Raw genomic sequence first — 288358 nt, forward strand, 5'->3', positions numbered from 1 at the left:
TGCAGTACCTGTGAAGGTATGCGTAGCGTACTTAACTTTGTCCTCTTCAGTACACTTACTTATGGCATACACCGATTCGACTTTCTTGGTCCACCGTTTCAATCCAATTGGTCCTTCGGTTCCATCAAATTCCAAAGGTTTGCAGGCAGTGAATTCTTTGTAGGTGCATCCTACACGATTTCTTACGCCGTTAGCTGCATTGCTAGATTTAGAGTTATTGCTGGTATGTAGCGCAGCTTGTACTGCAGCTATATTTGCAGCAAGAAAAGTACAAAATTCCTCTTCGCTCATATTCATGGTTTGTCGAGTAGTCGGTGCCATTTCCTTCAAAATAGCCAACTGAATCGAGTTAATCATACAGAATATTAAGAGTAGTCAATAGTATTTCGTAGCATAGTATGAACTTATTTATAAGATCTTTTTCTTCATATTAGCGTTTTGTAAGTTTAAATTCGGGTACTACCTACCCGTTAAGTTCATACTTAGTAGCTAATATACAATTCAACTACTACAATTCCATATGAAAAACTGATTATAATAATATATCACATACAAATATTCTTCAAACTTACAACTTCGCTATATTACATATAACATGAAATATATTACACTTTGATACATGACAATTTTGAAGATAAATCTAGTTAATACCCAAGTTGTTCAGCAAAGGAAATAAAGACACGTAATTCATAAGTCCAGAAACAAGTCATGCATTCTGGTTTTACTAAGACGACTTCCCATCCTTGCTCTTGTGGAAAATAACCGTTATGACCATTGGCTAGGCAGCATGTTGTAATGTCGTCAAAAGGACGAGGGTTTCGTAATGTCCAACAGCCCCATAATAATCTAAAAACCTTGTTTCTCACCCCAACTACTGAATCCGTCACTTGTGGAAAGGTTTTATTTAAAAGTTGTAACCCGATATTCTTTTTCTCACTTTGGTAAGAAGCGAACATCACTAACCCGTAAGTATAACATGCTTCTTTATGTTGCATGTTAGAAGCTCTTTCTAACTCGCGAAATCCTATGTTGGGATATGTTGAGTCAAAATACGTTCTTAACCCGTAGCGTAAAATTGCATTTGGGTTCCCCGCATTTAATGCTTTAAAGAAAACACGGCGTAACTTACGGTCTCCCCAATGTGATATACCCCACCTATCAAAGGAAAGCCTTTTATAAACTAAGGCATTTCTGGAAAGTCTTTCAAATGTTTGAAAAGTTAATTTCGGATGAACTCTGACCGACTCTAGACAAGATTTCCTCAATCATATCCTCTGGTAGGTCTTCTAAAATATTTGGTTGTCTACCCTTAATGTCCATTTTGTTTTTATACTGTAAAATAGACAAGGATTAGATTCATAAAAGATAATTAACAAACAATACAAGCAATTTTTACATAGAACATAAAAGTACAAGCACACTATAATACATATAATACACAACATGATTACAACTCCCTAATCTGAATCACTGGTTTCTTCTTCTTCGGAATTGGTTCGCTTTCCTAATTTTCCAGGGATATATGGTGTTCCTCTAATACGAGGCGTCGTTTTCCACAATGGTTTAGAAAAACCTGGTGGTTTAGAGGTTCCCGGGTTATTGTTACACTTTAGGAAATACGGATGTTGCCAATACATATAAAGCTCATCGGGGTTGGAATCGGGTTTCTCTATTTTTATACCTTTTCCCTTATTATTTTCTTTTGCTATATTAAATTGGGTCGAGGTGATTTCTATAACATCATCGGAATCCTCATCGGGATCCGATTCATCGGAAAATTGGTAATCTTCCCAATATTTTGCTTCCTCGGCAGAAACACCATTGACCATTTTTAACTTTGGTCCGTTGGTTGAGGATTTTCTTTTATTTAAACGATTTACTGTAGGTATCACTATTTCTTCCTCCGGAACCTCTTCTTCTTCTGGTTCCTCCTCTTCCGATTCATCCTCTTCTGGTTCCTCTTCTTCCGGTTCCTCCTCTTCCGGTTCCTCTTCGGGAATTTGTGAATCTTCCCAAAATATATTCGACTCTTCATTATTATTAGGTGAATCAATGGGATTTGTACTAGAAGTAGACATCACACAATATCAAACACATTAAGAGGTTAATATATCACATAATATTTACATGTTAGTAATATATAGTTTCCAACAAAAGTGTTAAGCAATCGTTTTTTTTAAAGAAAACACGGTCGAAGTCCAGACTCACTAATGTATCCTAACAAACTCGATAAGACACACTAATGCAAATTTCTGGTTCTCTAAGACCAACGCTCGGATACCAACTGAAATGTCCCGTTCATATTGATTATAAACGTTTCATATTAATTGATTTCGTCGCGAGGTTTTGACCTCTATATGAGACGTTTTTCAAAGACTGCATTCATTTTTTAAAACAAGCATAACCTTTATTTTATCGATAAAGGTTTAAAAAGCATTACAGAGATTATCAAATAATGATAATCTAAAATATACTGTTTACACACGACCATTACATAATGGTTTACAATAAGAATATATTACATCAAAAATAAGTTTCTTGAATGCAGTTTTTACACAATATCATACAAGCATGGACTCCAAATCTTGTCCTTATTTTAGTATGCAACAGCGGAAGCTCTTAATAATCACCTGAGAATAAACATGCTTAAAACGTCAACAAAAATGTTGGTGAGTTATAGGTTTAACCTATATATTTATCAAATCGCAATAATAGACCACAAGATTTCATATTTCAATATACATCCCATACATAGAGATAAAAATCATTCATATGGTGAACACCTGGTAAACGACATTAACAAGATGCATATAAGAATATCCCCTATTATTCCGGGAAATCCTTCGGACATGATAAAACAACATCGAAGTACTAAAGCATCCGGTACTTTGGATGGGGTTCGTTAGGCCCAATAGATCTATCTTTAGGATTCGCGTCAATTAATAGATCGATTTACTAATTCTTAGGTTACCAAGCAAAAGGGGCATATTCGGCTTCGATCATTCAACCATATAATGTATTTTCATTTACTTGTGTCTATTTCGTAAAACATTTATAAAACTGCATGTATTCTCATCCCAAAATATTAGATTTTAAAAGTGGGACTATAACTCACTTTCACAGATTTTTACTTCGTCGGGAAGTAAGACTTGGGCACTGGTCGATTCACGAACCTATACAAATATGTACATATATATCAAAGTATGCTCAAAATATATTTACAACATTTTTTAATACGTTATAATGTTTTATGCTTATTAAGTCAGCTGTCCTCGTTAATAACCTACAACTATTTGTCCATAGTTAGATGTACAGAAATAAATATAAATTATCTTGGATCAATCCACGACCCAGTGTATACAAGCCTCAGGCTAGATCACAACTCAAACTATATATATTATTTTGGAATCAACCTCAACCCTGTATAGCTAACTCCAACATTATTGCATATAGAGTGTCTATGGTTGTTCCAAAATATATTATATAGATGGGTCGATGTGATATGTCAAAATATTGTATACGTGTCTATGGTATCCCAAGATTACATAATATATATTAGAATACATGAATAATACAATATAAGTTTATTAAGTTATGATTTGTATAGAATTGTTACAATATTTCCCGTAGCTACAACAATCAAAAAAATATCCAATCTTGTTTTACCCATAACTTCTTCGTTTTAAATCCGTTTTGAGTGAATCAAATTGCTATGGTTTCATATTGAACTCTATTTTATGAATCTCTACAGAAAAAGTATAGATTTATAGTTGTAAATATAAGTTACAAGTTGTTTTTGTAAGAGGTAGTCATTTCAGTTGAAAGAACGACGTCTTGATGACCATTTTGAAAAACATACTTCCACTTTGAGTTTAACCATGATTTTTGGATATAGTTTCCTGTTCATAAGAAAAATCATTTTCCTAGAAGAACAACTTTTAAATCAAAGTTTATCATAGTTTTTAATTATCAAACCCAAAACAGCCCGTAGTGTTACTACGACGGCGTATGTTCGGTTTTACAGTGTTTTTCGTGTTTCCAGGTTTTAAATCATTAAGTTAGCATATCATATAGATATAGAACATGTGTTTAGTTGATTTTTAAAGTCAAGTTAGAAGGATTAACTTTATTTGCAAACAAGTTTAGAATTAACTAAACTATGTTCTAGTGATTACATGTTTAAATCTTCGAATAAGATAGTTTTATATGTATGAATCGAATGATGTTATGAACATCATTACTACCTTAAGTTTAGTAGGTAAACCTACTGGAAGTGACAAGAAATGATCTAGCTTCAAAGGATCTTGGATGGCTTGAAAGTTCTTGAAGTAGGATCATGACACAAAAACAAGTTCAAGTAAGATTTTTACTCGAATTAAGATAGTTTATAGTTATAGAAATTGAATCAAAGTTTGAATATGATTATTACCTTGAATAAGAAAGATAACCTACTGTAAATAACAAAGGTTTCTTGATCTTAGATGATTACTTGGAATGGATTAGAAAGCTTGGATGTAAACTAGTAAACTTGAAAGGATTTTCTAAGTGTTCTTGAAGTGTTCTTCCTAAGATGATTATAGCTTTATTCTTGAAGTAATTTTTGATGAAGATGATGATTAGCTACTGGAAAAATTCATTCATAAGTGTGTGTGTGTGTTGAGAGAGAATTAGAAAGAGAATTGGAAGTGAAATGGAGTGAATGATGAGTGGTAAGTGGTGAGTGGTGAGTGGGGTTAAAAGGAGTTCTAGTTAGTTGACTAGTTCATGGTAGAAGTTAAAATTGATTAGTCATACATGACATAATTAAGATTGGAATCCCATGCTAGTTCCTATTGGTATATAACCACAATAAGTACGTCTAGAAGCTGTGTATAATACGGGTATGAATACGACTAGAATTCTTGATGAAAAAAGAATGGGAATGTAACTGTGCCCATTTTTGTTAAGTATTAGTGTTTTGATATATGTCTTGAAGTCTTCCAAAAGTATATTAATACATCTAAATACACTACATGTATATACATTTTAACTGAGTCGTTAAGTCATCGTTAGTCGTTACATGTAAGTGTTGTTTTGAAACCTTTAAGTTAACAATCTCATTTAATGTTGTTAACCCATTATTTATTATATCTAATGAGATGTTAAATTATTATCTTATCATGATATTATGATATATTAATATATCTTAATATGATATATATACATTTAAATGTCGTTACAACGATAATCGTTACATATATGTCTCGTTTCGAAATCCTTAAGTTAGTAGTCTTGTTTTTATGTATATAACTCATTGTTAATATACTTATGGAGATACTCACTTATCATAATATCATGTTAACTATATGTATATCCATATATATATCGTCATGTCATTTTTACAAGTTTTAACGTTCGTGAATCGCCGGTCAACTTGGGTGGTCAATTGTCTACATGAAACTCATTTCAAATAATCAAGTCTTAACAAGTTTGATTGCTTAACATGTTGGAAACATTTAATCATGTAAAAATCAATTTCATTTAATATATATAAACATGGAAAAGTTCGGGTCACTACAGATATATATATATAACTTGCAACGTGTATTTAAAATGTGTTTAGGTATATTGAATTCAAATAAATTAAGTGAACGATAGTAACAATTGGTTATTGTTTCGACTGATACTTAGTCATGTTAATTAGAACGTTTTAGAAGTTAAAACAAATAATGGCGCATAAATGAAGTATATCAAATTAAGTTTTAGAGTATAAACGATACGTGTTATAATATTTTCTAAACGAAATTTAAAACGAACTTTGAAATATAATTAGTTTTGAAAAACTAAATATTATATCATTACATAAATATTTCCATTACTTACGATATGTACAAGTTTATATTTTTAAATAAATATATATATATATATATATATATATATATATATATATATATATATATATATATATATATATATATATATATATATATATATTACAATGTAATATTAATTTAGTTATAAGACGTGTCGATTTAAAATAATACTTTTATATATATAATGAAGCGATGATTTACAGAAGCAGATGACCAAAACACTCAAATGATTAGAATACATCTTGAGTGATATAGTTTAGTAATACTCTAAGTCTCTATTTTTGTTAAAGGTACATATCACGAATGTAAAACGCTAGTTTTCTGAGTGTACGAAATGACGTTCGAGAAACCGAAACCAGGACATGAGTCGAGTGACAACGTCCATGTTATTAGAACAAAAATTAAATTTTTAGCATACTCGTAAATATAATATATTATATAAATAATTACCTCGATTAAATATATATTAATATATATATTATATAATTATACGAGTGTCGGCAGCCTTGAATTAATGGATGTTAGCTGGAACTCATCACCATGCGATCGCATGGGAGATGTGCTATGTAGCCATGCGATCGCATGGCATCTCTTTGCTGGCCAAGTCTTTAAATGCTCGACGAATTCATTCGATACACACACACATATTCATATATCTATCATACTCCCTCTGTATAATTATTATTATTATTTATATATCATTATTATTATTATTAATAATTAAGATTAATGTTAAATCTTATTATTAGTAGTATTATTATTATTATTATTATTAAGTTTTACATAAAATACTACGATGAGGTCATGAGCGGGTTATTTTCAAACTGGTTTTACGAGAGGGCAGAACTAAGGAAATTATGAGTTATAGCTATGGAGGCTATGGGTATGGTTCGGGGGTATGCTCGTGAGGTCAAACTAGTGTTTATCATCTCCGATTGCGCCTACGTACTTTTCTGCAATATTGAATCTTATTGATACGTGAGCACTCATAACTTAACTTTTATATATTAATAGTGTATCTCTGACTAGTGCTCGAGTAGATATGATTATGCATGCATGTATGTTTAATATTGTCGTTAGATAGGTTATGTTGAATCCTGAATTAGATACATATGCTACTAAGATAGGGTATATGATATGCATGTCGTTGGAAAGCTAGCGAAAAATTAAGAACTTTTCATTTAGATATCAAATGGCTTCGATGAACGGATTAGATGTTATAGTCAACTGAATTTTTGTATTATCATTAAAATGATTATTATTACTATCATCGTTATTATCGCCGTTATTATTATTATTATCTAAAAATAATAATAATTATTATTATTAATATTAATATTATCATTATTAATATATGTATCATTATTTAAAAATCGTTATTGTTATTATTGTTATTATCATCAAAAATTATTATTAATATTATCATCATTATTATTATAATTACTAGTATTATTACTAATATTATATTATAATACCTATTAGTATCATTATTTTTAAAACTAATATTAGTATTATCTAATTATCATGAGTGCGATTATTATCATTATTATGAAAGCGATATAAAAGAGGATTAAAAGCTATTAAACAAATCGATTAGGAAACAATGAGTATATGTATCATGATGAAATAAAAATATTGTAAGTTATTGATCTAGATATTGTTTTCATCATTATTATTATGAAAAGTATTATTAATGTTAAAACTATCATTTTTACAAAAATTATTATTTATAGGAATATCATTGTTAATATAAAATATCATTATTATTATTATTTTAGTATTATTATTAATAAAAATTATCATTTTATCATAATATCATTTTTAGTAAATATAAATATTGTTATTATTATTAGTAGAATAATAATAATTATTATTACAAAATAATACAACTTTTACTTATTATTGTTATTATTGATTTTATTTTATCAAATAAATATATGATACAAAGATATTTTGTAAATACCCGTCCTAATCCATAAGAACGAATACAATAACATATGATTACATTGCGAGGTATTTGACCTCTATATGATACATTTTACAAATATTGCATTCGTTTTAAAAGACAAACTTTCATTACATCGAAAGTTGACCGGCATGTATACCATTTCATAATATCCATCTATAAATGACCTAATCTGTCATTTACTTAATCATAATCTTTACTGAACTCAACGACTTGAATGCAACGTCTTTTGAAATATGCCATAAATGACTCTAAGTAATATCTTTAAATTGAGCAAATGTACAGCGGAAGATTTCTTTCAATCCTAAGAACAAACATGCTTTAAAGTGTCAACCAAAAGGTTGGTGAGTTCATTAGTTTATCATAATCGATCATTTTCATCATTTTAATAGACCACAAGAATTTCATTTTTCATTTCTCATATATATCGTGCATGCAAAAATCATTCATATGGATTGAACACCTGGTAACCGACATTAACAAGATGCATATAAGAATATCCCCTATCATTCCAGGACATCCATCGGACATGATAAAACAACATCGAAGTACTAAAGCATCCGCAACCATAGATGGGGTTTGTTAGGCCCAATAGATCTATCTTTAGGATTCGCGTCAATTAGTAGATCGGTTTACTAATCCTTAGGCTACCAAGCAAAAAGGGGCATATTCGGCTTCGATCATTCAACCATAGAATGTAGTTTCAATTACTTGTGTCTATTTCGTTAAACATTTATAAAAAATAGCGCATGTATTCTCAGTCCCAAAAATATATATTACAAAAGCATTTAAAAAGGGAGCAAATGAAACTCACTATACTATATTTTGTAGTAAAAATACATATGACGACATTGAACAATGCAAGGTTGTCCTCGAATTCACGAACCTATATCATTCATATATATATTAACACATATACTTGTAACCAAATAAATTTATATATATATATATATATATATATATATATATATATATATATATATATGTAAATTTATTAGTTATATTGTTTTTACATCAATAATCTATATATTTCATATATTCATTTTTATATATAAATATAAATATTGTTAGGTTATAAATATTAAGTATATTTTGTATCTATATATATTATTTGTTTGTTAAGATAATTATTATAATAATACTAGAATAATAATTGATATGATAAAAATGATAATAAAGGTAATACTCGATATTAATAATAGTAACAATATTAATGATTCTATTAATGATGTTATTAATGATAGTTTTATTAATAAATTTTTATATTAATGATAATAACAGTAATCTTTAATAAGAATGAAAATTTTAATAATAATGAAAATAATGATTTTTGATAATAATACATAATACTTAATAATAATAATTATTATAGCAATTTCACTACTAGTGATAATATTAATAATAATACTTATGTTAATCATAATCAAAATCGGCATGTTTAATTTGTAAACTCATAACTCATAACTAAAGTTTGACCTAGTCACCGCTCTTTCTTTTCGACTTAAGGCATCGACTACTACATTTGCCTTTCCAGGATGGTAACGAAGCTCACAATCGTAATCGTTCAAAGTTTCAATCCACTGTCGTTGTCTCATGTTTAGTTGCTTTTGGTCGAAGATGTGTTGGAGGCTTTTGTGATCGATGAAGATAGTACTCTTGGTTCCATAAAGATAGTGTCTCCACATTTTAAGTGCAAAGACAACGGCTCCGAGTTCGAGATCATGTGTCGTATAGTTCCGTTCATGAATTTTCAATTGTCGAGAGGCATAAGCAATGACTTTCTTTCGTTGCATCAATACACACCCAAAACCATGTTTCGAGGCATTACAATATACAAAAAAATCATCATTGCCTTCGGGAAGTGACAAGATAGGAGCGGTGGTTAGCTTTGTCTTCAAGATTTGAAACGCGAATTCTTTCTCGGATCTCCCAAATGAATTTCTTTCCCTTGTGAGTTAACGCGGTTAGAGGACGTGTGATGTGTGCAGCGGTGGGGTATACGAAATAGTTATATTTTTACTACGAAATACTATTAAATATGATACAATTTCACACAAGTTATTTATTTATTTATAGAGTGGATATACCTAAACCTTGCTACAACACTTATAGGCAGTGTACCTAATCGTACAGTAGTGTGGTTTTTAGTAAGTCCGGTTCGTCCACAGGGAACTAGCCAAGTTTAACGCTATATTTTTAAACAATTATATTTGTATAAATCGTATTATTATTATTATTATAAAAAGGGGGGTTTTTACCGTTTAATGACCGGTTTGTCGATTTTAAATAAAGCGTAAAGATAATTGACGATAATATAAATGACAGAATTTAAATTGCAATAAAGTAAATTGCAGTAATTAAAATGACAGTAAATAAAGGTATGATGAAATATGAAATAAAAGTATTATGCTTATTTAAACTTTCATAATCATGATGTTTGACGTAAATAAAGGTATGATGAAATATGAAATAAAAGTATTATGCTTATTTAAACTTCCGTAATTGTTACCCGGGTTAATTGTCCTTTGTCCTGGATTATTTGATACCTATTTGGTTTTTGTCCATAATAGTCCATCGGTCATAATTATAAAATGCTCGTCAAATTAACCTTATTCCTGAAGTCAAATATTCCAACTAATTAGGGATTTGAACTGTAACAAGGTTTTAATACTTTGTTTAATAATTACACCAGGTTATCGACTGCGTGTAATCCAAGGTTTTATTACTTTGTTAACAATTACACCAATTATCCTTGTATGTAATCCACCCATGTTTTAATGAGATATGAATATTAATTTACCCACTTGATCAGAATGAATAATCAATTACCCAACCCGAATAATTAATTAAATGATTGTAAAAGATGTCGTATAAACGTCACTAAATAGAACATACATAATCATTTTAATAATTAGTAGATTAACTAATTTGAAGATAGGTTCTACAGGTTCTAATGAGTTGTCATTCGATTAGAAAATACCCCCTATCTATTAATAGTCAATAGTCCATTGTCCACAAGTGTCGGTCTTTTGTCCAAACCTTAATTATGGTACAAAATCTAATAACCCAATCTTAATTTTTAGTCCAACATCACGATTACTTTGGCTTAAATAAGCATAATAATAAATTAGTTACGAGACATTAATTTAAAAAGGAAGAACATAGCTTACAGTGGTGATTAATTGCGTAGCGTTACCCGGACAGAGTTCCGACTTTAAAACCCGTAAAACATTTCTTACAATAACCCAACTAAACCATAATTTATTATTAATCTTAAATTAAAATTAAAATTATAACATAAATATATTACATAGAGAAGAGAAATTGATTTTTGTGTAAGTAATTCGTCCGAAAAACTGACTTTTTATAGAACTTGGCCTGCTACAGTAACTCATGCGGTCGCGTGAGATTTTAGTGCAAATCTCATGCACTCGCATGGGCTCATGCACTCGCATGAGTTTTATGCCTATTTCCCATGCGATCGCATGGCCGTCAGATCCAGCTCACATATTTTTTGTTTGCTAGTTTGTCGACGTTATTTAATATAATATATAATATATAAATAATTTATATAATTATTTAAATATTATATTATATTCTTGTGCATAGTTGACTTGTAATTTTAGCTCCGTTGCGTCGCGCGTTGATAGTTGGCTCAGGTCCCGATTCTGGTTTTTCGAACGTCCTTTCGTATAATTTAATATCTTGTACTTTGCATTTTGCGGCTCGTACTCTTGTAATTTTGAGACGTTTCTCATCAATAAATTGAACCACTTGAATTATATCTTGTACATTTGAGCTTTTTGGTCATTTGAGTCTTCAAATCGTCATTTTGTTCTTTTGTCTTTCACTTATTTATTTAAACGAATATTACATAAAAATAGAACAATTGCAACTAAAAGCTTTACATATTAGAAGGATATTGTGCCTAAATATATGTTCATTTGGAGCACTATCAAATATCCCCACACTTGAGCGTTGCTTGTCCTCAAGCAATACAGAACTTGAAATTAAATCACACTTCACTCGAATCACTTTTTTATTCTCACACTTTATACATAAGTGATTTTGATACGGCGGTATAAACAATGGTAGTAACAATGTCGTTTACAGTCCCACATGACTATGAAAATTTAGATCCTTTAAGGAAATTGGATCTTTATGAAAATATTTGATCTTTTGAAAATTCAATCTAGCTTTTACCCTAGATAAGTTTTCTGGAATAACCCTTCACCGGTGTTGCAAAATATTTTTGTGGGTTTTGTGGGTTTCAGATTTGAAAATTTTAGTTCAAAACTTGCAGTTTTCTATCACCCACTTTCTAACCTTGTATTAGGAAAGCAACACGTCCAGTATACTTGCTCCGTATATTACCTTTTGGTAAACTACCGTCCGGTTGTAAAGGAAAGCGTTGAACAAGCAACTGTTAAGGCAATGTCTAATGACATGCAGGTGTTCATGGTCCACAACGTGTCGGATGCAATTACTATCCTTTGTAGGAGCAATAGTAAAGATCACCCTATAGTTTTTCGGTCTGGCACAAGGTCCTGTCTTCGACCATGCTATGTAACCACCGTTCTTACGGTTGACACCCGATTTGGTTCAGGTGGCCTAATGAATTCCTGGTGAATTCCTAGGATTTTACGTTCAATGGTAATGAACTCATTGAAAATAGGTTTTCAGAAAACAAATCGGTTTTAATTTTGATCAAAATATTTTCTCGTTCAAGCTCGAGTTTAGATATCATCGAATTCCATGAGTTTGTAATTCTCAATCTTTAAAGTCAATCTCAAGGATTGAGTAATATTAGGCTTAAAAGCTAATTTTTAATCTTTTAAGGAGATTATTCTTTCTGAGGGTCTGATTCATTAGTCTTATCAAGCTAATTTGCACGGCGCCCTCCCCATTTTACGAGACAGATCCTCTCATGGTTAGGATAAGCCTGACCACTTGGCGACCCTGTTTGATGCTGAGGTTCGTGGATTTCCTGCTGATTTTAGGGATGACTTTTCTAGATTTTTCGTCAACCTACAGCTGGTCGGGACGACAACTTCCTGACCTAAATCAAGAAGCGCGTGTCTTTTTCGGAAGACTTTACTTCCTTTAAATGATGGAATTGATTCATCGTGTAGTTCTATTTTTTCATTCAAAGGTATTACAATAAATCGGGTAAAACTGATTAGTTAGTCCAAAGCAAAAGTACCTGCAATAATCTGTACCAAATATGTGATATGTGTTTTAAAGAAATTGGTAAATTCTTCCCACACTTAGCTTTTATTTATTCTTTTCTTTGCCTTTTTATTCTCTTCTATTCCATTTTAAATGGATTCAAGCATTTTGGGTTGTTTCTCCATTTATGTTCTCTCCGAGGTAACAATAATTTCGGCATTAACACCTAGTTTTATCGTTCATAAATATGTATAAACATGATTTTGAATTCATTTAGTTGAATTTTTTTTTTTAAATTTTCACAAAATTTGGCAATTAAACTAAGTGTAAACCCGAGAGAATTTATAACCCTTCCCCACACTTGAGATCATGCAATGCCCTCATTTGCATGAAATCAGACTATAATTATAAATTCATGAGGGTGATTAGTGTAGAAAAGTGATTAAAAATACCGAGTTTGCAAATATATTATTTTATATCACATTTGATATTTTGCGTCTTGTCGTCAAAATTAGTAGCTTTTGCTGAACTTAATGTCAGTCTTTAAAAGTGCGCTGTTTTACCCTGTTTTGTATATAAGATAAACCACAAACATATATATAATATATATATGAATATATATTTTTTTATATAAAACCTTTATTTATTAAAACAATTTAAATGAATAATTTTTAAAATTTTGTTTCCTTTTACTTTAGGTAGTTTCGGTATGTTTACCTAGTCCGTCCCTCGACAAAATTTAAAATTTGTCATTTTTAAAGCGATTGTTTTAAAAGCAAAGATTTTTGGTTTTTTTTAATTTTTTTTTGGTATACTTTAGATCAATAAAATTAAAAATAATGATAACAAAATTTGTCGCCCCTCCCTCGGGTAAAACAATTTCGGTTTCATGACCTAGTCTTCAACTTACGATGAATTTTAGAAATCATTTTTTTTAAACTTAATGAAATAAAGTAAATTTTGTTTTTAAATTCACACAAAACTTAAATTGAAAAAGCGTATTAATTTCATACAAAACCTACAAAACAAAAATTCAGAATGGGGGAAAGAAAACTAGTTCTTTAGTGTCTGCTAGTGGAAAAGACCAATCGGATTCCATTCTCGGAACTACACGAGAATAGAACAACTAACTCTAGACAGCGTTTTCCTTTTAGAACATTTGAATCTACCCACATTTAGGTAGTTGTGGTGTCGAAATTGTGGTTAACTTCATTGTCAATTTCTCTTGGACCATAATCAACTTGCATATCTGTGACTTTTGCTTTAAGCCATTGGTCGGATTCCTGTGTAATATCCACAAATTCAACTAGTTTTGCCTTTTCTTTAGGCGAAAGATTGGATACTAACCAGTTACATAACTTAAAGTTCCCCATGGTTCTAGCATCGCGAATCCGTTTAATAAGTTTCTTCATTGAACAATTAATAACGGAGTCATTTAATTTCGTATCAACAATGGGGTTTTTGTTATCAGGTCATCATTAGGTTTTACTTCATTTTCCCCACACTTAGGCGTTTTATTATTGTTAAGCACTATCGTTGGAGTTGGTAAAACAATGTGGTTTTTACCAATCGTTTTTGCTGGTTCAACGGTTTTGGTTGGTGGAGATTTAGTCTTCCGAATCACAAAGTTGATCGATTTTTCATCATTACTAAGTGTCATTCTACCTTTTATTACATCAAATAATGCCCCGATAGATGCTAAGAATGGTCGACCTAAAATTAGAGGAATGTTTGAGTCCTCTTCTATGTCAATGACAATAAATTCGACTAAAAAGGTTAAATTACCCACTTGAACGGGTAGGTTGTCAGCAATTCCAACTGGGTGCCTAATGGTTTGATCAAAGAGTCGGACACTCATCTCTGTTGGAGTTAACTCACCTACTCCTAATCTCTTATATAATGAAAGAGGCTTAACACTCACACTCGCACCTAAATCTGCTAGTGCATCATACATGACACAATCACTAAGTAGACAAGGAACAATAAATTCACCCGGATCACCCAACCTGGGTGGAGGTTTTGGTGGAACTATCTTCACCGGGTTTACTTTTACGGTTTTTGTTTCTTGTACCTTCTTATTTTTCTTCTTCTTCTTTCCAGAGGTATCACAAACTTTATTACCTATTACTTACTCATACTCAACTCCTTTTCTTGGAAATGGGATGGGTGGTCTGTATGGTGCCACCACTGGCTTTACATACTCGGGTAGTGGTGGTGGCATAACTTCTTCATTGTTACTCACATCAAAAACCTACCCATCATCTGATGCTGGTTTTTCAGAATTCGTTGATACCATATTAACATTCTCATTCCGAGAATTTACTTCAGTATTACTCGGTAGCTTTCTTTGTTCCCTCTCACTCATCATGCTAGTAAGAGTACCTACGTGTTTTTCTAGATTCAAAATGGAAGCTTGTTGAGTTCTTAATGACTCATCAAACCTCTCATTTGTTTGGGTTTGAGATGTAATAAATTGTGTTTGAGATTCCATTAGCTTTGCCATCATCTCTTCTAGATTTGGCTTTTTCTCTTCGGTTTGTTGTGGTGGTTTATATAAGCTAGTTTTTGTTGATTGAAAGTGTTGTTTTGAGTTGGTTGGTTATTCGGACCTTGTTGGTTATACGAGTTATTGTTTGGCCCACTTGGATTGTAAAGAATGTGTTGATTTCGATTGAAGTTTGGCCTTGGCGGTTGATAATTATTCTGATAATTATTTCCCGGCCTTTGGTTCATATAGGAAACATTATCACGTTGTTCCATCATTTGCTCGATGTGACAATCTTTCGTTAAGTATGGTCCACCGCATTGCTCACAACTGATTCGTATTGCGTGAATATCTTTAGTCATCTTTTCCATTCGTCTCTCGAAAGCATCTATTTTTGCGGAAACGGAATCAAAGTCATGGCTAGAATCGGCTCTAGCTGCTTTAGATGAATGAAAGATATCTTTTTCCTGGTGCCACTCATGTGAGTGGGAGGCTGTGTTATCAATTATCTTGTGAGCTTCAGTTGCAGTTTTCTTCATAATGGAACCACCAGCTGTTATGTCGATGTCTTTTCGTGTAGCAACGTCGCATCCTTGGTAGAATATTTGTACTATTTGATAAGTATCTAAACCGTGTTGAGGACATCCTCTCAACAACTTTCCAAATCTTGTCTACGCCTCATATAGAGTTTCATTTGGATTTTGCGTGAACATAAATATTTCTCCTTGAATTCTCACGGCTTTAGATGCCGGAAAGAATTGTTGTCATAACCCGTCCTTAACCATAAGAACGTGTTAGATAACGTATGATTTCATTGCGAGGTATTGACCTCTATATGCGACATTTTTAAAAAGTAAAACTGCATATATTATACATTACAAACCAAACCATTATTTTTGTTACAAGCTTTAGACAATAAAAAGATGATTATCGTTTAACGATAATCTTCGACTTACAAACTTTACAAATGATAATAACAACACGATTTCTAGCATATTTTACAACACACGTCCTCGGATATGCAGTTTTATTTTTGACACAAATATGAGTACGCATGATCCTGCTTAGATTCAACATAATGCAGCGGAAGCTTTAATTATCACCTGAGAATAAACATGTTTAAAAACGTCAACATAAAGTTGGTGAGATATAGGTTTAGTGCGCAGCAATATATATATATAGACCACAAGATTTCGTATATAAACATTTCAATAAAAATATTCTAAGTGGTTGAGCACTTGGTAACCATACTTAACATTTTCACGTCGCATATTCCCTTTAATATGAAATCTTACTACACCGTACCAAGTGTAGTCTCAAAACGAAGTACTGTGCAACCGTTGAATACTGGTCGTCCAGTCCGGTTGGGGTTGTCAGGCCCGATAGATCTATCAACAGGATTCGCGTTTACAATACCGCTGTAAATAACAGTTACCAAGCTACAGGGAAGTATGCCAGTGGTACAACTCAACGTAGAATATATTTTTCAGTTACTTGTGTCCATATCGTAAAACATAAAATACATGTATTCTCATCCCGAATATTTAGAGTTTAAAAGTGGGACTATATACTCACTCTTGTCTTGATGATATATATATTTTGACTCGGTCTTCCGGTTGATATCACGAACCTATCCATATATAATATATCAATATGTTTTCATTTTAAAACAAACGTTATATATATATATACTTGTTATACTTTTAATATTTTGAATATTTCCTTAGTCCGTAGTTAGCAGTCCGATGTTAGTAATTCAATTTTAATGGTTCATTTTTAGATGTTTAATATACCCGCAATGAAATAAATAAAACCCCCAATGAAATAAATAAAACCCCATCGTATATGTATTGGTCGAGATTAATCTTGACCCATGGTACCGGTGTTGTCAAATGACGTGTTGCGTACATAAAGTACCGGTGTTGTCAAATGACGTGTTGCGTACAAACATGGATCTTATGATTAATCTTCTCGTATTGTTTACGGGTGATCCTGAACCATATAAAATTGAATTATAAGTACATATATATAAAATATCATGTTATCTTAGAAATATGTGATTTATATCATTTTTTCCAATTGATCCCGTAGTTGAAATGATCTAGGATAACCAATTTTGTTTCGGTCATAGTTTCTTCGTTACAAATCCGTTTTCGTTGATTCAAATTGCCATCTTCTTGGATCGAGTTCTTCTTTAAGACTATGAACTGTAAATACCTTGGTTTGTATTCAAAATCATACGGCATAAGTGAAACATTAGTGAAACATATGAAGTTAAACATTTTTGTTACAACAAAATCATTTAATGACCATTTTTCTAAAAATACTTATACTTTGAAAAACCAAGTTTTACCTTGTTAAATTAGCATATACATAAGTTATATTACAGGTCTTGAAGTATTTTAAAAGTTAAGTTAGAAGGATCTATTTAGTTTGCAAACAAGTTTGAAAACATTCAAACTATGTTCTTGTTGTTAAACTTTTGTACCACAAAATAAGATAGCTATATATATATGAATTGAATAAGGTTATGAACATAGATTCTACCTCAAGTTCCTTGGATAAGTTTGCTGTAAAAGAGGAGTAAGAAGCTAGAATCAAAAGGGTGATAGAAGTGGATGAAAGATTGGAAGTAAGTTGGTGTTCTTGGAAGGTTTTCTTGAAGTGTTTTTGTATGGTTTTCTTATGGTGTTTTAGTATGGTTTTTGAAGCTAGATCTTCATGGAACTTTGCTGGATTGTTGAAGGTATTTAAGGATTATAAGTGTGTGTGTTTTAGCTAAGAGATTGAAGTAGTAAATGAATCAAAATGATGGTGCATATATACACCTCAAAAACGTGTTCCATGGGAGACATGGACAAAATTCCCATGTTGTATTTTTGTGTATTTGTCATGCTTGCTTCCAAAATCTAATTACCTAGCTCCAAGGGCAGTAACAAGGGTTGGTTAGGTGGTGATTTGATATGTATTTACTATTAGTAAATACGTATAGAAGCTAGGTATGATACGAGTACTTATACACTAGATATACGTATAGAAATTTTGTGAAAAATGGAATGAGGATTCAAATATAGCTATCTTTTGTGAATACACTTATATGGTTTTATGTATTTAAGTCTTTAAAAGTGATTAAATACATTACTTATACAATATATGTATAAACATTATATGTTATAAGTATTTAAGTCAAATAACGTTACGTATTGGTATCGTTTTGAAAACTTAAGTTAGTAGTTTCAAAATATACTTATAACTTGTTGTTATTAATACAAAATGAGATATTAAAACATTCATTAATCATGTTAAACATGTATATATACATATATATATACACAAACGTATAATTATCATACATTGTATAGTTCGTGATATCATCGGTCAAACTAGACGGTCAAACGTTGTGTAAAACTCTTTTCGGAAATATAAATCTCGACAATTTGGATTGCTTATCATGTTGGTAAGGTTTAATTTATGTAAATATTAATATTATAAGTATAGAATGATCGAAAAAGTGCGGGTCGTTACATTACCTCCCCGTTAAATAAATTTCGTCCCGAAATTTTAGAATTGTACCTATTTTGCGTCATCGAGAAACAAGTGCGGATACTTTCGTTTCATCTGATCCTCGCGTTCCCAAGTAAACTCGGAACCTCTTCTAGCATTCCAACGAACCTTAACAATCGGTATATTACTCTGTTTGAGCTGTTTAACTTCACGGTCCATGATTTCGATTGGTTCTTCGACGAATTGTAGTTTCTCGTCGACATGGATTTCTTCAAGAGGAATGGTGAGGTCTTCCTTTGCAAGACACTTCTTAAGGTTTGAGACGTGAAAGGTATTATGTACTCCGGCGAGTTGTTGCGGTAACTCGAGTCGATAAGCTACCGGTCCAATGCGTTCGATGATCTTGAACGGGCCTACGTACCTTGGGTTCAGTTTACCCCTTTTGCCGAAACGTATTACACCTTTCCAAGGTGACACCTTTAGCATAACCATGTCCCCGACCTGAAACTCTAATGGTTTCCTTCGAACATCGGCGTAGCTCTTTTGGCGACTACGGGCTGTTTTCAATCTCTCCTTGATTTGCACTATCTTCTCAGTCGTTTCATGTATGATCTCGGGACCAGTTAAATGTCGATCTCCTACTTCATTCCAACAGATAGGAGATCTACACTTCCTTCCGTACAATGCTTCGAATGGCGCAGCTCCAATGCTCGCATGATAACTATTATTATACGAGAATTCTACTAACGGTAGATATTTATCCCATCCGTTTCCAAAATCGATCACACATGCCCTGAGCATGTCTTCGAGAGTCTGAATCGTTCTCTCACTCTGTCCATCGGTTTGTGGATGATATGCGGTACTCATATCCAACCGAGTTCCTAGTGCCTCCTGTAGTGATTGCCAGAATTTTGAGGTAAATCTACTATCACGATCGGATATAATGGAAATAGGTATTCCATGCCTTGAAACAACTTCCTTTATATACAATCGTAATAGTTTCTCCATTCTATCCGTTTCCTTTATAGGCAAGAAATGTGCAGACTTGGTGAGACGATCAACAATCACCCAAATGGTGTCGTATCCCCAGGCAGTCTTTGGTAACTTCGTGATGAAATCCATGGTAATACCGTCCCATTTCCATTCTGGAATTTCTGGTTGTTGAAGTAACCCTGACGGCTTCTGGTGTTCTGCTTTAACCTTGGAACAAGTTAAACACTCCCCAACATATGTTGCAACGTCTGTTTTTAAATTAGGCCACCAATAATGCGTCTTAAGATCTTGGTACATCTTTCCAACTCCAGGATGTATCGAATATCTTGTCTTATGTGCCTCGTTCAATATCAACTTCCTTAATCCACCCAACTTCGGTACCCAAATACGATTTGCAAAATATCGAATTCCATCTTCCCGCATAACGAGTTGCTTCTCATACTTCTTCATTATTTCATTTCCTATATTTTCTTTAGTAAGTGCTTCTCGTTGAACTTCTTTGATTTGTGAGTTGAGATTCATGCGAATTTTTATGTTCATCGCTCGTACTCGAATTGGTTCTCGTTCCTTTCTGCTTAGAGCGTCGGCCACCACGTTCGCTTTCCCGGGATGATAACGAATTTCACAATCATAGTCATTTATTAACTCAACCCACCTACGTTGCCTCATGTTCAGCTGTTTTTGATCGAAAATATGTTGAAGGCTTTTATGATCAGTAAACACAGTGAATTTAACCCCATACAAGTAATGTCTCCACATCTTCAATGCAAACACGACTGCTCCCAGTTCTAGATCATGCGTCGTATAATTCCGCTCGTGAATCTTCAATTGTCGGGATGCAAATGCAATTACTTTCTTTCGTTGCATAAGAACACAACCAAAACCTTGTCGCGAAGCGTCACAATATATTTCAAAATCATCGTTCCCTTCAGGTAACGATAAAATAGGCGCCGTAGTTAACTTCTTCTTCAATAATTGAAATGCGTTCTCCTGCTCCGAGGTCCATTCGTATTTCTTCCCTTTTTGCGTTAATGCTGTCAACGGCTTAGCTATTCGAGAAAAATCTTGAATAAACCTTCTATAATAACCGGCTAAACCCAAAAATTGGCGTATCTGCATTGGTGTCTTAGGAGTCTCCCATTTTTCAATAGCTTCAGTTTTTGCTGGATCAACCTGAATTCCTTCGCTATTAACAACGTGACCAAGAAATTGCACTTCTTTCAACCAGAAAGCACACTTAGAAAATTTAGCATAAAGTTGTTCTTTTCTCAACAATTCCAGTATCAACCTTAAATGCTCTTCATGCTCTTGCTCACTCTTGGAATAGATAAGAATATCATCAATGAAAACGATAACAAACTTATCTAAATACGGACTACAAACTCGATTCATGAGGTCCATGAATACAGCTGGCGCATTCGTCAATCCAAACGGCATAACCAAAAATTCGTAATGACCATAACGTGTCCGAAAAGCAGTTTTCGGAATGTCCTCTTCTTTGACGCGTAGTTGATGATAGCCCGATCTTAAGTCGATTTTTGAATAAACACATGATCCTTGCAATTGATCAAATAAGTCATCAATTCTCGGTAGTGGATACCGATTCTTGATAGTTAACTTATTTAATTCACGATAGTCTATACACATCCTAAAAGATCCATCTTTCTTCTTAACAAACAAAATTGGAGCTCCCCACGGTGAAGTACTCGGTCGTATGAATCCACGGTCCAGTAATTCTTTTAACTGACTTTGAAGTTCTTTTAACTCGGACGGTGCAAGTCTATATGGAGCACGAGCCACTGGTGCAGCTCCTGGTACTAAATCTATTTGAAATTCTACCGATCTAAATGGAGGTAATCCCGGCAATTCTTCCGGAAAAACTTCAGGAAAATCTCTTGCCACAGGCACATCGTTGATGCACTTTTCTTTCTTTTCGACTTTATTAACATGTGCTAAAATAGCGTAACATCCATTTTCTAAACACTTCTTGGCTTTCAAACAGCTAATGAGTTTTAGCTTTGAATTACCCTTCTCTCCATAAATCATCACCGGTATTTTATCCTTACCAGGAATACGAATTGCCTTCTTAGCACAAACAACTTCCGCTCCTATTTTGGACATCCAGTCCATGCCGACTATTACATCAAAACCTCCTAATTCTACGGGTATTAAGTCGATTTTAAACGTTTCTCCGGCTAGATTTATTTCACAATCACGACAAATTTTATCGGCTTTAATTAGTTTACCATTAGCTAACTCAATCAAGTACTTAGCATCTAGAGGTAATGATGAACAATTCAATTTAGTGTAAAAATTTATACACACGTAACTTCTATCGGCGCCAGTATCAAATAAAATAGATGCTGATAAGTTATTAATGGTAAACGTACCCGTAACAAGCTCCGGGTCTTCTCGTGCCTCTCTAGCATTAATAACAAACGCTCTTCCACGTGCAGGTTCGCCATTCTGATTCGGGCACTGGCTCTTATAGTGACCTTGTTTTCCACACCCAAAACAAGTAATGTTAGCCAAAGCAGTTCTATTTGCGTTGGTGGCAGGAGTCTTGTTACCATTTGCATTTGTAACGAGAGCCTTACAATCTTCAGCAAGATGACCCTTTCGATTACATTTGTTGCATACCACATTACAGTAGCCAGAGTGATGTTTGTGGCATCGGTTACATAAAGGATTTTGTCCTTTATAACCAAAGCTTAAACCACTACCCGCACCTTGCGTGTTTTCTTGTTTCTTAAAAGATTGTTGTTGGTTACCTCGATCATAATTTCCATTCCACTTTCTTTTGTTACCTGATACCTTCACATCAGTATTGGATACTTTCTTATCCATGATGACCTGATCCATTAGCTCGTTTGCCATGGTTATAGCTTCATGAATTGTCTTAGGTTTCGATGCTGTAACATTTGCCTTGACCTTTTTGGGCAAACCAGCTTTGTACATTTCAATCTTCCGTTCTTCGGTTGGAACCAATTCAGGACATAGCAAAACTAATTCCATGAATCGCTGGTTGTAGTTGGTGATTTCAGTACCAACCACCTTCAAACTTCGTAACTCATCTTCTAACTTAATAACCTCATTCCTTGGACAATACTCGGTGATTACCATTGCTTTGAATTCTTCCCATGGAGTATCATAAGCTACATCTCCTCCTACCGCCTTCACATAATTCTTCCACCATGTGAGTGCACTATCTTGTAAAGTGCACGATGCAAACTTGGTCATGTCTTTTTCATCACAACCGCTGATTTTGAACACCGTCTCCATCTTTTCTATCCATCGGGTTAAACCGATAGGTCCTTCCGTTCCACTGAATGATGAAGGTTTGCAAGCTTGAAACGTCTTGTAGGAACATCCTACACGAGGATTTGGATTAACTGCAGTAGCTCTTGCAGCTTCGACCCATAGCATTCTATCGTTGACTCGCTGGTTGATGAAGTTCTCGACTTCTTGTTCCGTCATTCGGTTCAATCGCGCCATTTCCTAATGAAAGAAAATAATTATTCACATGGATTATTATAGATGTAGTGTGTATTTATAGTACATTATAGCTTGTTAATAATATGAACCAGGTATTATTATAAAAGCCTTTTCTTCTTATTAGCGTTTTATAATTATATCTAGGGTAGTACCTACCCGTTAATGTTCATACTTAATAGCTTAGCACAGAACCAATTACTACAATCCAAATAATACTTAACCATGGAAAATTATTGCATTTCATACTTCAATATTTTACATATGCTTATCTTACATCGAACATTAAGCAAACCACACTATTAATATTATACAAAACATTATTCGGTTCCATGGTTTGACACAGCAGCGCATCGTTTGATCTATTTTCTAGGACGTTTAGACACAAAGATTTGCTTAACGCTTATCCTAACTGTCTGCCTATATTTTGGCTGTGGGACTGAAGAACTGGATGCCGGGATAGAATGAATAGGAATAGCGGGAATAGGGGTGGTAGTGTCTAGTGGAGTTGGTGCCACATCATCCTTATTAAACTCAGGATTTGAATTTTCTAATTCATTAGCCTTTCGTTTCTTTCCTAGTTCGAACTCGTCTTTTGTAATTTCCTGTATTTCTTCCTCGGGTTCACTTTCCTCCTCGGGTTCACTTTCCTCCTCGGGTTCACTTTCCTCCTCGGGTTCACTTTCCTGGTTCTCTATAGTTGGTTCATCCGGAATTTGTGAGTCTTCCCCAAAGATATCATTTTCGTCATCGGACAGGTTAATGACTGGAACGCCATCTGAAGATTCTGATTCGGAGTCGTTGATTGTGATAACAATTTTTGAGCTCGACATCTATCACACAACAACTAACCCATTAGTACTTATATAATATTTACATATAAATTTTAACCAACAGTGATAAGCAATGTTTTTTTTTTTTTTTTTTTTTTAAATCAGACCCGGTCAAAGTCCAGACTTACTAATGTATCCTAACGGCTTCTCGGTTAGACACACTAATGCAGACCTGGTTCGCTAAGACCAACGCTCTGATACCACATGTCATAACCCGTCCTTAACCATAAGAACGTGTTAGATAACGTATGATTTCATTGCGAGGTATTGACCTCTATATGCGACATTTTTAAAAAGTAAAACTGCATATATTATACATTACAAACCAAACCATTATTTTTGTTACAAGCTTTAGACAATAAAAAGATGATTATCGTTTAACGATAATCTTCGACTTACAAACTTTACAAATGATAATAACAACACGATTTCTAGCATATTTTACAACACACGTCCTCGGATATGCAGTTTTATTTTTGACACAAATATGAGTACGCATGATCCTGCTTAGATTCAACATAATGCAGCGGAAGCTTTAATTATCACCTGAGAATAAACATGTTTAAAAACGTCAACATAAAGTTGGTGAGATATAGGTTTAGTGCGCAGCAATATATATATATAGACCACAAGATTTCGTATATAAACATTTCAATAAAAATATTCTAAGTGGTTGAGCACTTGGTAACCATACTTAACATTTTCACGTCGCATATTCCCTTTAATATGAAATCTTACTACACCGTACCAAGTGTAGTCTCAAAACGAAGTACTGTGCAACCGTTGAATACTGGTCGTCCAGTCCGGTTGGGGTTGTCAGGCCCGATAGATCTATCAACAGGATTCGCGTTTACAATACCGCTGTAAATAACAGTTTCCCAAGCTACAGGGAAGTATGCCAGTGGTACAACTCAACGTAGAATATATTTTTCAGTTACTTGTGTCCATATCGTAAAACATAAAATACATGTATTCTCATCCCGAATATTTAGAGTTTAAAAGTGGGACTATATACTCACTCTTGTCTTGATGATATATATATTTTGACTCGGTCTTCCGGTTGATATCACGAACCTATCCATATATAATATATCAATATGTTTTCATTTTAAAACAAACGTTATATATATATATACTTGTTATACTTTTAATATTTTGAATATTTCCTTAGTCCGTAGTTAGCAGTCCGATGTTAGTAATTCAATTTTAATGGTTCATTTTTAGATGTTTAATATACCCGCAATGAAATAAATAAAACCCCCAATGAAATAAATAAAACCCCATCGTATATGTATTGGTCGAGATTAATCTTGACCCATGGTACCGGTGTTGTCAAATGACGTGTTGCGTACATAAAGTACCGGTGTTGTCAAATGACGTGTTGCGTACAAACATGGGATCTTATGATTAATCTTCTCGTATTGTTTACGGGTGATCCTGAACCATATAAAATTGAATTATAAGTACATATATATAAAATATCATGTTATCTTAGAAATATGTGATTTATATCATTTTTTCCAATTGATCCCGTAGTTGAAATGATCTAGGATAACCAATTTTGTTTCGGTCATAGTTTCTTCGTTACAAATCCGTTTTCGTTGATTCAAATTGCCATCTTCTTGGATCGAGTTCTTCTTTAAGACTATGAACTGTAAATACCTTGGTTTGTATTCAAAATCATACGGCATAAGTGAAACATTAGTGAAACATATGAAGTTAAACATTTTTGTTACAACAAAATCATTTAATGACCATTTTTCTAAAAATACTTATACTTTGAAAAACCAAGTTTTACCTTGTTAAATTAGCATATACATAAGTTATATTACAGGTCTTGAAGTATTTTAAAAGTTAAGTTAGAAGGATCTATTTAGTTTGCAAACAAGTTTGAAAACATTCAAACTATGTTCTTGTTGTTAAACTTTTGTACCACAAAATAAGATAGCTATATATATATGAATTGAATAAGGTTATGAACATAGATTCTACCTCAAGTTCCTTGGATAAGTTTGCTGTAAAAGAGGAGTAAGAAGCTAGAATCAAAAGGGTGATAGAAGTGGATGAAAGATTGGAAGTAAGTTGGTGTTCTTGGAAGGTTTTCTTGAAGTGTTTTTGTATGGTTTTCTTATGGTGTTTTAGTATGGTTTTTGAAGCTAGATCTTCATGGAACTTTGCTGGATTGTTGAAGGTGTTTAAGGATTATAAGTGTGTGTGTTTTAGCTAAGAGATTGAAGTAGTAAATGAATCAAAATGATGGTGCATATATACACCTCAAAAACGTGTTCCATGGGAGACATGGACAAAATTCCCATGTTGTATTTTTGTGTATTTGTCATGCTTGCTTCCAAAATCTAATTACCTAGCTCCAAGGGCAGTAACAAGGGTTGGTTAGGTGGTGATTTGATATGTATTTACTATTAGTAAATACGTATAGAAGCTAGGTATGATACGAGTACTTATACACTAGATATACGTATAGAAATTTTGTGAAAAATGGAATGAGGATTCAAATATAGCTATCTTTTGTGAATACACTTATATGGTTTTATGTATTTAAGTCTTTAAAAGTGATTAAATACATTACTTATACAATATATGTATAAACATTATATGTTATAAGTATTTAAGTCAAATAACGTTACGTATTGGTATCGTTTTGAAAACTTAAGTTAGTAGTTTCAAAATATACTTATAACTTGTTGTTATTAATACAAAATGAGATATTAAAACATTCATTAATCATGTTAAACATGTATATATACATATATATATACACAAACGTATAATTATCATACATTGTATAGTTCGTGATATCATCGGTCAAACTAGACGGTCAAACGTTGTGTAAAACTCTTTTCGGAAATATAAATCTCGACAATTTGGATTGCTTATCATGTTGGTAAGGTTTAATTTATGTAAATATTAATATTATAAGTATAGAATGATCGAAAAAGTGCGGGTCGTTACAATTGTTTAAGAAAATTTTCAACTAAGACATCCCATGTATCAATCGTTCCTTCAGGTAACGATTCTAACCAATCTTTGGCTTCTCCCTTTAAAGTCCAGGGAAATAACATGAGATAGATCTATTCATCCTCAACTTCTCTGATTTTAAATAGAGTACATATCCTATTAAAGGTTCGAAGATGTTCGTTTGGATCTTCTTTTGGCGTACCACTATATTGGCATTGATTAGTTACCATGTGTAGGATTTGTCCTTTGATTTCATAATCTGGCGCATTAATGTCTGGCTTAATAATAGCGTGACCTTGGCCAGTGCGTGTGGCTCTCATTTGATCTTCCATACTTAGAGGTTCTATTACCTCCATAATTGAAATTGTTGAATATGAATCACTAGAGGATTCTGATTTAACGGTTTGTGGTTCAGGAGGAATGATTAGTGGTTCAGGATCTTGGAATTGTCCTTGAATATCCTCCGGGTTTTCAATTTTGAAGTCGGCTTCAAAAAATGGATTATCGGGATTTTGAGTTGGAGTACTTGTTTGACTAGATGATGATTCTAAAGAAAAATCAACGGCGATAATATTAGCTAGATGTCTTGATCGAGTTACAGGTGGTGAACGTATGAAAGGTGGTGAACGTTTTGCTCGGTGCATTCACTGAATATCCTATTAGTTATAAAAGATAAAAATTATATAAGTTATCAAATTAATAGACTTTTCTGATTTTGCCCACGTTTCGAATAGCCAATAGATGCAGCAGGTAGCCAGGACCCTTTAAATCGGAAGCCCACAACTCGCCACTAACAAATCCAACTATTACTACGAACCAGAAAATTTTGGATGTCTATCAATTTAACCGCTTAAAATAATTTTTCGTTTTGAAATTTTAGAGAAGAAATAGAAAATTCTATGTCCTAAGAACTAGAGCGTCGAGAAATAAGAAAGAAAAAGAGTGCGTCGAAAAACGTCGAAAAATAAAAGGTCGAAAAATAAGCGTCGAAAAATAATAAAATGAAGCGTCGAAACTTAAAAGTCTAAAAACTAAATATTAAAAGTTGCGTCTAAAGGAATTAAAACTTAAAGGAATTCTATATCCAAAATGGCAATAACTTAAAAGGCACTAAAATTTATAAAATATTAAAGCGATAAGCGACGTCGTAAAATTTTAAAGCACCTAAATCTTAGTCTAAAGAAAACGTACTTAAGGAATTTTACGGCAAATCTTAGAATTCTAGAAATAAAAATAAACTACGGAAAAACTAAGTTTAAAACTAGTTACGAACGATAAATATACAATTACGTACTAAACTAATAAAAATATTCAATTTATAAAAAGAGACAAAAAATGATAAAATTAATTATTTTTATCAAAATATTATTTTTATATTATTATTTTATAAAAGTATTAATTTTATATATTAATAAAACTAATTAAAACTTAAAAATACAAAATAAATAAAACTAAAACTAATTAATATAATAATTAACCCTAATTAGGGTTTAATAATAATAATAATTAAAATTATTAACCCTAATCCATACCAGCAGAGGGATCAGACCTGTCAGACAGGCTCATGCGATCACATGAGAGTTATGTGTCTGGGCCATGCGATCGCATTGGCTGCAGGCTCAGATTGGGTGCAGGCCAAAAATCGACAGGTTCAATCGTATATTTTTTTATTTTTATTTTATAATCTTTACTAAATTTATATAAGTAATATTTATAATAAAAATTAAAGAAAAATACTTTTATACTTTAAAATATATTTTCTTTTTACACACTTAAATAGATAGATATATATATATATATATTTTACTTTTTTTATGTTTTTATATTTTTGTATTTTTAACAAAATATTTTTACAAAATAAGAAATATGATATTTTTACAAAAATATCTTAAAAACTAAATTTTTTATATATATATATAGCGTTTCGCTTTCGGTTCCCCGGCAGCGGCGCCAAAAACTTGATGTGTGCAGCGGTGGGATATACGAAATAGTTATATTTTTACTACGAAATACTATTAAATATGATACAATTTTACACAAGTTATTTATTTATTTATAGAGTGGATATACCTAAACCTTGCTACAACACTTATAGGTAGTGTACCTAATCGTACAGTAGTGTAGTTTTTAGTAAGTCCGGTTCGTCCACAGGGAACTAGCCAAGTTTAACGCTATATTTTTAAACAATTATATTTGTATATATATATATATATATATATATATATATATATATATATATATATATATATATAAGTCGTATTATTATTATTATTATAAAAAGGGGGTTTTTACCGTTTAATGACCGGTTTGTCGATTTTAAATAAAGCGTAAAGATAAATGACGATAATATAAATGACAGAATTTAAATTGCGATAAAGTAAATTGCAGTAATTAAAATGACAGTAAATAAAGGTATGATGAAATATGAAATAAAAGTATTATGCTTATTTAAACTTCCGTAATCATGATGTTTGACGTTTTGATTTTAATTAATTGTTACCCGGGTTAATTGTCCTTTGTCCTGGATTATTTGATACCTATTTGGTTTTTGTCCATAATAGTCCATCGGTCATAATTATAAAATGCTCGTCAAATTAACCTTATTCCCGAAGTCAAATATTCCAACTAATTAGGGATTTGAACTGTAACAAGGTTTTAATACTTTGTTTAATAATTACACCAGGTTATCGACTGTGTGTAATCCAAGGTTTTATTACTTTGTTAACAATTACACCAATTATCCTTGTATGTAATTCACCCCAGTTTTAATGAGATATGAATATTAATTTACCCACTTGATCAGAATGAATAATCAATTACCCAACCCGAATAATTAATTAAATGATTGTAAAAGATGTCGTATAAACGTCACTAAATAGAACATACATAATCATTTTAATAATTATTAGATTAACTAATTTGAAGATAGGTTCTACAGGTTCTAATGAGTTGTCATTCGATTAGACAATACCCCTTATCTATTAATAGTCAATAGTCCAATGTCCACAAGTGTCGGTCTTTTGTCCAAACCTTAATTATGGTTCAAAATCTAATAACCCAATCTTAATTTTTAGTCCAACATCACGATTACTTTGGCTTAAATAAGCATAATAATAAATTAGTTACGAGACATTAATTTAAAAAGGAAGAACATAGCTTACAGTGGTGATTAATTGCGTAGCGTTACCCGGACAGAGTTCCGACTTTAAAACCCGTAAAACATTTCTTACAATAACCCAACTAAACCATAATTTATTATTAATCTTAAATTGAAATTAAAATTATAATATAAATATATTACATAGAGAAGAGAGATTGATTTTTGTGTAAGTAATACGTCCGAAAAACTGACTTTTTATAGAACTTGGCCTGTTACAGTAACTCATGCGGTCACATGAGATTTTAGTGCAAATCTCATGCACTCACATGGGCTCATGCACTCGTATGAGTTTTATGCCTATTTCCCATGCGATCGCATGGCCGTCAGATCCAGCTCACATATTTTTTGTTTGCTAGTTTGTCGACGTTATTTAATATAATATATAATATATAAATAATTTATATAATTATTTAAATATTATATTATATTCTTGTGCATAGTTGACTTGTAATTTTAGCTCCGTTGCGTCGTGCGTTGATAGTTGGCTCCGGTCCCAGTTCTGGTTTTTCGAACGTCATTTCGTATAATTTAATATCTTGTACTTTGCGTTTTGCAGCTCGTATTCTTGTAATTTTGAGACGTTTCTCATCAATAAATGGAACCACTTGAATTCTATCTTGTACATTTGAGCTTTTTAGTCATTTGCGTCTTCAAATTGCCGTTTTCTTCTTTTGTCTTCACACTTATTTATTTAAACGAATATTACATAAAAATAGAACAATTGCAACTAAAAGCTTTACATATTGGAAGGATATTGTGCCTAAAATATGTTCATTTGGAGCACTATCAAGGTGCAACCAAAGAGAAGTTTTCGATGAATCTACGATAGTACCCGGCGAGACCCAAGAATTGACGAATGTGAGTAGGAGTAGTAGGGGTCTCCCATTTTCTAATGGCTTCGATTTTCGATGGATCGACCTTAATACCTTGATCACTTACAACATGACCAAGAAATTGAACTTCCTTTAACCAAAATTCACACTTGGAGAATTTGGCATAGAGTCGTTCTTGTCTCAAGAGTTCGAGCACGAGTCAAAGGTGTTGTTCGTGTTCTTCTTCACTTTTAGAATAGACCAAGATGTCATCGATGAACACAATAACGAATTTATCGAGATACGGTTTGCACACGCGGTTCATAAGGTCCTTGAGAATTGCCGGTGTATTAGTGAGACCAAAGGGCATTACAAGAAATTCATAACTACCATAACGATTCCGGAAAGTGGTTTTGGAGACATCTTCCCCCTTAACCCTTAATTGATGATAACCCGAGCGGAGATCGAGTTTCGAATATACACGAGATCCTTGTAATTGATCAAAGAGGTCATCGATGCGTGGAAGAGGGTATCGGTTCTTAACCATCAATTTGTTTAGTTCATGATAGTCGATACACATTCGTAGGGATCCATATTTCTTCTTAACGAATAAAATCGGAGCGCCCCATGGTGAATGGCTAGGTTGGATAAAACCACGGTCAAGTAGTTCTTGGATTTGACTTTGCAATTCTTGCATTTCAGATGGAGCAAGTCTATACGGTGCACATGCTACGGGTGCGGCTGCCGGAATAAGATCGATTTGGAATTCAACCGGTCGATGAGGTGGAAGTCCCGGCAATTCGTCTAGAAATACATCGGAAAAGTCACTAACAATTGGCACATCATCGATATGCTTCTCGTCGGTTTAAACTTTCTTAACGTGGGCTAGAATCGCGAAACAACCTTTACGAAATTATTTTTCAACTTTAAGGCACGAGACGAGATTGAGTCCGATGCAACTCTTATCGCCATAGACAATCAAGGGTTCACATTCTTGATAGGAATTTGAATCGCTTTAAGATCACAAAGAATGTGAGATTTCATTTTGGCTAGCCAATCCATACCAATGATTACATCAAAGCTCCCTAGTTCTATAGGTATCAAGTCAATTTCAAACTCTTTGCCCATTAAGTTTAACGTACACCCCCGATAAAAATTGTCGGCACTTAATAGTTTCCCGTTGGCCACTTCAATGGTATAAGTAGTATCTAGTGGGAGTGGTGGAGTGCTAAAATAATGAGTCAAAGTCTTGGTTACAAAACTCTTATCGGCACCCGAATCGAATAAACAAGAGACATAAGAATCATTGAGAAGAAACGTACCCGTGACTAGTTCATTGTCATCCCGGGCTTCCTCGGTGTTGATGTTGAAAGCTCGAATGCGTGTATTGGGGTTATCTTTCTTCTTTAGGCACGCATTCCTATAATGACCCGGTTAGCCACATTCAAAACAAACACCCGGTCTTGGTGCATTTGGCCCCTTTTGAGCAACGGGAGCGGCGTTTCTACAATCGTTGGCCACATGGCCACTCCTTTGACATTTGTTGCAAAATGGCTTGCCACATTCACCATAATGATGTTTGTGGCACTTGTTGTAAAATGGTTTATTCCCGACATAACCTTTCTTGTCGTCGGAGGTGAAAGGCTTTTTGGTGAAGGTGTTGTTGTGGTAGTTTAACGCCCTTAAACGATGAATTTTTTTTTTTTTTTAGATCCCACTATGGGATCCCATCATCCCACTATGGGATCAAGTTCTGATCAGATTTCTTGAAAATCACCTTTAATCCCATTCCGGGATCTTTTAATCCCATTCCGGGATCAGGCCCTGACATGGTAGTTTTCAACCAAATTAATACTTGTGACCCGTTTGACTATCAACGCATAACAACTCCGTTCCAACCTGTTTTAACAACATAACACATAAACAAACTTAATTTAAGCAGTTTCTTACATCGTCAAACGTTACGAAAATCTTTTAATCATGATGCAACGTGTTTACACATCTTAAATATAACATTTGGTCCCAAAACTTAAAAGAAACATAATTTCAAATACAAAAGACTTGGCGTTGATAAGCGGTATCATTAGAGCTAGATTCAAAATAGGGACTTGCACTACCACTTACTAAAACTCAAAGCTCCGCTATCCTCACATAGGCTCCTTACCTTCACGGTGTCCTTTCGTTCCTATAAAACATAAAACAACATAGGGGTAAGCTTTTACGCTTAGTGAGTTATAGGCGAATAATATAACATATGACATTGGGCACAATCATTTCATCACTTAATCTTTCCAACCCAAATGGTTGCTTTCTTACTTTCGGATCCGACTCTTTTCCTTACCATAGACATAACTTACTAAGGTCAATCCTAGTAATTATGTCTAAGCTAACATAACCATAGGCATACACATATGCCTAAGCTACCTTAATCACATTGCATACATACATACATAGACACTCAAGGTGTCTAAGCTAAGTCATACCATAGACAAGATCATTAAGCAAGCTTAGTGACCTTGCCTAAGCTAATCATCAACCATAGATACAATTATTAGGCTCGCATAATAATTCTATCTAAGCTATCCACTTAGTGCATTTAGTCGTTGTCCTCTTGCACGGATGCAATCCGAAAACACTAAGTCACCCTTGACCCGCCCAATTTACCCCCTATAAACTCATCTTGATTAAACGAGGTTCCTTGATCACTTAAAGCTCTTATGCCTTGATTAGTACCTATACATGAGCTAATTTCATCAATAACATAATCTTAACAAATCACAACTTGTAAAGGCTTTTAACACATTCATACACTTACACACATAACATGTTTAACTTATCTTTTCCAATATAACAACATTATCATGCCAACATCATTTCCTTAATTACACAATATCTCTAGTTCATCCCTTACAATCATGACTTGCAATTCTTTCAAATATTTCATCAAACATCAAATGTGTATAAACCCATTTCTACTACTAGCAACCCTAAATCATCATTTATCCAAATTTCATTACTTACAACAATAACAACAATTCACATATAAACTTTCTCCTTTACAATTTTTAACTAACTCACATAAACATTTCATTGATGCATTTCATCAAACACCTAGTGTGCATGACTTGATTCTAAGCTAAATTAGCATCAATTCCATCTTATTCACTACATGCACTCAATTAGCAAGTTTATTCATGAACTTACTTTCATTATAAATCACAAATTCGTTTTAAATCATACAAGTGTGCATATTTTCAACATACACCATCTTTTAAGCTAGAGATTCATCTAAGACATCCAACTTTAGTAATACTTAGACATAGAAGTTCATACCTTGTCTCTAAGGATTCTAGAACCCTAATTGTGCACAAAGGAGAAGAAATTGAAGAATTAAAGCTTGCTAGGATGATTAGAGTACACTAGATTTCACAAATTTCCAATTGCATGTACTCAATTTCTTCAATTGAAGATCCTCCCTCTTCCTCTTGTTTGGATCGACACACACAAGCACACACACACTCTCTGTATTTTTTTTTTGCAACTAATAATAAAAATTCTGCATTTTACATCTTTTATTAAATTAACTTTGTCTTATTTGCACTTTCTACCCTCCCCACCAAAACTCTATTTTGGGAGGTCCTTAATTCTAACTTTGCATCTCTAGTCCCTTCCAACTTAACTAACAAACATTAACTATTTCCATTTATTTATACTAAATCATACCATCCATATATAAAATAATTAAATTACATAAATAATACCTTAATTAATTTGGGATGTTACAACTCTCCCCCCGTTGGATTGTTCGCGTCCTCGTAAACCACTCTTGATGCAACGATGGATAGTACTTCATAAGCCATTCTTTAGGTTCCCACGTACATTCGGAAACCTTTCTAAATTGCCATAACACCTTCAATAACATAACCGACTTATTTCTTAATTGCTTAACCTTTTGATCCAAAATCATTATTGGCTTTTCCGCATACCTTAACTTTTCATCAACCTCAATCTCATTTAAAGGGACATATGTTGATTCATCCGCCAAAAACTTTCTCAATTGTGACACGTGAAACGTGTCATGTATGTTACTCAATTCATCGGGCAAGGCCAAACGATAGGCTACCTTCCCGACTTTCGCCACTATTTCAAATGGTCCCACAAATCTTGGACCCAATTTTCCCCTTTTTCTAAAACGAATAATACCCTTCCACGGGGAAATTTTAAGCATTACCTTATCACCCACTTGAAATTCTATCGACTTTCTTCTTTTATCCACATAAGACTTTTGTCGATCTTGTGCCGCATTCATTCTTTCACGAATTTGATCTATCATTTCAGTTGTTTGTTGGACTACTTCCGTGCTTCCTAATTCCCTTTGACACACTTCACCCCAACATATTGGAGTCCTACACCTTCTCCCATACAACATTTCATAAGGTGCCATTTCAATGGTAGAATGATAACTATTATTTTACGAAAATTCAACTAAAGGTAGGTGAGTATCCCAACTACCACCAAAATCAATGACGCACGCCCTTAACATATCCTCAAGAGTTTGGATAGTTCGCTCACTTTGACCATCCGTTTGTGGGTGAAACGCAGTACTCACATGCAACTTAGTGCCCATCTCTTCTTGAAACTTTCTCCAATATCGTGAGGTGAATCGGGTGTCACGGTCCGAAATAATGGAAACCGGCACTCCATGCCTTGCAACAACCTCCTTCATATATAATTTAGACATTACTTCCGACGATGAAGCTTCTCTTATTGCCAAAAATAGCACGCTCTTAGGTAATCTATCAACAATAACCCAAATGGCGTCGTGTTGTCGAGGGGTCTTAGGCAACTTAGTCACTAAATCCATTGTAATATGTTCCCATTTCCAAACCGGTACTTCTAATGGTTGTAACTTACCATACGGAATTTGATGATCGGCTTTCACTTGAAGGCAAGTAAGACATTTATGAACGTACTTTACTATATCTCTCTTCATTCCTGGCCACCAATAGTCTTTCCTTAAGTCCCTATACATCTTCGTAGCACCGGGGTGAATCGAATACTTAGATTTGTGAGCCAAATCAAGGAGCTCACTTCTAACACCACTTTATAAAGGTACCCAAATTATTCCATATCTAAGCCTTAGACCACGAGAATCTATCATAAAATCATTAACTTGTCCTTTTATTCTTTCCTTTCTCACATTTTCGGGGGTTAACGCTTCATCTTGTGCTACTCGGATACTATCGAATATTTGTGGTGATATTACCATGACTAAACTCGTTACCTTAATCGGTTGGTGACTCGTCTTCCTACTAAGAGCATCGCCACCACATTAGCCTTCCCAGGGTGATATAAAATTTCACAATCATAATCTTTCACCAAGTCGAGCTCTCTCCTTTGCCTATCATTCAAATCTCTTTGATCGAACAAATACTTTAAGTTCTTATGATTGGTATAAATAGAGAACTTAACACCATAAAGATAATGACGCCATATTTTCAAAGCAAAAACCACGACCGTTAATTCTAAATCATGGGTGGGATAACATTTTTCATGTACCTTCAGTTGTCGGGAAGCATAAGCTATGACTTTCCCATTTTACATTAGCACACACCCCAAACCTTTCTTAGAAGCATTGCAATAAACTATCATATTCTCATTTCCTTCCGGTAAAACTAGTATAGGAGCTTGAACAAGTTTCTCCTTAAGGAGTTGAAATGCTTTTTCTTGCTTTTCTTCCCATCTCCATGGCACATTCTTACGGGTCAACTTTGTGAGTGGGGTGGATATTCTAGAAAAATCTTGTATAAACCGTCGATAGTACCCCGCTAAACCTAGAAAACTCCTAACTTTGGTGGGATTCGTAGGCGGTTCCCATCTCATTATCGCTTTAATCTTTGTCGGATCAACACAAATACCCTTCTTATTAATGACATGTCCTAAAAATGAACTTCACGAAGCCAAAATTCGCACTTAGAGAACTTTGCAAACAACTTTTCTTTCCTTAAAGTTTCTAACACTTGTCATAGATGCACCGCATGCTCCTCTTCCCCTTTAGAATATACTAAAATATCGTCAATGAATACAATCACAAATCTATCAAGCATTGGCCGACAAACCCTATTCATCAAATCCATGAACGCGGACGGAGCATTAGTTAACCCAAAAGGCATAACCACAAATTCATAATGACCATACCTCATGCGAAAAGCCATTTTAGGGATATCTTCTTCTTTCACCTTTAATTGATGATAACTCGACCTTAGATCTATCTTTGAAAAGAAACATGCACCTTGTAATTGGTCAAACAAATCATCTATCCTCGGTAATGGGTATTTATTCTTAATAGTGACCTTATTCAATTCACGATAATCTATACACATTCTCATTGTTCCATCATTCTTTTTCACAAACAAAACCGGGGCTCCCCAAGGTGAACTACTAGGACGTATAAAACCTTTATCTATCAAATCTTGTAGTTGAGTCATCATTTCCCTCATTTCTGACGGAGCTAATCGATAAGGTGCTTTGGCAATTGGCGTGGCTCCGGGAATCAACTCTATTCTAAACTCTACTTCCCATTCGGGAGGGACACCGGGTAATTCATTCGGAAACACCTCCGGAAACTCATTAACTATCGGTACATCACTTATTCCAACAACCTTCTTCGAATCATCTACCACATGTGCCAAAAATGCGCAACACCCATGAGACAAAAATCGTTTAGCTCTAGCATATGTGCATATAGGAATAGCGCGCCTAGCCTATTCCCCATAAATCCAAATAACCTTTCCACTAGGTGATTGAACTAACACAATCTTGTTACGACATAGTATTATTCCTTCATTGTCATCTAGCCAATCCATACCTACAATTACTTGAAATTCTCCCATATGCATGGGTATTAAATCTATAACAAACTTCTCGTCATCCAAAATAATTTCACATCCCTTAATAACACTATACACCATAACGGTTTTATTGTTCGCTATCTCAACCTCTAAAGGATGCTCTAACATACTTGAGGTCATGTTAAAATGCTTACAAAAAGAATAAGAAACAAACGACTGCGTAGCACCAGAATCAAACAAAACATGCGTAGGTAAAGAGTTTACAATAAAGGTACCTGACACCACATTTTGGGATTCCTTCGCTTCGTGAGCGGTAATCTGATGAGCTCGGGCTCTTGGTCGGCTATCACTTGTCTTTGGCTCCGTTTTAGCCTCCTTCTTCACACTACCACTTGCCAAATCTTTCTTATACTCTGGACATTCGGCTTGAAAATCACCCTTTTTAAAACAATAATAACATTGTTTTCCCTTCTTAGGACACTCAGCGACTCTATGACCTGGCTTCCCACATGAATAACAATCGGTAGTACCCACTTTACACTCGCTCGAATGATTCTTACCACACCTATTACACGTCTTCACTTCTTTACCACCACTCTTTCCCGTCATGAAACCCCCTTTTGATTTGTGCGGGGACTCGGAATTAAACTTACCTTTCTCCGGGCTCATACTTTGCATTGACTTCGAATCTTGATCTAACTTTCGTTTAAACACGACTTTCTTCCTAAGTTCGTGTTCCCTCACAAGGGCCCTATTCATCATCTCGGCTAAAGTCTTATACGTACCCTTGTCAATAAACTCACTTATTTTTGGGATTTAACTTTTCATGATAGTGATCCATCATCAACTTAGAACTTGAAACAAAGTCCGGGTAAAAACGAGACTTATCATTAAACTCGGCATTAAACTCTGTCACTGATTTACTTCCATGCTTGATATTCATGAATTCGGACTTCAACCTACTAACTTCGGCGGGTGGAGCAAATTGATCCATAAACATCCCACGAAACTTTTCCCATGAAAAACTTGTTGCCACATCCCGCCCATGAGACTTAACTATGAAATTCCACCATTCATAACCACTTCCTTTCATTTGATGTGCCACGTAAATTACCTTTAAGTGCTCAGGACATTCACACAACATGAACGTTTCCTCTATGTCATCAATCCATCTTTTACTAACAATCGGATCAACCTTACCATGAAATTTCGGTGGATGACAATTAGCAAAATTCTTGAACTCAAAACGCTCATCTTTCCTTCTCGGGGCTTCTACTTCCTCTTGTCTTACCCCACTTCCCTCTTCCCCTCTTAACATAGGATTATTGTAATGAGAGTCTTTAACTTTTCATCCAATTGATCATTAATCAATTTCTTAATCTTCTCTAGAAGGGTTGGGGTGGATCGCACCAACGCTTGTCCTATTTGCCCCAAAAAATCATTTGCCATAGTAACTTCATCAGATTCGGTTTGCGAGCCTTCAACAGACTCCATTGACGGGGTATGGACGTACTCATTGTCCTCATCATTACCTCTGTTGGGAGATACAATAGCCATTATGAAACAATACATCCATCTCATTAGTTCAAACACATGAATCAACAATGGATCAACACATAAGTGGTCGAAAGAATTCTCAACTCATTTCACCATGACCATAATAAATGTCCATGCGTACTAAAATGATGTAATGACAATGGCCGGTCGTCATTACATCATCGCATTACGCACTTAATCATTTATGACTCATGGTTAATAAGCATTAAACTCTTCGTTCAAATCATCCACAATCTTAATATTACACTATAGGTCTCGTCAATAAACTCTTTCCTATGGAGCATGGCAAAATCATTCAATCTCAACTATCATGCAAGTCCTAAACCGGTTATCCTTTATCAACAATGGTTTAAGCCTAGATAATCCTTATAGTGGATTATCCAAGTCCCTTAAACCATAGCTCTGATACCAACTTTTAACGCCCTTAAACAATGAATTTTTTTTTTTTAGATCCCACTATGGGATCCCATCATCCCACTATGGGATCAAGTTCTGATCAGATTTCCTGAAAATCACCTTTGATCCCATTCCGGGATCTTTTAATCCCATTCCGGGATCAGGCCCTGACATGGTAGTTTTCAACCAAATTAATACTTGTGACCCGTTTGACTATCAACGCATAACAACTTCGTTCCAACCTGTTTTAACAACATAACACATAAACAAACTTAATTTAAGCAGTTTCTTACATCGTCAAACGTTACGAAAATCTTTTAATCATGATGCAACGTGTTTACACATCTTAAATATAACATTTGGTCCCAAAACTTAAAAGAAACATAATTTTCAAATACAAAAGACTTGGCGTTGATAAGCGATATCATTAGAGCTAGATTTAAAATAGGGAATTGCACTACCACTTACTAAAACCCAAAGCTTCGCTATCCTCACATAGGCTCCTTACCTTCACGGTGTCCTTTCGTTCCTATAAAACATAAAACAATATGGGGGTAAGCTTTTACGCTTAGGGAGTTATAGGAAAATAATATAACATATGACATTGGGCACAATCATTTCATCACTTAGTCTTTCCGATCCAAATGGTTACTTTCTTACTTTCGGATCCGACTCTTTTCTTTACCATAGACATAACTTACTAAGGTCAATCCTAGTAATTATGTCTAAGCTAACATAACCATAGGCATACACATATGCCTAAGCTACCTTAATCACATTGCATACATACATACATAGACACTCAAGGTGTCTAAGCTAAGTCATACCATAGACAAGATCATTAAGCAAGCTTAGTGACCTTGCCTAAGTTAATCATCAACCATAGATACAATTATTAGGCTCACCTAATAATTCTATCTAAGCTATCCACTTAGTGCATTTAGTCGTTGTCCTCTTGCACGGATGCAATCCGAAAACACTAAGTCACCCTTAACCCGCCCAATTTACCCCCTATAAACTCACCTTGATTAAACGAGGTTCCTTGATCACTTAAAACTCCTATGCCTTGATTAGCACCTATACATGAGCTAATTTCATCAATAACATAATCATAACAAATCACAACTTTCAAAGGCTTTTAACACATTCATACACTTACACACATAACATGTTTAACTTATCTTTTCTAATATAACAACATTATCATGCCAACATCATTTCCTTAATTACACAATATCTCTAGTTCATCCCTTACAATCATGACTTGCAATTCTTTCAAATATTTCATCAAACATCAAATGTGCATAAACCCATTTCTACTACTAGCAACCCTAAATCATCATTTATCCAAATATCATTACTTACAACAATAACAACAATTCACATATAAACTTTCTCCTTTACAATTTTTAACTAACTCACATAAACATTTCATTGAGGTATTTCATCAAACACCTAGTGTGCATGACTTGATTCTAAGCTAAATTAGCATCAATTCCATCTTATTCACTACATGCACCCAATTAACAAGTTTATTCATGAACTTACTTTCATTATAAATCACAAATTCGTTTTAAATCATAAAAGTGTGCATATTTTCAACATACACCATCTTTTAAGCTAGAGATTCATCTAAGACATCCAACTTTAGTAATACTTAGACATAGAAGTTCATACCTTGTCTCTAAGGATTCAAGAACCCTAATTGTGCACAAAGGAGAAGAAATTGAAGAATTAAAGCTTGCTAGGATGATTAGAGTACACTAGATTTCACAAATTTCCAATTGCATGTACTCAATTTCTTCAATTGAAGATCCTCCCTCTTCCTCTTGTTTGGATCGACACACACAAGCACACACACTCTCTGTATTATTTTTTTTTTTGCAACTAATAATAAAAATTCTGCATTTTACATCTTTTATTAAATTAACTTTGTCTTATTTGCACTTTCTACCCTCCCCACCAAAACTCTATTTTGGGAGGTCCTTACTTCTAACTTTGCATCCCTAGTCCCTTCCAACTTAACTAACAAACATTAACTATTTCCATTTATTTATACTAAATCATACCATCCATATATAAAATAATTAAATTACATAAATAATACCTTAATTAATTTGGGATGTTACAGGTAGTTGCTTGATGGAGTAGCTTCCCATTTTCTTTTGTTGCCACCCGATTTATCGTCGGCCTTAGGTGCCGGTACTACGATCTCGTCCACCGTTTCTATCAATTTACGGGCCATATTTAAAGCTTCTTAATAATTGGTGGGTTTGGATGACATTACTCCGTGTTTGATGCTCTTTGGAAGACCATCCATGTAAAGTTCAACCCTTGAAGACTCGGGGTTCACAAGGTTTGGGCACATCAAGGCTAAATCGAAAAATCGTTGATTATAAGCCTTGAGATCGTTTTTGACCGCTTTTAGAGTTTTTAGCTCTTGTTCGAGCTTTCGGGTTTCTTCACGAGGGGAGTATTCGATGATCATCTTTTCCCTTAAATCAGCCCAAAAGAGGGCGTGGGCTTCATCGGTACCCACTGATTGCACATAGGTGTTCCACTAAGTGAGAGCGACACCGGCGAAAGTGTGAGTGGAGTACTTGACAATGTATTGGTCCCGACAACCGCTTATGCTAAAGACGGCTTCCGTTTGCTCAAACCATCAGGTGAGTACAACCGGTCCCCCGGTTCCATTGAAGGTGTGAGGTTTGCATCCCATGAAAGATTTATAGGAGCATCCCTCGTTTGAATTACCAGCTCCATTATTGTTGTTGTTGTGGTTGTTGTTATTGTTGTTGTTGTTGGATGAGTGTCCGGCCATGGCCTCATCCATGGCGGTGGCTATCATTCGTTGTAGGGCTTGTTCGGGTGTTTCATGGCGTGGCACACGGCGAGGATGCATTGTTTCTTCAAAACACAAGAATATCGTTGTTTAGTATTTTCAATAATACTAACCGTGATATGGAATGAGGATAAAGAGAAAATTTTTCTTGACTCGCCTTAAATTCTTTATGTCATAATTTCGGAACGTTCATATGAGTCACCGTAATATAATCCCGGAAATTATATTACCCTAATTCATATGTGCATTCGACATTATTTCATGAAGTCAAGGTGGCGTGTCAATCAAATTAAACAATGTGAGATTAAGATGGAAAATAAGTTAGATATGAATAGAAGAGTTCGAGTATAAATGCACAAGTAGTCAAGTAATTCCTACTTCAAGTCTATATGCCGGTTGTAGTCTAGACTCACTAATGTACCTTACGACTCTGGGTTGACACCAATGAACTCTAAATTTCTACAACTAATGCGCTGATACCATCTGTAGCGACCCAACAAAATTGTCATTGACGGCGCCGTCTACTTAGGTCCCGTTACGTGGTCATAAGTCTTTAACACAACATTTGACCAAAAGTATGTCGCATTCATTTCAAAAGTAAGGATGTTTCAAGGTTTACAAAGTAGTTCGACAACTAGTTACATTACGAAGTTTAAAGTACAATTGAAACATATGCTACACAATTTAAGAATAAGTCAAAAGACGCTCCACGTATGCATGTATACTCGACATCCAAGCAAGTATAAAAAATAATGTGCCGAAGCATGTATCACCTAGCGTTCAAGGACCTGAGAAAACATATAGAGAACTGTCAACGAAAAACGTTGGTGAAATCATAGGTGTAATAGTAACGTTGTTTTTGAACCACAAGATTTAATATAGTTGATTATCCAAATCGTTTGTATTCCAAAAGTATGTTCGCGAGCACCCAATTATCAAGACTTAACTATTTTATACCCTGTTACGTAGTGTTAGAACATACACTAAACTCGAAAATATATTTCATCCGCTCACGGTAGCGAACCGTCCGAATGAGGGCTCGTCAAGCCCAATGTGATCACATAACATAAGTTCACATTTACACCCTGCAAGTGTAACTAATGATAATTGAATTGAGGCTTTTCATTCTAACTAGCTGTGGAATATTTTTTTTCGTACTTGTGTTCAAAGCATAAAAGTATGATACGTATATGTTTCTCATCCCATAGTTTAGAAGTAAAAGTTGTTGAAAAGGTGGGACTATGATCTCACCTTGAGTGCAAGTGTATAAAAGTACTTCACAAGTAAACGTGTGCAAGGACGAATGCTAGTCTTGACCTAAACAAGTAGGTCGTATCAATAACGGTAAACATGATTGGTCAAAGTGTTCAATTAGTCTTATGGCTCGTTACGACTCGATTATTATAGCATGTGAATTAAATTGTCAAGTTTCATGCAAGGTACAAGTATAAAAGCATGTTAGCATGGTTGCATAAGTATTTGGTTAAGTTTGGATAAAAGTCAACTTTGGTCAAGTCAAAGTCAACGAAAAAGTCAACACGTTCGGGTCGGGTCCCGAACTATTTTTCTGAGGTTTTTAATCATATATGAGCATGTTAGAATAAGTTTCAGGTTAATCGGAGGTGCGTAGCATAGTTAGAATTAAACGGAAAAGTGCAAGTTTGGACAGCCTACTCTGGAGCGCCGCTCAAGGTTATGGAGCGCCGCTCCATGTATCTGTTCAGCAATTCTGGGCAGTTTTTACACGTAATGCACGAATCCAACTTCAAACAACCATAATTAATGAACCGTAAACATTCAAAACACGTATCTTATATCGTTAGAAAGGTAATTTAACAAGGAACACAATTAAACACTTTTCATCAAACAAAAACATCATTTACAATAATTGAATTCTCGTCGATTGATCATTTAAAGCTCGTTATCAAGGTTTCAAGTTCGTAAAACGCATAAGATGATTCAGAAACTTACTACACACATAATACGCCTTTTCGTAGGTAATTTCACATACAATACTACTAAACACTTACAAACAATATTGCAAGGCTTTCAATGCATCAAAACTCACATTCAAGGCTACCAAACCCTAACCAACAATCATGAAATCCTTAATCATGTTAATGAGGTTTTTCCAAGTCAACTTATATACCAAATTGAAGTTAGTGATGCTAGTAACACATTTAATACATGCACTTTTAACATCTAACAACATATGATCCACCAAAACTCAAGATTAAGCACACCCATTTCAAGTTTAAGCTAGTTACATCAAAATAACAAGAACAAGCATACAAATCATATATTCATGTTAGACTTGAGCCATAGACACTAATTAACACTTCTATAAGTTAAAAACATCAAGAACACAAAATCTAGTGTTTATAGAAAGTTAGCCAAATGCAATAAAGTTGGTATGGATTCGAAGAGGAAGATGCGAGGATTCCAAATATATAATTTGTTTTGATGTTTGATTGCTAGATTGAAATTAGATGATGAATCTTTGCTTGAGTGCTTGAGTGCTTGAGAGAAAAGTTGAAGTATCAAAAAGAAAGAGAGGAGGTGAATGAGTGGAAGGGATGAGGTTTGACCACTTTGACCTAGTCACCACTTTGGTCCATTGACAAGTTTAGTCCTTCAAGTTTAAAAGCAGTTGCGGGAATTACCTAAACGAGATATTTCAAAACTCGTTTTAACGGAAGATGTTATAATTATATAACGAACTTTAAAATAATTAAACGGAGTGTAAACGGAAAAAGGCGGGATGTTACAGGAGATAAAACACACATATGCATAACATTCACCAACCCACATCCCTATACACATTTTGACAACCAGTTAGTTCACATTTTAATCTCAGTTGCATCAAAACACAATTCTACCATCTATTCCAGTTACCCACATCAATCACCATATCACACAAACACAATATTTCCAAATACTTATACCGAGTGAAACCAAGAAGTTAGCTAAGGAGAGAAATCAAATCATTTTACTCATCAAATCGGTGTCGCTCTCGAAAGTGATTATATCGAAATGTTTTTGGTTGTCATCAATACCACCACAAACTCATCATCTCCAACCGAACACCTTCAACCTTTTTGGTTGATTTTTGCCCGAGAACCACCACCTTTCACCATCTTTTTCTTCTCCTAAAACCGCCACCTCAAGAACCACATCCACCATCTTTTTCTATTTCTTTTCGTTGATAAAACCCACTCATTAACCACACTCCATCAACTACGAACCGCCATGATCTCCACTTTGAAAACACCCACTTGCTTTCTATTTTTCGGTCATAAATAACCACACACGCTACACCACGAACCAATCCTTAACTGCTATTACTTGCTCGAAAAAGGCTACTGCTATATCACTGCTACTACTGCAGTTATATTTCTGTTTCAATTGATGTAAAACACCACCACTAAACCACCATTATAGCAAACCCACTACTGTTCATCATCTTTGCAATCTACGGCTATTTGTACAATCAACAACCGTCACCATTTAAAACCTGCTTTGCTACTGCATACTGTTATATTACTGTTTCTACTGCTCGAACTATGATTACACGAGGAAGGAGGTGATGCTACAGTGCTTATGTTTTCTGTTTTTCTGCCATTCGACCATTAATCACCACCACCTCTTAAACACCACTTGTTACATCGATTATCTTCTACATCAGCGTATGATGTGCTTCTGTTCCTAAAACCGTAACAATAATTAAATTAATGAGCGATATGATGATTATAGATGATGATGTTTTAATGAGAACATAAAGTGATGAGCTGTAAAGACGTGATTGTCGTTTCTATTATCAGATGAACCCCACCTTTTATTCATTATGTCGACCTATTTGTTCTGCAAGGTTAAACAAGTTAATCGATTGGACTGAATAAATTATTGGACTGCTGCACATGCTACTGCTCCATTACTTTTTTTTCTGTTTTGAGACGATCATAGCAAGAGTTCATTGGGTTTATGGACTAGCCCACTAGTTTCTCGAATCCAGCTGGAATTAGTTGGATATATGTGGTCTGTTTACTTAATTGGGCTCCGGATTGTTGGGCTTGAAACAACGATGTCACCTCTGGTCGACTAAATTATGAAGTAAAGAGGATAACCGAAAAGAATGGATAAATAAATATAGGATACGAAGTAAAACAGAAAAGCAAGGATAGAGGGACGGTTAGAGTGGGTGTCGGGTTAGCGAGAGGTCTTGGCTTCGAGCCCGGGCAAGGGCACTTATTTTTTTGGAACTTATTCTTGAAGTAGTTTTCTGTTATTATTATTATTATTATTATTATTATTATTATTATTATTATTATTATTATTATTATTATTATTATTATTATTATTATTATTATTATTATTATTATTATTATTATTATTATTATTATTATTATCATTATTATTATTATTATGATTATTATTATTATTATTATCATTTTTAATGTAAGTAGTATTGTTATTGAAACATTTTTTTTATAAAAATTATCATTTTTATTATTAGAACTATCATTATTATTATTAATAGAATTATCATTATTTTTATCATTATTATTTTTATTATCATTTTTATTATTTCTAACACTAATATTATTATTTTTACCATTATTATTATTAGTATTATTAATATATCAAATAAAGATTTTCTATATAAAAATATATTATTTACATAAAACATAACTATATTAATATGTTTGTAATAAATATTAATTATCTATTTAATTATCTATTGAAAAAGTTCCAAACTCATCACATGTTGCCCTAGCCGATTTTGGGCAAGGCAAAATGACCTTTTTGCCCCTCTAGAAATCGGCCAAATCACCACCACCTTAAACCTAACTTTTCCTCCAAGTAAACCTAGATCTAGAATCATCCTAATGCAACTATAAATAGAGAAGCCATCTTTAGGTTTTCTTCATCCCATTCTCTCATCACCTCACAAAAACAATATCCTCCCTCTCCCTCTTTGTGGTATTGGCCAAGAAACACACCACCGCCATTTTTTTTTTTGAAGTTTTCGTTGATTGCTTCTAATCTTCAAGTGATCTTCAAGTAATCTTCATCATGATCTTCGTGTTCATCAAGATCTTCAAGTGTGTCCTTTGTTATTCGGGTTATTTGATCTTCATCTTCAAGTGATATTCATCTTTTCTTGTTAATCTTCATCAAACATCATCAAGGTATAACCCTAGATCCCAATCTTTTAAATTCTATCTTTCGATTCATGTTTACATTCATAATCATGTTCATGCTTGATCTTAATATGCATATTGTTCAAATATATATATATATATATATATATATATATATATATATATATATATATATATATATATATATATATATATATATATATATATATATATATATATATATATATATATAAACATATAAACATATACACATACATGCATACGGCTAAAAAAAAGGGTTAAATATTCAAAACCCTAAAAGTTAATCATGTTTATGTTAACACTCATTACATATATACATATTACATATATACAAATACAGTTAAAAAAAATATAAACATATACATACATATACATATACACGATCATATATAAAAAAAAAGATTTTTGTTGAATCTTAAAAACCTTAAAAGGTTTACTAAATATTTGTTAATGGATAAAAAGGGAAAAAAATATATATACCTAATATATATACATATACGATTTACATATATATATAAATTTTTTTATTATTATATATATACATATATATACGGCTACATATATATATATATATATATATATATATATATATATATATATATATATATATATATATATATATATATATATATATATACTATATATATATATACATATACACACGACATGTACATACACATACACTACACTAATATAAAACCCTAATACTACTTAAACACTATTAAATACTTAAACCCTAATTAACCTAACTCTAATTTATTAAACCCTAATTTACTACTTAAACCCTAAACACTATTAAATACTACTAAGCCCTAATCATTAATTAATTATTACTACTACACTAATGAATTAAAACCCTAATCTAAACCTACCTAATTAAATACTACTTACTACTAAACCCTAATACTACTACTTAACACTTACACACTTATACTACTACTAACACTTATAATGTACGACTTATAATAAAAGATTATGACATACGATTACAATAGTCATTCACAATAACGTGAAATTACTCGAATGTCAACATTACTTAAGGCCTAGGGTGATCCTTGGTACCATTATGGGACGCTTGTGGATCTTGAATACCAAACATAGATTTTGGTCAAGAAATCCTGGGCCAACCGGTAACAATTGATCATTCAAGTGACTCGGCAGTGGCATAGATGTTTGGGTATGGTGCACAATATCAACCCGACTATAGTGATCATACACTCACTAAGTGAACAACACTTGGTCACTTGCACACTTAATAAGTGGTGGACTTATTAAGGATAACTCACTAGTGTTCAACACTAACTTACTAAAAATGGAAACTTACTAAAAATGGAAACTTACTAAAAATAGAAACTTGCTAAGAATGGGAACTTAGTAAAACAAACTACACTTAAACACTTTCATACTCAAACTTGGGCAAAACATTTAACTACTCTTAAATGTCATTAGGTTGACTTTCTGCTCACATTCATCCAACTCTTCTATTCCGAGGAATAACATACTCTTATCCTACTTACTAAGGTGAACTTCATAGCCCCACTTTATATTGTGCACAACTTATTTAACCTTCTGGGGTGAGACACATGCTACTTTTAATACTTACAATTTAGACACAAGTACCAACTACTAAACTGTGCTATACCTGGCTATGTCCTACAATTCCCCACTGTGATATTTTAATTGCTTTTACATAACGCATGCTTAGTTATTGGGGGTAGGCCTATTGGGAGTAACGTCCTCGATACATTTGACCAAGTCATTGTATTACTTAATAATGATTCAAACCGACAAGGACAGTACAACTTGTCACGGGGTAAACTTTGAAACTGTTTAGTATAAATATCACAAACTTTGCACTACTTTTAGATCCCTGCAAGATCTACCTTTACAAATAAAAATCTTATGGTCTAAAACAATGATTAACTATTTTGTTAAACCTATGAACTTCAATCAACCTTTTTGGTTGACACTTTAGCATGTTTTGTCTCAGGTTATGATTGAATAGCTTGCTCTTATCTATGTAATGCTACTTGGACTCTAGGACTTGAAGAAAGAGTCACATTTATTATTTATGCATTTATGAACATTTACATTCTTGTAACGACATTCTGTTTCTTTCCGCTGCATACTCAATAAAGTTTGTTTTTATCATATAGTGTTGTTCTCATTATATAATATGTTGGTATTTTTGATATTAAGGTCAAATTCACCCAGGCTCTAACTGGGGGTGTGATAGATTGGTATCAGAGCATAACCAGGCTGCTATAGAGAACCATGATTGCATCTTTATGTGTGCCTTACTTGCTAGCTAGGGTGCCTTAGCAATCTAGGAAACTATAACCTTTCCTGCCTTAGACTTAAAGCAAAGTTGTTAAGATTAAAACTTTAATAATCTTGGCTTAAAATTCTAATCAAAGTCTATTTACTAATGTCAGGATGTCAAGCGTTAATCAACCAAACAAAATGACTCTCTTAAAACCATCTGAAGAAATGGCTCGCTTCAAACCTACCACCGAAGTAGGTACAGGATACTCTTCAACTGCAAGACCAGTCTGAAGCCCTCTTTATGGTCCTACCTCACCACCCTTGTACTACAGCCCAAACTCTCTCCAGGATTCATCTAAGTCTCCCGAATACCACCCGACTCCAAAATCGGAAAGTAAAGGGAAACGCCCTACTAATTTTAAAGAAGATGGCCCGTCTAAGAAAAGAGTCTGATCTCCTCTTTTTGATAATGATGCTAAGTATGAGATAATGAACTTACAAAGGACTACCGAAAGAACTTAGAAGGTTTGCTTCGCCACGTGGCGAGAGTTGAGGTTCGAATGGACGAGAAAGACCGAGAAATTAAGAAGCTGATGGAAGAGAATGCTAAGCTAAGAAAAGAGTTGATGATGCTGAGATATGAGGAAGAACGCAACACCCGCTGGGGAAAGCAGTCACTTGCTTATCTAAAAGAGGATGTTGATTTCCAGATGAAGATGGAAAGAAATCGAGTTGATAAGCAGCTTGCTCTAAAGGAGTACGACAACAACGCAGTCAACAACCGTGTTACTAACCTCTATGATAACCTCGAGTATCTCTATGAGAAACAAAAAGAAAAGAACGAGAAAATAGAGAAGTTTATGAAGGAGGCTGAGAAGAAGAAGTGAACCCGACTTTTGTTTTGCTTTGTTTTTCATTCTTTTATTCCCTAATTATGTAAAGGCTTTGCCTAAGACTATTTCTATATTCAACTCGTGTAGTAAAAAGGCTTATCTAATGCCTCGTTTCTAATAATATAAAGTGTTTCATTCATATCATGCTGATATCAATACTTTATCTTTATCATACTTACAATTGCTCAAACTTATAACTTGTCAACTTATCAAACTTATGTTCACTTTTATGTAGTGAAGCATCATGGCTCGCACACCTACCGTTAACAACATTGTGTTGACCAATGAGCAATTTCAACAGTTACTTGCTGCCGTCCAAGGCAACGTCCAACCTAATCATGCTAACAATCAACCAAAACCTTGTTCATACAAGGACTTTATGAACTGAAATCCTCCCGATTTCAAGGGAAGTGAAGAAGTCGTTGAACTAGTTCGATGGTTCGAAAAACTAGAGTCCATCTTCCGTGTCTGCAACTGCGGGGACAATGACCGAGTTAAATATGCCACTAGTTCATTAGCTGGCAATGCTATGACTTGGTGGACCGCTCATGCTAAGTGTGTGGGAATCGATAATGCTAATCAAACCCCATGGGATGAACTTAAAAGCATGATGGTTAATAAGTTTTGTCCTAAAAGTCAAGTCCAAAAGCTGGAAGCCGAGTTCTGGGAACTCAAAGTTAAAGATACCGACATTGAAAGCTACACTAATCGTTTTCTTGAGCTTTCTACCTTGTGTCCCGAAATGTTTCCTACTGAGCCGAGAAGGATTGAAAGGTACATTGAAGGTCTCCCTGAGGATGTTCAGAGAAATGTTATCGCTGCTGAGAAAGTTACCTTTGATGCCGTGATTCTCATGGCTCAAAATCTGACGATGGCCAAAAGAAACAGAGCTTTGGCTAGTAAGCAAGTTGATACCAAGAGTAGTGATGGTAAAAGGAAATTTGAGCTGTCTCAAGGTTCAAACCAAAATAATGCTAAAAAGCCTGCTAATAATACTAGGACCGGTTATATAGGGACTAAGACCTATTGTGCTCGTTGTGAAAGGCACCACCCAGGGCGGTGCACTGCTACTTGTTCTTTATGTAAGAAGGTGGGACTTGTAGCAAAGACTTGTAAGAATCCTCCGAAAGATAAAGCTGTTGTTCCTGCTAAAGCTCCTCCTACTTGTTACACCTGCGGAGAAAAGGGGCATATTAGTCCTCACTGCCCGAAGAAGAAAGATACCCCTGCTACTGGAGCCAACACCACTAATTCGAAGAGCCGTGTGTTTGTCATAACGGCTGAAGAAGCCCGTGAGGAAGATGAAGTTGTTACGGGTACATTTCTTGTCAATAATTGCTACGCAAAAATTCTATTCGATACGGGTGCCGATAAGAGTTACGTGTCTAGTGAATTTTGTACCTTATTCACCGAGAGACCACAACCCCTAGAAACTAAATGACTAGTAGAGGTAGCAAACGGAAAAGTTATGAAAGTTGATCACATCTATAAAAACTGTAATCTAAAACTAGCTGACCAAGAATTTAAGATTGACCTTTTGCCGATCGAGTTAGCAAGTTTCGATGTCGTCGTCGGAATGGAATGGTTACGTCCATTACATGCTGCAATCTTGTATTTCGATAAGACCGTTAACATTCCGTTGGGAAATGAGAGACTCTCGTTATTCAAGGTGACAAGAGTGGTTCCAAGCTCAACATCATTTCTTGCATCAAGACCCGTAAATACCTTATGAAAGGTTATCCCGCGATATTAGCCCATGTTAAGATAATCGAACCGAAGGAAAAGCTTATTGATGATGTGTCGGTGGTTAGAGATTATCCCGAGGTATTTCCTGAAGATCTTCCTGGTCTTCCACCTCCTCGACAAGTCGAATTTCAAATTGATTTATCTCCTGGTGCTGCTCCTGTTGCTAAAGCACCATACCATTTAGCACCTTCCGAAATGAAGGAACTTTCCAACCAACTCCAAGAACTATTGAATAAAGGTTTCATTCATCCAAGCTCATCCCAATGGGGAGCTCCTATTCTATTCGTTAAAAAGAAGGATGGTACGCTAAGGATGTGTATTGATTACCGCGAACTCAACAAGCTTACTATCAAGAACCGCTATCCATTACCGCGTATTGATGATCTATTTGACCAACTTCAAGGGTCGAGTGTTTATTCAAAAATTGATCTGAGGTCCGGTTATCACCAGCTTAGGGTCAAGGAATCCGATATTCCTAAGACTGCATTTCGTAATCATTATGGGCACTATGAATTTTATGTCATGCCTTTTGGCTTAACTAATACTCCTTCCGTGTTTATGGATCTTATGAATCGTGTCTGCAAACCATATCTCAACAAATTTGTCATTGTTTTCATTGACGACATCTTAATCTACTCAAAGAGTGAAAAAAAACATGAGCAACATTTGCGTATGATTCTTGAACTCTTACGAAAGGAAAAACTCTACGCTAAGTTTTCAAAGTGCGAGTTTTGGCTCAAAACCGTACAATTCCTCGGAAATGTTGTTGATTGTAATGAAATACATGTCGATCCAGCTAAGATTACTGCTATTCAGAACTGGGAGATACCAAAGACTGCGAAGCATATTCGTCAATTTTTGGGACTTGTCGGTTATTATCGAAGATTCATAAAAGATTTTTCCCTCCTTGCTAAACCCTTACAACGTTAACTCACAAAGGGAAGAAGTTTGAGTGGTCCGAAGAACAGGAATATGCTTTCAAGATTCTGAAGGATAAATTGACCACAGCCCCGATTCTATCTTTAGCTGAAGGCTCTGACGATTTTGTTATTTACTGCGATGCCTCAAAGCAAGGATTTGGTTGTGTTTTAATGCAACGTGAAAAGGTTATTGCCTATGCATCTAGACAGTTGAAGAAACATGAGAAGAACTACACCACACATGACCTTGAATTAGGAGCCGTGGTATTTGTACTAAAGATGTGGAGACATTACCTCTATTGTCACACCCCATAAATAGAACCGGGGGTAATCTGTGACTAACCAATATCATAACACAAGTGTAAAGTGAGAACGACTCTATATGAGACGTTTTAATTAAAAACCAATGTATTAACGCAGCGGAATGTATTAAGTCATTACAATTTGTAAATTCAAAATGTAAATGTAAACTAAATTGTTTTAATGAATAATGTAAATGATAATATGCGGACTCCAAAAGCAGCAAAGCCCAAATAACACACAAAGTCTTTAGCAATCTTCACCTGAGACAAAACATGCTTAAAGTGTCAACCAAAAAGGTTGAGTGAACAACATAGCTTTAGTACATAGTGTTTAGACTACAAGATTTAATTATAACAAGGTTTAATCAGTTCGGTAATAGTGCTGAGGTGTATGATATCGAGACTAAACAAATTTACCCCGTGATCACTTTTATTCGTTCGTGTCGTTAAATCATTATTATGTACCCAAAGACCAGTGGTCAAATGGTTAGATACGTCGCTCTCAATAGGCCTACTTACAATAACTAAGTTTGCATTTATACGTAGCAATTAACGATATCATGGCAGGGATTTAGTATGAATCAAAGCATGCAGCACAGTTTGAACTAATCAAAAGAAAGTTTTCATGTACTTGTGTCTAAGCGTAAAACAGTTTAAAAGCAAGCATGTGTCTCACCTCAAAAGTTCAAAATATGTAATAGAAACAGTTAAAAAGTGGGGCTATGAAGTTCACCTTAATAGCAAGCAAGAAAAATCCACGCAAGTAGTATGAATGGAGTGTGTAATGGGAGATCTCAACCTAGAGATATAATGTTCGATTAGTTGATGTCTAATAGACATAAAACTTGTTTATTAATATAGTAAACTATATTAACAGTGACCGTTTTCGAAACAAAGTTATATTTATAAGATTTAATATACTTAGTGTTATAAAGTGTTACTATATAGGTATGTGTATAGGTTATACTAATAATAGTATTATTAATCTTTAATTATTCACCCTTTATATATATACCTATCATTATATGTTACATCTATAAATATACTTCTATGTGATACATACATATACATATATTCTTTATTATTATTTTACATGTATTCATAACTATATGATATATATATATATATATATATATATATATATATATATATATATATATATATATATATATATATATATATATATATATATATATATATATATATATATATAGTAGATGTATGTGTTACTTATATAATAGTGTAAGATGGTACATATACATATACTTATTACTTTTCTTATTATTAGGTTTACTAACTTATACTTACATAATGAACATTCATACATTCTTTATTATCATTACTCTTTACTAAACATAAAATCATAAGTTTTTAACATACTAACAAGTGATCTTAACCTAATCAATACAATAAATCATATCTTTCTTCATCAACCTCTTTCATAATATTTATTATCTTTTAATTACGTAAAATAATAACTTTTTAACATATCAACTAATAATCTTATTAGCCATAATCTATTCGTATACATAATGTTTATCTATCTTTACTAACCAATTAATATCTATTCACATAAAATCATAACTTTATTCCTACATGATTCATTAACTAGTTTATCTTTTATCAATCATAACTAATTCATAATACATTTAGGTTTAACAATCTTATTACTTCATAATTATAATTCATACTTGTTATCATCTTTTAATTTTACAACTAGTTTATTATCCTACCTCTTTTATCATTATCAAAATCTTATACTTAACAATTTCTTGATTAACCTTTATCTTATTATTAGCCAATGACCCTAATCATTATTAACTATACTCATTCATCTTATTATTAACAATTAACTATAATTCTTGAATCACAATCTTATCATTATTCATTATAGATTACATCTAGACTCAACATAAAATCATGGACTTTTATCTTAATACATGTAATTATTATCCAAGGGATTTAAGTGAGATTAACTAGAGTTTAAAGGGCTACCTTATGCAAGATTGAGAGTAGGATTGGTGATGGGTCAGGTACGAAACAGAAACAGAAGCAGGTGCAGCAACACTACCCAATCAAGGGGTCTGTTTGGGTCTGATAACCTTGACAGAAACAGCAGCAAGTATGGGTTCTCTTCTGGCTGATTAATCACGCAAGAAACAGGAGAAAACGAGCAACAACAAGCAGCAACAATAAGTGATTTTAGGCTGTAAAAGATCTCGAATAATGCAGCATAAATAGAAAGAACTTACTTGAGTTTTTCCTGGGCGACAGAAGAAAGAAGAAAACACAACAACTGGAGCAGGTTTAATGGAGAATGAGAGGGCTGTGATGGTGTGGTTTAAGTCGACTGAAGAGGGCTGCAGGTGGAGGGTTTTTAGTCGACAGAAAACAGGAGGGAAATAGCAGGAGATAGTCGACTAGTTTGCAGGTTTGATTGTGGTGATAAATCTGAAAATTCACGATGGCTTTTATAGATTTTGGAGTTTCCTTAATGCACTCCAATTCTTGGGGATTAAGTATACTAATTAGAGTTCAGCTAGGATTAATTATCTTAGGGATCAAGCTTATGAATCCCTTTTTTTTTCCTACTAGCCGATTTGTATCATACATATGATTTATCTTTTTTTTATACGGTATCTCTTATTTATTTATATATATTATTTATATTTTTTTTCTTTATTATTAATATTATTAGGGTTAGATTTATTTTAATTACATCTTATTTATTTATTAGCCCTAATCTTTTATTAATTTTAATTAGTTCCAATTAGTTTATGTATAAATTTTATTTGCTTACTCATAATAATATTGTCATATTTTAATTAGTACATATAGCCTTATAAATATAAAACACAAATGCATAAACTTTACATTAACAAGAATATTGATCAAAAGTTAATATTTAATCAAAGTTTATTAAGTAAGGTTCATGAGTACAAGTAATCCTATTAATTGAATAGTTAAAATAGAAATGAAAAATTGAGGGTCGTCATAGTACCTCCCCGTTAATAAAAACTTCGTCCCGAAGTTTTAGGTGGACTTCTCGGATGCATCTGCGGTTGAGAAGAGATGGGGATATTTCCGTCTCATTTGGTCTTCACGTTCCCAGGTATACTCTGGGCCTCGTTGTGAATTCCAACAGATTTTAACAATAGATATAGTACTTTGTTTCAAGCGTTTCTCGGTTTGATCAACGACCTCAATTGGTTCTTCAATGAAGTGCATCTTTTCATCAATGCGAATGTCGTCCAAAGGAATAATGAGTGTGTCATCAGCAAGGCACTTTTTCATATTGGAGACGTGGAACACGTCGTGTACCTTATTAAGCTCGGCAGGTAGTGCTAATCAATAAGCCACGGGACCAATTCTTTCGATAATCTTGAAAGGTCCAACAAAACGCGGACTTAGTTTGCTTCGTTTACCAAAACGAACGACTCCTTTCCAAGGGGATACTTTCAACATGACTTTATCACCAACTTGGAATTCTAAATCTTTTCAACGAATATCAACATAGCTCTTTTGTCGGCTGCGGGCAGTTTCTAATCGTTTCTTAATTTGAACGATCTTTTCGGTTGTTTCATGAATGATTTCTGGACCGATTATTTGTCTATCTTCTAGTTCATCCCAACATAGTGGAGATCTACATTTTCGTCTGTACAAGGCTTCAAAAGGTGCAACCTTAATACTTGAATGATAACTGTTGTTGTAAGAAAATTCGGCTAAAGGCAAGTGTCTATCCCAACCTTTGCCAAAATCGATAACACAAGCACGAAGCATATCTTCCAATGTTTAAATGGTTCGTTCACTTTGACCATCGGTTTGTGGATAATAAGCAGTACTCATGTCGAGTTGAGTTTCAAGAGCAGATTGTAAAGTTTTCCAAAATCTAGAGATAAATCGACTGTCGCGATCTGAAATGATTGAAATAGGGACTTCATGACGCGAGACAATCTCTTTGATGTAAAGCTGTGACAATTTCTCCATCTTGTCGGTTTCTTTGATTGGTAAGAAGTGTGCAGATATAGTAAGATGATCCACTATGACCCATATAGTATCATTGCCGTTTGAAGTCTTAGGCAACTTGGTGATGAAATCCATAGTGATACATTCCCACTTCCACTGCGGAACATCCGGTTGTTGAAGTAAACCAGACGGCTTTTGATGCTCGGCCTTAACTTTCAAACAAGTAAGGCACTTGCTTACATAATCGGCAATATCAGATTTAAGATTAGGCCACCAATAAAACTCTTTCACATCATGATACATTTTACTAGAGCCCGGGTGAATAGAATACCTAGTCTTATGTGATTCATCCAAGACTAGTTCTCGAAGATTTCCAAAAGTTGGGACCCAGATTCGGTTATTGAAATACCTTATTCCATTTCCCTTGAGTTCAAGTTGCTTCACGAGACCTTTAAGTCCCTCGAGTTGGACATTCTCTTCCTTTAATGCCTCAAGTTGTGCTTCACGGATTTGAGATGTAAGATTCGTATGAATACGTATGTTTAAAGCTCGGACTCAGATCGGTTTGACACGATCTTTTCTATTAAGGGCATCGGCAACTACATTCGCCTTACCGGGATGATATTTAAGCTCACAGTTGTAGTCATTTAATAACTCGACCCAACGCCTTTGTCTCATGTTTAGTTGCTTCTGGTCAAAGATATGTTGAAGACTTTTATGATCGGTAAACACTGTGAATTTAATTTCGTAGAGATAATGTCTCCACATCTTCAATGCAAATACCACAGCTCCTAACTCTAGGTCATGCGTGGTATAGTTCTTCTCATGTTTCTTCAACTGTCTAGATGCATAGGCTATAACTTTGCATTAGTGTGTCTTATCGAGTTTGTTAGGATGCATTAGTGAGTCTGGACTTCGACCGTGTTTTCTTTAAAAATGATTGCTTAACATTTTTGTTGGAAACTATATATTTTTAACATATGAATATTATGTGATATATTAATCTCTTAACGTGTTTGATATTATGTGATAGATGTCTACCTCTAGAACAAGTCCCATTGACTCACCTAATAATAATGAAGAGTCAAATGTAAATTGGAATGATTCGTGGACTGATTCACAAGTTCCCGAAGAGGAACCGGAAGAAGAGTCGGAACTGGAAGAAGAATCGGAACCGGAAGAAGAAATAGAACCGGTGGGGGAAATAATAAAACGGTTAAGTAAAAGAGAATCCTCAACCAACCGACCAAGGTTAATTATGGTCAATGGTGTTTCCGCCAAGGAAGCAAAATATTGGGAGGATTACCAATTCTCCGATGAATCGGATTCCGACGAGAATTCCGATGATGTTATAGAAATTACCCCAACTGAATTTAAAAAGGCAAAAGGAAATAATAAGGGAAAGGGCATAAAAATAGAGAAATCTAATTCCAACCCCGATGAACTTTATATGTATCGTCAACCCCCGAAGTCCTTAAGTTGTAACAATGACCCGGGAACCTCTAAACCACCAGGTTTTTCTAAACCAATGTGGACAATGACGGCTCGTATTAGGGGAACATCATATATCCCTAGAAACTTGGCAAAACGAACCAAAACCGAACAAGAAGAAACGAGTGAGTCGGAATAAGATAGTTGTATTCGTGTGGTGTAATATATGTAATATAGTGTGCTTATGCTTTATGATATATGTAAAAATTGCTTGTATTAATAAGTATTTTTTTTATGAATCTAACTCTTGTCTATTTTACAGTATAAAAACACAAAATGGATAGACAACCCAATATTTTAAGAGACCTACCCGGAGACATGATTGATGAAATCTTGTCTAGAGTCGGTCAGAATTCCTCGGCACAACTATTTAAGGCGAGATCAGTTTGTAAGACATTCGAAGAACGTTCCAAGAATGCCTTGGTTTATAAAAGGCTTTCGTTTGAAAGATGGGGGATATCACATTGGGAAATCCATAAGTTACGATGTGTTTACTTTGACGCATATATTGCGGGGAACCCAAATGCTATTTTACGCAACGGGTTAAGAAATTATTTTGACTCAGTATATCCGAATATAGGACTTCGTGATTTAGAAAAAGCGGCTAACATGCAACATAAAGAAGCATGTTATGCTTACGGGTTAGTAATGTTCGCTTCTCACCAAAGTGAGAACAAGAACATCGGGCTACAACTATTAAACAAAATGTTCCCACAAGTGACGGAGTCGGTAATTGGGGTAAGAAATGAGGTTTTTAGGTTATTACGAGACTGTTGGTCATTACATAACCCTCGTCCCTTTGACGACGTTACAACACGCTGTCTTATCAACGGCCATAATGGTTATGTTCCACAAGACCAAGGATGGGAAGTAGTCCTAGTAAAACCAGAATGCATGACTTGTTTCTGGACGTATGAATTACGTGTCTTTATTGCCTTTGCTGAACGACTTGTGTACTAGCTAGAATTATCTTCACAACTATCTTGTATCAAAGTTATTGTGTGCTATATTTCATGCTTTATGTAAAATAAGCGGTATTGTAAGTTTGTAAAATATTGTATAAAAGTTTGAACGCGAAATATTATTACAATCAATTTTTCATATAGAATTGTAGTAGTTGAATTGTATATTAGCTACTAAGTATGAACTTAACGGGTAGGTACTACCCGAATTTAAACTTATAAAACGCTAATATGAAGAAAAAGCTTTTATAAATGAGTTCATATTATGCTACAAAATACTATTAACTACTCTTAATATTCTGTATGATTAACTTGTTCCATTTGACTATTTTGAAGGAAATGGCACCGACTACTCGACACACCGTGAATATGAATGAAGAGGAATTCCGTACTTTTCTAGCTTCAAACATAGCCGCAGTACAGGCTGCGCTACATATCAACAATAACCTTGGATCTGGCAGTACAGGAAATCGTGTAGGATGCACCTACAAAGAATTCACTGCCTGCAAACCTTTAGAATTTGATGGAACTGAAGGACCGATCGGATTGAAATGGTGGACCGAGAAGGTCGAATCGGTGTTTGCCATAAGTAAGTGTACTGAAGAGGACAAAGTGAAGTACGCTACGCATACCTTCACAGGTTCTGCGTTAACATGGTGGAATACCTATCTAGAGCAAGTGGGACAAGATGATGCGTACGCACTACCGTGGTCAGCATTCAAGCACTTGATGAACGAGAAGTACCGTCCCAGAACCGAGGTCAATAAGCTCAAGACAGAACTTAGAGGGTTACGAACCCAAGGATTTGATATTACCACGTACGAAAGATGATTCACAGAATTGTGCCTATTGTGTCCGGGAGCATTCGAAGACGAGGAAGAGAAGATCGACGCGTTTGTGAAAGGATTACCGGAAAGAATCCAAGAAGATATAAGTTCACACGAGCCCGCCTCCATACAACAGGCATGTAGAATGGCTCACAAACTAGTGAACCAGATTGAAGAACGAATTAAAGAGCAGACTGCTGAAGAGGTCAATGTGAAGCAAGTCAAAAGAAAGTGGGAGGAAAACGGTGATAAGAATCACCAATACAACAACCACAGCAATTACAACAATAATCGCAACAATTATCCCAACAATCGCAACATCAATCGCAACTACAACAAACGGCCCAACAACAACAACAACAACAACAACAACAGCAACTACAACAATCATCCCAACAATAATAATAACCGTAACAACAACAATAATCAGAAGCAGCTATGCCAAAGGTGTGAAAAGTATCACTCGGGGTTCTGCACCAAATTTTGCAACAAGTGTAAAAGAAATGGTCATAGCGCGGCGAAGTGTGAGGTCTACGAACCAGGGGTTAATAGAACGAAAGGAACAAATGGTGTTGGAACGAGTAATGGCGGAGCAAGTAGTGTCGGAGCAAGTTATGCCAATGTAGTTTGTTATAAATGTGGAAAACCGGGCCACATTATTAGAAATTTCCCGAACCAGGAGAACACGAATGGACAAGGCCGCGGAAGAATTTTCAATATTAATGCGGCAGAGGCACAGGAAGACCCGGAGCTTGTTACGGGTACGTTTCTTATTGACAATAAATCTGCTTACGTGTTATTTGATTCGGGTGCGGATAGAAGCTATATGAGTAGAGATTTTTGTGCTAAATTAAGTTGTCCATTGACGCCTTTGGATAGTAAATTTTTACTCGAATTAGCAAATGGTAAATTAATTTCAGCAGATAATATATGTCGGAATCGAGAAATTAAACTGGTTAGCGAAACATTTAAGATTGATTTGATACCAGTAGAGTTAGGGAGTTTTGATGTGATAATCGGTATGGACTGGTTGAAAGAAGTGAAAGCAGAGATCGTTTGTTACAAAAATGCAATTCGCATTATACGAGAAAAAGGAAAACCCTTAATGGTGTACGGAGAAAAGGGCAACACGAAGCTACATATTATTAGTAATTTGAAGGCACAAAAACTAATAAGAAAAGGTTGCTATGCTGTTCTAGCACACGTCGAGAAAGTACAAACTGAAGAAAAGAGCATCAATAATGTTCCCATTGCAAAAGAATTTCCCGATGTATTTCCGAAAGAATTACCGGGATTACCCCCACAGCGATCCGTTGAATTTCAAATAGATCTTGTACCAGGAGCTGCACTAATAGCTCGTGCTCCTTACAAACTCGCACCCAGCGAGATGAAAGAACTGCAAAGCTAATTACAAGAACTTTTAGAGCGTGGTTTCATTCGACCAAGCACATCACCGTGGGGAGCTCCTGTTTTGTTTGTCAAGAAGAAAGATGGTACATTCAGGTTGTGTATCGACTACCGAGAGTTGAACAAACTTACCATCAAGAACCGCTACCCACTACCGAGAATCGACGACTTATTTGATCAACTACAAGGCTCGTCTGTTTATTCAAAGATTGACTTACGTTCCGGGTATCATCAAATGCGAGTAAAGGATGATGATATTCCAAAAACTGCTTTTAGGACGCGTTATGGTCATTACGAGTTTATGATTATGCCGTTTGGATTGACTAACGTACCAGCTGTGTTCATGGACCTTATGAACCGAGTGTGTGGGCCATATCTTGACAAGTTTGTCATTGTTTTCATCGATGACATACTTATTTACTTAAAGAATGATCAAGAGCACGGTGAACATTTGAGAAAGGTGTTAGAAGTATTGAGGAAGGAAGAACTGTGCGCTAAGTTTTCAAAGTGTGCATTTTGGTTGGAAGAAGTTCAATTCCTCGGTCACATAGTGAACAAAGAAGGTATCCAGGTAGACCCGGCAAAGATCGAAATCGTTGAAAAGTGGGAAACCCCAAAAACTCCGAAGCATATACGTCAATTTTTAGGATTGGCTGGTTACTACAGAAGATTCATCCAAGATTTCTCCAAAATAGCAAAACCCTTGACTGCATTAACGCATAAAGGGAAGAAATTTGAATGGAAGGATGAACAAGAGAAGGCGTTTCAGTTATTGAAGAAAAAGCTAACTACGACACCTATATTGTCATTGCCTGAAGGGAATGATGATTTTGTGATTTATTGTGACGCATCAAAGCAAGGTCTCGGTTGTGTATTAATGCAACGAACGAAGGTGATTGCTTATGCATCTAGACAATTGAAGATTCACGAGCAAAATTATACGACTCACGATTTGGAATTGGGTGCTGTTGTTTTTGCATTAAAGACTTGGAGGCACTACTTATATGGGGTCAAAAGTATTATATATACCGACCACAAAAGTCTTCAACACATATTTAATCAGAAACAGCTGAATATGAGGCAGCGTAGGTGGATTGAATTATTGAATGATTACGACTTTGAGATTCGTTACCACCCGGGGAAGGCAAATGTGGTAGCCGACGCCTTGAGCAGGAAGGACAGAGAACCCATTCGAGTAAAATCTATGAATATAATGATTCATAATAACCTTACTACTCAAATAAAGGAGGCGCAACAAGGAGTTTTAAAAGAGGAAAATTTAAAGGATGAAATACCCAAAGGATCGGAGAAACATCTTAATATTCAGGAAGACGGAACCCGGTATAGGGCTGAAAGGATTTGGGTACCAAAATTTGGAGATATGAGAGAAATGGTACTTAGAGAAGCTCATAAAACCAGATACTCAATACATCCTGGAACGGGGAAGATGTACAAGAATCTCAGGAAATATTTTTGGTGGCCGGGTATGAAAGCCGATGTTGCTAAATACGTAGGAGAATGTTTGACGTGTTCTAAGGTCAAAGCTGAGCATCAGAAACCATCAGGTCTACTTCAACAACCCGAAATTCCGGAATGGAAATGGGAAAACATTACCATGGATTTCATCACTAAATTGCCAAGGACTGCAAGTGGTTTTGATACTATTTGGGTAATAGTTGATCGTCTCACCAAATCAACACATTTCCTGCCAATAAGAGAAGATGACAAGATGGAGAAGTTAGCACGACTGTATTTGAAGGAAGTCATCTCCAGACATGGAATACCCGTCTCTATTATCTCTGATAGGGATGGTAGATTTATTTCAAGGTTCTGGCAGACATTACAGCAAGCATTAGAAACTCGTCTAGACATGAGTACTGCCTATCATCCACAAAATGATGGGCAGAGCGAAAGGACAATACAAACGCTTGAAGACATGCTACGAGCATGTGTTATTGATTTCGGAAACAGTTGGGATCGACATCTACCATTAGCAGAATTTTCCTACAACAACAGCTACCATTCAAGCATTGAGATGACGCCGTTTGAAGCACTTTATGGTAGAAAGTGCAGGTCTCCGATTTGTTGGAGTGAAGTGGGGGATAGACAGATTACGGGTCCGGAGATTATACAAGAAACTACCGAGAAGATCATCCAAATTCAACAACGATTGAAAACCGCCCAAAGTCGACAAAAGAGCTACGCTGACATTAAAAGAAAAGATATAGAATTTGAAATTGGAGAGATGGTCATGCTTAAAGTTGCACCTTGGAAAGGCGTTGTTCGATTTGGTAAATGAGGGAAATTAAATCCAAGGTATATTGGACCATTCAAGATTATTGATCGTGTCGGACCAGTAGCTTACCGACTTGAGTTACCTCAACAACTCGCGGCTGTACATAACACTTTCCACGTCTCGAATTTGAAGAAATGTTTTGCTAAAGAAGATCTCACTATTCCGTTAGATGAAATCCAAATCAACGAAAAACTCCAATTCATCGAAGAACCCGTCGAAATAATGGATCGTGAGGTTAAAAGACTTAAGCAAAACAAGATACCAATTGTTAAGGTTCGATGAAATGCTCGTAGAGGACCCGAGTTCACCTGGGAGCATGAAGATCAGATGAAGAAGAAATACCCGCATCTATTTCCAGAAGATTCGTCAACACCTTCAACAGCTTAAAATTTCGGGACGAAATTTATTTAACGGGTAGGTACTGTAGTGACCCGAACTTTTCCATGTTTATATATATTAATTGAGATTGATATTTACATGACTAAATGTTTCCAACATGTTAAGCAATCAAACTTGTTAAGACTTGATTATTTGAAATGAGTTTCATGTAGACAATTGACCACCCAAGTTGACCGGCGATTCACGAACGTTAAAACTTGTAAAAACTATATGATGACATATATATGGTTATATATATAGTTAACATGATTTTATGATAATTAAGTATCTCATTAGGTATTTTAACAATGAATTATATACATAATAATGAGACTATTAAATTTAAGAAACTCGAAAACGATATATATAACGATTATCGTTATAACAACGTCTTACTAGGTACATATGAATCATATTAAGATATTGATACACTTGGTTAATTATGTTAAATGATTAGTAAATATATCATTAAGTGTATTAACAATGAACTACATATGTAAAAATAAGACTACTAACTTAATGATTTCGAAACGAGACATATATGTAACGATTATCGTTGCAACGACATTTAACTGTATATATATCATACTAAGATATATTATATATCATAATATCATGATAATGTAATAATTTAACATCTCATTTGATATAATAAACAATGGGTTAACAACATTTAACAAGATCGTTAACCTAAAGGTTTCAAAACAACATTTACATGTAACGACTAACGAAGACTTAACGACTCCATTAGAATGTTTATACATGTTGTGTTTTGATATGTATTCTTACACTTTTGAAACACTTAAAGACACATATCAAAGTACTTCTACTTAACAAAAATGCTTACAATTACATTCTCGTTCAGTTTCATCAACAATTCTACTCGTATGCACCCGTATTCTTACTCGTACAATACACAGCTTTTAGATGTATGTACTGTTGGTATATACACTCCAATGATCAGATCTTAGTAGTCCATGTGAGTCACCTAAAACATGTGGGAAACCATCATTTGGCAACTAGCATGAAATACATATCCTTTATATCTAATCCAAAAATATGAGTAATCATTCATGACTTATTTACATGAAAACAAAATTACATATCCTTTATATCTAATCCATATACCAACGACCAAAAACACCTAAAAACACTTTCATTCTTCAATTTATTCATCTAATTGATCTCTCTAAAGTTCCATCTTCAAGTTCTAAGTGTTCTTCATAAATTCCATAAGTATAGTTTCATAAAAATCAAGAATACTATCAAGTTTGCAAGTCTACTTCCAAGATTTCTAATCCATTCCAAGTAATCATCTAAGATCAAGGAACCTTTGTTATTTACAGCAGGTTATCTTTCTAATTCAAGGTAATATTCATATTCAAACTTTAATTCAATTTCTACAACTATAACAATCTTATTTCGAGTGAAAATCTTACTTGAACTGTTTTCGTGTCATGATTCTGTTTCAAGAACTTTCAAGCCATCCAAGGATCCTTTGAAGCTAGATCCATTTTTCTCATTTCCAATAGTTTTATGAAGAAAACTTGAGGTAGTAATGATGTTCATAACATCATTCGATTCATACATATAAAGCTATCTTATTCGAAGGTTTAAACTTGTAATCACTAGAACATAGTTTAGTTAATTCTAAACTTGTTCGCAAACAAAAGTTAATCCTTCTAACTTGACTTTTAAAATCAACTAAACACATATTCTATATCTATAAGATATGCTAACTTAATGATTTAAAACCTGGAAACACGATGAACACCATAAAATCGGATATACGCCGTCGTAGTGAAACCGGGGGCTGTTTTGGTTTGGATAATTAAAAACTATGATAAACTTTGATTTAAAAGTTGTTCTTCTGGGAAAATGATTTTTCATATGAACATGAAACTATATCCAAAAATCAAGGTTAAACTCAAAGTGGAAGTATGTTTACTAAAATGATCATCTAGACGTCGTTCTTTCGAATGAAATGACTACCTTTACAAAAATGACTTGTAACTTATATTTCCGACTATAAACCTATAATTTTTCTGTTTAGATTCATAAAATAGAGTTCAATATGAAACCATAGCAATTTGATTCACTCAAAACGGATTTAAAATGAAGAAGTTATGGGTAAAACAAGATTGGATATTTTTGATCTTTTTAGCTACGGGAAATGTTTAGCAAATCTATACAAATCATATCCTAGCTAACTTATATTATATTATACATGTATTCTAATATATTATGTAATCTTGGGATACCATAGACACGTATGCAAATGTTTTTACATATCATATCCACCCATGTATATATATTATTTGGAACAACCATAGACACTCTATATGCAGTAATGTTGGAGTTAGCTATACAGGGTTGAGGTTGATTCCAAAAATATATATACTTTGAGTTATGATCTAGCCTGAGACGTGTATACACTGGGTCATGGATTGAGTCAAGATAATATATATCGATTTATTTCTGTACATCTAACTGTGGACAACTAGTTGTAGGTTACTAACGAGGACAGCTGAATTAATACACTCAAATCTTTAAAACATAAACAAAATGGTTGTAATTATATTTTGATCATACTTTGATATATATGTACATATTTGTATAGGTTCTTGAATCGATCCGTGGCCAAGTCTTATTTCCGAGGAAGGGAATATCTGTGAAAGTGATTTATAGTCCCACTTTTAAAATCTAATATTTTTGGGATGAGAATGCATGCAGGATTTATAAATGATTTACAAAATAGACAAAAGTACGTGAAACTACATTCTATGGTTAAATTATCGAAATCAAATATGCCCCTTTTATTAAGTCTGGTAATCTAAGAATTAGGGAACAGACACCCTAATTGACGTGAATCCTAAAGATAGATCTATTGGGCCTAACAAACCCCGTCCAAAGTACCGGATGCTTTAGTACTTCGAAATTTATATCACATCCGAAGGGTGTCCCGAAATGATGGGGATATTCTTATATATGCATCTTGTTAATGTCGGTTACCAGGTGTTCACCATATGAATGATTTTTATCTCTATGTATGGGATGTGTATTGAAATATGAAATCTTGTGGTCTATTGTTACGATTTGATATATATAGGTTAAACCTATAACTCACCAACATTTTTGTTGACGTTTAAAGAATGTTTATTCTCAGGTGAATATTAAGAGCTTCCGATGTTGCATACTAAAATAAGGACAAGATTTGGAGTCCATGTTTGTATGATATTGTGTAAAAACTGCATTCAAGAAACATATGTCGATGTAATATATTTCTATTGTAAACCATTATGTAATGGTCGTGTGTAAACAGTATATTTTAGATTATCATTATTTGATAATCTACGTAATGTTTTTAAAACCTTTATTGATAAAATAAAGGTTATGGTTGTTTTAAAAATGAATGCAGTCTTTGAAAAACGTCTCATTTAGAGGTCAAAACCTCGCAACGAAATCAATTAATATGGAACGTTTATAATCAATATGAACGGGACATTTCAGTACGCAAGATTTTATAAGGGAATAATAAACAAACCTGAAGTTGATGATTCGTTTACACTAGATCCGTGGTTTCACGCGATGAAGTTTGCATATATCCGTACGGAGGTAAACAACAATATTGTATATTCATTTTTGTAACCATAAGACATTTAGTATATTCATTTTTATAACTGCATGTAGATTTGATATAGCAAGCATTATGAGGCAGTGTAGGTTTTTACTAGATGATCAAGTTGTTGGTGTTGTTAAGACTTGTGTTCAAAATAGTGTTGGCGATCCGTCTATAACGTTGAACGCTGAAAGTTAGTTTACATCACGAACTTATGTATTTTTTCATAATTGTATTGCTTTCACTAAAACGGGTTAATGTAAGTTTTCATTTTTGTTAATATGACACTATGGGTACGATTCAAAGAACAGTTCATAATAAGATCATCGATAGTGTTCAAGGTGATTATGAAAGTGTTAAAAGCATACGCGAGGGAATTGTTTTGGTGCTACAAAATTTTCTATCTTCAGCCCTAATTCAAGGTGGGTATGAAAGTGTTAAAGGCCAACGTACGATGTACCGCACATCCGGGGCAATAGTCCTCATATCAGCACTTTGTTTCATGCAAAGGCTTGTTTTGTGTATATAATGATGCGTCTCAGCTGGAAGCAAGTGTTCCTCACTTGGAATATTCCGAGTCCATCCAAACTGGCTGCAGACCCTATCTAGATGCATCTCAATAGTGGCCCAAAATATAATCGGGTTACGGTATGACCACAAGGCTCTGTCAGCTGTGCACTGACGGGGAAGTCGTCTCAGTAACACATCATCATATGGAAGCCGTATAAACTGCATCAACATATTATAATACCAAATAGATGTTTTAACTTTAACATAGCGTCATATTATAATACCAAATAAATGTTACTTGTCGAGGTTGTAACGCCACAAGTGCTGTGTGACATGTAGGCAATACATGTGCTGGCGTAGTTTTGTTTGTCCGTCTATTATGCCACCTACATATGAACTAACGTATACAAATGAATATAGTTACTAATAACTAAAGGTATAGAGTAACAATAATATACCTCGAACCATAGGGTCCAAGAATGGTTGGAATATCCTGCGGTGCCAGGTTCTGGAATAATGCATATATCATTTCTGAGAGTTGGTGCGAGGACTGGAATTCTTTCATACACCTACTGTCGTACTAAAAGTAGCACACCATTAATTCCCTTGCATTGATCATTTGTGGAGGCTTTACACAAATTTCTATAAAGATGCGCGAGAACCGCACTACCCCAACTAATATGTCTACTTGGACTTAAGTCAATGATGTTATATAGAAAGCTCAATGGGACATCGTACAAATTAGAGTCAAAAAATAGAACGTTGTCCATTAGAGCTAACATGTATACTCTAGCCTGCTGTTAGTCAAACTCGTGAGTGTCTCCAACATTTCTACCCAACTCCGCTTTTAATACAGAAAAGTGATATCCTCCCTCTCTGTACACCTTTAGTACGAATATGTTCAACATCGATCCCTAAGCAGGTAATCACTAATGGTAACCATTCCGCATCACTAGTTTCATACCAAATACTGGATACAACGTCTCCGTCTATTGGTAAACCCCATAAAATCTGGACGCCTTGCAACATTACAGTTGCTTCTCCTACACATATTAATACAGATTATATATATATATATATATATATATATATATATATATATATATATATATATATATATATATATATATATATATAGTGGTAGGATCAGGGAGAAGTAACCAATCGGGGGGAAGCGGGGGGAAGCAAAAATTTTTTTTTATCATTTTTTGAAAAAAATTTGTTCACGAACATTATAGATTGGATGAAAATATGAACATTTAATAAAGACACTTTGTGATAAATGTTTTTATTTTGGCGGGAAAACGCTCGAAGACTCAATATATAACAATTATCGTGTTTTTCGTGCGTATTTTAAGGTTTTAGATATTAGGTATAACGACCCTCACTTTTCCATTTCTATTTTACTAAAGTGCCCTTAGGGTTTGTGTGCTCATAAACTTTATTTGACAAAACGTTGACCAAATAGTAAACTCTTAGTCGACACTCTCTGTTAATTAAAGGTTATGTTTTTCTGTGATATTATAAATTCTAAACTGCAATGTAATATTTAAATGTAACATTTATATATAAATGTAAAACATTTGGGAAATAAATAAAATTAGCAAAAGTTAAGGACTAAATAATACTTATCATATAAAAAAAGTATAAAAATATATATATAAATAAATGTGAGCCGAAATAAAAAAAAATAATAATATTAATATAAAAAAATGGGGGCTAGCTATTTAAAAATAATAATAAAACAAATACAATTAAAAGATAAATACTAAGCTTGAATCCTACTCTAATCACAACTCATTTATCTTAATCCTAAATTAATCATCTAGAATGATCTATGAGTAATCCTAATGTGATTATGACTCTAAAACTTGCACTATAAAAAGACCCTCATATCTCCTCACTTTTGCATTACAAAATCACACTCCAATCTCATCTCTTCTCTCTTTTTGTTCGGCAATTACAACCCACCACCATCACCACCCTAGCTGACCACCACCACCTCCAAAACAGCCCTCCATCGTCACCATTCTGCTACGTTTCTGCAGCTCATCACCACCGCCACCCTGCTGTGTTTCTGTAGGCCCAAAATCACCCAATCAACGCCATTGTTTGCTACCTTTTTGCAGCCTCCTGTCTACCACATTCTGCAGCCTCTGCTGTTGTCTCTGTGCACCCAAAACAGCCTCAAAACCCGCCTAAATTAGCCTCCTGCAATCGCTTGTTTTGAGGTTGCTGTCCGTCGCTAGAACCACCACCAAAACCACCACGTTGTGCTACTTTTTGCTCCTGTTTTGTTGTTTCTGCTGCTGTACAGTTTCACCATCACCATCAAATACCACTTTTTTTTTACTTTAACTCACTTAAGGTATCCCTAAAATCATAAACTAATCATAATTTTAATTTTGTTTCAATTCTTTAAGATTGTAAGTTTATATTATGATTAAAAAGAATGAAGTTTATGAACTTTAATAAGTATGTATGAATGTAAATAGTTGAAGAAGGTTTAAAGAATATGAATATGAATATGAATATGATTAAAGATAAGAAAAGAGGTTAAACATGCATGCATGCATTCGTGTGTATGTATATGAGTATGAAGTGTAAAATTATAATCATGATTATATGTATGTATATTAGTATGATTAACATGAAAAGATTATGATATATGTAACAGATAAAAATATTGTAATAAGTATTATGATAAACATGATTAGGTATGCATAATTAATCTAATAAACACAATAAGTTAAATAAAATGTTATGATAATGAAAAGTATAAAGATTTTATTATGATTAAGTTATTATGATAAGTTTTTATAATAAATATAGAGGATAATGATTATGAAATTATAAATGATAATAAAAAATAATGATGACTTGTTTTAAAATAAAAGTAATAATGAATTAGATAATTAAGAACTTAATGTGATAAGATGATAATGGTAACTTTAAAACAGATTACAATTTAGATAAGATAAAATTTGAGAATTTAAAACTTATCTAAAACATTTAAAGTATAACATATCTAAAATATTAAATAAAGAGATACTGTTATATAATAACATACAATAACATATAAACTTATCTATTATTATCACATCCTAGTTTAATTAAGTTATACTTATCATATAATCTTTTACTAATAGTAATGTATAATTCAAATAAACTATTAAGTATAATAATATGATATATAATATTAAACGTGTTGTATTCCTATACACACATAATACTTAGAAACTATAATCATACCGATAACGTATGACTTATACAAACTTCACCAAAACTTACGGTCATGGGATGATATCGCAGAGTGCTTATGGGAATAAGGTTTTGGATTAAACAAAAGGTTGTAGACTAAGTCTAGCCGAAAGTTCCTGACCCCCGCATCTGGTCATCTTTTGACTTACTTGATAGCACCGAGGTTTGGGCAAAGTTGTATAACCTCTAAACTTGATTATATTGGACATAACTTGATTGCAAACTCAAAAACTCATAAGATTCTTACTTGTCGGATTGAACAAACTAATGACCAAACTTATATCTCTAGGTTGAGATCCCGGTCGTTTACTCTCGTTCATTTACATCCGTGGAATAAACTTCATATGCTGTTAAGGTGAACTTCATAGCCCCATTTTTTTACTATTTCTTAACTATTTTACAAACTTTGGGGTAAGACACATGATTGCTTTTAAACTGTTTTATGCTTTAGACACCCGTAAGCATAGCATGCTTCTTTATGTTGCATGTTAGCCGCTTTTTCTAAATCATGAAGTCCTATATTCGGATACATTGAGTCAAAATAATTTCTTAACCCGTTGCGTAAAATAGCACTTGGGTTCCCCGCAATATATGCGTCAAAGTAAACACATCGTAACTTATGGGTTTCCCAATGTGATATCCCCCATCTTTCAAACGAAAGTCTCTTATAAACCAAGGCATTCTTGGAACGTTCTTCGAATGTCTTACAAACTGATTTCGCCGTAAATAGTTGTGCCGAAGAATTCTGACCGACTCTAGACAAGATTTCATCAATCATGTCTCCGGGTAGGTCTCTTAAAATATTGGGTTGTCTATCCATTTTGTGTTTTTATACTGTAAAATAGACAAGAGTTAGATTCATAAAAAAAATACTTATTAATACAAGCAATTTTTACATATATCATAAAGCATAAGCACACTATATTACATATATTACACCACACGAATACAACTATCTTATTCAGACTCGCTCGTTTCTTCTTCTTCGGTTTTGGTTCGTTTTGCCAAGTTTCTAGGGATATATGATGTTCCTCTAATACGAGCTGTCATTTTCCACAACGGTTTAGAAAAACCTGGTGGTTTAGAGGTTCCCGGGTCATTATTACAACTTAAGGGCTTCGGGGATTGACGATACATATAAAGTTCATCGGGGTTGAAATTAGATTTTTCTATTTTTATGCCATTTCCCTTATTATTTTCTTTTGCCTTTTTAAATTCAGTTAGGGTAATTTCTATAACATCATCGGAATTCTCGTCAGAATCCGATTCATCGGAGAATTTGTAATCCTCCCAATATTTTGCTTCCTTGGCGGAAACACCATTGACCATAATTAACCTTGGTCGGTTGGTTGAGGATTTTTTTTACTTAACCATTTTATTATTTCCCCCACCTGTTCTATTTCCTCCTCCGGTTCCTCCTCTTCCAGTTCTGATTCTTCTTCCGGTTCTGATTCTTCTTCTGGTTCTTCTTCGGGAACTTGTGAATCAGTCCAATATATATTCGACTCTTCGTTATTATTAGGTGAGTCAATGGGATTTGTGCTAGAGATAGACATCTATCATACAATATCAAACATGTTAAGAGATTAATATATCACATAATATATACATGTTAATAATATATAGTTTCCAACAAAAATGTTAACAATCATTTTTAAAGAAAACACGGTCGAAGTCCAGACTCACTAATGCATCCTAACAAACTCGATAAGACACACTAATGCAAATTTTCTGGTTCTCTAAGACCAACGCTCTGATACCAACTGAAATGTCCCGTTCTTATTGATTAAAAACGTTCCATATTAATTGATTTCGTTGCGAGGTTTTGACCTCTATATGAGACGTTTTTCAAAGACTGCATTCATTTTTAAAATAAACCATATCCTTTATTTCATAAATAAAGGTTTAAAAATCTTTACGTAGATTATCAAATAATGATAATCTAAAATATCCTGTTTACACACGACCATTACATAATGGTTTACAATACAAATATGTTACATCGAAATCAGTTTCTTGAATGCAGTTTTTACACAATATCATACAAACATGGACTCCAAATCTTGTCCTTATTTTAGTATGCAACAGCGGAAGCTCTTAGTATTCACCTGAGAATAAACATGCTTTAAACGTCAACAAAAATGTTGTTGAGTTATAGGTTTAACCTATATATATCAAATCGTAACAATAGACCACAAGATTTCATATTTCAATACACATCCCATACATAGAGATAAAAATCATTCATATGGTGAACACCTGGTAACCGACATTAACAAGATGCATATATAAGAATATCCCCATCATTCCGGGACACCCTTCGGATATGATATAAATTTCGAAGTACTAAAGCATCCGGTACTTTGGATGGGGTTTGTTAGGCCCAATAGATCTATCTTTAGGATTCGCGTCAATTAGGGTGTCTGTTCCCTAATTCTTAGATTACCAGACTTAATAAAAAGGGGCATATTCGATTTCGATAATTCAACCATAGAATGTAGTTTCACGTACTTGTGTCTATTTTGTAAATCATTTATAAAACCTGCAAGTATTCTCATCCCAAAATATTAGATTTTAAAAGTGGGACTATAACTCACTTTCACATATTTTTACTTCATCGGGAAGTAAGACTTGGCCACTGGTTGATTCACAAACCTGTAACAATATATACATATATATCAAAGTATGTTCAAAATATATTTACAACACTTTTAATATATTTTGATGTTTTAAGTTTATTAAGTCAGCTGTCCTCGTTAGTAACCTACAACTAGTTGTCCACAGTTAGATGTACAGAAATAAATTGATAAATATTATCTTGAATCAATTCATGACCTAGTGTATACGTATCTCAGTATTGATCACAACTCAAACTATATATATTTTGGAATCAACCTCAATCCTATATAGCTAACTCCAACATTCACATATAGAGTGTCTATGGTTGTTCCGAAATATATATAGATGTGTCGACATGATAGGTCGAAACATTGTATACGTGTCTATGGTATCTCAAGATTACATAATATACAATACAAGTTGATTAAGTTATGGTTGGAATAGATTTGTTACCAATTTTCACGTAGCTAAAATGAGAAAAATTATCCAATCTTGTTTTACCCATAACTTCTTCATTTTAAATCCGTTTTGAGTGAATCAAATTGCTATGGTTTCATATTGAACTCTATTTTATGAATCTAAATAGAAAAAGTATAGGTTTATAGTCAGAAAAATAAGTTACAAGTCATTTTTGTAAAGGTAGTCATTTCAGTCGAAAGAACGACGTCTAGATGACCATTTTAGAAAACATACTTCCACTTTGAGTTTAACCATAATTTTTGGATATAGTTTCATGTTCATAATAAAAATCATTTTCCCAGAATAACAACTTTTAAATCAAAGTTTATCATAGTTTTTAATTAACTAACCCAAAACAGCCCGCGGTGTTACTACGACGGCGTAAATCCGGTTTTACGGTGTTTTTCGTGTTTCCAGGTTTTAAATCATTAAGTTAGCATATCATATAGATATAGAACATGTGTTTAGTTGATTTTAAAAGTCAAGTTAGAAGAATTAACTTTTATTTGCGAACAAGTTTAGAATTAACTAAACTATGTTCTAGTGATTACAAGTTTAAACCTTCGAATAAGATAGCTTTATATGTATGAATTGAATGATGTTATGAACATCATTACTTCCTCAAGTTCCTTGCATAAACCTACTGGAAATGAGAAAAGTAGTTCTAGCTTCAAAGGATCCTTGGATGGCTTGAAAGTTCTTGAAGCAGAATCATGACACGAAAACAATTTCAAGTAAGATTTCCACTCGAAATAAGATTGTTATAGTTATAGAAATTGAATTAAAGTTTGAATATAATTATTACCTTGTATTAGAAAGATAACCTACTGTAAGTAACAAAGGTTTCTTGATCTTGGATGATTATTTGGAATGGATTTAGAAAACTTGGAAGTAAACTTGCAATCTTGGAAGTATTCTTGATTTTATGAAACTAGAACTTTTGGAATTTATGAAGAATACTTGGAACTTGAAGATAGAACTTGAGAGAGATCAATTAGATGAAGAAAATTGAAGAATGAAAGTGTTTGTAGGTGTTTTTGGTCGTTGGTGTATGGATTAGATATAAAGGATATGTAATTTTGTTTTCATGTAAATAAGTCATGAATGATTACTCATATTTTTGTAATTTTATGAGATATTTCATGCTAGTTGCCAAATGATGGCTCCCACATGTGTTAGGTGACTCACATGGACTGCTAATAGCTGATCATTGGAGTGTATATACCAATAGTACATACATCTAAAAGCTGTGTATTGTACGAGTACGAATACGGGTGCATACGAGTAGAATTGTTGATGAAACTGAACGAGGATGTAATTGTAAGCATTTTTGTTAAGTAGAAGTATTTTGATAAGTGTATTGAAGTCTTTCAAAAGTGTATGAATACATATTAAAACACTACATGTATATACATTTTAACTGAGTCATTAAGTCATCGTTAGTCGTTACATGTAAACGTTGTTTTGAAACCTTTAGGTTAACGATCTTGTTGAATGTTGTTAACCCATTGTTTATTATAACAAATGAGATGTTAAATTGTTATATTATCATGATATTATGATATATAATATATCTTAGTATGATATATATACAGTTAAATGTCGTTACAACGATAATCGTTACATATATGTCTCGTTTCGAAATCATTAAGTTAGTAGTCTTATTTTTACATATGTATTTCAATGTTAATACACTTAATAATATATTTACTTATCATTTAACATAATTAACCAAGTGTATCAATATCTTAATATGATTCATATGTACCTAGTAAGACGTTGTTATAACGATAATCGTTATATATATCGTTTTCGAGTTTCTTAAATTAATAGTCTCATTTTTATGTATATAACTCATTGTTAAAATACCTAATGAGATACATACTTATAATAAAATCATGTTAACTATATATATAACCATATATATGTCATCGTATAGTTTTTACAAGTTTTAACGTTCGTGAATCACCGATCAACTTGGGTGGTCAATTGTCTATATGAAACCTATTTCAATTAATCAAGTCTTAACAAGTTTGATTGCTTAACATGTTGGAAACACTTAATCATGTAAATAACAATTTCATTTAATATATATATAAACATGGAAAAGTTCGGGTCACTACATCTCGTGTATAAAAATATCATACACATAACCTATGTATAAAATCATTCTCTCGATACATAACATTCACTTTTCATTCATTGCTTGGCTTGGTAACCGACCTTAACATATAATGCGCATCAATAATATCTCCAAAAAAGAACATCTCGTCTGTATAATATATAAACCTCGAAGTACTAAACACCACGCCCACTAGCTCTTCCGTCTAGTGAACATTCTGGGTGGGGGTGTTAAACCCGGTAGCTACCTTTAGGATTCGCGTCAATTAGGCGTGCACTAATTCTCAAAATTAGTGATGTTCCCTAATTCCTAGGTTACCAAGCAATAATAATCAGGGGAAAAATATATTCATCAATTGGTGGTAATTATCATGTCCACCTAATTCAATAATAATCCACAGAACTTCTGTCTGCATAATAATTCATTCGAGGAATGTTTTGCTTGTGGCTATCTCGTCAAACATTTATAAAAAGCATTTTAACGACCTGTCAAAGTACACTTGATGACCATCATTATCTTGGTCCCACAACTTGATCATAACTCTATATGAATTTGATAAATAACCTTGCATTCTTTATTTAAAAATGATTTCCCATAAAGGAAACCTACCAAGATATGTAAGTTTAGAAAAACCATACATTATTACTTAACCCAAAAGTTGACCAAAACAAAGTCAACTACATCCACTATTAAATGTATCAAAATAGAATGCAAGTTAATGTTTAACAAAAGCTGCCATCATAAATATGCAGACTCTTTAAGCACAGTGGAAGCAATCAATCATGAACCAGAGAATAAAACATGCGAGTAACTGTCAACAAAAATGTTGAGTGAATTATAGGTTTAATATTGCAAACAATATTTAATGTAAACCATAAAAATTTATGTTTGAAAACATAAAAACTCCTTTTTGGACCACAAAATTATATGCTAGAAAACATATAAAAATATTATTCCATTTTCCGTGAGCCACCTGGTAACTACTTAACCATTTATTTACCTTTGCCAAACACAATAAATAATATACACCGAACAAGTGTATCTTCAACTAAATACGAAGTACTAAACATTCCGATTATAAATTGCTAGCGCGACTAGCTCGAAATGGGGTTGTCAAACTCGATAGATCTATCCGTAGAATTCGCGTTCACCAGTAGAAACCAGTGATTACAGTTACCAGACTAGGGAATATTTTTGTTCAACTCACAATGAATAATTTAAACCAACCTCCACTTTAGTCCAAAATATAAAATAAATTGCATGTATTCTCATCCCAAAAGATTTAAATAGAAAAAAGGGACTATAACTCACCTTAATAGCAAACGAAGTAACCACACAAATAAGCGAATAACAAATGAAAGTAAAGTGATCAGGAATGATCACAACGCCAACCTATAAATAAAGCAGGTCGATATAAATAACTAACTTAGGTCAAGTCTTAGTATGATAGCTATTGTACATGTTGCAAGTAGACATAGAACAATACTCAACATGCATCGGTTTGATCGGAACAGCGTACGGACACACACTTTCTATTTTTAGAAAATTTATATTTTTAGCAGGTTTCCTTTTTTGGAAAGTTTCTATTTTTGGAAAGTTTCTATTTTAGGAAAGTTTCTATTTTTGGAAAGTTTCTGTTTTAGGAAAGTTTCTATTTTTAGAAAGTTTCCAAATTAGAAAGTTTCCATATTTAGAAAATTTTTATTTTTAGAAAGTTTTTAAGTTAGGAAAGTTTCCTTAATTAGAAAGTCAACAAAAGTCAACTAAAAGTCAAAGTCAACCGAAAGTCAACTCAAAAGTCAACCTTGGTCAAACATAGTCAACATTAATTTTAAAAGTGTAAGTTGTAATAATAATATAAGTTATAATGTTACTTAAAGTGAAATATGTATAATTATGTCATAACATAAGTTTAATTAAATTAAAATGAATTATTAAAGTTAACATAAGTTTAAATGATATAATTAATATAACATAAGTATTTAATTAATTAATTAAATATTAGTCATAATATATGTATTATTAATTAATAATAAATTTTAAATCATATCTTAAGTATAATTATTTAATAATGAATTATTAATCATATCATAAGTTTCTAATTATAATTATTAAATCATAAGTTTTAATAATTAAATTATAATTAAATAATAACTAAGTCTTATAATAATTAAATAATTAATTAATCCTTATTATAAGTCTTTTAATAATAATCTCATAATATAAGTTTAATACTTATCATAAGTATTTTTCATTAATAATAAAGGTATTATTAATCATAAGTTTAATTAAAATGTTAATTAAATCATAAGTAATAATTAAATGATATAATAAATATATATCATAAGTCTTAAATTATAAGAATTACTTTTTATATCATAACTAATTTAATAATAATCAAAATCATTATTTATATCATAAGTTTTAATAATTAACCATAAGTTTTAATTAAAAGTTCATCGGGTCATAACTTGAGCCCCGGGTGTCGGTTTTCGGCGAGCCTTATATATATATATCTCCGCCTAATCAAACCACCCGACACATTAGTGCACTCAAGAACACTCCAAGAACAGTAACCAAGTCGTGATGATCAGCCATTAAACAACTTGGAACTTTAATCCGATTCAAAACACGTTTTAGTCATAACGGGTGATCCGTGGCTCGGATTTAGATGACCCGAATATGAAAGTTCATCCCATCATCAATCCTAATACACTAGTACACCCTAAAGACTCCACAAGTAGTCACAAAGTCGGACCAAACCTGGTACAATTCGTTTTCACATTTTAATTCCAACAAAACACCATTTTAATCATAACTTTTGATCCGGAATTCGAAAAGAGGTGAATCAAAAGCCTAAAATTATGTACTAAATAAGAGGAACTCATTATATACTTTATTTCATCAAAAATCACAGTTAAGTTCACTGATTTTAACCATCAAGCTGCTGTCCCAATTTAATTAAACCGAAAACATGAATTAACGAGCATTTCTACGCATACTAACAACAATACAATAACATACAATCATCATACTATCAATATAAAATCAAACTACAGTAAAATATATGAGAAATCAAAGAGCTAGGGTTAGGGTTTATACCCTAATCGAGAAGTGAAAGGTATAGACGCGTAGAGAACGATGCGGTGAATCTGGAAATGATGAAAGCCCTTTGATTTGCTTGCTTGATTGTTGAAGATGATGATGAATGTGGTGATGGTAGGTGACAGCTCAAAAGGGAGGAGAGGGAGGAGGAAAAACTTGAGAGAAAATATTAGGTTTGGTGGAAAATGCTAATGAGAGTGTAATTCCAAAAATGAGGAAAAAATGAGGCTATACACCCCTCCCTTGGTGTATTTCGGCCAAAAACTTAATGGGGTGGGCCCTACATGGCCCACAATGATAAATGTGTAATTACTTTTAGCCCGAACGCCCGATCGAAGCCCAAAACGCGAAACGCTACTACGCGATTGATTTTTCGGAGAGATAACAAATACGCGACGAATAAAATATATAAACACTATATATAATCATATGACATTAAAATATCATATTTAAAATAATTAGGACTTAAAAATCCCAAAAGCTTGACCGTTGGTTTGAAAATCGAAAAGATTCACCGAATAGAAATCTGCGACACGTAGAAACGTATAACTAAAAATATGAATACAAATATTCACATAGCATATAATAATTAATATATTATTACAAAAATAATAATATAGGTCATAGAAATGACATGGCACGAATAATAGTTAACGGTCGTTAAATAGTTAACGGTAAAAGATAACGGAAAAGTAGCGTCGTTACAGTACCTTCCCGTTACGGAAATTTCGTCCTGAAATTTAAGCAGGTGCAGGGGTTGGCGCAGCATCTGGGAATAAATGCGGGTACTTCTGTTTCATCTGATCTTCACGCTCCTAAGTGAACTCGGGATCGCGTCTGGCGTTCCATCTAGCTCGAACAATAGGAATTCTGCTCTGCTTAAGAGTCTTAACCTCTCGATCCATAATTTCAACAGGTTCCTTAATAAAATGAAGTTGCTTATCAACATGAAGTTCCTCCAGAGGAATAGTTTCATCGGCATCGGCCAAACACTTCTTCAAATTCGACATGTGAAAAACGTCGTGAACAGCACTGAGTTCTTGTGGCAATTTTAAACGATAAGCCACGGGTCCAACTCTCTCAATAATCTCAAACGGTCCAAAAAAAATGAGGATTCAACTTGTCTCTCTTACCAAATCGTACCACACCCTTCCAAGGTGATACTTTCAACATAACACGGTCAGCGACCTGAAACTCAATATATTTCCTTCTCCTTGTGGCATAGATCTTTTGCCGACTTCTGGCAGTTCTCAATCTTTCTTTAATCTGTACGATTTTCTTGGCAGTCTCATGAATAATTTCTGGACCTGTGAGTTGAGCATCCCCAACCTCATTCCAACAGATAGGAGACCTACACTTTCTGCCATACAGAGCTTCAAACAGTGTGGCCTTAATACTTGCATGATAACTGTTGTTATAAGAAAATTCAGCCAACGGCAAGTATCTCTCCCAACCATTACCGAAATCAATTACGCATGCCCTCAACATGTCTTCCAACGTTTGGATGGTCCTTTCACTCCAACCATCCGAATATGGATGATAAGCGGTGCTCATACCCAATTTAGTTCCCAAAGCATCTTGTAAGGAATGCCAAAACCTCGATGTAAATCGACTGTCTCGGTCCGAAATAATCGATACAGGAACACCATGTCTAGAAACATTCTCCTTCAAATACAAACGAGTAAGCTTCTTCATTGAATCTGTTTCCTTAATTGGCAAGAAATGAGTTGACTTATTGAGTCGGTCAATAATCACCCAAATGGTATCATAACCACCCACAACTCTTGGTAACTTCGTAATAATGTGCATCTTAATACCTTCCTACTTCCACTCGAGAATTTCAGGTTGCACCAGAAGTTCCGAACGATTTCCGATGCTTAGCTTTGACCTTAGCACAGGTCAACCACTTAGCCACATAAGTAGCCACATCAGCTTTCAAGTTAGGCCACCAGTATAGCTCTTTAAGATTATGATACATCTTTCCTGAACCAGGATGTATAGAGTACCTAGACTTATGAGATTCATCTAAAACAAGTTGTCGCAAATCACCAAATTTTGGAACCCAAAGACGTCCCGCACAATACCGAGTACCATCGGTTCATACCTCAACTGTTTACTCAAGCCTCTGACCTTCCCGTTACGAAATTTTCCTCCTTCAAGGCTTCTTATTGTGTCTCAAGAATCTGCCTAGCGAGGTTAGTTCGAATTTTCATTCAAGGCTCTAAACCTACGAGGTTCAACTCTTTCTTTTTGACTCAAAGCATCAGCCACGACATTGGCTATTTCCCGAAATGGCCAAAGGAGTTCACAATCATAATCGTTCAACAATTCCACCCATCTTCGCTACCTCATATTCCACTGTCTTTGATCAAAGATATGTTGAAGACTTTTGTGATCAGTGTACACTGTACATTTGACCCCATATAAGTAATGTCTCCACTTCTTGAGTGCGAACACAACAACTCCCAATTCTAAATCATGGGTTGTATAATTATGTTCATGAATCTTCTACTAACGTGACGCGTAAGCTATGACTTTCTTTCGATGCATCAAAACACAACCAAAGTCTTGGCACGAAGCATCACAATAAATAAAAAAAAAATCATTACCCTCAGGTAGTGATAATATCGGTGCAGAAGTTAACTTCTTCAGAGTTTAGAAAGCAGACTCGTATTCACACTTCCACTCGTACTTCTTCCCCTTATGCGTTAAAGTAATTGGAGGTTTCGCTACTCGTGAAAAATCTTGAATGAACCTTCTATAATAGCCTGCCAAACCTAGGAGCTGACGAATCTGAGTAGGAGTTTTTGGAAATTTTCCACTTCCCAATTGCCTCAATCTTAGCAGGATCAACTTGAATTCCCTGTTTACTAACAACGTGCTCAAGGAATTGAACTTCTTTCAACCAGAATGCACATTTCGAAAAACTCAGAATACAACTCTTCTTTTCTTAACAAATCGAGCACTAACTTCAAATGTTCTTCATGCTCTTGATCACTCTTGGAATAAATTAGAATATCATCGACGAAAATGATAACAAATTTGTCCAGATAGGGTATACATGTAGTGACCCGAAATTTTCCATGTTTATATATATTAATTGAGATTGATATTTACATGACTAAATGTTTCCAATATGTTAAGCAATCAAACTTGTTAAGACTTGATTAATTGAAATATGTTTCATATAGACAATTGACCACCCAAGTTGACCGGTGATTCACGAACGTTAAAACTTGTAAAAACTATATGATGACATATATATGGATATATATATAGTTAACATGATACTATGATAAGTAAACATATCATTAACTATATTAACAATGAACTACATATGTAAAAACAAGACTACTAACTTAATGATTTTTAAACGAGACATATATGTAACGATTATCGTTGTAAAGACATTTAATGTATATATATCATATTAAGAGATATTCATACATGATAATATCATGATAATATAATAATTTAAAATCTCATTTGATATTATAAACATTGGGTTAACAACATTTAACAAGATCGTTAACCTAAAGGTTTCAAAACAACACTTACATGTAACTACTAACGATGACTTAACGACTCAGTTAAAATGTATATACATGTAGTGTTTTAATATGTATTTATACACTTTTGAAAGACTTCAATACACTTATCAAAATACTTCTACTTAACAAAAATGCTTACAATTACATCCTCGTTCAGTTTCATCAACAATTCTACTCGTATGCACCCGTATTCGTACTCGTACAATACACAGCTTTTAGATGTATGTACTATTTGTATATACACTCCAATGATCAGCTCTTAGCAGCCCATGTGAGTCACCTAACACATGTGGGAACCATCATTTGGCAACTAGCATGAAATATCTCATAAGATTACAAACATATGAGTAATCATTCATGACTTATTTACATGAAAACAAAATTACATATCCTTTATATCTAATCCATACACCAACGACCAAAAACACCTACAAACACTTTCATTCTTCAATTTTATTCATCTAATTGATCTCTCTCAAGTTCTATCTTCAAGTTCTAAGTGTTCTTCATAAATTCTACAAGTTCTAGTTACATAAAATCAAGAATACTTTCAAGTTTGCTAGCTCACTTCCAATCTTGTAAGGTGATCATCCAACCTCAAGAAATCTTTGTTTCTTACAGTAGGTTATCATTCTAATACAAGGTAATAATCATATTCAAACTTTGGTTCAATTTCTATAACTATAACAATCTTATTTCAAGTGATGATCTTACTTGAACTTGTTTTCGTGTCATGATTCTGCTTCAAGAACTTCGAGCCATCCAAGGATCCATTGAAGCTAGATCCATTTTTCTCTTTTCCAGTAGGTTTATCCAAGGAAATTAAGGTAGTAATGATGTTCATAACATCATTCGATTCATACATATAAAGCTATCTTATTCGAAGGTTTAAACTTGTAATCACTAGAACATAGTTTAGTTAATTCTAAACTTGTTCGCAAACAAAAGTTAATCCTTCTAACTTGACTTTTAAAATCAACTAAACACATGTTCTATATCTATATGATATGCTAACTTAATGATTTAAAACCTGGAAACGGGAAAAACACCGTAAAACCGGATTTACGCCGTCGTAGTAACACCGCGGGCTGTTTTGGGTTAGTTAATTAAAAACTATGATAAACTTTGATTTAAAAGTTGTTATTCTGAGAAAATGATTTTTATTATGAACATGAAACTATATCCAAAAATTATGGTTAAACTCAAAGTGGAAGTATGTTTTCTAAAATGGTCATCTAGACGTCGTTCTTTCGACTGAAATGACTACCTTTACAAAAACGACTTGTAACTTATTTTTTCCGACTATAAACCTATATTTTTTCTGTTTAGATTCATAAAATAGAGTTCAATATGAAACCATAGCAATTTGATTCACTCAAAACGGATTTAAAATGAAGAAGTTATGGGTAAAACAAGATTGGATAATTTTTCTCATTTTAGCTACGTGAAAATTGGTAACAAATCTATTCCAACCAAAACTTAATCAACTTGTATTGTATATTATGTAATCTTGAGATACCATAGACACGTATACAATGTTTTGACCTATCATGTCGACACATCTATATATATTTCGGAACAACCATAGACACTCTATATGTGAATGTTGGAGTTAGCTATACAGGGTTGAGGTTGATTCCAAAATATATATAGTTTGAGTTGTGATCAATACTGAGATACTTATACACTGGGTCGTGGATTGATTCAAGATAATATTTATCGATTTATTTATGTACATCTAACTGTGGACAACTAGTTGTAGGTTACTAACGAGGACAGCTGACTTAATAAACTTAAAACATCAAAATATATTAAAAGTGTTGTAAATATATTTTGAACATACTTTGATATATATATGTATATATTGTTATAGGTTTGTGAATCAACCAGTGGCCAAGTCTTACTTCCCGACGAAGTAAAAATCTGTGAAAGTGAGTTATAGTCCCACTTTTAAAATCTAATATTTTTGGGATGAGAATACATGCAGGTTTTATAAATGATTTACAAAATAGACACAAGTACGTGAAACTACATTCTATGGTTGAATTATCGAAATCGAATATGCCCCTTTTTATTAAGTCTGGTAATCTAAGAATTAGGGAACAGACACCCTAATTGACGCGAATCCTAAAGATAGATCTGTTGGGCCTAACAAACCCCATCCAAAGTACCGGATGCTTTAGTACTTCGAAATTTATATCATATCCGAAGGGTGTCCCGGAATGATGGGGATATTCTTATATATGCATCTTGTTATTGTCGGTTACCAGGTGTTCACCATATGAATGATTTTTATCTCTATGTATGGGATGTGTATTGAAATATGAAATCTTGTGGTCTATTGTTACGATTTGATATATATAGGTTAAACCTATAACTCACCAACATTTTTGTTGACGTTTAAAGCATGTTTATTCTCAGGTGAATACTAAGAGCTTCCGCTGTTGCATACTAAAATAAGTACAAGATTTGGAGTCCATGTTTGTATGATATTGTGTAAAAACTGCATTCAAGAAACTGATTTCGATGTAACATATTTGTATTGTAAACCATTATGTAATGGTCGTGTGTAAATAGGATATTTTAGATTATCATTATTTGATAATCTACGTAAAGCTTTTTAAACCTTTATTTATGAAATAAAGGTTATGGTTTGTTTTAAAAATGAATGCAGTCTTTGAAAAACGTCTCATATAGAGGTCAAAACCTCGCAACGGAATCAATTAATATGGAACGTTTTTAATCAATAAGAACGGGACATTTCAGTTGGTATCCGAGCGTTGGTCTTAGAGAACCAGAATTTTGCATTAGTGTGTCTTATCGAGTTTGTTAGGATGCATTAGTGAGTCTGGACTTCGACCGTGTTTACTTGAAAAATGATTGCTTAACAAATTTTGTTGGAAACTATATATTTTTAATATGTGAATATTATGTGATATATTAATCTCTTAACGCGTTTAATATTATGTGATAGATGTCTACCTCTAGAACAAGTCCCATTGATTCACCTAATAATAATGAAGAGTTAAATGTAAATTGGAATGATTCGTGGACTGATTCACAAGTTCCCGAAGAGGAACCAGAAGAAGAGTCGGAACCGAAAGAAGAATCGGACCCGGAAGAAGAATCGGAACCGGATGAAGAAATAGAACCGGTGGGGGAAATAATAAAACGGTTAAGTAAAAGAAAATCCTCAACCAACCGACCAAGGTTAATTATGGTCAATGGTGTTTCCGCTAAGGAAGCAAAATATTGGGAGGATTACCAATTCTCCGATGAATCGGATTCTGACGAGAATTCCGATGATGTTATAGAAATTACCCCAACTGAATTTAAAAAGGCAAAAGAAAATAATAAGGGAAAGGGCATAAAAATAGAGAAATCTAATTCCAACCCCGATGAACTTTATATGTATCGTCAACCCCCGAAGTCCTTAAGTTGTAACAATGACCCGGGAACCTCTAAACCACCAGGTTTTTCTAAACCAATGTGGATAACGACGGCTCGTATTAGGGGAACATCATATATCCCTAGAAACTTGGCAAAACGAACCAAAACCGAAGAAGAAGAAACAAGCGAGTCGGAATAAGATAGTTGTATTCGTGTGGTGTAATATATGTAATATAGTGTGCTTATGCTTTATGATATATGTAAAAATTGCTTGTATTAATAAGTATTTTTTTTATGAATCTAACTCTTGTCTATTTTACAGTATAAAAACACAAAATGGATAGACAACCCAATATTTTAAGAGACCTACCCGGAGACATGATTGATGAAATCTTGTCTAAAGTCGGTCAGAATTCTTCGGCACAACTATTTAAGGCGAGATCAGTTTGTAAGACATTCGAAGAATGTTCCAAGAATGTCTTGGTTTATAAGAGACTTTCATTTGAAAGATGGGGGATATCACATTGGGAAACCCATAAGTTACGATGTGTTTACTTTGACGCATATATTGCGGGGAACCCAAATGCTATTTTACGCAACGGGTTAAGAAATTATTTTGACTCAATATATCCGAATATTGGACTTCGTGATTTAGAAAAAGCGGCTAACATGCAACATAAAGAAGCATGTTATGCTTACGGATTAGTAATGATCGCTTCTCACCAAAGTGAGAACAAGAACATCGGGCTACAACTATTAAACAAAACGTTTCCACAAGTGACGGAGTCGGTAATTGGGGTAAGAAATGAGGTTTTTAGATTGTTACGGGACTGTTGGACATTACGTAACCCTCGTCCCTTTGACGACGTTACAACACGCTGTCTTATCAACGGCCATAATGGTTATGTTCCACAAGACCAAGGATGGGAAGTAGTCCTAGTAAAACCAGAATGCATGACTTGTTTCTGGACGTATGAATTACGTGTCTTTATTGCCTTTGCTGAACGACTTGTGTACTAGCTAGAATTATCTTCACAACTATCTTGTATCAAAGTTATTGTGTGCTATATTTCATGCTTTATGTAAAATAAGCGGTATTGTAAGTTTGTAAAATATTGTATAAAAGTTTGAACGCGAAATATTATTATAATCAGTTTTTCATATAGAATTGTAGTAGTTGAATTGTATATTAACTACTAAGTATGAACTTAACGGGTAGGTACTACCCGAATTTAAACTTATAAAACGCTAATATGAAGAAAAAGCTTTTATAAATGAGTTCATATTATGCTACGAAATACTATTAACTACTCTTAATATTCTGTATGATTAACTTGTTCCATTTGACTATTTTGAAGGAAATGGCACCGACTACTCGACACACCGTGAATATGAATGAAGAGGAATTCCGTACTTTTCTAGCTTCAAACATAGCCGCAGTACAGGCTGCGCTACATACCAACAATAACCTTGGATCTAGCAGTACATGAAATCGTGTAGGATGCACCTACAAAGAATTCACTGCCTGCAAACCTTTGGAATTTGATGGAACCGAAGGACCGATCGGGTTGAAACGGTGGACCGAGAAGGTCGAATCGGTGTTTGCCATAAGTAAGTGTACTGAAGAGGATAAAGTGAAGTACGCTACGCATACCTTCACAGGTTCTGCGTTAACATGGTGGAATACCTATCTAGAGCAAGTGGGACAAGACGATGCGTACGCACTACTGTGGTCAGCATTCAAGCACTTGATGAACGAGAAGTACCGTCCCAGAACCGAGGTCAATAAGCTCAAGACAGAACTTAGAGGGTTACGAACCCAAGGATTTGATATTACCACGTACGAAAGACGATTCACAGAATTGTGCCTATTGTGTCCGGGAGCATTCGAAGATGAGGAAGAGAAGATCGACGCGTTTGTGAAAGGATTACCGGAAAGAATCCAAGAAGATATAAGTTCACACGAGCCCCCCTCCATACAACAGGCATGTAGAATGGCTCACAAACTAGTGAACCAGATTGAAGAAAGAATTAAAGAACAGACTGCTGAAGAGGCCAATGTGAAGCAAGTCAAAAGAAAGTGGGAGGAAAACGGTGATAAGAATCACCAATACAACAACAACAGTAATTACAACAATAATCTCAACAATTATCCCAACAATCGCAACATCAATCGCAACTACAACAAATGGCCAAACAACAACAACAACAACAACAACAACAACAGCAGCTACAACAATCATCCCAACAACAATAATAACCGCAACAACAACAATCAGAAGCAGCTATGCCAAAGGTGTGAAAAGTATCACTCGAGGTTCTGCACCAAATTTTGCAACAAGTGTAAAAGAAATGGTCATAGCGCAGCGAAGTGTGAGGTCTACGGACCAGGGGTTAATAGAACGAAAGGAACAAATGGTGTCGGAACAAGTAATGGCGGAGCAAGTAGTGTCGGAGCAAGTTATGCCAATGTAGTTTGTTATAAATGTGGAAAACCGGGCCACATTATTAGAAATTGCCCGAACCAGGAGAACACGAATGGACAAGGCCGCGGAAGAGTTTTCAATATTAATGCGGCAGAGGCACAGGAAGACCCGGAGCTTGTTACGGGTACGTTTCTTATTGACAATAAATCTGCTTACGTTTTATTTGATTCGGGTGCGGATAGAAGCTATATGAGTAGAGATTTTTGTGCTAAATTAAGTTGTCCATTGACGCCTTTGGATAGTAAATTTTTACTCGAATTAGCAAATGGTAAATTAATTTCAGCAGATAATATATGTCGGAATCGAGAAATTAAACTGGTTAGCGAAACATTTAAGATTGATTTGATACCAGTAGAGTTAGGGAGTTTTGATGTGATAATCGGTATGGACTGGTTGAAAGAAGTGAAAGCAGAGATCGTTTGTTACAAAAATGCAATTCGCATTATACGAGAAAAAGGAAAACCCTTAATGGTGTACGGAGAAAAGGGTAACACGAAGCTACATCTTATTAGTAATTTGAAGGCACAAAAACTAATAAGAAAAGGTTGCTATGCTGTTCTAGCACACGTCGAGAAAGTACAAACTGAAGAAAAGAGCATCAATGATGTTCCCATTGCAAAAGAATTTCCCGATGTATTTCCGAAAGAATTACCGGGATTACCCCCACATCGATCCGTTAAATTTCAAATAGATCTTGTACCAGGAGCTGCACCAATAGCTCGTGCTCCTTACAGACTCGCACCCAGCGAGATGAAAGAACTGCAAAGCCAATTACAAGAACTTTTAGAGCGTGGTTTCATTCGACCAAGCACATCACCGTGGGGAGCTCCTGTTTTGTTTGTCAAGAAGAAAGATGGTACATTCAGGTTGTGTATCGACTACCGAGAGTTGAACAAACTTACCATCAAGAACCGCTACCCACTACCGAGAATCGACGACTTATTTGATCAACTACAAGGCTCGTCTTTTTATTCAAAGATTGACTTACGTTCCGGGTATCATCAAATGCGAGTGAAAGAAGATGATATTCCAAAGACTGCTTTCAGAACACGTTACGGTCATTACGAGTTTATGGTCATGCCGTTTGGTTTAACTAATGCACCAGCTGTGTTCATGGACCTTATGAACGGAGTGTGTGGACCATACCTTGACAAGTTTGTCATTGTTTTCATTGATGACATACTTATTTACTCAAAGAATGACCAAGAACACGGTGAACATTTGAGAAAGGTGTTAGAAGTATTGAGGAAGGAAGAATTGTACGCTAAGTTTTCAAAGTGTGCATTTTGGTTGGAAGAAGTTCAATTCCTTGGTCACATAGTGAACAAAGAAGGTATTAAGGTGGATCCGGCAAAGATAGAAACTGTTGAAAAGTGGGAAACCCCGAAAACTCCGAAACACATACGCCAGTTTTTAGGACTAGCTGGTTACTACAGAAGGTTCATCCAAGACTTTTCCAGAATAGCAAAACCCTTGACTGCATTAACGCATAAAGGGAAGAAATTTGAATGGAAGGATGAACAAGAGAAAGCGTTTCAGTTATTGAAGAAAAAGCTAACTACGGCACCTATATTGTCATTGCCTGAAGGGAATGATGATTTTGTGATTTATTGTGACGCATAAAAGCAAGGTCTCGGTTGTGTATTAATGCAACGAACGAAGGTGATTGCTTATGCATCTAGACAATTGAAGATTCACGAGCAAAATTATACGACGCATGATTTGGAATTAGGCGCGGTTGTTTTTGCATTAAAGACTTGGAGGCACTACTTATATGGGGTCAAAAGTATTATATATACCGACCACAAAAGTCTTCAACACATATTTAATCAGAAACAACTGAATATGAGGCAGCGTAGGTGGATTGAATTGTTGAATGATTACGACTTTGAGATTCGTTACCACCCGGGGAAGGCAAATGTGGTAGCCGATGCCTTGAGCAGGAAGGACAGAGAACCCATTCGAGTAAAATCTATGAATATAATGATTCTTAATAACCTTACTACTCAAATAAAGGAGGCGCAACAAGGAGTTTTAAAAGAGGGAAATTTAAAGGATGAAATACCCAAAGGATCGGAGAAGCATCTTAATATTCGAGAAGACGGAACCCGGTATAGGGCTGAAAGAATTTGGGTACCAAAATTTGGAGATATGAGAGAAATGGTACTTAGAGAAGCTCATAAAACTAGATACTCAATACATCCTGGAACGGGAAAGATGTACAAGGATCTCAAGAAACATTTTTGGTGGCCGGGTATAAAAGCCGATGTTGCTAAATACGTAGGAGAATGTTTGACGTGTTCTAAGGTCAAAGCTGAGCATCAGAAACCATCAGGTCTACTTCAACAACCCGAAATCCCGGAATGGAAATGGGAAAACATTACCATGGATTTCATCACTAAATTGCCAAGGACTGCAAGTGGTTTTGATACTATTTGGGTAATAGTTGATCGTCTCACCAAATCAGCACACTTCTCTATTATCTCTGATAGGGATGGCAGATTTATTTCAAGATGGAGAAGTTAGCACGACTGTATTTGAAGGAAGTCGTCTCCAGACATGGAATACCAATCTCTATTATCTCTGATAGGGATGGCAGATTTATTTCAAGATTCTGAAAGACATTGCAGCAAGCATTAGGAACTCGTCTAGACATGAGTACTGCCTATCATCCACAAACTGATGGGCAGAGTGAAAGGACGATACAAACGCTTGAAGACATGCTATGAGCATGTGTTATTGATTTCGGAAACAGTTGGGATCGACATCTACCATTAGCAGAATTTTCCTACAACAACAGCTACCATTCAAGCATTGAGATGGCGCCGTTTGAAGCACTTTATGGTAGAAAGTGCAGGTCTCCGATTTGTTGGAGTGAAGTGGGGGATAGACAGATTACGGGTCCGGAGATTATACAAGAAACTACCGAGAAGATCATCCAAATTCAACAACGGTTGAAAACCGCCCAAAGTCGACAAAAGAGCTACGCTGACATTAAAAGAAAAGATATAGAATTTGAAATTGGAGAGATGGTCATGCTTAAAGTTGCACCTTGGAAAGGCGTTGTTCGATTTGGTAAATGAGGGTAATTAAATCCAAGGTATATTGGACCATTCAAGATTATTGATCGTGTCGGACCAGTAGCTTACCGACTTGAGTTACCTCAACAACTCGCGGCTGTACATAACACTTTCCACGTCTCGAATTTGAAGAAATGTTTTGCTAAAGAAGATCTCACTATTCCGTTAGATGAAATCCAAATCAACGAAAAACTCCAATTCATCGAAGAACCCGCCGAAATAATGGATCGTGAGGTTAAAAGACTTAAGCAAAACAAGATACCAATTGTTAAGGTTCGATGGAATGCTCGTAGAGGACTCGAGTTCACCTGGGAGCGTGAAGATCAGATGAAGAAGAAATACCCGCATCTATTTCCAGAAAATTCATCAACACCTTCAACAGCTTAAAATTTCGGGACTAAATTTATTTAACGGGTAGGTACTGTAGTGACCCGAACTTTTCCATGTTTATATATATTAATTGAGATTGATATTTACATGACTAAATGTTTCCAATATATTAAGCAATCAAACTTGTTAAGACTTGATTAATTGAAATATGTTTCATATAGACAATTGACCACCCAAGTTGACCGGTGATTCACGAACGTTAAAACTTGTAAAAACTATATGATGACATATATATGGATATATATATATAGTTAACATGATACTATGATAAGTAAACATATCATTAAGTATATTAACAATGAACTACATATGTAAAAACAAGACTACTAACTTAATGATTTTTAAACGAAACATATATGTAACGATTATCGTTGTAAAGACATTTGATGTATATATATCATATTAAGAGATATTCATACATGATAATATCATGATAATATAATAATTTAAAATCTCATTTGATATTATAAACATTGGGTTAACAACATTTAACAAGATCGTTAACCTAAAGGTTTCAAAACAACACTTACATGTAACGACTAACGATGACTTAACGACTCAGTTAAAATGTATATACATGTAGTGTTTTAATATGTATTTATACACTTTTGAAAGACTTCAATACACTTATCAAAATACTTCTACTTAACAAAAATGCTTACAATTACATCCTCGTTCAGTTTCATCAACAATTCTACTCGTATGCACCCGTATTCGTACTCGTACAATACACAGCTTTTAGATGTATGTACTATTGGTATATACACACCAATGATCAGCTCTTAGCAGCCCATGTGAGTCACCTAACACATGTGGGAACCATCATTTGGCAACTAGCATGAAATATCTCATAAGATTACAAAAATATGAGTAATCATTCATGACTTATTTACATGAAAACAAAATTACATATCCTTTATATCTAATCCATACACCAACGACCAAAAACACCTACAAACACTTTCATTCTTCAATTTTCTTCATCTAATTGATCTCTCTCAAGTTCTATCTTCAAGTTCTAAGTATTCTTCATAAATTCTACAAGTTCTAGTTACATAAAATCAAGAATACTTTCAAGTTTGCTAGCTCACTTCCAATCTTGTAAGGTGATCATCCAACCTCAAGAAATCTTTGTTTCTTACAGTAGGTTATCATTCTAATACAAGGTAATAATCATATTCAAACTTTGGTTCAATTTCTATAACTATAACAATCTTATTTCAAGTGATGATCTTACTTGAACTTGTTTTCGTGTCATGATTCTGCTTCAAGAACTTCGAGCCATCCAAGGATCCATTGAAGCTAGATCCATTTTTCTCTTTTCCAGTAGGTTTATCCAAGGAAATTAAGGTAGTAATGATGTTCATAACATCATTCGATTCATACATATAAAGCTATCTTATTCGAAGGTTTAAACTTGTAATCACTAGAACATAGTTTAGTTAATTCTAAACTTGTTCGCAAACAAAAGTTAATCCTTCTAACTTGACTTTTAAAATCAACTAAACACATGTTCTATATCTATATGATATGCTAACTTAATGATTTAAAACCTGGAAACGGGAAAAACACCGTAAAACCGGATTTACGCCGTCGTAGTAACACCGCGGGCTGTTTTGGGTTAGTTAATTAAAAACTATGATAAACTTTGATTTAAAAGTTGTTATTCTGAGAAAATGATTTTTATTATGAACATGAAACTATATCCAAAAATTATGGTTAAACTCAAAGTGGAAGTATGTTTTCTAAAATGGTCATCTAGACGTCGTTCTTTCGACTGAAATGACTACCTTTACAAAAACGACTTGTAACTTATTTTTTCTGACTATAAACCTATATTTTTTCTGTTTAGATTCATAAAATAGAGTTCAATATGAAACCATAGCAATTTGATTCACTCAAAACGGATTTAAAATGAAGAAGTTATGGGTAAAACAAGATTGGATAATTTTTCTCATTTTAGCTACGTGATAATTGGTAACAAATCTATTCCAACCAAAACTTAATCAACTTGTATTGTATATTATGTAATCTTGAGATACCATAGACACGTATACAATGTTTCGACCTATCATGTCGACACATCTATATATATTTCGGAACAACCATAGACACTCTATATGTGAATGTTGGAGTTAGCTATACAGGGTTGAGGTTGATTCCAAAATATATATAGTTTGAGTTGTGATCAATACTGAGATACTTATACACTGGGTCGTGGATTGATTCAAGATAATATTTATCGATTTATTTATGTACATCTAACTGTGGACAACTAGTTGTAGGTTACTAACGAGGACAGCTGACTTAATAAACTTAAAACATCAAAATATATTAAAAGTGTTGTAAATATATTTTGAACATACTTTGATATATATGTATATATTGTTATAGGTTTGTGAATCAACCAGTGGCCAAGTCTTACTTCCCGACGAAGTAAAAATCTGTGAAAGTGAGTTATAGTCCCACTTTTAAAATCTAATATTTTTGGGATGAGAATACATGCAGGTTTTATAAATGATTTACAAAATAGACACAAGTACATGAAACTACATTCTATGGTTGAATTATCGAAATCGAATATGCCCCTTTTTATTAAGTCTGGTAATCTAAGAATTAGGGAACAGACACCCTAATTGACGCGAATCCTAAAGATAGATCTATTGGGCCTAACAAACCCCATCCAAAGTACCGGATGCTTTAGTACTTCGAAATTTATATCATATCCGAAGGGTGTCCCGGAATGATGGGGATATTCTTATATATGCATCTTGTTATTGTCGGTTACCAGGTGTTCACCATATGAATGATTTTTATCTCTATGTATGGGATGTGTATTGAAATATGAAATCTTGTGGTCTCTTGTTACGATTTGATATATATAGGTTAAACCTATAACTCACCAACATTTTTGTTGACATTTAAAGCATGTTTATTCTCAGGTGAATACTAAGAGCTTCCGCTGTTGCATACTAAAATAAGGACAAGATTTGGAGTCCATGTTTGTATGATATTGTGTAAAAACTGCATTCAAGAAACTGATTTCGATGTAACATATTTGTATTGTAAACCATTATGTAATGGTCGTGTGTAAATAGGATATTTTAGTTTATCATTATTTGATAATCTACGTAAAGCTTTTTAAACCTTTATTTATGAAATAAAGGTTATGGTTTGTTTTAAAAATGAATGCAGTCTTTGAAAAACGTCTCATATAGAGGTCAAAACCTCGCAACGAAATCAATTAATATGGAACGTTTTTAATCAATAAGAACGGGACATTTCAATACACACACGGTTCATGAGGTCCATGAACACGGCAGGTGCATTGGTTAATCCGAACGGCATAACAAGAAATTCATAGTGGCCATAACGGGTACGGAATGCGGTTTTTGGAACATCAGTTTCTTTAACACGCAATTGGTGATAACCGGAACGAAGATCAATCTTAGAATAAACGGACGAACCATGAAGTTGATCGAACAGATCATCAATTCTTGGAAGAGGGTAACGGTTTTTAACTGTAAGCTTGTTCAATTCACGATGGTCAATGCACAAATGAAACGAACAATCTTTCTTCTTAACCAAACAAAACAGAAGCTCCGCAAGGGGACGTATAAGGACGAATGAGGTATAGTTGCAGCCAACAAAGGAAGAAATATAGAGATTAACCATATCGGTGGTAACGATTTTTAAGACAATTCCTTCAAAGGGAATAACGAGGATCATGAACTTCAAAGTAAATTTTCATTACATTTCTGAAAGGAAGACGTACGAAAGGTGTAATCTTTCAACGAGAGTGAACTTCCTCGCATAATGAGCGAGTCAATCTAGGATTCATCCTTATTCTTAAATTTATGTGCGGATGAAAAGAACGCAAATCATGGGTTATAAAGAATGGTCGACTCCAGGTGAGATGATTCTCCAAAAATAATTTCGTGTACCTCAAGGTATTGAATCATAGGGCTGATGTTTACGAGGGTGTTGCGGTTAGCCGTGAATATCGAGAGTAGAAACTCCTCAAACGATCTAGTGTAATATACATCCATGATACCTACTTTAACAACAGTTGGGGTAGAAACCCACCTAGCGCCTTTTCTACAATAGGGTGACCACCGAGTGTTCCCCAGAAAATTGATTTATCGGTCCGCGTTTCGGCCATGTCCAACCATAAGAGAGAAAATTTTACGAGCGCAAAGACTTTCCAACAAATTTAATAAAACCGACATCCAAAGTGGTGTAAGAGTTTCTATCAATGAACTTAATGGTAAGTTTCATCCTTAAACAGAGGACGAGAAGAACTGTGATCCAAACACTCTGTAGAGTAATGCAAAAATTTGATAAAATCAATCAAAGAAGTTTTGAAAAAGCTTTAATTATTTGATGTGACAACATAAACGGAACGAAGTTCTTATTAAATTTAGAAGTATGTACAACGTATACCATTTTATATAAAACAAATTGACTTAGTCAAACGGCTCAATAAATGAGCGGTTTTAAAATAGTTTTGAAGGTATGATTTTGTATATACTAGCCAAAATAGGTAAGGGTAAATTTATTCATTTGAATCCATACATACATATATGATTTTATCAATTGTATACATGACAAAATATTTCATTACTTCTATTCGCCCATAAATCTCGTGAGAACCGCCCAATTAAACAAATGTGTAAAATTCCCGATGATAAACAGAGTATCTGTATTTCATAGGTTACAAGTTGAAGTAAGATCGTGGAAGATTGAGTAAAGGACTTGAATCGTCGTGCGACATTTGACCAACAAATGTTACGAGGTCATGAAAACCAATGAGTTAAATGTTGTTTTGACTATTATCAGGACATAAGTCCTTGGGCCAAAACTGTTCCCGAGCGAAGCTGTTTCTAACAAGCGAGTTATGAAGGATAGAGCATGAGATAGATAATCTAGTTAAAACGAGCTTCTCGTATATCAGCAAATAAGATAATGAATATTTTCCCTACCCATGTAATACATCAGAATTTCTGAATGAGTAGTGTAAAAATTTTCTTTGACACGCTTTCTATTCCTCATGTCACACTATTAGGACTTCTTTATGAATTAACGTAATATAATCACGTTGGCCTGACACCATTATATTTCACTAATTCATAGTTCCATTCCAATAGCACTACATGAGGTCAGGACACGCGATCAACCTCGGATTTCCACACAATTTCCCTAAAATGATTTCTTAAACAATGTGCTAAGAATAGCACAAGAGACATAAACATCAAAAGTAACGAATAGGAGTAACGATGAAATAAAAATGTCTTCGAAGTACCAAGAATCTCTAAAAGTCAAGAATGACATTTTCCGGTTCAAAAACCAAAGCACATAGGCACAACAACACAAATGCACGTAATATAACAAGAATGTTATATACCTGAACATAATAGCTGACATTGAAATGTCGAGCCTTTAGAAGTCAAGAATGACATCTCGCGTAATGTAACTCAAACGGCATATACATAACCATAATAGATGACATAGAAATGTCGAGAATTTCAGAAGTTAAGAATGACATCTCTCGGTTTAACTACCCGAGGTGTTCTTATAAGGATAAGTTCGCATGAGTCGGAGAATACGTTTAAATTGGAATGGGAGTTCCTCCCGGATTTAAAATATAATAGAGATGTATACTTAATGACCATCATTATCTTGGTCCCACAGCTTGATCATAACTCTATATGAATTTGATAAATAACCTTGCATTCTTTATTTAAAAATGATTTCCCATAAAGGAAACCTACCAAGATATGTAAGTTTAGAAAAACCATACATTATTACTTAACCCAAAAGTTGACCAAAACAAGGTCAACTACATCCACTATTAAATGTATCAAAATAGAATGCAAGTTAATGTTTAACAAAAGCTGCCATCATAAATATGCAGACTCTCTAAGCACAGAGGAAGCAATCAATCATGAACCTGAGAATAAAACATGCGAGTAACTGTCAACAAAAATGTTGAGTGAATTATAGGTTTAATATTGCAAACAATATTTAATGTAAACCATAAAAATTTATGTTTGAAAACATAAAAACTCCTTTTTGGACCACAAAATTATATGCTAGAAAACATATAAAAACATTATTCCATTTTCCGTGAGCCACCTGGTAACCACTTAACCATTTATTTACCCTTGCGAAACACAATAAATAATATACACCGAACAAGTGTATCTTCAACTAAATATGAAGTACTAAACATTCCGATTATAAATTGCTAGCGAGACTAGCTCGAAATGGGGTTGTCAAACCCGATAGATCTATCCATAGGATTCGCGTTCACCAGTAGAAACCAGTGATTAGAGTTACCAGACTAGGGAATATTTTTGTTCAAGTCACAATGAATAATTTAAACCAACCTCCACTTGAGTCCAAAATATAAAATAAATTGCATGTATTCTCATCCTAAAAGATTTAAATAGAAAAAAAGGGACTATAACTCACCTTAATAGCAAACGAAGTAACCACACAAATAAGCGAATAGCAAATGAAAGTAAAGTGATCAGGAATGATCATAACGCCGACCTATAAATAAAGCAGGTCGATATAAATAACTAACTTAGGTCAAGCCTTAGTATGATAGCTATTGTACATGTTGCAAGTAGACATAGAACAATACTCAACATGCATCGGTTTGATCGGAACAGCGTACGGACACATACTTTCTATTTTTAGAAAGTTTCTATTTTTAGCAGGTTTCCATTTTTGGAAAGTTTCTATTTTAGGAAAGTTTCTATTTTAGGAAAGTTTCTATTTTAGGAAAGTTTCTGTTTTAGGAAAGTTTCTATTTTTGGAAAGTTTCCAAATTTAGAAAGTTTCCATATTTAGAAAGTTTCTATTTTTAGAAAGTTTTTAAGTTAGGAAAGCTTCCTTAATTAGAAAGTCAATAAAAGTCAACTAAAAGTCAAAGTCAACCGAAAGTCAACTCAAAAGTCAACCTTGGTCAAACATAGTCAACATTAATTTTAAAAGTGTAAGTTGTAATAATAATATAAGTTATAATGTTAGTTAAAGTTAAATATGTATAATTATGTCATAACATAAGTTTAATTAAATTAAAATGAATTATTAAAGTTAACATAAGTTTGAATGATATAATTAATATAACATAAGTATTTAATTAATTAATTAAATATTAGTTATAATATAAGTATTATTAATTAATAATAAATTTTAAATCATATCATAAGTATTATTAATTAATAATGAATTATTAATCATATCATAAGTTTCTAATTATAATTATTAAATCATAAGTATTTAATAATTAAATTATAATTAAATAATAACTAAGTCTTATAATAATTAAATAATTAATTAATCCTAATTATAAGTCTTTTAATAATAATCTTATAATATAAGTTTAATACTTATCATAAGTATTTTTTATTAATAATAAAGGTATTATTAATCATAAGTTTAATTAAAATGTTAATTAAATCATAATAAATATATATCATAAGTCTTAAATTATAATAATTACTTTTTATATCATAAATAATTTAATAATAATGAAAATCATTATTTATATCACAAGTTTTATTAATTAAGCATAAGTTTTAATTAAAAGTTCATCGGGTCATAAATTGAGTCCTGGGTGTCGGTTTTCGGCGAGCCATATATATATCTCCGCCTAATCAAATCACCCAACACATTGGTGCACTCAAGAACACTCCAAGAACAGTAACCAAGTCATGATGATTAACCATTAAACAACTTGGAACTTTAATCCGATTCAAAACACGTTTTAGTCATAACGGGTGATCCGTGGCTCGGATTTAGATGACCCGAACATGAAAGTTCATCCCATCATCAATCCTAACACATTAGTACACCCTAAATACTCCACAAGTGGTCACAAAATCGGACCAAACCTGGTACAATTCGTTTTCACATTTTAATTCCAACAAAACACCATTTTAATCATAACTTTTGATCCGGAATTCGAAAAGAGGTGAATCAAAAGCCTAAAATTATGTACTAAATGAGAGGAACTCATCTATATACTTTATTTCATCAAAAATCACAGTTAAGTTCACTGATTTTAACCAACAAGCTGCTGTCCCAATTTAATTAAACCGAAAACATGAATTAACGAACATTTCTACGCATACTAACAACAATACAATAACATACAATCATCATACTATCAATATAACATCAAAATACAGTAAAATATATGAGAAATCAAAGAGCTAGGGTTAGGGTTTATACCCTAATCGAGAAGTGAAAGGTATAGACGCGTAGAGAACGATGCGGTGAATCCGGAAATGATGAAAGCCCTTTGATTTGCTTGCTTGATTGTTGAAGATGATGATTAATGTGGTGGTGGTAGGTTACGGCTCAAAAGGGGGGAGAGGGAGGAGGAAAAACTTGAGAGAAAATATTAGGTTTGGTGGAAAATGCTAATGAGAGTGTAATTCCAAAAATGAGGAAAAAATGAGGCTATACACCCCTCCCTTGGTGTAATTCAGCCAAAAAATGAATGGGGTGGGCCCCACATGGTCCACAATGATAAATGTGTAATTGCTTTTAGCCCGAACGCCCGATCGAAGCCCGAAACGCGAAACGCTACTACGCGATTGATTTTTCGGAGAGATAACAAATACGCGATGAATAAAATATATAAACACTATATATAATCATATGACATTAAAATATCATATTTAAAATAATTAGGACTTAAAAATCCCAAAAGCTTGACCGTTGGTTTGAAAACCGAAAAGATTCACCGAATAGAAATCTGCGACACGTAGAAACGTATAACTTAAAATATGAATACAAATATTCACATAGCACACAATAATTAATATATTATTACGAAAATAATAATATAGGTCATAGAAACGACGTGGCATGAATAACAGTTAACGTTCATTAAATAATTAACGGTAAAAGATAACGGAAAAAGTAGGGTCGTTACAGTACGTTCCCGTTACGGAAATTTCGTCCCAAAATTTAAGCAGGTGCAGGGGTTGACTCAACATCTGGGAACAAATGCGGGTACTTCTGCTTCATCTGATCTTCATGCTCCTAAGTGAACTCGGGACCGCGTCTGGCGTTCCATCTAGCCCAAACAATAGGAATTCTGCTCTGCTGTAGAGTCTTAACCTCTCGATCCATAATTTCAACAGGTTCCTTAATAAAATGAAGTTGCTTATCAACATGAAGTTCCTCCAGAGGAATAGTTTCATTGGCCTCGACCAAATACTTCTTCAAATTCGACACGTGAAAAATGTCGTGAACAGCACTGAGTTCTTGTGGCAATTTCAAATGATAAGCCACGGGTTCAACTCTCTCAATAATCTAAAACGGTCCAACAAAACGAGGATTCAACTTTTCTTTCTTACCAAATCGTACCACACCCTTCCAAGGTGATACTTTCAACATAACACGGTCACCGACCTGAAACTCAATATATTTCCTTCTCCTTGTGGCATAGCTCTTTTGCCGACTTCTGGCAGTTCTCAATCTTTCTTTAATCTGTACGATTTTCTTGGTAGTCTCATGAATAATTTCTGGACCTGTGAGTTGAGCATCCCCAACCTCATTCCAACAGACAGGTGACCTACACTTTCTGCCATACAGAGCTTCAAACGGTGCGGCCTTAATACTTGCATGATAACTGTTGTTATAAGAAAATTCAGCCAACGGCAAGTATCTATCCCAACCATTACCAAAATCAATTACGCATGCCCTCAACATGTCTTCCAACGTTTGGATGGTCCTTTCACTCCGACCATCCGAATGTAGTTGATAAGCGGTGCTCATACCCAATTTAGTTCCCAAAGCATCTTGTAAGGACTGCCAAAACCTCGATGTAAATCGACTGTCTGGGTCGAAATAATCGATACAGGAACACCATGTCTCGAAACAATCTCCTTCAAATACAAACGAGTAAGCTTCTTCATTGAATCTGTTTCCTTAATTGGCAAGAAATGAGTTGACTTAGTGAGTCGGTCAACAATCACCCAAATAGTACCATAACCACCCACAACTCTTGGTAACTTCGTAATAAAGTCCATCGTAATACCTTTCCACTTCCACTCGGGAATTTCAGCTTACACCAGAAGTTCCGGGGGGTTTCCGATGCTCAGCTTTGACCTTAGCACAGGTCAACCACTTAGCCACATAAGTAGCCACATTAGCTTTCAAGTTAGGCCACCAGTATAGCTCCTTAAGATTATGATACATCTTTCCTGAACCAGGATGTATAGAGTACCTAGACTTATGAGCTTCATCTAAAACAAGTTGTCGCAAATCACCAAATTTCAGAACCGAAAGACATCCTGCACAATACCGAGTACCATCGGTTCATACCTCAACTGTTTACTCAAGCCTCTGACCTTCCCGTTACAAAATTTTCCTCCTTCAAGGCTTCTTGTTGTGCCTCAAGAATCTGGTTTGAATTGTCATATTCAAGGCTCTAAACCTACGAGGTTCAACTCTTTCTTTTTGACTCAAAGCATCAGCCATGACATTGGCTATTTCCCGGAATGGCCAAAGGAGTTCACAATCATAATCGTTCAACAATTCCACCCATCTTCGCTACCTCATATTCCACTGTCTTTGATCAAAGATATGTTGAAGACTTTTGTGATCAGTGTACACTGTACATTTGACCCCATATAAGTAATGTCTCCACTTCTTGAGTGCGAACACAACAACTCCCAATTCTAAATCATGGGTTGTATAATTCTGTTCATGAATCTTCAACTGACGTGACGCGTAAGCTATGACTTTCTTTCGATGCATCAAAACACAACCAAAGTCTTGGCACGAAGCATCACAATAAATTACAAAATCATCATTACCCTCAGGTAGTGATAATATCGGTGCAGAAGTTAACTTCTTCAGAGTTTGGAAAGCAGACTCTTATTCACTCTTCCACTCGTACTTCTTCCCCTTATGCGTTAAAGCAATTGGAGGTTTCGCTACTCGTGAAAAATCTTGAATGAACCTTCTATAATTGCCTGCCAAACCTAGGAGCTAACGAATCTGAGTAGGAGTTTTTGGAAATTTTCCACTTCCCAATTTCCTCAATCTTAGCAGGATCAACTTGAATTCCCTGTTTACTAACAACGTGCCCAAGGAATTGAACTTCTTTCAACCAGAATGCACATTTCGAAAAACTCAGAATACAACTCTTCTTTTCTTAACAAATCGAGCACTAACTTCAAATGTTCTTCATGCTCTTGATCACTCTTGGAATAAATAAGAATATCATCGATGAAAATGATAACAAATTTGTCCAGATAGGGTATACACACACGGTTCATGAGGTCCATGAACACGGCAGGTGCATTGGTTAATCCGAACGGCATAACAAGAAATTCATAGTGGCCATAACAGGTACGGAATGCGGTTTTCGGAACATCAGTTTCTTTATCACGCAATTGGTGATAACCGGAACGAAGATCAATCTTAGAATAAACGGACGAACCTTGAAGTTGATCGAATAGATCATCAATTCTTGGAACAGGGTAACGGTTTTTAACTGTAAGCTTGTTCAATTCACGATGGTCAATGCACAAACGAAACGAACCATCTTTCTTCTTAACCAAACAAAACAGAAGATCCCCAAGGGGACGTATAAGGACGAATGAGGTATAGTTGCAGCCAACAAAGGAAGAAATATAGAGAGTAACCATATCAGTGGTAACGATGTTTAAGACAATTCCTTCAAAGGGAATAACGAGGATCATGAATTTCAAAGTAAATTTTCATTACATTTCTGAAAGGAAGACGTACGAAAGGTGTGATCTTTCAACGAGAGTGAACTTCCTCACATAATGAGCGAGTCAATCTAGGATTCATCCTTATTCTTAAATTTATGTGCGGATGAAAAGAACGCGAATCATGGGTTATAAAGAATGGTCGACTCCAGGTGAGATGAATCTCCAAAAATAATTTCGTGTACCTCAAGATATTGAATCATAGGGCTGATGTTTATGAGGGTGTTGTGGTTAGCCGTGAATATCGAGAGTAGAAACTCCTCAAACGATCTAGTGTAATATACATTTATGATACCTACTTTAACAACAGTTGGGGTAGAAACCCACCTAGCCCCTTTTCTACAATAGGGTGACCACTGAGTGTTCCCCAGAAAATTGATTTATCGGTCCGTGTTTCGACCATGTCCAACCATAAGAGAGAAAATTTTACGAGCGTAAAGACTTTCCAACAAATTTAATAAAACCGGCATCCAAAGTGGTGTAAGAGTTTCTATCAATGAACTTAATGGTAGGTTTCATCCTTAAACGGAGGACGAGAAGAACTGTGATCCAAACACTCTGTAGAGTAATGCGAAAATTTGATAAAATCAATCAAAGGAGTTTTAAAAAAGCTTTAATTGTTTGATGTGACAACATAAACGGAACGAAGTTCTTAGTGAATTTAGAAGTATGTACAACGTGTACCATTTTATATAAAACAAATTGACTTAGTCAAACGGCTCAATAAATGAGCGGTTTTAAAATAGTTTTGAAGGTATGATTTAGTATATACTAGCCAAAATAGGTAAGGGTAAATTTATTCATTTGAATCCATACATACATATATAATTTTATCAATTGTATACATGACAAAATATTTCATTACTTCTATTCGCCCATAAATCTCGTGAGAACCGCCCAATTAAATAAATGTGTAAAATTCTCGATGATAAACAGAGTATGTAACGACCCGACTTTTTCGACTTGTTTTCGTGCCTTGTATTTTTGCGAAACTGCGTATTTGTGCGTACTGTGTTACTTTATACTCTGGAAACTTGATATACGTGGTTTACTTCCAATTATATGTTAAAACGTGCCTTAGAGTATGTAGGATACTTAACTTGTTCACCGGAAGCCTTTATAACCGTTAGCGTTACTTGACGTTTCGATTAAACCGCGAACTGCGCGCATGTTTAACTTTTATCGTAACCGGAATATTATGACTGCGAAATATTAATTATTATTTTATAATAATAATTACCTGGGTTTTTGGATGCTTAATTTTAATTAATTATTTACTAGATCACAATAGTTAGTCTTGTTGGACTTTCTATCTTATTGGACCTTAGCCCACCCTACACTAGCTAGTGGCCCAATTAATTAGCCCAAGTATTATTAATAGTGACCCATAATAAATAAAATAAATAAAATAAATTAATTAATGAGTCATACAAGCATTTGGATAAGGATTATCCATATTGTTACATGGGATTCTAGCATAAGTACATGCTTTAGACAACCACTAACCAAAAAGCAAAATGGTGTCTCCCCCTCCCCCCCCTTTGAAAATCACGGCCAAGAGGCCCTTCCACCTCATCAATCCATGTCAAAATTTTGCTTATAAATACTAGCCATTTACCTCTCATTCAACCACTTGCTCTTTGATTTTCACACACACTTGCTCTTTCTTTCTTTCCTTTCTTGTATTACTTGTAAGTTTTCTTTTTCTTCTTCTTTTCCTTCATTATTTTCGTGGCATATCATCATCATCATGGAAGATCAAGCTCTTTAGCTTTGATCTTGATTATATCTTGTTGATTCAAGCATGAATCCATCAAGAACATGGAAAATTCAAGCTTTCTTGCTTTGAATCTTCACCAACTTTATAGATCTACTTCTTTTATGCTTTAATCTTGTTATTTTATGATAAAGATTCAAACTTTTGTTTGTAATCTTCATGTATCTTCAAGATCCAAGCTTTATGCTTCAAGATCTTCAAGAACAACCAAGATGCAAGCTTTCTAGCTTGAATATTCATATCTTGTTGTTGGATCTAAGTTTTCTAGCTTATGATCTTGTTCTTTTGTTATAAAGATCAAAACTTGTGTTTATGGTCTTCATGAAACTTAAAGATCCAAACTTTATGCTTCAAGATCTTCAAGAACATTAAAGGTTCAAGCTTTCTAGCTTTGTGACCTTATAAATTGTGTGAAAGGGATCCAAGCTCTCTAGCTTAGGGTTCCATCACTTCATTTGACTTAGATCATGTTCATACTTGTTTGATTGATGTAAAGTTGTAACTTTGTTTGTAAATAGGACTTGTAATTGTGTTAAGACTAAGGATATGATGTAACCTTGGTTCATCATCCATCTAAGACTCTTAAATGAGTTGTGTTACCACTTGGTCTTAACATATTGTGTATTGATGGTAGAATCTTGGTCAAAAGTGATGCTAAACCATCGACGAGTTGTACACTTGAAGCTACAAGCATCAAGGATGAGAACCGTGATGAGCATCAAGCACCAAGAACCCCACCGGAGCACTTGTCCACTGATTTTCGTATCTGATCAGACCACTGGGCTACCGGAAAGTTGATTTTCAGTTAGTTCGGTTCGATTAGATGATTTTCCATGTAGGCCTTGTCTTAATCCGAGTTACGGTTTAGGATTTATGGCCCTCCGAGAGTCACTACACCCTATTAACGTTGTGCTGAAATTTCTGACCTACTCGCACTTAAACCGTCGCCACGGTCAAACGAAGACGAGTTAGGTTCTGAAAATTGGTCAGCTGTTAGGGGACTCATATAAGGAGCCATAGCCACTAACTATGCATATTTTTGATTTACGTAGAGGTCGTAGCAGCTGACCGAAGTCAGCCTATTGTTTTGATCTCTATTCTTGTCGAACTTACTTAGCTTTTATGATGATGAATGATGATGATGATGACACTTAAACTTATTTTATGCACTATTAGAATTTATAAAGACAACCTACTGACCTAGTAACCTTTGATTTAGGTTGACGACCTTTCGGACCAACTTACTACTTGCGTACTTTCATTACCGACTTTACCGCTTTTACCGCTGTGAGTTATAGTATCCCTTTTTACTTTAACTATTTTGGGACTGAGAATACATGCGGTTTTACATTTTACATACTAGGCACGAGTACTTAAACTTTATATGTGTGTGGGTTATACAATGACATAAACATTCCCCTTAGCACGGTAACGTTTAGTCATTGGTTTTTGAACTGGTGAACGCGAATCTTAGATATGGATCCATAGGGTTTGACATCCCCACTCGGGCTAGTCACGCAAGCATTTAATGGGTGTTTAACACCTCGTGAACATACGCACTTGCCAAGTGTACTTTCAGGGGGTTATAAACGTTAAGTCTAGTTACCGGGTGCCCACGGTTATACATATACTTTTCATATTGTTTTGTTACACTGAAATCTCGTGGCCTATCTTACGTTACTGTTACAACTTAAACTATAGCTCACCAACATTCGTGTTGACTTTTAAGCGTGTATTTCTCAGGAGCCTAGAGGTTTATTGCTTCCGCTGTTAGATTTGCTATCTTGCTGTTAAGGACCTGCTGTATTAGTTATCCGGTGCATTACTAGAGATGTCTCATTCATGGAACTTTTCTGTTGCATTCGTAGTTTATGTTAATTTCAAACAATGGCTTTGTAACGACCTTAGGGTCAAGTACTTATGTTTATGCTCCTATTCGAAGGATGCACGTTATCTTTTGTAAAACGCTATCTTTTTATGAATGCAAACTGGTTTTCAAACAGCATGTAGTATTTAACCGTGTAAAGATCCCGTTGTTAACGAATCGTACATGATGGTTTTGTACGAGGCGTCACATTTGGTATCAGAGCATTGGTTGTAGGGAATTAGGTTGCATTAGTGAGTCTAGACAGACCCGAGTAGGATTCACTAATAGGACTAATCTACAACTTTCTAGTTTACTTGTTTCTGCAAAACTTACTGCATGCTTTTGTCTACTTTTTCAGCTGTATGATCTTACTGCATGCTATTGCTTATCTTCACTGCCATGCAAACTTGTTGTATGCTTATTTCCGCTATTGCATGATTACTATCTACATTCACATGTTATTTCTGTTTAGCACTGTTATTATTACTGCCATGCTAGGTTGCTGTAGTGCCTAATACGTGCTTGCTTTATGACTTACTGACATGGAAAAGTTATTTTTCCTTGTTCAGATGTCGGATATTCCACCTGTCATCATTTTGGGCAGCGATTCAGACTCCTCAGCCACTTCACCTACCACTGTTGCCAATCCTCCGATCCCGTCGGCGACACCCACCAGTGACCCCGGCGCTTCATCCTCGGGAACCAGCAGTCATACGCCTGCCCTAGTGGTTACCTCAGGCGGAGCCCAGGACCCCCTGGAGATTCCAGCTCTACTTGCCCCAGGACCCTCGGAGCCACAGCCCCGCTCCGGTGGTGTTGTGATTCCCGGGGAATACGGGGATGTCCCGTTCCGTAATGAGCATAACCATTGGTGCCGACGCCTTCCTGATGGACGTGTCATACCGATCCCACCTTTCAGATACCGGATCATGACTACCGGTCGCCGAGCACCGCCACCTCCAGCTGTTTTCGACGATTCATCATCCGACGACTCATCCACAGATGACTCTAGTGACGATGACTCCGAAGAGGAGGACCCTGATGATGCACCTGTACAGCCACCCTCCACCCCGCCGAAGAAGCGGTATCGTTTCGACGACACCGTTATTCCGGGGATCAACGGAGGTCGAGCGTTCACTGACGCACATGGTCAGCATCGTAGGGTTACCGCCCGTAAGCCGGTTGTGCCTTACCCTGCTGATCCTTTCGTGCGTAAGCCTTACCGCTATGCAGCATCTATTTCTTGAGCCGGATCATCTGCACCACCGGCACCACCTGCACCAGCAGCACCGCCTACTCTGCCAGCCCCTCCCTCTGTCGAGGAACTGACGAGGGAGGTGGAGATCCTCCGTGCTCGGGTGACTGAGCTCGAGGACCAGATATCCCACATAATGGACATCCTTTACCCACCGTCACCATAGGGCTTTGTAGTAGATTTTATTATGTAATCTCGTTTGTAGTTCATGTTTTACTTATGTATTGTACGAACCTAAGCGAATGTATGCAACTCTTTATTAATGAATGGAACTTTGTATTGTTTAATTCTTGCACAGTGTTCTATTTATGTTACTGTATTTTGTTTTGTGGTATCTGTATTTGGTTGCATTGCTTAGTTAACATGTGTTGCGCTGATTCCATGTTGGTTGCTATATACTATATTACTACTTATTAAATGCTGGATTTTGACTTAAGTAAAAATTTCTGTTTAGAAGAGCAATCGTTAACGGACGAGCAGCACCCACAGCAGCCCAAATTGAGGAATTGATTGCGGAATGAGTAGCCGCAGCCATGGAAAATGTCATTCCCCCAGCCCCGCCGGTTAACCAGAACGTCCAGAATGGTTGCACTTACAAAGAGTTTCAAAGCTGCAAGCCTCACAACTTTAGTGGCACTGAGGGGCCAGTTGGTTTGACTAGGTGGTTTGAGAAATTGGAAGCTGTGTTCCGCGTCAGTAACTGCTCAGAAGGGAACAAAACCAAGTATGCCTCATGTACGCTGTCAGACGGCGCCCTAACCTGGTGGAACACACTGGCTCAAGTTAAGGGTATTGATGAGGCTTATGCCATCCCGTGGGAAGAATTCAAGGGGGCCATGATTGAAGAGTACTGCCCCAGGACAGAAATATAGAAGATGGAGGCTGAGTTCTGGGAGTTAAAGGTTGTGGGCAACGATCTTGATGGTTACAACCGTAGGTATCTGGAATTAGCGCTGATGTATCCCACGATGGTCACCCCAGAATTTAAGAGAATAGAACGATACTTGTGGGGACTTCCCAAGTCCATTCAAGGAAATGTCACCTCTTCTAATCCACCCAACGTCCCGGCAACTATGCGCATGGCGCATACCCTTATGAACTAAATTATCAGCAAAGAACTGGAAAAGGATAAATCCGAATCGGGAGCCAGTGGTGAGAAGCGTAAGTGGGACTACAACAACAACGGGAGAACCTATGATCAAACCCCCGCTAAGAGGCCTAACGACGGGAGGAACCCCAACCCGAACACTAGGTCGAACCCCAACTACAAGGGTACTCTACCACAGTGCAAGAGGTGCTACAAGCACCATACCAGGTACTGTAATGTGGTCTGTGAAAAGTGCAAAAGGACCGGGCATATTGGTAAGGACTGCAAGATTCCCATTTCAGCTGTGAGGACAAACCAAAATGGGCTAAGGAAATGCTATGAGTGTGGACAGCAGTGCCACTTTAGGAATGATTGCCCCAATAAAAAGAAGGACGGCGGACCACCGCGTGGAAGAGCTTTCAACGTTAATGCAAGGGATGCACGTGAGAACCCCGACTTGGTTACAGGTATATTCACAATCAATAATCTATTAGCCTCTGTCCTATTTGATACTGGTGCCGATAGAAGCTATGTCTGTAGAAACTTTTACTCTAAGATAGATTGGTTATTAGTGCCTTTAGAGGAGAATATGCTAGTAGAAGTAGCCAATGGGAAACTTGAGAAAGTTAACCAAATTGGACGAGGAGCTATTATTAACATAGCTGGTTTGGATTTCGAAATTGACTTAATACCTATCAAATTGGGGAGTTTTGACGTGATTATCGGTATGGACTGGTTGACCAAAGTAAAGGCCGACATTATCTGTGGAGACAAAGCTCTTCCTATACCACAAGGAGACGGTGAGCCACTGACTATTTACGGAGAAAGATGTAACTCGAAGCTGAACCTCATTAGTTGTATGAAAGCGCAGAAGATCATGAATAAAGGACGATTTGCTGTTTTAGCACACGTGAAGGCTTTAGAAACAGAGGAGAAGAGTGTGAATGACGTGTGAATCGTGAATGAATTCCCTGACATCTTTCCGGAAGAGTTGCCTGGATTACCGCCACCAAGAGCAGTAGAGTTCCAGATCGATCTAGTGCCGGGAGTGTGATGACCCGGGAATTTCCGACTAAATTTAAACTTAATTTTTATATAAACTCGACATGATAAGCGAAGTCTGTAATGTTAAAGTCTCAAAAAGTTTGGAACTATATTCATGTAATCAATCACCCTTTGACTATGCTCGACGATTCACGAACAACTATTTGTAAATAGTTATATATATATATATATTTAAATATATATATATATATATATATATATATATATATATATATATATATATATATATATATACACAATATGTATACAATTATTATTTGTAAATATATAAAATTATATTAAATCTATTGTTTAAAATTTTATAACATATATTTATGTTGTAAAACTTGTTATTTAAAAACTGATTATATATAGAGAGAGAGAAAATGAAATATGAATGATTTCGAGCTTAATTAGTAAACGTCAGTAACACTCGGTTGACGTTTTGTTAGTTTAATATAGATATAGTACATGTTCATGAGGAATTGAAATAAAAGTTGGACTGTAAATTGATTACGAAGATTTTAGATTTGTTAAATATATTTTTACCTTTTTAAGATTAAATATTAGTACCCCGTACATATAAATTGGAACAGAAAATAAATAATTATCGAACTTTTTTGATCAGGTTTCAAACAGTTAATGAGTGAAATAATTAAATATATTTAATCTAAAAGTTTGGGATTTTTAGGAACACTTTTATACGACAACTGTTTAGCAATTGACATGATATAGCACTGCGTGGGAAAAACCGTCGGTGGAAAATAAATGCCAAACACCTGGCACTCATGGCTGCTATCCTGTTGACATCCTAATCATTATTATTCTATATTATTAATTATTAATAAAATAATTATTAATAGTAATATATTATCTATAATAATACTACATATATATGTATTGTATATATTAAAATAAGGGGACTTTATCAAACGAGCACCATCCTCTTTGCTTGATCTCCACCCTCCTTGGCCACCACCGTCAACCACCAGTCCACCACCATCATCGGAACACCAATCCACCGCCGTCTCCTTCCTTCTCCATCTCTTTTCCCTCTCTATTATATTCTTGTGAATTCACTAAACCCTCACCACCGTGATTTAGGAAAACCACCACCACCGTGTCCCTCATGTGATTACCACCATCATAAACCCACCATTAACACAACCAACCACCACCTTGATAAACTCCATCACCACCCCATCACCGGACCATCTCTCTCTCTCTACTATTTTTTTTTTCTTTTTGTTTTTGTTTTACTTGATCAAGACGGTTGTTGGTATTCGTTTGTGCTACTGCTGTACAAACCCACCACCACTTCGATTCAACCATCGTGGGTATCCTATTTACTCGCACCATCCTTCATCCTCTTCATCTACCCATAACAATTACTATGATCACCGGCCACCACCTACAACCTCACCTCTCCTGCTACTCGTAGGAAATCACTAAAACAGAAAACCACCAACTTGTTGTTATTTCTCCTCAATACCAAACCAAACCATCATAAAACTTGTAGACCCATTTACTGTATCAAGACTGCTGCGTGTTTCCTCTTCTTTCTAATTCTATTCAAACCTCAAATCACCATCAAATAAAGCTGCTACAAGCTGCTGTTATTATATTTATGTTCGAGTCAAATAACACCGAACACCACTCACTACATTTTTCTTCCTGATCTCAAAACCCTAATTTGATTCACGACGAGAAAGATGATGACTAGTGATGGTGCTGTGTTGTTGAAGATGATAAATGAGGGACAAGATACACGATGATGTTGTATATGATGGTGATGAAACGAGTTGATGATAACGATGAATAATAGAATCTGATCGAATGATGATGATTATGAGATATGGGTATAATCATGATAACGATGATAAATATTTGGTGATGATAATGATAAACAGAATAGACGGTTTATATTTTATCGCATGCTTCATATACCAGAAGAGAAATAGCAGCAGAGTGGTTCTGTGTATGTGTTGTTATTCGAGAGATCACGGGTTCAATCCTAGCCTACAGCAAATTTTTTTAATTAAACAACAAACTGTTAGTGGACTTCCACATGTTAACTGGGTTTTTCTTAGACTAGAGCATGAATTGGACTGCTGCTATTGATGGGCCGAATTTTGGTTGGGCCGTAGTAGGCCATAAACAGAAATAGAAAATAAATTAAAAGACTTAAAATCCTAAATAATTTAGAAAGTAATTGATAGAGGGATGGATTAGGGGCGTTGTGTTAACCGAGACGTCGCGAGTTCGAGTCCCATCAATGGCGTTTTGTTTTTAGGAGCTTTTCTTCAAAGGTTGTAATCTCTCCTTATTATAATTATTATTAGTAAATAATAGTATTGGTATTATTATTAAAATTATTATCGTTATAATTAGTATTATCATTATCATTATTATTATTATTATTATTATTATTATTATTATTATTATTATTATTATTATTATTATTATTATTATTATTATTATTATTATTATTATTATTATTATCATTATCATTATCATTATCAATATTATTATCATTATAAGTATTGTTATAAGTATTATTATTTTTAGTATCATAATTATTATTATTATCATTATTAAGTATATTTACCAATATTATGATTTTAAAATAATACAACTTTTTATTTATTATTATTAATATTATTTTATCAAATGATTTTTAGTTATACAACACTATAGTTAATGCATATAACATATCTATATTAACGTTTATAAATACTAATTATTTATTTAACGTACATAAAAATAGAAATACTTAAATTAGCTACTAATGAAACATATAGGTTATTAAAAATAACAATTATATCATTAATAATATATAAATTTGTTCGATTACAATTATATGTGTTAATATATATATAAATGATATAGGTTCGTGAATCCAATGCCAACCTTACACTTGTTCAATGATGTTATATGTATTTTTACTACAAAATACAGTATGGTGAGTTTCATTTGCTCCCTTTTTAAATGCTTTTGCAATATATATTTTTGGGACTGAGAATACATGCACTGCTTTTATAACTGTTTTACGAAATAGACACAAGTACGCGAAACTACATTTTATGGTTGGATTATTAAACCGAATATGCCCCTTTTTATTAAGTCTGGTAATCTAAGAATTAGGGAATAGACACCCTAATTGACGCAAACTCTAAAGATAGATCTATTGGGCCTAACAAGCCCCATCCAAAGTACTGGATGCTTTAGTACTTCGAAATTTATATCATGTCCGAAGGAGGATCCCGGAATGATGGGGATATTCTTATATGAATATTGTGAATGTCGGTTGCCAGGTGTTCAATCCATATGAATGATTATTTTTGTCTCTATGTATGGGACGTATATTTATGAGAACTGAATATGAAATCTTGTGGTCTATTAAAATGATGGAAATGATTATTTATGTTAAACTAATGAACTCACCAACCTTTTGGTTGACACTTGAAAGCATGTTTATTCTCAGGTACGAAAGAAATCTTCCGTTGTGCATTGGCTCATCTTAGAGATATTACTTGGAGTCATTCATGACATATTTCAAAAGACGTTGCATTCGAGTCATTGAGTTCATCAAGATTATTATTAAGTCAATTATAGTAAGATATATTACGAAATGGTATGCAAGTTGTCAACTTTCGATATAATGTAAGATTGTCTTTTCAAAAACGAATGCAATGTTTGTAAAATGTATCATATAGAGGTCAAGTACCTCGCGATGAAATGAACTGTTGTGAATCGTTTATAATCGATATGGACTTCGTCCGGATGGATTAGGACGGGTCTCTACAGGGAGCTGCACCCGTAGCTCACGCACCTTATCGACTAGCACCTTCCGAACTGCAAGAGTTGCAGAGTCAACTGCAGGAATTACTCGACCGAGGGTTTATCCAACCAAGCTCGTCGCCTTGGGGCGCACCTGTTTTATTCGTGAAGAAGAAGGACGGATCCTTCCGCATGTGTATCGACTACCGCGAACTCAACAAATTGACTATCAAGAATCGATATCCTCTTCCCTGAATTGACGATCTTTTTGATCAGCTACAAGGATCGAGCGTGTACTCTAAGATCGATTTGCGATCCGGTTACCACCAGTTGAGGGTGAAATGTGATGACCCGGGAATTTCCGACCAAAGTTAAACTTAATCTTTATATGTTTGCGACACGATAAACAAAGTCTATAATGTTGAGTCTCGAAAACTTTGAACTATATTCATGTATATAATTGACCTTGACTAATCCCGACGATTCACGAACCTATGATTGTAAATAAATATGTAATTATATATAAATGTAAGTATATACATAATAACTAAAAATTTTAAAATATAATTTAAACATTAAAAACTAGATATGTAAAATAAAACATAAAATCGTTAAAGTAGTATTTAATAGGAATATATATTAAATATATGATTCTGTAGATAATTACTATTATATATATATATATGATAAGATAAATAAAATTGATAAGAAATAAATATTCAACAAAAGATGATATATAAAATAAGAAATGATACATATATATAATACAAGTATGAATATAGTTGTTATATAATTATTGTTATTCCAATAATGATATCAGTATTAGTGTTATTAATATTATTAAAATATAATCTAATGATATGAATTTGATATATATATATATATATATATATATATATATATATATATATATATATATATTGATATAGTATTACTATTATCAATATTATTATTATTAATATTAATTAATATTAGAATTATTGTAATTAGAAATATTATTGTTATACATGTTATTATAATTGTTATCAAAATCATTAGTAATAATTTTATTTATATTAATAAAATCCTTATTAATATTATTATTAACAATACCATTAAGAACATTATTATAACTATTAGTATTATTATTTTAAAATTGTTATTATTAGGATAATAATTATTAATATTATTATTATTATTATGATAATATTATTATTATTATTAATAATCTGTATTTTTATTATTTAATAATAATAGAGATTTTTTTATTAAAATTAAGTTTTATAAATAAAATTGTTTATTTAAACTAAGAAATCAGAGTAAAATGCTAGTTCCTTTCTATCCATATTTGATTTTTGTTCTTGTATGATTTTGTCAACAATCAACCACAGTTAATTGTACGATTCTGTTAGTAGTCTATATCCACTTTTCATTTTATTTTGTTTATTTCTTTATCTGATTCATTTAATCTGTTGAAGTCTTCACTATAAAACAATTCAATTGTACACGTTATTAGGGAGGAACCAGTCAAATATTTATTCATCAGTATCAATCATCAATTTTAAATACTTCAAATCAGTGAATTAAACAGGATTATGAAGTTAACAGCTCGATAAGCCCTGTTCATCCACTTTTTAACCAAAACTCGAATTTGATTCAAATTTCAAAATTTGTTAAAGCAAAGTTGTTAGGAATCCTCTACCTAATCTTTCTGCAAAATCTTGTCTTTCAATTCATAATATTCAATTCGAATTTCGTAGTCAAAGATAAAATTCAAAAGTCAACAGATTCGTTCTTGAGGGAAATTCGAGTTTGTTGTTATGAATAAACTGCAATTAACGACACCAATAGTTTCAAGGAGTGAATTACAACTTCTTTTATGTTATAGGTTGCAAGTCCAAAGAAAATCAAAATGGCAATTACTGTTTTGAATTTGTAACGATTCCGGTCGTTATGTTTTGAAGAAGAAGATGAGATAGGAAAACAGTTTTAATCGAGTTAAACACTTTTGGGTTCTGTTTTATTTCGAAATATGGGCAACAGCCCAACGGTTTGAGGTGTTAGCGGGGAGCGAGGGGTCGTGGGTTCGAGACTTGGCAGTGGCTATTCTTTTTAGAAAACCTTTACAATCTCTTTAAAGGTTCGTGAATCCGAGGCCAACCCTACACTTATTCAATGTTGTCGTATGTATTTTTACTACAAAATACATTATGTGAGTTTCATTTGCTCCCTTTTTAAATGCTTTTGCAATATATATTTTTGGGACTGAGAATACATGCGCTGTTTTTATAAATGATTTACAAAATAGACACAAGTACGTGAAACTACATTCTATGGTTGAATTATCGAAATCGAATATGCCCTTTTTTATTAAGTCTGGTAATCTAAGAATTAGGGAACAGACACCCTAATTGACGCGAACTCTAAAGATAGATCTATCGGGCCCAACAAGCCCCATCCAAAGATGGTCATGCTTCACCGATATAACACCTCACTCATGATGAAGTCGGCGGACCCCGAAGGTCATGCTCCACCAATCGCATACTCCCATGATGAAGTCAGCGGACTCGAAAGTCATGCTCCACCAATCAATAACCATGATGAAGTCAGCGGACTCGAAAGTCATGCTTCACCAATCAACGCCCTTTTGGCCTCGAACAACGAGTAGCGTAACATCGCGCTCTGGTACACTATAGTGAACCCTAACAGATACCACTAACCATCCACACAATCGAGCAAGAACCACCTATATCAAACATAGGCACAAAACAATAATTCTCTAGAAGAGAATCCGACACACACCTCCCTTAACCGAAGGATTTCACCTTGCTCACCAAACACGTCCATTATCTCTCAACGAGATTTACCACATTACCACCTCGGTGATAATTCAAATCCAAACCATAAGTACGATTTATCCAAAATTGTAATCTACCAAAAGCATCATCCGAAATCTCACACTAAAACTTCCGCGTGCGGGAGTGTAACTCCCCCACTTGGTACTACGTCCCATATCCACACTTGTACAACTGTACAATACTACCAAAGGTAGACTTTACAAACGATTGGGCTCACACGACCCATCACCATATCTTGCTCCAGCCTTGAGCACACGAAGGATTTCAATCAATCCTTAAACACTTCCAACGAAAAGTGTACCACAAATTACACAAACTATACTCTCGCAATCATCCAATTGCTATAGCTTGTCAACTTCCACCTAGTCACTCATGTACCTAAGGGTTTCACTCCGGTACCCTAAGTACAATGTAACCATAACACACTCGGAGTTGAATCACCACGCTAGTAGGTATAAAAGAGGCACCTAATGTTGCGTCACGTAGACTCCTTTACTAACATACATCGAGATCAACACTCGATTTCTCGAGTTTCATCCCACCCGTCGAACCTCATGGTTCATCAACTTCAACACAAAAGCGAACACGCGCTTAACAACCGAACACCTGAGCCCACCCACATGGCTTGGTAGAAACATTTCCTAAATACTAAGGAATGCTTAGCTGCACCAAGTCTTACGCCCTTCACCCAACAATCAAATGTCACCATAGGGTACTTCCATTAGGAACGTCACCCATATCAATAACATGCACAAACAATGCATCTAATCATCTCAGAATCAACGGCGCATAATAAATAATCAAAGGACATATTTATTAAAATGAAACGTACCTTAACATCTCCTTGCCGCACCCGTCCCCGCTAACTTGGGACATTCCGACTTACGATGTCCTTCTTCTTGGCAATTGAAGCACACCATACCATCACCCCTTGGTACCGAACATTCCCAAGACTTGTGACCCCTCATGCCACAATTGTAACATCTAGATGCACTAGAATCCGGTATACTCGTCCGCATACCACCCGTGCTCACTCTCGGACCCTTAGTCCTCTTACTCGGAGCACCATACGAAACAACCCTTCTCTCACTTGAAGGTTCACCAATCTTTGATCGCGTATACGACTCGAAACCTCTAGCCACCGCGAATAATTCTACAAACGACTTCGCGTAACCCCGGCTAATCTTATTCTTCAAGTCATCATTCAAAGTTCGATAGAAATCTTGCATCAACAAATTATCATTCCCCAAATACAACGGGCAAAAACGAGCCTTCGCCATAAAGGTCGTCTTGAGAGTATTCAAATCCATAGAACCCTGTTGCAAATTTCGCAACTCATTACGCATTTCCGAAAAATCGGCTGAAGTCCGGAACTCCTCGAAGAATTCCTTCTTAAACCCGTCCCACGATAACGCCATAAACGGTTCACCACCGACAAGATCAATCTTACCATCCAACCAATCCTTTGCCCTACCCCGCAACAAACTAGTAGCGAGTCTTGTCCTCTTCTCAGGAGGGCATTCAATAGTACGAAAACACCCTTCGACATCCGAGATCCAAGTTGTGCTTATCAAAGGATCCAGTTTTCCATCGTACATCGAGGGTTTAGTCCTCATGAAGCTTTTAAGACAACGCTCCATCTCACTACTACCTTGAAGTTCGGAATACTTCCTATCCATTTCTTCTCGAAACGTACTCATTTGCTCCGCAACGGCGGCCGCAACTCTAGCGTTAAACTCCACGTCGTTCGTCTCGATCCCATTTCCCGTTGCCATTCTAAGGAATGCAAAGCGATTAGATCACGAACGTATAAAGTACACACACAATACCGCCCCCATCTTGCTAAACACTCGTCGTACATCACTTGCTAGACCCGATTTGCACCCGTAATAAGGTTTGTAAGTCCTTATTATGCATACACGTTGTATCAACTCGTTAGTACAACGACCGCCTAGCTCGATGATATAAACAAACACAAACAAAATCCTACGCGATATAAACACACGCGAGAATTTTAATCACAACACAATCATATATTAATAATATTCGCATTACTAATATAAATGTTAGTCCACTTACAAACAAGGCACTAACTATAACCCATTTCGACCCGTAATCCTACAAGTCCCGCAACAAATTAAGCACATACAAAAGTCTAAGTCTAGGCACCTATCTCAAGTTACCTAAATCCCTTAGACCATGCTCTGATACCACTTGAAATAACCCAACCCGCACTAACACCGGCCCATAAAAAATTTTCCTTTTAATACGCGTTAAATAATACTTTAGGTCCCAATTGAGTTTCCATAAACATCTTTAATACAATAGAAGGTTTAATAAACCTTAAAACATTTAGTACACTGATTAATTGTCTAAACGGACATACACGACCCGACTAGTTTAGTTTCCAACCAAAACCGAGCATGGTGATTTGGGACTACGCTACCCAAATCCTAATCGAATACAAAAGCAAGATCTTCTAAGCAACCTAGCCAAGATCTCTAATTCCCAAGCTTACCCGAGCCGCCAAGCTTGCGAACCTATAAAAATATCAACAACGAGAGGGTAAGCTAACGCTTAGTGAATGATAATATACTACATACATATATATGCATAAAATGGACACGCCACACAAAACCGAATACCGCATACCGGAGCATCCAAGCATAAAGGCAAGCTACTCTAAGCATACCGTAAGATCACTATGCAACGAGCTAAAGATATATCAACAAAATATAAGTTCACCAACAACGATGTGAACAATGCCAATAAGCTACACCCGGAGGGTTAGCTACATCACGACAATACAACATTATATGTATACAATATATGTATATATATATATATGTATATATATCTCGAATAACATAATTTGCTTACGCTTACAAAACAATAACCATGGTTAACCAAATATTCGCAAGGGAATGACTTCGCGAAACAAGTCATCGATGTTCATAACAACCATTAGTGCACTTAACACTTCGTACACTAACCACACGGGTGGCATCTTAACACTTCGATACTTCACCCCGGGTGGCGTCTTAAGACGTCGACACTTCACCCCGAGTGGTGTCTTAACACATCGACACTTCACTCTTCATTTTACTTGAGGTGGCATCTTAACACGTCGATACTTCACCTCGAGTGGCGCTTTAACACATCGGCACTTCAAGCGTTATTCTCTTAGAGTGGCATCTTAGCACATCAATACTTCACTCCGGGTGGTGTCTTAACACATCGACACTTCACCCCGGGTGGCGTCTTAACACATCGACACTTCACCCGTCACATTACTTTGAGTGGTGTCTTAGCACATCGACACTTCACTCGTCACGTGAAATGTGGTGTCTTAGCACATCGACACTTCACATCTCACGCTACAACAAATAAATACATTATATACCTAGGCATATAATTATTCTACTCACTATATTAACCCTTCGTCATTGGGGTTATATAAGTCCACATCACACGCCCATGTGATAAAGTACACACAAAGTGTGCACCTCACCAAAGTGGTCAACCAAACTGCACAACCGTGCCAATTAGACTCATACAAAAGTCCATCAAATCCACCTATATGTGAAGTGAGCTCTATAACCGAGAACCACTTCACCCGACCCGCACCCATCCTACACATACATATGCATATAGGATATTAACACTCACCTTGAAGTCTTGAAGAATGCTTCCAAGCAATCCGCAACTCGTCAATGGAAAGTACCTATTCCATTATCACAAATTAAATAACACACTTAGATTGGATTTACAAACCAACCCAATTCGACACTAGTGCAAATTCGACCCAAAAGCACTTCCAAGTACAAACTGCGCCCAAACTAACCAATCATCACTAACACGAGTGATAATGGTCCTAATATGCCAATTAAACCTGAACACAAGTGTTAAACACGTGTCTCACCCATTTTGACACCAAAACCCTAATTTTGACCCATTAAGTCAAAATCTCACCGTTTACAAGTCTCGACACCAAAACACATTTAACTCGGGTTTATACTTCAACTTAATCCATTTTAAGTTTATAAACCTTATTAAATCAACAATCGGGTCAAAACCATCATCAAACCCTAATTTTTGCTCTAGTCAAAGTTAGTCAACTCCAAGAACCCTAAATGTCCCCAAAACCTCAATAATCACTAATACTAGTGATTATACACCATTCACAAGTCTTAAACATGATTAAATCATTAACCAACCCAAAACCCGCCAATAACAACAATAAACCCGAATATTGGTGTTAATCTCCAATTAACAACTAAATGTGTTTTATCTATGAATCATACAATCAAAAGCCTCAAATTTGAATGATGAACACGAAAATGAAATTCGGAGTTAGAGCTTACCACTAGTATCACCGTGTAGCTAAGAACGAGGAGAACACACTTGTCAACTACGCCAAAGATCAACTCCCGATTCTTCCTTTCCAAAAATCCTTTTGAAATCAAATGGGTGTTTGAGTTTGAGAGGAAAAATGAAAAGAAAAGGGAAATTAAAATGAGAAATGAAATGAATGGACCAGATTTGAGGCTTTAATCTGCCTCACACGTGAAATGACCAAAATGCCCTTATTATTCTCTTAAAATTACAAAATCCGGAAATCAGTTTGCCAGCATGGTCGCGCCACGACCCTATTCGTCACGCCGCGACGATTGCCTCGAACTGGTGGCTTTGTTTACAAGCTTTCTGATCCTGATTCTAGTGTAATGCCGCGCCGCGGCCTTCTGTGTCGCGCCGCGACCCAAGGCGTGATCTGACATAACCTTTCGCACTCAAAGCTTTAATACTAGAAAATGTCCCGAACCCTTCATACGCCTATTGTACATACCCAATTCACCTATAAATCATATACGGGGAAAACGGGGTGTTACAAGATGATTACGAATTTAATGATGAACAAAAACGTTGACTTTTGAAATATAAAGTTTGACTCAGGAATTCCAATTCAATACAAGGAATTGAAATCTCAAATTTTGCAGATAGATTGATTAATAGACTCCTAACAATACTGCAATATTAGTTTTTGAAGTTTATTTGAATTCGAGCCTATGAAGAAAAAAAATACGCGTACAGGGGAAACTAGTTTTTTCTCCATTTTTTTCTGATTAATTCACTCAAAAGGAAAGAAAAAAAAAACAGTTTATAGTATTTGTGTAATCGATATGGAGAGTGGAGAAGACAATTGAGTTAATCAGTTTCAATGAGAGTCGAATGTTTTATGGTGAGAATGGGTTGGCTGAAAATAATTTACTCAGTAATAAAATAAATAAAAAAAATAAACGGGATATATATCGATAACAGAATTTGTTGTTTTCCTGAGATTGGATTCGACTGGTATCTATTTTACAGACAACAAACAAAATCGATTAAAGGTTGATTGGGATGTTGAACTGAATGGTACCTATTTTCTGTTTATAATTTGTAAATAATATAAATTTAAATATATTATTGATTATAATACTAATTAATAATAAGTATATTAATAATAATAATCATCATAATATTATTTATATGATAGTAATAATAATACGTTTAAAATAATAATAATAATAATAACATGATGATATTAATAAATAAAAAAATAATAATAAATTCAATAACTTTAATAACTAATAATAATGATAATAAAAATCATAATACTAATATTATTAATAATACTAATATTAATCATAATATCAAAAATTATACTTTTACTACTAGTTATAATGATATTAACCATGATAACATTAATATTAATAATAATAATAATACTATAACAAAACAAATGTATTAAATTTCATATTATAATTTTAATAATGTCAATAGTACAGATATTTTCATTAATAATAATAATGAACGTAAAAATAGTGTAGCAACTATAATTAAACTTGTAATTACATTTAATATATTAATTTTATAATTAATTACTTATGTAATGTTTACTAATTATACAATATATAATTGAATTATTACACATAATAATACTTATACATAGAATTCCTATATATTTATGTATATAGATTTATTACAACATAATTATTTTGTAACTTATCTTACATTTTTAATTCGAATGTTAAATTATATTTTGCTATTTTTAATTACTATATATATATATATATATATATACATATATATATATACATATTATTTAATTACATATTTATTTACAGACAACTTGTTCGTGAATCACCGAGAATAGTCAAAGGACAAATGCATTAATGTAAACTGTTCCAAAATTTTGAGACTCAACTTTACAGACTTTGCTTATCGTGTCGAAACCATATAAAGGTTAAGTTTAAATTTGATTGGAAATCTCTGGGTCGTCACATGGTACTGGTGGTACTGGTTATGCTGCTGGTGCTGCTGATGCTCGTAGATATTGTACCATATTCTCCAGAGCCACTATTCGAGCGCGAAGCTCATTGACTTCTTCTATTACTCCGGGATGATTGGTGGTTGGAACAAGCAGATGAATAAGATTTAGAATTTTCAATATTATATACTCGTGGCGGGATATCCTGGAAAGAAGAGAGAAAATGGTGTTCCGGATTGGTTCGCCGATAAGTGCTTCAGGTTCTTCACCAAGTGGTGAATTCGGTTGGTGGAAGGGATCACCTTCTTCATGTCTCCATTGATTTAGTCGACTACGAACCCATCCCCATTTCATCCAGAGCAGATGATGGCTAATAGGTTGGTTTATTCCGGTTACGCTGCCATTGGAGCTCGAGGAATCAAGTGAAAAATCCATATTATATGATCGGATAAAGGGTTTTCGATATGAGATGGGGTGTTGAATACTGAATGATATATTCGTCTCCTCGAATACGTATATGTAGCAAAAAGATTTCCGTAATTTACGGAGGAAATTTAGGAAAAGTGTTAGACAAAGTCTATTGGGATAGATATGATAAGATATGATTTGTCTATATTCCATTTATGCAATAATTGCAGTATGACGTGTCTAGATTAAAAATGATAAGTATGTAATCAGATAATCTTTCGATTAAAGACTTTCAGTTCGTAATGGCCTATTCAGGTCTAGGGGTTTGAGCTATAGGATCCTTTAAATCGGTAATCCAAACCCTTCCATTCTAGAGTTTCGTATACGCCACCCGTCAAGAAAGTTCAATGATCAAAATAACAAGAAAACAAAAATTTAAAAGTAATGAATATGGATAGTGATGACATTTATAATGTCTTTGAGTTATCTAGAATCTTTAAGAGTCAATAATGACATTTTCCGGTTCGCAAACCAATGCACAAAGGCATAAGGGCACATAGGTACGTGATATAACAAGGAGGTTATATACGTATGAGTATGAGTAGTAACAAATATAGAAATTTCAAAAATCGGGGATGACATTTCATGTAATACATACGTAATACACAAAACCAGGATAAATGACATAGGAATGTCAAGAATTTCAGAAATCATGAGTGACATCCCTCGGTTTCACCAACCGAGGTGATCTTATAAAGATAATGTGCGTGAGTTATAGAATATTGTGAATCACAATGGGAGTTCCTCCCGGAGTGACAGAATAAGAGATATGTATATGTATAATGCAAGTATTAATATTTTAAAGCTATAGGTCAGGCTGTAGACTAGACTTTAATGCACCCTATAAATCTGGGTTATCCATGAGAATTTCAGCCAACATGTCCTAGATGACCCACTCATCAAAATTTGATTTTATAAATTGACCCGAACAATTAAACGAGCGCGATCCGAGAAAAATACCGCTACGCAAATTAAATACGCGAGAAGAATAATAATTCAAGAAATAAAACATAGGAATATTTTATTAACTCATACGACATCGGAGTATCGTATTAAAATAATTCGGATTTGGAAATCTCGAAAGTCTAATCGTTGTTTGGAAACCGAGACGATTCATCGAATAAAAACGTTATATGTAGGAACGTACAAACACATAGTCACACCTTTTTATTTAATAAATAATATAGGAATATTAGAATATAATTTAGTCACATAAAATGACTTCATAAAACCTTTCAAAATTTTGAGACTCATAATAACAAGTTTGCTTATCGAGTCAAAAGCATTCAATTATATAGAGAATTGACTTAAAAATAAGTTGAAATTTTCCGGCAAGAAATGATAAGTAAAATTTAAAATAAACACGTACGGTCAAAGCCTAGACTCACTAATGCATCCTAACAACTACCGGTTAGACACACTAATGCAAATTCTAGTTCGTTAAGACCAACGCTCTGATACCAACTTTAACACCCCGTCAAAATCCGTTAACGACGATGTTAACTCTGGTCCCAGTGCTTGGCTTGACTTCTATCAGCAAAGTTCTACAGCGGAAGCAAAAAGTACTTGAGAATAAACATGCTAAAAGTGTCAACCAAAAGGTTGGTGAGTTCATAGGTTTATCATAACTAATGATTTTGATAATAGTAATAGATCACAAGATTTCAGTTTTCATAAATATCCTTACACTTCAGTGTAATAAAAACGTTCTACAACCGTGGGCACCTGGTAACAAGACTTAATTATAATAATAATGAATACCCCTGATGTCTAAAGAGCACCGAATCAAGTGCGATAATAACCTCGAAGTACTAAACATCCGTTGACTGCTAGCGCGACTAGCCCGGATGGGGTTGTCAAACCCGATAGATCTATCAATAGGATTCGCGCCTATGGTACAGAGACCAATAGATTATGTTACCAAGCTAGGGGAATATTTGTGATTCTTACCCACGTAGAATTAAGTTTAGTACTTGTATCTATTTTGTAAAACAGATATAAAACATTGCATGTATTCTCAGCCCAAAAATATATATTGCAAAAGCAATTAAAAAGGGAGCTTATGAAAACTCACGATACTGTATTTCGTAGTAATTACGCATATGATGGCACTGAACAAGTGCAGAGTTGACTTCGAATTCACGAACCTATATCAAGTATATATATTAACACATATACTCGTAATCGAACAAGTTTATATATAATATTTCAATTGTTATATATTTCTATATATATACTTTTATATATATATATATATATATATATATATATATATATATATATTCTATATATAAGTATTTATTTGATAAAATAATATTAATAATGATAATGAATAAAGAGTTGTATTATTTTGTAATAATAATAATAATAATAGTCATAATGATAATGGTAATATCCACAAAAATAGTAATAATGATACTACTAATAATATTCTTAATGATAATACTAAATAAATTGATAGATTTAAAATAATAATACTTTTAGTATTGCTGATATCAATAATAATACCAATAATAATAATAACTATAAAAATAAGCATTTCATTATTAATGATAATAATTTTAATAATAGTTCATTAATAATGATACTCATAATAATAATGATAATGTTAATAATAATACTTATATTAATATTAGTATTAATAATAATAATAATAATAATAATAATAATAATAATAATAATAATAATAATAATAATAATAATAATAATAATAATAATAATAATAATAATGATAATAATAATAATACTAAATGATAATACTTAGTAATGATAATAATATTAGTAATAACAATATTAATAATAATTATACTTACTATATTCATAATAATAATAATATGTGATAAATAATAATAATAATAATTATAATACTAATAATAATATTAATAATAATTTTGGTAATGAAAACTACCTTTAAAAAGCTTCTCTAAAAAAATTGCCACGAACTAGGCTCGAACCCGAGACCTCTCGCTCACCGCAACAACACTTAACCATCCTTCCATCCCTTTCTTTTCTGATTTTAATAGAATCCATTTATATATTACGCGTTTAAATAACTTTAAATAACTCTTCTTCTTCATGAATCAAACGGCCAAAATCAATACTCAATCATAATTAAGAACTCGATTTATGAGTGAAATAGAAACAAACACGAATAGGATGTGGGTGTTTCTTGATCACAGAAAAGAAAAAAAAAATAAACAGACAGCAAAAATGCTTCGACGAAGATGATGATGAACTCAAAATCGAATTCCAACTTTTAGGACATTTTAGACTAATATTTCAACACGAAAGTGGTAGTAAATCGTTCCTAGAAACTTTCTGAGCAATCAATTGAACTTGAAACACAAACACAATTACGAATTTGATCAAAGAACAACATTTGACTTTTGAAAACAGAAACTTTGACTCCAAAATTAGGATTCGATAGAAAGAATTGGGATTTGAGACTTTGCAGAAAGTTTAAGTGATAGATTACTAACCAAACTGCATTTCTGGATTTTTAAATTGAAAACGAAATCGAGGTTTTGAATTTTTGATCAAGAATAGAGGTTACGACTTCTTTTTATTTATTATTTTTTTATCAGACGAATACAGATGTAGTGAGAATTGATAAAGGGAAATGAAGAATTGAATCCATTGTTTTATAGCCAATTGTGGTCGATAGAAACCAAAATCAAAACCAGTATAGAGGGAAAAAAATATATTACGATTATAAAAAAAATTAAAAGCAGTCGTGATAAAAATAAAAAAAAATAATAAAAGCAGCTTTGATTGAATAATGGAGATAAAAAATATATATATGTTGTGCACTGTTTTTGACTTATATATATATATATATATATATATATATATATATATATATATATATATATATATATATATATATATATATATATATATATATATATATTATAATTGATATTATTATTAAATATATTAATAAATATATATATTAATAATAATAATTTGATAATATTATTAATAATAATAAAAGTAATAATAATGATAATAATATTAATAATAATATTAATGAAAATATTAATAAGTTGTTTTATAATGACAATAACCATAATTTTAGAATTTTTTACTAATTCTAGTAATAATAATAATAATAATAATAATAATAATAATAATGATATATCATTATTTTAATATTAATGTTAAGTATTAATACTAATACTAATAATATTAATAATATATTAGTATTTATATTAATGATAATTATTAATAATAATAATTATAATACTGATAATAATAATGATTGTAAATGATGTATATACACTCACATATATATATATTCAAATCTTTTTATAACCGGTTGTTTGTGAATCGTCGAAAATAGTCGAAGTTAAATGAAATCATATAAAGATTTTGTTTAAATTTTGTCGAAAATTTCCCGGTTGTCACATTTAGCAACATAAACCTATGAATTCACCAACCATTTTTAGTTGACACTTTTAAGCATGTTTTGTCTGAGGTGATGATTGCTAAAGATTACTTGCTACTTGGACTATGCTGTTATGGAGTCCGTATTTAGATTTATGTTTTTGCATTTAAACAATTACAATTTACATTTTGGGTTTTCATTTGTAATGATAATTTAATTTCGCTGCTTTAATACATTTGGGATTTAATAAAAACGTCTCATTTAAGGTCCTTCTCGCTTTACACTTGTGTTTTGGTATTGGTTAGTCACAGTTACCCCCGATCCCATTCAGGGGGTGTGACAGATTGGTATCAGAGCCAGGTTGTTATAGAGAACCAGGATTTCATTTTATGTGTGCCTTTAGGACTACAACCTTTCATGCCTTAGTTTTAAGCACTTTCCCTTAATCTTTATATTGCCAATCCATCTTACTTCGTGCTTTTACCTCGTCTGATATTTTGTATCCTTTCCCAAGGATGTCAAGCCAAAACCCTATCATCTTACCTGATCCCGACTCTGAAGGATCAGTTAGTATGTGATTGTTATCATATCCATACATATCTTTATGACCTGACTCCGCCATTGTGATTCAAAGTATTCTTTGACTCGACCGAGTTATTTTTGTAAGAACCACCTCGGTTATTGAAACCGAGGGATGTCACTTATGACTTCTGAAATACTCGACATTCCAACATCAAAGTTTGATCACGTATCCTGACCTTATGGGGTGATATTGAAGTGGAAATATGAATTAGTGAAATATAATGACGTCTGGCCAACGTGATTATATTACGATAGTTCATATAGAAATTCCAATATCATGACATATGAAATAGAAAGTGAAAAAAATCCCAAGTCATTCATTCGAAAATCTCAATGTTATTACATGAAGGTAATCATCATCTGATTTGTAAATATACGATGAGCTCGTTTCAACCAAACTATCAATCTCATACCCATTAGTAGATTAACAATTCCTCCTATACCATAAAGGTTGTAAAACTTTGCATTATTTCTTTCTTAAACAACCTATCTCTTTATCTTTGACTCTTAATTATCACGCTTAATCACTATCATATCCTCGCTAGAAGGAAGGATGCATATTCTTAAGTGACATGAAGTGACACCCCCGAAACTTCTTCGAAGCATGCCACGTGTTTAATTATGCTCCTAGGGTAGATTTTCATAAACTCATTAGAAAACCCGTTCAAGATAAGCGACAACCACTCGCAATGATTTTATTTGAATTTTCAAACGACAATATTATAAACACCACATTCACTATTACGTTCTCTGTGCCGAGACGGTCAATATCTCACGGGCATAATCTCATGAAGAATATGATCTTCCAACAAGTATCTTTCGATTACCATAGCCAAGGAAAACTTGTCGCGCTCATGCATTCATTACTTGGCACCATGCGGGTAATGATGTCATACCCAAATAATAATCGATCACTGTCAATTCAAAATCTAGGGTTAGATACACCACCTAGAGTTTTTCCATTTTCTCGCGGGCTGCGGATTGAGCTAAACTCACGCTAATCACATCTAAAAACTACCACATCAATTAAACGAACCCCATCATACTCTAGTGTATCCACATTTCGGGCCAGTTAAGGCTGAAGTGTGTATATATATATATATATATATATATATATATATATATATATATATATATATATACATATATATATATTTCCATTACCATATTGAAAAGCACGTACTCCATATGATCAAAAGTAGAATTGATATGATTATCATTACGGTACCTAAGGTCAAAAATTGTGTGATTTGTTGTACATAAACAATAAGTCGCGACCTTTGAATCGTTAACCATTTTCCTGAAAAATCTTAAGATTTCGCCTCAGTGTTAAAAGAATGTTAGGTGTATCATTAAATGATCATATATTAATTATTCTAACAATAGGCAAGTGACATCATGTCCTAACATTGCCCTTACTCATTAGGGAAATTCATACCATCACGGCAATAATCTCAGGTTTAGCGAGAACTTGATAAATTGATTTTCAATGATCGAAAACTAATGCATTAGCGTGTCTTCATACCTGTCTATGTAAATAGCGGATTATTCATGCTCAAGTTATTATGAAATCTTTGTGAATGATAGAATCAAGCAATCCATGAGTATATAATAAGGGCACTTACTGCCAGTCTTCCGACTACAATACTAGTCATGACCAGTTGGCATTCAAAGTCAATAGGGGATTAACTTCACGTTCTCATACTCTACCATTCATACCTCACTTATCAGCAACAACTTCACACATGAACATTTTGAATTCCAAGAATTTATGCCCTAATTATAGTCATCAACCACATTTAAATTCAATAGTTTTCATTACCTCGTAACATTGTTACTCAAATATCACCCGAAATTTTCAAGGTCCTTCACTCGATTTTTCACGGCCTTTCTCCAACTCGTAACCTCCAAATTATGAATATTCTGTTTATCAAAATTTTATACACACTATTTTCATGTGCGATCCTCTCGAAAAATTTATAAATTTATATACTCCCACTCGTGCAAATATTATATATCGTATATATCGTACATAATAAAGTAAATAAAATTACCTTTACTTATTTTTTATTAGTACATATCCTCTTTTCTTTTAAATCAAATTCTTTTATGGATGGTTTAACTAGCCCAAAATTGTTTTACTTAAAATAGTACAAGTTTTACTAAGAACTTCGTTCCATTACTATTGTAACATTGAAATGACTCAAACTTTTCAAAATTTCTTTGACACATTTTCTAAAACTTCTTCGTATCACTTTACACTACGATTGGATCACAGTTCCTATTATCCTCCATGAAAAAATGAAACATACCTCTTGCGCTCATCAACTATTCTTTTTAGGGTTGGTTGTGGCATAAAGGCGGGCTGTGAAATCAGTGTCTGAGTGGTCACACCTATTCTTAAGGGAGGCACTGTGTGGGATTCATCCCCACCTATATTTCAGATTGGTATCAACCCGAACTTTTATTACAATGTTATCATGGATAGAGGTTTCACGAAGCTCGTTTTTGAATTTTCTACTTCCGATATTTCACGGCTAAACCACAACACCTGAAATGTCCCGTTCTTATTGATTAAAAACGTTCCATATTAATTGATTTCGTTGCGAGGTTTTGACCTCTATATGAGACTTTTTCAAAGACTGCATTCATTTTAAAACAAACCATAACCTTTATTTCATCAATAAATGTTTAAAAAGCTTTACGTAGATTATCAAATAATGATAATCTAAAATATCCTGTTTACACACGACTATTACATAATGGTTTACAATACAAATTTGTTACAACGAAATAAGTTTCTTGAATGCAGTTTTTACACAATATCATACAAGCATGGACTCCAAATCTTGTCCTTATTTAAGTATGCGACAGCGGAAGCTCTTAATAATCACCTGAGAATAAACATGCTTAAAACGTCAACAAAAAAATGTTGGTGAGTTATAGGTTTAACCTATATATATCAAATCGTAACAATAGACCACAAGATTTCATATTTCAATATACATCCCATACATAGAGATAAAAATCATTCATATGGTGAACACCTGGTAACCGACATTAACAAGATGCATATATAAGAATATCCCCATCATTCCAGGACACCCTTCGGATATGATATAAATTTCGAAGTACTAAAGCATCCGGTACTTTGGATGGGGTTTGTTAGGCCCAATAGATCTATCTTTAGGATTCACGTCAATTAGAGTGTCTGTTCCCTAATTCTTAGATTAACAGACTTAATAAAAAGGGACATATTCGAATTCGATAATTCAACCATAGAATGTAGTTTCACGTACTTGTGTCTATTTTGTAAATCATTTATAAAACCTTCATGTATTCTCATTCCAAAAATATTAGATTTTAAAAGTGGGACTATAACTCACTTTCACAGATTTTTACTTCGTCGGGAAGTAAGACTTGGCCACTGGTCGATTCACGAACCTATAACAAATATGTACATATATATCAAAGTATGTTCAAAATATATTTACAACACTTTTAATACATTTTGATGTTTTAAGTTCATTAAGTCAGCTGTCCTCATTAGTAACCTACAACTAGTTGTCCAAAGTTAGATGTACAGAAAAAAATTGATATATATTATCTTGAATCAATCCACGACAAAGTGTATACACGTCTCAGGCTAGATCACAACTCAAAGTATATATATTTTTGGAATCAACCTCAACCCTGCATAGCTAACTCCCACATTACTGCATATAGAGTGTCTATGGTTGTTCCAAATAATATATACACATGGGTCGATATGATATGTCAAAACATTTGCATACGTGTCTATGGTATCCCAAGATTACATAATATATTAGAATACATGTATAATACAATATAAGTTAGCTAGGATATGATTAATATAGATTTGTTACCAATTTTCACGTAGCTACAACAAAAAAAATTATCCAATCTTGTTTTACCCATAACTTCTTCGTTTTAAATCCGTTTTGAGTGAATCAAATTGCTATGGTTTCATATTGAACTCTATTTTATGAATCTAAACAGAAAAATTATAGGTTTATTGTCGGAAATATAAGTTACAAGTCATTTTTGTAAGAGGTAGTCATTTCAGTCGAAAGAACGACGTCTTGATGACCATTTTGAAAAACATACTTCCACTTTGAGTTTAACCATGATTTTTGGATATAGTTTCATGTTCATAAGAAAAATCATTTTCCCAGAAGAACAACTTTTAAATCAAAGTTTATCATAGTTTTTAATTAACTAACCCAAAACAGCCCGCGGTGTTACTACGACGGCGTAAATCCGGTTTTACGGTGTTTTTCATGTTTCTAGGTTTTAAATCATTAAGTTAGCATATCATATAGATATAGAACATGTGTTTAGTTGATTTTAAAAGTCAAGTTAGAAGGATTAACTTTTGTTTGCGAACAAGTTTAGAATTAACTAAACTATGTTCTAGTGATTACAAGTTTAAACCTTCGAATAAGATAGCTTTATATGTATGAATCGAATGATGTTATGAACATCATTACTACCTCAAGTTTTCTGGATAAAGCTACTGAAAATGATAAAAATGGATCTAGCTTCAAAGGATCCTTGGATGGCTTGAAAGTTCTTGAAGCAGAATTATGACACGAAAACAGTTCAAGTAAGATTTTCACTCGAAATAAGATTGTTATAGTTATAGAAATTGAATCAAAGTTTGAATATGAGTATTACCTTGTATTAGAAAGATATCTTACTATAAATAAGAAAGATTTCTTGAGGTTGGATGATCACTCTACAAGATTGGAAGTAAGCTAGCAAACTTGGAAGTATTCTTGATTTTATGAAACTAGAACTTGTAGAATTTATGAAGAACACTTAGAACTTGAAGATAGAACTTGAGAGAGATCAATTAGATGAATAAAATTGAAGAATGAAAGTGTTTGTAAGTGTTTTTGGTCATTGGTGTATGGATTAGATATAAAGGATATGTAATTTTGTTTTCATGTAAATAAGTCATGAATGATTACTCATATTTTTGTAATTTTATGAGATATTTCATGCTAGTTGCCAAATGATGGTTCCCACATGTGTTAGGTGACTCACATGAGCTGATAAGAGCTGATCATTGGAGTGTATATACCAATAGTACATACATCTAAAAGCTGTGTATTGTACGAGTACAAATACGGGTGCATACGAGTAGAATTGTTGATGAAACTGAACGAGGATGTAATTGTAAGCATTTTTGTTAAGTAGAAGTATTTTTATAAGTGTATTTTTCAAAAGTGTATGAATACATATTAAAACACTACATGTATATACATTTTAACTGAGTCGTTAAGTCATCGTCAGTCGTTACATGTAAGTGTTGTTTTGAAACCTTTAGGTTAACGATCTTGTTAAATGTTGTTAACCCAATGTTTATAATATCAAATGAGATTTTAAATTATTATATTATCATGATATTATGATGTACGAATATCTCTTAATATGATATATATACATTAAATGTCTTTACAATGATAATCGTTACATATATGTCTCGTTTAAAAATCATTAAGTTAGTAGTCTTGTTTTTACATATGTAGTTGATTGTTAATATACTTAATGATATGTTTACTTATCATAGTATCATGTTAACTATATATATATCCATATATATGTCATCATATAGTTTTTACAAGTTTTAACGTTCATGAATCACCGGTCAACTTGGGTGGTCAATTGTCTATATGAAACATATTTCAATTAATCAAGTCTTAACAAGTTTAATTGCTTAACATGTTGGAAACATTTAATCATGTAAATATCAATCTCAATTAATATATATAAACATGGAAAAGTTCGGGTCACTACAACACCCTCATAAACGTCAATTCTATGAAAGCATATTCGCCAATTTTTGAGACTTGCTGGTTATTACCGAAGGTTTATCAAGACTTTTCTATTCTAGCCAAACCTCTCACCAAGCTAAATCATAAGGGGAAGAAGTTTGAGTGGTCAGAAGAATAGGAATCTACATTTAAGGTTCTAAATGATAAATTAACCACAGCCCCAATTCTACCATTTCCTGATGGCACTAATGATTTTGTAATCTATATTGATGCCTCGAATCAAAGTTTCGGATGTGTTTTGATGCAACGTAATAATGTTATTGCTTACGCGTCTAGAAAACTGAAGAAACATGAGAAGAACTATACCACACATGACCTAGAATCAGGAGCTGTGGTATTTGCATTAAAGATGTGGAGACATTACCTCTGCAGAATTAAATTCACGGTATTTACCGATCATAAAAGTCTTCAACATATCTTGACCAAAAGCAACTAAACATGAGACAAAGGTGATGGGTCCAGTTATTAAATGACTACGACTGTGAGCTTAAGTATCATCCTGGTAAGGCAAATGTGGCTGCCGATGCCCTTAGTAGAAAGGACCATTTTAAATCGATTCAAGTCCGAGCTTTAAACATGGTAATTCATACAAATCTTACGCAAATCCGCGAAGCACAACTTGAGGCATTGAAGGACAAGAATGTCCAACTCGAGGGACTGAAAGGTCTCGAAAAGTAACTTAAACTCAAGTGAAATGGAACACGGTATTTCAATAACTGAATTAGGGTCCCAATCTTCAGAAATCTTCGAGAATTAGTCTTGAATTAAGCACATATGACTAGATATTCTATTCACCCAGGATCTAGTAAAATGTATCACGATGTGAAAGAGTTTTATTGGTGGCCTAATCTGAAATATGATATTACTAAATATGTGAGTAAGTGTCTTACTTGTTTAAAAGTTAAGGCCGAGTATCAAAAGCCGTCTGGTTTACTTCAACAGCCAGATATTCCGCAGTGGAAGTGGGAATGTATCGCTATGGACTTTTTTACTAAATTGCCCAAGACTTCTAGTGGCAATATTAGTATTTGGGTCATAGTGGATCGCCTTACTAAATCTGCACATTTCTTACCAATCAAAGAAACATACAAAATGGAGAAATTGTCACAACTTTATATCAAAGAGATTATCTCACATCATGAAGTCCCTATCTTTATCATTTCTGATCGCGACAGTCGATTCACTTCTAGATTCTGGAAATCTTTACAATCTCCTCTTGGAACTCAATCGACATGAGTACTGCTTATCATCCGCAAACCAATGGTCAAAGTGAACGAACCATTCAAACATTAGAAGATATGCTTCGTTCTTGTGTTATCGATTTCGGTAAAGATTGGGATAGACATTTGCCTTTGGCTGAATTTTCTTACAACAACAGTAATCATGCAAGTATTAAGGTTGCACCTTTTGAGGCCTTATACGGATGAAAATTTAGATCCCCACTGTGTTGGGATGAACTAGAGGACAGACAGTTAACTGGTCCTGGTCCTGAAATCATACATGAAACTACCGAAAAGATCATTCAGATAAAGAAACGATTAGAAACTGCCCGCAACTGATAGAAGAGCTATGTTGATTAGTCGAAAACCTTTGGAATTCCAAGTTGGTGATAAAGTCATGTTGAAAGTATCCCCTAGGAAAGGCGTCGTTCGTTTTGGTAAACCAAGCAATCTAAGTCCGCGTTTTGTTGGACCTTTCAAGATAACTGAAAGAATTGGTCCTGTGGCATATCGATTAGAATTACCTGCTGAGCTTAGTAATGTACACGACGTATTTCACGTCTCGAATCTGAAAAAGTATCTTGCTAATGACACAATTGTTATTCCTTTGGATGATCTTCGCATTGACGATAAGATGCACTTCATCGAAGAACGTATAGAAGATATGGATCGTGAGGTTAAATGCTTGAAACAGAGAAACATTCCTATTGTTAAAATACGTTGGAATTCACTAAGAGGCCCCGAGTATACCTGGGAACGTGAAGACCAGATGAGGCAAAAATATCCCCATCTCTACTCAACCGCAGATGCATCTGAGAAGTCTACCTAAAACTTTGGGACGAAGTTTTCATTAACGCTTATAACGACCCTCACTTTTCCATTTCTATTTTACTAAAGTGCCCTTAGGGTTTGTGTGCTCGTAAACTTTATTTGATAAAATGTTGACCAAATAGTGAACTTTTAGTCGACACTCTCTGTTAATTAAATTTTATGTTTTTCTATGATATTATAAACAATAAACTGTAATGTAATATTTAAATGTAACATTTATATATAAATGTAAAACATTTGGGAAATAAATAAAATTAGCAAAAGTTAAGGACTAAATAAAATTTATTATATAAAAAAATATATTTATAAATAAATGTGAGCCGAAAAAAATATTAATATAAATAAAAAAAATGGCGGCTAGCAATTTAAAAAAAATAATAAAACAAATATAATTAAAAAAATATACTAATCTTGAATCCTACTCTAATCATAACTCATTTATCCTAATCCTAAACTAATCATCTAGAATGATCTATGAGTAATCCTAATGTGATTATGACTCTAAAACTTGCACTATAAAAAGCCCTCATAGCTCCTCACTTTTGCATCATAAAATCACACTCCAATCTCATCTCTTCTCTCTTTTTGTTCAGAAATTACAACCCACCACCCTAGCCGACCACCACCACCTCCAAAACAGCCCTCCATCGTCAGTATTCTGCTGTGTTTCTGCAGCTCATCACCATCGCCACCCTGCTGTGTTTCTGCAACCTAAAATCGCCCCATCACCACCACTATTTGTAACGGCCCTGGTTTTTCCAACCTTTAATTAATAATGTTTATTATTAATGCATGCGTGTTAATGAATGTATTTTATTACATTTACTTGTTACCGTACATGACTTTTGAATGCCCGACACGTCTTTGTGACACATGAACTTTTCACGAATAATATTTAAGATATTATTTGCATGCATGATTAATTCTTATTAATCATTTTTAATTAACTAAGGTTGCTAGTTAATTACTTGGGCTTTATTGGACTATTTGTTACATACTTGGTCTTTTATTAATGGACTCATGATTAATGGACTTAAGAGCCCACCCTACACACTTAATGGATTAAGTAGCCCATTACTATCATGCAAGTATTACTTTGAAACTAAACAAGATTAACTAAGTGTGAGGAATCTAGTTACTAGTATGTTTACTCCTTGTTCCAACACCATGCAACCTTATTACCAACTTTTGAGCCAAATACATGAAGGAACTAGTGGGCATTTTCCTTTCCCTTTCCCCCTTGTAAAACCGTCGGCCTAAGGGCCTTGGAAAGTGGTTTTGTTTTCAAATTTTGTAGACTTATGTACTAGTATACTCTTGTAAACTTCATTCATTCCACACACACACTTACTTGCACTCTTTCTCTCATCTCATTTTTCTCTCATCTTGCAAGTAATATGAACAATTTTTCTCTCTTCCTTTCCCTATTAAAAACCGTAGCAAACACCTCTCATCATCATTCTTTTGTTTGTTGTTTATTTACTTACTAGTTGTTAGTTGTTTACTTACATGTTGTTAAAAACCAAACTCTCTAGTTTGTTCTTCATTCCATCTTGTATTACAAGAACAAACAAGAACCTAAACTTTCTAGTTTATGGTTCTACATTAATGTTTTGAAAGATTGAAGGTTCATGAGTTGTAAAATCATTACTTGTGTTCATGTTTGTAAACTTAAAGTTTACTTTCTTAAGGATCAAGCCTTGGCTTGAATCTTTCCAAGTATGAAAAACCATGAACTTGTTACTTGTTTATTTAGCTTATTACTTCATTTCTTTGCATTTTCAATTCGTGATTTGTAGTTTTGTTGGTCAAGAATTACTAGTTAATCTTGATCTCATTTTTCTTGAAGAAAGGTTAACTTTATAAGTTCAAGAACATGGAGGTATAACTTTTTAGTCATAACTTCATATACTTATGTTAGATCTAAGTTCTATAGCTTATGGTCTACTTATTTTGTCATAAACAAAAGCTTGTAAGCTTACATACACTTTACAAGGTGAAAATCTAAGTTTTGTAACTTATGGTTTCATTAAAGTAAAGATTCAAGTGTTATTACTTAGGATCTAACTTATTAACTTTAGATCTAGACTTTTGAGTCTTGGATCTTCAAGATCAAACTAAGAACTATGTTCTACAACTTAAGATCTTGTTTAGTTAGTTTACTTTCAAGTTTGTAGTTCAATATTACTTTTATAATTCATGTCTGTGTCAAATCTAAGATCTTGATGTAACTTTGGTTCATCAAACTACTTGCAACACTTAATTGAGTTGTGCTACACATCTTGGACTTGTACTTGTGTTATGATGGTCAAAACTTGGTAAGGATGATGTAAACCCATCAACGAGTTGTACACTTGAAGCTACAAGCATCAAGGATGAGAACCGTGATGAACATCAAGCACCAAGAACCCACCGGAGCACTTTAGCTACTGTTTTATGTAACTGATCAGGCCTACTGGGCTTCTATAAAGTTGATTTTCATCTTTCTCAGTTTGTGTAGATGAATTTTCATTTTAGACTCATCTTAATCCGAGTTACGTTTTAGGATTTATGGCCCTCCAATCGTCACTATGTCCTTTTAACGTTGTGCTGAAAATTCTGACCTACTCGCACTTAGATCGTCGCCACGGTCAAACGAAGAAGAGTTTGCTTCTGGAATTTTTACCACAACTAAAGGACTCATATACGGAGCCATTTCCACTGTTCTAACCTTATTTCAGTAGCTATAGAGGCCGTGGTGACTGATCCAAGTCAGCCTTTGTTTTAAACTCTTCTCTTGAATGAAACTTACTTTACACCTTTTGTTTGATGATGAATGATGATGACCCTTAAGACCTTATTTACATACATTTAAACCTATTTGGACGATTTACTGACTTAGTAATATTTGACTTAGGTTGAGGACTTTCCGGACCTACATACTTGCTTACTTCCCGACTCAACTTTACTACTTTACCACTGTGAGTTATAGCATCCCTTTTTACTTTAACTATTTTGGGAACTGAGAATACATGCGCATTTTACGTTTTACATACTAGGCACAAGTGCTTAAACTTTATATATGTTTGGGTTATAAAATGGCATAAACATTCCCTTTAGCTAGGTAACGTTTAGTCATTGGTTTTTGAACCGGTGAAAGCGAATCTTAGATATGGATCCATAGGGTTTGACATCCCCACTCGGGCTAGTAGCGCTAGCATTTAACGGGTGTTTAATACTTCATAAACATAAGCACTCACCAAGTGTACTTTCAGGGGGTTATAAACGTTAAGTTAGTTACCAAGTGCCCACGGTTAAACATATACTTTACATACAGTTTTGAAACACTCTTTGTAGCACTGAAATCTCGTGGCCTACCTTACATTACTATTATACTTAAACTATAGCTCACCAACCTTTGTGTTGACATTTTTAAGCATGTTTTTCTCAGGTGCTTAAGGTTGCTTGCTTCCGCTATTGTACTAGTCATGCCTTGTAGACTTCCGCTGCCTTTGATACAGTTGTCACCGCATGAAACGTTATCTTATATTCATAAACTTTATTACTTTTGGAACTATGATTTGTAACGACCTAAGGGTCACGTACTATTAACTTTGCTTCTATTCATAGAAGCATACTTTTGGATGTAAAACATTTGACCTTTTATCATGAATACAACTTGTTTTGAAAACGCATATAGTGTTTGACCTTGTAATGATCCTGTTGTTGATGGTCCGTACATGTTGATTTAGTATGGGGCATCACATTTGGTATCAGAGCATTAGTTGTAGGGAATTAGGTTGCATTAGTGAGTCTAAGACCGACCCGAGTAGGATTCACTAATAGGACTAATCTACAACTTGCTAGTTTACTTATTTCCGCTGAACTTACTGCATGCTGCTGCTTACTTTTACTGCGATATGCCATATGCTACTTGTTTTCACTACTGCATGCTACTATTTACTTTCGATTGCATGCTACTCCTGTACGATTCGTTATTATTGCCATGCTATTTACTGCTATACATGATTTTGACTGTCGTAGTTACTTTGCCTAATACGTGCTTGCTTTATGACTTACTGACGTAGAAAAAGTTATTTTTCCTTGTTCAGATGTCGGATATTCCACCTGTCATCATTTTGGACAGTGACACAGACTCATCAACCACTTCACCGACCGTTGTTGCCGATTCCCAGATGCCGTCATCGACACCCACCAGTGACCCTGGCGCTTCATCCTCTGGTGCCAGTAGTCATGCACCTGCCCCAGTGGTTACCTCTGACAGAGCCGAGGACCCTCCGGAGATTCCAGCTCCACTTGCCCCCGGACCCTCGGAGCCACAGCACCATCCCAGTGGTGCTGTGATTCTCGCGGATCTTGGGGAAGGTCCAGTCCGTAATGAGCATAACCATTGGTGCCGACGCACTCCTGATGGACGTCTCGTTTCGATCGGACCTACCAGATACCGACAGATGATGGCCGCCCGAGGAGAGCCAGTACAGCCACCCTTGCAGCCCCCTCCAAATGATTCGGACGACCCATCCTTCGCTAACTCTTTATCCGATGACACCTCCTCAGACAACTCAGTGACGATGATTCTGATGAGGACCCTGATGATGCACCTGTACAGCCACCCTCCACCCCGCCGAAGAAGCGGTACCGTTTCGATGGCACCATTATTCCAGGGATCAACTGAAAGGACCCGTCCTAATCCATCCGGACGAAGTCCGTATCGATTATAAACGATTCACAATAGTTGATTACATCGCGAGGTACTTGACCTCTATATGATACATTTTACAAACGTTGCATTCGTTTTTGAAAAGACAATATTTCATTACATCGAAAGTTGACGGCATGCATACCATTTCTTAATATATCTAACTATAAATTGACTCAATAATAATCTTGATGAACTCGACGACTTGAATGCAACGTCTTTTGAAATATGTCATGAATGACTCCAAGTAATATCTCTAAAATGATCAAATGCACAGCGGAAGATTTCTTTCGTACCTGAGAATAAACATGCTTTAAAGTGTCAACCAAAAAGGTTGGTGAGTTCATTAGTTTAACAAAAATAATCATTTCATAATTTTAATAGACCACTAGATTTCATACTTCCATTTCTCATAATCATACGTCCCATGCATAGAGATAAAAATATCATTCATATGGATTGAACACCTGGTAACCGACATTCACAATATGCATATAAGAATATCCCCATCATTCCGGGATCCTCCTTCGGACATGATATAAATTTCGAAGTACTAAAGCATCCGGTACTTTGGATGGGGCTTGTTGGGCCCGATAGATCTATCTTTAGAGTTCGCGTCAATTAGGGTGTCTGTTCCCTAATTCTTAGATTACCAGACTTAATAAAAAGGGGCATATTCGATTTCGATCATTCAACCATATAATGTAGTTTCGATTACTTGTGTCCATTTCGTAAAACATTTATAAAAAATTGCGCATGTATTCTCAGCCCAAAAATATAAAGGGAAAAAGGCAAATGAAACTCACGCATATAAATATTGTAAAACAGTTAATAAAGCATTTGCATGTATTCTCAGCCCAAAAATGTAAAGAGTAAAAGGGAGCAAATGAAACTCACGCATATAAATATTGTAAAATAGTTAATAAAGCATTTGCATGTATTCTCAGCCCAAAAATGTAAAGAGTAAAAGGGAGCAAATGAAACTCACCGTATTGTATTTTGTAGTAAAAATACATATGACGACATTGAACAAGTATAGGGTTGGGCTCGGATTCACGAACCTATATCATTTGTATATCTATTAAAACACATAATCGTAATCGACTAAATTTATATATTATATCCTAAATTATATATATATATATATATATATATATATATATATATATATATATATATATATATATATATATATATATTATATTTAATTTGTATATATTTAATATAGTTAATGTTTATATAGTTTTATATATACATGTGATTAATATTATATTAAAAAATCAACAATTTGTCATATGTAAATATTTATATAAATAATCTTAATATATATAATTAAATGTATTAAGGTAGTTGTAAATAATATACTCTTATATATAAAATATTTATTTGTTATAATAATATTGTTAATATGAAAGTAATAATGATAGTAATAATAATAATATTGATACTAATAATAATCTAAATGATAATTCTCATAATAATATTGATTTTGATAAAAACGATAATAATAATAATAATAATAAAAATAATAATAATAATAATAATAATAATAATAATAATAATAATAATAATAATAATAATAATAATAATAATAATAATAATAATAATAATAATAATAATAATAATAATAATAATAATAATAATAATAATAATAATAATAATAATGTTAAAAATAATAATTTTAATGTTAAAAGTAATAATGATGATAATACTAATAATAATGTTAATAACAGTAATAATAATAATATTCGTAATACTTAGTAATAATAATAATAATACTAATACTAATAATAATAATAATAATAATAATAATAATAATAATAATAATAATAATAATAATAATAATAATAATAATACTAGTGTTAATAATAATATTTATATCTTTAATAATAACAATAATAATGGTAACAATAACTACCTTTGAAGCTTTTAAAAAAAAAATGCCTAAGACACAGCTCGAACCCACGACCTCTAGCTCACCCACAAACACCCAAGACCACTCTTCCATTTTCTGTTTTCCTAATATATCATGCGACCCATTAGTATTTAACCCAGTCTTCAGTGCAACAGAAAAATCGATCCAACTAATTAACTGGCCCAATAGGATTTCTAGTACTCGGCCCAACAGACTCAAGTACTCACAAGAGTCCAGACTTTATTTAAAATAAAAATTTCAGTGGCCTAGGTATAGTTTCGAACCTGGGACCTCTCGTTTAAACACACAGCCCCTAACCACTGTTCCGCTAATCCCTTCCTATTTAAACATACGGATTAAATAGTTATAACCTGTATGTCCATGTTCTTCTTTATACCCATCATCTCATCATACGGTATCCATCACCCTAGTCATGTTACTTAACCACGTATAACAGACATCTTTTTCATCGAATCAATATCATCACCGTTTATAGCTATCATCATCATCATCATCATCATCATCATCATCACATTTACTCGCGTATGATTATCAACATAACCGCATCATTCTTTACAACTTATATCTCAGCCCATTTATCTATATCCTAAACCCACTAGATCCCAAATTCATTAACTAAGTAATCAGAAATTCGCTGTATCATTACAAAATGGCTGGGCCTATGACATTCCCATCATCTTTTTTTAAAAAAAACTCCAAACACCTTTACTTTCCATATGTCGGCCACATGATTTCTTTTAGCTCCATTAGCATATTAGCATAAATTGTTACCAGGGAATGATTATGAGATATAATATATTAAATAATTACAACGTCCAAATAGACAACCTCAAACTATGAATATATATCGACCCATCTTTCACTCTTTTGAAAACTAAAAAGAGCAGAAGTAATCTCTCGATAAAAATAAAACTAGAAGTTGGAAACATGTACCGAAGTAGTTACAGTTAACAATTCAAAGGGTAGTTGCAGTGGAAAGGAAACATACAGTGAAGGTTATTTGATGATGGTGAAGATGTGGTGTTTGAGCCGAAAGTCATTAGAGATAAGCAGGTGGGGTTTGGTCTCATCATCATCATTATCGTTCAGCCTCTTCATCATCATTCAACATCATTCTCAACGTTCAACATCATCACAATCGTTAAACCTTATCATCATTATTCAACTTCAGAAGCACGAACGAGTTGGTTTTGAATGAAGGGGGTGGTGATTTTCGAAGGTTGTTTCAATGGGGTTCATAGTTGAAGGTAAACTGAATTGGTTGCAGCAGTAGTACTTGCAGTTTGTTTGGCTGTGATGGTTTGGAGTTTCATCGAGCAACAACCAGAAAAGAAGAAAAGAAATGTGCAGTAACCGTTGTAACAGAAATGGGTTTTCGATGGTGATTAAATGGGTGATGGTTTGAAGGAGGAAGTCTTGTAAACACGTGTATAAAGGGGTGATGGCAGGTGTTCCTTTGTTGGACGAGAAACGAAAGAGAGAAAAGATAGAACGATGATTATGGTTCGTGGGTATGCATGATTTCCAAAATAAGGGTTTATGATTTTATGGTGGCGGTTTAATGATCATGGGTAACCGGTGGTTGTTGATAATGAGAGTGAAGGTTGTGAATGGTTATGGTGATCATGGTGTTGCAATTGAAGATTAAAGGTGGTGGTTTTCTTGATTGTTCAAATGAAACCGAAGACCGATGATGGTGGTTGCTCATGGTTGTACATGGATCCAGAGAAGAAAATGAGTAGTGCATGTGTCATATGTCTAACAAGAAAAGAAAAAAAAAATGGTTATCCTTGATTGGTGTTTGGTTACTCATACATGAATGAGAGATAAAGGAAGCAAATTGCTTGTGAATTGTTGTGGGTCATTCGAGAAAAAGAAGCTAGTTTTGTTTGGTATCTCGCTTGAAGTCGACATGTAACAATTAGGAGACAAGAACAAAATTTAATAAAGTTGGATAGAAACTTGTAACAGATTTTGATTCTTTCCTTGATTTTATATATAAAATTAATATTAATAAATAATATAAATATTATTAATAATAATAATACCAATTAATAATACTAATATTAATAATAATTATTGATAAATAATCTAATGATAATAATGATAAATATACTACTTGTTAATAATAATAATGATTTTAAAAAAAAAATTATAATCTTTTGATTCCACCGATAAACATTATTGAACAATTACGTTCATGTAAAATATTATACGTTTAATACCTTATTAATATTTTCAAGTTATCATATATGTAAATACATATATACCTATATGTATATATATATATATATATATATATATATATATATATATATATATATATATATATATATATATATATATATATATAATCATATCCATTTATATAATGGTTCGTGAATCGTCAGAAATTAGTCAAGGTTAATTGAATGTATGAACACAGTTTAAAACTTTTGAGATTCAACTTAACAAATTTTACTTATCGTATCGGAAACATATAAAGATCAAGTTTAAATTTGGTCGGAAATCTCCGGGTCATCACAGTACCTACCCGTTAAAGAAATTTCGTCCCGAAATTTGAGTGTGGTGGTCATGGCTAACAATATAAATGTTTTCATGACGAATATGAGTTGATAAAATAGAATTTTATTACCACAGAGTAATGTGGATAATATGATTCGATTACTCGAAGCGGGTGAGTGAAGTTATCACAAAAGAGTAAACCGAGAAAGATAAGTATCATCATAACTTTTAACTAGTCATGGTTGAATTCCGGAATTCAAGGGATTTTAAGAAAATTTTCGAAATCTAAAAGATTTGATTCTTCGGCGAGTAAGGAAATTAAGATCTCTATAATTAATGCAGATATCTGCCTTGATTTCCTTGTCTGGTATTTTCACTATAAATGAACTTCTTCCGTTCCATTACTTTCACTATTCCTATACTTTCTTCCTCTATTCCTACTTCTAAAATATTGTGGAAATGCTCCATCCAGTTCTGATTCTTGATATTTTCCTATCTATGTATCTGTCATCCTTCTTTTCAATCTTCCACCTGAAAATCTGTTTACTTCTACTATTGCCTTGGGGGGATACTATTCTTAATTATACCGTGTCTTTATATTGCTATTCGTATTAATATCCACGGTTTGTAACTTCTGTGTTGTTATTGGGTTTTATATTTTCCCTTATATTTCAATGTCTCTGCTTCTGTCTCCTATAATTATTGTCATCCACAGTTATGCGCTCTCTTATTTGCTGCGATTTATACCCCCTTTCTATTTCGGAGCTTCATGCTTTTGTTTACTTTTCGCAAGTAACGGTCCAGAATTCATAGGTATGGAGTTTTGAATTATCATAATATACAAGGTAGAAAGGAAAGGTAGTAGCACAATTTGTTTTGCCAAATTACCTGAATCGCTGAGAATAGAACTATCAATAATATATTTTCTTGATATGTTCAGAAGTTAAGCGGAATGAAAGAGTTATGTAACATGGCACATGATGACGTTATAATCTGTGAATCATCATGTTCCATTTAGAAACTCAGCATGACTTACTGTAATATAATCACGTTGATCAAGTGTCATTATATTATACTAACTCATGCATCAGTTCCCAACATTACTTAAATAACATTCATATTTTAAGCTCGAAAGTTTACAGAATATAGAAACTAACAGTTTCTATATGATGTAACACTGATATCAGAAAGAGATTAATAATTTCAGATAAGAATAGTTATGAAAATATCTTCAGAAATATGGAGAATGTTTATAATGAAAGATACGATGATATCTTGGAACTTCTAATATCGAAGGACGGTGAAGAAAATTTTGTTCGCAAGAGTTTGGAGTCAAAAGCAAAGTATTTGTTAATGACTTCAGCAGGTACTGAATCATTTAGATTCTTTGAAGTCAAACTTATTCTTTGTGATTTTTCCACGACTTCCTTCATAGTTTGCTCAATCAGTTTTTCAGTTCCAACTTTTATGAGCTTTTCCAACATACTACTCTTTATCATCAAACCTCCGACGATTCAGGTCGTTTACAGTTGCCCACAGTTTCTGCTGCTTCAATCAGCTTTTTCAAAGTTCAATGTATTGATTCGTAGGCTGGGTGCTTTTCAAAATTTCAGAATGAAAGATCATAATTCTAAGAGATAAATGTTATATAGATACATATAACTGTTGATGTAGATATGCTGTGAGTTTTCAAAGTACTGATAGCTGATTCCCGGTAATTGGTATGGCAGTTCTCGTTATAAGATGCGGATGAGTATATGATAGAGTTTCAATGAATAAATATAATGATTTATCAGAGAGATTTAAGCCAAAAAGCAACGAGGTTGCTGGTACGTCTGCTGGTAATATGGTGGAATATAAAAGAATTCTCCGGTATCAAAAGGGTAATTGTATATATCAGAATTATAGTATGGCTACTTCGAATGAAAAGTGGAAGTTGACTTGCTGGAGCTGTGACAAAATTGGCTACTTTGAAAAGGGATCGCAAAGTTATTTTTGCTAATAAATGCCAAAGGATCTGACGCGGCTACGTGTTAAACTTTTACTCAGTTGCCGAGAGTTTCTCAGGTGCATAACTATATGCATAAATCTTTCCTTCCATAGGTAATGTGCAGTTGGTTCATCCTTTCGATTGAGGTGTTTTCAAGAATCATGAAAGATTTTGAACGCATAATGTAATCGTGAAGATACAAATGATGTTTGAGACGAAATCAAGTGGCAAACTTGAAGAATTGTTTAGTTTCATATGTTATAATCAATATTTTAATTCATTTTAATTGTCCAATATTATTCGTCCATAGTCGATAGTCCACAGTCACAGTTAACAGTCTAATAATTCATATATAGTTTAATATATTATATTCGAATTGATTAATACGTATCGTGACCCGTGTACATGTCTCAGACTTGATCACAACTCAAATTATATATATTATTATAGAATCAACCTCAACCATGTATAGAGAACTCGATCATTACTGCATATAGAACGTCTATGGTTATTCCAAATAATATATTTAGATGCGTCGATATGATATGTCAAAACCTTGTATACGTGTCCCGATATTTAAAGTGCGTAAAATAAATAACAGAAATTAATTGATGATAAATAAAGTGCGTAAAATAAATAACATAATGTAAATGACAATAAATAAAATTGCGAGAATTAATTTGCGATAAAATAAATTACGATAATTAAATGTACCATAAGGAATTAACAGTTAGCTAGGAACAGTTAGCTAGGATTTTGTTAGCGTGGATTCTTAATAGAATTTCTTATAGTTAATTTGTTTGTTTCTAACAAATTTTATTTTATCACATGTTTTCTTCATTATGCCACTTGTTGGATTCTGATAAGTCAAAATCCAAATATGAAATTGAATGAAAATGGTTATTTTGTGGTGAACGGATTCGTATATCGGTGGATGTAAGTAGGATAGTAAATGACTGTTGAATCATATTCGAAGAATGTACAATGTAACTTATTAACGTGGAATCTAAATATTCCTCGGGTATTACCTACCCGTTAAAATATTTTCACCATTAACAGTTTGTACAAAAGAATTTTTAATTACAATTCTTATGAAAATATACTTACATATATATTTTCTTCAAATGTAATCATAGATTTAATGAGTTAATATAATATTAATCTCATTTGATTTACCGTTAGAACTAGAATACATAATCTCTAAGACATTAGAGATTACATAATCGTCATGTCGAACGAAGATAATTGATGTAGAACGATACGTAGAACGATGATTATACTCGAGGTATAAAATGAGATGTTGAGGCATGGATTGTTGATGGTACTGTTGGTGCCGATGATGTTGCTGAAGCTGGTACATTTTGCACCATTTTTTTTCCAAGGCTACAACTCGGGCGCGAAGCTCGTTGACTTCTTTTATTACTCCGGGATGATTGTTGGTCGGAACGAGTGGATGAATAAGGTCTAAAATGTGAGATAGTATATAATCGTGATGAGATACTCTGAGAGAGAAAATGATGTTTCGAACAGGTTCACCGGTAAGTGTTTCAGGTTCTTCACCAAGAGTGCAGGTTGGTGAGTGGAAAGGATCATCTTCTTCTCGTCTCCATTGATTTAGTCGACTACGAAACCATCAGATGAATTGGGAATGCCTGCTTGATTGATTCATTCTGGTGACGCTGCTTTCGGAGCTTAGGTGAATATTCATGTCGGAATAGCTCTCGGAATATGAGGGACTCGAACTGGTTGCAGGATTTATCTCGTACGTTCAGATGAAGGATTTTCGATAAGAAATAGGTTATAGGATGTAGATTAGTAACCTGCAATACATAATTTACATATGCATATATAATACTAGATTCTCATAAGTTACGGAGGAATCTACGGAAATTGTCAGGCAAAGTTACAGTAACAGATACGCTAAGATATGAAGTAGCAGATACGCTAAGATATGAATTTTGTCTATACACTATTCATGTAGTCAATGCAGTAAAACGTGTCAAGACTAAGAATGATAAGCAAGTGATTCTCTAAGAATGATAAGCAGGTAATTTTTGACACAAAATGATAATCAAAACTTTTTACCTGCAGACACGGTCGAAGTCCAGACTCACTAATGCATCCTAACGACTTATCAGTTATGCATACTAATGTAGACCTGGTTCGCTAAGACCACCGCTCTGATACCAACTGAAAGGACCCGTCCTAATTGTAGTGACCTGAACTTTTCCATGTTTATATATATTAATTGAGATTGATATTTACATGATTAAATGTTTCCAACATGTTAAGCAATCAAACTTGTTAAGACTTGATTAATTGAAATATGTTTCATATAGACAATTGACCACCCAAGTTGACCGGCAATTCACGAACGTTAAAACTTGTAAAAACGGCATGACGATATATATATGGATATACATATGGTTAACATGAGATTATGATAAGTAAGTATCTCCATAAGTATATTAACAATGAGTTATATACATATAAACAAGACTACTAACTTAAGGATTTCGAAACGAGACATATATGTAACGATTATCGTTGTAACGACATTTAAATGTATATATATCATATTAAGATATATTAATATATCATAATATCATGATAATATAATAATTTAACATCTCATTAGATATAATAAACAATGGGTTAACAACATTAATTGAGATCGTTAACTTAAAGGTTTCAAAACAACACTTACATGTAACGACTAACGATGACTTAACGACTCAGTTAAAATGTATATACATGTAGTCTATTTAGATGTATTAAAATACTTTTGGAAGACTTCAAGACATATATCAAAACACTCATACTTAACGAAAATGGTTACAGTTACTTTTCCATTCTTTTCTTTCATCAAGAATTCTAGTCGTATTTTTACCTTTATTATACACAGCTTCAAAACGTACTTACTATGGGTATATACCAATAGGAACTAGCATGGGATTCCACTCTTGATTATGTCATGTATGACTAATCAATTTTAACTTCTACCATGAGCTAGTCAACTAACTAGAACTCCTTTTAACCCCACTCACCACTCACCAATTAACACTCATCATTCACTCCATTTCACTTCCAATTCTCTTTCTAATTCTCTCTCAACACACCCACACTATTATGAACGTATTTTTCCAGTATTTAATCATCATCTTCATCAAAAATCACTTCAAGAATCAAGCTATAATCATCATAGGAAGAACACTTCAAGAATACTTCAAAAATCCCTTCAAGTTTACTAATTTACTTCCAAGCTTTCTAATCCATTCCAAGTAATCATCTAAGATCAAGAAACCTTTGTTATATACAGTAGGTTATCTTTCTTATTCAAGGTAATATTCATATTCAAACTTTGATTCAATTTCTATAACTATAAACTATCTTAATTCGAGTAAAAATCTTACTTGAACTTGTTTTTGTGTCATGATCCTACTTCAAGAACATTCAAGCCATCCAAGATCCTTTGAAGCTAGATCATTTCTTGTCACTTCCAGTAGGTTTACCTACTAAACTTGAGGTAGTAATGATGTTCATAACATCATTCGATTCATATATATAAAACTATCTTATTCGAAGATTTAAACTCGTAATCACTAGAACATAGTTTAGTTAATTCTAAACTTGTTCGCAAACAAAAGTTAATCCTTATAACTTGACTTTTAAAATTAACTACACACATGTTCTATATCTATATGATATGCTAACTTAATGATTTAAAACCTGGAAACACGAAAAACACCGTAAAACCGGATTTACGCCGTCGTAGTAACACCGCGGGCTGTTTTGGGTTAGTTAATTAAAAACTATGATAAACTTTGATTTAAAAGTTGTTATTCTGAGAAAATGATTTTTATTATGAACATGAAACTATATCCAAAAATTATGGTTAAACTCAAAGTGGAAGTATGTTTTCTAAAATGGTCATCTAGACGTCGTTCTTTCGACTGAAATGACTACCTTTACAAAAACGACTTGTAACTTATTTTTCCGACTATAAACCTATACTTTTCTATTTAGATTCATAAAATAGAGTTCAATATGAAACCATAGAAATTTGATTCACTCAAAACGGATTTAAAATGAAGAAGTTATGGGTAAAACAAGATTGGATAATTTTTCTCATTTTAGCTACGTGAAAATTGGTAACAAATCTATTCCAACCATAACTTAATCAACTTGTATTGTATATTATGTAATCTTGAGATACCATAGACACGTATACAATGTTTCGACCTATCATGTCGACACATCTATATATATTTCGGAACAACCATAGACACTCTATATGTGAATGTTGGAGTTAGCTATACAGGGTTGAGGTTGATTCCAAAATATATATAGTTTGAGTTGTGATCAATACTGAGATACGTATACACTGGGTCGTGGATTGATTCAAGATAATATTAATCGATTTATTTCTGTACATCTAACTGTGGACAACTAGTTGTAGGTTACTAACGAGGACAGCTGACTTAATAAACTTAAAACATCAAAATATATTAAAAGTGTTGTAAATATATTTTAAACATACTTTGATATATATGTATATATTGTTATAGGTTCGTGAATCAACCAGTGGCCAAGTCTTACTTCTCGACGAAGTAAAAATCTGTGAAAGTGAGTTATAGTCCCACTTTTAAAATCTAATATTTTTGGGATGAGAATACATGCAGGTTTTATAAATGATTTACAAAATAGACACAAGTACGTGAAACTACATTCTATGGTTGAATTATCGAAATCGAATATGCCCCTTTTTATTAAGTCTGGTAATCTAAGAATTAGGGAACAGACACCCTAATTGACGCGAATCCTAAAGATAGATCTATTGGGCCTAACAAACCCCATCCAAAGTACCGGATGCTTTAGTACTTCGAAATTTATATCATATCCGAAGGGTGTCCCGGAATGATGGGGATATTCTTATATATGCATCTTGTTAATGTTGGTTACCAGGTGTTCACCATATGAATGATTTTTATCTCTATGTATGGGATGTGTATTGAAATATGAAATCTTGTGGTCTATTGTTACGATTTGATATATATAGGTTAAACCTATAACTCACCAACATTTTTGTTGACGTTTAAAGCATGTTTATTCTCAGGTGAATATTAAGAGCTTCCGCTGTTGCATACTAAAATAAGGACAAGATTTGGAGTCCATGTTTATACAATATTGTGTAAAAACTGCATTCAAGAAACTGATTTCGATGTAACATATTTGTATTGTAAACCATTATGTAATGGTCGTGTGTAAACAGGATATTTTAGATTATCATTATTTGATAATCTACGTAAAACTTTTTAAACCTTTATTTATGAAATAAAGGTTATGGTTTGTTTTAAAAATGAATGCAGTATTTGAAAAACGTCTCATATAGAGGTCAAAACCTCGCAACGAAATCAATTAATATGGAACGTTTTTAATCAATAAGAACGGGACATTTCAGTTGGTATCCGAGCGTTGGTCTTAGAGAACCAGAATTTTGCATTAGTGTGTCTTATCTAGTTTGTTAGGATGCATTAGTAAGTCTGGACTTCGACCGTGTTTACTTGAAAAATGATTGCTTAACAAATTTTGTTGGAAACTATATATTTTTAACATGTGAATATTATGTGATATATTAATCTCTTAACGCGTTTGATATTATGTGATAGATGTCTACCTCTAGAACAAGTCCCATTGACTCACCTAATAATAATGAAGAGTCAAATGTAAATTGGAATGATTCGTGGACTGATTCACAAGTTCCCGAAGAGGAACCGGAAGAAGAGTCGGAACCAGAAGAAGAATCGGAACCGGAAGAAGAATCGGAACCGGATGAAGAAATAGAACCGGCGGGGGAAATAATAAAACGGTTAAGTAAAAGAAAATCCTCAACCAACCGACCAAGGTTAATTATGGTCAATGGTGTTTCCGCTAAGGAAGCAAAATATTGGGAGGATTACCAATTCTCCGATGAATCGGATTCTGACGAGAATTCCGATGATGTTATAGAAATTACCCCAACTGAATTTAAAAAGTCAAAAGAAAATAATAAGGGAAAGGGCATAAAAATAGAGAAATCTAATTCCAACCCCGATGAACTTTATATGTATCGTCAACCCCCGAAGTCCTTAAGTTGTAACAATGACCCGGGAACCTCTAAACCACCAGGTTTTTCTAAACCAATGTGGAAAATAACGGCTCGTATTAGGGGAACATCATATATCCCTAGAAACTTGGGAAAACGAACCAAAACCAAAGAAGAAGAAACAAGCGAGTCGGAATAAGATAGTTGTATTCGTGTGGTGTAATATATGTAATATAGTGTGCTTATGCTTTATGATATATGTAAAAATTGCTTGTATTAATAAGTATTTTTTTATGAATCTAACTCTTGTCTATTTTACAGTATAAAAACACAAAATGGATAGACAACCCAATATTTTAAGAGACCTACCCGGAGACATGATTGATGAAATCTTGTCTAAAGTTGGTCAGAATTCTTCGGCACAACTATTTAAGGCGAGATCAGTTTATAAGACATTCGAAGAACGTTCCAAGAATACCTTGGTTTATAAAAGGCTTTCGTTCGAAAGATGGGGGATATCACATTGGGAAATCCATAAGTTACGATGTGTTTACTTTGACGCATATATTGCGGGGAACCCAAATGCTATTTTACGCAATGGGTTAAGAAATTATTTTGACTCAATATATCCGAATATTGGACTTCGTGATTTAGAAAAAGCGGCTAACATGCAACATAAAGAAGCATGTTATGCTTACGGATTAGTAATGTTCGCTTCTCACCAAAGTGAGAACAAGAACATCGGGCTACAAATATTAAACAAAACGTTTCCACAAGTGACGGAGTCGGTAATTGGGGTAAGAAATGAGGTTTTTAGATTGTTACGGGACTGTTGGACATTACGTAACCCTCGTCCCTTTGACGACGTTACAACACGCTGTCTTATCAACGGCCATAACGGTTATGTTCCACAAGACCAAGGATGGGAAGTAGTCCTAGTAAAACTAGAATGCATGACTTGTTTCTGGACGTATGAATTACGTGTCTTTATTGCCTTTGCTGAACAACTTGTGTACTAGCTAGAATTATCTTCACAACTATCTTGTATCAAAGTTATTGTCTGCTATATTTCATGCTTTATGTAAAATAAGTGGTATTGTAAGTTTGTAAAATATTGTATAAAAGTTTGAACGCGAAATATAATTATAATCAGTTTTTCATATAGAATTGTAGTAGTTGAATTGTATATTAGCTACTAAGTATGAACTTAACGGGTAGGTACTACCCGAATTTAAACTTATAAAACGCTAATATGAAGAAAAAGCTTTTATAAATGAGTTCATATTATGCTACGAAATACTATTAACTACTCTTAATATTCTGTATGATTAACTTGTTCCATTTAACTATTTTGAAGGAAATGGCACCGACTACTCGACACACCGTGAATATGAATGAAGAGGAATTCCATACTTTTCTAGCTTCAAACATAGCAGCAGTACAGGCTGCGCTACATACCAACAATAACCTTGGATCTAGCAGTACAGGAAATCGTGTAGGATGCACCTACAAAGAATTCACTGCCTGCAAACCTTTGGAATTTGATGGAACCGAAGGGCCGATCGGATTGAAATGGTGGACCGAGAAGGTCGAATCGGTGTTTGCCATAATTAAGTGTACTGAAGAGGACAAAGTGAAGTACGCTACGCATACCTTCACAGGTTCTGCGTTAACATGGTGGAATACCTATCTAGAGCAAGTGGGACAAGATGATGCGTACGCACTACCGTGGTCAGCATTCAAGCACTTGATGAACGAGAAGTACCGTCCCAGAACCGAGGTCAATAAGCTCAAGACAGAACTTAGAGGGTTACGAACCGAAGGATTTGATATTACCACGTACGAAAGACGATTCACAGAATTGTGCCTATTGTGTCCGGGAGCATTCGAAGATGAGGAAGAGAAGATCGACGCGTTTGTGAAAGGATTACCGGAAAGAATCCAAGAAGATATAAGTTCACACGAGCCCGCCTCCATACAACAGGCATGTAGAATGGCTCACAAACTAGTGAACCAGATTGAAGAAAGAATTAAAGAACAGACTGCTGAAGAGGCCAATGTGAAGCAAGTCAAAAGAAAGTGGGAGGAAAACGGTGATAAGAATCACCAATACAACAACAACAACAATTACAACAATAATCGCAACAATTATCCCAACAATCGCAACATCAATCGCAACTACAACAAACGGCCCAACAACAACAACAACAACAGCAACTACAACAATCATCCCAACAACAATAATAACCGCAACAACAACAACAACAACAATCAGAAGTAGCTATGCCAAAGGTGTGAAAAGTATCACTCGGGGTTCTGCACCAAACTTTGCAACAAGTGTAAAAGAAATGGTCATAGCGCGGCGAAGTGTGAGGTCTACGGACCAGGGGTTAATAGAACGAAAGGAACAAATGGTGTCGGAACGAGTAATGGCGGAGCAAGTAGTGTCGGAGCAAGTTATGCCAATGTAGTTTGTTATAAATGTGGAAAACCGGGCCACATTATTAGAAATTGCCCAAACCAGGAGAACACGAATGGACAAGGCCGCGGAAGAGTTTTCAATATTAATGCGGCAGAGGCACAAGATGACCCGGAGCTTGTTACAGGTACGTTTCTTATTGACAATAAATCTGCTTACGTTTTATTTGATTCGGGTGCGGATAGAAGCTATATGAGTAGAGATTTTTGTGCTAAATTAAGTTGTCCATTGACGCCTTTGGATAGTAAATTTTTACTCGAATTAGCAAATGGTAAATTAAGTTCAGCAGATAATATATGTCGGAATCGAGAAATTAAACTGGTTAGCGAAACATTTAAGATTGATTTGATACCAGTAGAGTTAGGGAGTTTTGATGTGATAATCGGTATGGACTGGTTGAAAGAAGTGAAAGCAGAGATCGTTTGTTACAAAAATGCAATTCGCATTATACGAGAAAAAGGAAAACCCTTAATGGTGTACGGAGAAAAGGGCAACACGAAGCTACATCTTATTAGTAATTTGAAGGCACAAAAACTAATAAGAAAAGGTTGCTATGCTGTTCTAGCACACGTCGAGAAAGTACAAACTGAAGAAAAGAGCATCAATGATGTTCCCGTCGCAAAAGAATTTCCCGATGTATTTCCGAAAGAATTACCGGGATTACCCCCACATCGATCCGTTGAATTTCAAATAGATCTTGTACCAGGAGCTGCACCAATAGCTCGTGCTCCTTACAGACTCGCACCCAGCGAGATGAAAGAACTGCAAAGCCAATTACAAGAACTTTTAGAGCGTGGTTTCATTCGACCAAGCACATCACCGTGGGGAGCTCCTGTTTTGTTTGTCAAGAAGAAAGATGGTACATTCAGGTTGTGTATCGACTACCGAGAGTTGAACAAACTTACCATCAAGAACCGCTACCCACTACCGAGAATCGACGACTTATTTGATCAACTACAAGGCTCGTCTGTTTATTCAAAGATTGACTTACGTTCCGGGTATCATCAAATGCGGGTGAAAGAAGATGATATTCCAAAGACTGCTTTCAGAACACGTTACGGTCATTACGAGTTTATGGTCATGCCATTTGGTTTAACTAATGCACCAGCTGTGTTCATGGACCTTATGAACCGAGTGTGTGGACCATACCTTGACAAATTTGTCATTGTTTTCATTGATGACATACTTATTTACTCAAAGAATGACCAAGAACACTGTGAACATTTGAGAAAGGTGTTAGAAGTATTGAGGAAGGAAGAATTGTACGCTAAGTTTTCAAAGTGTGCATTTTGGTTGGAAGAAGTTCAATTCCTCGGTCACATAGTGAACAAAGAAGGTATTAAGGTGGATCCGGCAAAGATAGAAACTGTTGAAAAGTGGGAAACCCCGAAAACTCCGAAACACGTACGCCAGTTTTTAGGACTAGCTGGTTACTACAGAAGGTTCATCCAAGACTTTTCCAGAATAGCAAAACCCTTGACTGCATTAACGCATAAAGGGAAGAAATTTGAATGGAATGATGAACAAGAGAAAGCGTTTCAGTTATTGAAGAAAAAGCTAACTACGGCACCTATATTGTCATTGCCTGAAGGGAATGATGATTTTGTGATTTATTGTGACGCATCAAAGCAAGGTCTCTGTTGTGTATTAATGCAACGAACGAAGGTGATTGCTTATGCGTCTAGACAATTGAAGATTCACGAGCAAAATTATACGACGCATGATTTGGAATTAGGCGCGGTTGTTTTTGCATTAAAGACTTGGAGGCACTACTTATATGGGGTCAAAAGTATTATATATACCGACCACAAAAGTCTTCAACACATATTTAATCAGAAACAACTGAATATGAGGCAGCGTAGGTGGATTGAATTATTGAATGATTACGACTTTGAGATTCGTTACCACCCGGGAAAGGCAAATGTGGTAGCCGATGCCTTGAGCAGGAAGGACAGAGAACCCATTCGAGTAAAATCTATGAATATAATGATTCATAATAACCTTACTACTCAAATAAAGGAGGCGCAACAAGGAGTTTTAAAAGAAGGAAATTTAAAGGATGAAATACCCAAAGGATCGGAGAAGCATCTTAATATTCGGGAAGACGGAACCCGGTATAGGGCTGAAAGGATTTGGGTACCAAAATTTGGAGATATGAGAGAAATGGTACTTAGAGAAGCTCATAAAACCAGATAATCAATACATCCTGGAACGGGGAAGATGTACAAGGATCTCAAGAAACATTTTTGGTGGCCGGGTATGAAAGCCGATGTTGCTAAATATGTAGGAGAATGTTTGACGTGTTCTAAGGTCAAAGCTGAGCATCAGAAACCATCAGGTTTACTTCAACAACCCGAAATCCCGGAATGGAAATGGGAAAACATTACCATGGATTTCATCACTAAATTGCCAAGGACTGCAAGTGGTTTTGATACTATTTGGGTAATAGTTGATCGTCTCACCAAATCAGCACACTTCCTACCAATAAGAGAAGATGACAAGATGGAGAAGTTAGCACGACTGTATTTGAAGGAAGTCGTCTCCAGACATGGAATACCAATCTCTATTATCTCTGATAGGGATGGCAGATTTATTTCACGATTCTGGCAGACATTACAGCAAGCATTAGGAACTCGTCTAGACATGAGTACTGCCTATCATCCACAAACTGATGGGCAGAGCGAAAGGACGATACAAACGCTTGAAGACATGCTACGAGCATGTGTTATTGATTTCGGAAACAGTTGGGATCGACATCTACCGTTAGCAGAATTTTCCTACAACAACAGCTACCATTCAAGCATTGAGATGGCGCCGTTTGAAGCACTTTATGGTAGAAAGTGTAGGTCTCCGATTTGTTGGAGTGAAGTGGGGGATAGACAAATTACGGGTCCAGAGATTATACAAGAAACTACCGAGAAGATCATCCAAATTCAACAACGGTTGAAAACCGCCCAAAGTCGACAAAAGAGCTACGCTGACATTAAAAGAAAAGATATAGAATTTGAAATTGGAGAGATGGTCATGCTTAAAGTTTCACCTTGGAAAGGCGTTGTTCGATTTGGTAAACGAGGGAAATTAAATCCAAGGTATATTGGACCATTCAAGATTATTGATCGTGTCGGACAGTAGCTTACCGACTTGAGTTACCTCAACAACTCGCGGCTGTACATAACACTTTCCACGTCTCGAATTTGAAGAAATGTTTTGCTAAAGAAGATCTCACTATTCCGTTAGATGAAATCCAAATCAATGAAAAACTCCAATTCATCGAAGAACCCGTCGAAATAATGGATCGTGAGGTTAAAAGACTTAAGCAAAACAAGATACCAATTGTTAAGGTTCGATGGAATGCTCGTAGAGGACCCGAGTTCACCTGGGAGCGTGAAGATCAGATGAAGAAGAAATACCCGCATCTATTTCCAGAAGATTCGTCAACACCTTCAACAGCTTAAAATTTCGGGACGAAATTTATTTAACGGGTAGGTACTGTAGTGACCCGAACTTTTCCATGTTTATATATATTAATTGAGATTGATATTTACATGATTAAATGTTTCCAACATGTTAAGCAATCAAACTTGTTAAGACTTGATTAATTGAAATATGTTTCATATAGACAATTGACCACCCAAGTTGACAGGCAATTCACGAACGTTAAAACTTGTAAAAACGGCATGACGATATATATATGGATATACATATGGTTAACATGAGATTATGATAAGTAAGTATCTCCATAAGTATATTAACAATGAGTTATATACATATAAACAAGACTACTAACTTAAGGATTTCGAAACGAGACATATATGTAACGCTTATCGTTGTAACGACATTTAAATGTATATATATCATATTAAGATATATTAATATATCATAATATCATGATAATATAATAATTTAACATCTCATTAGATATAATAAACAATGGGTTAACAACATTAATTGAGATCGTTAACTTAAAGGTTTCAAAACAACACTTACATGTAACGACTAACGATGACTTAACGACTCAGTTAAAATGTATATACATGTAGTCTATTTAGATGTATTAAAATACTTTTGGAAGACTTCAAGACATATATCAAAACACTCATACTTAACGAAAATGGTTAGAGTTACTTTTCCATTCTTTTCTTTCATCAAGAATTCTAGTCGTAATTTTACCCGTATTATACACAGCTTCAAAACGTACTTACTATGGGTATATACCAATAGGAACTAGCATGGGATTCCACTCTTGATTATGTCATGTATGACTAATCAATTTTAACTTCTACCATGAGCTAGTCAACTAACTAGAACTCCTTTTAACCCCACTCACCACTCACCAATTAACACTCATCATTCACTCCATTTCACTTCCAATTCTCTTTCTAATTCTCTCTCAACACACCCACACTATTATGAACGTATTTTTCCAGTAGTTAATCATCATCTTCATCAAAAATCACTTCAAGAATCAAGCTATAATCATCATAGGAAGAACACTTCAAGAATACTTCAAAAATCCCTTCAAGTTTACTAATTTACTTCCAAGCTTTCTAATCCATTCCAAGTAATCATCTAAGATCAAGAAACCTTTGTTATATACAGTAGGTTATCTTTATTATTCAAGGTAATATTCATATTCAAACTTTGATTCAATTTCTATAACTATAAACTATCTTAATTCGAGTAAAAATCTTACTTGAACTTGTTTTTGTGTCATGATCCTACTTCAAGAACTTTCAAGCCATCCAAGATCCTTTGAAGCTAGATCATTTCTTGTCACTTCCAGTAGGTTTACCTACTAAACTTGAGGTAGTAATGATGTTCATAACATCATTCGATTCATATATATAAAACTATCTTATTCGAAGATTTAAACTCGTAATCACTAGAACATAGTTTAGTTAATTCTAAACTTGTTCGCAAATAAAAGTTAATCCTTCTAACTTGACTTTTAAAATTAACTACACACATGTTCTATATCTATATGATATGCTAACTTAATGATTTAAAACCTGGAAACACGAAAAACACCGTAAAACCGGATTTACGCCGTCGTAGTAACACCGCGGGCTGTTTTGGGTTAGTTAATTAAAAACTATGATAAACTTTGATTTAATAGTTGTTATTCTGGGAAAATGATTTTTATTATGAACATGAAACTATATCCAAAAATTATGGTTAAACTCAAAGTGGAAGTATGTTTTCTAAAATGGTCATCTAGACGTCGTTCTTTCGACTGAAATGACTACCTTTACAAAAACGAATTGTAACTTATTTTTCCGACTATAAACCTATACTTTTCTATTTAGATTCATAAAATAGAGTTCAATATGAAACCATAGAAATTTGATTCACTCAAAACGGATTTAAAATGAAGAAGTTATGGGTAAAACAAGATTGGATAATTTTTCTCATTTTAGCTACGTGAAAATTGGTAACAAATCTATTCCAACCATAACTTAATCAACTTGTATTGTATATTATGTAATCTTGAGATACCATAGACACGTATACAATGTTTCGACCTATCATGTCGACACATCTATATATATTTCGGAACAACCATAGACACTCTATATGTGAATGTTGGAGTTAGCTATACAGGGTTGAGGTTGATTCCAAAATATATATAGTTTGAGTTGTGATCAATACTGAGATACGTATACACTGGGTCGTGGATTGATTCAAGATAATATTAATCGATTTATTTCTGTACATCTAACTGTAGACAACTAGTTGTAGGTTACTAATGAGGACAGCTGACTTAATAAACTTAAATCATCAAAATATATTAAAAGTGTTGTAAATATATTTTAAACATACTTTGATATATATGTATATATTGTTATAGGTTCGTGAATCAACCAGTGGCCAAGTCTTACTTCCCGACGAAGTAAAAATCTGTGAAAGTGAGTTATAGTCCCACTTTTAAAATCTAATATTTTTGAGATGAGAATACATGCAGGTTTTATAAATGATTTACAAAATAGACACAAGTACGTGAAACTACATTCTATGGTTGAATTATCGAAATCGAATATGCCCCTTTTTATTAAGTCTGGTAATCTAAGAATTAGGGAACAGACACCCTAATTGACGTGAATCCTAAAGATAGATCTATTGGGCCTAACAAACCCCATCCAAAGTACCGGATGCTTTAGTACTTCTAAATTTATATCATATCCGAAGGGTGTCCCGAAATGATGGGGATATTCTTATATATGCATCTTGTTAATGTTGGTTACCAGGTGTTCACCATATGAATGATTTTATCTCTATGTATGGGATGTGTATTGAAATATGAAATCTTGTGGTCTATTGTTACGATTTGATATATATAGGTTAAACCTATAACTCACCAACATTTTTGTTGACGTTTAAAGCATGTTTATTCTCAGGTGAATATTAAAAGCTTCCGCTGTTGCATACTAAAATAAGGACAAGATTTGGAGTCCATGTTTATACAATATTGTGTAAAAACTGCATTCAAGAAACTGATTTCGATGTAACATATTTGTATTGTAAACCATTATGTAATGGTCGTGTGTAAACAGGATATTTTAGATTATCATTATTTGATAATCTACGTAAAACTTTTTAAACCTTTATTTATGAAATAAAGGTTATGGTTTGTTTTAAAAATGAATGCAGTATTTGAAAAACGTCTCATATATAGGTCAAAACCTCGCAACGAAATCAATTAATATGGAACGTTTTTAATCAATAAGAACGGGACATTTCACTAATCCATCCGGACGAAGTCCGTATCTATTATAAACAATTCACAATAGTTGATTACATCGCGAGGTACTTGACCTCTATATGATACATTTTACAAACATTGCATTCGTTTTTGAAAAGACAATATTTCATTACATCGAAAGTTGACGGCATGCATACCATTTCTTAATATATCTAACTATAAATTGACTCAATAATAATCTTGATGAACTCGACGACTTGAATGCAACGTCTTTTGAAATATGTCATGAATGACTCCAATTAATATCTCTAAAATGATCAAATGCACAGCAGAAGATTTCCTTCGTACCTGAGAATAAACATGCTTTAAAGTGTCAACCAAAAAGGTTGGAGAGTTCATTAGTTTAACAAAAATAATCATTTCATAATTTTAATAGACCACAAGATTTCATACTTCCATTTCTCATAATCATACGTCCCATGCATAGAGACAAAAATATCATTCATATGGATTGAACACCTAGTAACCGACATTCACAATATGCATATAAGAATATCCCCATCATTCCGGGATCCTCCTTCGGACATGATATAAATTTCGAAGTACTAAAGCATCCGGTACTTTGGATGGGGCTTGTTGGGCCCGATAGATCTATCTTTAGAGTTCGCGTCAATTAGGGTGAAATGTCACGTTCTTATTGATTAAAAACGTTCCATATTAATTGATTTCGTTGCGAGGTTTTGACCTCTATATGAGACGTTTTTCAAAGACTGCATTCATTTTTAAAACAAACCATAACCTTTATTTCATAGATAAAGGTTTTAAAAAGCTTTACGTAGATTATCAAATAATGATAATCTAAAATATCCTGTTTACACACGACCATTACATAATGGTTTACAATACAAATATGTTACAACAAAATAAGTTTCTTGAATGCAGTTTTTACACAATATCATACAAGCATGGACTCCAAATCTCGTCCTTATTTAAGTATGCGATAGCGGAAGCTCTTAATAATCACCTGAGAATAAACATGCTTAAAACGTCAACAAAAATGTTGGTGAGTTATAGGTTTAACCTATATATATCAAATCATAATAATAGACCACAAGATTTCATATTTCAATACACATCCCATACATAGAGATAAAAATCATTCATATGGTGAACACCTGGTAACCGACATTAACAAGATGCATATATAAGAATATCCCCATCATTCCGGGACACCCTTCGGATATGATATAAATTTTGAAGTACTAAAGCATCCGGTACTTTGGATGGGGTTTGTTAGGCCCAATAGATCTATCTTTAGGATTCGCGTCGATTAGGGTGTCTGTTCCCTAATTCTTAGATTACCAGACTTAATAAAAAGGGGAATATTCGATTTCAATAATTCAACCATAGAATGTAGTTTCACGTACTTGTGTCTATTTTGTAAATCATTTATAAAACCTGCATGTATTCTCATCCCAAAAATATTAGATTTTAAAAGTGGGACTATAACTCACCTTCACAGATTTTTACTTCGTCGGGAAGTAAGACTTGGCCACTGGTTGATTCACGAACCTATAACAATATATACATATATATCAAAGTATGTTCAAAATATATTTACAACACTTTTAATATATTTTGATGTTTTAAGTTTATTAAGTCAGCTGTCCTCGTTAGTAACCTACAACTAGTTGTCCACAGTTAGATGTACAGAAATAAATCGATAAATATTATCTTGAATCAATCTACGACCCAGTGTATACGTATCTCAGTATTGATCACAACTCAAACTATATATATTTTGGAATCAACCTCAACCCTGTATAGCTAACTCCAACATTCACATATAGAGTGTCTATGGTTGTTCCGAAATATATATAGATGTGTCGACATGATAGGTCGAAACATTGTATACATGTCTATGGTATCTCAAGATTACATAATATACAATACAAGTTGATTAAGTTATGGTTGGAATAGATTTGTTACCAATTTTCACGTAGCTAAAATGAGAAAAATTATCCAATCTTGTTTTACCCATAACTTCTTCATTTTAAATCCGTTTTGAGTGAATCAAATTGCTATGGTTTCATATTAAACTCTATTTTATGAATCTAAACAGAAAAAGTATAGGTTTATAGTCGGAAAAATAAGTTACAAGTCGTTTTTGTAAAGGTAGTCATTTCAGTCGAAAGAACGACGTCTAGATGACCATTTTAGAAAACATACTTCCACTTTGAGTTTAACCATAATTTTTGGATATAGTTTCATGTTCATAATAAAAATCATTTTTTCAGAATAACAACTTTTAAATCAAAGTTTATCATAGTTTTTAATTAACTAACCCAAAACAGCCCGCGGTGTTACTACGACGGCGTAAATCCGGTTTTACGGTGTTTTTCGTGTTTCCAGGTTTTAAATCATTAAGTTAGCATATCATATAGATATAGAACATGTGTTTAGTTGATTTTAAAAGTCAAGTTAGAAGGATTAACTTTTTTTTGCGAACAAGTTTAGAATTAACTAAACTATGTTCTAGTGATTACAAGTTTAAATCTTCGAATAAGATAGCTTTATATGTATGAATCGAATGATGTTATGAACATCATTACTACCTTAAGTTCCTTGGATAAACCTACTGGAAAAGAGAAAAATGGATCTAGCTTCAACGGATCCTTGGATGGCTCGAAGTTCTTGAAGCAGAATCATGACACGAAAACAAGTTCAAGTAAGATCATCACTTGAAATAAGATTGTTATAGTTATAGAAATTGAAACAAAGTTTGAATATGATTATTACCTTGTATTAGAATGATAACCTACTGTAAGAAACAAAGATTTCTTGAGGTTGGATGATCACCTTACAAGATTGGAAGTGAGCTAGCAAACTTGAAAGTATTCTTGATTTTATGTAACTAGAACTTGTAGAATATATGAAGAACACTTAGAACTTGAAGATAGAACTTGAGAGAGATCAATTAGATGTAGAAAATTGAAGAATGAAAGTGTTTGTAGGTGTTTTTGGTCGTTGGTGTATGGATTAGATATAAAGGATATGTAATTTTGTTTTCATGTAAATAAGTCATGAATGATTACTCATATTTTTGTAATTTTATGAGATATTTCATGCTAGTTGCCAAATGATGGTTCCCACATGTGTTAGGTGACTCACATGGGCTGCTAAGAGCTGATCATTGGAGTATATATACCAATAGTACATACATATAAAAGCTGTGTATTGTACGAGTACGAATACGGGTGCATACGAGTAGAATTGTTGATGAAACTGAACGAGGATGTAATTGTAAGCATTTTTGTTAAGTAGAAGTATTTTGATAAGTGTATTGAAGTCTTTCAAAAGTGTATAAATACATATTAAAACACTACATGTATATACATTTTAACTGAGTCGTTAAGTCATCGTTAGTCGTTACATGTAAGTGTTGTTTTGAAACCTTTAGGTTAACGATCTTGTTAAATGTTGTTAACCCAATGTTTATAATATCAAATGAGATTTTAAATTATTATATTATCATGATATTATCATGTATGAATATCTCTTAATATGATATATATATACATTAAATGTCTTTACAACGATAATCGTTACATATATGTCTCGTTTAAAAATCATTAAGTTAGTAGTCTTGTTTTTACATATGTAGTTCATTGTTAATATACTTAATGATATGTTTACTTATCATAGTATCATGTTAAGTATATATATATATATATATATCCATATATATGTCATCATATAGTTTTTACAAGTTTTAACGTTCATGAATCACCGGTCAACTTGGGTGGTCAATTGTCTATATGAAACATATTTCAATTAATCAAGTCTTAACAAGTTTGATTGCTTAACATGTTGGAAACATTTAATCATGTAAATATCAATCTCAATTAATATATATAAACATGGAAAAGTTCGGGTCACTACAGTACCTACCCGTTAAATAAATTTCGTCCCGAAATTTTAAGTTGTTGAAGGTGTTGACGAATCTTCTGGAAATAGATGCGGGTATTTCTTCTTCATCTGATCTTCATGCTCCCAGGTGAACTCGGGTCCTCTACGAGCATTCCATCAAACCTTAACAATTGGTATCTTGTTTTGCTTAAGTCTTTTAACCTCACGATCCATTATTTCGACGGGTTCTTCGATGAATTGAAGTTTTTCGTTGATTTGGATTTCATCTAATGGAATAGTGAGATCTTCTTTAGCAAAACATTTCTTCAAATTCGAGACGTGGAAAGTGTTATGTACAGCCACAAGTTGTTGAGGTAACTCAAGTCGGTAAGCTACTGGTCCGACACGATCAATAATCTTGAATGGTCCAATATACCTTGGATTTAATTTCCCTCGTTTACCAAATCGAACAACGCCTTTCCAAGGTGCAACTTTAAGCATGACCATCTCTCCAATTTCAAATTCTATATCTTTTCTTTTAATGTCAGCGTAGCTCTTTTGTTGACTTTGGGCGGTTTTCAACAGTTGTTGAATTTGGATGATCTTCTCGGTAGTTTCTTGTATAATCTCCGGACCCGTAATCTGTCTATCCCCCACTTCACTCCAACAAATTGGAGACCTGCACTTTCTACCATAAAGTGCTTCAAACGGCGCCATCTCAATGCTTGAATGGCAGCTGTTGTTGTAGGAAAATTCTGTTAACGGTAGATGTCGATCCCAACTATTTCCGAAATCAATAACACATGCTCGTAGCATGTCTTTAAGCGTTTGTATCATCCTTTCACTCTGCCCATCAGTTTGTGGATGATAGGCAGTACTCATGTCTAGACGAGTTCCTAATGCTTGCTGTAATGTCTGCCAGAATCTTGAAATAAATCTGCCATCCCTATCAGAGATAATAGAGATTGGTATTCCATGTCTGGATACGACTTCCTTCAAATACAGTCGTGCAAACTTCTCCATCTTGTCATCTTCTCTTATTGGCAGGAAGTGTGCTGATTTGGTGAGACGATCAACTATTACCCAAATAGTATCAAAACCACTTGCAGTCCTTGGCAATTTAGTGATGAAATCCATGGTAATGTTTTCCCATTTCCATTCCGGGATTTCGGGTTGTTGAAGTAGACCTGATGGTTTCTGATGCTCAGCTTTGACCTTAGAACACGTCAAACATTCTCCTACGTATTTAGCAACATCGGTTTTCATACCCGGCCACCAAAAATGTTTCTTGAGATCCTTGTACATATTCCCCGTTCCAGGATGTATTGAGTATCTGGTTTTATGAGCTTCTCTAAGTACCATTTCTCTCATATCTCTAAATTTTGGTACCCAAATCCTTTCAGCCCTATATCGGGTTCTGTCTTCCCGAATATTAAGATGCTTCTCCGATCCTTTGGGTATTTCATCCTTTAAATTTCCCTTTTTTAAAACTCCTTGTTGCGCCTCCTTTATTTGAGTAGTAAGGTTATTATGAATCATTATATTCATAGATTTTACTCGAATGGGTTCTCTGTCCTTCCTGCTCAAGGCATCGGCTACCACATTTGCCTTCCCCGGGTGGTAACGAATCTCAAAGTCGTAATCATTCAATAATTCAATCCACCTACGCTGCCTCATATTAAGTTGTTTCTGATTAAATATGTGTTGAAGACTTTTGTGGTCGGTATATATAATACTTTTTACCCCATATAAGTAGTGCCTCCAAGTCTTTAATGCAAAAACAACCACGCCTAATTCCAAATCATGCGTCGTATAATTTTGTTCGTGAATCTTCAATTGTCTAGACGCATAAGCAATCACCTTCGTTCGTTGCATTAATACACAACCGAGACCTTGCTTTGATGCATCACAATAAATCACAAAATCATCATTCCCTTCAGGCAATGACAATATAGGTGCCGTAATTAGCTTTTTCTTCAATAACTGAAACGCTTTCTCTTGTTCATCATTCCATTCAAATTTCTTCCCTTTATGCGTTAATGCAGTCAAGGGTTTTACTATTCTAGAAAAGTCTTGGATGAACCTTCTGTAGTAACCAGCTAGTCCTAAAAACTGGCGTATGTGTTTCGGAGTTTTCGGGGTTTCCCACTTTTCAACAGTTTCTATCTTTGCCGGATCCACCTTAATACCTTCTTTGTTCACTATGTGACCGAGGAATTGAACTTCTTCCAACCAAAATGCACACTTTGAAAACTTAGCGTACAATTCTTCCTTCCTCAAAACTTCTAACACCTTTCTCAAATGTTCACCGTGTTCTTGGTCATTCTTTGAGTAAATAAGTATGTCATCAATGAAAACAATGACAAACTTGTCAAGGTATGGTCCACACACTCAGTTCATAAGGTCCATGAACACAGCTGGTGCATTAGTTAAACCAAACGGCATGACCATAAACTCGTAATGACCGTAACGTGTTCTGAAAGCAGTCTTTGGAATATCATCTTCTTTCACCCGCATTTGATGATACCCGGAACGTAAGTCAATCTTTGAATAAACAGACGAGCCTTGTAGTTGATCAAATAAGTCGTAGATTCTCGGTAGTGGGTAGCGGTTCTTGATGGTAAGTTTGTTCAACTCTCGGTAGTCGATACACAACCTGAATGTACCATCTTTCTTCTTGACAAACAAAACAGGAGCTCCCCACGGTGATGTGCTTGGTCGAATGAAACCACGCTCTAAAAGTTCTTGTAATTGGCTTTGCAGTTCTTTCATCTCGCTGGGTGCGAGTCTGTAAGGAGCACGAGCTATTGGTGCAGCTCCTGGTACAAGATCTATTTGAAATTCAACGGATCGATGTGGGGGTAATCCCGGTAATTCTTTCGGAAATACATCGGGAAATTCTTTTGCAATGGGAACATCATTGATGCTCTTTTCTTCAGTTTGTACTTTCTCGACGTGTGCTAGAACAGCATAGCAACCTTTTCTTATTAGTTTTTGTGCCTTCAAATTACTAATAAGATGTAGCTTCGTGTTGCCCTTTTCTCCGTACACCATTACGGGTTTTCCTTTTTCTCGTATAATGCGAATTGCATTTTTGTAACAAACGATCTCTGCTTTCACTTCTTTCAACCAGTCCATACCGATTATCACATCAAAACTCCCTAACTCTACTGGTATCAAATCAATCTTAAATGTTTCGCTAACCAGTTTAATTTCTCGATTCCGACATATATTATCTGCTGAAATTAATTTACCATTTACTAATTCGAGTAAAAATTTACTATCCAAAGGCGTCAATGGACAACTTAATTTAGCACAAAAATCTCTACTCATATAGCTTCTATCCGCACCCGAATCAAATAAAACGTAAGCAGATTTATTGTCAATAAGAAACGTACCCGTAACAAGCTCCGGGTCTTCTTGTGCCTCTGCTGCATTAATATTGAAAACTCTTCCGCGGCCTTGTCCATTCGTGTTCTCCTGGTTCGGGCAATTTCTAATAATGTGGCCCGGTTTTCCACATTTATAACAAACTACATTGGCATAACTTGCTCCGACACTACTCGTTCCGACACCATTTGTTCCATTCGTTCTATTAACCCCTGGTCCGTAGACCTCACACTTCATCGCGCTATGACCATTTCTTTTACACTTGTTGCAAAATTTGGTGCAGAACCCCGAGTGATACTTTTCACACCTTTGGCATAGCTGCTTCTGATTGTTGTTGTTGTTGCGGTTATTATTGTTGTTTGGATGATTGTTGTAGTTGTTGTTGTTGTTGTTGTTGTTGTTGTTGTTGTTGGGCCGTTTGTTGTAGTTGCGATTGATGTTGCGATTGTTGGGATAATTGTTGCGATTATTGTTGTAATTGCTGTTGTTGTTGTATTAGTGATTCTTATCACTGTTTTCCTCCCACTATCTTTTAACTTGCTTCACATTGGCCTCTTCAACAGTCTGTTCTTTAATTCTTTCTTCAATCTGGTTCACTAGTTTGTGAGCCATTCTACATGCCTGTTGTATGGAGGCGGGCTCGTGTGAACTTATATCTTCTTGGATTCTTTCCGGTAATCCTTTCACAAACGCGTCAATCTTCTCTTCCTCATCTTCGAATGCTCCCGGACACAATAGGCACAATTCTGTGAATCGTCTTTCGTACGTGATAATATCAAATCCTTGGGTTCGTAACCCTCTAAGTTCTGTCTTGAGCTTATTGACCTCGGTTCTGGGACGGTACTTCTCGTTCATCAAGTTCTTGAATGCTGACCACGGTAGTGCGTACGCATCGTCTTGTCCTACTTGCTCTAGATAGGTATTCCACCATGTTAACGCAGAACCTGTGAAGGTATGCTTAGCGTACTTCACTTTGTCCTCTTCAGTACACTTACTTATGGCAAACACCGATTCGACCTTCTCGGTCCACCGTTTCAATCCAATCGGTCCTTCGGTTCCATCAAATTCCAAAGGTTTGCAGGCAGTGAATTCTTTGTAGGTGCATCCTACACGATTTCCTGTACTGCTAGATCCAAGGTTATTGTTGGTATGTAGCGCAGCCTGTACTGCGGCTATGTTTGAAGCTAGAAAAGTACGGAATTCCTCTTCATTTATATTCACGGTGTGTCGAGTAGTTGGTGCCATTTCCTTCAAAATAGTCAAATGGAACAACTTAATCATACAGAATATTAAGAGTAGTTAATAGTATTTTGTAGCATAATATGAACTCATTTATAAAAGCTTTTTCTTCATATTAGCGTTTTATAAGTTTAAATTCGGGTAGTACCTACCCGTTAAGTTCATACTTAGTAGCTAATATACAATTCAACTACTACAATTCTATATGAAAAACTGATTATAATAATATTTCGCGTTCACACTTTTACACAATATTTTACAAACTTACAATACTGCTTATTTTACATATAGCATGAAATATAGCACACAATAAATTTGATACAAGATGGTTGTGAAGATAATTCTAGCTAGTACACAAGTCGTTCAGCAAAGGCAATAAAGACACGTAATTCATACGTCCAGAAACAAGTCATGCATTCTGGTTTTACTAGGATTACTTCCCATCCTTGGTCTTGTGGAACATAACCGTTATGGCCGTTGATAAGACAGCGTGTTGTAACGTCGTCAAAGGGACGAGGGTTACGTAATGTCCAACAGTCCCGTAACAATCTAAAAACCTCATTTCTTACCCCAATTACCGACTCCGTCACTTGTGGAAACGTTTTGTTTAATAGTTGTAGCCCGATGTTCTTGTTCTCACTTTGGTGAGAAGCGAACATTACTAATCCGTAAGCATAACATGCTTCTTTATGTTGCATGTTAGCCGCTTTTTCTAAATCACGAAGTCCAATATTCGGATATATTGAGTCAAAATAATTTCTTAACCCATTGTGTAAAATAGCATTTGGGTTCCCCGCAATATATGCGTCAAAGTAAACACATCGTAACTTATGGATTTCCCAATGTGATATCCCCCATCTTTCGAATGAAATCCTTTTATAAACCAAGGCATTCTTGGAACGTTCTTCGAATGTCTTACAAACTGATCTCGCCTTAAATAGTTGTGTCGAAGAATTCTGACCGACTCTAGACAAGATTTCATCAATCATGTCTCCGGGTAGGTCTCTTAAAATATTGGGTTGTCTATCCATTTTGTGTTTTTATACTGTAAAATAGACAAGAGTTAGATTCATAAAAAAAATACTTATTAATACAAGCAATTTTTACATATATCATAAAGCATAAGCACACTATATTACATATATTACACCACACGAATACAACTATCTTATTCTGACTCGCTTGTTTCTTCTTCTTCGGTTTTAGTTCGTTTTGCCAAGTTTCTAGGGATATATGATGTTCCCCTAATAAGAGCCGTCGTTTTCCACATTGGTTTAGAAAAACCTGGTGGTTTAGAGGTTCCCAGGTCATTGTTACAACTTAAGGACTTCGGGGGTTGACGATACATATAAAGTTCATCAGGGTTGGAATTAGATTTCTCTATTTTTATGCCCTTTCCCTTATTATTTTCTTTTGCCTTTTTAAATTCAGTTGGGGTAATTTCTATAACATCATCGGAATTCTCGTCGGAATCCGATTCATCGGAGAATTGGTAATCCTCCCAATATTTTGCTTCCTTGGCGGAAACACCATTGACCATAATTAACCTTGGTCGGTTGGTTGAGGATTTTCTTTTACTTAACCGTTTTATTATTTCCCCCACCGGTTCTATTTCTTCATCCGATTCCGATTCTTCTTCCGGTTCCGATTCTTCTTCCAGTTCCGACTCTTCTTCCGGTTCCTCTTCGGGAACTTGTGAATCAGTCCACGAATTATTCCAATTTACATTTGACTCTTCATTATTATTAGGTGAGTCAATGGGACTTGTTCTAGAGGTAGACATCTATCACATAATATCAAACGTGTTAAGAGATTAATATATCACATAATATTCACATGTTAAAAATATATAGTTTCCAACAAAATTTGTTAAGCAATCATTTTTCAAGTAAACACGGTCGAAGTCCAGACTCACTAATGCATCCTAACAAACTCGATAAGACACACTAATGCAAAATTCTGGTTGTCTAAGACCAATGCTCGGATACCAACTGAAATGTCCCGTTCTTATTGATTAAAAACGTTCCATATTAATTGATTTCGTTGCGAGGTTTTGACCTCTATATGAGATGTTTTTCAAAGACTGCATTCATTTTTAAAACAAACCATAACCTTTATTTCATAGATAAAGGTTTTAAAAAGCTTTACGTAGATTATCAAATAATGATAATCTAAAATATCCTGTTTACACACGACCATTACATAATGGTTTACAATACAAATATGTTACAACAAAATAAGTTTCTTGAATGCAGTTTTTACACAATATCATACAAGCATGGACTCCAAATCTCGTCCTTATTTAAGTATGCGACAGCGGAAGCTCTTAATAATCACCTGAGAATAAACATGCTTAAAATGTCAACAAAAATGTTGGTGAGTTATAGGTTTAACCTATATATATCAAATCATAATAATAGACCACAAGATTTCATATTTCAATACACATCCCATACATAGAGATAAAAATCATTCATATGGTGAACACCTGGTAACCGACATTAACAAGATGCATATATAAGAATATCCCCATCATTCCGGGACACCCTTCGGATATGATATAAATTTCGAAGTACTAAAGCATCCGGTACTTTAGATGGGGTTTGTTAGGCCCAATAGATCTATCTTTAGGATTCGCGTCAATTAGGGTGTCTATTCCCTAATTCTTAGATTACCAGACTTAATAAATAGGGGTATATTCGATTTCGATAATTCAACCATAGAATGTAGTTTCACGTACTTGTGTCTATTTTGTAAATCATTTATAAAACCTGCATGTATTCTCATCCCAAAAATATTAGATTTTAAAAGTGGGACTATAACTCACTTTCACATATTTTTACTTCATCGGGAAGTAAGACTTGGCCACTGGTTGATTCACGAACCTATAACAATATATACATATATATCAAAGTATGTTCAAAATATATTTACAACACTTTTAATATATTTTGATGTTTTAAGTTTATTAAGTCAGCTGTCCTCGTTAGTAACCTACAACTAGTTGTCCACAGTTAGATGTACAGAAATAAATCGATAAATATTATCTTGAATCAATCCACGACCCAGTGTATACGTATCTCAGTATTGATCACAACTCAAACTATATATATTTTGGAATCAACCACAACCCTGTATAGCTAACTCCAACATTCACATATAGAGTGTCTATGGTTGTTCCGAAATATATATAGATGTGTCGACATGATAGGTCGAAACATTGTATACGTGTCTATGGTATCTCAAGATTACATAATATACAATACAAGTTGATTAAGTTATGGTTGGAATAGATTTGTTACCAATTTTCACGTAGCTAAAATGAGAAAAATTATCCAATCTTGTTTTACCCATAACTTCTTCATTTTAAATCCGTTTTGAGTGAATCAAATTGCTATGGTTTCATATTGAACTCTATTTTATGAATCTAAACAGAAAAAGTATAGGTTTATAGTCGGAAAAGTAAGTTACAAGTCTTTTTTGTAAAGGTAGTCATTTTAGTCGAAAGAACGATGTCTAGATGACCATTTTAGAAAACATACTTCCACTTTGAGTTTAACCATAATTTTTGGATATAGTTTCATGTTCATAATAAAAATTATTTTCATAGAATAACAACTTTTAAATCAAAGTTTATCATAGTTTTTAATTAACTAACCCAAAACAGCCCGCGGTGTTACTACGACGGCGTAAATCCGGTTTTACGGTGTTTTTCGTGTTTCCAGGTTTTAAATCATTAAGTTAGCATATCATATAGATATAGAACATGTGTTTAGTTGATTTTAAAAGTCAAGTTAGAAGGATTAACTTTTGTTTGCGAACAAGTTTAGAATTAACTAAACTATGTTCTAGTGATTACAAGTTTAAACCTTCAAATAAGATAGCTTTATATGTATGAATCGAATGATGTTATGAACATCATTACTACCTTAAGTTCCTTGGATAAACCTACTGGAAAAGAGAAAAATGGATCTAGCTTCAACGGATCCTTGGATGGCTCGAAGTTCTTGAAGCAGAATCATGACACGAAAACAAGTTCAAGTAAGATCATCACTTGAAATAAGATTGTTATAGTTATAGAAATTGAACCAAAGTTTGAATATGATTATTACCTTGTATTAGAATGATAACCTAATGTAAGAAACAAAGATTTCTTGAGGTTGGATGATCACCTTACAAGATTGGAAGTGAGCTAGCAAACTTGAAAGTATTCTTGATTTTATGTAACTAGAACTTGTAGAATATATGAAGAACACTTAGAACTTGAAGATAGAACTTGAGAGAGATCAATTAGATGAAGAAAATTGAAGAATGAAAGTGTTTGTAGGTGTTTTTGGTCGTTGGTGTATGGATTAGATATAAAGGATACGTAATTTTGTTTTCATGTAAATAAGTCATGAATGATTACTCATATTTTTGTAATTTTATGAGATATTTCATGCTAGTTGCCAAATGATGGTTCCCACATGTGTTAGGTGACTCACATGGGCTGCTAAGAGCTGATCATTGGAGTGTATATACCAATAGTACATACATCTAAAAGCTGTGTATTGTACGAGTACGAATACGGGTGCATACGAGTAGAATTGTTGATGAAACTGAACGAGGATGTAATTGTAAGCATTTTTGTTAAGTAGAAGTATTTTGATAAGTGTATTGAAGTCTTTCAAAAGTGTATAAATACATATTAAAACACTACATGTATATACATTTTAACTGAGTCTTTAAGTCATCGTTAGTCATTACATGTAAGTGTTGTTTTGAAACCTTTAGGTTAACGATCTTGTTAAATGTTGTTAACCCAATGTTTATAATATCAAATGAGATTTTAAATTATTATATTATCATGATATTATCATGTATGAATATCTCTTAATATGATATATATACATTAAATGTCTTTACAATGATAATCGTTACATATATGTCTCGTTTAAAAATCATTAAGTTAGTAGTCTTGTTTTTACATATGTAGTTCATTGTTAATATACTTAATGATATGTTTACTTATCATAGTATCATGTTAACTATATATATATATCCATATATATGTCATCATATAGTTTTTACAAGTTTTAACGTTCGTGAATCACCGGTCAACTTGGGTGGTCAATTGTCTATATGAAACATATTTCAATTAATCAAGTCTTAACAAGTTTGATTGCTTAACATGTTGGAAACATTTAATCATGTAAATATCAATCTCAATTAATATATTTAAACATGGAAAAGTTCGGGTCACTACATAGGGTGTCTGTTCCCTAATTCTTAGATTACCAGACTTAATAAAAAGGGGCATATTCGATTTCGATCATTCAACCATATAATGCAGTTTCGATTACTTGTGTCCATTTCTTAAAACATTTATAAAAAATTGCGCATGTATTCTCAGCCCAAAAATATAAAGGAAAAAAGGCAAATGAAACTCACGCATATAAATATTGTAAAACAGTTAATAAAGCATTTGCATGTATTCTCAGCCCAAAAATGTAAAGAGTAAAAGGGAGCCAATGAAACTCACGCATATAAATATTGTAAAACAGTTAATAAAGCATTTGCATGTATTCTCAGCCCAAAAATGTAAAGAGTAAAAGGGAGCAAATGAAACTCACCGTATTGTATTTTGTAGTAAAAATACATATGACGCCATTGAACAAGTATAGGGTTGGCCTCGGATTCACGAACCTATATCATTTGTATATCTATTAAAACACATAATCGTAATCGACTAAATTTATATATTATATCCTAAATTATATATATATATATTATATATTTAATTTGTATATATTTAATATAGTTAATGTTTATATAGTTTTATATATACATGTGATTAATATTATATTAAAAAAATCAATAATTTGTCATATGTAAATATTTATATAAATAATCTTAATATATATAATTAAATGTATTAATGTAGTTGTAAATAATATACTCTTATATATAAAATATTTATTTGTTATAATAATATTGTTAATATGAAAGTAATAATGATAGTAATAATAATAATATTGATACTAATAATAATCTAAATGATAATTCTCATAATAATATTGATTTTGATAAAAACGATAATGATAATAATAATAATAATAATAATAATAATAATAATAATAATAATAATAATAATAATAATAATAATAATAATAATAATAATAATAATAATAATAATAATAATGTTAAAAATAATATTTTTATGTTAAAAGTAATAATGATGATAATACTAATAATAATGTTAATAACAGTAATAATAATAATATTCGTAATACTTAGTAATAATAATAATAATACTAATAATACTAATAATAATAATAATAATAATACTAGTGTTAATAATAATATTTATATCTTTAATAATAACAATAATAATGGTAACAATAACTACCTTTGAATCTTTTCAAAAAAAAATGCCTAAGACACAGCTCGAACCCACGACCTCTAGCTCACCCACAAACACCCAAGACCACTCTTCCATTTTCTGTTTTCCTAATATATCATGCGACCCATTAGTATTTAACCCAGTCTTCAGCGCAACAGAAAAATCGATCCAACTAATTAACTGGCCCAATAGGATTTCTAGTACTCGGCCCAACAGACTCAAGTACTCACAAGAGTCCAGACTTAATTTAAAATAAAAATTTCAGTGGCCTAGGTATAGTTTCAAACCTGGGACCTCTCGTTTAAACACACAGCCCCTAACCACTGTTCCGCTAATCCCTTCCTGTTTAAACATACGGATTAAATAGTTATAACCTCTACGTCCATGTTCTTCTTTATACCCATCATCTCATCATACGGTATCCATCACCCTAGTCATGTTACTTAACCACGTATAACAGACATCTTTTTCATCGAATCAATATCATCACCGTTTATAGCTATCATCATCATCATCACATTTACTCGCGTATGATTATCAACATAATCGCATCATTCTTTACAACTTATATCTCAACCCATTTATCTATATCCTAAACCCACTAGATCCCAAATTCATTAACTAAGCAATTAGAAATTCGCTGTATCATTACAAAATGGCAGGGCCTACGACATTCCCATCATCTTTTTTTAAAAAAAAATTCCAAACACCTTTACTTTCCATATGTCGGCCACATGATTTCTTTTAGCTCCATTAGTATATTAGCATAAATTGTTACTAGGGAATGATTATGAGATATAATATATTAAATAATTACAACGTCCAAATAGACAACCTCAAACTATGAATATATATCGACCCATCTTTCACTCTTTTGAAAACTAAAAAGAGCAGAAGTAATCTCTCGATAAAAAAAAACTAGAAGTTGGAAACATGTACCGAAGTGGTTACAGTTAACAATTCGAAGGGTAGTTGCAGTGGAAAGGAAACATACAGTGAAGGTTATTTGATGATGGTGAAGATATGGTGTTTGAACCGAAAGTCATTAGAGATAAGCAGGTGGGGTTCGGTCTCATCATCATCATTATCTTTCAGCCTCTTCATCATCATTCAACATCATTCTCAACGTTCAACATCATCACAATCGTTAAACCTTATCATCATTATTCAACTTCAGAAGCACGAACGAGTTGGTTTTGAATGAAGGGGGTGGTGATTTTCGAAGGTTGTTTCAATGGGGTTCATAGTTGAAGGTAAACTGAATTGGTTGCAGCAGTAGTACTTGCAGTTTGTTTGGCTGTGATGGTTTGGAGTTTCATCGAGCAACAACCAGAAAAGAAGAAAAGAAATGTGTAGTAACTGTTGTAAGAGAAATGGGTTTTCGATGGTGATTAAATGGGTGATGGTTTGGAGGAGGAAGTCTTGTAAACACGTGTATAAAGGGGTGATGGTGGGTGTTCCTTTGTTGGACGAGAAACGAAAGAGAGAAAAGATAGAACGATGATTATGGTTCGTGGGTATGCATGATTTCCAAAATAAGGGTTTATGATTTTATGGTGGCGATTTAATGATCATGGGTAACCGGTGGTTGTTGATAATGAGAGTGAAGGTTGTGAATGGTTATGGTGATCATGGTGTTGCAATTGAAGATTAAAGGTGGTGGTTTTCTTGATTGTTCAAATGAAACCGAAGACCGATGATGGTGGTTGCTCATGGTTGTACATGGATCCAGAGAAGAAAATGAGTAGTGCATGTGTCATATGTCTAACAAGAAAAGAAAAAAAAATGGTTATCCTTGATTGGTGTTTGGTTACTCATACATGAACGAGAGATAAAGGAAGCAAATTGCTTGTGAATTGTTGTGGGTCATTCGAGAAAAAGAAGCTAGTTTTGTTTGGTATCTCGTTTGAAGTCGACATGTAACAATTAGGAGATAAGAACAAAATTTAATAAAGTTGGATAGAAACTTGTAACAGATTTTGATTCTTTCCTTGATTTTATATATAAAATTAATATTAATAAATAATATAAATATTATTAATAATAATAATAATACCAATTAATAATACTAATATTAATAATAATTATTGATAAATAATCTAATGATAATAATGATAAATATACTACTTGTTAATAATAATAATGATTTAAAAAAAAATTATAATCTTTTGATTCCACCGATAAACATTATTGAACAATTACGTTCATGTAAAATATTATACGTTTAATACCTTATTAATATTTTCAAGTTATCATATATGTAAATACATATATACCTATATGTATGTATATATATATATATATATATATATATATATATATATATATATATATATATATATATAATCATATCCATTTATATAATGGTTCGTGAATCGTCAGAAATTAGTCAAGGTTAATTGAATGTATGAACACAGTTTAAAACTTTTGAGATTTAACTTAACAAATTTTACTTATCGTATCGGAAACATATAAAGATCAAGTTTAAATTTGGTCGGAAATCTCCGGGTCATCACATCAACGGAGGTCGTGCATTCACTGACGCATATGGTCGGCGTCGTAGGGTTACTGCCCGTAAGCGGCTTGTGTCGTATCCTGCTGATCCCTTCATCCGTAAGCCTTACCACTTCGCAGCCTCTACTTCTGGAGCCGGACCGTCTGCATCACCAGCTCCACCAGCACCACCCGTACCGACTGCACCGCCTACCCTACCATCCCCTTCTGTCAAGGAACTGATGAGGGAGGTGGAGATCCTCCATGCTCGGGTAACTGAGCTAGAGGACTAGATGTCCCACGTATTGGACATCCTACACCCACCATCACCGTATGACTTTTGTAGTAGATTTCATTATGTAATCTCATTTGTAGTTTTATGTTTCACTTATATATTGTACGAACCTATGCTGATGTATGCAACTTATTATTAATGAATAGAACTTTGCGTTATTTAATTCTTACACGGTGTTCTATTTACATTACTGTACGATGATTCTGTGGTATTTGTACCTAGTTGCGTTACTTAATTTATATGTGATGTGTTGATTCCATGTTGGTTACCATATACTGTATTATTACTATTTGAATACCGGATTTTGACTTGAGTCAAAATTTTTGTTTAGAACATCATGGCCAACGAAAGATCAACACCGACCACAGCCCAAATCGAGGAAATGATTTCCGAAAGGGTAGCCGCAGCCATTGTGGAAATGTAACCCCAAGCCCCGCCGCCACTGGTTATTCAGCCCATTCGTAATGGGTGCACGTACAAAGAGTTCCAAAGCTGTAAGCCCCATAACTTTAGTGGAACGGAGGGGCCAGTTGGTCTTACTAGGTGATTTGAAAAACTAGAATCTGTATTCCGAGTTAGCAACTGCTCAGAGGAAAACAAGACAAAATATGCCTCTTGTACACTGGCAGATGGCGCCCTCACTTGGTGGAACACAACGGCTCAAGCCAAGGGTATTGATGAGGCGTATGCCACGCCATGGGAAGAATTCAAAGCGGCCATGATTGAAGAGTATTGTCCGAGAACTGAGATACAGAAGATAGAGATTGAGTTTATGCAGTTGAAGGTTGTGGGGAACGATATCGATGGGTACAATCGTAGGTATTTGGAACTAGCCCTGATGTGTCCTACCATGGTTACCCCGAAATTCAAGCGTATGGAGAGATACTTGTGGGGACTTCCTAAGTCCATTAAGGGAAATGTCACCTCATCTAAGCCACCTAATGTCCCGGAGGCAATGTGCATGGCGCATACTTTAATGAACTAAATCATCATCAATGAACCGGAGAAGGCTAAGTTTGAAGCGGGTAGTAGTGATAAACGAAAGTGGGATAACAACAAGGGTAGAGGCTATGATCAAAACCCAGCGAAGCGACATAAGGGTTTCAAGGGAAACAACAACGGTGGGAATCCCAATCCGAACAACAACTCGAACCCCAACTACAAAGGTACCCTACCACAGTGCAAGAGGTGCTACAAGCACCATACCGGGTACTGTAATGTTGTTTGTGAGAAATGCAAAAAGACCGGGCATATTGGCAGGGATTGCAAGATCACCACCATGACTGGGAAGCCGAACCCCACTGGACCGAGAAAGTGTTACGAATGCAGACAATCGGGCCACTTCAGAAATGAGTGTCCCAACAATCGAAAGGACGGCGGACCACCGCGTGGCAGAGCTTTCAATGTAAATGCAAGGGATGATCGTGAGAACCCCGACTTGGTGACAGGTATATTCACTATCAATAATCTATTAGCTTCTGTCCTATTTGATACTGGTGCCGATAGAAGTTATGTATGTAGACACTTTTTCGATAAGATAAATTGGTCGTTAGTTCCTTTAAAGGAGAGTATGCTTGTAGAGGTAGCCAATAGAAAACTTGAGAAAGTAGACCATATTAGTCGAGGAGCCACTATCAACATAGCTGGTATGGATTTCGAGATTGACCTGATACCCATTAAGTTGGGAAGCTTTGATGTTATTGTCGGTATGGACTGGTTGACCAAGATAAGGGCCGACATTATCTGTGGAGATAAAGCTCTTGGTATACCACACGAAGATGGTGAGCTACTGATCGTTTACGGAGAAAGATGTACCTCGAAGCTGAACCTCATTAGTTGCATGAAAGCGCAAAAGATCATGAAGAAGGGACGTCTTGCTGTCCTAGCACATGTGAAAATGGTAGAAATTGAGGTGAAGTTTGTGAACGACGTTCGAATTGTGAACGAATTCTTCGATGTCTTTCCTGAAGAATTGCCTGGATTACCGCCACCAAGAGCAGTAGAATTTCAAATTGATTTAGTGCCAGGAGCTACACCTGTAGCTCACGCACCTTATCGACTCGCACCTTCCGAGATGCAAGAGTTACAAATCCAACTACAAGAACTACTTGACCGTGGATTTATCCAACCAAGTTTCTCGCCTTGGGGTGCACCTGTGTTGTTTGTGAAGAAGAAGGATGGATCCTTCCATATGTGTATCGACTACCGTGAACTCAACAAATTGACGATCAAGAATCGGTATCCCCTTCCCCGTATTGACGAACTTTTTGACCAACTACAAGGATCGAGCATTTATTCCAAGATTGATTTACGATCCGGTTATCACCAGGTGAGGGTGAAAGAAAGCGATGTGATGAAGACTGCATTCAGAACTCGTTATGATCATTATGAGTTTCTCGTGATGCCATTCGGTTTAACCAACGCACCTGCCGTGTTCGTGGATCTCATGAATCGTGTCTGCAAGCCATACCTGGATAAGTTTGTTATCGTCTTTATAGATGATATCCTCATCTACTCTAAGAGCGAAGAAGAGCATGAACAACACCTCCGACTAGTGCTCAAACTTTTGAGACAAGAACAACTTTACGCCAAATTCTTCAAGTGTGAATTTTGGTTGAAGGAAGTCCAATTTCTGGGTCATGTTGTGAGCGACCAGGGTATCAAAGTTGATCCTGCCAAGATTGAAGCTATCAGCAAGTGGGAAATCCCCACTACTCCGACTCATATCCGCCAATTTCTAGGCCTCGCCGGTTACTACCGAAGATTTATTGAAGGTTTCTCTCTGATTGCGCGTCCTTTGACCGCACTGACTCACAAGGGTAAGAAGTTCATTTGGGAACCTAAACAGGAATCAGCATTTCAAACCTTGAAGAAGAATTTAACCACTGCACCTATCTTATCACTTCCCGAGGGCAGTGACGATTTTGTCGTTTATTGCGATGCTACGAAAAGTGGTTTTGGTTGTGTACTGATGCAACGAACAAAGGTTATCGCTTACGCCTCCCGTCAACTAAAGATTCACGAACGAAATTACACTACTCACGATCTCGAGCTTGGAGCCGTTGTCTTTGCTCTCAAATTGTGGAGACACTATCTTTATGGAACTAAGAGCACTATTTTCACCGATCATAAAAGCCTCTAACACATTTTTGATCAGAAACAACTGAATATGAGACAGCGTCGATGGATCGAGACGCTGAACGACTATGACTGTGAACTTCATTATCACCCTAGCAAGGCCAATGTTGTAGCTGACACTTTGAGCAGCAAGGAGAGGATGGCACCTCTTGGTGACCGAGCACTGAACATCACCATTTATTCGAATCTCAACAGCCAGATCCGAGTAGCCCAAGATGAGGCTCTCAAGGAGGAGAATATATCTCATGAACACTTGAACATTTTCGTTTCTCGATTTGAAGTTAAGGAGACTGGACTCCGATGCTATGCCGGCAGAATTTGGGTACCCCGTTATGGTGACCTACGGAACCTTATACTAGATGAGGCCCACAAGTCGAGATATTCGATTCATCCCAGAGAGGGCAAAATGTACCACGATCTTAAAGAACAGTATTGGTGGCCGAATCTTAAGAAGGACGTTGCAACTTATGTTGGTAAGTGTTTGACTTGTTCAAAAGTTTAAGCCAAACATCAAAGACCTTCTGGGTTACTTCAACAACCGAAAATCCCGCAATGGAAGTGGTAAAGGATAACAATAGATTTCATCACCAAGCTACCAAAGACGGTGGGCGGATACGATACCATCTGGGTTATCGTTGACCGTCTTACCAAATCTGCACACTTCCTAGCTATGAAGGAAACGGATACGATGGAGAGACTCACTCAACTATACATCAAAGAGGTTGTATCTAGTCATGGTTTACCCTTATCGATCATCTCAGATCGTGATCCCCGTTTTGCTTCCAGATTTTGGCGTTCCTTACAAGAAGCCATGGGAACCCATCTCGACATGAGTACTGCATACCACCCACAGACCGACGGACAAAGCGAACGCACGATTCAGACTTTGGAGGACATGTTGCGCACATGTGTCATTGATTTTGGAAAGGCCTGGGAAAGGCATTTACCGCTAGCCGAATTCTCTTACAACAACAGTTATCACTCGAGCATTAATGCCGCACCTTTTGAAGTACTGTAAGGCCACAAGTGCCGATCTCCTATTTGTTAGGCCGAAGTAGGCGAAACGCAAATCACCGGACCCGAGATAGTCCATGAAACCACTGAGAAGGTTGTCCAAATTCAAGCGAGACTCAAGACGGCCTGTGATCGCCAAAAGAGTTATGCCGACCTTAAACGAAAAGACTTTGAATTCAACGTGGGTGACCGTGTAATGTTGAAGGTCGCGCCTTGGAAAGGTGTGATCCATTTTGGAAAACGTGGAAAGTTAAACCCACGATATATTGGTCCTTTTGAAATCTTGGAACGTGTTGGACCCGTTGCATACCGTTTGGATCTTCCAACTCAATTGAGCTCAGTTCATCCTACCTTCCACGTGTCAAACTTGAAGAAGTGTCTTGCTGCACCCGAACTTATCATACCACTGGAAGAACTTACGATTGATGATAAACTCTACTTTGTGGAAGAACCTATCGAAATTATGGACCGTGAGGTCAAAACTTTGAAACGCAACAAGATTCCGATCGTCCGAGTATGATGGAATGCTAAACGAGGACCTGAGTTTACCTGGGAACGAGAGGATCAAATGATGCAGAAGTATCCTCACCTTTTCCCAACTCCTCCATCTACCTCAGCTTAAAATTTCGGGACGAAATTTTCTTTAACAGGTGGGTAATGTAACGGCCCTGGTTTTTCCAACCTTTAATTAATAATGTTTATTATTAATGCTTGCGTGTTAATGAATGTATTTTATTACATTTACTTGTTACCGTACATGACTTTTGAATGCCCGACACGTCTTTGTGACACATGAACTTTTCACGAATAATATTTAAGATATTATTTGCATGCATGATTAATTTTTATTAATCATTTTTAATTAACTAAGGATACTAGTTAATTACTTGGGCTTTATTGGACTATTTTTTACATACTTGGTCTTTTATTAATGGACTCATGATTAATGGACTTAAGAGCCCACCCTACACACTTAATGGATTAAGTAGCCCATTACTATCATGCAAGTATTACTTTGAAACTAAACAATATTAACTAAGTGTGAGGAATCTAGTTACTAGTATGTTTACTCCTTGTTCCAACACCATGCAACCTTATTACCAACTTTTGAGCCAAATACATGAAGGAACTAGTGGACATTTTCCTTTACCTTTCCCCCTTATAAAACCGTCGGCCTAAGGGCCTTGGAAAGTGGTTTTGTTTTCAAATTTTGGAGACTTATGTACTAGTATACTCTTGTAAACTTCATTCATTCCACACACACACACACACTTACTTGCACTCTTTCTCTCATCTCATTTTTCTCTCATCTTGTAAGTAATATGAACAATTTTTCTCTCTTCCTTTCCCTATTAAAAACCGTAGCAAACACCTCTCATCATCATTCTTTTATTTGTTGTTTATTTACTTACTAGTTGTTAGTTGTTTACTTACATGTTGTTAAGAACCAAACTCTCTAGTTTGTGCTTCATTTCATATTGTATTACAAGAACAAACAAGAACCTAAACTTTCTAGTTTATGGTTCTACATTAATGTTTTGAAAGATTGAAAGTTCATGAGTTGTAAAATCATTACTTGTGTTCATGTTTGTAAACTTAAAGTTTACTTTCTTAAGGATCAAGCCTTGGCTTGAATCTTTCCAAGTATGAACAACCATGAACTTGTTACTTGTTTATTTAGCTTATTACTTCATTTTCTTGCATTTTCAATTCGTGATTCGTAGTTTTGTTGGTCAAGAATTACTAGTTAATCTTGATCTCATTTTTCTTGAACAAACGTTAACTTTATAAGTTCAAGAACATGGAGGTATAACTTTTTAGTCATAACTTCATATACTTATGTTGGATCAAAGTTCTATAGCTTATGGTATACTTATTTTGTCGTAAACAAAAGCTTGTAAGCTTACATACACTTTACAAGGTGAAAATCTAAGTTTTGTAACTTATGGTTTCATTAAAGTAAAGATTCAAGCGTTATTACTTTGGATATAACTTATTAACTTTAGATCTAGACTTTTGAGTCTTGGATCTTCAAGATCAAACTAAGAACTATGTTCTACAACTTAAGATCTTGTTTAGTTAGTTTACTTTCAAGTTTGTAGTTCAATATTACTTTTATAATTCATGTATGTGTCAAATCTAAGATCTTGATGTAACTTTGGTTCATCAAACTACTTGCAACACTTAATTGAGTTGTGCTACACATCTTGGACTTGCACTTGTGTTATGATGGTCAAAACTTGGTAAAGATAATGTAAACCCATCAACGAGTTGTACACTTGAAGCTACAAGCATCAAGGATGAGAACCGTGATGAACATCAAGCACCAAGAACCCACCGGAGCACTTTAGCTACTGTTTTCTGTAACTGATCAGGCCTACTGGTCTTCTGTAAAGTTTATTTTCAGCTTTCTCAGTTTGTGTAGATGACTTTTCATTTTAGACTCGTCTTAATCCGAGTTACGGTTTAGGATTTATGGCCCTCCGATCGTCACTATGTCCTTTTAACGTTGTGCTGAAAATTCTGACCTACTCGCACTTAGACCGTCGCCACGGTCAAACGAAGACGAGTTTGCTTCTGGAATTTTTATCACAACTAAAGGACTCATATACAGAGCCATTGCCACTGGTCTCACCTTATTTCAGTAGGTATGGAGGCCGTGGTGACTAATCCAAGTCAGCCTTTGTTTTAAACTCTTCTCTTGAATGAAACTTACTTTACACCTTTTGTTTGATGATGAATGATGATGACCCTTAAGACCTTATTTACATACATTAAACCTATTGGGACGATTTACTGACTTAGTAATATTTGACTTAGGTTGAGGACTTTCCGGACCTACATACTTGCTTACTTCCCGACTCAACTTTACTACTTTACCACTGTGAGTTATAGCATCCCTTTTTACTTTAACTATTTTGGGAACTGAGAATACATGCGCATTTTACATTTTATATACAAGGAACGAGTACTTAAACTTTTTATATGTGTGGGTTATACAACGTCATAAACATTCCCTTTAGCTCGGTAACGTTTAGTCATTGGTTTTTTAACCGGTGAACGCGAATCTTAGATATGGATCCATAGGGTTTGACATCCCCACTCGGGCTAGTAGCGCTAGCATTTAACGGGTGTTTAATACTTCGTAAACATACGCACTCGCCAAGTGTACTTTCAGGGGGTTATAAACGTTAAGTTAGTTACCAAGTGCCCACGGTTAAACATATACTTTACATACAGGTTTGAAACGCTCTTTGTAGCACTGAAATCTCGTGGCCTACCTTACATTACTGTTATACTTAAACTATAGCTCACCAACCTTTGTGTTGATGTTTTTAAGCATGTTTTTCTCAGGTGCTTAAGGTTGCTTGCTTCCGCTGTTGTACTTGTCATGCCTTGTAGACTTCCGCTGCCTTTGATAGAGTTGTCACCGCATGAAACGTTATCTTGCATTCATAAACTTTATTACTTTTGGAACTATGATTTGTAATGACCTAAGGGTCACGTACTATTAACTTTGCTTCTATTCATAGAAGCATACTTTTGGATGTAAAACATTTGACGTTGATTATGACGTCACCTTTTATCATGAATGCAACTTGTTTTGAAAACGCATATAGTGTTTGACCTTGTAATGATCCTGTTGTTGATGGTCCGTACATGTTGATTTAGTACGGGGCGTCACACTATTTGCTGCCCTTTGCAGCCTCCTGTTCGCCACATTCTGCAGCCTCTGCTGCTGTCTCTGCGCACCCAAAATAGCCCTAAAACCCGCCCAAATCAACCTCCTGCAGTTACCTGTTTTGAGGCTGCTGTTCGTTGCTAGAACCACCACCAAAACCACCACATTGTGCTACTTTTTGCTCCTATTTTGTTGTTGCTGCTGTACGGTTTCACCACCACCATCAAATACCACTTTTTCTTGGCTTTAACTCACTTAAGGTATCCCTAAAACCATAAACTAACCATACTTTTAATTTTGTTTAACTTTTTAAGATTGTAAGTTTATATTATGATTAAAAAGAATGAAGTTGTTGAACTTTAAAAAGTACGTATGAAAGTAAATAGTTGAAGAAGGTTTAAAGAATATGAATATGAATATGATTAAAGATAAGAAAAGAGGTTAAACATGCATGCATGCGTTCGTATGTATGTATATAAATATATGAGTATGAAGTGTAAAATTATAATCATGGTTATATGTATGTATACTAGTATGATTAACATGAAATGATTATGATATATGTAACAGATATAAAATATTATAATAAATATTATGATAAACATGATTAGGTATGCATAAATAATCTAATAAACACGATAACATAAATAAAAGGTTATGATAATGAAAAGTATAAAATTTTTATTATAACTAAGTTATTATGATTAAATTTTATAATAAATATAGAGGATAATGATTATGAAATTATAAAAGATAATGATGACTTGTTTAAAAATAAAAGTAATAATGAATTAGATAATTAAGAACTTAATGTGATAAGATGATAATGGTAACTGATGTGTGCAGTGGAGGTGTACGAAATAGTATTATTTTCATATGAAATACGGCGAAATATGATACATGTTTTATTTATTTACGGATGGGATATACCTAAACCTTGCTATTATAGGTAGTGTATCTAATCATAGAGTAGTGTAGTTTTTAGTAAGTCCAGTTCGTTCCACAGGGAGACGGCTTATTTTACACTATATTTTTATATAACTATATTTGTACAAAATATAAATATATATATTACAATTATTATTATTATAAAAGGGGGGTTTTACCGTTTAATGACTGGTTTGTCGATTTTATATTTTAAGCGAAGCGTAAAGTAAATGACTATATTTAACTAACGATAAAATAAATAACAATAATTAAAGTAACAATAAATAAAAGTACGAGGAAATATGAAATAAAATATATTATGCTTATTTAAACTTCCGTACTCATGACGTTTGACGTTTTGATTTTAATTTATTACCCTGGGTTAATTATCCTTTGTCCTGGATTATTTGATATGTCCATCTAGTTTTGTCCATAATAGTCCATCGGTCATAATTATAAAGTGCGATAGTCTTCGTCAAATTACCCTTATACCCGAAGTCAAATATTCCAACTAATTGGGGATTTAAACTGTAACAAGGTCTTAATACTTTGTTTAATGATTACACCAGGTTATCGACTGCGTGTAATCCAAGGTTTTAATACTTTGTTAACAATTACACCAATTACCCTTGAATGTAATCCACCCCTGTTTTAATGAGTCCATTGATTATTAATCCATCCACGTGTCCGGTCAAATGAACAATTATTCGTATTTATAAATATCCCGCTCACCGTACCCAGACAAGCGTATGTGTTTATATATAAATACGTCAAATTATAAATCTCTATATTAAATTAACGAGATATCATTTAGTTGATATAAAGACCATTAATAACCCATAGTCCCATTTCCACAAGTGTCGGTCTTTTGTTCAAACCCTAATTATGGTCCAAAGTTCAATAATCCCGTCTAAATATTTAGTCAAACATCACGATTACTGTTGGAATTCAATATAACAACATGTTCTTAATGTTAACATAATCACTAAACCATTTTAGTAAGATTTATATTAAGCAGAAGCATGATTTATTAAGAAAACAAGTGTATATATTTAACCATTTATTTGAATTCCAAGTAGATATCAAGTCTTGATAATATGCTTACAAAATAAAATGATGTTTGGAGATTATACCTTCTCCAAGTTAGGAGGTTAATAAGTGATGATGAAGATGATGAACAAGTGTGTGAATCCCAAGCTTTTGATGCACCAACACCACCCTTGAACTTGGTTATATTTTAGACACTTAATCACTTTAAAACCAAGCTAGAAACCCACTTCTTTTGAACCCAAAATTCTGGACAACAAACAGTTCCAGGAATGAAGATGAATGTAAGCTCCAAAACTATGAAACCTCAAGAGATAATACCCCAAGCCAACCTCCAACACCTAGTACTTTAGTTAGGATTTAATTAGACACTTGAATTGAGCTTGCATATGAACTTTGAGACCCTTATTTCTGCCCTATTCAGGTCGTGATACAGCAGCAAGAAAAAGGGAGAGGTTTTTGAACTTGCAAGTCATATTTTGAGTCAAACACTTGGTATATGATACAAGCATGCATCATGTGGAAGTGTGTTCTTGAAAGCAACAAGAATAATACATGGGATGGTCTTTCTTAGAGCCTACAAAACTGCCCATCATCTTTTATTTTATAACAAGATTTAATTTTATAAAACTTGTAATAATTTTATAAAACTTGTATAAAATAAACATGTATTTGTTACTTGCAATAATTTTATAAACCATTTTATAAAATATAACACAACATAATTGTTTGAACCTATAAATAATTACATATAAATTATCCAAATAATTTATCCCAAGTGATGACATTTTAGAAAACCGATTTCCTAAAGTTCAAGTGTCGCGTATTTATTTAACAATCCAACCGTTAAAATAAATACATATAAAGTGTTGTTAAGCTTGTTATTGAGTATGACCCGACTTGGATCATAACATAGTGGCCACGTTAATTTAATATGTCTCTCGGGCATACGAAATACCTTCAATCTCCCACTTGCACGAGAAACATAAGAAATTAATGCAATTGATGGATACCACCTAACGACCATCCATCACCCCCAATATGTTATGACTTTGTGCCATTCAATAACATCATTCCTTTCGAGTTCCCTTCTCAAATGTGAATAGGTGAATCTTTCATCACATCCTTTTGTCCTAGATGTCATGTTAAATCCAAGAGACACAGAGTGATCACTCTCTTCTAGATTTAACTTTATCAGGCCTTAGATATCTAACTCTCAATGAATAAGAGGGACAAATTCCATCTTGACTACATACGTCCTAAATATACACCTTTCATTATACCTGAGCTCTTCCTTATGAACTACCATTTTTCAGAATAGCGAAGGAAAGAATCAAGGCACAATACTTGGTAAATATCCAAACCCAATATGTATCTCAGGTCAGAGGATACAATGATATTCGCCTTAACTCAAGATTACGTGTGATCAACCACAAAGGCTCCATTTAGTAAATCTTGAGCGCGGGTCTTCCAATATTTGTATCCCACAAATATCTATGAACCTTGGTTGTAACCTTGCCCCACATTCATCCCGTGAATGTATACCAATCCAAGTTCATAATAGTCTAAACCTCACACTTGTTCCCACAAATGTAATCGACTACGGAATTTAGAATAATTACTTATTCATGGATAAAATATGCAAAATAGGAACATGACTCAAAATAAATTAATACCATAATTATATTAATGAGTTTGAACAATTTCGTTCCATTACAATACTTAAAATAGATCATGACCAATCACTAGAATATCGAAGCCCTAATGCACAAACATGTCCTGTATGTTTTGATCCATGTAAGAGCTTCGTGAGAGGATCCGCTATATTAAGATCTGTGTGAACTTTGCGAATACATATCTTTCCCTTTTCAACTTCATCCCTTATGTAGTTGAATCTCCACTCAATGTGACGGGTCTTTTGGTGAGCATGAGGTTCCTTGATTTGAGCAATCGCACCCTCGTTGTCACAAAAGATCTCAAGAGGGTCCTGAATGGAAGGGACTACTCCTAAGTCGTCGATGAATTTCTTCATCCATGCAGCTTCCTGAGCTGCCAATGAGGCGGCAATGTACTCCGACTCTGTAGTGGATAATGCAACAACATCCTGTTTTGAACTCTTCCAAGAGACCGCACCTCCATTTAACGTGAAGACATAACCGGACTGTGATCGAGAATCATCTCGATCAGTTTGGAAACTTGCGTCCACGTAACCTTTTACAGAGAGTTCCTCCTCCCCAGATCCATATATTAGAAACATATCCTTAGTCCTCCTAAGGTATTTCAATATACTTTTAACCGCAATCCAATGATTGTTTCCTGGGTTATTCTGGTATCTACTTGTCAAGCTTAGGGCGCATGACACATCCGGTCTAGTGCATATTATTGCATACATGATTAACCTAATAACAGATGCATAAGGGACTCTCTTCATTCTCTCTTGTTCATCTTTCGTGGTAGGGCATTGAGATGAACTGAGAGGCATTCCTCTTTGAATAGGTACCAAACCACTCATAGAGTTCTCCATCTTGAACCTTTTCAAGACCTTTTCAATGTATGCACTTTGATTCAAACCTATTAGTTTCTTGGATCTATTCATGTAGATCCCAATCCCCAAAACGTATTGTGCTTCTCCAAGATCCTTAATGGAGAAGCATTTACTTAGCCAAGTTTTAACTCCTTGCATTGCCTGAATATCATTTTCAAATAATAATATATCATCCACATATAGTACAAGGAACATGATAGTGCTCCCACTAGCTTTCTTATATACACAAGCTTCATCACCATTTTTAATGAAGCTAAATTTCTCAGCTTCCTCATTAACACGATGATTCCACATTCTAGATGCTTGTTTCAATCTGTAGATTGACTTCTTTAACTTGCATACCTTCTTAGGATATTTCGGATCAACAAAACCTTCAGGCTGAACCATATAGATATCTTCCACAAGATATCCATTTAGGAAAGCGGTCTTGACATCCATTTGCCATATTTCGTAATCATAATGAGCAGCAATGGCAAATAATATCCTAATAGACTTTAGCATTGCCACAGGCAAAAAAGTTTCATCATAGTCAACCCCTTGAGTTTGAGTGAAACCTTTTGCTACAAGTCTAGCTTTATATGTATCCAAGTTTCCATGTATGTCGGTTTTCATTTTGAAAAGCTATTTACAATCAACTAGCCTTGAGCCAGTAGGTTGTTCAACAAGTTCCCAAACTTGGTTGTCATATATGGATTGCATATCAGCATTCATGGCTTCCTGCCATTTATCCTTATCAATCCTTGATAAGGCTTCTTGGTAGTTTGTTGGTTCATCCAAATCAATCACATAGCAACCATCCATGAGAAACCCATATCTCTCAGGAGGATTACTAATCCTACCAGATCTGCGAACGTCTTGTGTATTTTGATCATCCATTTGATCACTCTCAACATTTTCATGTTGAGTGCTAGTGTCAACCAATTGTGTATCATCTACTTGATCTTGAACCTCTTCAAGATCTATCTTCCTTTCACTATCACCTTCCATTAGGAACTTAGTTTCAAGAAATTCAGCCTTTCGAGCAACAAATACATTCTGCTCGGAAGGATCATAGAAATAATATCCCATGTTATCCTTGGGATATCCTATGAAGATACACTTTGTGGATCGAGCATTTAACTTATTAGGAACGTAACGCTTAGGGTAAGCTTCACATCCCCATACCTTTAAGTATGATAGAGATGGAGGTTTTCCAAACCACATCTCATGAGATGTTCGTTCCACTTTCTTGGTTGGGGCCATATTTAAAATACGAGCCGCGAAGCATAGTGATGTGGTAGCGGAGGGGTATAAAATACTATTAAATTTTAGCAGGAAAATACTATTAAATACGATACAATTTTACACAAGATATTTATTTATTTATAGAACGGATATACTTAAACCTTGCTACAACACTTATAGGCAGTGTACCTAATCGTACAGTAGTGTAATTTTTAGTAAGTCCGGTTCGTTCCACAGGGAAATCTTTAAACAAAGCTTAACGCTATATTAGTTTACTTTTATAAAAATACAAATATATATATAAGTAATATTATTATTATAAAGGGGGTTTTTACCGTTTAATGACCGGTTTGTCGATTTTAAAACTTTAGTCGCAGTTAAAACCAAATGTAAAATAATAAATATAAATACAAGACTTAAATTAAAGCGTAAAGTAAATAACGATAATGAAATTTTGAATAATAAAAGTGCGATAAAATAAACTTGCGATAATTAAAAAGTACGATAATTAAAAGTGCAATTAAATACAATAACAATAAAAATGCGATAATTAGAAGTGCAATTAAATATAAAATAAAGAAAATTAAATATGAAATAAAAGAATTATGCTTATTTAAACTTTCGTAATCATGATGTTTGACGTGTTGATTTTAGTTTTATGCCCATGGGTTAATTGTCCTTTGTCCTGGATTATTTAATATGTCCATACGGATTTGTCCATAATAGTCCATCAGTCATAAATATAAAGAGCGAAAGCCTTCGTCAAATTATTCTTATTCCCGAAGTCAAATATTCCAACTAATTGGGGATTCGAATTGTAACAAGGTTTTAATACTTTGTTTAATGAATACACCAGGTTATCGACTGCGTGTAAACCAAGGTTTTACTACTTTGTTAACAATTACACCAATTACCCTTGAATGTAATTCACCCCTGTTTCAACAAGTCTATTAACTATTAATCCAGTCCCGTATCCGGTAAAATGAATAATTATTGGTATTTATAGATATCCCGCCCATCGTACCCAGTCAAGCGTATGTGGTTATATATAAATACGTCGAATTATAAGTTTGTATATTAAATTAACAAGGTATTATTTAGTTAATATAAAACCCATTAATAGCCCATAGTCTAATTTCCACAAGTGTCGTTCTTTTGTCCAAACCCCAATTATGGTACAAAGCCCAATTACCCAATTTTAGTAATTAGCCCAACATCATGATTACTTCGGATTAAATAAGCATAATAATAACTTAGCTACGAGACATTAATGTAAAAAGGTTGAACATAACTTACAATGATTAAAAATAGCGTAGCGTTACACGGACAGAATTTCGACTTACACCCTTACAATATTCGCTAACATACCTTTATTATTAGAATTATAATTAAAATTAAAATATAAATTATAGATATATATATATATATATATATATATATATTTTACGTATGAATGAGGAGAAGAAAAAGATGGATTTTTGCGATCAGAATTCGGTTGCTTTTATAGGGATTTTTGAAACTTGGGGCTCTGCGACTCGCGGCTTTTTTGGCCTTCAAACTCCGCGAGTCGCGGAGTTTGAAATTACAGCTCAGATACTTTGGAGTCTTTCTTGCCGACGGATTTATAAATATATATAATATATTAAATAATTATAAGAATTATTTAAATATTATATTATATTTATGTGCATAGTTGATTTGTAATTTTTAGTCCGTTGCGTCGAGCGTTGAGAGTTGTCTCTGGTCCCGGTTCCTGATTTTCGAACGTCCTTGCGTAAAATTTAATATCTTGTACTTTGCGTTTTTAATCTTGTACTCTTGTAATTTCGAGACGTTTCTTATCAATAATTGGAACCTCTTTGATTGTCAATTGTACTTTTGAGCTTTTTGGTCGTTTGCGTCTTCAATTCGTCGAATCTGTCTTTTGTCTTCACCTTTTAATATTTAAACGAATATCACTTGTAAATAGAACAATTGCAACTAAAAGCTTGTCTTTCTTGAGGAATAATGCTATGAAATATATGTTCGTTTTTAGCATTATCAAATATTCCCACACTTGAGCGTTGCTTGTCCTCAAGCAATATCGTCTTGAAATACTAGAATCACTTCTTTATTCTTCACACTTTGTACATCAGTGATTTTCTATACGGTGGTATAAACAATGGTAGTAACGATATGGTTTACAGTCCCACATGACTATAAAAATTTAGATCCATTAAGAAAATTGGATCTTTATGAAAACATTTGATCTTTTGAAAACTAAATCTAGTTTTTACCCTAGATAAGTTTTCCGGAATAACCCTTTACCGGTGTTTGCAAAATATTTTTGTGGGTTTGGTGGGTTTCAGATTTGAAAATTTTAGCTCAAAACTTATGGTTTTGTGTCACCCACTTGCTAACCTTGTATTTGGAAAGCAACACGTCCAGTTTACTTGTCCCGTATATTACCTTTCGGTAAACTACCGTCCGGTTGTAAAGGAAAGCGTTGAACAAGCAACTGTTAAGGCAATGTCCCCTGACATGCTTTTAATTATGGTCTATAACGTGTCAGACGCAATTACTATCCTTGGTAGGAGCAATAGTAAAGCTCACCCTTATGATTTTTCGATCTGGCACAAGGTCCTGTCTTTGACCATGCTATGCAACCACCGTTCTTACGGTTGACACCCGATTTAGTTCAGGTGACCTAATGAATTCCAGGTGAATTCCTAGGATTTTACATTCAATGGTAATGAACGCATTGAAAATAGGGTTTTCAGAAAACAAATCGGTTTGTAATTTTTATCAAAATATTTTCTCGTTCAAGCTCGAGTTTAGATATCATTGAATTCCATGAGTTTGTAATTCTCAATCTTTAAGGTCAATCTCAAGGATTGAGTGATATCAGTCTTAAAAGCTGATTTTTAATCTTTAAGGAGATTATCCTTTCTGGGGATCTGATTCATTAGTCTTATCCAGCTAATTTGCATGGTGCCCCCCCATTATACGAGATAAGTCCTTCTCATGGTTAGGATAAATCTGACCACTTGGCGACCCTGTTTAATGCTGAGGTCCGTGGATTTCCTGCTGATTTTAGTGATGACTTTTCTGGATTTTTCGTCAACCTACAGCTGGTCTGGACGACAACTTCATGACCTAAATCAAGAAGCGCGTGTCTTTTTCGGAAGACTTTACTTCCTTTTAATGATGGAATTGATTCATCATGTAGATCCATCTCTTCATTTCTTTCATCGGGTAAAACAGTTTAGTTTAGTCCAAAGCAAAAGTATTTTCAGTTATTTGTTACAGATATATGTGACATATGTTTAAGATAACTTGGTAAATTTTCCCACACTTGGCTTTTATTTTCCTTTTTATCGTCCTCTATTCCATTTTAAATGAATTTTAACATTTTACTTTGTTTCTCAATTTATGTCCTTTCCGAGGTAACAATAATTTCGGTGTTAAAACCTAGTTTTATCGTTCATAAATATGTATAAACATGATTTTGAGTTCATTTAATTGAAAATTTTGAAAAATTTTACTAGAATTGGGTAGTCAGTATATAAGACTAGGGCTGTTCTTTTTTATCAGAGAGCACTAGATTCTAATACAACTATTGCTTTACTAGTATTTTTAATGGTAACCAAGTGTATAAAGTAAAAAGTTTTAAAATCCGGAAGAATTTAACCCCTTCCCACACTTAAGATCTTGCAATGCCCTCATTTGCAAGAAATCAGTAATAATTTAAATTATTGAGGGTGATTTGTGTGAAAATGATTAAATTTTTAACAAAGTTTCCAAATAAATTGGCGTTTATTTGCTGAATGATAAATGGTGCACATCATTTGTTCATTCCGTCTTGTTGTTATTTCACATATATTTTGCATCTTGTCGTCAAAATTAGTTGCTTTTGCTGAACTTAATGCCAGTCTTTGAAAATGCGTTGTTTTACCCTGTTGTGTACATAAGATAAAATGCAAACATATATACATATTTTTGAAGTTTGGTATATTACCCCACATTCAAAAATTATTAAAATCTAAGAATAAAAGTTAGACAATTATAAAAATTATTACAATATTAACAAAAGTATTAAACGTATCAATCATTACAAATTACAAAATAAATAAAACTAAGTATACTAGGGATGATACTGGTACCAATAGGGGTTCCAGGCATAACCATAGGTGCTATAGAATGCTTCGGCAGGGTTATACGTAGGATACGGTGGCTGCATCTCTATAGACCAGGGAGGGAAGATGGGTTTCGGTGTAGGAATATAGTTTCTACCTATATGTTGGCAATGAGCTATGATTTGGTTCTGATGAACTTGCCAATCTTCAAATGCTCTCTGTCTAGCATTTTCGTACTCCTGAGAAGCTATAAACCTTTGCATTTCTTGCATCTCATTCCCCCCTCCTACATTACCTTGCTGTTGGTTTCTCTCAACCTGTGGATGTCTACCATGGTATGGTACTGCGGCGTTATTTCGCCTCTTCAAAACTTTCGCACCATGGTATATATTTAAACCTATAGTATCGCGGGGTTCTAGTTCTTCTACTAATAATCCCCCCCGACTTATATCCACACCGAGATATTCACCAATCAAAGTAATAAAAATATCACCTCCTATTATGCTATGCGGTCTCATCCCCTGAACCATAGCTGATAAATAATAACCCACACAATATGGTATACTTACAGCGCTTTGTGGGTCTCGAATACACATATGGTAAAACAAATCCTGTTCATTTACTTTTTCCTTGTTCTTACCCCTTTGTATAATCGAATTAGCTAAAAACCTATGAATTACTCTTAATTCGGCTCTATCTATATCCAAATAAGAGTAATTTCCCCCTTTGAAACGGTGATGGCTTGTCATTTGACTCCACACACCGTGTGTATCAAAATTTTCATCTATCTTTCTACCGTTTAGTATCAACCCTCTACAATCGGCAGATGCTAACTCCTCAGGTGTAAAGCCTGAGCCATGTCTAGTAAAGACATGTGGCGCATCGAACCGCCTAACAAAAATCTAATAAAAGAACGATCGGTTAAACTAGCTACCCGATCATTCAACTCTATACTACATAACAATTCTTCACACCATACTTTATATACAGGTCTACGCATGGTGAATAGATGTACCCAGTCATTAAAAGTAGAATTACCATACCTCTGTACAAGTAATTCCCTAATTGGCCCGGCCAATTCTACAGCTTCTAAGGGTCCCCATTCTATGACCCTCGGTACCTCAACAACCTTAGAATGAAGAGTATGCAAACCCCTTTGATATTTTGGATAATCTATCCAAAGTCTGTCAAATCTCAGGTTCGGGTGTAACTCTTCCAAGTGCATATCAGAAAAAGTCATGACTGGATGAGGTATATCCTGCTTGTAGTAGTTATCCACCTCCTGTTGTTCTGCATTCTCAGCAGGAGCATTGCGAGCTTGGGATGAAGATTCACCCCTTTCAGTCTGCAAAACACATCAAACACAATTTTTGTGCATCCAAATATGCATTAGTGTCAGCAAAATCATCAATCAAAATAATTACAATGACATGATCAATTTATATCAAACTTAAGCTTATTTTCACATTTTTATCAAATCTACACTTTTTCAAATAAGCATATACGAAAATGCTCGCCAAGTTCATAAGCATTCAACTCAAATAACATGTCAAAATAATCATTACTATCAATTAAACAAGTCTCAAATGGCATTATCTTTCAAAAATCAAGTTCATGAATTTTAGACTTGAAAAAGTCCACTTTAATTCTCAAAATCATGTTTAGGCTCAAAGTTTGGATCATTTAACTACCTAGACATGTTACACTACTCAATTTAGCAACAATTCATGACAAAAATCGGTCATAACCTGTTTATATCAAAAAGCCCCAAATTTGCTCAAGAACACAAACCCTAGATTACTCAAAATTTGAAGTTTAAGGCTTCTAATCATGTTAAACAGCATCAATCTAGGTTATACAAGCATAATACATAAACAATTTAAGCCTAATTACACTAAAAAGCATCCAAATCAAATTGGGGAAAAAATTGCTCAAGAACACCAAATTTCGGATTAAATGGTGTTTAGGTGTAGAAATTTACCATTTTTCTTGAGTAATTCCTAGATAGCATCCTTCTCAACATGATTTTAGTAAAAAATTTGGTGATTAACGGTTAAAAATTGTGATTTTGGGGTGTATTTTTCGGTTTTTTTTCGAGCAGTTTTCGCAGTGTTTGTGTGTTTTGTGGGTTGGGACTGATCTGTTTCAGCTATATTTTTTTTCTGTAATCCGACCCCTCCGCGAGTCGCGGCATTTAAGCCTTCAAACTCCGCGACTCGCGGAGTTTGCTTTTTTTTTTTTTTTTTTTTTTTTTAAATTATCATTAACTTATAAAACAATTAAGTAAATAATTTTTTAAAATTTTGTTTCCCTTATTATTGAGGACGAGGTCGTTTCGGATCGATGTCCTAGTCCGTCCCTCGACAAAATTTTAAAATTTGTGTTTTTGTAGCGATTGTTTTAAAAGCTAAGATTTTTGGGGTTTTTTAATGTTTTTGGCATACTTTAATTCAATGAGATTAAAAATAATGATAATAAAAGTTCCCGTCCCTCTCTCGGGTAAAGCAATTTCGGTTCAAAGACCTAGTCTTCAACTTACGACGAATTTTAAAAATCATATTTTTAACTTAATGAGATAAAGTAAATTTTTGTTTTTAAATTCACACAACTTAAATATAAAATTCAAAATTAATATTAAAAATTCACACCAAACTTAAAATTTGAAATGCATAAAATTAAAATTTCATATTTTAAAAATTAAAAATTCACACCAAACTTAATTTAAAAATTTATAAATTCATACCAAACTTATATTAATTTTTCAAATATTTACAATTTTAAATATATTGTTTTTACAAAGTTTACAATATTAATTTAAGATTTAAATATTAATTTTAAAAACATGGTAAAAAATAAAATTAAAAATCTTTTTGGCTTTTTATCCCACTTTAATCAATCAAATATTATCAGAAATATGCGCCCCTCTTTTCGGTAAAGTAATTTCGGTTCCAAGACCTAATTTAACTCATGACGAATTTTTGAAATATTTTGGGTTGATTGATTAAAGATATTTATACCTTAAGAATAAACGTTAAATTTCGCAGTGATGTAATAAATTTTTGAATGATATCAATAATTTCGGTCGCCAAACCTAATTTTATTCAATACCAATTTAATACTTTATAGCGAACAAATTAGCGTTTATTATCAAAAGGTTAAAAATAAAAATAAAAAATAAAATAAAAAACTGTACAAACATACCTGTGAAATAGATTTCTTAGTTATATGATCTATCCCATTCATAAGATAGTCGGTTTACTTGGTTTTCCATAGCTACATAGGCGTAACCTCGAGCATTCAGTGTCTTTTCTTCTAAACATATGAACGGTCCGTCTCTGCATAAAGTAACAAATTCGGTATTTGAATAGGTTTGATTATTTGAACATTTACCTCCATGTGACCATTTTCCGCATTTGTGACATCTTTCTAGGTGTCGTGCTCTTCTTTTCGCTGCGGATTTTGATTTTCCTTTACCAAATTGTAACTTATTATCTTCGCATCTGGATTCTTTTCTAACTCCGTCCATTCTTTCTCTGATTACTGATACTAATTCACTCGGTAGTATGTCATTATTTCGTTTAGTGATCAAAGCGTGTAGCATTAGACCATGGTTTAGTTCACAGGCAGTCTTCATTTTGTAAAAACCTAAAAAAAATAAAAATTCAGAATGGGGGGAGAAGACTAGTTCTTTAGGGTCTGCTAGGGAAAGACCATTCGGGTTCCATTTTCGAGAACTACACGAAAACAGACAATCTAACTCTAACAGAAATACATAAACCCCTTTGATTCTCCCCACACTTAGTCAGCTGTGGTGTCGAAATTGTGATTAACATTATTTTCAATTGAATCATCAACAACTTGTATATCTTTGACTTTTACTTCAATCCATTTGTTGATTTCCTCCGTAACTTTCACAAATTCAACTAACATTGCCTTTTCTTTTGACGATAAATTGGATATTAATCGGTTATATAACTTAAAGTTTCCTTTAATCTTAGCATCGTGAATCCTTTTATAAAGTTTCTTCGTTGAACTGTTAAAAATGGGTTCATCTAATTTCGTATCATCAACGGCATTCTTTGTGATTGGATCATCATTAAGTGTTTCTTCATCTTCCCCACACTTATGCATTTTTATTGGTCTAACAGTTTTGGTTTGTGGAGATCTAAACTTTCGGTTCACAAAGGTGATCGATGTATCACCATCCCTAAGGGTTATTCTACCTTCTCTTACATCAATGAATGCCTCGGTAGTTGCTAAAAATTGGCGACCTAGAATTAGAGGAATATCGAGGTTTTCCTCCATATTAATCACTATGAAGTTTGCAACAAAGGTCAAACTTCCCACGTTAACAAGTAAATTATTTGCTATTCCAACCGGGTGTTTAATGGTTTGGTCAAATGATTGAACACCTATTTTGGTTGGTTTTAATTTACCCATGCCTAATCTTTTGTATAAGGAAAGAGGCATAATATTTGCACTTGCTCCTAAATCTGCGAGTCCATTATATACAGCGCCATCATTAAGTAAGCAAGAAATGATAAATTCACCCGGGTCTCCTGCTTTAGTAAGTCGAGTTGGTTTGTAAACCTTTTTCGGGTGTTCTTTCCTTGGTACTTTCATTTCTATTTGAATTTCTTGTTCACATTTTTCTTCGTTTCTTGGAATGGGAGGTTTGTATAGGAATTCTTCTTCATCACTCAAATTTGAATCCTCCCTATATTCCAGTTTTAATTTTTTATATGTTGTTGATAACATATTTATGTTTTCATTTTGAAGGTTTTCTTGGGTGGTGAAATTATGATTAACTTCATTGTCAACTTCCATCGGACCATGTATGTAATGTTTAACTCTGTGACCATTAACTTTAAATTCAATCCCATTTGAATTTATCAATTCTATCGTTCCGTATGGGAAAACTCTTTTGACTATGAATGGTCCAGACCATCTTGATTTCAATTTTCCAGGAAATAGCTTGAATTGTGAATTGAAAAGAAGAACTCTGTCTCCTTCTTTAAATTCTTTTGAACTTCTGATTCTTTTATCATGCCATTTCTTCGTTCTTTCTTTATAGATTAACGAATTATCGTATGCTTCATGTCTTAATTCTTCTAATTCGTTTAGTTGACTTAATCGTAGACGTCTGGCTTCATGTAAATCAAGATTACATGTCTTCAAAACCCAAAATGCTTTGTGTTCAATTTCTACTGGAAGATGACATGCTTTTCCATAAACAAGTCTAAAAGGTGTGGTTCCAATTGGAGTTTTGTAGGCTGTTCTAAAAGCCCAGAGTGCATCCTCCAATTTAATGGACCATTCCTTTAGATTTGATCCTACGGTTTTCTCTAGAATACGTTTTAAAGCTCGGTTGGTATTTTCAACTTGTCCACTTGTTTGTGGATGATATGCGGTGGAGATTTTATGAGTTACTCCATATCTTTTAAGAACTTTCTCAAGTTGATTATTACAGAAATGAGTACCCCGATCACTTATTAAAGCTTTCGGTGTTCCAAACCTTGCAAAAAGATGTTTTAAAAAGTTGACTACAACTCGTGCATCGTTAGTTGGGAGAGCTTGTGCTTCCGCCCATTTAGATACATAATCAATGGCTACGAGTATATATAGATTATTATGAGATTTTGGAAATGGACCCATAAAGTCAATACCCCAAATGTCAAATACTTCACATACTTGGATGACATTTTGTGGCATTTCATCACGTTGACTTATTTTTCCGGTCCTTTGACAAGCATCACAGGATTTGCAAAGAAGGTGTGCGTCTTTGTAAATTGTAGGCCAATAGAATCCAGCATCATAAACTTTTCTTGCTGTTAGTTGAGGCCCATAATGCCCTCCTGTTGGTCCTGTGTGACAATGGTTTAAAATTTTACTAGCTTCATCTCCAAATACACATCGGCGTATTATTCCATCGGGACAACTTTTAAACAGATGTGGATCTTCCCAAAAATAGTGTTTTATATCACTGAAGAATTTCTTTCGTCTTTGGTACGATAATCCTTTTTCAAGGAATCCACAAACTAAGTAGTTTGCATAGTCTGCAAACCATGGGATTTCATTATAATCTATCTTCAATAGATATTCATCAGGAAAGTTGTCTTGTATGGCCGATTCATTTAGAACTTCTAACTCAGGATTTTCAAGACGAGAAAGATGATCAGCGGCGAGATTTTCTGCTCCTCTTTTATCTCGGATTTCAATATCAAACTCTTGTAAGAGTAAGATCCAACGGATTAATCTTGGTTTAGCATCTTGTTTTGAAAATAAGTATCTAAGAGCAGAATGGTCGGTATAGACCACCGTTTTTGCTAGAACGAGATATGATCGAAATTTGTCAAAAGCAAAGACAATAGCAAGGAGTTATTTTTCAGTAGTTGTATAGTTCGTTTGTGCTCCTTGTAACGTCTTACTAGCATAATATATAGGTTGAAATCGTTTTTCAATCCTTTGTCCTAAAACGGCTCCCATTGCAAAATCACTTGCATCGCACATTAGTTCAAATGGTAGATTCCAATTTGGTGTTATCATGATCGGCGCATTAGTGAGTTTCTCTTTAAGAATATTAAAAGATTTGATACACTCATCTGAAAAGATGAATGGAGCATCCTTTTCTAGGAGTTTATTCATAGGAGTGGCAATTTTAGAAAAATCTTTTATGAAACGTCGGTAAAAACCGGCATGCCCTAGAAAACTCCTAACTCCTCTAACATTGGTGGGATGTGGAAGTTTAGCAATTACATCTACTTTAGCTCTATCCACTTCAATTCCTTCTTTTGAAATTTTATGTCCAAGAACGATGCCTTCTTTAACCATGAAATGGCATTTCTCCCAATTAAGTACTAGATTTGATTTTTCGCATCTAATAAGCATTCGTTCAAGATTAACTAGACATGATTCAAATGTATCACCGAAGACTGAAAAGTCATCCATGAATACTTCCATGCATTCTTCTATCATGTCGTGAAAAATCGCCATCATACACCTTTGAAAGGTTGCAGGGGCGTTACAAAGTCCAAATGGCATGCGTTTGTAAGCAAAAGTACCATAAGGGCACGTGAATGTGGTTTTCTCTTGGTCCTCGGGTGCTATTGGAATTTGAAAATATCCGGAAAATCCATCTAGAAAACAATAGTAACTATTTCCGGCTAATCTTTCCAACATTTGATCTATGAAAGGTAAGGGAAAGTGATCTTTTCTGGTGGCGTCATTTAATTTTCTATAATCAATACATACACGCCATCCTGTTACAGTCCTAGTAGGAATAAGCTCATTTTTCTCATTTGTAATGACAGTCATGCCACCCTTCTTAGGTACGCATTGAACTGGGCTTACCCATGGACTATCAGAAATTGGATAAATTAAACCTGCATCTAGCAGTTTAATAATCTCTTTCTTAACTACATCTTGCATATTAGGATTTAGTCTTCGTTGGCGTTGCACATACGTTTTATGACCTTCTTCCATAAGGATTTTATGTGTGCAATACGAAGGACTTATTCCTTTAATATCTTGAATCTTCCATGCAATGGCTGGTTTATGAGCTTTCAACACAGAAATGATTTGTGATTTCTCATTTTCAGTAAGAGAAGACAATATTATTGCAGGTAATTCAGATTCACCATGTAAATAAGCGTATTCCAAATGGTTTGGAAGTGGCTTTAACTCTAATTTCGGAGGTTCTTCTATCGATGATTTGTATCGATATCTGTCTTCTTCTTTTAGCATTTGAATTTCTTCTGTTGTTGGTTCATATCCATTAGCTATTAGTGTAGCTAACATTTCAGCTTCATCAATTGGTTCATTACCTTCTCCTAAAGAACATTCTCCTGTTCCTTGTAATTCTGGAAATTCTTCTAATAATTCTGCATGTGCATCTATAGTTTGAATATAATAACATGTATCATCTGCAGATTGTGGTTGTTGCATTGCTCTATCAACTAAAAAGGTAACACTCTCATCCTCTATACTTAGGGTCAATTTCTTACCGAACACGTCTATCATTGCTTTAGCCGTGTTTAAGAATGGTCTTCCTAATATGAGAGGAACTGGAGAATCTTCTTCCATGTCCAAAACAACAAAATCTACTGGAAATACTAAAGTACCAACTTTAACTAGCATGTTCTCCATTATCCCTCTAGGTAGACTTCCCGGTTTTCTTTCACCTATTAACCTTGCTAGGTTACTCACTTCTTGTTCCAGAATTTGAATAGAAGCTTGTTGATTTCTAAATGCTTGAGCATTTTGTTCATTGGTTTGTTTTTGAGATGTGAAAAACTGCGTTTGAGTTTCAACTAGCTTCGTCATCATATCTTCTAAATTCGGCTTTTTATCATCGGTTTGTTGTGGTGGTTTGTTTTGAAAATTAGGTCTTTGCTGATTGTAATTATTATTGGATACTTGTTGATTGCTAGGACCTTGTTGGTTGTTGTATGGAATATTTCGGTTATAATTCTGGTTTTGATTGTAAATCGGTCTTGGCGGTTGATAATTATTCTGATAATTATTTCCAGGCCTTTGGTTTATGTATGAAATATTCTCTCTTTGTTCCATTGTTAATTCAATACTGAGACAATCTTTTGTCAAATGTGGTCCTCCACACTGCTCACAACTAATTCGTATTGATTGAATATCTTTAGTCATCTTTTCCATTCGTCTCTCCACAACATCTATCTTTGCGGAAATGGAATCTAAGTCATGGCTAGAATCGGCTCTAGCTGCTTTAGATGATCTAATGATGTCTTTTTCTTGGTGCCACTCATGTGAGTGGGAAGCAGTGTTATCAATAATTTTGTAAGCATCAGTTTCGGTTTTCTTCATAATAGAACCACCAGCTGCTATATCTATGTCTTTTCTTGTAGTGATGTCCCATCCTTGGTAGAATATTTGTACTATTTGACAGGTGTCTAAACCATGTTGCGGACATCCTCTTAATAACTTTCCATATCTTGTCCATGCCTCATATAGAGTTTCATTTGGTTTCTGTGTGAACGTAACAATTTCTGCTTGAAGTCTTACGGCTTTAGATGCAGGAAAGAATTGTTTAAGAAATTTGTCAACTAAAACATCCCATGTATCAATCGCCCCTTCAGGTAACGATTCCAACCAATCTTTGGCTTCTCCCTTTAAAGTCCAGGGAAATAACATGAGATATATCTGTTCATCCTCCACTTCTCGGATTTTAAATAGTGTGCAGATCCTATTAAAGGTACGTAAATGTTCATTTGGATCTTCCTTCGGCGAACCACTAAATTGGCATTGATTAGTCACCATGTGTAGAATTTGTCCTTTGATTTCATAATCTGGCGCATTAATGTCTGGATGAGTAATTGCGTGACCTTGGCCAGTGCGTTTAGCTCTCATTCGGTCTTCCATACTTAAAGGTTCTAGATTCTCCATAATTGAATTTGTTGAATCGAAATCACTAGAGGATTCTGATTTAATGGTTCGTTCCTCAACAATCTCTGTTTGAATGATTGGTGGTTCCGGAGGAAAGTTTAGTGGTTCAGGATCTACGAACCGTTCCTGAATATTCTCCTGATTCTCCATTGTGAGGTCGGGTTCAAAAAATGGATTATCGGAAATTTGAACTGAAGTACTTGGTCGACTGGATGACGATTCTAAAGAAAAATCAACGGCGGTTATATTGGCTAAATGTCTTGATCTAGTTACAGGTGGTGAACGTACAAAAGGTGGTGATCGTCTTGCTCGGTGCATTCACTGAATATCCTATTAGTTTTTAAAAGGAAAGAAAAATTATAATAAGTTATCCAATCAATAGACTTTTCTGATTTTGCCCACGTTTCGAATAGCCAAAAGATGCAGCAGAGGGGCAGGATTCGTTTGGTCTCAATATAATTGAGGACTGTTTGGCTCCAATAACCCGGTCCACGTACAAATCCAACTATTACTACGAACCAGAAAATTTTGATGTCTATCAATTTAACCACTTAAAATAAATTTTCGTAATTTTAAGAAATTTAGATAAGAAGTAGAATAAAAATCTATGTCCTAAAACTAGAATAGCGAGAAATAAGAAAGAAAAAGAGTTCGTCGGAAAAGGTCGAAAAAGAAAAATGGTTGAAAAATAAAAGGTGACGGAAAAATAAAAGAAACTTATAAAACTTAAAAATACTTGACTAACCTAACCTTATTACTACAACTAACTTAAAATTATAATCGTAAATTGAAATTACTAATTGGAATGATAATTGATACATAGGTAAAAGGTGTCTAAAAATATTAAAGCTTACAGGAAAAACTATATCCCGAATGGAAATAACTTAAAAAGAAACTAAAACTTAAAAAGGCGTCGCAAAATTCTAAAGCACCTAAATCTTAGTCTAAATAAAAAGCACTTAAGGGATTTTACGGCAAAGCCTAAAAATCTAGAAGTAAAAATAACTATGGCAAAAACTAAGTTTAAAACTAAATATGAGCTAAAAATACAAATATTACGTTAAAACGATTAAAAAGGGACAAAATATAAAAATATATAAAAAGTTGTAAAAAGTACAATTTTTATAAAAATATTATTTTTATATTATTTATTTATTAAAACTACTAATTTTATAAATTAATTAAACTTAATAAACTAAAATATATAAATTAAATAAAAAGTAAAAGTAATAATAATAATAATAAAAACTAGGGTTAATAATAATAATAATTAATAATCACCCGTAATTAATGCTAATTTAGGGTTTTGTTGCCTGTCAGAAAATCTCCGCGAGTTGCGGTATTTAAAACACCAAACCCCGCGAGTCGCGGGGTTCCAGTTTTCAACTCTGGATCAGTTTGAAATTTTACGTGTTTTTTTTTTATTTCTGTTTTTAATTTTCTGTTTTAATAAAAGTATTTATATAATAAAAACTTATATCTAAAAACTAAAATAGAAATATTTTATAATTTTATAAATAAAAATCTTAAAACTAGAATTATATATATATATATATATATATATTTTTTTATGTTTTTAAATAAAAACAAAATAAATAAAACTTATATAAAAATAAAGAAACTTTATAAAACTTAAATATTTATCAAACTCCTAAAAGTATTTATATTTTTGTTTTTGTTTTTATATTTTCGAATATTTAAAACGTATTTTTACAAAAGCGACTTTTAATAGAAGTAAACTAAAAATCTTTTTTTTTTTTATATATTAGCGTTGCGCTTCCGGCGTTTAAGAAGCTCCCCGGCAGCGGCGCCAAAAATACTTGATGTGGTAGCGGAGGGGTATAAAATACTATTAAATTTTAGCAGGAAAATACTATTAAATACGATACAATTTTACACAAGATATTTATTTATTTATAGAACGGATATACTTAAACCTTGCTACAACACTTATAGGCAGTGTACCTAATCGTACAGTAGTGTAGTTTTTAGTAAGTCCGGTTCTTTCCACAGGGAAATCTTTAAACAAAGCTTAACGCTATATTAGTTTACTTTTATAAAAATACAAATATATATATATAAGTAATATTATTATAAAGGGGGGTTTTTACCGTTTAATGACCGGTTTGTCGATTTTAAAACTTTAGTCGCAGTTAAAACCAAATGTAAAATAATAAATATAAATACAAGACTTAAATTAAAGCGTAAAGTAAATAACGATAATGAAATTTTGAATAATAAAAGTGCGATAAAATAAACTTGCGATAATTAAAAAGTAAGATAATTAAAAGTGCAATTAAATACAATAACAATAAAAATGCGATAATTAGAAGTGCAATTAAATATAAAATAAAGAAAATTAAATATGAAATAAAAGAATTATGCTTATTTAAACTTCCGTAATCATGATGTTTGACGTGTTGATTTTAGTTTTATGCCCATGGGTTAATTGTCCTTTGTCCTGGATTATTTAATATGTCCATACGGATTTGTCCATAATAGTCCATCAGTCATAAATATAAAGAGCGAAAGTCTTCATCAAATTATTCTTATTCCCGAAGTCAAATATTCCAACTAATTGGGGATTCGAATTGTAACAAGGTTTTAATACTTTGTTTAATGAATACACCAGGTTATCGACTGCGTGTAAACCAAGGTTTTACTACTTTGTTAACAATTACACCAATTACCCTTGAATGTAATTCACCCCTGTTTCAACAAGTCTATTAACTATTAATCCAGTCCCGTATCCGGTAAAATGATTAATTATTGGTATTTATAGATATCCCGCCCACCGTACCCAGTCAAGCGTATGTGGTTATATATAAATACGTCGAATTATAAGTTTGTATATTAAATTAACAAGGTATTATTTAGTTAATATAAAACCCATTAATAGCCCATAGTCTAATTTCCACAAGTGTCGTTCTTTTGTCCAAACCCCAATTATGGTACAAAGCCCAATTACCCAATTTTAGTAATTAGCCCAACATCATGATTACTTCGGATTAAATAAGCATAATAATAACTTAGCTACGAGACATTAATGTAAAAAGGTTGAACATAACTTATAATGATTAAAAATAGCGTAGCGTTACACGGACAGAATTTCGACTTACACCCTTACAATATTCGCTAACATACCCTTATTATTAGAATTATAATTAAAATTAAAATATAAATTATAAATATATATATATATATATATATATATTTTACGTATGAATGAGGAGAAGAAAAAGATGGATTTTTGCGATCAGAATTCGGTTGCTTTTATAAGGATTTTTGAAACTTGGGGCTCCGCGACTCGCGGCCTTTTTGGCCTTCAAACTCCGCGAGTCGCGGAGTTTGAAATTACAGCTCAGATACTTTGGAGTCTTTCTTGCCGACAGATTTATAAATATATATAATATATTAAATAATTATAAGAATTATTTAAATATTATATTATATTTATGTGCATAGTTGATTTGTAATTTTTAGTCCGTTGCGTCGAGCGTTGAGAGTTGACTCTAGTCCCGGTTCCGGATTTTCGAACGTCCTTGCGTAAAATTTAATATCTTGTACTTTGCGTTTTTAATCTTGTACTCTTGTAATTTCGAGACGTTTCTTATCAATAATTGGAACCTCTTTGATTGTCAATTGTACTTTTGAGCTTTTTGGTCGTTTGCGTCTTCAATTCGTCGAATCTGTCTTTTGTCTTCACCTTTTAATATTTAAACGAATATCACTTGTAAATAGAACAATTGCAACTAAAAGCTTGTCTTTCATGAGGAATAATGCTATGAAATATATGTTCGTTTTTAGCATTATCACATAGACAATAACCCCAAAATGATAGAGGTAACAAGCTTCTAGCCATCATAGATCGAACCATATCCATTAGGGTTCGGTTCCTCCTTTCGGAAACTCCATTTAGTTGGGGTGTTCCAGGAGGAGTGAGTTGCGAGATAATCCCACAACTTCTAAGATGATTTTGGAAAGCTTCGCTTAGGTATTCACCTCCTCTATCAGTACGAAGTACCTTGATTGTCTTATTGAGTTGATTTTGTACTTCGTTTTGATACTCTTTGAATGCTTCAAAAGTTTCGTCCTTATGTCTTAATAAGTAGACATATCCGAAATGACTAAAGTCATCAATGAAAGTAACGAAGTATCTTTCACCATTCCTAGTTATGGGCTTAAAGGGTCCACATACATCCGAATGTATTAATCCCAATAAGTCCTTAGCCCTTTCATAGGTCCATTTGAAAGGTGCTTTAGTCATTTTGCCTTGTAAACAAGATTCACATACATCAAACGAGTCTAGTTCATTTGATTTCAAAAGGCCATTCTTTTGAAGTGTATGCATTCGATTCTTGTTTATGTGACCAAGGCGACAATGCCATAAGTAGGAATCACTCAAATCCCTTTTGAGTTTCTTGGTGTTTGTATGGAACATTGAGCTATTGTATGATGTGTCATCATGAACCAATTCATAAATACCATTCGAAGGCGAAGCCTTAAAATAGAACACATTATCTAAAGAAATATGGATATCATCATTAATGAAATTAAGATTAAAACCATATTGTTTCAAACGGGATACAGAAATAATGTTTCGTGATAAATTGGGTGCATACAAAACATTTTTAAAAATAAGCTCCAAACCACTTGGTAGCTTCAAAACAAAGTCTCCTTGAGCTTTCACTTGCACACTTGCTCCATTTCCTATGAAGAGACTTGTTGTTCCCGCATCTTGATCACTTCTTTTGAACCCCTGCAAAGAATTACAAATATGAGTTCCACATCCTGTGTCTAATACCCATGTATTAGAAGAAGTAATACTAAGCTCAATGTATACCATATATACATTACCTGAGGTTTGCCCTGCATCCCTCTTTTCCTTCAACTCCTTAAGGTAGACCGGGCAGTTTCGTTTCCAGTGACCCATTTCACCGCAACTGAAGCACGGATTTTCCTTGGGGTTAGCTTTACCGGCAACCTTTTGCTTCTTATTATTATTAGTTGGGGTAACCATTTTCCCTTTTCCCTTGCCCTTGCCATGGTAGGAGGGTCCTTTCCTCATAGCCGCCTTTGGCTTAGAAGTGTTATTGTTTTTGGACCCACCTTCATTGATCATAAACATGGGTGAAGCCCTTTTACCCATGCTCGCTTCGGCCGTCTTAAGCATGGCATGTAATTCGCCAATGCTTTTATCCCAACCATTCATGTTATAATTTAACACGAATGTGTCAAACCTCTTTGACAATGAGTTAAGGATAAGGTCCGTGGCTAATTCATTAGACACGTTGCAATTTAGACGGTTTGCTCAATCAATCAGGCTTTTCATCTTAAGGACATAAGATGAAACGGATTGGGTGTCGTCCATCCGACATGCATGAAGTGCTCGGACCGCTTCAAAGCGCTCGACACGAGCTTGTTGAAGGAACATCTCCTTCAACTGTGTGATCATGTCATATGCACTATGATGCTCAAAATCATTTTGGAGTTCGGGTATCATAGTCCCAAGCATGAGGCAAGAAACTTGCAACGAATCGGTGCAATATTTCTCCCAATAAGCCATGCCTTTCGTATCATCCTCGTCCGGTTGATCGGGAATGGGGTCTTCCAACACATACGCCCTATCCTCTAGTTTGAGGACAATTCTTAGATTGCAGAACCAATCCATGAAGTTCGTATGGTTAAGTTTTTCTTTTTCGAGGATTGATCTCAACGATAGGTTGTTAAAGTTGATAGGTGCGTTAGGAATGTTGTTGTTGTTATTGGCGGCCATCTACAAAATTTAACAAAGTTGTTTAAGTATCAATTTTAATTTAACAATCAATACCCTTTAAATCCAATTGATATTTTTAAATTTTAGAATCCAACGGTAAACCAAATTTCGATTAGGTGACCTTTATCCCGTCATTTGATTTAGCTAGGTAGTCATTATATGACAATTGCAATCCTTTTGCAACTTCTAAGTTATGGGATCATGCAATCCTTTTGCATGGCATATTATCCCATCAACGCCTATTTGTTCATCATGCTTCGCTGACCCTAAGTTCATGATTTCCAAATCAAGTCGTCCTACTTGTATAGACATGTAAACTTAACATACAAGTGGTTAGGTGACCTTTATCCCACAAGTGTGTGAAATTTTCCTTAATCATATTAGTTTGCTCATGATGGTTAAGTGACCTTTATCCCATTATAAGTTCCCTAATACGTCTAAGTGTCATACAATAGGATGACATTAAACTTGTTAACCTAGTGTGAAAAGGGTTTTAAGTTTTCTTTAATTCTTGTTTGAGAAAACTTTTATACCATATACCAACATGTATTTAGTGTATGGTTCATTTGAAATCCATTTTCATGTGATGTAATATTAGCCAATTACTTAATATAAACCATTTAATATATATGATCCTTATCATGTTCTTAATAACCGTTTATTAATGTTCTTTTAGCCATTTTTAATTTAACCATTTAAATTGACGTTTTGCATGTCGTTAATAATGTTTAATTTACCAATTAAATTTCTATTTTGCTTGTTGTTAACTTGTGTGATTAACTTATGGCATACAAACATACAATCCACAATCATACAATAAACAACCATGCATGCAAAATGTGTTCACAATCAAGCCAATTTGGTAGACATTTGTTTAGCCGAAAACAAATGCCACCGGTAAGGGTTATAACACAAAGTAGGAGATTTCAAATCTCCCACTTAATCTTGCATCTTCCATGTCTTCATCTTGCATCTTCATTTTTACAAAAAAAATATATCCTAATACATTTTTCTAAAAAATGAAAATACAACCTAATCTATTTTACATACCAAATATAAAATAAATTACATAACCAAAGTAATATTATTACAAACCAATTGAATAAATATTATTACAAACCAAATGAATAATAAATAATCATCCAACATGTAACCAAACAACCACAAGGTCTAGGAATTGATTGTGAACATGAACATACAATAAAATATGAAAAAATGGAAGCACCCAAAACCCATTTTGGGTCTCCAAATTTTCGGCCAAAATTAGATACCCACCCAAACCCGACAATTTTTGTATTCCATTTTCATGCATGTACTTGGAATGCATATATAGTGGGTTTAAAGACAATATTGAAGCATATTTCAACAACTTTGGCTCTAGATACCATTGTTGGAATTCAATATAACAACATGTTCTTAATGTTAACATAATCACTAAACCATTTTAGTAAGATTTATATTAAGCGGAAGCATGATTTATTAAGAAAACAAGTGTATATATTTAACCATTTATTTGAATTCCAAGTAGATATCAAGTCTTGATAATATGCTTACAAAATAAAATGATGTTTGGAGATTATACCTTCTCCAAGTTAGGAGGTTAATAAGTGATGATGAAGATGATGAACAAGTGTGTGAACCCCAAGCTTTTGATGTACCAACACCACCCTTGAACTTGGTTATGTTTTAGACACTTAATCACCTTAAAACCAAGCTAGAAACCCACTTCCTTTGAACCCAAAATTCTGGACAGCAAACAGTTCCAGGAATGAAGATGAATGTAAGCTCCAAAACTATGAAACCTCAAGAGATAATACCCCAAGCCAACCTCCAACACCTAGTACTTTAGTTAGGATTTAATTAGACACTTGAATTGAGCTTGCATATGATCTTTGAGACCCTTATTTCTGCCCTATTCAGGTCGTGATACAGCAGCAAGAAAAAGGGAGAGGTTTTTGAACTTGCAAGTCATATTTTGATTCAAACACTTGGTATATGATACAAGCATGCATCATGTGGAAGTGTGTTCTTGAAAGCAACAAGAATAATACATGGGATGGTCTTTCTTGGAGCCTACAAAACTGCCCATCATCTTTTATTTTATAACAAGATTTAATTTTATAAAACTTGTAATAATTTTATAAAACTTGTATAAAATAAACATGTATTTGTTACTTGCAATAATTTTATAAACCATTTTATAAAATATAACACAACATAATTGTTTGAACCTATAAATAATTACATATAAATTATCTAAATAATTTATCCCAAGTGATGACATTTTAGAAAACCGATTTCCTAAAGCTCAAGTGTCGCATATTTATTTAACAATCCAACCATTAAAATAAATATATATAAAGTGTTGTTAAGCTTGTTATTGGGTAAGACCCGACTTGGATCATAACATAGTGACAACGTTAATTTAATATGTCTCTCGGGCATACGAAATACCTTCAATTACTTCGACTCAAATAAGCATAATAATAACTTAAATACGAGACATTAATTTAAAAAGGAGGAACATAGCTTACAGTGATTATTAAACGCGTAGCTTTACACAGACAGAACTTCGACTTTAAAACCCGTAAAATAACCGTTACATTACCCAAACTAACTATTATAAAACTAAACTAATATATATTATAAATATAATATATATATATATATATATATATATATATATATATATATATATATATATATATATATATATATATATATATATATATATATATATATATATATATATATATATATATATATAGAAACAGAGAGATTGAATTGATATGGGGTAAGAGGTCGAGCAGAATGGTTCAGCTTTTATAGCGAAATTTGAGTGTGGTGTGCTCCGCGATCGCGATTGTTTTAGCCTTGGTATCTCCACGATCGCGGGGATCAAGTTTCCAGCTCATGCGATTTTGTTTCCTAGCCTTGCCGACATAATATATATATATATATATATATATATATATATATATATATATATATATTATTGTGCATAGTTGACTTGTAATTTTAGGTCCATTGTCTCGTACGTTGATACTCGGTTTATGTCTCGGTTCCGAATTTTCGAACGTCCTTTCGTACGCATAGATATCTTGTACTTTGCGTTTTACAATTTATAATTTGCACAAAAAATTATTTTCCTTAACTCCCAAAATCCGCACAAGTCTTTAACTCACTTTTAGTGGCACTTTTGAGTGCACTATGGCTTTAGTGGCACTTTTCAGGCTTTAGTGATATTTTTTCTTCAATTCTTTAATCATCGTGCTTCGTCTTCACATTTATTTATTTAAATGATTAAAACTTAAAATTATAATAATTGCAACTAAAAACTTTACATATTTGGATGATATTGCGACTAAATATATGTTTATTTGGAGCACTATCAGTAACTTTAAAATTGATTACAATTTAGATAAGATAAAATTTGAGAATTTAAAACTTATCTAAAACATTTAAACTATAACATATCTAAAATATTAAATGAAGAGATAGTGTTATATAATAATATACAATAACATATAAACTTATCTATTATTATCACATCCTAGTTTAATTAAGTTATATTTATCATATAATCTTTTACTAATAGTAATGTATAATTCAAATAAACTATTAAGTATAATAATATTATATATAATATTAAACGTGTTGTATTCTTATACACACATAATACGTGAAAACGATAATCATACCGATAACGTATGACTTATACAAACTTCACCGCTACTTACGATCATAGGATGATGTCGCAGAGTGCTTATGGGAATAAAGTTTTGGATTAAACGAAAGGTTGTAGACTAAGTCTAGCCGAAAGTTCCTGACCCCGCATCTGGTCATCTTTTGACTTACTTGATAGCACCGAGGTTTGGGCAAAGTTGTACAACCTCTAAACTTGATTATAGTGGACATAACTTGATTGAAAACTCAACAATTCATAAGATTCTTATTTGTCCGATTGAATAAACTAATGACCAAACTTACATCTCTAGGTTGAGATCCCGATCGTTTACTCTTGTTCATTTACATCCGTGGAATAAACTTCAAAATCTGCTGTTTAGGTGAACTTCATAGCCCCATTTTTTTACTATTTCTTAACTGTTTTACAAACTTTGGGTGAGATACATGCTTGCTTTTAAATTGTTTTATGTTTTATACACAAGTACTCAAACTATAACTATGCTGCCATGCATCTTTCATGCTAAATTCCCGCCATGATATCGTTAGTTGTTATGCATAACGCAAACTTAATTATTGTGAGTAGGCCTATTGAGAGTGACATCTCTAACCATTTAACCGTTGGTCTTTGGTTATATAATAATGATTTCAACGACACCGACAGTTCAAGGTGTCATGGGGTAAACTCATTTAGTTTCGATATCATACACTTCAACACTACTTTTAACTGATATGTCTATATCAACTGCTTATAACTAAATCTTATGGTCTAAAAACTTTGGTAGTTTACTAACATAAACCTATGAATTCACCAACCAATTTTAGTTGACACTTTTAAGCATGTTTTGTCTCAGGTGATGATTGCTAAAGATTACTTGCTACTTGGACTATGTTGCTATGTAGTACACATTTATATTTATGTTCTTGCATTTAAAAAATTACAATTTACATTTTGGGTTTTCATTTGTAATGACAATTTAATTCCGCTACTTTGATACATTTGATTTTAATAAAAACGTCTCATTTAGAGTTGTTCTCGCTTTACACTTGTGTTTTGGTATTGGTTAGTCACAATTACCCCCGGTCCCACTTAGGGGTGTGACATTAGGGTTTAGATATTAGGGATAATGGCACCAAAATGCATTGAATTTTCATCAAAATCCTATTGTATGCATTCAACTTTCAAAAGTCCTATTGTATGCATTCAACTTTATATTTTCTCCTATTGTATGCATCCAACCTGTTATAATAGGTTACCTTCTAGGTCACCTTCTAAATATTTAGATCTTTAGTCCCTCATATTTGTAAATTCTAATTTTATTAGTCCTTCTGTTAAACAAAACATTTAAATCTTCATACATTCATTATCTTCATCTTGTCTAAATTATATATTAATTATATATCCATAAATAAGTGTGTAATATTGATCATTTTAGGTACTAATTAAATTGGTACTAATTAGAAAAGTTTGTTGATCAACTAAAAATTCAGACATGACTTCTAGTAATGCTAAACGTTATATTAATCCAAGAATCTTATAAATTGTTTGTGCCTGTTGTGACTGGGGGTGTCAAAATGGGCTATCGTGCAGGTCCAAAATGTTGAACCTGCTCTACCTTTATGAGTAAAATGTTATTAATGTACAAATAATAACTAGTTCAGAATGAAACTCTTTCTCGCCTTGTTTCGAATTAGTTGCAAGAACTTTAACAGCAACAGTCTCACAGGTGTTCATCTCAGCTTTGTAAACAGGACCAAAAGCCCTTGGCCTATTATAGACGTAAAATTACACGTTAGTTTCTGTAAATCTCTGTTACAACCAGCCGAAAAAAAATAAACAGGTAAGATTATGCTTGAAAAGTTAAACAAAAATACAAAAACTAACAGGATAAACTTACTTGTAAGGATACTCAAGAATCCCAGAAGCTGCAACAACATGAGACTTTTTCGACCCACCAAACCAAAAAGAATAATAGCCATTATTATTATTATTCATCGATGATGATCTAGCTGACTCTGTACCAGTTGATGAATCGGATAAAACTGCACATGAATCAGCACCGTTTGCTCGAATGGGGACAGTTGATGCTCGCCTAGAACTGCTGTTACCAATCTGAGATCGTCTCCGATGAAACCTAAAGCAAACTAGTCCAAGTATAGCCGAAAGCACTCCAATCACTACCCCAATCGATATTCCAATCACTACCCCTATGAAGATATAAATGTTTTGTTTAACAGAAGGACTAATGAAATTAGAATTTACAAATATGAGGGACTAAAGATGTAAATATTTAGAAGGTGACCTAGAAGGTAACCTATTATAACATGTTGGATGCATACAATAGGAGAAAATATAAAGTTGAATGCATACAATAGGACTTTTGAAAGTTGAATGCATACAATAGGATTTTGATGAAAGTTCAATGCATTTTGGTGCCATTATCCCTAGATATTAGGGTTTAGAAATTTAGGGTTTAGGGTTTAGATTTAGGATTAAGATTGAGTTTTTAACACGAACGATTTAGAGTTTAGGGTTTAGGTTTTAGTATTTTGGGTTTAGATACTAAACCCAAAACATGAAAAAAGTACTTCACAAAACTTGAAGAAAAAAAACGTTAACATTTTTCACGATCAATATTATCTTGAATGTTATTTTTGTCGATCGTTTTTTGCCTAAATAATAACATTCATCATGAAGTGTCTTTTTTAAATGTTCATATTTTCGTGTGATCTTGATGTCTGAAAAAAATCCAAAAAAAGGAAAAAAATAATAATTTTTTGCTTCCACCGGCTTTCTCCCGATTGGTTACTTCCCCATTGTACTTGCCCCTATATATATATATATATATATATATATATATATATATATATATATATATATATATATATATATATATATATATATATATGTATGTATGTATATATATGTATATATGTATGTATATATATATGTGTGTGTGTATATATATATATATATATATATACTATATTAATACTGTATATCTAATAATATATACACGGATTATATAATAGTATATATACGTATATATTTTAAAGGGAATATATATTAAGGCATATACTACATTAATACAGGTTATATATATATATACATATATATATATATATATATATATATACATATATATATATATATACATATACATATATATATATATATACATACATACATATATATATATATATATATATATATATATATATATATATATATATATATAGTCATAATCAAGAGGAAAGCACTTTTTTGGGGGGAAGGGGGAAGCAAAAAAAAAATTTCATTTTTTGAAAAACTTTGTTCACGAACATTATATATTAGATGAAAATATGAACATTTAAAAAAGACACTTTGTGATGAATGTCATTATTTTGGCGGGAAAACGCTCGAAGGAAAAAATAAAAACATTCAATGCATTGAATGTTTTGCTGCTGAGTTTATTTGCATCATTTTGTTTTCATCTTGTATCAAGTGTTTTTTTTTTTGAATTTAGCCCGATTTAGAGTTTAGGGTTTAGGGTTTTGAATTTTCGGGTTTACTCCGTAAGCCCTCAACCCAAAACCCTAAATCCTAAACTCTAAACCGTTCGTGTTAAATGTTCAATCTAAACCCTAATTTCTAAACCCTAAACCCTAATTTCCAAACGTAAAACCCTAATTTCTAAACCCTAATAGCTAAACCCTAATTTTTAACCCCCTAATTTCTAAATCCTAATTTCTAAAACCCTAATTTCTAACCCTTAAAAAAAACTCAAAATCAAAACATTCAATTCATTGAATGTTTTCATTTTTTTCTTCGAGCGTTTTACCTCTAAAATAATAACATTCATCACAAAGTTTTTTTTTTTTTAAATGTTCATATTTTCATGTGATCTTGATGCCTGAAAAAAAATTCGGAAAAAAATTACTTCCCCCCTAAAAAAGTGCTTCCCTCTTGATTTTATATATATATATATATATATATATATATATATATATATATATATATATATATTGAAATAAATAATTATTAATATATAAGGTAATAGTTTTCTTACCAATCGTTAAGTGGAGCGTATGCGTCTCCAGGCGCAATCTTTCAACCATAGCAGTAATAAGTGACCAGTCTTGTCTTTGTTTACCCAATTTAAAAACTAAACCTAACTCGATATTATCAAGGTACACTTGGACCCCCGCATGTATTATTTCGTTTTTCAAGACCCGTAATATGCTGCCAAAAGCTGGGATCACATCTTCTTGGTTTAATTAACACGTCCTCTTCAATCTTCTTGGTAAATATTGAACATGATCTATGACTCTTTTTAGCTTGTAAGAACAATAGAGAACTATCAATCATGACCGATCTAGCAGGAACTTGATTCATTTGAGCCATTTTTATAATTCGGGTTTTTTTTTTTGCAGAATAACTCTGATTTTGGTTTGATGTGTGTGAAATCGAAGTTCCAAAATTCGGATTTTATAAACAAGGAAACCGAAGTTTGAAACTTCCGTTTCCACGTGACAGTAATTTATTGGCTAGTTTTTATTTACACGGATCATGGGGTTAAATGAGCATTAAAATTATGGTTGCAACATTTTGAATGAAACCAAAGTTCTAAACTTCAGTTTTGCCACGTATTATATTCGTTTGACCACCTGTGTTGTCAAAAAGGGTAAAAACCGAAGTTCCAAACCTCGGTTTTACCAAATCCGAAGTTTGAAACTTCGCTTTTACTATATTTATGTAAAACGTTATGTTTAATTTCTATTTTTGTAAGGTCTTTTAAAAATCTACTATTTTAAAAAAAATCATCCATTGAGGCTACAAAAATCAAAGAATAACATCCTCAATAATTCGGTAAACGGTATATATATTACTAGTGAAATGACCCGTGGAAACACGGGTTTGTTTATACGAAATAGTTTAATGATATGTTGTAGGTATTAAGTGAATGTAAATGTTAAAGTCGTTTAGTTTATTGCCCCGTGGAACCACGGATTCTGACTAAGAAACTTGTCGTTGATTTTACAAACATAAAGTTCGCTCAAAGTTGAAAATTTATATTTATATTTTTAATAATAATAATAATAATTGTTATGATATCATTGACTATACAAGATATGAAATCTAAGAGTGAATGACCAATATTATTACCCCATATCTTATCTTCATACTGTTCCTCATTTGAAAAATGAACATGAATAGTTTTTGTATAGTGATTCTTGTAGTATAAATATGCATACAATTGTAAGCATATGATGCATCCATTCTTACACTATATGCAAGTCTTATTCTTTACTCTCCATTCAACTCTTATATAATAAGAAGTCTTATTGCTAAGCATATGCCACTAAAGGTAGTTATAAGCCTACTGAATTATAATACGTTATCAGCACGAAGTGCTCCGTATAATCAAGGTTTATCTAAGCAAGCACACGTCATTAATCAAGGTAAGAAAGTGTTTAACTTTTATTAACTTCAATAACATTTATATTTATGTTATTTAAGTTATATATGGTCGGTTATACCGCCTGAATTATATTTTTGTAATCTAACTCTTATTAACTTCACTAACATTTATATTTATGTTATTTAAGTTATATATGGTCGGTTATACCGCCTGAATTATATTTCTGTAATCTAACTTTTATTAACTTCACTAACATTTATATTTATGTTATTTAAGTTATATATGGTCGGTTATACCGTCTGAATTATATTTCTGTAATCTAACTTTTATTAACTTCACTAACATTTATATTTATGTTATTTAAGTTATATATGGTCGGTTATACCGCCTGAATTATATTTCTGTAATCTAACTCTTATTAACTTCACTAACATTTATATTTATGTTATCTAACATTTATGATTACTTATGCAATTAATCATTATTTATTTCATGCATACTAATGTTTAAGCTTAAAATTTATTATTTATGCATAATATGTTTATTCTCTTAATCTTCATATTTATACTAAACGTATTTATACTAAATATATTTATAGTAATCGTATTTGTACTAATAAAATTCTTTTATTAAAAATTATTATTAATACAACGAGTACATAACAGTCGTTAACGTCAACTAACGACGTTACAACGGTCATATATACATAACGGTTGTTAACGTCAACTGACGATGTTACAACGACTATATTTTTCAAATATAAAATAAACATCTCCGTTTTCATATTTTCACAAATCAATCTTCATTTTCTCAGATTACCACCATCAAATTATTTTTTGTAAAGATGATTCACACAAGGATGATTTTTCCTATTGTATTGGTCATACTAACTATCATAATTGTTACTAATATACCATCGGGTGAACCTATATTCTATCCTGCTCTTGTGATTTTATCATTTATAATCATGCCATTATTCTGTTGTTTGCTACTTATGAATTTAAAATAATTCTAATTTCATTTTATTATTTGTCTATGATTAGAAATTGATTATGATTATAATTTATGTTGTTCATCTTTCTGAAAATAGAAAATGTCAAACTTATCAAAGCTTGAGTTTGATGCCCTAGACGTATCAGGAATAAACTACACATCATGGGTCATGGATGTAGAAATAAATCTTGGATCATTGGGTATTCTAGAAACTTTAAAAGAAAATAATACTTGTTCTGATCAAGATAAATTAAAATCAATTGCTTTTATTCGCAAACATATTAATATCACCTTAAAACATATGTATCTCACTATCAAAGATCCACATGTTTTATGGGAAAGTATCAAGAGTAGATTCGATAATCAAAAGGAAATATTACTCCCAGCTGCGAGGGAAGAATGGAGAAATCTAAGGTTCCAAGACTTTAAAAAGGTAAGTGAATATAGCTCGGCCATGTTCAAGATCCGTTCAAAGCTTCAATTCTGTGGTCAAGAAATAAGTGATGCTGATATGATGGAAAAAACTTTCTCCACAATGCATTCTGCAAACATTACTATACAAGAAAATTTAAGATAGCAGAATTACAAAACTTTTTCCAAACTTCAAACTTATCTCTTAGTCGCATAAGTGAATAAAGAATTACTGATGAAGAATCAAGAATCTCATCCTACGGGTGCGCTAGCATTCCCTGAAGCTAATTGTAGTGACCCGAACTTTTCCATGTTTATATATATATTAAATGAAATTGTTATTTACATGATTAAGTGTTTCCAACATATTAAGCAATCAAACTTGTTAAGACTTGATTAATTGAAATAGGTTTCATATAGACAATTGACCACCCAAGTTGACCGGTGATTCACGAACGTTAAAACTTGTAAAAACTATACGATGACATATATATGGTTATATATATAGTTAACATGATTTTATTATAAGTATGTATCTCATTAGGTATTTTAACAATGAGTTATATACATAAAAATGAGACTATTAATTTAAGAAACTCGAAAACGATATATATAACGATTATCGTTATAACAACGTCTTACTAGGTACATATGAATCAGATTAAGATATTGATACACTTGGTTAATTATATTAAATGATAAGTAAATATATTATTAAGTGTATTAACAATGAAATACATATGTAAAAATAAGACCACTAAGTTAATGATTTCGAAACGAGACATATATGTAACGATTATCGTTGTAACGACATTTAACTGTATATATATCATACTAAGATATATTATATATCATAATATCATGATAATATAACAATTTAAAATCTCATTTGTTATAATAAACAATGGGTTAACAACATTCAACAAGATCGTTAACCTAAAGGTTTCAAAACAACATTTACATGTAACGACTAACGATGACTTAACGACTCAGTTAAAATGTATATACATGTAGTGTTTTAATATGTATTCATACACTTTTGAAAGACTTTAAGACACTTATCAAAATACTTCTACTTAACAAAAATGCTTACAATTACATCCTCGTTCAGTTTCATCAACAATTCTACTCGTATGCACCCGTATTCGTACTCGTACAATACCCATCTTTTAGATGTATGTACTATTGGTATATACACTCCAATGATCAGTTCTTAGCAGCCCATGTAAGTCACCTAACACATGTGGGAACCATCATTTGGCAACTAGCATGAAATATCTCATAAAATTACAAAAATATGAGTAATCATTCATGACTTATTTACATGAAAACAAAATTACATATCCTTTATATCTAATCCATACACCAACGACCAAAAACACCTACAAACACTTTCATTCTTCAATTTTCTTCATCTAATTAATCTCTCTCAAGTTCTATCTTCAAGTTCTAAGTGTTCTTCATAAATTCCAAAAGTTCTAGTTTCATAAAATCAAGAATACTTCCAAGATTGCAAGTTTACTTCCAAGTTTTCTAAATCCATTCCAAGTAATCATCCAAGATCAAGAAACCTTTGTTACTTATAGTAGGTTATCTTTCTAATACAAGGTAATAATCATATTCAAACTTTAATTCAATTTCTATAACTATAACAATCTTATTTCGAGTGGAAATCTTACTTGAAATTGTTTTCGTGTCATGATTCTGCTTCAAGAACTTTCAAGCCATCCAAGGATCCTTTGAAGCTAGATCTATTTTTCTCATTTCCAGTAGGTTTATCCAAGGAACTTGAGGTAGTAATGATGTTCATAACATCATTCGATTCATACATATAAAGCTATCTTATTCGAAGGTTTAAACTTGTAATCACTAGAATATAGTTTAGTTAATTCTAAAATTGTTCGCAAATAAAAGTTAATCCTTTTAAATTGACTTTTAAAATCAACTAAACACATGTTCTATATCTATATGATATACTAACTTAATGATTTAAAACCTGGAAACACGAAAAACACCGTAAAACCGGATTTACGCCGTCGTAGTAACACCGCAGGCTGTTTTGGGTTAGTTAATTAAAAACTATGATAAACTTTGATTTAAAAGTTGTTATTCTGAGAAAATGATTTTTATTATGAACATGAAACTATATCCAAAAATTATGGTTAAACTCAAAGTGGAATTATGTTTTCTAAAATGGTCATCTAGACGTCGTTCTTTCGACTGAAATGACTACCTTTACAAAAACGACTTGTAACTTATTTTTCCGTCTATAAACCTGTACTTTTTCTGTTTATATTCATAAAATAGAGTTCAATATGAAACCATAGCAATTTGATTCACTCAAAACGGATTTAAAATGAAGAAGTTATGGGTAAAACAAGATTGGATAATTTTTCTCATTTTAGCTACGTGAAAATTGGTAACAAATCTATTCCAACCATAACTTAATCAACTTGTATTGTATATTATGTAATCTTGAGATACCATAGACACGTATACAATGTTTCGACCTATCATGTCGACACATCTATATATATTTCGAAACAACCATAGACACTCTATATGTGAATGTTGGAGTTAGCTATACAGGGTTGAGGTTGATTCCAAAATATATATAGTTTGAGCTGTGATCAATACTGAGATACGTATACACTGGGTCGTGGATTGATTCAAGATAATATTTATCGATTTATTTCTATACATCTAACTGTGGACAACTAGTTGTAGGATTACTAACGAGGACAGCTGACTTAATAAACTTAAAACATCAAAATATATTAAAAGTGTTGTAAATATATTTTGAACATACTTTGATATATATGTATATATTGTTATAGGTTCGTAAATCAACCAGTGGCCAAGTCTTACTTCTCGACGAAGTAAAAATCTGTGAAAGTGAGTTTCATTATTCCCTTTTTAAATGCTTTTGCAATATATATATTTTTGGGACTGAGAATACATGCGCTGTTTTATAAATGTTTTACGAGATAGACACAAGTAATCGAAACTACATTATATGGTTGAATGATCGAAATTGAATATGCCCCTTTTTATTAAGTCTGGTAATCTAAGAATTAGGGAACAGACACCCTAATTGACGCGAATCCTAAAGATAGATCTATTGGGCCTAACAAACCCCATCCAAAGTACCGGATGCTTTAGTACTTTGAAATTTATATCATATCCGAAGGGTTTCCCGGAATGATGGGGATATTCTTATATATGCATCTTGTTAATGTCGGTTACCAGGTGTTCACCATATGAATGATTTTTATCTCTATGTATGGGATGTGTATTGAAATATGAAATCTTGTGGTCTATTGTTACGATTTGATATATATAGGTTAAACCTATAACTCACCAACATTTTTGTTGACGTTTAAAGCATGTTTATTCTCAGGTGAATACTAAGAGCTTCCGCTGTTGCATACTAAAATAAGGACAAGATTTGGAGTCCATGTTTGTATGATATTGTGTAAAAACTGCATTCAAGAAACTGATTTCGATGTAACATATTTGTATTGTAAACCATTATGTAATGGTCGTGTGTAAACAGGATATTTTAGATTATCATTATTTGATAATCTACGTAAAGCTTTTTAAACCTTTATTTATGAAATAAAGGTTATGGTTTGTTTTAAAAATGAGTGCAGTCTTTGAAAAACGTCTCATATAGAGGTCAAAACCTCGCAACGAAATCAATTAATATGGAACGTTTTTAATCAATAAGAACGGGACATTTCACTAATGCTGTTAACAATAATAATAAAAAAAGAAATGCACCTGGACTAGGACGTGGGTGAGGTCGTGTTCATATTGGCCAAAACCATCATCATGGAAATTACCATAATAATAATAAAAATCATAACTATGTTCGAAATCACCCTTATGGTAATGGTCGTGGTGGTGGTCGTGGTCGTAATGGTTACGGTGGTCGTGGTCGTGGACAAAGAAATAATAATCCACAAAATTATAAATTTCAACCACCATAAAATCCCACAAATCATAATGTTGAAGGAAGCTCTTCAAAGAATATTGAAGATTCTTGTTATCGATATGGTAAAATTGGACATTGGTCTAAAAACTGTCGAACAAATCAATATTCTGTTAATCAATATCAGGAATCCCTAAAAGGAAAAGGAAAAGAGGCAAACTTTGTGGATGACCTTGATACAAAAATCACTGAGCCAACAAGTGACTACTTTAATGAATAAATTTCCTATTATATGTCCATATCAAATAAATGGATGTAGATTTACGATCTATACCATATCTACTTTACTATATGTTTCCTTATTATGTATTTTCGTTTATAACATATTTTTGAATGTAATATATTGATGAATTATGTACTCATTATTTGTTTCTCATATTTTGAAGTTCATGATGTACACTACTGGAGTGCAAAATCAGTCAAATGGTGGGGATCTTTGTATTGCAGACAGTGGTACCACACACACTATACTCAAATCTAAAAAATATTTCACTGATTTTAAAACAACAGAAGGAACGGTACATACTATATCAGGTCCTGCGGATTTAATAAAAGGAATGGGAAAGGAAAAATTCATATTACCAAATGGTACAAATTTTCTGATAAAAAATGCCTTATTTTCTCCCATGTCAAAAAGAAATTTGTTAAGCTTCTCTGACATATACCAAAATGGATATGATTATCAGTCAGTGACTACAGAAAATGATAAATATTTAAGTATCACTGACAAGAAGCATGTGATTGAAAAACTACCAAGACTTAGTTCTGGTTTACATTATACATATATAAATGTACCAGAAACACACATAGTAGTTAATGAAAAGGCATGTGATCCTGTAATGATAAATCTGTGGCATGAAAGATTAGGCCACCCAGGATCAACAATGATGAAAAGAATAATTCAAAATACACATGGACATCCATTGACGGATCAAAAGATCCCTCATGATGCAATTATCCCATGTACATCATGCTCACTTGAAAAATTGATAATAAGACCATCACCTCTTAAGGTTGAAAAATAATCACCAATGTTTCTTTAAAGAATTCAAGGTGATATATGTGGGCTAATTCATTCACCATGTGGACCATTTAGATATTTCATGGTCCTAATAGACGCATCTAGTAGATGGTCTCATGTTTGTCTATTATCAAGTCGAAACATGGCATTTGCAAAATTTCTTGCTCAAATTATTAAATTGAGAGCACATTTCCCTGATTATACTATTAAAAGGGTGAGATTGGATAATGCTGGTGAGTTTACATCTCAAGCATTTAATGATTTTTGCATGTCTATTGGGATTTTTGTTGAACATCATGTTGCTCATGTACATACACAAAATGGTTTAGCCGAATCACTAATTAAACGATTGCAGTTAATAGCTAGACCATGATAATAAGAACAAAACTCCCAGTATCTGTATGGGGTCATGCAATTTTACATGCTGCATCATTAATTCGCATTACACTAAGTGCAAGTCATACATATTCTCCCTTGCAACTTGCTTTAGGCCATCAGCCAAATATTTCCCACCTTAGAACATTTGGTTGTGCTGTTTATGTTCCTATCGCACCACCACAGCGCACTAAAATGGGTCCTCAAAGAAGGATGGGAATATATGTTAGATATAAAACATCTTCAATCATAAGATATATTGAACCCATGACGGGTGATGTTTTTACAGCACGTTTTGCTGATTGTCACTTTAATGAAACATTGTTCCCTAGATTAGGGGGAGAAATAAAAAATAAATAAAATGATATTTCATGGTGTGAACCTCAATTAATGTATCTTGATCCTCGCACAAAAGAATGCGAGACCGAAGTTCAAAAAATAACGCATATGCAAGAACTTGAGAATAAATTGCCTGATGCATTTACAGATACAAAAAGAGTGACTAAATCATATATACCAGCAGTAAATGCTCCAGCTCGAATTAAAATTCCAAAAGCTGAAAATAATGTCACTCTTGAGTCTTTGCCACGCCAGAAACGTGGGAGACCAATTGGTTCCAAAGATAAAAATCCTCGAAAAAAAATCAGCTGATAATGACGTAAAAGAAAGTGTTCAAGAAGAACCACAAATCAATACTCCTTCTGCAGAGGAGATTGATGATGTCAATACAGAATTTTCAATCAATTATGCACATTCAAAAATATTATGAAATCGAAATGAAATGAAAAATCTTGATGAGATATTTTCATATAATGTTGCATATGACATCATGAATGATGATGATGATGATCCAGAACCAAAATCTGTCATGAAATGTCAAAATAGACATGATTAGGATCATTGGAAAGGAGCAATACGAGCTGAATTTGAATCGCTCAATAAAAGAAAAGTTTTCAGATCTATCATTCTCACACCTAAAGATGTGAAACCTGTGGGATATAGATGGGTTTTTGTGCGAAAAAGAAATGAGAAAAATGAAGTTACAAGGTATAAAGCTAGACTTGTAGCTCAAGGTTTTTCTCAAAGACCAGGAGTTGATTATGTGGAAACTTATTCTCCTGTTATGGATGCAATTACTTTTAGTTACTTAATCAGTCTGGCAGTTTCTAAAAATTTAGAAATGCATCTCATGGATGTTGTGATGCTTATCTGTATGGATCAATTGATAGTGATATATATATGAAGATACCTGAAGGATTTAAGGTATCAGAAGCAACCAATGCAAAACCCAAAGAAATGTACTCAATCAAGTTACAAAGGTCTTTATATGGGTTGAAACAATCGGGTCGCATGTGGTATAAACGATTAAGTGATTACTTGATAAGCAAAGGGTATACCAATAATCTTATTTGCCCATGTGTTTTCATTAAGAAAACAACATCCGGATATGTGATCATAACTGTTTATGTTGATGATTTTAACATTATAGGTACAAATAAAGAAATCCATGAAGCCATTCAACTTCTAAAGAAAAAATTTGAAATGAAAGATCTCAGAAAAACCAAGTATTGCCTTGGTTTACAAATTGAGCATATGCCTAATGGTTTACTTGTACATCAAACAACATATACTGAAAATATTTTAAAACGTTTCAATATGGACAAGGCAAAACCATTAAGTACTCCTATGGTTGTTAGATCACTTAATGTTGACACTGATCCATTTCGTCCCTGTGAAGATCATGAAGATATCCTGGGACCAGAAGTACCATATCTTAGTGCAATTGGAGCTCTTATGTATCTTACAAATTGTACAAGACCTAATATTTCTTTTGCAGTTAATTTGTTGGCAAGGTTCAACTCAGCTCCTACCACAAGACACTGGAATGGGATCAAACACATATTTCGATACCTTCGAGGAACTACTGATTTAGGATTATTTTATTCTAACGAATCAAAACAAGATTTGGTTGGTTATGCAGATGCAGGTTATTTATCTGATCCACATAAAGCTAAATCTCAAAATGGATATGTATTCCTAATGTGGCGACCCGACAAAATCGTCATTAACGGCGCCGTTAACTTAGGTCCCGTTACATGATCGTAGTCCCTATATGAGACACGTTTGACCAAAATTATGTCGCATTCATTTAAAACGCACAAAACTTACAAAGTTTAGTTTACAAAACCGTTCGACAACAATTTTAAGTTTGCAAAAGTATAAATTATAAATGAGATAACTTGCGACATAATTAGTTTAAAATCACGGTTGCTATAAATAGCGTAAGTATGTAAACGATATGTTTAAATCCAAAGGTGCTATCACTAGCGTATGTATGTATGTATGCTTGACCCCAAGCAAGTATGAGTGTACGCGGAAGCATGTATCAAATAGCCAAGTATGAACCTGAGAAACATATAGAAAACTGTCAACGAAAAACGTTGGTGAAATCATAGGTGTTTTAGTAAACGTTGTATTTGAACCACAAGATTTAGTATAAGATGATTATCAAAATCATTTGCATTCCAAAGTTGTTGTTTGTATCCCGGGCACCCAATTATCAAACTTAACTGTTTTGCACCCTTTGCGTAGTGTTAGAACATACACTAGACCCGAAAATATATTTCATCTGCTAACGGTAGCGAACCGCCCGAATGAGGCTCGTCAAGCCCATGTGATCACATAATATAAGTTCACGTTTACACCCTTCAAGTGTAACTAATGATAATTGAATTGAGGCTTTTTGTTCAAACCCGTACATGGAATGTTCGTTTTCGTACTTGTGTTCAAAGTGTAAAAGTATGATACGTATATGTTTCTCATCCCATAGTTTAAAGCATAAAAGATGTTTGAAAGATGGGACTATGATCTCACCTCGAGTGCACGAGTATAAAAGTACTTCACAAAGTAAACGTGTGCATGAAAGTTGCTTAGCCTTGACCTAAACAAGTAAGTTGTATCAATTAACCGGTTACGACACAAGGTCGGGTGAAATGTGTTCAATTAGTCCTATGGCTCGTTACGACTCGATTAAAATAGCATGTGAATCAATTTGTCAAGTTTCATGCAAGATACAAGTATAGAAACAAGCTAGGAAGGTTGCATAATCATTTGGTTAAGTTTGACAAAAAGTCAAACTTTGGTCGGTCAAAGTCAACGAAAAAGTCAACACGTTCGGGTCGGGTCCCGAACTATTTTTCTGAGGTTTTTATTCATATATAAGCATGTTAGAACAGGTCTCATGTGAATCGGAGGTCCATAGCGTGCCAAACATTTTTCTTATTTTGACCAAGGAGGTCAGAACCAAACCATGCCTATTGTCGCGCTGCGACAAAGGCTGGCCGCGCCGCGGCGAATAACGGGTGCTGGTACCTGGTCAGTCTCAATTGTTCAAGTCTTTTCCAAAACTCAATTTACCACAAAATACAAACCGTAAACACTTAGAATGCGTATCTTATAACGTTGGAAAGCCCTTTTGACAAGGAACACAACTAAGTACATATTATCAATCAAAACATGCATTTAAAATAATCAAATTCTCGTCAAATGTTCAATGAACGTTCATAATCAAAGTTTCAAGTTTGTAAAACGCATTTCATGATTCGGGCAACCAATTTACATGTATGATATACAGTTTTGAAGGTAATGAAACATACAATACAATTAAATACTTACTAACAACATTAACAAGCATTCAATGCATCAAAATCCCGTTTTAAAGTTCATCAAACCCTAACCAAAATCATGAATTCAACCATTTTGTAAATGAAGCTTTTCTAAATCAACTTACACATCAAAAATGAAGCTAATGATGCTAGTAACACTTTTAATACATGAACTTTAACATTTAAACAATATTAACTCATCCAAAATCAAAGATTAAGCACACCCATTTCAAGTTCATGCTAGTTACTCCAAAAACAACAAATCGAGCAAACCAAACATATATTCATGTTAGACTTGAACCATAGACACTAACTAACACCATTTCAAGTATATAAAATGAATTTAGAGAAATCTAGAGTTTTTAGAAACCTTACCCCAAGTAGTGAAATTGGTACCAAATCGAAGAGGATGAAGAGAGGATTCCAAATATGTAATTTGTTTTGATGTTTGCTTGCTAAATCCGATTTAGATGATGAATTAGTGAGTTAGTTGAAGTTGATGTTCTTGGTGACTAGAGAGAAAAAGGAAGTAGGAGATAGATGGAAATGAATGGTGGAAAGAGTGGGTTGACTAGTTGACCTAGTCAACTAGTTTGTCCACTTGGCAACTTCGGTCCCTCAATTTTGAAAGCGGGTGTGTGAATTAACCAAACGAATATTTAAAAAAACGCTCGAGTAACCAAGTGATGTTATAATTAAATAGCGGAAATATTATGAACGTTAGTCAACGGAAACTACGAATTTAAATAACGAAAGATATTATTTAAAAAAAAGATAGTGTTAAAAATAAATTTAACGGGAAAAACGCGGGATGTTACATTACCTACACCTTAAAAGAAATTTCGTCCCGAATATTAGTTGGAAGTAGTAGTTGTTGTTTCTCCCTCGAGATCTTGCGTTGCAAATTCTACGGATATGTGAAGGTACTTCCTTGGGCATTTCAACGAACTTTAACAATCGGGATTTTACGTTGGTTTAAAGTTTGGTTTCACGATTTATAGTTTCAACCGGTCCTCCTAGGGAGCGAAGTTTATCGTTGATAGTAAGTTCATCGAAGAGGATAACAAGTTCTTGTTTCGCAAGACACGCCTTTAAGTTTGATACACAGAATGTAGGATGAACGGAATTTGTTTGAGTCGGAAGTTCGAAACGCTAAGCAACGGGCACAACACGCCCCAAGATTTCAAAAGGATTAAAAATATCGCGGATTTAGCTTTCTATGTTTCCGAAACGGACTACACCTTTTCAAGGTGCGACTTTTAACGTTACATGGTTTCCCACATGGAATTCGAAAGGTTTACGTCTAACATTGGCATAGCTCCTTTGGCGACTACGGGCCGTCTCGAGCCTTTCTCGGATTGGAACGATCTTAACAGTTACTTCATGAATGAGTTCGGGTCCGATGACTTGATTATCATTTACTTGGTTCTACAAAAGGAGAATGACGTTTCCGGTCACATAAGTTTTCAAAAGGTGTGACGTTAAGACTTGAATGATAACCCTTGTCGTAAGAGAATTTAGTTAAAGGCAAAAACTTTTCTCAAGTAAATTTGAAGTTGATAACACAACTCGTATTATGGTTTCCAAGGTTCGAATCGTATGTTTTTTTGGTCCATCGGTTTGTGATTGGTGTGTTGTACTCATGTCTAAACGTGGTCCCGAGGCTTTTTGTAAGGCACTCCAAAATTTAGAAGTGAAACGAGGATCTCGATCCGAAATGAGGTACATTTCATTAAGGTATGTTTGAAAAAAGTTTGTTAGGACTTGAAAATGTTTGTTGGAACAAGTTTCTGTTTCTCAAGAATTTCGCGCCGCGGAAGATTTATCGGTTTCCGAAAACGTTCGTTAGAGCATGTTTCTTATCGGGTTCTGAAAAACGTTCCTTAGGACTATTCACCCTCGTGACGAATACTGGTATAACGTGAAGAGTCTCTCTCTCCATTGAGAATTTAGAATAAAGATTTCCTTAAACGGGAGTATGAGTATAAGGCGAGAGAAGCTTCCGTCTCGATGTGAGCATAATAAGCATATTGTAGTTCGTCGATAAAACTGTGCGAAAACGAGATAGTATACACGTGTAACATATGTTTGAAGTTGAAAGAATTTGTCATTCCTTCGGAAGCATGGGTATGGTTCGACAATAATCGAAGATCTGTCCCTGGTATGGTTGTTATCAACATTCTCGGAGTTTTCGGATATTCAAACAAGAAAAATGAAGTCATGTACATGGCACATGGTGGTGATTAGGTTGATCGAGTCCAATCACCATCACGAGTCATTAGAACTTTGGTATGACTTATCATAATATAACCACGTTGATCGAGTGTCGTTATATTACGCTAACTCATACCTCCATCCCCACATCACTCCATAGATTCAGGTTCGTGTAATCGTGAAGTTTTAAAATGAACAAAGCATAGCGACATCACCAACGTGACTAGTATTTAATCGCAAGAATTAGTGCAACTCTAAAGAAGCGTTCCCCGAGGGAAGTGTATAAATGATTGTTCACGTCAATGCGGTTCAAGTCAAACGATAATGTATTTCGGTGCGAGAAGTATAACGAATAGTACACAACCGTAGTGTTAAGTATTGATGACGATACTCACCTGGAGTAGTGATAGTAGTAACAAGAAGTGGTAGATAGTAAGGAACACCGGTGTGACACCGATAGTAAGTTGAAATGGTGGCAAATAACAATCTGGGAGACAGAGTTCCCGAACAAGTGTGACTAATGAAGTCGTCGTGGTCATCCTTACGCGTATGAATCTTGAATTTACGTGTGTTACCAGAAAGTGGCAGAATACGGATTCGTATGACGAAAGTTTGGTACCATTATGGAGTTCACCTAAGAAAGATTCAAGTATATATGCACAAGTAGTCAAGTAAGTGCTATCTATAGCAAATGCAAGTCAGGATGCAATGATTAACTATCCGGTTGTAGTCTAGATTCACTAATGCGTCATAACGACCCCGTCAGACACACTAATGCACATCCTAGTCCCCTACAACCAATGCTCTGATACCATCTGTGGCGACCTGACAAAATCATCATTGACGGCGCCGTTAACTTAGGTTCCGTTACGTGGTCGTAGTCCCTATATGAGACACGTTTGAAAAAAATTATGTCGCATTCATTTGAAACGTACAAAACTTACAAAGTTTAGTTTACAAAACCGTTCGACAACAATTTTAAGTTTGCAAAAGTATAAATTATAAATGAGATAACTTGCGACATAATTAGTTTAAAATCACGGTTGCTATAAATAGCGTAAGTATGTAAACGATATGTTTGAATCCAAAGGTGCTATCACTAGCGTATGTATGTATGTATGCTTGACCCTAAGCAAGTATGAGTGTACGCGGAAGCATGTATCAAATAGCCAAGTATGAACCTGAGAAACATATAGAAAACTGTCAACGAAAAACGTTGGTGAAATCATAGGTGTTTTAGTAAACGTTGTATTTGAACCACAAGATTTAGTATAAGATGATTATCAAAATCATTTGCATTCCAAAGTTGTTGTTTGTATCCCGGGCACCCAATTATCAAACTTAACTGTTTTGCACCCTTTGCGTAGTGTTAGAACATACACTAGACCCGAAAATATATTTCATCCGCTAACGGTAGCGAACCGCCCGAATGAGGCTCGTCAAGCCCATGTGATCACATAATATAAGTTCACGTTTACACCCTGCAAGTGTAACTAATGATAATTGAATTGAGGCTTTTTGTTCAAACCCGTACGTGGAATGTTCGTTTTCGTACTTGTGTTCAAAGTGTAAAAGTATGATACGTATATGTTTCTCATCCCATAGTTTAAAGCATAAAAGATGTTTGAAAGATGGGACTATGATCTCACCTCGAGTGCACGAGTATAAAAGTACTTCACAAAGTAAACGTGTGCATGAAAGTTGCTTAGCCTTGACCTAAACAAGTAAGTTGTATCAATTAACCGGTTACGACACAAGGTCGGGTGAAATGTGTTCAATTAGTCATATGGCTCGTTACGACTCGATTAAAATAGTATGTGAATTAATTTGTCAAGTTTCATGCAAGATACAAGTATAGAAACAAGCTAGGAAGGTTGCATAATCATTTGGTTAAGTTTGCCAAAAAGTCAAACTTTGGTCGGTCAAAGTCAACGATAAAGTCAACACGTTCGGGTCGGGTCCCGAACTATTTTTCTGAGGTTTTTATTCATATATAAGCATGTTAGAACAGGTCTCATGTGAATCGGAGGTCCATAGCGTGCCAAACATTTTTCTTATTTTGACCAAGGAGGTCAGAACCAAACCATGCCTATTGTCGCGCCGCGACAAAGGCTGGCCGCGCCGCGGCGAATAACGGGTGCTGGTACCTGGTTAGTCTCAATTGTTCAAGTCTTTTCCAAAACTCAATTTAGCACAAAATACAAACCGTAAACACTTAGAATGCGTATCTTATATCGTTGGAAAGCTCTTTTGACAAGGAACACAACTAAGTACATATTATCAATCAAAACATGCATTTAAAATAATCAAATTCTCGTCAAATGTTCAATGAACGTTCATAATCAAAGTTTCAAGTTTGTAAAATGCATTTCATGATTCGGGCAACCAATTTACATGTATGATATGCCGTTTTGAAGGTAATGAAATATACAATACAATTAAATACTTACTAACAACATTAACAAGCATTCAATGCATCCCGTTTTAAAGTTCATCAAACCCTAACCAAAATCATGAATTCAACCATTCTGTAAATGAAGCTTTTCTAAATCAACTTACACATCAAAATGAAGCTAATGATGCTAGTAACACTTTTAATACATGAACTTTAACATTTAAACAACATTAACTCATATAAAATCAAAGATTAAGCACACCCATTTCAAGTTCATGCTAGTTACTCCAAAAACAACAAATCGAGCAAACCAAACATATATTCATGTTAGACTTGAGCCATAGACACTAACTAACACTATTTCAAGTATATAAAACGAATTTAGAGAAATCTAGAGTTTTTAGAAACCTTACCCCAAGTAGTGAAATTGGTACCAAATCGAAGAGGATGAAGAGAGGATTCCAAATATGTAATTTGTTTTGATGTTTGCTTGCTAAATCCGATTTAGATGATGAATTAGTGAGTTGGTTGAAGTTGATGTTCTTGGTGACTAGAGAGAAAAAGGAAGTAGGAGATAGATGGAAATGAATGATGGAAAGAGTGGGTTGACTAGTTGACCTAGTCAACTAGTTTGCCCACTTGGCAACTTCGGTCCCTCAATTTTGAAAGCGGGTGTGTGAATTAACCAAACGAATATTTAAAAAAACGCTCGAGTAACCGAGTGATGTTATAATTAAATAGCGGAAATATTATGAACGTTAGTCAACGGAAACTACGAATTTAAATAACGAAAGATATTATTTTAAAAAAAAGACAGTGTTAAAAATAAATTTAACGGAAAAAATGCGGGATGTTACACCTAAATGGAGGTACCGCAATATCATGGCGTTCTCAAAAACAAACACTTGTTGCAACATCATCAAATCATGCCGAAGTGATCGCATTACATGAAGCTACTCGGGAATGTTTTTGGTTGAGATCAATGACACAACTCATTACTGATTCTTGTGGAGTAGAACACGATAAATGTCCAACAACTATCTATGAAGATAATGCAGCTTGCATAGCACAGATGAAAGAAGGATATATCAAAAGTGACCGAACAAAACACATACCTCCAAGATTTTTCTCATATACTCAAAATCTCATTAAAGACAACCAGATTGAAATGAAATATGTTCAATCCAGTAACAACTCTGCCGACCTTTTCACCAAATCACTCCCAACTGCTACTTTCAGAAAATACGTTCACAATATTGGCATTAGGCATGTTCAAAAGATGTAACAGCTCAGCGATGTCCACTTCAGGGGGAGTCAACTCTATGCTGCACTCTTTTTCCCTTAGCTAAAGTTTTTTCCCAATGGGTTTTCTTTAGCAAGGTTTTTAATGAGGCAGTACTAGTTGTTCTCTAATAAAATTGTCATTCAAGGAGGAGTGTTATGATATCATTGACTATACAAGATATGAAATCTAAGATTGAATGACCAAATATTATTACCCCATATCTTATCTTCATACTGTTCCTCATTTGAAAAATGAACATGAATAGTTTTTGTATAGTGATTCTTGTAGTATAAATATGCATACAATTGTAAGCATATGCTGCACCCATTCTTACACTATATGTAAGTCTTATTCTTTACTCTCCATTCAAATCTTATATAATAAGAAGTCTTATTGCTAAGCATAGACCACTAAAGGTAGTTATAAGCCTACTTAATTATAACAATAACAATAATAATAATAATAATAATAATAATAATAATAATAATTAATAATAATAAATGCCTTTTAAATTTTTTTTAAAAAAATTACAATTTAGGAGAGATTAATATATCCTTTTATAAAAGATTTTGTATTATTTTTTTAATTAAATTAATATATAATTATGACATCATCATTATGAAAAGTAAAGGATAATTTAGCTTAATGATAACGTCATCATTTTAGAGGTTTATTAGACTATATAGAATATAGATGTCATATCATTTTCAAGTGAAAACAGAGGATTGCAATAGCGTTCCTTTCCCCGTCTTTGTATTCATGGACATTTGATGTTTAATACGTGAGAGTACGAAGTCACCTACCTATAAGATCATTGTATTATGTGTGTTTGGACGAACTAGCTGGAGATAGAGCTGCAAACTTATAGTGGGAGCTGTAAGCTAGAAGCTGGAGTTTATTTTTTTTAGTGGGAAGCTGAAACTTATTTTTTTGTAAGTGTTTAATAAAGTAGCTAGAGCTTATAGTTGTGAATGGACCTAAAAGGACTCAATTATAAATTGTAAACTGTAAAAGTATATGATAAAGGGTACAACAACAACAATACCCAATCCCGCACATGCGAGGTATGAGGGAGGTGAGATGTAGACAATCCTTCCTCTACACTGGAATAAAAGAGAAGTCATTTCCTTAACCACGAATCGAGAAAATGAATTCTCCACCCACAGGAAAAAGAAAGTCATCCCCCTCTCCACTCCAGGGTAAAGAGATTGCTTCCGTAAGGACCTCCGGCAAAAAAAAAATTAAGTAAATAAATAGAAAAGAAGAATAATAAAATTAAAATTAAAATTAAAATAAGAAAACGTCATGAAAATGGTAGAATCAAATTTCCATGAGTTTTAGTAATTCTATTATCATAAGCTCTACATTTTTGTAGAAACTAATTTTAAGAGCTTAGAAAATTAGAGCTTATTTTTTCTATAAGCTCTACTTTTTATTGTCTACCAAAGAAAGTTATATGGCTTGTAGCTTAATAAATTCACTACAACAAATTTATCAATTGTTCACGCATATTTTTACACACTTGTAAGAAAGTGTGAGTTTTTTTATCAAATTCCTCACACTTATAAATACGTATAAGTTTGTTACATTTATAAATGTTGAATGTTATTCAAATTTCACACTTAAAATTGTAGGAAAATTTTGTTTACACTTATTAGTGTGTACAAACACAAATTTAATCACATTTAAAAATGTGAGTAAAATTTGTTACACCTCATTTCTTCACACAAGGGGGAGCGTGAACAAATCTAGAGCAACAAAATCAACTTAACACTCTTAAGTGTGATTATATTTATAATTTTACACACAAATTAGTGTGAACTTTTTTCCCTACACTTTTATGTGTGAAACTATAGTGATATTCTACACTTATAAGTGTAATACATTAACACACATTTACAAGTGTGAGGAATTTAATAAAAAGTACACACTTTTTAAAAGTGTGTACATTTATGCGTGGTTAAATAGCAAATTTGTTGTGGTGATTATAAGCTTAAGCTCTCGTAGGTTCCTAGAAATTAGTCACCCAAACACACCCTTAAACTATTTATGGTAAATTGGTAACCACTTGAACAACAGCCACATAAGAATAGAGAAAGGACAAAGACTACCTTCACAGTCCAATTCTTGTTGACGAGAAGATTTGAAGACTTCAAATATCGGTGAATCATTAATAATAAGATTAAATTCAAAAATAGAAGTTTTCTTGTAAACAATATGTATCATGCTACTTTATGACGTTTGTTACCTCGTGTGGGTTGGGTTGGTAGTTGGGTTCAGAGACATTTTGCACACGACAACTATTGACCCGACCAAAAACAAAAACATACATTAGTGTAGGAGCTATTCGGATCTTCGGATCGATGTTCTAGCGAATCGTTGACTTTCGGGTGTCGATTTAGTCGAACCGGATCGTGTAGATCGGATTAGATCAACGCCTAGAGTCGTTATTCGACTTGGGTGGGTTTTGGATCTGCTGTAACTAGAGAGAAAACCGATTGGAACAAATGATACGATCAAATCATCAAATGAAGCCTTGAACCTCTATTTATACTCATTGGGCTTCGGTCATTCGTTTGGCCCGAATGTCTTTTGTCAGACCCGTTCAACTTGATTAGCGTCGGTTGATATGAACTAGGGACTTATATGCACCACCAAACTCCCCCTAGGACCTAGTTCTATTAATAATCTTTCTTTAGCCAGACTTATACACCATCATTGAGGATTAACACACTCCCCCTAGGATGTGGCGTTACTTTTAGCTTCACTTGACTTTTCATTATGCACCAATAAACTCCCTTGTATGGTACATACTTTCTCTCTTCATCTTTATCCTTGTAATAATCCAATTATAATCGCAAGTTGACACGATCATCTGGAAATACATTTTCGTTGAACCTTTGAGTAAAATCTCTTTAGATACCCGGAGAGTTATACTCAACAATATTCAAAGCACACCAGTCATTAGATTAACCCTAAATTATGACTGTTGTGACTTCAGGTTCTTCAATCTCTTCAAATCTTCTTAAAAGCAGCAGAATTTTAAGATTTGACATTGTTTGGGTCATAAATAATCAGACGATTCTGATTACCCCACATTAACTTCAATATCTTTCTAAAGCTTCATAACCTGCACATGTAAACATCACAGAGTACAATGACATATATAATCATGAGCACGTTAGACATAATCAATCTCTCGTTTCTTTACATCGTAAACATTATAAACATCGAGACAATTAATTAAGCAGCTTTCTTCCTTTTTTCATGTACGACATTCCTTCACTTCATCAGAACTCCAGAAGCTCCCACTTTAACTTCTTCTTACAATTAACATGGCTCGTACATATATCAACTTTGAAAAAATATTGATCAGATCAAACATTCAGTTCAAACACACACTGGTTTAACCATTTTGACGCAACATTCTTCACAAACATTCAAAACAAATTGTTAAAACATTTTCAAAACACTTTAACTTTTCAAATAAAACTTTAGCTACAGTCTGATACGTCAATTTGAATTCACATAACTAACCAAAAATAAATAAGACGGAAAATATTTTTGAATTTTCTAAAATTTATGCTAAAATACACTAAAAAATATTTTTGTATTTTTCATAGTATAAATGCATGTATGAAAAGCAGATGCAATTACACTAAAATACTAACAAACATTTTAACGGAAACAAAATCACATATTTTTGTGAGATGTTGATCTTAACATGGAATCAATACTAAACTATAGTAGCAAATCATCATCGTTCAATTCTTAAGATTAAGTACCTATAGATTAAAACTCTGATTATAGATATCAAGTCACATTAAGCTTTCATATTCTTTCCTCATAGACATTTTGATGATCACGTTGATTAATTACTTTAACATATTTCTATGCTAGATTAGATCATAGAATCAGTCCTCATTTGAGATCGCACGATGTATCAGGTAGTCAATTGAGCACTAAACTCCAGACGCTGTCTGTTATCACTAGCACATACTTTTGATCTAATTGATTAGGAGGTACTCTCACAGTATTTTGAATATTCCTGTCAGCCTTGGGCTTCTACTGTAATGACCCGTCCTAATCCATAAAAATGAATACAATAACATATGATTACATTGCAAGGTACTTGACCTCTATATGATACATTTTACAAACATTGCATTCATTTTTAAACGACAAACTTTCATTACAACGAAAGTTGACAGGCATGCATACCATTTCATAATATATCCAATTATAATTGACTTAATCATAATCTTTACTGAACTCAACGACTTGAATGCAACGTCTTTTGAAATATGTCATGAACGACTCAAAGTAATATCTCTAATATGAGCAAATGCACAGCGGAAGATTTCTTTTATACCTGAGAATAAACATTCTTTAAAGTGTCAACCAAAAGGTTGGTGAGTTCATTTAATTCCCTTTTACTCTTTACATTTTGTACCTACCCGTTAAAGAAATTTCATCCCGAAATTTGAGTGAGGTGATCATGGCTAACAATAAAAATATTTTCATGACGAATATGAGTTGATAAATAAAGTTTTATCATCATCGAGTAATGTGGATAAAACAATTTGATTACTCGAAAAGTACGAATGAACCTATCACAAAAGAATGAAATGAGTAAATGCAGATTTGCCTTAACCAGTGACGTAGTCATGGTTGATTTCTGGAAATCAAGGAATTTAGAAGAAAATCTTCGAAATCTAAAAGATTTGATTCTTCGACGAGTAAGGAAATTAAGATTTCTATAATTAAATACGGTGATCTGCCTCGATTACTCTGTCTGCTATTTTCATTATAAATTAAACTCTTCCGTTCCATTATTCTCACCATTCCTATATTTTCTTTCTTAGTTCATACATCCAAAAGATTGTGAAAATGCTTAATCCAGTTCTGATCCTTGATATTTTCCTAATTATCATTTCTATCATCCTTCTTTTCAATCTTCCACCAGAAGAATCTGTTTACTTCTACTATTACCTTGGGGTGATACTATTCTTAATTCTACCGTGTCTTTATATTGTTATTCGTATTAATATCCAAGGTTTGTAACCTCCGTGTTGTTATTGGGCTTTATATTTTCTCTTATATTTCGAAGTTCCGTGCTTTTGTTTCTTCTTCCTGACTTTAAGTCAAGCGAGTAACGGTCCAGAATTCGTAAGTGTAAAGTTTCGAATAATCGTAATATACTTTGCAAAAAGGAAAAGTAATAGCACGATTTGATTTGTCGATTTTTTTTCAGAATCACGGAAAAGACCGAATCATCAGGAGAAATATTTTCTTGATGTTTTCAGAGGTTAAGTAGAATGAAAGAGTTATGTAACATGGCACATGATGGCGTTATAATCTGTGAGTCATCACGTTCCATTAGAAACTCAGCATGACTTACTGTAATATAATTACGTTGATTAAGTGTCATTATATTATACTAATTCATGCTTCAGTTCCCAACACTACTTCAGAATTCATTCATAGTTTATACTTAGATTTTACAGAAATTTCCAATATAATGTATTGTAGATAGTACGAAGAGGTATATAATTTCGGACGATAATATTTATGAAAATATCCTCAGAAATATCAAAGATATTTATGATGATATTTTGGAATTTCTAAGTTCGAAGGTTGATGAAGAAAAATTTTCCGCAAGATTTTAACATGACCTCGGAGCAAGATATTCTCTAAAGATTTCATCGGATCCAGAATTACCTAGATCCTTTGAATATAGGGTTTGGTCCTTGTATTTGTCCTTGGTCTCCTTCATGGTTAGCTCAATCTGTTTTTCAGTACCAAATTTTCTATCGAGCGTTCCTAACACTCCTTTCTTTATCATCAAAACTTTGACCGTTTAGACCATCTACCATTTTTCTGTTTCCTCTGCTTTAATGCTATGATATTTGATTCATCGGTTATCAATCCGAGGTGGTTTCAGGAGAATTGTGTTTTTAGATGATTAAACGCTGATGGTAATATGGTGGAATATGAAAGGTTCCCCGGTAACAATAAAAGAGCACGCATATATATATCAAAGTTATAATAAAGTTGTTTCGAACGAAAAGTCAAAATTGTCTTGATGGAGTTGTGACAAAATTTGCTACTTTGAAAGTAGTTATTAAGTTATTTTGGGTAATAACAACACCAAAGGAGCTGGCACAGATACGTGTTAAACGTTTACTCAGGTTCCGAGTGTTTTCAAGTGCATAACTATATGCATCAATCTTTTCTTCCGTAGATGAAATGCGGTTGGTTCATTCTCTCGATTGAGGTGTTTTCAAGAATTATGAAAGGTTTGAACGCAGATTGTAATTGTCAAGATACAAATGAGGGTTAAGATGAAATCAAGTGGCAAACTTAAAGAAATGTTTAGTTTCATATGTTATAATCAATATTTTAATTCATTTTAATTGTCCAATGTTATTAGTCCACAGTCGATAGTCCACAGTTAACAGTCCGATAATTCATATATAGTTTAATATACAATATTCAAATTAATTAATACGTATCGTGACCCGTGTACATGTCTCAGACTCGATCACAACTCAAAGTATATATATTATTATAGAATCAACCTCAACCCTGTATAGCTAACTCGATCATTACTGCATATAGAGTGTCTATAGTTATTCCAAATAATATATATAGATGCGTCGAAATTGAAATGTCCCGTACTTATTGATTAAAAACGTTCCATATTAATTGATTTCGCTGCGAGGTTTTGACCTCTATATGAGACGTTTTTCAAAGACTGCATTCATTTTAAAACAAACCATAACCTTTATTTCATCAATAAAGGTTTAAAAAGCTTTACGTAGATTATCAAATAATGATAATCTAAAATATACTGTTTACACACGACCATTACATAATGGTTTACAATACAAATATGTTACAACAAAATAAGTTTCTTGAATGCAGTTTTTACACAATATCATACAAGCATGGACTCCAAATCTCGTCCTTATTTAAGTATGCGACATCGGAAGCTCTTAATAATCACCTGAGAATAAACATGCTTAAAACGTCAACAAAAATGTTGGTGAGCTATAGGTTTAACCTATATATTATCAAATCATAATAATAGACCACAAGATTTCATATTTCAATACACATCCCATACATAGAGATAAAAATCATTCATATGGTGAACACCTGGTAACCGACATTAACAAGATGCATATATAAGAATATCCCCATCATTCCGGGACACCCTTCGGATATGATATAAATTTCGAAGTACTAAAGCATCCGGTACTTTGGATGGGGTTTGTTAGGCCCAATAGATCTATCTTTAGGATTCGCGTCAATTAGAGTGTCTGTTTCCTAATTTTTAGATTACAAGACTTAATAAAAAGGGGCATATTCGATTTTGATAATTCAACCATAGAATGTAGTTTCACGTACTTGTGTCTATTTTGTAAATCATTTATAAAACCTGCATGTATTCTCATCCCAAAAATATTAGATTTTAAAAGTGGGACTATAACTCACTTTCATAGATTTTTACTTCGTCGGGAAGTAAGACTTGGCCACTGGTTGATTCACGAACCTATAACAATATATACATATATATCAAAGTATGTTCAAAATATATTTACAACACTTTTAATATATTTTGATGTTTTAAGTTTATTAAGTCAGCTGTCCTCGTTAGTAACCTACAACTAGTTGTCCACAGTTAGATGTACAGAAATAAATCGATAAATATTATCTTGAATCAATCCACGACCCAGGGTATACGTATCTCAGTATTGATCACAACTCAAACTATATATATTTTGGAATCAACCTCAACCCTGTATAGCTAACTCCAACATTCACATATAGAGTGTCTATGGTTGTTCCGAAATATATATAGATGTGTCGACATGATAGGTTGAAACATTGTATACGTGTCTATGGTATCTCAAGATTACATAATATACAATACAAGTTGATTAAGTTATGGTTGGAATAGATTTGTTACCAATTTTCACGTAGCTAAAATGAGAAAAATTATCCAATCTTGTTTTACCCATAACTTCTTCATTTTAAATCCGTTTTGAGTGAATCAAATTGCTATGGTTTCATATTGAACTCTATTTTATGAATCTAAACAGAAAAAGTATAGGTTTATAGTCAAAAAAATAAGTTACAAGTCATTTTTGTAAAGGTAGTCATTTCAGTCGAAAGAACGACGTCTAGATGACCATTTTAGAAAACATACTTCCACTTTGAGTTTAACCATAATTTTTGGATATAGTTTCATGTTCATAATAAAAATCATTTTCCCAGAATAACAACTTTTAAATCAAAGTTTATCATAGTTTTTTAATTAACTAACCCAAAACAGCCCGAGGTGTTACTATGACGGCGTAAATCCGGCTTTACGGTGTTTTTCGTGTTTCCAGGTTTTAAATCATTAAGTTAGCATATCGTATAGATATAGAACATATGTTTAGTTGATTTTAAAGGTCAAGTTAGAAGGATTAACTTTTATTTGCGAACAAGTTTAGAATTAACTAAACTATGTTCTAGTGATTACAAGTTTAAACCTTCGAATAAGATAGCTTTATATGTATGAATGGAATGATGTTATGAACATCATTACTACCTCAAGTTCCTTGGATAAACCTACCGGAAGTGAGAAAAATAGATCTAGCTTCAAAGGATCCTTGGATGGCTTGAAAGTTCTTGAAGAGAATCATGACACGAAAACAATTTCAAGTAAGATTTCCACTCGAAATAAGATTGTTATAGTTATAGAAATTGAATTAAAGTTTGAATATGATTATTACCTTGTATTAGAAAGATAACCTACTGTAAGTAACAAAGGTTTCTTGATCTTGGATGATTACTTGGAATGGATTTAGAAAACTTGGAAGTAAACTTGCAATCTTGGAAGTATTCTTGATTTTATGAAACTAGAACTTTTGGAATTTATGAAGAACACTTAGAACTTGAATATAGAACTTGAGAGAGATCAATTAGATAAAGAAAATTAAAGAATGAAAGTGTTTGTAGGTGTTTTTGGTCGTTGGTGTATGGATTAGATATAAAGGATATGTAATTTTGTTTTCATGTAAATAAGTCATGAATGTTACTCATATTTTTGTAATTTTATGAGATATTTCATGCTAGTTGCCAAATGATGGTTCCCACATGTGTTAGGTGACTCACATGGGCTGCTAAGAGCTGATCATTAGAGTGTATATACCAATAGTACATACATCTAAAAGCTGTGTATTGTACGAGTACGAATACGGGTGCATACGAGTAGAATTGTTGATGAAACTGAACGAGGATGTAATTGTAAGCATTTTTGTTAAGTAGAAGTATTTTGATAAGTGTCTTAAAGTCTTTCAAAATTGTATGAATACATATTAAAACACTACATGTATATACATTTTAACTGAGTCGTTAAGTCATCGTTAGTCGTTACATGTAAATGTTGTTTTGAAACCTTTAGGTTAACGATCTTGTTGAATGTTGTTAACCCATTGCTTATTATAACAAATGAGATGTTAAATTGTTATATTATCATGATATTATGATATATAATATATCTTAGTATGATATATATACAGTTAAATGTCGTTACAACGATAATCGTTACATATATGTCTCGTTTCGAAATCATTAAGTTAGTAGTCTTATTTTTACATATGTATTTCATTGTTAATACACTTAATAATATATTTACTTATCATTTAACATAATTAACCAAGTGTATCAATATCTTAATATGATGCATATGTACCTAGTAAGACGTTGTTATAACGATAATCGTTATATATATCGTTTTCGAGTTTCTTAAATTAATAGTCTCATTTTTATGTATATAACTCATTGTTAAAATACCTAATGAGATACATACTTATAATAAAATCATGTTAACTATATATATAACCATATATATGTCATCGTATAGTTTTTACAAGTTTTAACGTTCGTGAATCACCGGTCAACTTGGGTGGTCAATTGTCTATATGAAACCTATTTCAATTAATCAAGTCTTAACAAGTTTGATTGCTTAACATGTTGGAAACACTTAATCATGTAAATAACAATTTCATTTAATATATATATATAAACATGGAAAAGTTCGGGTCACTACAGAAATGATATGTCAAAACCTTGTATATGTGTCCCGATATTTGAAGTGCGTAAAATAAATAACAGAAATTAAATGACGATAAATAAAATTGCGAGAATATAAATTGCGATAATTAAATTGCGATAAATAAAATGTAACCAGTTAGCTAGGAACAGTTAACTAGGAACAATTAGCGTGGATTCTTAACAAAGTTCTTCTCATAGTTAATTTGTTTGTTTCTAACAAATTTTATTTTGTCCAATGTTTTCTTCATTATGTCACTTATTGGATTCTGATAGGTCAAAATCCAAATATGAAATTGAATGAAAATGGTTATTCTGTGGTGAATAGATTCGTATATCTGTGGATGTAGGTAGGATAGTAAATGACTGTTAAATCAGATTCGAAGAATGTACAATGTAACTTATTAATGTGAAATCTAAATATTCCTCGGGTATTACCTACCCGTTAAAATATTTTCACCATTAACTGTTTGTACAAAAGAATTTTTAATTATAATCTTTATGAAAATATATATACATATATATTTTCTTTAGATGTAATCATGGATTTAATGAGTCAATATGATATTAATCTCATTTGATTTACCGTTAGAACTAGAATATATAGTCTCTAAAACATTAGAGATTACATAACCGTCATGTCGAACGAAGATAAATGATATAGAACGTCATGTAGAACGATGATTATACTCGAGGTACAGAATGAGATGTTGAGGCATGTGATGTTGAAACTTGGGTTGTTGGTGGTATTGGTATTGATATTGGTGATACTATTGGTGCCGGTGATGTTGTTGAAGCTGGTACGTTTTGCACTATATTTTTCAAGGCTACAACTCGGGTGCGAAGCTCGTTGACTTCTTCTATTATACCGGGATGATTGTCGGTACGGATGAGCCGATGAATGAGGTTTAGAATCTGAGATAGTATATGATCGTGATGAGATACTCTGGAAATGAGAGAGAGAATGGTGTCTCGAATAGGTTCGCGGTAAACGCTTCAGGTTCATTGTCAAGAGGTGAATTCGGTTGGTGGAAGGAATTGTCTTCTTCGCGTCTCCATTGATTAAGTTGACTACGAACCCATCAGATGAATTGGGGATGGCTGATTGATTGATTCATTATGGTGACACCGCTTTCGGAGCTTAGGTGAATATCTATGTCGGAATAGTTGTCGGAATAACTATCGGAATAGCTATCAAAATCTGAGGGACTCGAACTGGTTGTGGGATTCATCTCGTACGATCAGATGAAGGATTTTCGATAAGAAATAGATTATAGGATGTAGATTAGTACCCTGCAATACATAATTTACATTTGCATATATAATACTAAAATCCCATAAGTTACGGAGGAATCTACGAAAGCTGTCAGGCAAAGGTAACAATAACAGATACGCTAAGATATGAATTTATCTATACACTGTCTATGCAATAGAGGTAGTAAGACGTGTCTAGACTTTAAGGATGATAAGCAAATAATTTTCAACACTAAATGATAAGCAAAACTTTTGACATGCAGACACGGTCGAAGTCCAGACCCACTAATGCATCTAAACAACTATCAGTTAGACACACTAATGCAAGACCTGGTTCGCTAAGACCACCGCTCTGATACCACATGTAATGACCCGTCCTAATCCATAAGAACGAATACAATAACATATGATTACATCGCGAGGTACTTGACCTCTATATGATACATTTTATAAACATTGCCTTCGTTTTTAAAAGACAAACTTTCATTACAACGAAAGTTGACAGGCATGCATACCATTTCATAATATATCCAATTATAATTTAATTAATCATAATCTTTACTGAACTCAACGACTTGAATGCAACATCTTTTGAAATATTCCATGAACGACTCCAAGTAATATCTCTAATATGAGCAAATGCACAGCGGAAGATTTCTTTCATACCTGAGAATAAACATGCTTTAAAGTGTCAACCAAAAGGTTGGTGAGTTCATTAGTTTATCATAATCAATCATTTCCATCATTTTAATAGACCACAAGATTTTCATTTTCATTTCTCATAAATATACGTCTCATGCATAGAGACAAAAATAATCATTCATATGGTGAACACCTGGTAACCGACATTAACAAGATGCATATAAGAATATCCCCTATCATTCTGGAAAATCCTTCGGACATGATAAAAACAACATCGAAGTACTAAAGCATCCGGTACATTGGATGGGGTTCGTTAGGCCCAATAGATCTATCTTTAGGATTCGCGTCAATTAGTAGATCGGTTTACTAATTCTTAGGTTACCAAGCAAAAGGGGCATATTCGGCTTCGGTCATTCACCCATATAATGTAGTTTCAATTACTTGTGTCTATTTCGTAAAACATTTATAAAAATTGTGCATGTATTCTCAGCCCAAAAATATAAAGGGTAAAAAGGCAAATGAAACTCACTATCCAATATTTTGTAGTAAAAATATTCATACGACGATACTGAACAATGCAGGGTTGGCCTCGGATTCACGAACCTATATCAAGTATATATATTAACACATTGTAATATTAATCAACTAAGTTTATATATATATTTTATAATATATATAGATTAATATCCTTATATTTTATTGTATTAATCCTTATTATTTGTTATAATACTTATATGGTATATATATACTTTAATAAATGTGAGATTAATATAAATAACATTATATTAGTTAATATATTAAAAATCTAATATTAGTATACTTATGATATATGTAATATATATATATTTTCATATAGATATCTTTTGTTTGTAAAAAAAATGATAATTATAATAATAATAAAATAATGATAATAATAATAATAATAATAATAATAATAATAATAATAATAATAATAATAATAATAATAATAATAATAATAATAATAATAATAATAATAATAATAATAATACTTATAATAATAATAACAAAGATAATTAATAAAGAATACTTTTGTTAAAAATATTAATTTTTAAAAATGATAATTTTAATGGTAATACTAATAATAATATTAATATTAATAATTATAATAATAGTACTGATAATAACTATAATAACTATAATAATAATTTTACTAATAATCATAATAATGATATTAATTATAATATATTTATTTTAATAATAATAATGATATTAATGATAATAATAATACTACTTTTTAATACTTTATGCTAATATTTATTAATGATAATAATATTAATCATATAACAACAATAATTAATAATAATAATAATAATAATAATAATAATAATAATAATAATAATAATAATAATAATAATATTTATAAGAAAAGAAACTACCTTATAAAGCTTTTCTAAAAAAAATGCCCTGAACCGGGCTCGAACCCCCGACCTCTCTTTCCCCATCAACACACTAGACCATGGCTCCGCTGCTTACTTTTCTGCTTTAATCTAGACTTTAATTTATAAAAACCCGTATTTTCTGTTTTCTTAAAACCCACTTACAACATGTCTGGCCCAATTGCAAAACAATACATGGCCCAAAATAAACTCTAGTAGCCTGCGGCCCAACAGGCCCACGATGCAACCCCTTCAAACCAAACCGTAGCCCAAATATAAACAAGATCATACGGTTTCTTTGTTTCCTGTAATCGTTAATTTGGACATAGAATCCCTACCACTTAATATCAATCATTCATTTATTTTTATAATTGTTTCTTTTCTTTATCATCACTCATCATCAGATCATCCTCATTATCTTACTTATTATCATAAACATCATCCCCATCTTAATCATAATCGAACCATTTCATCACCATCGAGTCATCACCTTCGAATGATTTCATCATCATCATCATCATCATCACATCATCATCGTTTACAGATATGGAACCGTATAGTTACAGCAGCAGTAACACGTAGCAATATACAATGATGATGATGATTATAAAATAGAAACAAAAAGAAAAGGTATGCATCAGCAGGAGTAATACTCCGGTGGTGTTCTTGGGTTCATGAAAGTGGTGGTTGGGTTCTAATCAAGAAAACAGGAATAATTTATATGCAGGTGGTGTGTATGTGAACCAAGTGATGGTACGATCATGATGATGATTTTCTAGTGAATTCATGATGGTGGTTTTCATGGTAACGAAAACAGTAATATCAAAGTGGTGTTGGCTATGGTTTGATTACGGTTTTAAAACGAAAAGAGGGAGAGGGAGTGAAGGTTGAAGGTGGAATGGTGACTAGGGTTGATCGTGGTGGAGGTTGGTGAACCAAAGGTGGTGTTGGCTATGGTTTGATTACGGATTTAAAATGAAAAGAGGGAGAGGGAGTGAAGGTTGAAAGTGGAATGGTGGCTAGGGTTGATCGTGGTGGAGGGTGGTGAACCAAAGGTGGTGTTCGTATGAAAACAGGAAAAGGAATGGGTGGTTGTGGGTTGTTTACGACAGCGAGTTAGAAACAAACTGCATAGCAGCAGCATTCGAGCAGTAGCAGTAGCTGCAAAGAAGAAGTTGCAGCAATGGTAGTTTGATAGAGGTGTTTGATGGCAGTTTTTCAACAAGAGATAGAGATGGTAGTTTTATTAGCGTTCAAACAATAAAACAAAAAAACAGACTCACGATGGTGGTTTAATGAAATGGTGGTGATGGTTGTTTCATGATCTTTGGTGTTTGTTTTGATGGTGTATTCGATGGTGATTGAGTTGGGTATTTACAACAGAAACATAAACAGAATAGTGTAGTGTAGGTATTAGGAAACTCATGAGGTGGTGGATGTGGGTTGAGTCGAAGGTCATATAGTAACATTCGATGGTTCTCTGGTTGTTTAAAGATGGTGATGAAGGTGGTTTCGAGCTGCAAACAGGAAGGAGTAGCAGGTAGTTCGAAAGTAGTTGCATCAGATTGATATTAGGGTGGTTTTGGGTTTGGTTGTTCATGATTGATGGTATAGTGATTGTCGATTTAAGAAAAGAAGAAAGAAGGAAGAAACTAAAGGGAATGGGTTGTCGGTTGTGGTGGTTTTGAGGTTCACAAAGAAAGAACCAAAGAAAGAAGAAGAAGATATGGGTTTTGTAGTGACCCAAACTTTTCCATGTTTATATATATTAATTGAGATTGATATTTACATGATTAAATGTTTCCAACATGTTAAGCAATCAAACTTGTTAAGACTTGATTAATTGAAATATGTTTCATATAGACAATTGACCACCCAAGTTGACTAGCGATTCACGAACGTTAAAACTTGTAAAAACGACATGACGATATATATATGGATATACATATGGTTAACATGAGATTATGATAAGTAAGTATCTCCATAAGTATATTAACAATGAGTTATATACATATAAACAAGACTACTAACTTAAGGATTTCGAAACGAGACATATATGTAACGATTATCGTTGTAACGACATTTAAATGTATATATATCATATTAAGATATATTAATATATCATAATATCATGATAATATAATAATTTAACATCTCATTAGATATAATAAACAATGGGTTAACAACATTAATTGAGATCGTTAACTTAAAGGTTTCAAAACAACACTTACATGTAACGACTAACGATGACTTAACGACTCAGTTAAAATGTATATACATGTAGCGTATTTAGATGTATTAAAATACTTTTGGAAGACTTCAAGACATATATCAAAACACTCATACTTAACGAAAATGGTTACAGTTACTTTTCCATTCTTTTCTTTCATCAAGAATTCTAGTCGTATTCATACCCGTATTATACACAGCTTCAAAACGTACTTACTATGAGTATATACCAATAGGAACTAGCATGGGATTCCACTCTTGATTATGTCATGTATGACTAATCAATTTTAACTTCTACCATGAGCTAGTCAACTAACTAGAACTCCTTTTAACCCCACTCACCACTCACCAATTACCACTCATCATTCACTCCATTTCACTTCCAATTCTCTTTCTAATTCTCTCTCAACACACACACACTATTATGAACGTATTTTTCCAGTAGTTAATCATCATCTTCATCAAAAATCACTTCAAGAATCAAGCTATAATCATCATAGGAAGAACACTTCAAGAACACTTCAAAAATCCCTTCAAGTTTACTAATTTACTTCCAAGCTTTCTAATCCATTCCAAGTAATCATCTAAGATCAAGAAACCTTTGTTATATACAGTAGGTTATCTTTCTTATTCAAGGTAATATTCATATTCAAACTTTGATTCAATTTCTATAACTATAAACTATCTTAATTCGAGTAAAAATCTTACTTGAACTTGTTTTTGTGTCATGATCCTACTTCAAGAACTTTCAAGCCATCCAAGATCCTTTGAAGCTAGATCATTTCTTGTCACTTCCAGTAGGTTTACCTACTAAACTTGAGGTAGTAATGATGTTCATAACATCATTCGATTCATATATATAAAACTATCTTATTCGAAGGTTTAAACTCGTAATCACTAGAACATAGTTTAGTTAATTCTAAAATTGTTCGCAAACAAAAGTTAATCCTTCTAACTTGACTTTTAAAATTAACTACACACATGTTCTATATCTATATGATATGCTAACTTAATGATTTAAAACCTGGAAACACGAAAAACACCGTAAAACCGGATTTACGCCGTCGTAGTAACACCGCGGGCTGTTTTGGGTTAGTTAATTAAAAACTATGATAAACTTTGATTTAAAAGTTGTTATTCTGAGAAAATGATTTTTATTATGAACATGAAACTATATCCAAAAATTATGGTTAAACTCAAAGTGGAAGTATGTTTTCTAAAATGGTCATCTAGACGTCGTTCTTTCGACTGAAATGACTACCTTTACAAAAACGACTTGTAACTTATTTTTCCGACTATAAACCTATACTTTTCTGTTTAGATTCATAAAATAGAGTTCAATATGAAACCATAGCAATTTGATTCACTCAAAACGGATTTAAAATGAAGAAGTTATGGGTAAAACAAGATTGGATAATTTTTCTCATTTTAGCTACGTGAAAATTGGTAACAAATCTATTCCAACCATAACTTAATCAACTTGTATTGTATATTATCTAATCTTGAGATACCATAGACATGTATACAATGTTTCGACCTATCATGTCGACACATCTATATATATTTCGGAACAACCATAGACACTCTATATGTGAATGTTGGAGTTAGCTATACAGGGTTGAGGTTGATTCCAAAATATATATAGTTTGAGTTGTGATCAATACTGAGATACATATACACTGGGTCGTGGATTGATTCAAGATAATATTTATCGATTTATTTCTGTACATCTAACTGTGGACAACTAGTTGTAGGTTACTAACGAGGACAGCTGACTTAATAAACTTAAAACATCAAAATATATTAAAAGTGTTGTAAATATATTTTAAACATACTTTGATATATATGTATATATTGTTATAGGTTCGTGAATCAACCAGTGGCCAAGTCTTACTTCCCGACGAAGTAAAAATTTGTGAAAGTGAGTTATAGTCCCACTTTTAAAATCTAATATTTTTGGGATGAGAATACATGCAGGTTTTATAAATGATTTACAAAATAGACACAAGTACGTGAAACTACGTTCTATGGTTGAATGATCGAAACTGAATATGCCCCTTTTTATTAAGTCTGGTAATCTAAGAATTTGGGAACAGACACCCTAATTGACGTGAACTCTAAAGATAGATCTATTGGGCCTAACAAACCCCATCCAAAGTACCGGATGCTTTAGTACTTCGAAATTTATATCATATCCGAAGAGTGTCACGGAATGATGGGGATATTCTTATATATATGCATCTTGTTAATGTCAGTTACCAGGTGTTCACCATATGAATGATTTTTATCTCTATGTATGGGATGTGTATTGAAATATGAAATCTTGTGGTCTATTGTTACGATTTGATATATATAGGTTAAACCTATAACTCACCAACATTTTTGTTGACGTTTAAAGCGTGTTTATTCTCAGGTGAATACTAAGAGCTTCCGCTATTGCATACTAAAATAAGGACAAGATTTGGAGTCCATGTTTGTATGATATTGTGTAAAAACTGCATTCAAGAAACTGATTTCGATGTAACATATTTGTATTTTAAACCATTATGTAATGGTCGTGTGTAAACAGGATATTTTAGATTATCATTATTTGATAATCTACGTAAAGCTTTTTAAACCTTTATTTATGAAATAAAGGTTATGGTTTGTTTTAAAAATGAATGCAGTCTTTGAAAAACGTCTCATATAGAGGTCAAAACCTCGCAACAAAATCAATTAATATGAAACGTTTTTAATCAATAAGAACGGGACATTTCAGTTGGTATCCGAGCGTTGGTCTTAGAGAACCAGAAAATTTGCATTAGTGTGTCTTATCGAGTTTGTTAGGATGCATTAGTGAGTCTGGACTTCGACCGTGTTTTCTTTAAAAATGATTGCTTAACATTTTTGTTGGAAACTATATATTTTTAACATATGAATATTATGTGATATATTAATCTCTTAACGTGTTTGATATTATGTGATAGATGTCTACCTCTAGAACAAGTCCCATTGACTCACCTAATAATAATGAAGAGTCGAATGTAAATTGGAATGATTCGTGGACTGATTCACAAGTTCCCGAAGAGGAACCGGAAGAAGAGTCGGAACCGGAAGAAGAATCGGAACCGGAAGAAGAATCGGAACCGGAAGAAGAATCGGAACCGGAAGAAGAAATAGAACCGGTGGGAGAAATAATAAAACGGTTAAGTAAAAGAGAATCCTCAACCAACCGACCAAGGTTAATTATGGTCAATGGTGTTTCCGCCAAGGAAGCAAAATATTGGGAGGATTACCAATTCTCCGATGAATCGGATTCCGACGAGAATTCCGATGATGTTATAGAAATTACCCCAACTGAATTTAAAAAGGCAAAAGAAAATAATAAGGGAAAGGTGTAACGACCCGGAAATTTTCGACCAAATTTAAACCCTAAACTCTATATGTTTCCGACACGGTAAGCAAAAACCCTAATGTTGAGTCTAGAAAGCCTCAAATCTATATCTGGACGATTAGGTATTCTTTTGACCGAGCCTGACGATTCACGAACGTTTATGTGTTTATGTGTTATATATTTATTTATAGTTAACTATAACAAAGTAATAGATATAATAGGTTTCGATATAAGAATATTATATTTAATAGTGAGAATAAAAGATAATAAGATTTTACAAATATCTAAATCTGTCTTTGTCAAAATATTAACGAGTCGTTTTAATAAAATAAAGGTTTTAATGTTATTCTAAAAATCGTAATTTTTCTTGAAATCTTTTGTTAAACGATAAATGTAACGGTCCGTGATTTTATAAAAACAAATACTTAATAAAACGTGTTCATTAAATATATATATGTGTATTTTACAAAATAATATTAAACGTTTTCAATTTAAAAATATATTTTAAAAAAAATAATTAAACTTTGTTTTATACGAGTAAATGACCACAATATTTAAAAGATTAAGTTACATTTTTTTTTTGTGAGATTGTTTTATAATTTAAAACTCATTATTTTGATAAAGGTACGAGTCTTAGAATGTAAAATGTTATTTTTCTCAGCGTACGAAACGTGTTCTGAAAAACTGGAACCGGGACCTTTGTCAAATGACAAGGTAAAGGTAATTTTTGGTTAAAAATATATTTTTACCCTAAATATATATAATATATAATTAATTATTTAAATTAATTAATAAATATAAAATATAATTAATAAATATGTCGGCAGCCATTTTAAAGGTGGAATACAGCTGGCAGCAAATAGGCGCGAGTCGCGGCCATTTCTATGAGATACTGGCGCGAGTCGCGGCCCTGTGGGGCCCTGGTCAGGTTTATAAAAACGTGTGCTTTGCAGTGCAAGTAAACTTTATTTTTTTTTTCCTTTTTCGATTCTGTCTTCCTTTTTGATATCAAGTACTCCGTAAAACTTATTTAATTATTATAATTAATATTATGATTATTATTATTATGATTAATAATCTTAATATTATTATTAGACTAGGATTAAGATTAATATTATCATTAATCTTAGGAATTAGGGGTGTCGTCGGTATCAAAAATACCTAAAATTCTATGACGGGGTTCTGCCCAAGTGTTCCAAAACTTATTTCATGAGTGGGATAAGATTAAGAAAATTATGGGTCAAATCTATGAAAGCTATGGGTATGGATCGGGGGTTTTGCTCGTGAGACAAACTAGTGTTTATCATCTCCGTTGTGTTTATATATCTTCCTGCAATATTGATCTCAATATTGATACGTGAGCACTCTAAACTTAACTTTTATTTATTTTTAGTGTATCCCTGACTAGTGCTCGAGAATTGAGGATTGTGCATGTTCGAGTATTTATTTTTGTCAAAATATAATTTAGGATAGAATCTGAATTAATTACTCTTGTGGCTAAATAAAGGTATATGATATATATGTTTTTGGAAAGGTGGCGATAAACTATAAACTTTTCATTTAGATGACGAATGGGTTCGACGGACGGATTTGAAGTTATAACCAATTGAACTTTTGTACAAACCATTAAAAATGAATATTTTTATTTTTACGTCGTCAAAATCGTTATTGTTGTTTGATTATTATTATTATTATCAAAATATTATTATGATTGTTATTATCTAAAAACATTTAAGATTTTAATCAAAAACTATTAAATTACCATTTTCGATCATTATTATTGTTAAAACTTTCAACTTATGAATTCTTATTATTATTAACATAAAAATTATTATTTTAATAAAAGTATATTTTTTTAATGAAAATATTAATATTATTATGATTATCATTATTAAAATAAATAATATATTTTATCAAATTATTATATTTGATCAATAAAACTGTTAAATTATTATTATTAATATATTTATTACAAATATTATTTTAATGAAATTATTTTAGTAACTTATCATTTTGGTATATTTTTAAATAAAGTTTATTTAACAATAAATATGTTATATTATTTACTTAATGAATTTTGAGAAAATATTTAGAAATATAACATAACGATATTTAACTATATTTAAATAGGTATAAACTTTTGAAAAGCATTTTGAGTTAAAAACATTTTGAATTAAAAACATTTTTGATGCATATTAGTCTTGAGCATTAGGATTGAGGAACACTACGACTTAACTTTATTTGTTAAATAGATATTAACCAATTTATAAATATATAATTAATTAGGTTCGTGAATCGAAGGCCAACCTTATAAGTTACCAATGGTGTTATATGTATTTTTACTACAAAATACATTAGGTGAGTATATAGTCCCTTTTTGAACTTTAAATATTTTTGGGATGAGAATACATGCACTGTTTTTATAAATGATTTACGTTATGGACACAAGTAACTGAAAAATATATTCTATGTTGAGTTGTACCACTGGCATACTTCCCTGTAGCTTGGTAACTATTATTTACAGCGGTATTGTAAACGCGAATCCTGTTGATAGATCTATCGGGCCTGACAACCCCAACCGGACTGGACGACCAGTATTCAACGGTTGCACAGTACTTCGTTTCGTGACTACACTTGGTACAGTGTAGTAAGATTTCATATTAAAGGGAATATGCGACGTGATTAAATGTTAAGTATGGTTACCAAGTGCTCAACCACTTAGAATATTTTTTTTATTTAAACGCTTATGAATATGAAATCTTGTGGTCCATTGTTATAACGCTGCTAGCATCAAACCTATATATCTCACCAACTTTATGTTGACGTTTTAAAGCATGTTATTCTCAGGTACGAATTAAGTCTTCCGCTGTGCATTAGCTCATGTTAAGGATACTACTTGGGACCATTTAAACCATGATACAAGAACGTTGCATTTGAGTCATTGAAGATCATTAAAGACATTTATTAAGTAAATAACAGAATAGGTCATTCGAATATCGAGAAATGTTAGACGAGTTTATTAATGTTTGATGTAAAGATAGATTGCCTTTTAAGAATAAATGCAACGTTTGTAAAATGTATCATATAGAGGTCAAGTACCTCGCGATGTTATCAACTGTTGTAATTCGTTTGTAATCAATATGGACATCGTCCGGATGATTAGTTTCGGATCCTTTCAGTTGGTATCAGAGCGTTGGTCTTAGCGAACCAGGTCACCCATTAGTGTGTCTAACTGGTAGTTGTTAGGATACATTAGTGAGACTGGACTTTGACCGTGTCTGCCTGTCAAAAATTTTTGCTTATCATTTCTAGTCGGAAACCATCTGCTTATCTTCCTTAGGAAATTGCCTGCTTATCATTCTTTAGTCTAGACACGTCTTACTGCCTTTAGTGCATCGATAGTGTATAGACAAAAATTCATATCTTAGCGCATCCTAGATTTGCCGGACATATGCCGTAAATTCCTTTGAAGTCTATGAAATCTTCGGTAATATATATAGATATCCTATATAATTAGAATATCATACGACATCCGAAAATCATTTCACATCGAGGAACCTTTCCATCCACTAAATTATCCTTTTGGCGATAAACCTGAAACACTTACCGACGAACATGTTCGAGAAACCATTTCTTTTTCCCTTTTTACGGATATCTCATCATAATTACAAACCATCTCATATTCCGAATTCTATACATCCGCTCGCTTCAATCGCCAATCATTTCGGTGTACAAGCATAAGTTAACAAACTTCGCGCTCGTGTGACGGCTTTGAAAAATATGGTGCGACGGTTACAAACACCAGCAGCAGCCACAACCACGTCGTAAACTTCAACGTCATAAACTATACCTTGAGTATAGTCACCGTTCCACGTATCGTTCTATCTACTAAATTTTCGTTTGACATATCGTTTTATATCGATTACCTTCGCTTTACGTTTTACCTCATATATCTTCGTTCGACATGGCAATCATGTAATCTCTAATGTTTTAGAGAACATGTAATCCGGTACTAACGATAAATCAAATGAGTTTAATATCTTATTGACTCATTAAATCCATGATTTCATCCGATGAAAATATATATGCAAGTATATTTTCATAAAGAATGTAATTAAAAATTCTTTTGTACAAACTGTTAATGATAAAAATATTTTAACGGGTGGGTAGTACCCAAGGAATATTTAAAATTCACATTAACAAGTTACACTGTACATTCCTCGAATCTGATTCAACGGTCATTTACTATCCTACTTACAATCACCGATATACGTATACGTTCCTCACAGAATAACCATTTCCATTCAAATTTCTTATTTGGATTTTTACCTATCCGAATCCAACAAGTGGCATAACGAAGAAAACATTGGACAAAAATAAAAAGTGTTCGAAACAAACGAATTAATTAATTGGAATTGTGATAGGATTTCACGCTAACTGTTCCGGCTAACTGATCCCAGCTAACTGATTAACATTTAATTTATCGCAATTTACATTCTCGCAATTTTATTTATTGTCATTTAATTTCTGTTATTTACTTTTACGCACTTTAAATAACGGGACACGTATACAAGGTTTCGACTTATCATATCGACCCATCTATATATATATTTCGGAACAACCATTGACACTCTATATGTGAAGGTGGGAGTTGGCTATACAGGGTTGGAATTGATTCCAAAATATATATATACTTTGAGTTGTGATCGACACCGAGACCGGTGCACGGGTCACGATACGTATTATTTAATTCGAATATTATATATTAAATTATATATGAATCATTGAACCATCGGACTATTGGACTGCTAACTTTGGACAATTAAAACGAATTAAATTAAAATATTGATTATAACATATGAAACTAAATAATTCTTCAAGCTTGCCACTTGATTTCATCTTAAACCTCATATATATCTCGACAATTACAATGCGTGTTCAAATCTTTCATGATTCTTGAAAACCCCTCAATCGAGAGGATGAACCAACCGCGTTTCATCTACGGAAGAAAAGACTTATGCTCCTGTAAGACTCTCGGAGACTGAGTCAACGTTTAACACGCAGCAGTGTTAATTTCTTTAGTGTTATTATTACCCAAAATAACTTTGCAATCCCTTTTCAAATTAGTCAATTTTGTCACAGCTCCAACAAGTTAACCTCGACTTCTCAGAAAGGTTAGTTTCGATATATATACACGTTATTCTTTTGCTGTCGTTACCGGAGAATCTTTTATATTCCATCATCAGCGTTTAACCATCTAAAAACACAATTCTCTTGAAACCACCTCAGTTTGATAACCGATGACCCAGATCCGTTAACTTTGAGAATGCTGACGAAGCAGCATGTTGTAGATGGTCTTAATAGCCAAAAGTTGATGATAAAGAACGGAGTATTGGCAACACTCAATAGAAAATTTAGTATCAAAAAGCGGATTATGCGAAACTATGAAGTAAGCCGTGGACAAATCACAAAGAATAAGTTTGACTTCAAAGAATTTAAAAGATTCAGTGCCTGCAAAAATCCTTAGTACATACCCTACTCCTTACTCTATAACCTTTGTTGACACTATTCTTCATCATCATCCTTCGGCATTAGAAGTTCCAAGATATTATCATATCTTTCATTATAAATATCCTCAATGTTTCTGAAGATATTTTTATAACTATTCTTATCGGAAATCATCTATCTTCTCGCGCTATCTGTATCACATCATAAAAGAAACTGTGTTAGTTTCTAAATTCTGAAACCTTCGAATTTAAAATATGAATGTTTTAAAGTAGTGTTGGGAACTGATGCATGAATTAGTATAATATAATGAAACTTGATCAACTTCATTATATTACAGTAAATCATGTTAAGTTTCTAATGGAATGTGATGATTCACAGTACCATCATCATGTGCCATGATACACGGCTCTTACATTCTACCCAATTCCGAAACATATTAAGAACATATCATCTTGAAAAGTTCTAATTTTCTGGATATTCTGGTAATTTGACAAATCAAAATCGTGCCACTTCCATTTCTTTCTAAGAGCATCAGCTATGTTCATTTTGAAATTTCATACCTATAAATTCCGGACCATTGCTCGCTTAACTCGAGGACGGGAAGAAGAAACAAAAGGGACAAGGCCCCGAAATAGAAATTAGGACAAAAATTGCAGCAAATAGGAGGAGATATTAACTATGGATGACAATGATTATAGAAAACATATGTAGGGGCATTGAAATATAAGTGAAGATATAAAACCCAATAGCAACCCTGAAACTACAAACCGTGCATATCAATACGTATTGCCACGTAAAGGCACGGGAGAATTAATAACACTATAATCCCAAGAAAATAGTAGAAGTAAATAGATTCTTCTGGTGGTAAATGAAAAAGAAGAATGACAGATGTGAAAATTAAGAGAATATCAAGAATCAGAATGGGATGGAGCATTTCAAAGAATACTCTAAAGGTATGAATTGGGGATAGAAGATATGGGAAGTAAGGAAGGAAAGGAGGTGGATTTATAGTAAAATATCCGACAGAGAAATCAAAACAGATTGCAGCATTAAATCAAAGAAGATCCTGTTTTCCTAAATCGCCAAAGAACCAAATCTTATCACAAAAGATTTTCTTTAAATCTCGTAAATTCCGAAAATCAAACATACTCACGTCATTAATTAAAACGATACCATATTACTCTTTTCACTCTCTTTTGTGATAGCTTCGCTCGTACGCTTCACATGATCGAAATGTTTCATCTATATCTATCAATAATGATAAAACTTCATTATCACCTCATAATTATCATAAAAACATTCCTATTGTTATTTATGACAACCTCTACCAAATTTCGGGGACGAAATTTCTTTAACGGGTGGGTACTGTAACGACCCGGAAATTTTCGACCAAATTTAAACCCTAAACTCTATATGTTTCCGACACGGTAAGCAAAAACCCTAATGTTGAGTCTAGAAAGCCTCAAATCTATATCTGGACGATTAGTTATTCTTTTGACCGAGCCTGACGATTCACGAACGTTTATGTGTTTATGTGTTATATATTTATTTATAGTTAACTATAACAAAGTAATAGATATAATAGGTTTCGATATAAGAATATTATATTTAATAGTGAGAATAAAAGATAATAAGATTTTACAAATATCTAAATCTGTCTTTGTCAAAATATTAACGAGTCGTTTTAATAAAATAAAGGTTTTAATGTTATTCTAAAAATCGTAATTTTTCTTGAAATCTTTTGTTAAACGATAAATGTAACGGTCCATGATTTTATAAAAACAAATACTTAATAAAACGTGTTCATTAAATATATATATGTGTATTTTACAAAATAATATTAAACGTTTTCAATTTAAAAATATATTTTGAAAAAAAATAATTAAACTTTGTTTTATACGAGTAAATGACCACAATATTTAAAAGATTAAGTTACATTTTTTTTTGTGAGATTGTTTTATAATTTAAAACTCATTATTTTGATAAAGGTACGAGTCTTAGAATGTAAAATGTTATTTTTTTCAGCGTACGAAACGTGTTCTGAAAAACTGGAACCGGGACCTTTGTCAAATGACAAGGTAAAGGTAATTTTTGTAAAAATATATTTTTACCCTAAATATATATAATATATAATTAATTATTTAAATTAATTAATAAATATAAAATATAATTAATAAATATGTCGGCAGCCATTTTAAAGGTGGAATACAGCTGGCAGCAAATAGGCGCGAGTCGCGGCCATTTCTATGAGATACTGGTTTGTTTTAAAAATGAATGCAGTCTTTGAAAAAAAAACGTCTCATATAGAGGTCAAAACCTCGCAACGAAATCAATTAATATGGAACGTTTTTAATCAATAAGAACGGGACATTTCAGTTGGTATCAGAGCGTTGGTCTTAGAGAACCAGAATTTTGCATTAGTGTGTCTTATCGAGTTTGTTAGGATGCATTAGTGAGTCTGGACTTCGACCGTGTTTACTTGAAAAATGATTGCTTAACAAATTTTGTTGGAAACTATATATTTTTAACATGTGAATATTATGTGATATATTAATCTCTTAACGCGTTTGATATTATGTGATAGATGTCTACCTCTAGAACAAGTTCCATTGACTCACCTAATAATAATGAAGGGTCAAATGTAAATTGGAATGATTCGTGGACTGATTCACAAGTTCCCGAAGAGGAACCGGAAGAAGAGTCGGAACCGGAAGAAGAATCGGAATCGGAAGAAGAATCGGAACCGGGTAAAGAAATAGAACCGGTGGGGGAAATAATAAAACGGTTAAGTAAAAGAAAATCCTCAACCAACCGACCAAGGTTAATTATGGTCACTGGTGTTTCCGCCAAGGAAGAAAAATATTGGGAGGATTACCAATTCTCCAATGAATCGGATTCTGACGAGAATTCCGATGATGTTATAGAAATTAACCCAACTGAATTTAAAAAGGCAAAAGAAAATAATAAGGGAAAGGGCATAAAAATAGAGAAATCTAATTCCAACCCCGATGAACTTTATATGTATCGTCAACCCCCGAAGTCCTTAAGTTGTAACAATGACCCGGGAACCTCTAAACCACCAGGTTTTTCTAAACCAATGTGGAAAATTACGGCTCGTATTAGGGGAACATCATATATCCCTAGAAACTTGGCAAAACGAACCAAAACTGAAGAAGAAGAAACAAGCGAGTCGGAATAAGATAGTTGTATTCGTGTGGTGTAATATATGTAATATAGTGTGCTTATGCTTTATGATATATGTAAAAATTGCTTGTATTAAATAAGTATTTTTTTATGAAGCTAACTCTTATCTATTTTACAGTATAAAAACACAAAATGGATAGACAACCCAATATTTTAAGAGACCTACCCAAATAGACCTACCCGGAGACATGATTGATGAAATCTTGTCTAGAGTCGGTCAGAATTCTGCGGCACAACTATTTAAGGCGAGATCAGTTTGTAAGACATTCGAAGAACGTTCCAAGAATGCCTTGGTTTATAAAAGGCTTTCGTTCGAAAGATGGGGGATATCACATTGGGAAATCCATAAGTTACGATGTGTTTACTTTGACGCATATATTGCGGGGAACCCAAATGCTATTTTACGCAATGGGTTAAGAAATTATTTTGACTCAATATATCCGAATATTGGACTTCGTGATTTAGAAAAAGCGGCTAACATGCAACATAAAGAAGCATGTTATGCTTACGGATTAGTAATGTTCGCTTCTCACCAAAGTGAGAACAAGAACATCGGCCTACAATTATTAAACAAAACGTTCCCACAAGTGACGGAGTCGGTAATTGGGGTAAGAAATGAGGTTTTTAGATTGTTACGGGACTGTTGGACATTACGTAACCCTCGTCCCTTTGACGACGTTACAACACGCTGTCTTATCAACGGCCATAACGGTTATGTTCCACAAGACCAAGGATGGGAAGTAATCCTAGTAAAACCAGAATGCATGACTTGTTTCTGGACGTATGAATTACGTGTCTTTATTGCCTTTGCTGAACGACTTGTGTACTAGCTAGAATTATCTTCACAACTATCTTGTATCAAAGTTATTGTGTGCTATATTTCATGCTTTATGTAACATAAGCGGTATTGTAAGTTTGTAAAATATTGTATAAAAGTTTGAACGCGAAATATTATTATAATCAGTTTTTCATATAGAATTGTAGTAGTTGAATTGTATATTAGCTACTAAGTATGAACTTAACGGGTAGGTACTACCCGAATTTAAACTTATAAAACGCTAATATGAAGAAAAAGCTTTTATAAATGAGTTCATATTATGCTACGAAATACTATTAACTACTCTTAATATTCTGTATGATTAACTTGTTCCATTTGACTATTTTGAAGGAAATAGCACCGACTACTCGACACACCGTGAATATGAATGAAGAGGAATTCCGTACTTTTCTAGCTTCAAACATAGCCGCAGTACAGGCTGCGCTACATACCAACAATAACCTTGGATCTAGCAGTACAGGAAATCGTGTAGGATGCACCTACAAAGAATTCACTGCCTGCAAACCTTTGGAATTTGATGGAACCGAAGGACCGATCGGATTGAAACGGTGGACCGAGAAGGTCGAATCGGTGTTTGCCATAAGTAAGTGTACTGAAGAGGACAAAGTGAAGTACGCTACGCATACCTTCACAGGTTCTGCGTTAACATGGTGGAATACCTATCTAGAGCAAGTGGGACAAGACGATGCGTACGCACTACCGTGGTCAGCATTCAAGCACTTGATGAACGAGAAGTACCGTCCCAGAACTGAGGTCAATAAGCTCAAGACAGAACTTAGAGGGTTACGAACCCAAGGATTTGATATTACCACGTACGAAAGACGATTCACAGAATTGTGCCTATTGTGTCCGGGAGCATTCGAAGATGAGGAAGAGAAGATCGACGCGTTTGTGAAAGGATTACCGGAAAGAATCCAAGAAGATATAAGTTCACACGAGCCCGCCTCCATACAACAGGCATGTAGAATGGCTCACAAACTAGTGAACCAGATTGAAGAAAGAATTAAAGAACAGACTGCTGAAGAGGCCAATGTGAAGCAAGTCAAAAGAAAGTGGGAGGAAAATGGTGATAAGAATCACCAATACAACAACAACAACAATCGCAACATCAATCGCAACTACAACAAACGGCTCAACAACAACAACAACAACAACAACAACAACAACAACAATAGCAACTACAACAATCATCCCAACAACAATAATAACCGCAACAACAACAACAATCAGAAACAGCTATGCCAAAGGTGTGAAAAGTATCACTCGGGGTTCTGCACCAAATTTTGCAACAAGTGTAAAAGAAATGGTCATAGCGCGGCGAAGTGTGAGGTCTACGGATAAAGGGGTTAATAGAACAAAAGGAACAAATGGTGTCGGAACGAGTAATGGCGGAGCAAGTAGTGTCGGAGCAAGCTATGCCAATGTAGTTTGTTATAAATGTGGAAAACCGGGCCACATTATTAGAAATTGCCCGAACCAGGAGAACACGAATGGACAAGGCCGCGGAAGAGTTTTCAATATTAATTCGGCAGAGGCACAGGAAGACCCGGAGCTTGTTACGGGTACGTTTCTTATTGACAATAAATCTGCTTACGTTTTATTTGATTCGGGTGCGGATAGAAGCTATATGAGTAGAGATTTTTGTGCTAAATTAAGTTGTCCATTGACGCCTTTGGATAGTAAATTTTTACTCGAATTAGCAAATGGTAAATTAATTTCAGCAGATAATATATGTCGGAATCGAGAAATTAAACTGGTTAGCGAAACATTTAAGATTGATTTGATACCAGTAGAGTTAGGGAGTTTTGATGTGATAATCGGTATGGACTGGTTGAAAGAAGTGAAAGCAGAGATCGTTTGTTACAAAAATGCAATTCGCATTATACGAGAAAAAGGAAAACCCTTAATGGTGTACGGAGAAAAGGGCAACATGAAGCTACATCTTATTAGTAATTTGAAGGCACAAAAACTAATAAGAAAAGGTTGCTATGCTGTTCTAGCACACGTCGAGAAAGTACAAACTGAAGAAAAGAGCATCAATGATGTTCCCATTGAAAAAGAATTTCCCGATGTATTTCCGAAAGAATTACCGGGATTACCCCCACATCGATCCGTTGAATTTCAAATAGATCTTGTACCAGGACCTGCACCAATAGCTCGTGCTCCTTACAGACTCGCACTCAACGAGATGAAAGAACTGCAAAGCCAATTACAAGAACTTTTAGAGCGTGGTTTCATTCGACCAAGCACATCACCGTGGGGAGCTCCTGTTTTGTTTGTCAAGAAGAAAGATGGTACATTCAGGTTGTGTATCGACTACCGAGAGCTGAACAAAATTACCATCAAGAACCGCTACCCACTACCGAGAATCGACGACTTATTTGATCAACTACAAGGCTCGACTGTTTATTCAAAGATTGACTTACGTTCCGGGTATCATCAAATGCGGGTGAAAGAAGATTATATTCCAAAGACTGCTTTCAGAACCCGTTACGGTCATTACGAGTTTATGGTCATGCCATTTGGTTTAACTAATGCACCAGCTGTGTTCATGGACCTTATGAACCGAGTGTGTGGACCATACCTTGACAAGTTTGTCATTGTTTTCATTGATGACATACTTATTTACTCAAAGAATGACCAAGAACACGGTGAACATTTGAGAAAGGTGTTAGAATTATTGAGGAAGGAAGAATTGTACGCTAAGTTTTCAAAGTGTGCATTTTGGTTGGAAGAAGTTCAATTCCTCGGTCACATAGTGAACAAAGAAGGTATTAAGGTGGATCCGGCAAAGATAGAAACTGTTGAAAAGTGGGAAACCCCGAAAACTCCGAAACACATACGCCAGTTTTTAGGACTAGCTGGTTACTACAGAAGGTTCATCCAAGACTTTTCCAGAATAGCAAAACCCTTGACTGCATTAACGCATAAAGGGAAGAAATTTGAATGGAATGATGAACAAGAGAAAGCGTTTCAGTTATTGAAGAAAAAGCTAACTACGGCACCTATATTGTCATTGCCTGAAGGGAATGATGATTTTGTGATTCATTGTGACGCATCAAAGCAAGGTCTCGGTTGTGTATTAATGCAACGAACGAAGGTGATTGCTTATGCGTCTAGACAATTGAAGATTCACGAACAAAATTATACGACGCATGATTTGGAATTAGGCGCAGTTGTTTTTGCATTAAAGACTTGGAGGCACTACTTATATGGGGTCAAAAGTATTATATATACCGACCACAAAAGTCTTCAACACATATTTAATCAGAAACAACTGAATATGAGGCAGCGTAGGTGGATTGAATTATTGAATGATTACGACTTTGAGATTCGTTACCACCCGGGGAAGGCAAATGTGGTAGCCGATGCCTTGAGCAGGAAGGACAGAGAACCCATTCGAGTAAAATCTATGAATATAATGATTCATAATAACCTTACTACTCAAATAAAGGAGGCGCAACAAGGAGTTTTAAAAGAGGGAAATTTAAAGGATGAAATACCCAAAGGATCGGAGAAGCATCTTAATATTCGGGAAGACGGAACCCGGTATAGGGCTGAAAGGATTTGGGTACCAAAATTTGGAGATATGAGAGAAATGGTACTTAGAGAAGCTCATAAAACCAGATACTCAATACATCCTGGAACGGGGAAGATGTACAAGGATCTCAAGAAACATTTTTGGTGGCCGGGTATGAAAGCCGATGTTGCTAAATACGTAGGAGAATGTTTGACGTGTTCTAAGGTCAAAGCTGAGCATCAGAAACCATCAGGTCTACTTCAACAACCCGAAATCCCGGAATGGAAATGGGAAAACATTACCATGGATTTCATCACTAAATTGCCAAGGACTGCAAGTGGTTTTGATACTATTTGGGTAATAGTTGATCGTCTCACCAAATCAGCACACTTCCTACCAATAAGAGAAGATGACAAGATGGAGAAGTTAGCACGACTGTATTTGAAGGAAGTCGTCTCCAGACATGGAATACCAATCTCTATTATCTCTGATAGGGATGGCAGATTTATTTCAAGATTCTGGCAGACATTACAGCAAGCATTAGGAACTCGTCTAGACATGAGTACTGCCTATCATCCACAAACTGATGAACAGAGCGAAAGGACGATACAAACGCTTGAAGACATGCTAGGAGCATGTGTTATTGATTTCGGAAACAGTTGGGATCGACATCTACCGTTAGCAGAATTTTCCTACAACAACAGCTACCATTCAAGCATTGAGATGGCGCCGTTTGAAGCACTTTATGGTAAAAAGTGCAGGTCTCCGATTTGTTGGAGTGAAGTGGGGGATAGACAGATTACGGGTCCGGATATTATACAAGAAACTACCGAGAAGATCATCCAAATTCAACAACGGTTGAAAACCGCCCAAAGTCGACAAAAGAGCTACGCTGACATTAAAAGAAAAGATATAGAATTTGAAATTGGAGAGATGGTCATGCTTAAAGTTGCACCTTGGAAAGGCGTTGTTCGATTTGGTAAACGAGGGAAATTAAATCCAAGGTATATTGGACCATTCAAGATTATTGATCGTGTCGGACCAGTAGCGTACCGACTTGAGTTACCTCAACAACTCGCGGCTGTACATAACACTTTCCACGTCTCGAATTTGAAGAAATGTTTTGCTAAAGAAGATCTCACTATTCCGTTAGATGAAATCCAAATCAACGAAAAACTCCAGTTCATCGAAGAACCCGTCGAAATAATGGATCGTGAGGTTAAAAGACTTAAGCAAAACAAGATACCAATTGTTAAGGTTCGATGGAATGCTCGTAGAGGACCCGAGTTCACCTGGGAGCGTGAAGATCAGATGAAGAAGAAATACCCGCATCTATTTCCAGAAGATTCGTCAACACCTTCAACAACTTAAAATTTCAGGACGAAATTTATTTAACGGGTAGGTACTGTAGTGACCCGAACTTTTCCATGTTTATATATATTAATTGAGATTGATATTTACATGATTAAATGTTTCCAACATGTTAAGCACTCAAACTTGTTAAGACTTGATTAATTGAAATATGTTTCATATAGACAATTGACCACCCAAGTTGACCGGTGATTCACGAACGTTAAAACTTGTAAAAACTATATGATGACATATATATGGATATATATATATAGTTAACATGATACTATGATAAGTAAACATATCATTAAGTATATTAACAATGAACTACATATGTAAAAACAAGACTACTAACTTAATGATTTTTAAACGAGACATATATGTAACGATTATCGTTGTAAAGACATTTAATGTATATATATCATATTAAGAGATATTCATACATGATAATATCATGATAATATAATAATTTAAAATCTCATTTGATATTATAAACATTGGGTTAACAACATTTAACAAGATCGTTAACCTAAAGGTTTCAAAACAACACTTACATGTAACGACTAACGATGACTTAACGACTCAGTTAAAAATGTATATACATGTAGTGTTTTAATATGTATTTATACACTTTTGAAAGACTTAAATACACTTATCAAAATACTTCTACTTAACAAAAATGCTTACAATTACATCCTCGTTCAGTTTCATCAACAATTCTACTCGTATGCACCCGTATTCGTACTCGTACAATACACAGCTTTTAGATGTATGTACTATTGGTATATACACTCTAATGATCAGCTCTTAGCAGCCCATGTGAGTCACCTAACACATGTGGGAACCATCATTTGGCAACTAGCATGAAATATCTCATAAAATTACAAAAATATGAGTAATCATTCATGACTTATTTACATGAAAACAAAATTACATATCCTTTATATCTAATCCATACACCAACGACCAAAAACACCTACAAACACTTTCATTCTTCAATTTTCTTCATCTAATTGATCTCTCTCAAGTTCTATCTTCAAGTTCTAAGTGTTCTTCATAAATTCCAAAAGTTCTAGTTTCATAAAATCAAGAATAGTTTCAAGTTTGCTAGCTCACTTCCAATCTTGTAAGGTGATCATCCAACCTCAAGAAATCTTTGTTTCTTACAGTAGGTTATCATTCTAATACAAGGTAATAATCATATTCAAACTTTGGTTCAATTTCTATAACTATAACAATCTTATTTCAAGTGATGATCTTACTTGAACTTATTTTCGTGTCATAATTCTGCTTCAAGAACTTCGAGCCATCCAAGGATCCGTTGAAGCTAGATCCATTTTTCTCTTTTCCAGTAGGTTTATCCAAGGAACTTAAGGTAGTAATGATGTTCATAACATCATTCGATTCATACATATAAAGCTATCTTATTCGAAGGTTTAAACTTGTAATCACTAGAACATAGTTTAGTTAATTCTAAACTTGTTCGCAAACAAAAGTTAATCCTTCTAACTTGACTTTTAAAATCAACTAAACACATGTTCTATATCTATATGATATGCTAACTTAATGATTTAAAACCTGGAAACACGAAAAACACCGTAAAACCGGATTTACGCCGTCGTAGTAACACCGCGGGCTGTTTTGGGTTAGTTAATTAAAAACTATGATAAACTTTGATTTAAAAGTTGTTATTCTGAGAAAATGATTTTTATTATGAACATGAAACTATATCCAAAAATTATGGTTAAACTCAAAGTGGAAGTATGTTTTCTAAAATGGTCATCTAGACGTCGTTCTTTCGACTGAAATGACTACCTTTACAAAAACGACTTGTAACTTATTTTTCCGACTATAAACCTATACTTTTTCTGTTTAGATTCATAAAATAGAGTTCAATATGAAACCATAGAAATTTGATTCACTCAAAACGGATTTAAAATGAAGAAGTTATGGGTAAAACAAGATTGGATAATTTTTCTCATTTTAGCTACGTGAAAATTGGTAACAAATCTATTCCAACCATAACTTAATCAACTTGTATTGTATATTATGTAATCTTGAGATACCATAGACACGTATACAATGTTTCGACCTATCATGTCGACACATCTATATATATTTCGGAACAACCATAGACACTCTATATGTGAATGTTGGAGTTAGCTATACAGGGTTGAGGTTGATTCCAAAATATATATAGTTTGAGTTGTGATCAATACTGAGATACGTATACACTGGGTCGTGGATTGATTCAAGATAATATTTATCGATTTATTTCTGTACATCTAACTGTGGACAACTAGTTGTAGGTTACTAACGAGGACAGCTGACTTAATAAACTTAAAACATCAAAATATATTAAAAGTGTTGTAAATATATTTTAAACATACTTTGATATATATGTATATATTGTTATAGGTTCGTGAATCAACCAGTGGCCAAGTCTTACTTCCCGACGAAGTAAAAATTTGTGAAAGTGAGTTATAGTCCCACTTTTAAAATCTAATATTTTTGGGATGAGAATACATGCAGGTTTTATAAATGATTTACAAAATAGACACAAGTACGTGAAACTACGTTCTATGGTTGAATGATCGAAACTGAATATGCCCCTTTTTATTAAGTCTGGTAATCTAAGAATTAGGGAACAGACACCCTAATTGACGCGAATCCTAAAGATAGATCTATTGGGCCTAACAAACCCCATCCAAAGTACCGGATGCTTTAGTACTTCGAAATTTATATCATATCCGAAGGGTGTCCCGGAATGATGGGGATATTCTTATATATGCATCTTGTTAATGTCGGTTACTAGGTGTTCACCATATGAATGATTTTTATCTCTATGTATGGGATGTGTATTGAAATATGAAATCTTGTGGTCTATTGTTACGATTTGATATATATAGGTTAAACCTATAACTCACCAACATTTTTGTTGACGTTTAAAGCATGTTTATTCTCAGGTGAATATTAAGAGCTTCCGCTGTTGCATACTAAAATAAGGACAAGATTTGGAGTCCATGTTTGTATGATATTGTGTAAAAACTGCATTCAAGAAACTGATTTCGATGTAACATATTTGTATTGTAAACCATTATGTAATGGTCGTGTGTAAACAGGATATTTTAGATTATCATTATTTGATAATCTACGTAAACCTTTTTAAACCTTTATTTATGAAATAAAGGTTATGGTTTGTTTTAAAAATGAATGCAGTCTTTGAAAAAAAAACGTCTCATATAGAGGTCAAAACCTCGCAACGAAATCAATTAATATGGAACGTTTTTAATCAATAAGAACGGGACATTTCAGACTACACTTGGTACAGTGTAGTAAGATTTCATATTAAAGGGAATATGCGACGTGATTAAATGTTAAGTATGGTTACCAAGTGCTCAACCACTTAGAATATTTTTTTTATTTAAACGCTTATGAATATGAAATCTTGTGGTCCATTGTTATAACGCTGCTAGCATCAAACCTATATATCTCACCAACTTTATGTTGACGTTTTAAAGCATGTTATTCTCAGGTACGAATTAAGTCTTCCGCTGTGCATTAGCTCATGTTAAGGATACTACTTGGGACCATTTAAACCATGATACAAGAACGTTGCATTTGAGTCATTGAAGATCATTAAAGACATTTATTAAGTAAATAACAGAATAGGTCATTCGAATATCGAGAAATGTTAGACGAGTTTATTAATGTTTGATGTAAAGATAGATTGCCTTTTAAGAATAAATGCAACGTTTGTAAAATGTATCATATAGAGGTCAAGTACCTCGCGATGTTATCAACTGTTGTAATTCGTTTGTAATCAATATGGACATCGTCCGGATGATTAGTTTCGGATCCTTTCAAAAGGGCATAAAAATAGAGAAATCTAATTCCAACCCCGATGAACTTTATATGTATCATCAACCCCCGAAGTCCTTAAGTTGTAACAATGACCCGGGAACCTCTAAACCACCAGGTTTTTCTAAACCAATGTGGACAACGACGGCTCGTATTAGGGGAACATCATATATCCCTAGAAACTTGGCAAAACGAACCAAAAGCGAACAAGAAGAAATGAGCGAGTCGGAATAAGATAGTTGTATTCGTGTGGTGTAATATATGTAATATAGTGTGCTTATGCTTTATGATATATGTAAAAATTGCTCGTATTAATAAGTATTTTTTTTATGAATCTAACTCTTGTCTATTTTACAGTATAAAAACACAAAATGGATAGACAACCCAATATTTTAAGAGACCTACCCGAAAACATGATTGATGAAATCTTGTCTAGAGTCGGTCAGAATTCCTCGGCACAACTATTTAAGGCGAGATCAGTTTGTAAGACATTCGAAGAACGTTCTAAGAATGCCTTGGTTTATAAAAGGCTTTCGTTCGAAAGATGGGGGATATCACATTGGGAAATCCATAAGTTACGATGTGTTTACTTTGACGCATATATTGCGGGGAACCCAAATGCTATTTTACGCAACGGGTTAAGAAATTATTTTGACTCAGTATATCCGAATATAGGACTTCGTGATTTAAAAAAAGCGGCTAACATGCAACATAAAGAAGCATGTTATGCTTACGGGTTAGTAATGTTCGCTTCTCACCAAAGTGAGAACAAGAACATCGGGCTACAACTATTAAACAAAACGTTCCCACAAGTGACGGAGTCGGTAATTGGGGTAAGAAATGAGGTTTTTAGGTTATTACGAGACTGTTGGTCATTACGTAACCCTCGTCCCTTTGACGACGTTACAACACGCTGTCTTATCAACGGCCATAACGGTTATGTTCCACAAGACCAAGGATGGGAAGTAGTCCTAGTAAAACCAGAATGCATGACTTGTTTCTGGACGCATGAATTACGTGTCTTTATTGCCTTTGCTGAACGACTTGTGTACTAGCTAGAATTATCTTCACAACTATCTTGTATCAAAGTTATTATGTGCTATTTTTCATGCTTTATGTAAAATAAGCGGTATTGTAAGTTTGTAAAATATTGTATAAAAGTTTGAACGCGAAATATTATTACAATCAGTTTTTCATATAGAATTGTAGTAGTTGAATTGTATATTAGCTACTAAGTATGAACTTAACGGGTAGGTACTACCCGAATTTAAACTTATAAAACGCTAATATGAAGAAAAAGCTTTTATAAATGAGTTCATATTATGCTACGAAATACTATTAACTACTCTTAATATTTTGTATGATTAACTTGTTCCATTTGACTATTTTGAAGGAAATGGCACCGACTACTCGACACACCGTGAATATGAATGAAGAGGAATTCCGTACTTTTCTAGCTTCAAACATAGCCGCAGTACAGGCTGCGCTACATACCAACAATAACCTTGGATCTGGCAGTACAGGAAATCGTGTAGGATGCACCTACAAAGAATTCACTGCCTGCAAACCTTTGGAATTTGATGGAACCGAAGGACCGATCGGATTGAAACGGTGGACCGAGAAGGTCGAATCGGTGTTTGCCATAAGTAAGTGTACTGAAGAGGACAAAGTGAAGTACGCTACGCATACCTTCACATTTTCTGCGTTAACATGGTGGAATACCTATCTAGAGCAAGTGGGACAAGATGATGCGTACGCACTACCGTGGTCAGCATTCAAGCACTTGATGAACGAGAAGTACCGTCCCAGAACCGAGGTCAATAAGCTCAAGACAGAACTTAGAGGGTTACGAACCCAAGGATTTGATATTACTACGTACGAAAGACGATTCACAGAATTGTGCCTATTGTATCCGGGAGCATTCGAAGATGAGGAAGAGAAGATCGACGCGTTTGTGAAAGGATTACCGGAAAGAATCCAAGAAGATATAAGTTCACACGAGCCCGCCTCCATACAACAGGCATGTAGAATGGCTCACAAACTAGTGAACCAGATTGAAGAAAGAATTAAAGAACAGACTGCTGAAGAGGCCAATGTGAAGCAAGTCAAAAGAAAGTGGGAGGAAAACGGTGATAAGAATCACCAACACAACAACAACAGCAATTACAACAATAATCGCAACAATTATCCCAACAATCGCAACATCAATCGCAACTACAACAAACGGCCCAACAACAACAACAACAACAACAACAACTACAACAATCATCCCAACAACAATAATAACCGCAACAACAACAATAATCAGAAGCAGCTATGCCAAAGGTGTGAAAAGTATCACTCGGGGTTCTGCACCAAATTTTGCAACAAGTGTAAAAGAAATGGTCATAGCGCGGCGAAGTGTGAGGTCTACAGACCAGGGGTTAATAGAACGAAAGGAACAAATGGTGTCGGAACGAGTAATGGCGGAGCAAGTAGTGTCGGAGCAAGTTATGCCAATGTAGTTTGTTATAAATGTGGAAAACCGGGCCACATTATTAAAAATTGCCCGAACCAGGAGAACACAAATGGACAAGGCCGCGGAAGAGTTTTCAATATTAATGCGGCAGAGGCACAGGTAGACCCGGAGCTTGTTACGGGTACGTTTCTTATTGACAATAAATCTGCTTACGTTTTATTTGATTCGGGTGCGGATAGAAGCTATATGAGTAGAGATTTTTGTGCTAAATTAAATTGTCCATTGACGCCTTTGGATAGTAAATTTTTACTCGAATTAGCAAATGGTAAATTAATTTCAGCAGATAATATATGTCGGAATCGAGAAATTAAACTGGTTAGCGAAACATTTAAGATTGATTTGATACCAGTAGAGTTAGGGAGTTTTGATGTGATAATCGGTATGGACTGGTTGAAAGAAGTGAAAGTAGAGATCGTTTGTTACAAAAATGCAATTCGCATTATACGAGAAAAAGGAAAACCCTTAATGGTGTACGGAGAAAAGGGCAACACGAAGCTACATATTATTAGTAATTTGAAGGCACAAAAACTAATAAGAATAGGTTGCTATGCTGTTCTAGCACACGTCGAGAAAATACAAACTGAAGAAAAGAGCATCAATGATGTTCCCATTGCAAAAGAATTTCCCGATGTATTTCCGAAAGAATTACCGGGATTACCCCCACAGCGATCCGTTGAATTTCAAATAGATCTTGTACCAGGAGCTGCACCAATAGCTCGTGCTCCTTACAGACTCGCACCCAGCGAGATGAAAGAACTGCAAAGCCAATTACAAGAACTTTTAGAGCATGGTTTCATTCGACCAAGTACATCACCGTGGGGAGCTCCTGTTTTGTTTGTCAAGAAGAAAGATGGTACATTCAGGTTGTGTATCGACTACCGAGAGTTGAACAAAATTACCATCAAGAACCGCTACCCACTACCGAGAATCGACGACTTATTTGATCAACTACAAGGCTCGTCTGTTTATTCAAAGATTGACTTACGTTCCGGGTATCATCAAATGCGGGTGAAAGAAGATGATATTCCAAAGACTGCTTTCAGAACACGTTACGGTCATTACGAGTTTATGGTCATGCCGTTTGGTTTAACTAATACACCAGCTGTGTTCATGGACCTTATGAACTGAGTGTGTGGACCATACCTTGACAAGTTTTTCATTGTTTTCATTGATGACATACTTATTTACTCAAAGAATGACCAAGAACACGGTGAACATTTGAGAAAGGTGTTAGAAGTATTGAGGAAGGAAGAATTGTACGCTAAGTTTTCAAAGTGTGCATTTTGGTTGGAAGAAGTTCAATTCCTCGGTCACATAGTGAACAAAGAAGGTATTAAGGTGGATCCGGCAAAGATAGAAACTATTAAAAAGTGGGAAACCCCGAAAACTCCGAAACACATACGCCAGTTTTTAGGACTAGCTGGTTACTACAGAAGGTTCATCCAAGACTTTTCCAGAATAGCAAAACCCTTGACTGCATTAACGCATAAAGGGAAGAAATTTGAATGGAATGATGAACAAGAGAAAGCGTTTCAGTTATTGAAGAAAAAGCTAACTACGGCACCTATATTGTCATTGCCTGAAGGGAATGATGATTTTGTGATTTATTGTGACGCATCAAAGCAAGGTCTCGGTTGTGTATTAATGCAACGAAAGAAGGTGATTGCTTATGCGTCTAGACAATTGAAGATTCACGAACAAAATTATACGACGCATGATTTGGAATTAGGCGCGGTTGTTTTTGCATTAAAGACTTGGAGGCACTACTTATATGGGGTCAAAAGTATTATATATACCGACCACAAAAGTCTTCAACACATATTTAATCAGAAACAACTGAATATGAGGCAGCGTAGGTGGATTGAATTATTGAATGATTACGACTTTGAGATTCGTTACCACCCGGGGAAGGCAAATGTGGTAGCCGATGCCTTGAGCAGGAAGGACAGAGAACCCATTCGAATAAAATCTATGAATATAATGATTCATAATAACCTTACTACTCAAATAAAGGAGGCGCAACAAGGAGTTTTAAAAGAGGGAAATTTAAAGGATGAAATACCCAAAGGATCGGAGAAACATCTTAATATTCGGGAAGACGGAACCCGGTATAGGGCTGAAAGGATTTGGGTACCAAAATTTGGAGATATGAGAGAAATGGTACTTAGAGAAGCTCATAAAACCAGATACTCAATACATCCTGGAACGGGGAAGATGTACAAGGATCTCAGGAAATATTTTTGGTGGCCGGGTATGAAAGCCGATGTTGCTAAATACGTAGGAGAATGTTTGACGTGTTCTAAGGTCAAAGCTGAGCATCAGAAACCATCAGGTCTACTTCAACAACCCGAAATCCCAGAATGGAAATGGGAAAACATTACCATGGATTTCATCACTAAATTGCCAAGGACTGCAAGTGGTTTTGATACTATTTGGGTAATAGTTGATCGTCTCACCAAATCAGCACATTTCCTGCCAATAAGAGAAGATGACAAGATGGAGAAGTTAGCACGACTGTATTTGAAGGAAGTCGTCTCCAGACATGGAATACCAATCACTATTATCTCTGATAGGGATGGCAGATTTATTTCAAGATTCTGGCAGACATTACAGCAAGCATTAGGAACTCGTCTAGACATGAGTACTGCCTATCATCCACAAACTGATGGGCAGAGCGAAAGGACGATACAAACACATGAAGACATGCTACGAGCATGTGTTATTGATTTCAGAAACAGTTGGGATCGACATCTACCATTAGCAGAATTTTCCTACAACAACAGCTACCATTCAAGCATTGAGATGGCGCCGTTTAAAGCACTTTATGGTAGAAAGTGCAGGTCTCCGATTTGTTGGAGTGAAGTGGGGGATAGACAGATTACGGGTCCGGAGATTATACAAGAAACTACCGAGAAGATCATCCAAATTCAACAACGGTTGAAAACCGCCCAAAGTCGACAAAAGAGCTACGCTGACATTAAAAGAAAAGATATAGAATTTGAAATTGGAGAGATGGTCATGCTTAAAGTTGCACCTTGGAAAGGCGTTGTTCGATTTGGTAAACGAGGGAAATTAAATCCAAGGTATATTGGACCATTCAAGATTATTGATCGTGTCGGACCAGTAGCTTACCGACTTGAGTTACCTCAACAACTCGCGGCTGTACATAACACTTTCCACGTCTCGAATTTGAAGAAATGTTTTGCTAAAGAAGATCTCACTATTCCGTTAGATGAAATCCAAATCAACGAAAAACTCCAATTCATCGAAGAACCCGTCGAAATAATGGATCGTGAGGTTAAAAGACTTAAGCAAAACAAGATACCAATTGTTAAGGTTCGATGGAATGCTCGTAGAGGACCCGAGTTCACCTGGGAGTGTGAAGATCAGATGAAGAAGAAATACCCGCATCTATTTCCAGAAGATTCGTCAACACCTTCAACAGCTTAAAATTTCGGGACGAAATTTATTTAACGGGTAGGTACTGTAGTGACCCGAACTTTTCCATGTTTATATATATTAATTGATATTGATATTTACATGATTAAATGTTTCCAACATGTTAAGCAATCAAACCTTTTAAAACTTGATTAATTGAAATATGTTTCATATAGACAATTGACCACCCAAGTTGACCGGCGATTCACGAACGTTAAAACTTGTAAAAACGACATGACGATATATATATGGATATACATATGGTTAACATGAGATTATGATAAGTAAGTATCTCCATAAGTATATTAACAATGAGTTATATACATATAAACAAGACTACTAACTTAAGGATTTCGAAACGAGACATATATGTAACGATTATCGTTGTAACGACATTTAAATGTATATATATCATATTAAGATATATTAATATATCATAATATCACGATAATATAATAATTTAACATCTCATTAGATATAATAAACAATGGGTTAACAACATTAATTGAGATCGTTAACTTAAAGGTTTCAAAACAACACTTACATGTAACGACTAACGATGACTTAACGACTCAGTTAAAATGTATATACATGTAGTGTATTTAGATGTATTAAAATACTTTTGGAAGACTTCAAGACATATATCAAAACACTCATACTTAACGAAAATGGTTACAGTTACTTTTCCATTCTTTTCTTTCATCAAGAATTCTAGTCGTATTCTTACCCGTATTATACACAGCTTCAAAACGTACTTACTATGAGTATATACCAATAGGAACTAGCATGGGATTCCACTCTTGATTATGTCATGTATGACTAATCAATTTTAACTTCTACCATGAGCTAGTCAACTAACTAGAACTCCTTTTAACCCCACTCACCACTCATCATTCACTCCATTTCACTTCCAATTCTCTTTCTAATTCTCTCTCAACACACACACACACTATTATGAACGTATTTTTCCAGTAGTTAATCATCATCTTCATCAAAAATCACTTCAAGAATCAAGCTATAATCATCATAGGAAGAACACTTCAAGAACACTTCAAAAATCCCTTCAAGTTTACTAATTTACTTCCAAGCTTTCTAATCCATTCCAAGTAATCATCTAAGATCAATAAACCTTTGTTATATACAGTAGGTTATCTTTCTTATTCAAGGTAATATTCATATTCAAACTTTGATTCAATTTCTATAACTATAAACTATCTTAATTCGAGTAAAAATCTTACTTGAACTTGTTTTTGTGTCATGATCCTACTTCAAGAACTTTCAAGCCATCCAAGATCCTTTGAAGCTAGATCATTTCTTGTCACTTCCAGTAGGTTTACCTACTAAACTTGAGGTAGTAATGATGTTCATAACATCATTCGATTCATATATATAAAACTATCTTATTCGAAGATTTAAACTCGTAATCACTAGAACATAGTTTAGTTAATTCTAAAATTGTTCGCAAACAAAAGTTAATCCTTCTAACTTGACTTTTAAAATTAACTACACACATGTTCTATATCTATATGATATGCTAACTTAATGATTTAAAACCTGGAAACACGAAAAACACCGTAAAACCGGATTTACGCCGTCGTAGTAACACCGCGGGCTATTTTGGGTTAGTTAATTAAAAACTATGATAAACTTTGATTTAAAAGTTGTTATTCTGAGAAAATGATTTTTATTATGAACATGAAACTATATCCAAAAATTATGGTTAAACTCAAAGTGGAAGTATGTTTTCTAAAATGGTCATCTAGACGTCGTTCTTTCGACTGAAATGACTACCTTTACAAAAACGACTTGTAACTTATTTTTCCGACTATAAACCTATACTTTTCTGTTTAGATTCATAAAATAGAGTTCAATATGAAACCATAGCAATTTGATTCACTCAAAACGGATTTAAAATGAAGAAGTTATGGGTAAAACAAGATTGGATAATTTTTCTCATTTTAGCTACGTGAAAATTGGTAACAAATCTATTCCAACCATAACTTAATCAACTTGTATTATATATTATGTAATCTTGAGATACCATAGACACGTATACAATGTTTCGACCTATCATGTCGACACATCTATATATATTTCGGAACAACCATAGACACTCTATATGTGAATGTTGGAGTTAGCTATACAGGGTTGAGGTTGATTCCAAAATATATATAGTTTGAGTTGTGATCAATACTGAGATACGTATACACTGGGTCGTGGATTGATTCAAGATAATATTTATCGATTTATTTCTGTACATCTAACTGTGGACAACTAGTTGTAGGTTACTAACGAGGACAGCTGACTTAATAAACTTAAAACGTCAAAATATATTAAAAGTGCTGTAAATATATTTTGAACATACTTTGATATATATGTATATATTGTTATAGGTTCGTGAATCAACCAGTGGCCAAGTCTTACTTCCCGACGAAGTAAAAATCTGTGAAAGTGAGTTATAGTCCCACTTTTAAAATCTAATATTTTTGGGATGAGAATACATGCAGGTTTTATAAATGATTTACAAAATAGACACAAGTACGTGAAACTACGTTCTATGGTTGAATGATCGAAACTGAATATGCCCCTTTTTATTAAGTCTGGTAATCTAAGAATTTGGGAACAGACACCCCAATTGACGCGAACTCTAAAGATAGATCTATTGGGCCTAACAAACCCCATCCAAAGTACCGGATGCTTTAGTACTTCGAAATTTATATCATATCCGAAGGGTGTCCCGGAATGATGGGGATATTCTTATATATATGCATCTTGTTAATGTCGGTTACCAGGTGTTCACCATATGAATGATTTTTATCTCTATGTATGGGATGTGTATTGAAATATGAAATCTTGTGGTCTATTGTTACGATTTGATATATATAGGTTAAACCTATAACTCACCAACATTTTTGTTGACGTTTAAAGCATGTTTATTCTCAGGTGAATACTAAGAGCTTCCGCTGTTGCATACTAAAATAAGGACAAGATTTGGAGTCCATGTTTGTATGATATTGTGTAAAAACTGCATTCAAGAAACTGATTTCGATGTAACATATTTGTATTGTAAACCATTATGTAATGGTCGTGTGTAAACAGGATATTTTAGATTATCATTATTTGATAATCTACGTAAACCTTTTTAAACCTTTATTTATGAAATAAAGGTTATGGTTTGTTTTAAAAATGAATGCAGTCTTTGAAAAACGTCTCATATAGAGGTCAAAACCTCGCAACGAAATCAATTAATATGGAACGTTTTTAATCAATAAGAACGGGACATTTCAGGTTTGGTATCTGGCATCCATATATGTCATATAAGATATATACTTCGTAGAAGTTTCAAAAGAGAAACACAAACATTAATATTAAATTAATAATAATAATATATAATAATAATTATAATAAACTCTCGTGAATGTACATATTGATAACAGTTTAGCAGCCCTCACATTTAACTTATTCTACTGACAGTTTTAACGGACTTTTATATCGTGCCCCGTTGT

At 33.9% G+C, this 288358-nt stretch overlaps 1 pseudogene; it reads right to left on the minus strand.

Annotated features, from left to right (window-relative positions):
* Nucleotides 1-71840: 71840 nt before the first annotated feature.
* LOC139876205 (calcium/calmodulin-regulated receptor-like kinase 1) lies at nt 71841-224242 on the minus strand (annotated as a pseudogene).
* Between the last annotated feature and the right edge of the window lie 64116 nt (nt 224243-288358).

The sequence above is a fragment of the Rutidosis leptorrhynchoides genome, chromosome 11, assembly GCF_046630445.1.
Source record: "Rutidosis leptorrhynchoides isolate AG116_Rl617_1_P2 chromosome 11, CSIRO_AGI_Rlap_v1, whole genome shotgun sequence".
Classification (NCBI taxonomy): domain Eukaryota; kingdom Viridiplantae; phylum Streptophyta; class Magnoliopsida; order Asterales; family Asteraceae; genus Rutidosis; species Rutidosis leptorrhynchoides.